The following is a 223546-nucleotide window of genomic DNA, read 5'->3' on the forward strand; positions in this document are numbered from 1 at the left end:
GGAGGAGGGAGTTGGCGGCACAGGCAGGACTGAGAAGGGCCAAAAAGCTACAGCCAAGGGGCGAGGAACTGTTGGCCAAGCTTATTCCCCATAATAGATGCCCTGCAGGGGACATTGGCAAGACCATTATTCTCTTGATCTCAGCTTCCCACAGTGCCTGGCAGAAAACAGGCTCTGGGAGGCATGCGTAACTGAGTTCCAGCCCCAGCTCTTCCCCCCGGCTCTCTATGTGACCTCCAACAACCTCTTGTCCTCTCTGTTCCTCAGTGTCCGCATCTGCACGATGGGCAGAGGATGGAACTGGTGCCTTTCAGCATCGTTCTAGAACCCCCCAAGCTCGGGGACACCCCACTCACGTCATTGCGGCCGAGCGAGTTCCCAGGCAGGGAGGAGGTGATGCCTGAGAGGATGGCAGTGGCGACGATGGCCCCCACGCACTGGGCGATGATGTACATGAGGGCACGGAAGATGCTGATCTGGCAGCTGAGCAGCAGCCCCAGCGTGACAGCCGGGTTGAGGTGGGCGCCACTGATGTGACCCACGCTCTGTGCCAGCGTGGCGATGCTCAGTCCGAAGGCCAGCGACACCTTCACATTGTCCTGGACCGCCGTCTGGTTGTTCCCCACCGGGTATTTGAACCCCAGGGCAGAGCCGATGCTGATGAAGACAAAGAGGGTCGTGGCCAGGAACTCGGCCACCACTGCCCTCCAGAAGAGCTTCTTCTTGAACTCACTGGCCATGCTGGCAGGGGGCTTGGCCTGAGACTGCTGTCGGGTGCTCAACTCCCTCTGAGAGCTGAGCCACAGCCTGGGCTGGGCCTATTTATAGGGCCGGGGGGCGGGGGGAGCACAAAGGGAGGAAGGCCTCTCTTCACTCCTGGCCCGCCCCACACCGCACGAACCTCCTCTGGATGGATGCAGACACGGCTCTGCTGTCCGCCTGCCAACTTTTTCCTTCCTCCTCTCCCCCTCCCTCTCTCTCTCCCTCCGCCCTCAGCCCTGCCCAGCCCAAGGAGGCAGGCAGGAGGCAGCCGTCGCTCTAATAGGCTTTGGGAAATTCTTCCAAGCTGGCCCCACTCAGGGGACCAGAGAAATCCAGGTGTCTCCGCCCTGTGTGCAAAGCTCAGGGGGTTCCTGAGGACACAGCCAGGTGCTCCGGAGTGGGCGGGGTGGGCGGGCTGGACTCAGTGGGTGGACGTTGCCCTCCCTGGAGGCAGGCACCATGATCCTGCCGGCCTGATATCCCCATCCCAATCCAGAGAGGCACTGGTCTGGAGTCCCTGGGTCCAGGGCTCCAGAGCGGCAGTCAGGGCCTCCCGCACGGCCACTGCATGCCATGTTAGGGATGTCCCAGAGTCCCCAGTCTCCCCGAGCCAGGGCTCTGTGGATGGGGCACAGAGGCATCAGAAGGTGCAGAGAGGTTGTCTGTGGCTGCCCTCCACGCTGTGGTTGGGGACAGGCCTGAGCTAGGCAGAGCTGTTAGAAAGCCGCTACCCTGGGAGCTCCCAAACTTCTCCAGAGCAATTTGAACCAATGATTTGTGGGCAGGTTGGTGAAGATGGGACAGTTTAGGACTTTCCTCTCAAGGCAGTCACACTGGCGGGTCACTGGGAAGGTGGAAGGAACGGCAGCCCCACCTGGCATTGGAAGGTGATGGAGAGGAGGGAGGGAGGGAGCAGGAGAGAAAGGGAGAGACAGAGATGCAGGCTGAGGGGAGGAGAAGAGACAGACAAGGAGAAAGGAAAGACAGTAGCCGGGAAATAGAGCAAAAGTGGAAGCGAAAGAGACAGACCCCCAACCAGAGACAGTGAGACAAGCAGGGCCAAGAGAGACAGAGAGAACGCAGAGGGCTAGGAAAAGACAAACTGAAACAGGGAGATAGGACTGGACCCAGAGCCAAGAAGTAGAAAGGGAGAGATAAATGAGGAGAAGGAGAGAGCAGTAGGGCCCAGACGAGCCCCTGCAAAGGGAGGGGCCAAGGCCCTGCTGCGGACCCCCGCGGGCCCCCTGCGCCCTGGGCATCTCCAATCCAGAGGCCCAGCGCCAGCCAACAAACAAAAAGAATCCGGACTCTGGGGCCAGCAAGCTGTCAGGAATCCCTGGGCCTGGCCCACTTGCCTGCTGCATGGAACGTGCTGGAAGAGCCAGGCCCAGGAGGGAGGGTCCCCCTGCATCCCCTAGGGAGTGCCTGGGGTGATCTGGGCTCTCCTCCCACCTCCCGCCTGCCCCACCACCGTCCTACTCGGGAGTGTTGGCATCTTCCCATTTACAGGCCTGGTGAGAGGACTTCTCTGAGTTCTAAGTGTGCCTGGGGCAGGATAAGGATGAGTGGGTCTTATGCCTCTTGTCCAGGGGCCATCCTGCAGAGAATGACACCAGCCATTACTGGCCACCCCTCTGCCCAGCTGTGGCCTGGCTCTCGGGGTGAACTGCCAGGGACCAGCCTGGTGTGTGTTTGCTGGGGCTGCAGGTGGGGATGACGCATTCCCCTAAGTGCCTATACAGGACGGTGGTGGCCAGCAGACCCTGCCTGCTCAGAGAGCCCGGGTGGCCGAAAGTCATCAGTACTTTCTCAGCTGTCCAGGAGAAGGAACTGGCCCTGCTGGGCTACTTCCTGGGCCCTCCTCTACATCCTTTCCTCTGAGGAACCCTGGCTCAGCATTCCAGTCTCTGGGAGGCTCCCTCACACCCCTGGCCCCTGGCCCTTGGCCCCACGCCCTGGCAGGGACATTGACCCACATGAGGAGCTCTCTGGTCAGTTCCAGGGGTGTCCAACCAGAGCTCTCTCTGCAGGGCTAGGATCCCCTCACCTTGAAGTTTTGGAGGGCAGACTGTTTCTCCTGCAGACCTGGCTCCTGAGGGCAGGGGGTGGCACCCCTCAGACCAGAGTCCTCTGGAACACGGCTATTTCCCTTCAGGCCACAGGCTCCTGGGTGTCTCCCGCAGACCATGTCTACTGAGAGACATACACACCACCCTCCTCCTCCCCTCACCTGTCCCTGCCCTGCTCTGCTTGGTGCAGGGCTGTTATGAGGCTGGCGGGTGCTGGGACTCAGCCAAGAAGACTTGAGCAAAGAAGCAGAGGCAGAACTGGCACCAGGCCACAAGGAGCCACTGAACTCAGGCCAGTGTGGCCATGCAGAGTGGCAGAGACAGGAAAACAGGCCTGCGTGGACCCAGGCATGTCCCGTGTGTCCATGATGGTGTCCGTGGCTGGGTCAGCATCTGTGCAGCTGAAGACCCATGATTTGCTAGGGGGCCCATGTGGGTAAGACTCATCTGGGACTTACTAATGTAAGTGGATAAATGTTTAGTGTGTGTCACATGCCAGACATTGCTCTGGGTACAGGGGAGACAGCCACGAGCCAGACAGACCAGCTCCTGTTCACATGCAGTTTCCATCTTGGTGTGAGGGCCCGCAGGCTAGGTGAGGACACGCTGGCTGATGATCGACGTATTGTGGAGTGTGTGTGCGTGTGTGTGTGTGTGCGCTCAGCAGAAGCCCCTGCTCTGCACTGGGGCAGGAGGCCAGGGGGATCAGGGCGAAGTGGTCAGGCAAAGCACTTTTGCCCAGACAGGTAGGTGCCCACCAATCTCAGGAGGCTATGAGGGTCCTCAGGGTGCCACTCCACCTCCCCCTGTGTCTCCCACCCTCTCCCCCTTGTGAGTGTGGCCTCTGCCTTTAATACCACCATTACGGCTCCATTCTTTTGAAGGAAGGCATGGCTGTCAGCAGGAGGCGCCACCAGAATGCAGGCACGGCCAGGAATGCCGATACGGAGCTCATGTGCCCACCATCTCCGAGGGGCCCTGTGGCCGTCACCTGGCCATGTGGATAAAAAAAGGGAAAGGCTTGCCGCTGGAGCCCCAGGCCCAGGGATGTCTCTAACCCCTCCGCCTCCTTCTTTCTGATCTGCCACAAATCCAGGCCGACCAGAGGAGGAAGGAAGGAAGAAAGGACACAGTGTCCAGCTGGGGCCTGTTTCCTGCATCCCCAGAAGGCTCAGATTGTAAGTGACTTGCCAAGGAAAGGCAGAACTGGCACTAAAACTCAGGACGCACCCATCCCAGAGCCCAAATGCAGTTCTCTGCCCGCCTGTCAGGAAGGGCCCCCGATGACCTGGTTACCAGACAGAAAGCCCAGTACAAAATCTGGGGGCTGCAGGCCCAGAGAGGTGCCAGGATAGGGTAGGGGGGAGGGAGGGAGGAGGGGACAGCCTCCAACAACCATGTATAATTGGGGTGGTGGGGCAGGAATGGAAGCACCAGACTAAGAGTGGGCACCAGAGGAGCTGAGGGCAGCCAGAGCCATCCCTGTGATTCCAGTGAGCCCTGGGAGACTGGGCTCCAGGGCAGGTGCTGTGTGCAGCCCAGCTCTCTTCCAGGACTTCCTGACTTGGCAGGTGCTGTCCCCTCGCCCTCTGCTGGCTCCTGGGTCCTCCCATGGACTCGGGCCAAGCCAAGCTAAATAAAGGGGCTGCCCCCACCCCCACTTCTGAGCCCTGGGCGGGGCTTAAGGCCACTGAGGCTGGGCACTGCCTGGCCCAGCTGACAGCAATGGTCTCGGCAAAGGCTTTTCCAGATGTGCCTCATTCCTGACATGCCTGGGAGACCCACGTTCCAGCCAGAGCTGGCTTTTCCCAGGACTGTCTGGGCCCCATCTCCCAGTGGGAGAGCCTTGGACTTCATCCGGAGGAAGGTGGATGGAGCCTCGGGTGTTGGCTGAGGGTCCAGACCTTGGGTGTGGCTGAGGTTATCACTGGCCAGAAGCTTCTGCTAAGTGCAGGGTAGAGCGGCCAAGGCGGGATGGACCATCCCTCTGGGGCCAGCAGGGATTTCCCACCCACAGGCCTGGCTGGGGGAAACAATGACTTCATTCCCTCCAGGAGGGCCACCAGGAAGATGGAGCTTGGGGTAGGAGGGGACTCAGACAGCAGACTGGTCCGGACCATCTAGTCACCATCAGCTCGCCCACAGCTTGGATGAATTTTCCAGAATCATTCAGGCTTTCCTGAATTGGGGCAGAGAACCCTGATGGAGGGTGGGAAGAAAGGACCCAGTTCCTGTGGGTACTAGAAAGGAGGTGGTGAAAAATCAGAAAATGCTCCTCCCAGTAAATCCATCCCAACTGACCAGTGGCTCCTGCCTCTGCTTAAAGATCCTGCACAGGGCATCTGCTGCCATCCCACTCCTGACTGACCTGCCGGCCCTGGCTCTCAGGTCACCCTGAGAGGTGGTGCAGACACAGGCCTGCACCCACAGGAGGCCACTGGCCATGGACCGGTCTACAGTGGTCCTTTGCATGAGGCAAGGCCAGCCCTCTCCAAGCCCGGGGGAGCAGAGGAGGGGCCCAGGTCCAGGGCACACAGACCCAGAGAAGAGACAGGATGGCCCCAGGGTCTCTCAAGCTCCTCTGCCCGGAGCTCTCCACTGGCCATCGTTTTGAGGCCCTCACCACCCCCTCCTGCTCTAGACAGAGGCTCCAGCTCCATGCCCCAGGCTGGCAGTGCCTGGTTGCTGGCACCCACACTCTGCCACGGTGCCGTTGCCCTCCTCCCCAGCTGCAGCAGCCCCTCCTGATCCCTCCTCCACAACAGAACCCTCGGTGAAGGCCAAGGCCGTGCTCACCCCAGGCCCACAGTCCCCAAAGCAGGGCCTAGGTGTCTGTGTTCCTGCTCACCGTGCCCTGCCGCAGAGCTGAGCACAGGGCTGGGCATGGAGGGGGTTATCCTGGTGGCATCTGCTGACTGTCTCAATCCCCCGAGAGAAGAGATAGGCACCCACCTCTCAAAGCCGGTGAATTCCTCCCTGTCTGACAGATAATTCCTGAACGTTTAGGTGTCACACGATCTCTCTTAAATCAAAAGCGGATTTAGCGGGCCACCGGTGATTCACCAGAGCTGGAACAATTTAGTAATTTTCTAGGCTACTGCCTCCCATGCACTTCTCCTCTCCCTGCCCCCAGCCCCTCCTCACCCCACCGCTGCCTGCCCTGAGCACTGGCCAGGCTTACTGTCCTAGGGGTGCAGGGATAACATTGTACCCATTTCTTTATGGAAAGCATAGTTTTCTGATGTTTTACCATCAACTCTCCAGCAATGGTCCCTGCTTGATGCCATCGAGGATGAGCCACAGAGACAGGACGGGAAAAAGTTGCCATCAGCCAGGCTGGGGTCTGTGAGGGCTTGAGGTGCCACATTCAGGGACGGGGCAGAGATTTGAGAGTCGGACTGAACTCTCAGAATGAGGGTGCCCTGAGGAGACTGGGCCCCACTTCCACCCCAATTCTGTGGGAAGGAAGTCCAGGAAGGAGTGAAGTCACATTTTCCCCAGCCCTGCCCTGAGGGTGAGGAATCCCTACTGGCCCGAAAGGGCAGGCATTCCTCACTTGCAGAAAAAGCTGGGGGTGGCATCTGTGCCAGGCTGCCAGCCCACACCCTTAGGGAGGGCAGGGCAGGACAGGGGCTCTGCCTGGAACGGCCTCGGCGCTGTGGGGCCCTGGAAAGAAGCGTCATGTATCTAAGTGGCTTTGGAGCACATCCTCACGCTGAGCTCCGCCTCTCTCCTGGGCCCCAGCAGCCTCCATTCTGCTCTACCCGCCCTGGGCTCCCTCAGAAGTCTCCCACATCGGCTTGTTAGGTTATAAAGCACCAGGATTGGGAGAAGGGGTCAGATAGCACCGGATCTCACGCCCTCCTCTGGTGCATGGGAAACTGAGGCTCGGGGAGTTTTCTGGTGGGGCAGGGTGGAGCCAGGCTGGAACCCCTGGTCTCCAGTCCTGCCTGGCCTGCTCTGCCTGCCACACCCAGCCTCTTCCTCCTTCCTTCTCTGCTTAACAAGAGGCCACCTCCTCCTCAGGCTGCAGCAAGGACTCAGAAAAGTGCCCTCCCTGACCAGGAACCAAGAAGCCTGGGCAGCCAAAAGGAATCCACAGGAGACCCTGCCTTTTACCCTCCCAGTCCCCCAGGACCTGACATTTTTGCATCTCCAATCAAGGTCTGAGCCAAGATAGAGGCCTGTCAACCCCCCATTGACACTGCAGTCCCTGAAGAGTCAGCAGCCACTGCCTCATGGCTCTGGGCCATCTGCTGGCCTTTTGCGGTTCTCATGCTCCCCTTCCCCACCCCCTCCCACCCCGCACCTCCAGCCAGGTGTCCCCACAGGGAGTCTCTGGGCGCTGGACTCTTGGTTCACTTCTTCCTCTCCTGGAGGCTCCCATGACAAATGTCCCCCTGGCATGAGTCCCACCCTGTCATTGGTGGCTGCCGCCTCTGCCACCTCTCACTGCATCTTCGTTGGCTCTGTCTCCTTCTGAGAGCGCTGTGGCCACTGACACTGCTGCCACTGCCTCCTGGCCCAGTCTGATTTTCTGGGAGCCCTTGCCTCCTCTGGGTTCAAGCCAGCTGCTTCAAAGGCCAAAGCTTCCCTGGCTTCTTCGGCGTTCCCAGCATGCAAAGCCCAGTGAGTTTCAGCTGAAGAAACAGATGCCCTGCCTGGAACAGTCTCGTTTCCCTCCTGGGCCCAATGGTGGAATGGCCTAGATGCAAGTGGCCCCAGAGCTTTGGTGAAATTCCTTCTTTACTGCGCTCAGGGCTGTTCAAACAGGCCTCACCACTAGGATTCATACATTCATCTTGATGCCAATGCAATTGTAAAATTGAATTTTTAATATCTTAATGTCTGGAGGAAAGGGCCCACGAAGGCCAAAGAACCCTGGCACACAAAAGTCAATGTGGCCCCGACACCACTGCTGCCACCACCACCACCAGCCAGCAGTGCATAGGGCGGGACTGGAGATGGGCACACTCCAGCTGTGCTCAGATGGACCGTGCAACAAGTTCCAGGTGGTGGGTGGGTCCCTGACCCTCTCCTCCCTCAGGATGGGTCTGCAGTCCCTGCCGCAGGCCCTGCCAAGTCACAACCAGGCAATGGACCTGGCAATAGGCCTGGTTATCCCTTCCTCCACCTCCGACAGTGCATGGACTTCATGTACACACAAACACATACTTGCACACACACGTGCACATCTGCACACACATGATGCACCACGACGTTTCACACCTGTACATGTGTGCACACACAAATGTGTGTGCCTGAACATACACATGTGAGGACACGCATGTGCATACCTGCACACACGGAGTAATACACATTGTGGTCACTATCACCCTGCCACCTCTGAAGCCCTGTGCCATGTACACTGTGGCCTCCACTACCTGCAGCCCCAAGCCTGTCTCTCCGGCCCCTCTGAGTGCTCACAGCGGTTGCCACCTGGCTGCCCCTCATCCAGGGACCTCCGTCACCTTCTGTCCTCCCCGAGAGCTGAGTTTAAATGGCAGAAGAGAAGCTATGGGTGTTCCTGTGACTGCATTGCTTCCTGGGCCCTCTCTTGGGGACACTCTACTTGGCTATGTATGTCCTGGTCTCTATCTCCAGACGGTACCCCGAAGCCTGAGTAAGGCAGGGGCCGGGCCTGACCCAGTTCTCTACACACAGCCAGGTGGGGAGCAGGCTCCGTGTGCAGGCAGCTTGGGAAGGTGTTCAAAGCTGAGCGGGACCTGCCATCTGCCAGTCCACCAGGCACTGTTAGGAAGGGATGCTAGGCCACCAAGAGGAGGGGTGGGGCAGGGCCGCCTGTGGGACAGTGCACCTTCGGTCTTTCTCGCCTAGGATGTCGTGGGCAGGGGCTAGGGTGGGTGAGGCCTAGAAGGGTGGAAGGAAGGGTGGGCAGGGCCTACCATTGCCCCTGTCCACCCAGAGACCCCCCTCCCTCTGATGTCCATCTGGCAAATCTATTCATGTGAAGCCAACATTCCTGGAGCCCACAGGGCCAGCAAGATCATCTCACATGGGCAGATCACTGTCTCACCTAATGAGAAAATGATGACATGGTCCCCTGCCCTGGGCCCGTCTCAGCCAGCTCCAGCTCCCCAGCCTCACCCCAGCACACACACCTCCTGCTTTGTGATGTTGCTCTACAGGTATGCAGGTCCTGGGAAGCCACCTCACAGGGCCCCCATGCCACGTCCTCCAGGCCCTCCTGTCACCAGAGCATTGGAACATCACAGCAGCAGGATCTGCAGGCCTTTGCAACCCCATTGCACCAAAGTAAACTGAGGCCATGGGCTCAGGTAATTTCCCCAATGTCGTACACAGTGAACTAGTCTCAACCTACTCCTCCCCAGCCCCACAAACAGTAAAGTGGCCCCCGGCAGGGCATGCAGCAGAGCACAGGACTTGCCTCATGACTGAGGCAGGACCCGTGTCCCTACTTCCTCCCTGAACACCCCACTCCAGGCTGGCATCAAGGGGGCCCTTGAAGAGCCAGAGCCAGATGGGGTTAGGGCCGCAGAGCCTGGAACTCAGGAAGCCTGGGTCTCCATGCCAGGCCCAGGCCCATGAAGAAGGCTAAATACAGCACTAGCAGCAGCCTGGGTGCGGGGAATGAGGGTCCCTCCCCAAGCCCTTGGTGTTCGAGAACCAGAGGCTTTGGAAGTGGCCATTTTTTAGGGCCAGCCAAGATGGAGGGGCCTGCCAAGCCTGCATCACAGGTCTGCCTTCGTCTCCTGCCCATCCCTACCCACTGAGCCTGGGGATGGGTGGACAGAGGAGGCCCAGGCCCCAGGTTTGAAGGCTGGAAGGGGGCCCAGACTCACAGACACCTAGAGTGGTGGGGAGGAGCTGATCAGGAGGGCAGAAGTCACAAAACCTTCCAGGAGGATGCAGAGCTTGGACTCACCTCGCAAAGGTGGCCTGGGAGTACACATGATCAGACTCCGGAATCCTCTGGATGAATCCCTGCCAGAGGGCCACTAACCTCCATGTGGGTGCTCCCCTGGTGGGGCCCTGGTCATTTTCCTGGGAAGCCGGTCCCACCGTGGGCCAGCTTCGAAGGCTGCTCCTTACATGTGGCTTCCGGGAACTCAGCCCCCTGTCCCAGTGCTGCCCTACAGGCTGCAGATCCAACATTTCCTGCACCATCCACCTAGTGACAGCTCTTGGAGCAGAAGCGGGACTAAGGACCCACTCCCTGGGGCTGCAGCTCCTCAAGTCGACCACTCCCAGGTCTCTCGGGCCCTCCTTGTTCCTGCCTCATCCTGGCGACAGTACCTGGGCCTGGTGTGACCACACTATGATGCCCCACTCGCCAGGAGTGACCAGCAGCAGAACCGTGAGGGCGCAGTGCCATAGGAGGGTCAACTTAGTCTGTGAGGGATCAGCCAGCTCCTGGAGGGTCCCTATCCTGGGGCACAAGCTCACTATCTTTCTCATCCCTACAGACCACAACACAGAGGGTCCCCTCCCACAGCCTTCAGTCACTGACCCTGCCGGAGCAGAATGAGGGGCAAAATCAGAGCAAGGGCTGGTTTGGAAGGGATGGGGCTTGAAGGGGTGGAGCTTGAATGGGGTGGGGTTGGGCTTGACAGGGCTTCGTGGGAGGCCCCTGGTAGGGAAATTGGGATAGAAAAGGGGAAGAAGCATCACAGGTCTTATTTCATGCAACTTTGATTTAAAAAGTTTTTGGGGAGCCGGGCGCGGTGCCTCACGCCTGTAATCCCAGCACTTTGGGAGGCCAAGGCAGGCGGATCACGAGGTCAGGCGATCGAGACCATCCTGGCTAACACGGTGAAACCCTATCTCTACTAAAAATACAAAAAAATTAGCCGGGCCTGGTGGCAGGAGCCTGTAGTCCCAGCTACTCGGGAGGCTGAGGCAGGAGAATGGCCTGAACCCGGGAGGCGGAGCTTGCAGTGAGCCGAGATCACGCCACTGCACTCCAGCCTGGGCGACAGAGCGAGACTCTGTCTCAAAAAAAAAAAAAAAGTCTTTGGGGATTCCATCAGCGCTTCTCAGACTATAATGTGAGCATAAACACCTGGGGGTATTGTTAAAATGCAGACTCTGATTCAGTAGGGCCGTGTGGGGCCTGAGATTATGTATTTCTAACAAACGCCCAGGCAATGCCAATGCTGCTGGTCCCAGAACCACACTTTGAACACTAAGGGACTGAATTACAAGAAAAACTCCTAACAACAATCTAGTGAAAATAAAACCAAAGAGAGGAAGGAAGCTGCTCGTGGCACCAGAGACAGATTGCCATTGAGCATCACTTTCCATCTGTGCTTCCTGGAAGTCATGGCAAGAAAGAAAGAAGTATTTACCAACTCTTACTCTCTGATAACAGAGACAGCTGCCTGTCATCAACAGGAAGTCTTTTCCCCAATTCTGGCCATCCAGGGAATTGATCAAGCAGAGATTTGAAAAGCCAGCGGTAGGAGGACTTTTGATGGAAAGGACTCAGAGCGGGCACCTCAGTAGGGCGAATCCCTGATGCAGAGTCGTCATGGTTCTGATAACACAGTGCCCGGTGCCCCACCTGAGCTAGTGCCAGGGTCAATGCCCATAGAAACCATCCTTCCACCACTTACTGGCTCAGGCACTAGTGGACTCAAATGGCCCTGCCAATGGAGGAACCCTGGAGCTGTGATGCTCTACCATGCAGCCCTGGTGTGTAGGGGTGGGCAGCTGGGACCAGGCCTGAGCCACGGGAAGGGGTGAGGTGGATCTCTGGGCAGCGGAAGAGCCCCACCTCTTTCCAGTAATCGGGAAAGGCTTCCTGGAGTAGGGAACATGGCAGACAGATTTGTTTGTATAAAGGAAGGGAGGTGGTTTGGGGAGAGGAGGGTCCAAGCAGAAAGAGGGCTAGGAGGGGTGGGCTTCCAGCCACAGCAGGAGCAGGGGAGGTTCCCTCATTGCCCCTCTCCCCACGGTTGGCTCTGACTCTCAGGGAGGAGCTGGTGGAGCGGGGATGGCATGCTGCCGCCAGGATGTGGCCACGTGAGCCTGTCTTCTCTGCATAGCCTGAACTGGAGCCACGGAGATGCTCTGCTTCCCACTCCTGTGTTGGTGCAGATGAGGAGGACAGGCTCGGCCTCAGGAGCACCGGGCTGGGATGCAGAGGTAAAGATGTAGGGGCTCTGCCCTCAGGGAGTCCTACACCACCCAAGTCCGTCCAAGTGGGAGCCAGGGCTGAATGAGAAGCTCAGACAATGAGGGCTTCTGAAGACAACTGTGAGCATAGCCACGAGCAGGGGAGACCTGGCAACCTCGTGCCATGAGGCCCTGGGGAAGTCACTGCCCTGGCCTGGGTTGTTCATGCCTAAAATAGGTTTATTCTTATGACAGACCAGCCCAAGAGGCCTTGGGCATCATCGTGGCCTCAGGCCGGTGTTAGGGTGAGCACTGCTGAGTCCCACAGGTCTTGGGTTCTCAGCCTTCCCCACTCTCACTTCTCAGGGACACGTGCCTCTCTTCCCAGCCTCCTTTGTGGAGACAGCAACGTGCAGGACCCAAACAACTTTCCAGAAAAGGAAATGGAAAATCCTTAGACAAATAAACCCAAGGTGTGTCTGCCTTAGCTGGGAAGAAGGAAAAAGTGCTTGGCATTTTCTGTGGTGGCTTAGGGGCAATAGGAAGTGGGTTTTGCAGGAGGTGCTGGGGCCGCGTCACGTCCCCGGGCTGGCTGCCTTCTAGGTGGGCCAGATGGGGGCACTGACCCATCTCTCCCTCCGGACTACTTGTCAGGGGTGAGGGGAGGGGTCTGAATTGAAGGAAAGGCTGGGCTCTCACACAATAGCACACGGGTATAGAAACCAAGACACTCACAGATTTTTCCAGAGTCCCCAAAGTCAGTCTCAGGAAATAAAGGAAGATAGGACAGGAGGGGCTCCAGGAAGCCCCACCCTCTCCTCTGCCCTGCTTGGGGGCCTTCCAGAATCCCAGCAAATCCTCTGGGAGGCGAGGAACGAGCAGGGAGAGCTTGGGCACCTGCCATCTGTTAGCCTCAGGCCCTGAGCAAGCACTCGGCTGGTTGAGTCTCAGTTTCTTTATCTGTCACCAGGGAGGTGTGAGTGCCAGGCTCGTTAGGGGCTGCACACAGTGTCTGCCCCTGTTGCCCTCCATCTCAGTCTCAGAAGTGGTCACTGCTGGGAATGCTGGCCCAGCCGCTGTGCAGTGCCTCCTCATCAATCACCTTCTTTCACAAGCAGGGAACCAAAGCCCAGAGTGGGGAGGAACAGCCTTAAGGGGGCAAGCAGAGAAGAAGCCATTTATCAAGCTGACCCAGGAGCAGCTGTGGGGCCTGGAGAGCCAGAGAAAGGAGAAGAGGGCCAAAGCCTTTCAGGGTTTGGAAAGGTACAGGGAGGGACTGACTTCCAGGGGTCAGTACACAGAGACAATGCCCAGCAGGCCTCACTGCATCACAGCATCTCATAAGGTCACCCTTCCCAAATCTCACTGAGGTGAACTTGCCCCAACCCCTGCACCCTCCTATCAGCTCATGGCAAAAGAACCAACACTTACTGGGCACCTACTAAGCACCAGGCACTCTTCTAGGCACCTTACACTTAATCCTCACACCAATCTTATAAAGTTTATGCTGTTATTATTCCCATTTTACAGACAGGGAACTGAGGCTCAGAAAGGTCACTGTGTGTGTGTGTGTGTGTTTTGTAACTTAGCTAAGGTGACACAACTGAGAGGTTGGAGCTAAGATCTAAACTCAGTTGGTCCAAATTCCAGTACAAGCTTGTAACCACTCCATCATCCAACCCAAGCCCCTTTTCTCACAGCCCACACCCCATGGTAGGTTCAGCAAGGATCCCCAAAACCAAGAGAGAGAGAATGGCAGACAGACTTGGGCCCCTGATCCACAGGTCCAGGACAAGGGCCCACAACAACAGCAGACACAGGAAGAGCTATGGGTCTCTATTCTGGGGCTGGGAACTCGCTTTCCTGCCTAATAAGAGATTTCTGGTTCCTAGGAGATAAACAGTCTCCATAATGCCAACTGGGACCACCAAGAACTGGGGAAACTAAGTCTCTCCATGGGCAGGGGCCCTCCTCAAGGCCCCCTAGGGACTGAAAATCATCCTGCCAGCCTGGCTGTCTTCCGCAATTGACTTGGAGGTGGGAGCCAGCCAGTCCAGTCCAGCTGGCCCAAGGTCACCAACGGCATGGAAAACAATAGGCAGTGGGTCTAGCCATGGCCAGAGTCAGAACAAAGCCCTGGGCACTTCCTCGAATTGAGGCCCCCTCCTTCATGGCGTGCCAAGGCAGGGGGGCAGAGGAAGCCTTCCTTCGTCATGTGGCAGGGATGTTTTGCAAAGATGCTCTCGGGAGAGCTGCAGCCACCAGTGCTGACAGAGGAGTAGGCAGAGGGAAACGCTGCTGGAGGCGAGATCTGCCTGCCAGGAAGCAGGGAAGAGAGCAGGGACTTGGGTACAGGTTCATGGACCCACCACCTTGCTCCTTTGGTTGAAGCTCTAAAAGGCAGGATGTCTCTGGGAGGCCACAGGAGGATTGCTTGAGCTCAGGAGCTCAAGAACAGTCTGGGCAACAGAGAAAGACCTTGTCTCTACTTAAATAAATTTAAAAATTAGTGAGGCATGGTGGCGCACACCTGTAGTCCCAGCTACTTGGGAAGCTGATTTAGGAGGATTGCTTGAGCCCAGGAGCTCAAGGCTGCAGTGAGCTGTGATTGTGCCACTATACCTCCAGCCTGGATGACCCTGTCTCAAAAAAAAAAGAAAAAAAGAAAAAAACAAAGCAGGCTCTCTCACACCCGATCCTCCTCTCCATGGCCCCAGCTAAGAAGTTAGCATCTTCCTTCTGATCTATCCTCCACATTTGTTGCCATATCAGTCTTCCGAAACAGCTTGGACCCATCACTGCCCTGCTCTGAAACCCTCCATGGCTCCCTAGTACTCACAGCTCAAGCTCCTTAACCTGACATTCAAAGCCCTTCAGGATCCAGCCCTGACATCCTTAACTTTCCCACCACCCCAGAGTCCCCAGGCCCCTTGCCCCTGACAACTCAGACCCTCTGCTTATCCTACCTGGAATGCTCTCTGCCCCTCCCCCAACCCACTTTACTTCAGGGTCCAGTTTCAATTCTCCCCCTTCAAGAAGCTTTCGACTGCTCCAGCCCACCAAGAGGATTCCCCTCATCTGAGCTCCATCCCCCAAATACAATTCAAGAAGGATCTGAGCCTGGAGTTTGAAGGGCAGGGTGGTGGGAGATCAATCAGTAACAAAACAATCCTCCCTCAGACTACAGTTCCTGTGTACGGCAGTTCTTGATTACGAAACTGTCCTGATATAATTATTAATAGCACTCTTCAGGGTCAGTTCTTGTGCTGGGGAGGGGAAGGGCAAGCCCAGGGATGGTGCCAACCCTGGGCTCCCCACAGAGCAGTCACAGGGAGGTGGAACCGCGAGTGCTATACTTATCGCAGAGGGAGGTGGGACTTTGCTGAACCTCAGACAGGCCTTAAGCAGAAAATGCCAGATAAACACCCAGGATCGCCCTTATCAAGGGCCACAGGAAAGGCGCCAGGTTTAATCTCAAAGCCGCACCTGGAACCAACGGTTTGGAGCCTCAGGCAGCACCTTCCCACCCTGACACCCAGCTGCCGAGCCTTTCTGCCTGGAGTGGGTGTGAGCAGGGGAGGGGCCTCAAAGTGGGCAGAAGGAGCTTTGGGCTTGTCCTCCCATGGGGGAGGGAGGGAGGGAGGAAGGAGCCCCGGGCCCAGGGGTAAGGAAACAGCACTAGAGGTGTACAGGGATGTGTGTGCATGTGTTTGTGTGTTTGCTTGTGTATATGGGACAACAGAGGAACCTGTGGCCAGGTGATCGACACCTTCTAACTATTAAGACCTAGGCTTGTGAAAGAGGAGGTGATTGAGTCCTCTGGGCACTCAGAGGGGAGGACTTGAACTTTCAGCTGGGTAATCCAGGAGGGCTTCTTAGAGGAGGGGCCTTGGAGCTGGCCTTGTAGGATGGGTAGGATTTGACCGATGGACATGGGGAGCCAGAGGGCAAGGACCCAGGTGAATCAAAGAACACCAGGGAAGGCTGCAGGCAGCCAGGGGCAGCTGGGGAAGAGGCTGCTGAGGTCTGTGGTGGGTGAGGTGTGGGGCTGGAGGGGAAAGCAGAAGGGGAGGCAAAAAGGGAGGCAGGTTGGAATCACCCCCACCCCCCATCAGATTTATTCCATCCAGCCCCAAGACCATCTGGTGGTCTGGTTTCCAAGAGATCCCTGTGGAAAAGAAATGCCCAGGAGGGCTCTTAACGATTCCTGTCTGGGCCTCGGTTTCCCCATCTGTATGAGGAAGGCCTTCAGTGACTTCTTGGAGGAACAGGACACAGGATGGATGGATATTTTGCGGGAAAGTGAGCAGGAGAAAGGAAGGAAGCGCCGCAGTCTGGAAGATGGTGTGAAAAGTAAGGGCAGGAAAGGCCACCCACGGGCATTGGTAGCCACTGGCCCTTGACCAGCAGGGTCCTGATCCCTCTCTGTGAATAATAGGTCTGCATAACAGGTCTGCCAGGAGCACACGCGCAGGCATTACAGCAGCGTTCTGCCTGGCCCCTCCCCCACCCACCTATCAGCCCACCCCCTCATCCTGGAGTTTGCATTAAGCAATCTCTATTATCGCAAATGCCTGGCATTTTTGCCTGGTAATTAAAGCTCCTACAGCCCCATGAGGATTAGTGCATGATTAGGGAGTAGGGCGGACTGTGGTGGGTGGAGAAATACCTGCAAATAGACTTGGCAGCCTGACTGCCTCCTGCAAATTTTAGGATCCCCTAAGAGCTCAGTGGCCATGTAAGGATGCTCCACTGGGCCTCCAGTAGCAAAGGCCACCAGCCATCTTTCACTTCCATCCCCTCAATGTGCTCTCAGCCTCTGCCCCACACCCCACCCTCCTGCCAGGGAGAGAGAGGTCTGAAGCAGCACACTGAGAAGTTCTCCTCTCCCAGGAAAATGTCCCAGCCCCAGACCATCGTCTGAGGCCCTCTCTTGCTCTTTGCCTCCACTCATACTGCTCTGGGCCTCCCACATCGTGGTCACCCCAGAGGAGACCCGCAGACATCAAGGACTTCCCTGGTCTCTCTGCTTTCACTGTTCCTCTCAGCTGGAATGATCTTCCATCCACTTCTCCACTTGTTAAAACCCTGCTCATCCTCCAACACCTGGATGAGATGCTACCTCCTATCTCATTGGAAATATTAGAAGCCAACATTTACTGAGTCCTGGTGCTGTGCCAGGCCCTGTTCTAAGCACTGCACCATGTAATAACTCACTTAATCCTCATCCCAGCCCTAGGAGGTTGTAATTCTACAGATGAGGAAACTGAGGCCCAGTGAGCTTGAGTCAAGTGCTCAAGGCCCCAGAGGCATGAAGCAGTGGAGTCAGGGCTGCACTCAGGCCTGGGATCTGATGCAGCTTCTTCCTCACGTGCCCACCAGCGCCTCCCACACATGCCTTCAGCAGTTCATTTCGGAGGCTACTTATGCATTTCACACTGTCTCCCCACAAAATCACAGCCTCCAGAGCAGGGCTTTAAAACTTGAACTCAGATTCAACTGAAGATTTGTGAAAGGACAGACTCTGATCCACTAGTTCTGGGCACAGCCTGAGTCTGCATTTCTAAGCCCGAACATCAGGCGATGCTGCTGCTGCTGGTCTGAGGACAGCACTTTGAGTGGTGAATCCGGACGAGGGCAGAGACGTCCTGCGGTGCCACCCTTGCTTAGCAGAGCTTAGGGCCTGTGGAAGCCTCTCTGAGACTTCACCAGCCCAGGCCCTCATGGGGGGCGGGGGCGCTGCTGCTCCTCTCCCAGGGCTGGAGCTCTGGATGGGCTGGGTCCTGCCCCCATCCCTGTGTTCCCTTTGGGCTCAGACATGGAGACCCTGGGGAGCAGTCAGGTGGAGTCTGGACAGACCTTGCTTTAGGACAGCCTCCTACGCCCCTCCAAGCCCTGGTCCAGCTCTGACCCCCAGGGAATTCTTGCAGTTCTGGAAACCGCTCTTCTGACAGGTGCTCCCTCTATGTAGAACCAATAGGGAGAGTGCTGTGAATGGTCCTCCCACCACGAGAGAGGATGAAGAAAGTATTGGGCTGGCAGTCGAAGAGGTCAGGGGCTAGTGAGGATGTCTCTGGAGAGAAGCATCAGTGTGCTGGGGTCCCTGGGTCCCCTTCCCCTAGCCATGGGGAGAAGACAGGGTGAATCTCTACTCCTAAAGCCAAGTGAGGGAGGCTTCAAGGAGACTGCCTGAAAGCTTGATGTATGCCCCCCAAGGTGTGGGACACTCACATGGAGTGGGGAGGGTTAAAGGTGAGGAGCTCCCGACAGGTGGCGGGGCAGGAGATGGGCTGAGCGGGGGATCTCCAGGATTTGGGAGGCAATGATATGTTGGTGCTTTGCACAGTTCAAGTGTGGATCCTGCAGAAGGAAGAGTCAGGTCTTCCATAAAGGTGGTAGAGGAGAGGTTGGCTCTGGCAGAGAGGCTGGAGAGCTACCATAGTAGCAGTTGGAGGGGGTATCAGCTGACGTGGGGCAATCCTTAGCAGCGGGAAGCCCCCTCACAAAAGAGGAGGCTAGCACTTCCTATGTGCTCACCAGAGGGCCCACAGCAACACCCAGCACCGCTGCAGGACAGATTAAGACCTTGCTGCCCTGCCCCTCCTCCCCAGAGGAGCTACAGCCAGCTTGGGCATCTGGGGAGGACTCCAAGTGCAAGATGGAAATTGACAAAAGCTAACCACAACTCCCTCTCCCAAAATGACCACTGCAAGGGGAGGGGAAACTTTCACATAATCTGGGTGGCTCTGGACACTCTGAAGCCCACCCACAGTCTCCCTAGAAAACTCTGCCCCTTGGATGGAGACTGCCCACGGGTGAGGAGTCAGGGGCCTGTATTTCATTCCTGCAGGCTTGGTGGCAGCACCATGGACTTGCCCCAGCATCTGGGTCTGGGGGAGGGTGGTGCTGGGCTGTGCTCATCTTCCATTCCAGGAAAACCTAGGCAAGGAATGTCAAACTGCACGATGTACCTGGCTTCTAGAGAAGCAGGTTTGTAATTTGTTGGAAATGGTCTTCTCAAGCCACACTGGGAATAGTTTGTTTTCTCCAGCCCTGCCAAAGGGACCTTGGTCAGGAGGTTAAGTGAGCTTCATTGAAAAGACACACTTTTCCTTCCCAGGCTGATAAACAAGGCTGCTGCTGGGAAACTGATTTCCTCTGTCCGGGTGCTCAGCTGGAGCGCCCTGTCCCTGGCCAAGGAAAACAAATGCATAAACATTTCAGGGATATATAGGAAGCATTTCTGCTGGAAGCCTACTGTGAATGGCTGCTGGAGTTTACATAGCAAACCCCACCGGGGCCTCAGCACAGCCTGGACAGAGCAGTCCCTACCCTCCCACTTCCCTCCCAGCCTGACTGGCTCTCAGCCTGCCTCTCCTCAAAGACCAACAGTCAGGCCTCTACACATGACCCATCCACAAGAATACAAGACAAATGCTTTCATTGTCACCACCCAAATGCCAGTTTTACCCCCCTGGCATCTAAAATAAAAGGGGTCTCCTACAGCGGGACACAGCCCTGAGCTGCTTGTGTCCTGAGCCCCAGGGGCACATGGAAGCTGGGGACAGGCTGCTGTCCGGTGCTGGTGGCTCTCCTAGGCTTCTCCCTGGGCCAGAGCAGACACAGCAGGGGTGCATCCCCTGGTTCCTGTGTGTACACACCTACCTCTGCACAGCCCCATCATAGTCCCAACTGCAGCACTCACTGGGCAGACAGGGTGGGGTACAGGGATGGCAGCCTTCAATGTGATAGAAACCCTGAGAGGCTAGTGCTCTGCCCCTGGGCTCCTGCATCCATCCCGTTCTTGTGAACCACTGCAGAGGAGTCCTTCACTGTGCTTTTCACACAACCTCTCTCCCCACCCACTTCTTCAGCAGCATGCCACTGCACTTCTGCACGTTCTCATCTTCTTTTTGAAACTGGTGGAGTATCAATGAATGGAACAAACAAGGTTCAGACTACTATTTCCCCTTCCTGAGTGATTATCGCACTTTTCCTATTCCAACTTATGCCATCTTTGTTCTGGAATGTGAGGGCTCCACAGGCTCTGCCCACCCACATTTTCAGTCAGCCCTCTCCCCACATGCTCCCCTACAGGTACCAGGGACCACACCCAGTCCCCAGTCCCTCTGTTTATCCCTGTCCTATTGTCCCCCCATGGCTAAGAGGTCCCTCCTTCTCGGAAGGCTCTTTTCCCATATCTACTTGGCCAGGTCCAACCTACCCTCCAGGTCCACCTCCATTCTCCTGGGGCCCCACGCGGGCTCTGGGCGAATCACCCACCACCTTCCCCACACCAGCCATGATCAGCACAGACAATGCACACCACGCTCTTTGCAGCTATGGAACAAATGAGTCTGGGCCCTGGACATGGGTTTGACTCGTTTTATAGAAAGCCAGCTACCAGAAATAATGAGTCCCTGGGGCCAACCACATCAGAGGCCTGGGCGAGGGACTACCCAGCGGGGAGCAAGGGAGGGATGCAGACAAAGGCAGCAGAGATCCTGGTAACCTCCTTCCAGTACTCAGCAGTCACAGCTCAGCTGGGAGGGGACACAGCAACACACTGGGTCCCCAGCACAGTCCTGGGTGGGCCCTTCATGGAAGGGGCAGGGAGGCTCTGGATGCTTCTGCAGCCACGCTGACCCAGGTTGGGGTTGCATGAGACTTGCCCCAGAGGCCTGGGGTTCAGCTGTCATCCTCGGTGATGAGGTGATGAATGGTGGACTACAGGGTTTACCCACATCCAATGGTCACAGGATGGGGTCTGAGCCGTTCCAGTTCACTGATGCCCCCTTCCACCTAAGTGTAGAGTGAGGAGAGAGACAAAGAGAGATCAAGCTTCGGGGTCCCAGATGAGAGCCCATCTCTTGCCTCCACTTCCTGAAGGTTTTGTCTTGGAGGCTTTGAATAGTTCAGTTTCCATCCTGTTCATCTCACCCCTCGAGATTCACACACAAACCCACACACCAGTCTCTTACGAAACACAAATACACCCAGGGCCCCAGAGAGCAATGGAGAGGCCAGGTGGCGGGTGATGCATTCTTTTGTACCACAACCTACTTTGTGCCTGGCACCACCGGGCCCTCCACTGAGGCCCTCCACTGACATGAATGATCCACACACGTGCACCAGCCGCTCTCCAGTGGGGCCCAGTGGTTAGCACTTTAGAGGCACCTGTGCAGTCCTAGGTATGGCTGAGTGCAGAACAATGGGGAGAGAGGGTGGGGAGGGGCCAGGAAGCTGGCATGACCTTGTAAGGGTTCTGGGCTTTACTGGGAGCCAAAGAAAGGCAGTGAACGGCTGTGAGCACTATAGTAATATGACAGTTTTTTGTTTTGTTTTGTTTTAACCTGAAGAAGCACAGAGTATAACTAAATTGTGGTCCAGGGTTAGAGACAACTGAATAACAGTTTAGTTACAAAACGAAAGTTACTGTAGGTGAGACCATGACATGTCCTAGCACTTGATTTTAACACATGGTGCTACTTTTCTAAAAACACTCAGAGGAATCAAATTTATAGCAGATGGAGTGTTTACATAAAATCTGGCACTAGGTATATTATACATATACAGATATCCTAAGACTATATATGAACTAGGGAACAGATGTTGAATATCTCCCAGCAGTTCTACAGTGCAGAGTTTGAGGCTGGAATTCATAAATGCTTTTCCAAGTATGAGGTTTGGCCAGGGAACAGACATCGTGTTTTCAAAACCTGAAGATTTTCTTCAGGATTGAAGAAGATCTGCCACAGAGGAATAAAAAGGGGAAGCTTTTCTCACTTCAACTGAATTGTACATCTACATCCAGAAAGTCCAGGATTCCTGACATTGGAACTGCAATGAGAAGGGTGTGAACAGGTTCTCCCAAAGTAACACAGTTGCATTTTCCAACAGAAGGCTTGGAACCACCAAGAGTTTTCAGTGAATGGTTCATCCTCAACCCACTGTTCCCCATGTTTATGACATAGCCTAAACTTCCACTGAATCTTTTTCTTCCTTTCCTAGGCTTAGGCTCTTTGTCTTTCCTCAAGTCAGTGCTTTCCTTCAATTGCCACATCAAAGTCTCTGATTTTTAGGTTGAAAGTGTCCCTTCTAAAGGCAGCAAGCTTCATACTCACCTTGTTCTTCCAACTCACTTCCCTCTTGGTTACAGACAACTTCTTGGTATCTGTAAAGACTGGATTTTCCCCTTGCATATTTTGAATACTTTACACCATTCCATTTCCCTTCGAATGAGCAGAAAGATTTCTTGTCATTTGGAGGAAAAAGTCTTCATGGCAATTCTGTGCTGCTTGCTCCCCTAGAAAGGTTTGGTGTGGAAGATATTTGCATACAGCCCATTTGGAACAATTAATATTGCATTCTCCTCCTAGCTCTGCCCAGGGCACTGTGAGGATAGATCGCGCATACCATTGGGGAACGTAAGGATGTCACATTCATCCTAGTCAAGACACAAGATGCAATCCTGCCCGACGTTGTGCACCCTAGTCAACAACCCAAGAAATTTTGATTTGTCCAAATAGGAATGCTGAATTGTATCTTCTTATTAAAATACTTGGCATAAAAGGTTGAAATGGGTGGATGCTGGAAAACACGCTCAGCCAGGAATGTGTTACACTGTTTGGGGCAACTGTGTCCAAAACTTTCTCCGCATCCTCCTCTGTGTCATTTGCTGATGTCCAGTGATGCTGAAAGATCTCACCCAAAATTGGCTTGTATGGCCTTTTGGCAACCAATCCTTTTCTGCCAGCATGAAAGGCTGAGAGTGACCCTTTTACCACCTGAACCATTCAGTTCCTGGGATCCTTCTGGTCATAAATGCTTAGAAACAGATCTGGTGTGCAAAAATATCTGCATACATTTTTAAAAGAGATACTTTAAGAATAAATACTGAAAGAACTACCTTAGTGAGATCCATTCCCAGTCTAACTTGTGACAAGAGGTGCACGATAACACTCTCATGTTCATCCACAACCCCACCTCCCCTTCCTCAATCGTTTTGAAGTGAAAAGACCAGCATCAGCACTTGTTCCAACGGATGTAGAAGAATTAAGTGCTTCTACACTATCCAAGTGCTTCAGACTATTTACAGGGCTTCTGTGTGTCAAGCAGATCCAGGGGAGTCTATTGGGTTTTGGGGTTGAGCTAGTTTGATGGAATTTATCCGCATCATAGCGTTCATCTTCACTGCTCATGTAAGAGACACTGGGGCTGTATTCAGAGACAAACTGGCTTGGCTTGGCGAAGTTAGACTGCTCCTCGGTGATGAGTGCCCACTGCTGATACTATTTGGAAGTGGAGTCTGATGATGTCCTGTAGCAGCAACCAGCAGGAAAATGGCCACTGCTCTGGCTGACACAACTGAGCAGGTTCTGGAGGTAAGCAGGCTGGGAAGGCATTGTGCTGACCCCCGTTCCTGGGTACTGAGTTCATCTATTACATCTGCTGAGTTAAAAGCACCTTAGCAATCTGCAGCCACACAATAAGGGTTTGAGAGTTTCAATTTTCTTGTTCTGTTCATCATCTTTGCAGTTTGGAGTGTGTCATTAAAAAGCTTTTATTGTTCTATTAAGATTTGTGGGTAAGCATTGAAATCTTGGACACCAAGGAACACATCCTGAATCCAGACCCCCAGAGGGTGGCAGAAGGGAGGCAGGAAGGACAGCAACGTGCTGGCTCTCAGCCTGGTCCCCAGGTCCCTTCACCCTACCCCTCTCTATCCTTCCAAACCTTTACCCTCCCCACTCAGAAAGACTGAAGTACCTCCTATGAGCTCCCAATTTACAAATTCCTTGAATCCTGACAAGCTGCTTCAGTGCAGGGGTGAGTCACACTCATCTGCCACTAGACAACATCTGTGTCACCACAGTGGCTGAGTCTTACTATCAGGCTGTTGAGTTTGGGCTTGGTTTTGAGGTTTTCTATAGACATAACCAACCGTCTCCATCCAGCCAACAGGTGCAAATGCAGGGAGAGTACTAGAAACACCACAGGGAAGCAGTTTGCAATTAGGAGAAAATCAAAGCAGAGACATTTTAAAAATCCAAAGGGCCGATCCATGACACATGTTGTGCCTGTGTAGGGGATGAATCGAATCGTTCCCCGACTGGAATGGTTCTGAAAGCTTGTGAGTCAATTACAAGGACAAGTAAGAAGGGCTCTGCATAGGCAACCAACAACTGCGGACAGGCACAGAAAGGGGACGGATGAAATGGAAACACCCCTGAGGAGCAGAAGAGACAGAATCACAGTTCCAGACTCACTCATCAGTGCTAATGCGGGAGGCGGCTGACAGCCAGCCAGTTTACAGCCGGGTCTCTCATCCTCGTACCGTAGGCATTTTGGCTGGGTAACTCTTCGTTGTGGGGGCTGTCGTGTGCATTGTAAAATGTTTAGCATCCTCTCCCAGGGCTGAAATGACTAAAAATGTCCTCAGGCATTGCCAAATAACCCCAGGGGCACAAAATCGTCCTGTTGAGACCACTGGCTCTGTAAAAACACTATGGTCCCTGGGGTTCAAGTCAACTCAAAATCACAGAGAAACGCACTTCATGGCGGAAAATAAAGCCCTGTCCCCCGAGAGGCATCACTGCAACAGAGGGGTGGTTACCTGCCTTAACTGCTTTTCAACGTTGATGAACCCTGTGTTTTTCATGGGGAAAAAAGATGCCTCATAGAGCCTGTGTCAGCCAGGACAAGACAGCAGGCCTGAGTTCAAAGCTCCTGACTGGTAGAAAATCATCCAGGGACTCTTGCACACTTTGTGTCTCCAGACAAATAGGCCTGTGTGAAAGTTTCCATTCCCAAGCTCCAGCCATTCGGAATGGGGAGCAGCTCCAGGATGAGCCACGTGGGTATCCCTCACCCCTGGGCCTTAACCCCTGCTGGGCCCTGCCCAGTCCACCATCCTGCAGGATCAGATCCAGATTCCTCTTTGCAGAAGTGTTCTCTGACTGCCAGGCCAGCCATGGGTCCCCGACAGCACTCAGGCCAGGCTCCAAGGCAAAGCTGGTTTCACCAGCGCCTGAAGCCTGGGCTCCAGGTGGAGGTGGCAGGTGGGGGTGCTGCTGCATGAACACGACCCCCCAGGCCAGCTGCTCCTCCTGGACGCCTGCTTAGGGAGTGGCCCCACCCTCCCAGGCACTCAGCAGGGAAACCACAGTCCTTGCTCACGTTTCAAAGCCCTGCCTTGCCCTCTCCTCTCTGCCTGCTCCTGAGCCCTGGCCCAACTTGCCACCGCCTGATTCCTCCTCCTCCCCAAGGCATGGCCAGAGGCCACTGCGACTCACAGGAAAGCGAGTGCTTCCACAGCTCTTCTCTCAACCTCACAGCAGCTCAGGAGAGGGATCCTTAGATCCCAGGGACAGATGGGGAAACTAAGGCAGGGAGAAGAAGCAGACCTTCTGGAGCTCACACAGCTTGATGACTGCAGAGCCAGCACAGGGCAGGTGTGTGTGGGGGGCAGGGCATCGGAAGAGGGCTGGCATGGACAGTGGGGAGTGACAGCACCCAGAGAATGCTCCTCTGATGGGTGGGAGGCACTATGGACGGGGAGCCTCGGCAAAACGGTGTCAGCATGGAAGTTGAACGGGAGGTTCCACAGGCAGTGAAGGTAGCTGAGGGAGGTGGGTGCTCTGCCTCAGCCCCTCGAAGGCACCATACCCAGCTGGAATTACATTTTTAATTTCTTGTCTGCACCTCCAAACAGAAACATCTGTGTCCCAGCCCCAGGCTCCGGTTATGAGTTCTTTCCTCTTTTCTCTGGACTGTTGACAACCGTTTCATTTTTCTCCCTCTAGCTAGGCTGGAAGCATGAGAGAGGTCACTGTGTGTGTCTTGTTTGGAAATGACCGTAAATTAGCCTGTTTTTGCTGAGATGGTTACAGTACAACAGGGGGAGGGGACAGGGGACAGACCCCACATTCCTGACACAAGCAAAGGTAACAGGAGACTCTCTCAGGCCAAGGTTTGCATCACAGCCAAGTGCAGAGACACATGGGGTCTGGGATGGTTTGAATTAGGATGCTCTTCTCTGAAGGCGAAATCAGCAGTCTGGGCTTGTGCAATGCCACCGAGGCAACAAAGCCAGGTGGTGGGAAGTCACTGCCCGCTCAGTGACCTTCCAATGGGCTGGGACAGCAAAAGCATAAGCCGCAGTTCCTGGAGCTTGTGACTGAAAGTGTGGCTGGGACACAGACCTCTGTTCTAGAGGCCTCCATCTCACTGTCTGTAAAAGAAGAGGTGATAACAGGGGGTGCTGCCCAAAGGCCTTTCTGTAGAGTCAAGCAAGCTGCCAGACAGTCAGCTGTGTGGCTCGGGGGTTCTTGCAGGGCATCAGAGCTGGGTGTAAGGGTTGGTGATGCGTCTTTCCCTGGACTGTAACAGGGTTGATTCCGACCTTGACTTTTGGCTGATGGCAAACTCTCTGAGAGCAGGAGCCAAGTTCTGCTCAGCTGTTTCTTCCATGGTATCCAGCCCAGGGGTTCTATGAGGGTTGACCTGATGTAGGGGAATTCTGCCTGTCCACCAGGCTGGCCTACCCTGCAGCCCCACCCACCGAGCAAGATGGACAAGATGCTGTGGGCACACAGCTGCCTCTTATCAGGAGCTTGGGTTCTGACTGCAGCCTTTGAAATGACCTGAGCTCATGCCGTGACATCATGTGCATCCCCTTCCTGACACGGTGGGACCTTCCTACAGACAGCAGGACTTACCCCTAAGAGGCCAGGCCCACTGGAAGTGGGTCCTCACTGACCTTGGAGGCCACTTTCCATAGTCTGTCCCTTTGGGCTGTTTGAAAATCTGGGATGGAAACAGAACGCAAGCCTTTGCAATCAGACCCCTTGGACTAGGATTCTGCGAGGCTGGGCCTGCTGTCCCCCATTGCAGTGGTATGTTACCTGATGGGTATGAGGGCAGTGTTCTCACTCTCCACTCACCCACTCAGCTTTTCTAGGAATAACTGCCCAGGTGGATCCGCCATGATAGGGGATTGATGGGGGAAGTGGAACAGGCAGGCAGCTGTGTCAGCAAAATTCTAGCAGACATGGAACACAGACCTGGGGATGAGGGGATAGCTAATGGAGCTAGGAAGAAGGTTCCCCTGGCCCAGTGCCTATGGTGGGCCAGAGAATCAATGCCTCACAAGGCTTGTGCCTTGTGCCGACTCTCACAAGGCAGCAGGGTTTTGGGGGGGGGGGGTGGGCACTGCCCTTACCTGGTTCTCAAAGTGTGGTACTGGGACCAGCAGTATCAGCATCACTCAAGGACTCCTTAAAAATGCAAATTCTTGGGCCCTGCCCTGGACCTACTGAATAAAAAAAGCTCAGAAACCCTGGGTGCGGGGCACGGCGATTTGTGTTTTTTGGTTTTGTTTTTTTGCGTGTTTTTTGAGATGGAGTTTCCCTCTTGTTGCCCAGGCTGGAGTGCAATGGCATGATCTCAGCTCACTGCAACCTCCGCCTCCCGGGTTCAAGCGATTCTCCTGCCTCAGCCTCCCGAGTAGCTGGGATTACAGGCATGCGCCACCATGCCTGGTTAATTTTATATTTTTAATAGAGATGGGGTTTCTCCATGTTGGTCAGGCTGGTCTCAAACTCCCAACCTCAGGTGATCTGCCCATCTCGGCCTCCCAAAGTGCTGGGATTGCAGGTGGTGATCTGTGTTTTAACATGTTCTCCAGGTGACTCTGATGCCCCTGAAGCTTGAAGCCACTGCTCTGGAGCAAACTTTCCCATGCATGAGCCACAAATGCATATGGGCTCCCCTCCGCCCCTGTGTGCCACACAAACAGAATTATTTTCCATCCATGACTGCTCGAGGAGATGCTGGGGCTCAGCCTTGTCCAAGCTCACACAACACTGAGCAGATGTGAGGGCAGAGAAGGGCAGGGCCCTGGCTCAAATCATGCAGTCTCTCTGCTTCCCACATCACCTCACTGTCACCTGCTCACAAGTGGCCAACGGGCAGGGGAAGGAAGTCCTGGGAGATGGAGGCAGCCAGCAGAAGAGGAAGAGGAGCTTCAGGCCTGTGTCCACACACTAAGACTCTCACTCTGCATGGACTGAGCTCCACGCAGGCCAAAGCCCCAGGTCAATCTCAAACAGTTGTCAATTAGTGCTGAGCCCAAGAAGTCCAATCCTGGGCCCACGCTGGGAGGTGCTTGGTGAGTCATGCAGTGGAACAATTTCTGGGGAAAAAGGAGTTACTCCAGAAGCGACAGTGGAGAGGTGTCAGGTGGTGGGCCACCCCCTGGGAGCGATACAGAGACACAGCCAGATGGAGGCCTTCAGAGAGGGTCCCAGGAGTCCAGAGGCAAGCAGAGGCTGTGTCCAGGGTGTCGGAGCCCTGCTCAACAGGCCCACCTGCAGGAAGGATGCCCTGTGGCCTCCCACGCTGTCCTGTACAGATGCCAAGGCTGGTGTCACCTCCTGTCCCCTCTGCTGTCTTTCTCTCATCACTTTGAATGAGTGGCCCTTTGTACATGAAAGGAAAGCGACCTGCAGGTGCCCTTAATCCTGCCGACGAAAGAAGCACCGGCACGTGACCCTGCAAGAATGCTTCATCCCTGGCTCGGGGGGCGGGCAGGTGGATGGACGGACAGACAAAGCACGTCAAGGATGTCTCTGCGCTCCTCCCACTTCCCCTTCCTGGTGTTTCCACCATGTGAACAGCTTTCTTTCTCTGCAGCTCCTCTCAAAGGCTTGCCTGCCTGTGGTGGGCATCAACCCTAAGCTCACTGTGGCCCGTGGATCTCAGGCAGTAAGCATTGTGGGGCCTCGCCATTTTCCATCCCCCTGCCACAACCCCAACCATTTCACGGGCAGAGAAGTGGAGATTCTCTGAGATCACACCAAATCAGGAGTGGCTGAGGTCATCATCGTGAGCACAAACACCATGGAGCACTTAGTAATGTCCCAAACACTCTTCACAAGGTCTGGTGAGCAAGGTATGCATCACCCCCATTTTACAGATGACAAAGTGGGGTACAGGAAGGTGAGGTCCAGTGGCTCACACCAAGAAGCGGCAACACCAGGGCTGGAACCCAGGCAACTTCTCTCCAGAGCCCACGCCCATAAATGCTACCAGTTCCACTGCTCCTCCAGAAGGGACTAGGATCCAGGCCTCTGCCTCCTGGGCTACTCCTCTCATGCATGCTGAGGCCTCCGGGTCATTCCCCAGGGGCTTTGTGAAGGGCCTGCCAGGGCAAGGGGAGCACTTCTGACAGTTACGGCCCCACCAGCCCAGGGGTCCGCTCAGAGAACACAGCAAGGAGGTGAGCCCCAACTCACCCCAGTTACTGAACATTCCCCTCCCCTAGCCTGAGCCTCAGCCTCCCCTTAAATACAGAGGGGCTGAGTCAGAGGAGTTGGAGGTCCCACTTGCCTCTGAGGCCACAGGCATGCTGCTCAGTGCTCAGAGTGGCCGAGCTGCTCCTCCAGCTCCTCCGCAAGCAGAGGGTGCCGCTCCAGGCAGCACCTCCCACCACCCCCAGGCTGGGCCAGGGCTCCCAGCTTCCCATCCTGCTCAAGCCTCCCCCACCCTCAGGTAAGCACCCCTGTCCTGCCTCCTTCAGGCCTAATGGTACTTGCCACATCTGGCTGCTGCTGCCTTGAGGGAGGAGGGGCTTCAAGAGGTACCTATGTAGTCCCCACCCCCCACCATGAGGGCAGCCTCAGAAGCTGTCTAAAGACGTATCACCACTGCAGACCACACACTCCTGAACCTGGGCCCCAGTGACCACGAGTGGAGAAACCTATGTCTTTCCAATCACCCACCCCTTTGAATCAGGGTGGTCAGGAACCCATCTGTCTTCCTGCAGGCCTGACCGCCCCCAACCATGGCTCCTCAAAGCTATTCGGGGTGAGGCTCAAAGCCAGAGAGGGGCTTGACTCACTTGGTTCTGATGCAGAGCTCGAGCGGGGGGACAAGGTCGTTGTCTGTGTCATCAGAGATGGTTTGGGTGGTATCTGGGAAGGAGGAGAGAGGCACACAACACGTCACCCAGGGCCCTGCACTCACCCTGAGGTCAGCACAGACCACTCCCAGGATCCGACCCCTTCTAGTCCCTGTCCCCTCATCTCCATCTCAACTGGACCCATCCTCATCCCTGACATCCGTTCTCACCTGCACAACTCACTGGTCGCCACCCAGGTCCCACTTCAGCTACCACAATACTCTTTCTAAAAACACTGATCTCACCACCCCGATTCCAAAACCTTCCATGGCTCCCCACTGCCTGAAGAATACATCCAAACTGGTCAGCATAGTATTCAGGGCTCTTCACCATGTGGTATAGGCTTTACCCAACACCCTTAATGCCACCCACTGCTCAAGGCCCAGCTCTGGCCGCCTCCTGCAGGGAGGCCCTGTGGGCATTGGCTCTCTGATCCCTCAGTCTGGACGCTAGAGTCTGCACTACTCTCTGTCATGGGGGATGGTGGATATGAACGCTGGTTTCTGTGACCAGCCTGGAGGCTCCCTGGGGATGGGGGGGAGGGCCCGCACCAATGGTCAGCCGGATCTGCTCCTGCTGGTTGGCCAGGCCATCGTAGTAGTACAAGTCAAAGAGCCTCTCAGTCCTCCAGTCACGCAGGAGCCCCGGCTGCAGGCTAAAGAGGACGCTGAAGTGACTCTCGCTGCACACCACCCAGATGGGGAACCTCGGGGTCTTCAGGAAGCAGCCAACCTGGATGAGGGAGAGGCCTGATGTGAAGTGCCGTCCCCAGGGAAAGGGGCCAGGGCATTTTTCTGTCTGACCCAAGGCAGGGCTGACCTCAGAGGGGCCCTGCTGAAGATCACGTCTGTGTCTGATGCTGGGAGCCCCCAATGCTGCTCAGGCCACCGGGCTGTTTCCCAGGGCCATCCCTTCCCTGCCACCCCACCTGCTGCTGCTCGCAGGGCCTCTGCCATACAGACCCGAGACCCGGTATCACTCACCCCCTCATCCCCCATATCTAGTGGCTCCCAGTACTGCTCATTCTGCATCCAAGAGCTCCCCCACTGCCAGCCTTTCCTCTTGAGATCTACTCAGCCTCCAACGTGTACCACGGCAGTGACCTCCTAACCAGTTCTTCCCACACCCCTCAAACAAATTCAGCTTGTCCACTAGCCTAGAGCTTGCTTACCCTTGGACAGCCTGTATCTCTCAAATCCCTTATTGGAGCAGAAATACTTTCCTCCTTCCAGCTCCCAGGGGGCACATTACTAGGTGCCCACCCACCTCAGCCGCAGCACCTCTGCCTCATGCTCGACAGATCATACCCTTAAGTTCCAGGAGCCCGAGGTAAGTAAATGTTAAATGAATGAAATTTCTCATGGATGAAGCAGGACTTGAACTAGAACTGTATGGTAGAGACAGGGAGGCATGGAGCCCTGGGGAGCCAGGAGGGAAAGGTCTGAGTGAGAAGTCTGTGGGGGTGCCAGGAATGGAGGGCCAGAGAAATTCAGGGTGCAGCAGGGCACTGAGCTTGCAGCAACACTTGGATAGGGAACATTCAGAGCAGGGGAATTTCATGGTGGAAGCGTGTTTGTGGAAGACAGATAAGGAGGAATAAGCACCGGCGCCCTCAGCACATTGCTAGCATCTTGCCTGTAATGGGAAGAGAAGTGACAAGGGCCCCCTGTGAAGCCCCTGAATGCCTGGACTTAAAGCACTTTCCCCCAGCCCCTGACACTCCTAGGGCGGCGCCTCTCCTGACCCTGGGCCCTGGTTTATTCAGCTATGTACGTGCCACGGGCCAGGCTGATTCTGGCCTAATCCCCACCAGCCCCAGGGAGATGTTTGCATGCTCAGGTATTTACAGCTACAGCCTGTGGATTAAAGAAAGAATGGGAATTATTTTTCCAGTGGGGAGAAGGGCATACTTTTTCCAGAACCCTTCACACAAGAGTGGTCGAGCAGCTCCCATCTTGGTCTGGGATGTCTCTGGCAGTGGGGCTGTGCTCCGAAGTTCCTGAACCAGGTCCCCAGTGAAATTCCTGCACATTTAAAGCTGCCTCCTCCAGAAGGTAGGGGGACAATCTTTACAATGCACTCGTCCTTTCTTAAGGTTCAAGTGTCCCCTCCCACAACGCCAAGGCCCCACCCCAGCCCTGTGTGCCATTCAAGTGGACCGCAGAACTCATTCCTTAGTGAAGTGTGGGGGAATTAGATGTCTTACAGGACGTGGCTGGACGTGCCTAAACCCCACGTAAACTTGGCTTCCATTCCATGCTTCAAAGAGGCTTTTCTGGTGAGGGCATCGCCAGGAACAGGGAACCCTGACACAGGGACCCAGTATTCATTCACGGCAAGGAGAGAGCCCCGAAGCCGACCAGGAAACAGGCCTTTGCATAATCAGCCACCCTGAATTTTCCAACAGAGGGACAAAAGCGCAGCTTGCCACGCAGAAATAATAGTCGAGAGATTAAGGGAAAAAAGCTGCCCGAAGAGTTTACAAATGAGTTTCCTCATTCAGGAGCCTCTTTCCAAGTGGGTGACATTTTCCAGAGATGAAATTCACTTCCTTTAAATTCTTGGGTAACCAAAGGCTTGGGGCGAGGCCGGAGTTGGTGGGGGGTGGGGGGGGGGTGCTGGCGGGGGAGGGCCACATTTCCTACAGCACAGTCTGAGGCTTTGTCCTGGTGGGGGAGCATGTAGCACAATCAGGGATTACCGAATCTTCTAGGGCGGGGGTTGTGAATGGCCTAAAGCCATCCATGGACAGCCAGGTTAGAAGCACTCACTTAAAAGGATTAGCATTTACTTGCCTCGAGTTATGGTGTGGCATTTCTAAGGACAGAGTTTATGGTGTGGCATTTCTAAGGACAGCAATGGGGACACAGTGCTAGAGACAATAACAACAGTGCTGTCCTTATGGAGCTTACCAGATTGATGGGGATGACACATTAACTAAATAATCAAACCCATACATTTCCACTGCACTTCATTGAATCCAGGATGCCCTCAGATTCGCCATTTATTTTTTGTATCACTAAGTAAGAAAGAAAAAGCAGGTGTGTCAAAGTCTGACACACCATCAACTGTAATAATGCATCAAAATTTCAGAAGTGCTCAAATGTGGTCAAGTTTGCATCTTAAAAGCAATGAAATGTGATGCTTAAAATCCAGAAGAGGCCCTATGAAGGAAAGAATAAAGATACCCTGATGGTGACTGACAAGGTATGGAGGGGACAATGAGAAGGACCCCGTATTTAGATGGGGTTATGAGGGCAGGAAAGGCTGCCTTTTAGGAAGTAACGTTTAAGTCAAAACGACGAGAGGGAAAAGCTGGGCAGGCGGAGGGTGCAGCGTGCACAAAGGCCGGGAGGTGGGAGAGAGCCCGAGAGAAGCCCCAGCCTGCAGGAGAGAGTAGCGCAGGCTGAGGTGGGAGAGGAAGGCAGGTGCAGGTCTGGCAGGGCGTTGCAGGTGATGGGAAGTTTTGGATTTTAGTTTCTGCATTAGTCTGCTTGGGCTGCCATAACAAATACCACGGACTGGGCAGCTCAGACAGCAGACATTTATTATCTCACAGTTCTGGAGGCTGGAGGTCCGAGTTGTCACCAGGGTTGTTTCTGAAGGCCTTGCCCCCGAGCTTGTAGGTGGTTGCCTTCTCCATGCCTTCAGAAGGCCTTCCTGCTGTGTGACCTGTGTCCTAACCTCCTCTGCTTAGGAGGATACCAGCCACACTGGATTGGGACCCACCCTAGTGGCCTCATTTTACCTTAATCATTTCCGTAAAGGCCAAATACAGTTATTAATACATTCTGAGGTACTGGGGGTCAGAGTTTCAACACAGGAATTTCGGGGAGACATAGTTCAGCTCACAACAGTCTCAGAGAACTGGAAAACCACTGAGGGTCCAGAGAAAAGGAATGATATGATCGTGCATGTATTTTTAAAGATCACACTGGCTTCAGTGAAGGGACAGGATTAGATAGGGGGAAAGCGATGGGGACAGGAGCTGAATTTGGCTGGGCTGTCACAGGTGTCAAAATCAGCGATGCCGGTGGCTCTGACCCATGAAAGTGGATGGACTTGAGAAACAACTTCAGGGGGAGGCACATGTCCTCCTGATGGAGAGGACATGCTCCTGGTTAAGTAAATGGGTGGATGGTGGCCATCTCTGAGCTGGGGAGGATGGGAGGAAGAGGGAGCTTTCACAACTCTGCCTGTCAGGCTGTTTTCCTTTGTGGGCCCCTTCATGAAGACGGCAGTGAACATGCCTTACAGGTCTTGAAAGAAGTACTGAGGCTAAACTCCCTGTCCCACCCCATCCCTCCTGGACTCTCAGTCCCCCATCACCACCATGACCACAAGCCTGGAGGGACTTGACCTCTAACTGCAGCCTAGAATGCAGTCCACCCCTCGCCGGTGAGCCTTGTCCTGGGCCAGCTGTGGGACTGAGGCAGCGAGCTGGAAGTCAGATGGGCAAGACCAGCCTGGTGGGGTCACAGATAGCCCATGGAGGTCCCATAGGACACAGCCAGGCCGGGCCAGTTACTTAGGGTAAGGGTGAGTTTCTCTGGTACAGAGTTTCATCTGTTTCCCCGGGCACAACCTGAGCAGGGGTCATCTGGGCAGCTCACTTTTAGGTAGGACCTCCTCCTCCTACATACTCAGTGAGGGCCCCAGAACCCCAGGCTGCCGTGAGAAGCCTGGAGACAGGCTGCCAGCGAGGGGCTTCACCTGCTAGTGAGTGAACGCTGTGGATGTCATGGCCCAGGCTGTTCCAAATGCCAGTATTCCCTGTGGCTGTATCTGTGCTGCCTGAGGAGAGCGCCAGGCCAGGCCAGAGCAGGGGCCCTGGCTCTGAGTCCAGGTCTGGGCTTGGGTGCTGGACCACCTTGGACTCCTTCTACGTCCAATGTGGCTAATTGTGTAGGGCCCAAGGGACTTGGGGACAGAAGGGATGGAAGGTGGTGTTAAAGAAAAGGGAAGGGGCTGGGCGCAGTGGCTCACGCCTGTAATCCTAGCACTTTGTAAGGTTGAGGTGGGTGGATGCTTTGAGGTCAGGAGTTCAAGACCAGCCTTGCCAATATGGTGAAACCCCATCTCTACTGTAAGAAAAAAAAAATTAGCATGCCCCTGTAATCCCAGCTACTCAGGAGGCTGAGGCAGAAGAATTGCTTGAACCCAGGAGGCAGAGGTTGCAATAGGCCGAGATCACTCCAGCATGAGTGACAGAGTGAGACCTTGCCTCAAAAAAAAAAAAAAAAAAAGAAGAAGAAGAAGAGGGAAGGGCTTTGTCTGAGCTGCTGGGCCCTGAGCCTTCAGTGGAAGGCAGGGTTGAGGCCCAGCCCTCAGTGAGCTCATGGAGGAGGAAAGGAGGCCAGGGCTCCTTCCTTAGTGAGCCTGCAGTTGCAAGGCAGAGGAAGGAAGCATCCACCTACTGCAGGGAAACAAAACTCCCAGTCCTCAACTGAGCACAGAACAGCAGAGGGTCTATGTGGATCCAAGAAGCCCACGAGGAGGGGAGATGGCTGTAGGGCCTGAATTTCTTCAACAGTCCTTTTATTCCAAGGGAAGGATAACCCCAACTGGTTTTCCCATCAAGTACCCTGCACAGACCACAGGAAAATAGTTTACTCTCTGACCAACGCCCTCCACCCAAGAATGAAACCAGAGCTCTTGGTCAGCCTGGGAATTCCATGAACCTGGCCAAGGTTACCTCTCTTGGCCCGTGGAATTTTGAGCTGAATACTTTCAGAGCACACCCAGGGTCTGGTGCTCGAGAGCCCTGGTGCTTCTCACCAGCCACATTCTCACCCTCCTGACACCAGCACAGCCAGGAAGTAGCCACTCTCATTCTTTCTTACCCCAAGTCTTTGGGACCCAGAAGTCTGCTTTTGGCGTGCTGGGGGTATCACCCAGAGAGGGGATCTGAGGAGGGGGCTGCACCACATGGTTCATTAGCAAGACACAGCACACCCCAACATATGGGAAGGGTGGGTAAACCTGAGCCCTGGCTTAAAACCCTAGTCTTTTTCCACCCTGAAAATCCAGGGTAGAATCACCTGGCACCATCTGCATGGCCCCGCTGAGTCAATCTCTGTGTCCTGGTTCTGAGGATATGTGGTAAATGAGGCCTCATCCAGACCCTCCAAGAATCTTTGCAGGGGGTGGTCACTGTGAAAAGCGCTCCTGCTGCCCCTCAGGACAACCCTTCCCATTTAATCAACCACAGAACAATGGACTCTCTGAAGCCATGGAAAGCAACGCTCAGAGAAAGTTTCCATGGCAGCTAGAACAAGAAGGCAGGGTCCAGTGCTCCTCTGCCCAGCTCCCTCAGTCCCTGGCCACATTCCCCAGAGGTACAGTCACCCATGCCCTGTCCAGCTTTACCTGGTGGCCCAGACCTTTCTGAGCCCCTGGCTGCAGTGACACAGGATGCAGAGGGACCACACACCAGCAAACAGGATGTGTGAGGCCTACTATGGGTTGAACTGTGCCTCCAAAAAGATATGTTGAATCCTAGCCCCTAGTACCTCAGAATGTGACTGTATTTGGACACAGGGTTGTTGCAGGCATAATTAGTTAAGACGAGATCATATGGGAGTAGGGTGGGCCTTTAATCCAATTAATCCAATATGACTGAGGTCTGTATAAGAAAAGACACACAGGGAGAAGGTGGCCCTATGATGATGGATGGAGGCAGAGACTGGAGTGATACGTCTATAGAAGCATCACCATACGGTCAAGGAACGCCAAGGATTGCCGGAAAACACCAAGAGCTACAAGAGACAAGGAAGGATTCTCCTTATGGGTTTCAGAGGGAGCATGGCCTTTCTGACATCTTGATCTTGGACTTCCAGCCTCCAGAACTGTGAGACAGTAAGTTTCTGTTGTTTCAAGCCACCGAGTCTGTGGTACTTTGTTAGGCAGCCCTAGGAAACTCACACAAGGCCTAAGACCTCAAGTTCCTGTCCCTTGGGAAGGCTCCCCCACCACACAGACACCAGCTGCAGCCACTGTGACCCACAATCACAGTAGAAATCCCTCAAAGTCCTTTTCAAACAATCTTCCCCAGAACACGGTATCAGCTGGCTTTGGGTCTGAATTACAGGCCTGTAGCCACAGCAGAGAAGCTGTACTTCTTCCCAAGCCCTCTGTGATTCCAACTGGACCCGAATCTCAGCCAGCTCTGAGAAGTGGAGTCCAGCTTTCCTTCCCCGCTTCCCTCCTTCTCATTGCTCCAGGGAGCCAGGCTCCCCTACTTGTGGTGAACGTGAGCATCTGGGTACCTGGCACACGTTGTAATGCTCAAAGAGAGATAAGAAGCCAATATCGCTGCGTGCAGCAATGCCTCTGAGAAGTGTGATGTTCCCGTCCCCAGAATCCAGCTCAACCACGTCGTTGAAAACGTTGGACACAGCTTTCCCAGTCAGGAGCAGATTGACAAGTTCCTGCCGATGAGAGAAAGGGGAAAGGCTCATCAAGTCTGAATCAGTTACTGAAAGGGTGGAGAGGAGACGGGGGAAAGAGAAAAAGGTTGAAGAAGGAAGGAAAGCAAGGAGGAAGAGAGACTGAGAGCAGAGGAGGCTGTGACTTCAATTTTCCCACAAGCCCTGTGGGAAAGGCACCAACTTTTCTCATCAAGGTAACTCCAGGCACCCCTCCACCTTTATTCCACAAGCACTCATTGAGTACCAACCATTCACAGGACCCTGCCCTATGCTGTAGGCTACTGGGGGCACTGGTGAGAGGGTGAGACATGGCTCTTGACATGCACTTTGCGTCTAGACTGGGGAGTCAGGTGCATGCCTGCACGTTGACTCACAATGCAGGATGTGGCTGGGGCTGTAAAAATGTGTGCAAGGAGTACTCTGGAGCCAGATGAACACAAGGCCACATGACCGAGTCAGGGCAACTTTAAGGAGAAGTGACATTTGGGTGAGTCTTAAACGATGTTATTTTTTAAAGAAACCTTTTTATTTTGAAATAATTTTAGATTCAAAAGAAGTTGTAAAAATAGTACAGAGAGTTCCTGTGTACCCTTCACCCAGCTTCCCCCAATGATAACATCTTACATAACCAGAGTACATTATCTCAACCAGGAAACTGACCACGGTGCAGTACCAATAACTAAACTCCAGCCTTGTTTGAACTTCATCAGTGACAGTGGGGTTTTAACAGGGCAGGGAAAGCCAAGGAAGGTACTTCAGTAGGCAGCAGAACAGAAGCACAGAGGTGGGAGTAGGAAGCCCAAGTCTGAGTTCTAGCTCTGCCTTTGCCGTTGTCTTACTACGTGGCATGAGGCATTTGGTGGCTGTGACTCAGGCCACACACCTGGCAAACCAACAAGCATGCCAACCCTGGAACTTGGAGACAGTGACATGTGGAGCAACATTCCTCCAGCAGTCACCTGCAACCCATGCCTCCCACATTTTGGTGTGCCAACATGGCTGGAAGGTCCCTTCCTTATACAGGGTAACCAGGGGTCCAACCTCCTGTAAGGAGTGGAGAAAATGGGGCTCACAGGCGGGTTACCCAAGCCACACAGCCCATTAGTGCCAGAGCTGAGCTTCCACTTACATCTGGCTCTCTCTGTCCCATGTGACTTCCCTCTTCCCTCAACCCTGTTACCCTCATGGTACTATCTACCTGGGCACAGATTCAAGATGAGGGGTGGCCTCTAAGGGTCTGCTGAGGAGGACGTTGAGTGAGCCCAGCCCCAGCACTAGGGCAGGCAGGTCTCTCTGTCTCATCCACCTTCTGCCACAGCTGGCACTGCCTGTGAGGCAAGAAGGCAGGCATCACTCCCATGGTGGAGCACGTAGGAATGGCCAGAATGGCCCTTGACCAGTGTAAACTCTGGAGGGCAGAGGTTATAGAGGCGTTTTCCCCTGAATTGTGAACATGACATCGGGGGTTAATAAATCCCTCAGTTAACACCAACACCCCTGCCCCAGTGATAGTAAAAGAGGCCTCCTCTGATGGCCGCAGAGGGACTTCCATTGGAGAGACACTAAAGGGGACTTATTGTGTCCTTGTAGAGGAAATGAGACACAAGAATTTGGAGGAAATGTCTGCTGTAAAATACTGCACCTCAGGGGCAGCAGCTGCTGAGAAAGGCACAGCCTTTTTCAAGCAAGTTCGAGTTTTCCCATCTGGTTTTTCAAGAGGAATAAAAGCCCCTGCTCCCTGATCTGTGTCTAAAACCTTCCTCATAGCAGGAAGCCTTCTTGAGATGGTGGAGAAGAGGCATCGGGCCTCTCCCTGATCCTAGACTCAAAAGTCACACAACGGCAAAGCTCAGCAGTCCCTTCCTACTCAGTGTGGTCCGTGAACCAGCAGAATCACCCTCCCTGGGGAACCTGATAGAAACTGAGAATCTCAGGCCTCAGCCCAGACCCACTGAATCTGAGCCTACTCTTCAACAAGACCCCTAGGGGATTCATTCAAAGTGTAAGAAGCCCTGGTCCAGTCCAAACGCCTCTTGTACAAATGAGGAAGCTGACGCGCAGGAGGGGAAAAAGACTGCCCCAGCTTGTATTGTGAGTGAAACAGAGAACAGGGCTTGGGACCCAGCCCCAGACTCTGATCTGGGCTCCTTTGCACCCTGCTTGACTGCCCACACCTGGGCAGCATCCTTCTCTACCCCAGAAAAGGGGAAGCTCCCATGGGGCAGGCAGGTCCCTGGAGTGAGAGTGCGGCCACCCTGGGCAGCCAGAAGAGTAGCCACTCTCCATGAGGCCTTCCTCTAGGGTGGTGGGCAGCAGCCAACCCCCCAGTCCCTCTGTGGGTGCCCTGGACAAACCACAGGCCCCAAGCTTGCCTTGTATGGTACGCAGGTAGGTTTCCAGAGCTGGGCGCAAGTGAGCCAGGACCCCCAGGACAACTGAGTCCTCAGTTGGACCCAGAAGATGTGCAGCTCTGTCCAGCCCATCCATGCTATGCATTGTGGCCCCCCATGCGCTGAGAGCCAGATTTCACTGTGGCCTATGTGGCCACTCTGGGAGGCCTCATCATGGGGAAAAAGGCATGGATAGAAGCCAGGTGTAGAGCTGAGCTCCCAGTTTTGATGTTCACTAGGTAACATCTTGAAAAGGTCCCTTCCCTGGTGACACCGGGTGACTGAGAGGATCGATGACAAGCAACTGCTCTCAGGGTCTTCTCTGCCCCTGTGAGGTCCACTGAGGGCCCCTTTGTAACGATGCAGAGGGAAGGGTGGCTATAAAGACAACACCTTGTGCAAACATAGAAGGGGCCAGAGCCATCATCTCCCCAATTGGACCCAGGGTCCCCTGGCCCATGCCTGAGACATTACTCCCTGCGTCCTGAGCTCTGGGCTGTGTGGCACTGTGGTCTGAGTTCAGCCTCTTTTGCATCCTCTGCAGCTCTGGGCACATAGATCAGTGCACAGAAAGCTGTCCAGAAACAGACAGGAAACTGAACTCTCTTTCTAGGTCTCCGTGACATGACAGTGAAACCCAGCAGAGGTGGGCATGTGAAAGCCGCTTGGAGAGTGTTGGCAGAGGCAAGAAAGACTTGCCTTTTTCTTGGGCAAGAGGAGGGAGAAGGACACCTCCCTCTCGGAGAGACAGAGGAGGGGGAAGGACCACCTGGGCCCCACAGCGCTCCTGACCTGTGTACAGTAGCCATGTGCTCCAATCAGGTGGCTGGTGGGGACATCAAAGTCCTGGCGGATGCTGGAAAACACAAGAAGCAGCACTGTTAGCACAGCTCTGCCTGACCCAGGTTGCAAACCTCACTAGGTGACCAGGCGCTCCCCTTGGGTTCCAGGCTAAGACCCAGAATTCCAGATTTGGTGGGAACCTGAGTGCTCGGTTCTGTGCCCTCCATGGAGAAGGCTCCCACCCAGAAGGGATGGAGCTAGAGCCCAGGCCTCCTAAAGTAGAGCTCACTGCGTTCTCTGGACAATGGCCTCCACTCCAGTCTCACCAGAGCTCTGCCTACACCAGAGAACAGCAACTGAAGCGTGACACAGAAGAGAGGACCCTGGGTTTGGAATCCAGTGTCCTGAATTCACATCCCAACTGTCACTACCAATGGTGAAGACTGAGGAACCCTCTTCCACCTCTGAGCCTCAGTCTGCCAGCCTGTAAAATGGGAGGAATGTACTCTAATGTTTCCTTGAATTATACAGTAACAGTCACTACCACCTGCTCCTGCACCAGGCACTGTACACACGTTATTCCCTAAAACCCTTCGAGAAAACCAAGCCTCAGAGAAGGGATGTCTTGCTCAAGGGTGCCCGGCTCTGAGGTCTGTGCCTCTAACCCATGGTACCACTGTGGTTCCACCCTCCGAATGGGGTCCTTCAAAGGTGCAAGGTGAACACCTCCTTTGCTGAAAACACTCCCCAAACTGAAAGAAATGGGCTGAGCACTGCTAGGCACCGGAACAATTCAGTATCCCGGTAAGCAGAGGTCTGCCGCACGTGAGGCAGAAAACCCTCCCAAGTCTCCATCCTCCTTCCCGGCTTGCTGTCATGCTAGGAAGCCTGCCATGAGGACATGGTTCCTTTTAGCCACCCCAAGGTAAATCCCTCTGGGAGATGAAAACTGTTGAACGGAGCCCTGTAAGGAGCACACAGGGAAGGAGCTGCTATCTACTCACTGTGTTCAGCAGGTGGCAACTGCAACCCCCAGCCCCAAGTGAAGAGGGAATTCCTGTCTCTATTTTATAGATGTGGGAAGAAGTGCAGAGAAGCTGGTTCTGGGGGGCAAGGTGAGGCCAGGGAGCCTGAGTCCCAGGCCTGTCCCCCTCACTTCTGCACATGACCCTGGGGGGCACACACAACCCTGGGAGTCACACTTGAACCTGGGGGTCACACACAGCCCTTAGGGGTACACATGACCCAGGGGGGTACACACAACTCTGGGGGCACACATGGCCCTGGGAGGCACACACAACCCTGAGAGGTACACTTGACTCTGGGAGGCACAAACGACCCTGGGGGGCACACATAGCCACCCAGCACTGTGTCCAGGGCCTGGTCCCCTTCCTTCAAACACACCTCAAAGAGAGAGGCCAGGTATGAGATTTAGAGAGGCGACCCAGGGGTAGGAAGGGCTTAGCAATCAGAACATTTATTTTTCCTTTCAGTGGAAGAGAAGAGAAACTTGGTCTGAATTTATGCTTTAAATCTAAGATCTGCCATAAGCCTACAAGCCTAAAATACACGCCTGGGTCTCTGTCTGCTTCCAAAACAAGTTTAGAAACTCAAGCTCCACAATACTTGGGGAAAACGCTTGCTTATGGTTTTTAATAACCATGGCCAAACACGGAAGGTTTATGATCCACATGAGAAGATGCGCTGGGGTTACCCTTGCAGGAGCTTGCAGAGAACCACTAAGGCTTGGGGGTCTTCGGGGAAGGGTGGTTGAGGCTCACCCACCACAGAGAGCCCAGCAGGCCTGGGAAGGAGCCAGCTGGGAGTGACTCACAGCAGAGCATAGCACTCAGCTGGCACCAGCTCAGGCAGAAGAATTGATGGAAATGCTCTCCGCAGCATATACAAGCATCTTCTGAAGAGAAGAAAATAACCTCAAAAGGGTCCTGGGGGTTGGGGGGGGCGATAAGCATCACTGGCCCCATGCCACCCGGAGCTTTCAGAAGCAGTCCTATCTTTATAAGCTCATAGCCTCGTGTTCACCCAGCGGGCTCGAGAGCCTGCGTCAGCTGGGAGCAGGGGAACAGGCAGAAAGGACAATGGGAGGAAATGGTAATTGCATCCTTAGGTGCAAACACGATGGGAAATTCAGCAGTGCGCTGGAATCTTAAAAGGGAGGAACATCTGCATTTCACATCAGGGCATTCGAGAGAGAGAGACACCAAGGAGTAGCTTATGGTTTAAGAGATTTACAACTTTGGCAAATCTAGATGCCCAGACCTCCCTCTAGGGGAATTCTCTGGAGGGCTGAGTGTGAGGAGTCCTTGAGCAGAGAACAGCCTCAGCACTGCCCGGAGAGAAGGTAATCCACATGGCTAGTCCCAGCCTGCTGTGTGGCCTCGGTCTCCCCTCCTGCAGCACGAGGGGCCTGGAGAAGATGAGAGGTGTAATGGGATGAACTGTGTCCCCTTACAATTTATATGTTGAAGTCCTAACCTCCAGCACCTCAGAATGTGGGTTTGGAAATAGAGCCTTTTAAGGGGTGACTAAGTTAAAATGAGGCCATTAGGGTGGGCCCTAATCCAATGTGACTTGGAAGAAGAGGAAATCTGGACACACAGAGGGACACCAAAGATGCACACGCACAAGCGAAAGACAAAGGTACCATCTACCACTGTGGTTCCACCTTCAGAATGGGGTCCTTCCAAAGGTGCAAGGTGAACACCTCCTTTGCTGAAAACACTCCCCAAACTGAAAGAAATGGGCTGAGCACTGCTAGGCACCAGAACAATTCAGTATCCCGGTAAGCAGAGGTCTGCCGCACGTGAGGCAGAAAACCCTCCCGAGTCTCCATCCTCCTTCCCAGCTTGCTGTCATGCTAGGAAGCCTGACATGAGGACATGGTTCCTTTTAGCCACCCCAAGGTAAATCCCTCTGGGAGATGAAAACTCTGTTGAACAGAGCCCTGTAAGAAGCACACAGGGAAGGAGCTGTGTGGAGCCAGTGAGAAAGTGGCCACCTGCAAGCCCCGGAGAGAGGTCTGACAAGGTGCCAACCCTCTGGCACCTTGATCTTGGACTTCTTGCCTCCAGGGCCGTGAGACACGAATGTCTGTCATTATGGCAGCCCTAGAAACCAACACAAGTGGCCTCCAACATCTTTTTAGATTCAGAGCCCTTTCTTCAAATGAAATATTACAGGCAGAAGCCCACTACATGAATCATATGGGCTGAAGGCAGTGTGGAGGCTTGTCCCATCCTTCTCCTCTATCAGCCCCTGGATCTCCAAGGACACGCAGCATCCTAGGAGCAGGGGCCATCTGAGCCACAGCTGTGACTGTCCCTTACCCAGGACTGACTTAACCATCCAGTCTAATGGGTAGCTGTCTCCTTCATGTACTCCTGAGGGCTGGATAGCCCTGGGCCCTCAGAGAATTCTGCACAGCCCGAGGAACCAGGCAACAAGCTGGATGATAGGAGCCAGGAGGGCCCAGGACCAGACAAAATGGAAGCTGTCCTACACTGGGGGCCCCTCCAGGGAGCAGAGCTTGCTGGGATTTCAGTCCAACAAGCACAAAGGAGGAGTGGGCTGGACCAGGGGGTGGAAACTCACAGAATAGGCTTGGCTCTGGCTGCCCTAACACCAACCTCCGCAGCATTCCGGGAGCGAAGGGTCAGAACCCTGAACCAAGGGTCTGGGGTGATGATCCAGCCTCCGGGGATGCCTGTATCACCCAAAGACAGAGGAGGAGGAACAGAGAGCTTTGCCCAGGATGCCAGCAAGGATCAAACCTCCCAACTCTGTCCACCATCTGAAGGTCCCTGAGATACTATGTTGTATCAAGAAACAGAACAAAGGGGATATCAGGGCTGCGAGAGTTTGCAAGGCTTGGAATTTTGCAGAAGGTAAGATGAATGCCCAGAGAGAGTAGAGAACTGGCTCTGAGTTAGTGACAGACATCAGCCCAGACTCAGGGCCCTCTGCTTCCCTTCTCCACTTGCCCTCTGTCCATACATTCCAGAAGGCGAAGAGGCTCTGCCACTGAGCAGGCTGCACAGTGCATGGGCCTTGAATCTGCACAGTCTCAGGCACCTTTAAATGCATCTTTCTCTCAAAAGCCTTGTAAAGCCAGGAGAGTAAGACTACCATCTTTGTTTTACTGAAGGGGAAACTGAGGTCCAGTCAGTAAAAAGGACTTGTGGTTTTGTGGTCACACAGAGTAGGCAGGACTAGGACTCTGTCCCTAGTACCAACATCACAGTGTCTGCTGTGGCCGGAAATATGGGATGATCAGCCAGGCCAGCCAGCTCGAAGCAAGCCCTGGAGTCCCAAAGCCCTGCCCCAGCCCCCACCATTGCTGGCTCAGGCACAGCTCGCCCCTTCATCTAAAAGCCTCACTGTGTGAATCTGGGCATGTGGTATAAAAGTTTCTAAATAAGAAGGAAAATAAGTCCAAGTGGCCTAGAGACCAGGTCCCAGCCTACAGGCACAGCCATTCACCTAACACCAGTGTCCACTTGGCCCTTGACTGGTGAGTGACCTCAGGCATGTCCTGACCTCTCTCAGTTTGTGTCTTCACTTAGAAAACCAGAGGACTGGAGCAAGAAACCTCTAGGGGCCTCCTAGGATGTGCAAAAGTGTGCCTGGTCCATGATCCTATTGAAAACATCAAGCCTGAAGTAGGCAGTACTTACCCTGGGGAGACCCAACCAGCTATCCCCCCTCCACCTGACCACTAGGGCACCAGGCCCTGGAGGAACCCTGTCCCACCAGGCCAGCTCCTGCTTGCCCTTCCCAGAAACTGACCCTTGACCACACTTTCCCCACCCACCAGCAGTGACCTCCAGAAATAACAGCCCTTTCGTGGGGTTTATATTGACTTTTAAGGACAACATCAATAGTGTAAGGGCAGCTGTGGTACAACCAAGAGAACTTGGGCTCTAAAGTCAGAGGGCCCTGGTCAAATCCAATTACTGCCACTTATCAGTTATTTCCCTCTCTGAGCCTCAGTCTCCCCATTTGCAATACAGGTATGATGACCCCTCCTTCTATTAAAGACTGCAGTGAGAACTGAATGAGATGAACTATATAAGGCATTTGGCATTCAGTAAATGTCACTTCCTTTTTCCTACTATAACAACCATAATAACAAAAAACAAAACAAAACAAAAAACAATGACCAAGAGGTCACGATTCCTGCCATCTCAACCACTCATATCACAGCCAAGAACCCAGAATAAACCGAGACCTCCGAGCAGTTGAAATGGAGCTGTGAATATCTGAAGAGGATTTGGATAGAGCGGATATCAACTGTTTTCCCAGGACGGCCAAGAGGGAGTAGGCGATGAGTCAGAGCAAATGGGTGTCAGGCCCCTTCTGCCACCTGCACTGCCTGACCTTTGGTAAATCGCTTTCCATTTCTGAGTCTCCGGTGTGTCATCCCCTGACAGGGATAACAATAATTACCTCAAAGGGCTGTTGCAATAAGGGACTAGACCATACCAGGTCTTGAAAACTGCAGAGCGCCCCACAGGCTAGAGGGTGAAAGTTGTTTCCATTCTCGAAGCAGTGAGAGGAGAGGGCTAGGATGGGAGCCCAGGAGGCAGGGGGAGAGTTGGTGGAAGGCTCTGCAGGACGGAGAAAGAGGGACCTGCAAGGAGGAAGAAGGGAAAGCAGGGACCCAGGCTCATCAGCAGCTGGCCAAAGCCCTTTCCAAGCTGCCTTCTGCCACCCACCACGTCCAGCTCCTTCCTCCGCAGCCAGACCCTCTGCAACTGATCCCTGCAAACCCCCACCAGTGGCCTTTGCCTACTTTGCTCTTGCTGCCTGCCAAAACCCTTCCCACTTATCCCTCAGAGCCCTGCTAAATGTTACCTCCTCTGTAATCTCACTCACCCCAGGGACAGAAATGCCCCATCTCTCCTCCCCTTCCTAAGGATACCCACCAACTGCTTTTCACTCACTTGTCTTGCCTCTCCAGGTGGCAAGGACTTTGAGGGCTAGAACTGGGCTCCAGACCCTGCAGGTGCACAGCAACTGTGCCCCTAAATGACACAAGCCTACCCACACCTACCCCAGGTGACAAAGGCCCTGGTGGAAGAGCTTCCAGGAGCTGGAAGAGGCAGGTGGAAGTGAGCACCCCACCCACACAGTTGAGGCGGGTCTGGCACAGGAGACCCTTCCAGCAGGTTAATTACCTCTCCCTCCTTCTGAGGCCTGTCCTCTTTCTCTGCACACCTGGCCCTTCGTGAACACGTAGGTAAGGTCCCTGGGTGAGTGGGCAGGGGCAGGAGATGCACATAGGACCAAGGGTCAGGAGACTTCCCAGCTCTTCAGTGGCATGGGTGTGGCCCCCATTCTCAGCTGTGCCAGGTGGGCCCCTCCCACCCAGCTCTCAGGCTTGGTGTCCATGGCAGAATGACTATCCTCACAGCTCAGTGGCTGTGACTTGCCATCTCAGCAGCCTAGGGGTCTGGCCCAGGCACAGCTGGCTTGCTTTAGCCCAGCCCAGGCCAGCTGCACTGGGAGAGGGAAGCAGGTAGTCAAGCACCCAGCTGGTATGGGCCTATCTAGGGCCTCATTTGCCACCTCTCTTTCTAAGTCAGCAGGCACAGCTGAGCAGCTCCTGTTACCTGCCTCCCACAGTCCAGGGAAGACGATGCAGGCACAGGGTCTTAGACTGAGAGCCAGGAGCCTCGGGTGATGCTGCCAGCTGTGCCATTAACTGACCCTTTACTTCTCAAAGTTCCCACACCTGTAAATGAGATAAGGGTTCCAGCCTGTGGGCCCATCCCTTGGGTTGCCACAAGACCACAAAGGCCCAGGATGACAGCAAGGGCCCTTTCCCTCTCTCCTCCACCTCCAGCTCCCGATGAGGCTAAGCCTCCAGATTCAGTCTTCCACAGGGTCAGGGGTCTGCACAGGGTCTCCAGAGGAAGCGAGGCAGAGATCTACAGGACAGAATTTGGCTCCCTGTAAAGGGGCCTGGGGACAGAGGAGCAGGTGGCTCCCAGGGATGGGACCAGGGAGAGAGACAAAGTCAGTGGAAGGAAGTGCAGTCTCAGTGGCGGGCCCACTATTTCCATGACACTGGCATCCATGCCCCCATGGGTCCACCTTCCATTGTCACCTTGGTCTCTTGAGACATTGCTGAAAATCTTCATTAGTGGGGCCTCTGCCCTAATCTGAATCAGTGTTAAAGTTGGGCTGGAGTTTATTGAGGAAGTTCCTCTCCTCCTGTTTCCCAGCTAAGCTTCAAACTGTCTTAGCACGCTGGGTAGGAAGGATACTTACCCATCCCACCCTGCCTCACATGTGACCTGGGGGAAGACTCAGGTGAGAGAGGGCAAGTGAGCCACAAAGCCGAGGTGTCTGTGCAGAGATGGAGGCCCAGTGGTCAGGCTCCTGGTCTGGGTGGCTCTGTTCACACCTCATTATTCTGGGCTGGCAGAGGCTCAGCAGAGTCCCAGGTAAGCTGACGAGCATCCCATGGACCCCTCCCATTCAGAACAGCACATCTGAACCTCCAAGAACCTGTGATTCTCAAGGGGAACAGCCCCTGTTCACATCTCACCCCACGAACTACCCACCCCCGTGATTTCCCCCAGAGGGTCTCTGACGGGGTGAGCACTGCCCACACTTGCTGGAACAGAAAGCTTGGTGATCTCTTTTCTCCATTACTGAGAGGAACCTGGGGGCCTCCATGAAGGCCCAGCCTACCCTAAACCCACATCTGCTCTCTTGTTCTGAGATACTTGTTTCCTGATTCTGCCCTATCCTTTTGCTAGCAGATGTGGCGGCCTTCTCTGGGCGGTGACTGCCTTTTGGGGATACCCCATGTCCATATGCCTGTGATGGTGCAGCCCAGGCCTGGCCACGGCAATCACACCAGGAATGGCACCCAGCACCCAGCAGGCTGAGGAGCTGCTGGAGAAGGGCTCCCTTAAGCCCACCGTGCAGGAGGACCTTCCTGAGAATACAGCTGGGACAGAGGAGCCAAAAGTGAAAAGACAAAAGAACAGACACCAACTCCCAAAGACAATGTCTGGGTTCCTGGATCCAGCCCCTCTTAAAGCCTGGGCTTCTGATAGGAATCAGTCAGTAGCTCTGTTTCTGCTTACACTGGCTGGGAATTGAGCTTCTGTCACTGTCTTTCCAACCAACACTCACAGTTGGCTTTTGTTTCAGGACTATTTGCACAAAGGAATAAACTATTTTGTTGCTGCCATTGCTTTTAATCTCTTGAGGAGAGTTACGAAGAGCCACAGAGAGACATAGTGTGGGTCCTGCCCAGTGTCATCCCTCACCCTCAGGCCTGTGCTCCACCGAGGCACTGAAGCAGCCCATGCTCAGTGCTGCCCAGGTCTGGTTCAGAGCTGGCCCTGACCCCAGGACCCTGAGCATCCTTGGGGCTTGCGAGAGCTCCCTGGGGAAAGTTCTAGCCATGCGGTTTGAAAAGCAGCAAAGCTTGGTGAGCATGAAATCCTGCATGAGATTTATCATAAGTAATTCGAGATCTTAGAAAAGAAAATAAACAGCTTGAAATCAAGTGGGAAAAAAACCTTCACAAGGCTTTGCACACACCCTGGGATAAACCAACCTCAAAGGTCTGTTTCTCGACTGTTCTTGAGGCCTCTGACAATGAAGTGGCCAGACAGGCAGTGGTCGGCAGCGCTCAGCTAGGTTTACATCTGCCCATGGTGTCCTCACCCTGGCTCCGGTCTGGGTTAGGAATGGCCAACAGACAGGAGGCACTGACTTTGGTGCAAGGGCCAAAGAAGAGAAGCCTCTAGTGCCCAAGCATGAGTCAGAGAACCCTCACCAGGAGGGAGGGACCACCATGCCCTCTCTATCACACATCACAATCACATGCACGTGTACATAATCAAGTCACCCTTCACACAATCTCAAACACAACCACCAACACCCATGTCATCTCACACCTGGCCATACAGCGTCACCAGTCTCTCCCATCCACACACACACTATCACACCACCACAAATGTACACATACACACGCTGTATTTGTAAAGAACTGGCTGGGTTTTCCCAGCCCACCACTCTGCTTCTCTTGAGCTGAACTACAATTGGTCCTGGAGACTCAGCTGTCTCTTTTTGCTATCAGGACATGTTTTCAACTGCCCAAAGTGGTAACAGATTGCCCTGAAATGGCATCAGAGGATTCTTTGGCAAAGTGAATCTGAACCCCAGAGCAGGAAGGCCCTCGGCGATCATCTGGTCCTGAGGTTTTTAAGCTGTGTATGCAGAGCTGGGGTTTCTCCAAAGGGGGGGTCTCAGGGGCCGTGGCTGGACAGCAGGGGTTGGTACTGGATTGGGAGGCTGGCGGGGGGCAGCAGGGGTCTCTCCCTCCCACCTCTGCTGCTCTAATCAAAGTCATTCTGCTGCATCTGCTTCACACAGTGAGCTTGAGAATAAAGCTCATTTGGGTAAAAAAAAAATCAGATTTTGTTTTCATTACAAACATAGTTTAAAAAGCACCAGCCCAACCCCTCCTGTTAGATAAAGAACCCAAGGCACAGGCTGGGTCAGTCACACGGTTGTCGGTGACTGAGCCGCACTGAGGACCTAGGTATCCTGGTGCTACATTGTGGTCAAGAAGTGAGTGCCTTCCTGTGACTTGCCACCCCACTGGGCTTCCCTGGACAAACCTAATGGTGCCAGAGGTGGATGGCATTTGTACCCAAGTGTCCAAATGTCTGTAGAGAAAGGCCTTTGCCAGCTGCTAGCCCCGGAGGCAGCAGGCAGAGGTGGGATTCCAGTCCCAGAACTGTTATCATTGCCCTAAAAATCACTGCAAACCTTCAGCAGAGCCTGGTGTCCCTCAGAGAGCCAAGGCTGGAGGTGCTGGGATGCAGGGAGCGCCGCTGGAGTGCAGTGTGACTGGCACGTGAGAGGAGCAGGCTGTCCTGGGGACCCTCTGGAAGGCCATACAACGGCTTATTCACCGGCACACTCCCACATGCAGGAATGCTAACACATTATCTAAAATAATTTCAGTGTGGCTGTCTCATGGGATCTGGGCAGCACCATGACTGCCCAGGCTATTCCCATTCTTGCTGGCATTCCTGTCTTTCCTCTTCAGGAGTCTCCCCCAGACCCCAGGTGGGGTGGAAGGGTTAGCTCCACTCAGATGCCCACATCTCCTGCAACCCCTCGGGTGGAAGCATGCAGCAGTCAGGAGGGAACACTGATCTGCAGGAGCCCCCAGGCGGCACAGGCCTCCCAAAGCCTGCCCTGATCTTCACTTGAAGCCCTCAGTTTAACTAAAAGCTTAACTAAAGTTATCTTGAACTTGAACAAATCAGAGAGAGTTGGGTGTCTTCTCAAGTACACCTCTGCACTGCACGACCCTGGGCGGGGCGTGGCCCCATGGCCCCTCCTCACCCCTCCAGTGGCACTCGGCACAGGGAGCTCTCGGTTGCTCTGGACATGCCTGCCAAGGGTGTGTGTCACTGCAGAAGCCCCATCGGGAACTGATGGACATCCCTGTGGCTGTGCCTATGGAGATGGCAGCACGGCCTCCCCCACAGGGCCCCAAGCCAAGGCTGCAGGCAAGAAAAGACAAGAAGGTACACAGAGCCATCTGAGCTCCTGGGATAGGGTCGGACCAGCCGTGGCCATTATTCCCGGCTTGTACCCACCAGGAGGTGTGCTAAGCACAGCTACATCTTGTGAGGCAGGAATTCTCACTCCCACTTTAGAGGAAGAAACTCCAGCTCTATTCAGAGGAGTAGAGAGTCAGGCCTAAAACCAACCAACTTTTTCCAAAGTTCAGGTTTTCAAACAGCAAACCCAAAGAGCCAGCTCTGGGGCCAGATGGCCTGGGTGGGGCCCAGGGCCACCAGTTTTACTTGCTGTATAATCTCGAAGCCTACTCACCTCCCTCAGCCTTGCTTCCTACTTTGAAAAATAGGGATGGTGAGAGCACTCACACAGCGGTGCCCACCTAACAGGGCTGCTGTGGACTCGATGTGTTTGTGTGCAAAATGTTAAGGCAAAGGGCCTGGCACACGGGAAGCTTCACAGACGCTATCCTTACCACTGGCAGTAAGACCTGCCTACACACTCTCATCTTAGGAGAGGGGAAGGGGAGGCCACAGGGTAAGACGCAGCCCAAGGCATGCCTGCCTGCCTGCCTGGCTCCAACACCACAACAGGGCTCTACTTGGGTCCTCTGGGAGACAGAGGTCCATACTGCCCCAGGGGCCTTGACCATCTGCCTGCAGGACCCAGGGAAGGGCCTCAGATGTCCTGGTAGAACAGCTGGACCATGTGTCTGTGTGTGTGTCCGTGTCTTTGTGAGTTTTTGTGTGTCTGTGTGTATGTCTGTGTGTGTGGCCATGTATGCGCATCTGTGTATCTGTGTGTATTCATATTTGTGTTTGTGTATGCGTGTTGGCAGGGGTGTGACTTCAGGCCCATAAGCATGAGGCTGTGCGGGTCCAGCAGGGCAGCCTTCCCCACACTAATTCCCCACAGGTGCCCAGCTTGATTGGAAAGGGTAGGGAGGGGGAAGAAGCAGCCCTAGTCCCCCAGCTCTGCACAACATGAAGACTGGCCTGGGCATGGAACCCTAAAGCCCCTTTCAGAGGGACAGGGCTACATGCAGGAGGATGCAGGTAACAAGGCGCCCACTCCCAGGCTGCCCCGGTGACCACCAGAACAGACACACTCGAGCACAGAGCCCTAGACTCCCAGAGCCAGAGGGCCCCCACACGGATGGGGGCACTGAGACTGGCATCATTGAGCCTGGCCCTCCTGAGAGTGCAGCTTCCCCTCAAGGAGACCTGGAGACTCCCACCCAACCCGTCAGCCCAGGAATGAGCCAAACCAGGAGCAAACCCAGTCCTGGGGAGAAGGTGGTGCAGCTTATGGTCTCCATGCACGTGAGTCCACGCCAGGAATGAATCGTATCATTATGGCAGGATTAGAAGTTGGAAAGCGCTGTGCGCTCACACGCATTTAATAAGGTCAGAAGCAGCAAGCAGCAGGCAGCCTGGCGCATGAGGTCACAGAGCCCCCACTGTCCTCCCCCGAATCCACAGCAGAGGCCCCTGGAAACAGGGAGGGCGCCGACCAGACCCAACCAGGCCAGGAAAGAAGTGTCTCCTGCTGCGACCTCCCGCCCCTGGGCACCACAAGGCTACTCACCCTGCCTCCCCACTTCCCAGGGCCCACCTGCTGAGAGCTGTTCCCAAGTCCTCCCCACCATGCACCCCTCAAAGTAAGATTCACTCTCCCAGGACTCCAGGCCTCCAGGGTTCTGTCCTCTGCTTGAAAGAGAATGGGGCAATCGATTGTACTTTCCACAACCATTCATGTGCTATTAATCTGCTACACTACCTGGTGACATGCCCAGGTGACAAATACAAAGAGGCCTAAAAAGCTCCTAGCAAATGAGTTTCATGGGGAAATTCCAGCTGTGGGGCAGGCTGGGGGGCCATGTTTCATCCTATACAGACTCATCCTAGAGACTCTGCCAACAGGGGTCAGGCAGGGGAGATTAGGACAAGCCGCCCTGCCACCTCTCCCTGTCTCTAGGGCCTACTAGCCACCGCCCACTCACCACCGAGGATGCCAGTCTTGTCCTCGCAGCTACAGGGCTGCCTTGGTCTACAGCGAGCTCTCCCTGTCCTGAGCTCTTGAGGGCCCTCGGCCATCTCCTGGGTCTCAGCCTCAATTGTCCATCCCCTGCACAAGTGCCAGGGGCATCCCCCTGAGTGCCCAAGTGTGTACACACTGCCATCCCAGGCAAGCTCCTTGAGGGCTGGTGGCGTGTCTTTCAGGTTGTCCACCACACACATGGTAGCCCTGGACACGTGTACATGTAGAATGTGACTACTTTCTCTCCTCCACCAGCAGACTTTCCCCTACTCCTTCCCCTACTCCACTGCTTCATTCATCCTTTCCACAACACTCATGGAGCCCCCAACATGTGTCAAGCACTATCCTGGGCTCTAGGGAGGCAGCAGTGAACAAGACAGATCAGCCCAGCCCCAGGGAGTTGAGGGAGAAAGATACTCACAGCTCCGTGGACCTGGACAGGATGGCAGACAGGGTGAGCAGGATGCAGCCATAGGGGCCCACTTCAAACTGGGAGGGGGAGAGAAAGATGAGCTCCATCCCATTTGCACCTCCCTCTTCCCAGCCCCACACCTCTGTGGGAGCCACACCCCAGGGAGCAGCCTGCCCTGAGCCAGCTGCCTCCAACCCAGCCCTGCGGTTGCTGGGTGGCCCGAAGGCTGACCTCCTAAAGGATGGGGCATTGGAACAGCCTGAATGACAATGACAGCAGAGCGACGGTGATGCAGGGACCACCACAGAGAGCATCAGTGACCTCAGAGTCCTCGAAACTCACAAGACAGCAACAGCCATGGCCAGCTCCATTATGATGCAAGTGTCTAATGGGCATTATCACCCCGAACACTCTAACAGGCCTAGGGGACAGTACTATGATTACTCTCCTCTAGCATATGTGGAACTGAGGCTCAGAAACTGAGTGACCAGCTGGAGGCCGCACAGCTTGTCAGCAGCACACTGGCACTCCAGGGACCTCTAATTCCAGATCCCTTACTCAGAAGAACTGTGCTATGCTGAGAGCAGCAGAGAGCAGGTTTGGAGCAGAATCAGGATCCGGTGAGGCGGAGGAGGCAGCCGTGTAGATGCATGTCTTAAATGTTTATATATACATTTTAAAATATCAACATTTTGGTATTTTGTTCATTGTGGATTTTTCTGATTAACCTTGATTTTTAAAAAAGATAGGTTTTGCTAACTTCTGAGTTTTTTGGCACCCCCTTAGATTTTTGCATCCAAAGTGAGTCCTCCTCCAATTTTGGCTTGGAGCTGGTGTCCTGGGGCCTGTCCACCTAATTTAAATCCTCGTTCTGCCACTTCTTGCTATGTGACCATGGAAACATTCCTGGCCTCCTCTATCCTCAGTCTTCTCATCTGTAAAAAGAGGATAATAATCACAGCACCTACCCTCATCAAGTTGTGAAAATTACGTGAGTTAATCCTTATAAAGTACCTCAAACAGGGCCTGGCACCTGTGTTAGCTGTTAGAACAAAGCTAGCTCTGCCCTGCCCATCTGTCCAGTGAGCCCAGTGGGCCACAGCCTACTGGGATGGGCCATGTCACTTCTGCTCCCTGGAGAAACGCCATCCCCAACTGCAAGTCAATGTGAAGGCCTCACCCATCCCACTTTGGAAACCATTAACTGTGACTGAAGACACTGCCTGTTATAATAGTCAGTGTTCTTTATGTGTAATCACATTTTGGACATAAAATTAGAAAAAAAAAAAAATCCCAACTTGTCTCTCCTGGAACAGACAATGAAAATTATAAAACTTATCGTGTTTACATTTTTGCCTTGGCTGCCAGGAAACTCAGAGACAAATATGGTACTCTACTATGGTAACTACTGCAGCTGAAGCTTCTGATAAAATTATCTTTTCCTCAAAATATACTCTTTGTTTTCATCCATGAATTCACTTGGTCAATCAGTCATTTTTAAAAAAATTATTGGTGAAATTTCTGTGCCTAGAGGATGCTCCCAGTTAAGGCTGTACTTGTGAACAAGGTGGATATGGATCTCTCCTCCTGGGGAAGTAACTTAGGGAAGAAAAAAACAATAAGCAACTTGAAAAGGCTGGAAGAAGGGGTTCTGCCATGACAGAAATGCAGGCTCCTTCAGAAACACATAGGAAGGGCCTTCAACACAGACTTCAAGTTTGGGGAGGGAGTATCAAGGAAGGGTTTTTGGAGAAAGCGATGTCCAAACAGAAACCTAAGGAACGGTAAGGAATCAGAAAAGTGAACGTTGCTCCAAAAGGAGAAGCACGTTCAAAGGTCCGCAGGCAAGAGAGGGCAAGCTGACTATGCAGGGGCACAGCAGAGCCCTGAAGACATCATTTTCTTTTATTTTTTATTTTTTATTTTTTTTTGTTGAGACAGAGTCTTGCTTTGTCGCCCAGACTGGAGTGCAGTGGCCGGATCTCAGCTCACTGCAAGCTCCGCCTCCCGGGTTCACACCATTCTCCTGCCTCAGCCTCCCGAGTAGCTGGGACTACAGACGCCCGCCACCTCGCCCGGCTAGGTTTTTGTATTTTTTAGTAGAGACGAGGTTTCACCGTGTTAGCCAGGATGGTCTCGATCTCCTGACCTTGTGATCCGCCCGTCTCGGCCTCCCAAAGTGCTGGGATTACAGGCTTGAGCCACCGCGCCCGGCCCATCATTTTCTTTTAAAAAGCAACTTCCAATCTTTTTTTGGAAATAGGAATGGAATGAATGAATCAACAACCATCTTCAATCAACCTCATCTTCACTCTGTGATCTCAGGGGAGCCACTTCATTTCTGCTGCCCTGTTTCCTCTTTGCAAAACAAGAATAATGAAGACCCACCTGGCCTATTTCCTTGGCTTCTGGTGCACATTGTATGAGACAATGTCTGTGGAAGTGCTCTGAAAATGGCAAAGAGTAACGCTGATGTCTCCCCCTGCACAGGGGGACACAGGCCCAGGAGGACTTGGGCCACCAGCCCCTTGTCCCAGCTCTGCATGCTGCCTAGGGAAGTCATGAAGCTCTTGGTCTCGGTGTCCCTTTCCATAGAAAGCCTACCTAATCTGCCACAAATTTCCATTTCCCCTTGGACGAATCACAAAGTATTCTTGGTCTCAGTTTCCCCTTCTGGAATTCTTGCCTACTTCTGCCATGGATATATATGCTGTCCTGGGGCAGCAGCAGTACTTTCTTGGTCTGTGGTCTGTTTCCCCTTCCACCATGCCTGTAACGCCTACCTACCTGCAATGGAGCAACGGACACAGAAGCCCACTGTAAGCCCCAACTCTCTGTGTAAATTTGGGGAACTATTATTACATTTATGCCAGTGTTTCCCCCAGTCCTAGGAACACCCTCAAGGAGACCCCCTGAGCCGTGACATGCCTCTCTGCAGTGGGTGGGGAAGAACCCTGCTTGAGGCTTCTTGCCCTTGCTGGAATACAACTAAATGGCACCAACATTCCATTTTGTTTTTTAAAACTTTTATTACAATTATCTCATCAAATGCAAGCTGCCAAGACATGGGAGGCCACAGGGCAACATGCCTGCATTGAAAGGCGAGGTCAGGCAAGGCAACTGGCCTGAAAACTGCCATCAGGGTCTAGAAAGTGGTGCCACTTGGGAAGAAGAGGCCATTCTTCCAGTGCTGCTCTGCACTCCATAGAGACTTGACTCTACCAAGGAACTCCAATGGGAGGCAGAGGTGGGGGCATCCTCCAGCTGGCCAGGAGCCTGCCAGACACCTTGCCCAGAGAGTGAGCAGTAATGAAAACACAGCAAGGAGGCAATTTATTTTGGGCAAAGATGGCTTGGTGTACATTTCCAGGCCTGGCACGAGGAACCCCTCTTAGGCCCAGGCCATGAAAAATGAATTTGGTGAGGGCAGTGCTGAGGCAGCTCAACTGCTTCCAGCAAAAACATGAATTAAACTGCAGGGGGAAAGCTGCCTTCCAGAGTGAGGAGGGCCGAATATGGACTGCCTGTACCAAGGACCAAAGCCAGGCGAGGAGGCAATTGCTTTGAGTCCAGAGGCATTGCTGAAAGGAGGCTCCCTCGCCCTGGAACAAATCCCACTCTCTGAACCCCTTCCACAGTCCCTGTCTTGGTTAGGCTTCATCAAAGTCCTGGGGTACAGGCTGAGGGGGAGGCTCCGTCTCATGGACAAGGATGCAGAGGTCCTGGTGCTGAGAGGCCACCCCAGTCCATCAGTGGGCAGCTACAAGCCTCAGGATCTGTGGGCATTTGAGCAATCACCCTCAAGCTCCACCTTAGCCCCTGAAGCCTCACCAGTCACTTCCTTTTCCTGGCCCTGGTGGCTCCACGCTCTGCTTCAGCTGAGAGTGTGACTAGGCGATCCCATTCCTGGCCACCCTGGCCAGATCCCACACACGGACACGGATGCCATCAGGCTCTGCTCATCTCTCCTGTGACTGCTACACTCTCACAATACTCTGGAACAATAGCAGGTCTCCTTTCTGCTCGTTCAGACTGCCTAGTACTGCATTTGGAGACACCCTTCTCCACGTGTTTAAGCTTCTTCTTTGAGGACCACACTTAGATGATGAAGAGCTGGAAGCTACCCGATAACTGCTCCATCTTCCATTTTCCAGATGGGGAAACTGAGAGCCAGTGACTTTCCCAAGGCCACATGTGACTATGGAACGAGCCGGAGGAGGACCCCAGGCCCCTGCTCCAGGCCTCCTCTGCCCAGGCCAGGTGAATGCACCGCATCAGCAGATGGCCTGCCGAGTGACTCCAGTGAAAAACCAGAGTTGGGGACAGGTAGCAAAGGACAGACAGCCTGAGGCTCCCGATGCCTCAGCCAGCACTCCTCCTCCCATGCGCCTGGACAGGGCAACCCACGTAGAAAGGCAACCATCCTAATCCCTGCTTTTGGGACAGGCCCTGAGGCCTCTCCCCGGGCTGAGGGGTGAAAGCACTTCAGGTGGACTGACCCTCCGGCGACCTCACCTGCCTCCTCTTGTTCTTAGGGCAGGTCCCATTGCCTACCCAAGGGACATCTGGTGCTGCCAGGGCCTGGTCATTTCCCAGGGCTGTGCCCAGGCCTTCAGGGTCCTTGGGAAAGTTCTGCAGAAGGCAGTCTGACAGCAAGAGCTTTAGTTCTGGTCCCATTTCCAGCAAGTTCTCCCACTCTCCGGCTTACCACCAAACCCTCTGGTGCCTTCTGTGGGGCCGAAAAGAATGGATCCCACATCCAGAAGGCCAAAGGGAAGGCAAGGGAAGGCTCAGGGACCAGCCAGCACACCAGGAGAGAAAGGTCTGTGTTCTTCCTCTGCTTCGATCCTGACACTCAGATGTCAGAATTGTGAGGCCTCGTAGTGGGGGTCTCAGAGGTCGCAGGTCTGCTGGCCTTAGCTCAGGCCACAACCACCTCCTGAAATGCTTCCCTCTCATTTATACATGTCTACCAGGAACCCATCTCAAGGCTCCCCTTAGAGCATCATTACAATGGCAATCCTAATGTCAACAACAGAAGCTAACAACTATTGAGAACAAGCACAGCCCAGCTGCCCTAGGCTCTCTGCATGATGCTCTGAGGCAGGCACTGTTCTTCTGACCCACATTTTACAAATGAGGAAAGTGAGGTACAGGAGGATTCAGTAAGCTGCCTGAGGTCAGGTAGCTACTGAAGGGTGAATCTAGGTTCAAAGCCAGGCCAACCAGCTCCAGAGACCGCATTCTTTACCCCTGGAGTGTGCGGCCCCTCCCCACAGAGCCTGTGATGCCACAGCTCCGCCGTGACTTCCCGGAGTCCTGAGATCTGCTGCTGTCTGGCCCTGGCCACATCCCACCCAGCTCATGGCCAGGAGTGAATGTACAGCTCTTCTCTGGCAAGAGGCGGGTGCTCCAGATCCCTCACCTAGAGCAGCCCTGCCACCCCAGGGACACTAATCAAGGTGTGTATCACACTGCTAAGCCCTCCAACCCACCCAGGAAGCCGCTTTCTGGTCACCTCACCAGCTGGTCCCAGGACCCACTCCACTGACAAAGAGCTCCTGTATTCCAGCGGTGGCTGCTTCCACTCGGACAGAGAGAAAGCTGTGCTGACCTCCATCTAACAGCTGCTTCCTGTGTCCTGACCTCACCCATCCAGCTCTGCTGTCAGTAGCCCTGGCTGTGGCTGCTCCCTGTGCCCTGCCTCCAGGACCAGCCCTTGAGGATGCAATGGCAGGAGCTGGATCCCTCACCCCAAGTCCATTCTCCTCAGCCCCCAACCAGGGGCCAGCATCACTCCTTCCCAGCTTCCTCGCCATCCCGGGGTGGGATGACAGGGAGAAGAACTCCAGTTCACAGCACTGTTCCCACAGTGAAATCAGAAGGCTCAGTGCTGCACATCCCACAGGAGTAAGGCACGCTCCATACCTGACGAATGCTTTGTTGAAGAAAAGTCACCAGGTCCTCATAGCAGGCCAAACTGTGGAGCGTGAGCTGAGAAGACACAAACACGCAGGATGAGTGGCCCAAGCCCCGAGCAGTGCCCCATCCTGGATTAGCTTCTGTTCCCTGGCTTCCGTAGCTACAAAGCCCCACTTGGGAATGTCCCTGCATCAGACAGCAGCGTCCCCAAGTCGGGGTGAGAGGCACGGCCATACGTCTGTGTGACTGAAAGGCTGCCTGGCACTGCTGGAGTCGCTGGGATTCAGGCAGCCCTGTGGCAGCCCTGGACTGAGACTCCAGAATTCCAGCTTCCTGTGTGGCCCCAACAGGGGGCTGCACCCCATGGGTGAGTCACTGACACCAGAGAGGAGGCTGGCGGGGAGGTCGATATCCAAATCACAATAGCCAGGCCAGGTGGAAGCGAACCGGCCGTCCTGAGTTCAGCGGGAAGCAGCCCTTAAGAGTCTCCTTCGCTTTTTCAGGCAGGCCAGGAAAAAACACTTCAAGAGAAAATATTCAACAATGCGAGACCCTCAGTTAGGGTCACAGGGCAACACGTGCCCAAACCGAGGTCAAATGAAACTAACTTGTTAACACAAAAATTCTCAGTGAAGAGGTTGGCAAGAGGTAGCTGAAAAACTTCACTGTTTTTATATTTTACAAAATACAAAAATGTACGTCTCCCATTATGTCCCTGATTGTGTATGACTTAGATCCGGCTTTATGGCTGGTGTTCCAAGCTATTAAAGTTCCTCCCCACGTTCTAACTTTCCCTCCCTCTCCTTACCACCCCTGCCCCACCCCCTCCCACAACAATCCTGGAGCAGATGCTAAAGAAAGAGGAAGAGGGACACAGGGAAGCCCAGGGCTTAACCAAAAGGCATTCCGTATAGACTTCACCATACAGACCTGCACACCCTCAAGGGGACAGGGAGCCAGTCAGCCTTTTGGCCATAAAGCCAGCTCTAGCAGGAGCCCATCCCCAAAGCCACCCCACGTCTGTCCCCACCCTAATCCCAGGACGAGGATTCCTGGGACCTGGGCTGCGGGAAGGCCAGCCTGTCCCCAGCTGAGGAAGGATTTACTTATATGAAAGGAGACAGTCCCCAAACAAAGCCAAAGGTTGCGTGATAATTTTCCAGAAAGCCATACTGTTTCTAAGACTCCATCTGCTTTGTATTTCCCTGTTGGACTGAACTGCTGTGTTCTTGAAGCCCTAAAAAGGAAAGGAAGGTGCATGAGTCCTCCGAGTGGAGAGAAGGCGTGCCCTCCAGCCGGGGCGAAACCACGTGTGCCATTAAATAAAGACAAATAAGAAGGTGGCTCCAGAGAGAAAATGGAGCCAAGAGTTTCTCGTTTTTCCCCACTTTGAACTCACCCACTAGGCTAGGCCCAGAGAACTCCAATAGCAGGATTTAAAAGAAAAGGAAAAAAAAAAAAAAAAAAAAGCAATGGAAAAAAGACCGCAAAGGGAGAGCTTGGAATAACCAAACCCAAACCCAAGTCCTGGCAGTAGAAGCCCGACTGTCACCCACGACTGACAAATGTGTTTCCAGACTGCGGAATGCTGCCTGGCCCTTCGTTTTCACTGACGGAGGAACACCACCTCCGTCCTCTCTGAGGCACCCCCTGGGTGTGCAGTCCAAGATGGCCTTGGACCAGCCACCCTCCCTCTCTGGGCTTCTGTTTTCTAATCTGTAAAACAGGGAGAAACTGAATTCCTGCCCCATCTGTTCTCAGGGCTGCCCTGCAGATCCTAAGGGCCGGGGTTAGTAAGTTAACTGGAAGGTGAGTGCCAAAGACAAGTGACAGTAATGATAACAAAAATAAATAACGATATCTAACACATGGTGCTTAGTATGTGCCAGACACTGTCCTAAACACTTCACAATTATTATTATTTATCAGCTATTCATATTGATTAAATGATTTAAACTGATAATCCTATTTATTATATATCATTTCTTTATACTGACTCATTTAGGTCTCACAGCCATCCAAGTAAGTAATCGTTATAATCATCCCCATTTTCCAGATGAGTAAACAGAGCGGTTATATCAATTGCCCAACGTCACACAGCCAATCAGCAACAGCACTGGGAGTCTGATCTAAGAGTCCTTTCTCTGAAGCGATATGCTACAGTGACCAATGTGCCCCCAGAGTATGGCCCTTGGCCCCAAAAGTGATCACCTTTACTACCGCTTAGCCTCACAGCTGGGACAGTGATGCTTCCACTCTGACGGGTCAGGCTGAAGAGCCAGCAAACCTTGCATGCGGGTTATATGCAGTAGAATGGGGCCAGCGGTGAAGAGATGATGCGGGTCAGGATAACTGGGTCCAGGGCCCGGGTTCCACCTCACCTCCCTGAGTCTTTATAGGATGGGGACCCAAGTGACAGAGCAAATGGCAGTGTACCTTGGGGACTGGGAAGAGCAGTACAGTGGGGTCAGGACTGGATCAACCTGAAGGGCTGTTTCCCGAGGCCTCCAGATCAGAGAACGATAGAGAGGAGCTGGCTGCAGGGGTCAGAGGCTTCCTCTGAGGGGTCACCCCAGAGCTCCTCAGGAGGAAACCAGGGCAGACAGACCACGCCTTCCACATGAGAACTGGAGCCCAGAGAGGACATCACAGGGCCGCATGGAAGGACGGGGATCTCCCTGAGTCTGGGGCTGCCCAGCACATCAGGCTGGCTTGCAGGGCTCCTCCCAGCATGTGGCACAGGGTGGGTACCAGAACAACCCAAGGACAGGAGCACACACAGCCAGCTTGCCGGCAGCTGCCAGCAGATGATGAGCCATGGCAACACAGACCTCGGAACCACTTACAGTGCGACAACGGCTCTCTCTCGGCCCCCTGCCCGCCACACAATATCTGCGAGGGCCAGGGCGAGGCAGTGGGTCCTGTGGGCATCTGAAGGCTGCAGTCCCCTGTGGACAAGAAAAGGAAGGCATTTATGCCCATGTGGACACAAGGCTGAGATGGTGCAGCTCTGCTTAGTGTGGTCAGGTAGCCCCCTCTGCAGATGGCCTGTCCTTTCCCTTGCCTGCAGAGGGGCCACCTGCAGCCCAGGAGCCCCAAGGCAAAGCCCAGGAAAGAGGGGTCTCCACAGCTGAGGGCCAAAGGAGGTGCCTTCAAGTGGGAGGCCCCGGGTGGGGCTGGAGAAGGAGGAGGCAGAGGAAAGGGCCTATAGGAGCAAAGGGGGCTCTGCAGGCTTGGTGGGGCCCAGAAGTGTGTGAGAGAAAGGGCTATGAGTTCTGACAGGGACTGGGAGGCCCAGCCAGCAGTGCTTGGGAATGACTGCCATCTCAGGACTCTGCCCTGGCCATGCCCACCTCCAAGCGCCTGGAGTCAACAGCATGTACAGGCGGTGCTCTTCACTCCCAGGGCCAAGGGGACAGCAGCCTCACTTGTTGGACATTTAGACACAGAGTGACGGGACAGATTCAAGGATGAGCTCTGTGTTTTGAGTGGGTACATGGTGGTGCCATCAAGGGAAATAAGGACGATGTGGCTGGGAAGAGTTAGTTGGAGATAGAAGATAATGAGTCGCACTTCAGACTTACTGAGTTTGAGATGCACTCAGATCTTTAGGTAAGGCTGTCAGACATGTAGAAAGCCCAAGAGAGCGGCTGGGACTGGGCACAGATTTCCCAGAGACAGAATGAAGAAAAGCAGAGACAGTGGCCAAGGGTGGAACCCTGTGGAACTAACTCTAAGGAATCAGTGGAGGTAGAGGAGGAAGGGTCAGAGGGGCGGAATGAGGAGAGGGTGCCACGACACAGTCTTAGGAGCAAATGGACAGGCAGTCAGCTGTATCAAACATGGCAGACACCTCTCTATAACAGAAAAGGTAACTAAGAGGTCCCTGGTGCCTGAACTGAATGAGAGGGAAGGGAAACAGCCGAATATACATATTTCTTTCCATTTCACATTCCCAGGACTCCTTTGAGCTATACTTCTAGGCTTCTCTGGCTGGTCTCTCCCTAACAAAAGGACTTGATGAAGACCCTGCTAAGGCTCAAAGGAATACAGAGAGGGGGTTCCCGCCTTCAGTCACCAAATAATTCCTGAGTTCCATGCGGAACTGTTGCGGAGGAAGAATATTGAAGTTTGTCCCTTTTTTTTTCTTTTTTTTTGAGACGGAGTCTCGCTCTGTCGCCCAGGCTGGAGTGCAGTGGCCGGATCTCGGCTCACTGCAAGCTCCGCCTCCCGGGTTCACGCCATTCTCCTGCCTCAGCCTCCCCAGTAGCTGGGACTACAGGCGCCCGCCACCTCGCCCGGCTAGTTGAAGTTTGTCCCTCTTTTCCAGGGCAGGAGAAAAGAAACCAGGAGACTAGGACCCAGCCCACCACAGTGGGCAGCATATGGTCACTGCCCGGTGCCTGGGATATATAGCCAGTGACCTACACCCAGGCTGCTGTGGTCCAATTACTTTAAAAGGTGACAGACCACAGTGGCCCCTCAGTTTCCTCATCCATAAACTGGCAATGACCACTGCACCTCCCTCATGGCTTTACACGAGATGTTTGTAAGGTCCATGGACCAGTGGCTGGCATGTGGTGACTATTGAATCAATGGTGCCTATTACTATTGTCTTTTATGAAAACATCAAGTCCCCACGTGGGCCATGACAAGGAGAAAGTGGATTTCCAACATCTAATATGAAAGTGACACCAAGCCTCTGACACTGGAAATCCTTCAAATCCAATGAGACAAGCAACAAGTACTCAAGCACTTAAGAAAATAAAACAGCGACTGCCTGACACTTCTTTGGCCTCAGGAAGCCCATCATGTTCCTTGGAGGAAATAGTTACCAAGCATTCACCGAACCGGATGCCCCAGCTGCTGGGAGCACTGGCCCAGGTCATGGCTCACTATGAAAACAACCATGAGAAAACATTGCTCTAGGTTTCAGGAGGGCCCACACCAAGGACTAAGGGGACCCTGGAAAGCAGTGCTTATCAGAAAAAGAAGAAAGGACTGGACTCAGAACCCACAAACGTGACTCCATTACCCCCACAGCTCCTGCTTCATGCCCTGCTCTCATACAAATGATGGCCATGTACTGTCAACTGCACATCCTGAATACCTCGTGCCCACCCTCCCGCTGCTGTGTGGCCCAGGCCAGGGTGTTCTGCCCCTTAACTCAGCTGTTACCGCCAGTGCCCCACCAGCATTTTTGTTCCATCTCGCCCCCTGTCCAGTCGCCATTGCACATACACATGGGGTGGGGGTGGGGGCGTGTCTTCCTACAACACAGGTGTGACCTGTGTTCCCCGACATGGATAGATGTTATACAAAATCATGCCTGGAGTGTACCTATGCTGGAAAAGCTCCCTATCTGGAAGTAAGGAGACCCCCGGCAAACACTTCTACACTAACTTACTGAAGCAGGTAATTCTCAGTTGGAAGCTTCTCAGTGTAGCAATAAATAAGACTTTAAAAGCCAACATTGGCCAGGTGCAGTGGTTCATGTCTGTAATCCCAGCACTTTGGGAAGCCCCGGGTGGGAGGATCGCTTGAGGCCAGTAGTTTGAAAACAGCCTGGGCAACATAGCGAGACTCTGTCTGGAAAAATTAAAAAATCAGCCAGGTGTGGTGGCACGTGCAGTCTCAGCTACTCAGGAAGCTGAGGCAGGAGGATCGCTTGAGCCTAGTTGTTGGAGGCTGCAGTGAGCCATGATCACGCCACTGAATTCCAGCCTAGGTGACAGAGTGACACCGTCTCTTAAAAAAAAAAAAAATTAAAAATGCTTGAAAAGCCAACATATATATTTATCATGTGCCAGGCACATTATAAGCTCTTTCCATGTTATTTCATCAAATTGTTAAAGCAACCCTATGAGGGAAGTACTATTATATTCTCTTTTTAAAATGGGAAAATTGAGGCATGGAGACACAGTGATTTACCCAGATCAGATAGTAAGTAAAAACTGGAAAAAAATAAACACTGAGGAAGGAAGGAGAGCTTGGGCAAGTAGAACCAACTGTCCTGGGCACCTGGTTTTAGGAACTAGCCTCCTTTGCCTTTGACCCTGTCTTTTCAGCACCATGTAACACAATCAAGAGATCTCGCTCTGGGGTGGGGCCTGTCCCCTGATCCTACAGGCTCTGCTTACAGCCCCTTTGAACCACCATGTCTCCAAGCACAAGTTCTCATTCTTTTCACTGGCTTCCAGTTAGTAACTCTGCCAGTCTCTCTCTTCCCGGGGCCTTCTCCATCTTTCTCTTTTGAGACACAGTTTTCTAGAAAACTCAGTGGAGTTGGAAAAAGTACAGTGGTCAGACAGGTAAGAGGCTTGGGCTGGATTCCTGGGTCACAGGTTCTGGGGAAACCATTGCCCTCCCTGGCCTTTGTTTGCTTGCCCACCTACAAATGCAGGCAGGCACTGGGTCAGATGCCCCCAAAGCATCATTCCAACACTGCCATTCTGTCTTTAACCCAGGAGTTCCCAACCCCCAGGCCACAGACTGGCACTGGTCTGTGGCCTGTTAGGAACCAGACCGCACAGCAGGAGGTGAGCAGTGGGCGAGCCAGTGAAGCTGCGCTCCACCTGCTGTCAGGTCAGCAGTGGCATCAGACTCTATGGGAGCAGGAACCCTATTGTGAATTGTGCATGCAAGAGATCTAGGTTGCACGCTCCTTATGATAATCTAATGATAAATGTAATGCACTTGAATCATACCGAAACCATCTCACCCCATCTCCAGTCCGTGGAAAAGTTGTCTTCCACAAAACTAGTCCCTGGTGCCAAAAAGGCTGGAGACCGTGGTTTTAACCCACCTCAGATTAGCCAGGGCTTTATGTGCCTGTGTAAGAACCTGCACCCACAGATGACAACAGGGGAAGGAGGTGCTGCGTCTGAATCGCCCAGGCCTTTACCAGATAGCTCAGCGCATGCCTTCCCTGGCAGAACACGGGTGACAAGCAGGTCTGCATTTCCTGATCAGTCAGACTCCTTCCAGGAGGCTGGCACCTGGCCAGCCTCTTAAACCAAGAGAAGTTTCTTTAAGAGTCAAATTCCTTACAGGTGAAGTGCAGGAAAAAGACATTTATCTAGAGATAGGGGAAATAAATGGCCTTGAGGGAATAATACATCCTGCTTTTACCTAAATTACCCAAGTGTTTCAGATGAAAGAGATGTTTCTACCCTAACCTTCTCAAAATAGCCTCACCTGTCCATGTGACGTGCCCATGGAGCCATGTACAGAGTCTATAGTCAATTTGGGGGAGCTCCCTGTCTGCTCCCTCTCAGGGTCAAAAGCTACAACAGAGGGTAGAAAGGCTGGCCTGGGGCTGCAGGACCATGGGCTCTGCTACCAATGTCCACAGAGGCCTTGGGCAAGCTCCCCTCCTTCTCTGGGCCTCCAATTCCCCAATTTCAGAGGCGAAGTGGAAGTGAGAGGAGGACTTGCTGGATTCGCCGACTCTCAGATCTGCACCCGCCTCTGAGGGCTGCTTCTGGCCTGCGGCTCTCTCCAGGCCTTCAGGGGCATCAAGAGCTCTTCATCTCTTTCTGTGAGCTGAGCCGGCACAGCATCTTCTCAAGTGGAAAAACACCGAGTCCTGCCGCCCAGCTCTGTCCTTCCCGAATGAGGAGAGGCCGGCTGCTGGCCTGATGGAATGAGTCTTAATGAAGCCAGACAGTCCTGCAGAAAAAACACCACTGCTGCCAAGATGCCTTTATTTCAGCGTGACTTCCCTGGAGAGTGTGATCCCATCCTCCATCTGCTTTCACAGAACCATTTCCCCATCAGTGGTGGTAGGCAGCATCTGAGGTGGGGGCCTCCAGGGCCAAGGCAGACCCCACACACAGGCAGGAAAGTGCAGGGGCTGCCTCTTGGCCCTCAGGGCCTGAGCTCCCCAGGGCCCCAGAGCAGACGGCAGCTGATGGCAGGTCACTGTGGTGTTCCTGAAGAGAACAGAGGGGCCTGCCTTTTTTTTTTTTTTTTTAAGCTGGATCATGTCTGAAATCCTAGAATTTCAGGGTCAAAAGGGAGTGCTGAAGCCTCACACCCAACCACGCACACATGGCTTTTGGAGGAACATCAATAACGCAATCAAGCAGTGTGAAAACTATGTAAGTCAATGAAACCGAGGAGCTGAGGACTGAGAGAGGTTCCTGCCCACGTGACCCGTGTTTCCCCCTTGCTCGTGTGGGGCAGGGGCTCTGTAGGTATTTGCTATGCTGCTCTCTGTACTCTTCTGTGTTCATCTTTTCTAACTTAAAGCCAAAGGGGAGGTTCCATCGTGAAGCCGTTCATGAACAGATCCACCCCTTGGTCCCTAGGAGTCTAGATGGGTGTCCAGCGATGGAAGTCTAAAACTCAGAGCCCTCAGCCTTCCTCCTTGTCTTCCTGGGCCCCCACTGCTCCATGCCTCCTGCAGGGCACAGCAGCACAGTGTGACATGGGGCACCAGGTACCAGTCTTGGTTCCGCCAAGGATGCCAGATGTGACCCTGAACAACCATCTTTCCCTCTCTGGGCCTCAGTTTCCCCATCTGTACCATGGCAGGCTGAGTTTGACGGCCCTACTCACTTGTAGAGAGAGCCCTTGAAGATTTACAAAAGGACTTTGCATTTTCTTATTGAGTCCAACTTAGGCAGGCCAGAGAGGACTATTCCTACTTCACAAACAGAGAAAGTGATGTCCCGTTTCCACACAACCATCGTCCAGGTCCTGACCCAGTCTGGTACTCTCTTCAGCACACTTCCCCTCTCCCAAGGTGGCTGAGGGGCACAGAGCCATGCATTCCCCCTCCCAGCCTGGGCACCAACATCTACAGGCTAGACACCCACCCACTTGGCAAGGACGACCTTCTGCAGCCTCTGACCTGCAGGGCCTTGGCAAAGCAGTGACATGGACTCCGCCTCCCTTCTCTTCTCCAGGCTCCAGACAGCCGGCCCTCACTCCCTGGTCTTCCTGGTCTTCACTTGACAGAAGCCCTAACCTGTCCTCAGGAGGGTTCTTCCTCCCCAATCCCTATCTACCTGCGACCCGAGGCAGGACCAGGGCAGGAGAGTGGGAGGAGACTGAGGTGGGAAGGCTGGGGAGGGCATCTGGTGCCTGCTGCCCAGGGCCCACCACCAGGAGGAGGCGAGTCCTTGCTGGGGTCAGGGGAGAGGGTCTCTGGGCCTCCCCAGCTTGTCTCCCTGCGACACCTCTGCCTGAGTCCCCTGAGGCTTTTTCAGCAAGCTCCATAACTGAGCCAGGTTCTCCACTCCTCCCTCTCAGTTGAGTCTGAAGGATGTCCCCTGAGGCCTGCCAGGAGGCCTGTGGGAACAGGAAGTCAGACCATTTCACTCATCCTACACAGCACAGCACCTCTGTGATGGGGCAGCAGCTGGTAGGGGTGGGCTACAAGCAGCACCCAGAGTTTCAGGGCTCCAAACAAAGGCAAGGTCACTCTCCTACACCATTAATCCTTCCAGGCTCGCTGGAGAAGGTGGCCCTGGCCAGCAGGCTGTGCTCTCCTAGCTGCACGGCACAGCCCTCTTCTGGTCCAGCCAGGCAGACCACCCCATAGGGTCCGGCTCCTTGGCACCTGGCACACCGCCACACATGACAATCCCCAACAGGCCAGCAGTTCCTTCTTCCCTCCTCCTCTGCCCAGCCCCACTGGCCCCAGGACTCACTGGGCTGCACCATCCTTGGCCTGCAGCTAGGAGGTGCCTGCCTGGCCGGCAGTGACAGGTAGAAAACCTCACTCCTCCAGCTAAGCAGTTTTCTTTCTACCCAGAGTCCCCCTGGGATCCCAACCTGGATGGCTTTTGCCTTCTAAGGCCTGGCTTCCCTCCCTGATATGGAAAGCAGAGCTCGGCCCCCATGGATGTGGCCTGGGGGATACAGAAGCTCTCATATCCCCTTAGTCTGGGGGGGGGGGAAGGGCAACAAAAATCCAAGTTGGCCTTGTGCCCTGAGCAGTCGGCTCTTCCTGGAACATACATTAAATGCCTTGTCCTGACTGTTGGGAAACCATCTGCAAGTTCCCCTAGAAGCCCACGTTGAAGTTCAAAAGCAACTCTGAAGGAGCACTGGGCCGAAATGAGTTGAGAGACAATCTGTTGCAAGGGCCAAGGCTTGATCCAAGCAGCTGGCGGCACCCAAGCCCCCTCTGGCAGCCTGGCGCTGACCTGCCACTACCCCAGGTCCCACCCTCCTCCTGCAAATGCTGCCCTAACCATCCCCAGTGACTTCCCCACTCCTCTCCCTGCCCACAGGCTTTGCACATCTTGTTCTCTTTACTGGAATACCAATCCGCCTCCCCTCCCTGTTTGGATAACTCATTCATTTGTCCATGTGTTCACTCAACAAAAATTCCGAGGGCCTCTTCTGTGGAGCAGGCACAGGGTTGGATGCCAGGGGCCTGGCTGTGAACCAGCTCAGGAAGGTCCCTGTTCTCATGGGGCTTGTGTTCTGGAGTGGAGTGGGCAGTAGTAGGTGGCAGCAGATGTGGACAGGTAACCACATCGATGAGCAAGTGCACCAAATGGCAGTGCAGTTATTAGAGGCAGGGACTGGGTTTATCTTAATGGGGGAGGTCCGAGGAGGCCTCCACAAAGACGTGGCCCATGTGCAATGAGAGAAGCCAGCAGGCACAGAGCCTGAGCACAGAGCCTGAGGGCCCAGGAAGCAGTCTGAGAATATTTGCCATGAAGGGGAAAAAAATTTGAGGGGAAATAAGAGTGTGCAAGGATGCATATGAAGGGGAATCAGGGGTTCTGTCCATCCTTCATATCTCCGTAAGATGAAAATGTCAGTCCACCAGGGAGCCTGCCCTGAGCCACTTCATGTCCAGGTGAACCCTTAGCACGTCCCCTGTAACCACCTGTTCCTGTCTGGCTCTCCTGTTCAACCGTAGGTGCCATGAGAGCACCTGTATGTGTCTTGTTCAGCCCCGTATCCCTGCTAAGGACCTGGTAAGTACACTCTGCATATTTTTTTCAGTGCAAGGAAGGAAGGAAGGGAGGTAGGTAGGTGGGTGCATATGTGTTCAGTATCCCTGTATCCTCTGAGGACAGCCAGGGGTTCTCACTTAGCAAAGTTCTACCCAGTCAGGAGCATTCCTGAGCATACAGGACTATGTTGAGTCCACCAGGGAGAGCTGGTGGCAGGGTCTCTGCCCATGACATTCAAACCTCCCAGCCCTCTGTGGGGCTGAACTTCCAGAGCAGGCAGTGGGGCATGATCCTGTACAGACAAGAGCCACGAAGGATAGACCTGAGAGCAAAGGGGAGGGGAAGCAGAGAGAAGAACAAGGACAGGTGAGATCTTGCCATGGAAGTGTTACGTTGTTGTGCTTCTGATTAGCATCTTCGGTTGGAGAGGAAATGCCTTGATTATTACTGTGCAAAACCATTGGAAAAATTATAAGATGCCAAGCATGAAGAGCCACCTTCACTTGAACCCTATCTAAGGCAAAATCATCCATGCTGGTGAAATGTGTTTCACTGGAGTACCAAGCTTGGCTGGATGGCTCTCGCAGTGAACAGAGTCTTTCCCAGGAAGGCATGGGCAATGGACCTTGTTGTCCAGGTAACACCCAGGCTTTTCAAAAAAAGATTCTCAAATGCTTATTTCAAAGAACAAGTACCTTTCAATAAAGTTCAGGAACTGGCAAGATTAAGCATGGCTTTAAAATCCATTTAATGATTAATGTAACTTCAGGAGAATAGGGGTGCCTGCTGGGTACCAGAGGATTCTTCTGGAGTACTAGAAACATTTTCTCTTAATCTAGGCAGTGTGTTCAGGGGTGTGTGATTTTGTGATAATTCATTGAGCAGAACGCACATAGTATAACTACTTTGTATATGTTATATTTTAACTAAATTTTTTTTTTTTAAAAAAAAGGCCAATTGCCAGAAGTTCTGTAGCTCCGAGGGTGACTCGGTACAAGATGGTCACCGGGCCTGCAGGGAGGGAAAGAGAGGCAGGCCGCCTCCTCAAGGAGGCCTCGCCTCCAGCTCCACCAGTGCTCTGCCAATCCTTTTATCTTGGCACCAACGACGGTATGAGATAGGGGTTTTCTATCTGCCTCTCAACCTCGTGGAGCATTTCTGGAGAGGACAGAGCTCATCTAAATCTCCCCTGTATCATTTGTGCCTGCACAGAGATGTTCCAGGAATGTGTGCTGAATGAATGAGAATGAGCTGCTCATGTGCAAACACTTAATGTGTGAAATGAAAACTGAACGGCTGCAGGGAGTGGAAGCAATGAGTCTGTGGGGCGGCCTGGAATGTGTGGTTATGAATGTTGGCAGAGGGGAGATAGTGTGGGGAGGGAGGGGAGGCCTGGACTCAGTCAAAAGGTCAGCAGGTCGACCTGGTGGGTGGAAGGGATTTGGGCAGCTTTGCCGTCTGAGGAGAGGAAATTGGTTTCAATGTCGTTCCTGCAGCCCCTTCCCAGGTGGAGCACCACTGAGAACCCTCCTCGCTTTTAGAAACAAACGCGCATAAGTCTCCTTAACACTGGTCTGCGCAGGCCTTGTCAGCTAGCTGCCATTAACCTCTCCTTCCTTGACCTGCAGAAGACAGGAAATATCAGGGAACACACACGCTTCCTTGCTTGTTTTTTCTGGACACTCTAGAGAAGACTTGGGAAAATAAGATATTGCCAGAATGATCACTGACTTACCGAGCACAGTCAGCTTTGCTATCTCCTTCAAACAGGAGTTTCTGTAGGACACAGCCTTGGACAGCTGCCAGGACTCCGCAAGGACCACCCTGCAAAGAATGAGACCATTGCTGCCAGTGAGAACTGGCCTGGGGCAGAGTTTTTGGTTTCACCCAAAATCACCCCAGAACCCAAGTGATAGAGTAAACGGGCCCTGCCTTCTGCAACAGAAGGGCCTCTGATGTGGCAACTGCTTCTACAACACACTAACCTTGGGTCACAGAGAGGGAGTGACAAGGCCCTGCATCCACTCCTAGAGGAAGGGGCCAGTTGGCAGTGTGTCATGGGAGGAAAGTGACTCTTCATAACCAGTTAGCTGTGAAGCCAGGGACATCACCATAGGTGCTCCATCATCTAGGGAAATGTTTCTGTGTCTACAGGTTGAGGGTGTTAATTGTCTACCCAGCCTTCAAGGCCCATCCTAAAGGCCTCCTCCTCCAAGAAGTCTTTCCTGACCATCTTGGCTGGCAACGAGCCCCTTCAGCAGTCTATGGTTATGTGAGCTCTGCGCTCTCTTCTGCTCCCCTTGTGGCCTGCTTCGGCACCACATTAGCTGTATCTTTGTCCTTTCCCACCCTGTAGTGCAGAGGCTCCTTGAGGAGCTCATCTATGTAGGCATCACGGGGCTTAGGATCTGACTCCTGGGACACATTGGCAAAGGCTGGTGAGACTGAACAACACAAACAGACCTCATCCGGATTTAAGGATTGTCTGAACGGTAGGCTCATGAAGACCAGCTGAGTTTGGCCACAAGAGGGAGGGACAGAAGCTGGTGGTCCTGGGGCTCGACCTCAGGCAGTGTGGGGCAGGGGAGGTTCCTGGGGCTTAAGAAACTGAACCGGACCAAGCTGCTCTGCTCATCTGCTGATACTTGATCCTGGGTTTAGCTTATTTTCTGCCCATGAGTCTAATGTGGGAACTGGGTATAAGCCATGTTCTAGGCCTGCAACCACTGGCCTCTGCTGGCCCAGCTTCTATTACACCCTTCTCTTAAGCACTTGCTCCGCACACTTGATCCCTCTGCCTTTTCCTGCAGCCCCCAGACTTTCATACCGCCTCCCCTTCATTCATACTGCCACCTGCCTGGAATGCCCTTTCTCCAGCTCTATCTGCAAAATCCTGTGAATCTCTCAACGATCAGCCTAAGAAGGCCCCATCCAGCAGCCCCAAGCAGACTTAAGGCCTCCTACTGTTCTCTCCTGCTGAGGATCGCAGCACCTGCACCGCTCACAACAAGTGCTCCTTAAATCCATGTTCAATTTGAACATCTCCAAAGCAGAGGGTCTTGTTCCCCAGCTCTCGCTCCACCAGCCACCATCTGAAGTGCCTGCACCAAGTGACAACTCAGCACACGTGGGGCTGGCTGGCCCAGAACAGCCCAGCTAATGCTCACAGGATTAACCAAAACTGGGAGGCACACCCGCCCCGATGCGTGATGGCCCAGCAGAAAGGTCCCAAGGCAACCTAGGAGCAACCTGCCTTGTTCTGCACAATGCCGTATTTTAATGAGGCTGTGTTACTAAAGGAAAAACTCTGAAGTTTCCATTCTTCATTGAAACAGCAAAAGCTGGAACCAAACAGAAGGGTCTTTATTTCCTATAAAAAGAAGAGAGAGTTTTACTGGTTGTTTTAAAAGCAAACAACAATACAATGTTCAGTGTGCATATTCCTGCAGAAGTTGTTCTTGAATTCTAGCAGGGAAGTCCATTTTCTAGCATGGTTCACCTCTTTTCTTTTTAGTTTTCAAGCTCATTCTTCTTACATTTGAGGAAAGAGAAACTCAATCCTGAGGGTCTTTCCTCTGGAACATCTTTGAAGCAAGCCGGCCTGTGCTGACATGGGCCAAAATCTTTGTAAGCTCCTTACAGGGGCCTTGAGAAAGAGAATTTTAGATTTGCAAGGGATCTTGGAGGTCCTCTGACCCTCCACAGGCAAGACTAGGGGTTTTCAAACTCGACCTCACATTAGAACCATGTAGGATAGGAAGTTCCTAAAAACAATCTTGATGTTCAGAAAACACACCAGTTAATTAAACCCCAGTTGCTGAGGGTGAGACTCTAGTATCAGTAGTTTTAAGATTCCCTCAGGTGATTCCACAGTGCACCGGGTTTGAGAGCTGGTGCTCTAGTGCAGGGTTAGTAAACTGTGACCCACAGGCCAAATCTGCCCACACCACCTGTTTGTAAATAATGTTCTACTGGCACACAGCAAAGTCCATTTGTTTCCATACCATCTGTGGCTGCGTTCATACCATGATGGCAAAGTTGAGTAGGTGCAGCAGAGATCACAGGGCCAGCAAAGCCAAAAATACACTATTGAGCCCTTTACAGAAAATGCCTGCCAACTCCTGGTCCAGTACAACTCTCTACCATGCATAAGAACCTCCTCTGTGATGCCGCCCATGAGTGGTCCCCCATGAACTCTGCTTGAACCACCCCAACCCCCCAGTGAAGTAGTTCCCACCACCTCTCAAGGTAGCCCTTCAACTTTTTCACAGCTGTCTTCTGCAGACTTCTGGCTGATAATGAGTTCACTTTCATTTCCCATTAACCCACACATCACCCTCCAGAGGCCCCAAAATGGTCAATCCCTTCCCCATGGACAGGCCTTCAGATGAGAAAGGCAGCGTGTCCCCGCCCACTCCCCTCATGATGGGCCCACCCTCTCTCAGCCATGGTTTTACATCTGAGGGGGTCTCTGAAGCCTTGAGTGAGTCCCAAGGCCAGCAGGTGGATTCTACAGCCACTTCCCTGCACCCCCTGTCTGGGTCAGACTTTTCCTTATTTTCCACCAGAATCAGCTCTTTTTTTCCTTTTCATTAAATATAAGGAAAAATCTCTTTGACAGAATTATTTGTCCACATGTCATCAAATGTGGGCTGGTGGCACACAGGAGAAAGGATGTGTGGATTTATCTGTCGGGGCTCAGAATGACAGCTCCCGCTAGGCACAGTGTGGTCAACAAAGCCTGGGAACCTGGACTCCGCTTTCCACAGAGGCCACATGCCCTGGGTCCTCCTGTTCTCTCTGCAGGCCTCACTTTTTCCAGTTGCTTTTGGAAATGCTACTGCTGGGTAGTCTTTAGGAGCCTAAGGGGCCTGCCCCAAGCGTAAGTGCCCTCTGCAAAGACTCATCGTCCCATGAATGTGGTGACAAATGACAGGGCACCTACTCCCAGGTTTGGGGCCACTTAAGTGTATCTGACCCTCTGTAGCTTCAAAAGAGAGAATGGAAGGAGAAGGGGGAGATATGAGAGAGAAGGGGAGAGGGGAGGAGAAGGGAAGGAAACGAAAGGACAAAACCTCTAGAAAAATATTTTGCTCTTTGATTTGTATGCTGAGTAAATATGTAGTAAGCAGGAAGAAAAGGAGGTCAGCTGTGTCGCTAGGAGTTTTATTTTTCCCTCCTGGATCTTGGTGAAAGGCCAGAAGAGGACAGCGGGAATGACATTCCATCCTGCAGGAGCCTCTGGCCACGGAAGTAGTGAGGCCACCCTGTAGCCGAGGATGGTGAGCAATTCCAGACACCCCTGCAGAGGAGGCTGCTGTGGCCAGGAACCCTCTCTAGGTCCCCTGTGACCATGGGGCCCTTTAAGTGGCCATGGAAGTGCACCTGGACAGTGCCGAAGAATTGTTAACACCTCCCTGTCCTTCCCTCACTGCAACCTGGCCAGGGCTTAGGAGACCAGTACAGGAACGGTGCTGCTCTAATGGGGACAACTGGATCATTGCTATTACACCGTAACAGTACTCACAGGGACATGATAAAGCAGCTCTATTCCCACAGTGTTTGGAGGGAACTCCTCCCTCACCTTTTATCTTGGAGAGGGAACGGAAGCTGCCAGGACTAGACTGCAGTTTTCCTGACCCTCAGTTTTCTTATCCATCACACATTTTCTTCTACACCACACCCAAATTTCCATTTCAACAATGACCAAGAGATTACAATAAGCTGGATTGGGGCAGAAACACCAAAATCACGCCATCCATATCCATTCAAATCAAGATGCATTTAACCCGGGAGTCTCCTTACACTTACCTTTGCTACTGAGAAGTCGATTGGCTTTGATGCTATCTGCAGCTTAAGCACTGATGGGACTGGGGACAGAATGACCTCTTCCCTTATCAACTCATCCTCCACATCCTCTGAAAGAAAACCATGGCCATGTGAGTCCCTTATTATGACTCACAGAGAACAGAACATGAAGTCACAGAACACCACAGACATTGCTAAGTTTGCAGAAGGTTTGAGTGAAAGGAGAGTTCCTCCCCAGTTCATCCACCTCAACTCTGTTTTGGGGTTCCCAGACCCTCAGTGGAAGGGAAGCAACCAGATCAAGAGAGTCCATGCTCCTTGTCACAACCCTGTTCTGTTCATACCACGAGGATGTTGCCGAGTGAGACTTAGCTACTGGTCCACTAGAAAGTTCCACGCATGGACATATAGTGAAACAAGTGCCCGGGGCCTAAGCCATGGAACCAGGACCAGGGAAGCCTAGCTCAGACATATTTCTTAAAAAAGGTGGGCATGACTCGAAAGATCATTCCCCTGAGGACAAAGGTGAAGAGGACAGGACTAGGAAAGAAAATGGAACCATTGCTGATAAAATAACTATTGCAAATGATCACTATTGTAACTTGTATTTATTGACTGCTTGAATTTGATCACCTTCCTCCACAACAGCCTTATGAGAAAGTAATTATTACCCCCACTTACAGATGAGGAAACTGAAGCTTAGAGGAGTTAAGTAACTGGCCCCTAGTCAATCAAATGGAGAGTGGCAGAAAGAGTGACTCCTATTCACTCTGCCATCCCACTGCCCTGGACCTCCAGCAGGGAGGATATTAAGCCATATTCCAGATATTGTCATCTCATAGTGGGGCAACTGAGGCCTGGAGAGGGTCCCACCTGGGTCTCTGGTAGCACCAGCTGTGACTTCCCAGTTAGCTAAGGCCCCCTTGTCATTACACCTGCTGCCACTGCATTCACCAGAACACAGTGATAAAGGACCCAGGAAGAAACAATGCCAAGGCAACGGTGCTGGCAAGGCTGAGCAGAGTGAACTCCAGAGGGTAGCTGAGGGCTTGGCTCTGTGAACCCAGCTCCCTAGAGGTGTCTGCCAGAGCAGGCCTGTGTGGGCAGGGGCGGTATCAAAGGCCACCACTTCCAGGACACACAGCTTATATCTTATGCTGCAGCCTCCCTTCTCCCCAGGGTGAACCAGCCACAGCACAAGGAGAACTCCTAGAGATTCAGGTCACTGAACAAGCTGATAGATTCTACTGCTGGGCTGGGGAAAAAAGTCTGGAATTTAAATATGAATCTGAATTTAGATGAGAATGCTTCTGATACGGTTTGGCTCTGTGTCCCCAACCATCTTGTAATTCCCATAATTGCCATGTGTTGTGGGAGGGACCCAGTGGGAGATAACTGAATCATGGGAGTGGGTCTTTCCTGCACTGTTCTCATGACAGTGAATAAGTCTCATGACATCTGATGGCTTTAAAAAACGGGAGTTTGCCTGCACAAGCTCTCTCTTTGCCTGCCGCCATCCACATAAGATGAGGCTTGTTCCTCCCTGCCTTCTGCCATGATTGCAAGGCCTCTCCAGCCACGTGGAACTGTAAGTCCAATAAACTTCTTTCTTTTGTAAATTGCCGAGTCTCAGGAATATCTTTATCAGCAGCATGAGAACAGACTAATACAGTAAATTGGTACCAGTAAGAGGGGCACTGCTGAAAAGATACCCAGAAATGTGGAAGTGACTTTGAAACTGAGTAACAGTTGGAGGGCTCAGAAGAAGACAGGAAAATGTGGGAAAGTTTGGAACCTCCTAGAGACATGTTGAATGGCTTTGACAAAAATGCTGATAGTAGTATGAACAATAAGGTCTCAGATGGAGATGAGGAACTTGTTGGGAATTGGAGCAAAGGTGACTGTTGTTATGTTCTAGCAAAGATATTGGCAGCATTTTGCCTCTACCCTACAGATTTGCAGAACTTTAAACTTCAGAGAGATGATTTAGGGTATCTGGTGGAAGAAATTTTTAAGCAGCAAAGCATTCAAGAGGTGACTTGGGTGCTGTTAAAGGCATTCAGTTTTATAAGGGAAGCAGAGCATAAAAGCTCGGAAAACTGGCAATAGAAAAGAAATGTAATAGAAAAGAAAATCCCATTTTCTGAGGAGAAATTCAAGCTGGCTGCAGAAATTTGCATAAGTAGCCAGAAGCCAAATGTTAATCCCCAAGACAATGGGGAAAATGTCTCCAGGGCATGTCAGAGGTCTTCATGGCAGGCCCTCCCATCACAGATCCAGAGGCCTAGGAGGAAAAAATGGCTTCATGGGCTGGGCCTAGGGTCCCTGTGCTTTGTACAGCCTAAGGACTTTGTGCCCTATGTCCCAGCCACTCTAGTGATAACTAAAAGGGGCCAATGTACAGCTCAGGCTGTAGTTTCAAAGGGTGCAAGGCCCAACCTTTGGCAGCTACCATGTGGTGTTGAGCCTGCAGGTGCACAGAAGTCAAGAATTGAGGTTTGGGAACCTCTGCCTAGATTTCAGAGGATGTATGGAAACACCTGGATGTCCAGGCAGAAGTTTGCTACAGGGGCGGGGCCCTCATGGAGAACCTCTGCTAGGGCAGTGCAGAAAGGAAATGTGGGGGTGGAGGCCCCACAAAGAATCCCTACAGGGCACCACCTAGTGGAGCTGTGAGAAGAGGTCTACTGTCCTCCAGACCCCAGAATGGCAGATTCACCAACAGCTTGCACCATGTGCCTGGAAAAGCCACAGACACTCAACACTAGCCCATGAAAACAACTGGGAGGGAGGCTGTACACTGCAAAGCCACAGTGGCAGAGCTGCCCAAGACCATGGGAACCCACCTCTTGCATCAGCATGACCTAGATGTGAGACATGGAGTCAAAGGAGATTATTTTGGAGCTTTAAGATTTGACTGCCCTGCTGGATTTTGGACTTGCATAGGGCCTGTGGCCCATTTGTTTTGGCCAGTTTCTCCCATTTGGAACAGCTGCATTTACCCAGTGCCTGTACCCCCACTGTATCTAGGAAGTAACTAACTTGCTTTTGATTTTACTGGCTCATAGGTGGAAGGGACTTGCCTTGTCTCAGATGAGACTTTAAACTGTGGAGTTTTAAGTTAATGCTGAAATTAGTTAAGACTTTGGGGGACTGTTGGGAAGGCATGACTGGTTTTGAAATGTGAAGACATGAGATTTGGGAGGGGCCAGGGGCAGAATGATATGGCTTGGCTCTGTATCCCCATCCAAATCTCATCTTGTAGCTCCCATAATTCCCACGTGTTGTGGGAGGGACACTGTGGGAGATAATCGAATCATGGAGGCGGGTCTTTCCTGTGCTGGTCTCCTGATAGTGAATAAGTCTCACGACATCTGATGGCTTTTAAAAACAAGAGCTTGCCTACACAGGCTCTCTCTTTGCCTGACACCATCCACGCAAGATGTGACTTGCTCCTCCTTGCCTTCCACCATGATTGTGAGGCTTCCCCAGCAACGTGGAACTGTGAGTTCTCTATTAAACTTCTTTCCTTTGTAAATTGCCCAGTCTCAGATATGTTTTTATCAGCAGCATGAAAATGGACTAATACAGCTTCTTAGTTAGGGTCTCTGAAAAGCTACCCTATGACCATGGCCTTACATAAATAACCTAAAACAAAGACCAGATGTCTACCCAGCAACAAGAATGGGACTTAAAAACATGGTCGTGGGTAGAGAAAGTAAGAAAACAAATGAGATATATAACACAATGCTATCTATGTCAAGTAAAAATGATGCACATAAAACATTATAGATTTTGCAAGAACATACACAAGAAAAAGATATAGATTAAGCATAAGAGAATGGTTGCATATGGGAAAGGAAAGTAATAAGAGTAAAAGGGGTAGGGCTAAAGATAAATAAGGAAAGAAAGGTAGGAGGGAGAAAGGGAAGGAAAGCGGGAAATGTAAAAGAGGGGGAAGGGGGCCAGGCACAGTGGCTCTCGCCTGTAATCCCAACACTTTTGGAGGCTGAGGTGGATGGATCACCTGAGGTCAGGAGTTCAAGAGCAGCCTGACCAACATGGCAAAACTCCATCTCTACAAAAAATACAAAAATTAGCCAGGCATGGTGGCATGGGCCTGTAGTCCCAGCTACTCAGGAGGCTGAGGCAGGAGAATCACTTGAACCTGGGAAGCAGAGGGCAGAGGGTGCAGTAAGGTAAGATTACACCACTGCACTCCAGCCTGGGCAACAGAGCAAGACTCCATTTCAAAAAAAAAAAAAGGGTAGGAAGGAAGAAAGGGAAGAAGACTGATAGGCAGGCTTTGCAAAGACCAACACTGAGAATGTTCTCTGGAGGAAAAGAGATGTGTGATTAATTCCACCTTAGACATCTGAGGCCCCAAACAAAGGGGCAGGATAACCTGAGTGATTCCAGATTACTGGAGGACTGTCCCTGAAGGATTTCTTGCAATGCCTTGAGCCAGATTGTTTCCTGGAGGCACAAAGTGATAGTATTTAAGACAATTTAGAGGTTTCTATTTAGTCCGAGGTTGTCAGGGAGGGAGCCAGGGCTGAAACATGCTCTGCCTGGGTCCCATGAAGAAAATCTGGGAATGAAGGCTGGGGGCCCAGGAAAAGCAGACCCCGATGGAGCACAGGCCAGAGTGAGCCCCTTGGAAAAGGCAAACTCCTTTGGCTTCTACAGGGAGAAATTGTCCTGAATGCAGGGAGTTGGTTCAGGACCATACAGCAGGCCTCAGGCCCAGATGTGGTGGGAACACCATGCAAGGGAAAAACAAAACATTCCAGAATGACATGTTGGCCAGGCAGACAATTTGTAATGTAAATGTCAGTGGTTTGAGAATGCTATTTTTAAGGTCCTGGTTTAAATGTCTGACTGAAAAGAAGCAAAGGATTTTGTTTCCCATACCATTCTATGTGCTTTTTGTAGGATATATGTATGTATATATGTATGTATGTATATATGTATAAAGTAATTGGGTTTTATTTCAATAGGGAGTCAAAGACACCAAGGGGAATGATGTTCATAGGAAGATTTCATAGGGAGAATGGTCCACATAGCTTTTCTCTGGGAACCTGTGTAGAATTTCCTACTGACCACAAGATATCTTCTGGAAGTGCCCCAACACCAGAAACTCAGAACCCTTCCTGGTTCCAGTTTCAATAAAAGACCCCATCTCTTCTCTACCCTTCTACAAGAGCCCCAGGCTGAAACCTCTACCCTCTCTCACCCACCATGCCAGTCCAGCCTCTAGATCACTCTGCCTCCAGAATGCCTCATATTCTGCCCCCCTGTTGCCTTTCTCTCTCCACTGTCACATGAATATATCTTTATGTTTCTATTTGCTCAGCAAGAGCATTCTTGAGCAGCCATGATGTACTAGGGATGATGTGGGACACAGGTCAGAGATGACTAAGGCCCCACCCCTTCATTCAAGCAGCTCCCTGCCAAGGGAGAGACAGAGCCCCCTGAAAAATTACAACATAACCCAGTAAGTGCTGAAAAAGGGACGAGTGCAAGGGTTTTCAGAGCGGAGAGGGAGGCAATTAATTCTGCCATAAATGCTCAGGGAGACTTCCCATAAGAGGTGATATTCGGGCAGGTACTGAAATACCCATTGGATTTCCCAGGTAACAGGGGTCCATTACCTCTTCTCTGGACTATGCCAAGAGCCCCTCACCAGTATCCCAACATCTAAGCTTATATCCCTAAAGTCTATTCTACACCTAAGTCCAGATATAGCCCCCAAATGCACAGCCCTAGATATCTCAATAGCACAGAATCTCTGCTCAATGACTTTCTGTACAGCTCTTTAGCACAGCACTCAAAATCATCTTGCCCAGCCCAGCCTTCACTTCAGCCTCATCTCACACTGACCCCCACACCCTCCCCAACAGGGTCGTTACCTCTAGCCAATCTTTCTCGCACATACACCAGGCTTTTGCCTATATGGCTCCTTCCACATCTCTATTTGGCAAGACCTTGCCCATTCTTCAGAGTCCAGACTAAATACCTACACAGTATGGAAGCTTCCAGAACTGATATGGTTTGGCTGTGTCCCCACCCAAATCTCATCTTGAATTGTAGTTCCCATCATCCCCATGTGTCGTGGGAGGGACCTGACGGGAGGTAATTGAATCATGGGAGCGGTTACCCTCATGCTATTCTCATAATAGTGAGTTCTCATAAGATCTGATGGTTTATAAGGGGATTTTCCCCCTTTTGCTGGGGACTTCTCCTCCCTGCCACCATGTGAAGGACATGTTTGCTTCCCCTTCTGCCATGATTGTAAGTTTCCTGAGGCCTCCCCAGCCCTGCTGAACTGTGAGTCAATTAAACCTCTTTCCTTTATAAATTACTCAGCTTCAAGTATGTCTTTATTAGCAGCATGAGAACAGACTAATACAGAAACCCATCACAGAACTTAGCTTATTAAAGCAGTTAAGCACTGCTGGGCATCTGCTTCATGTGTTGCTATGGGAAGATACCTCTCTTCCTTTGTCCTACCTACCCCACCCTCCAAAAAGGCAAGGCCACCTTTTATTCACCTTGGTCTGCCTTCTACAGAGCCTTGCATATGCCCTGGCAGGTAATTGCTGACAAGAGTTTACTGAATTGAATCAAAGTAAAATGAACTGGGGTGGAGAAGGAGTTCTGTTCCTCCAACCAAATTTGATTTTTGTTTCTGAACTGCTCAACCCCCAACACCCTGGCCCCCACAAGACTTCTCCTTCCTTTCTTCTCTTTCATGAACTCCCTCGATGACTGGGTTCCATGGTCTCCTATCCTTCACCTTCTTCTCCTTTCCTAAGTCATTAGCTGAGCCATTAGCAAAGAGGAGTCGGCCTCCCTCCAGAAAACATATACACACACACTTCAAACAGCTGCTTCTGAGAACTGCTAACAGCCTTCCTTCCAGTAGAAGCTCTCTGGGTTCTGAAGACCAGGAACTGCTTTGCTTGTGTCCAAACACAAGCAGCTTTCACTGCAAAATCTTAAAGTGCAGTGGTGCACAAAAAGGGTTTGGATGCCAGCACCTCCTGACTCCATGCTGTACTCTGCACGGCCTTGCACAGAAGTCTACCCCATCTGGGGAGTTCTGAGGATCTGCTGCTTCTGGGATGAGTTATGCAGAGTAAACAAACCCCCACCTCCGCCTCCACAGCTCAGAGGCCTGCACCTTTCTTTCAACTTCATCAAAGCAAACTGTCAGACTACATGTCTCACACAAGGGAGTTCTAAATATGGGCACTGCTTTCTTCCTTCAGTTTAAAAGGGAGAGTTCAAAAGGGAGAAGAAGAGCATGTGAACAGCTCTTGTCTGCCCAAATGTTACAATAGGTAAATTGTTGGCTCCAGAAGAGGAGCAAATGTTGGCAGCACTCAAGCCTCATCCTCTCATGGTCAATCCTCGGTCTCAACATCCTCAATCTCTAGCTGCTTCTGCAAAACCCTGCAAACACATCAGTCTTTGGAGAGTAGGATACAGAAAAAGAAAGAAAAAAGTTTGCTTCAAAACTAAAGAGGGGAAGGAAACGTGCTCTATCTTGATCTCAGAGAGCAGTTACACAGATATACACAGAAGTGAAGATGCAGACCAGAGCACTTAAGGTTGTACACTTAATGCCTACACTGTTTGTGTCTTATGCCTCCCTAATACACTGATAAACTTTTTAAAAGGATGGGCTTTCCCAGACAGAGCTATACTGATACTTTGAATGAGAACTGTTTTCTGGAGACCTTAGTTAACTTACTAAGACCATTACTGAATGGTCCTAAAAAAAATACCAAATGCAGAAAGAGCTTCGCTGGCCCCACAGTGTAGATCCAGGATTGACTGGTCTTCTTAAAAGGATGTCCCCAGGAGAGAAGGGCAAGCAGTAGAAGACATCAATCAGAGAGAGAGTAGTCTGCTCTACTCACTTGACTGGACCCACTTGCTGAGGTCAGGCGGAAGGAAAGGGGCCCCCCACCACCCATCTCCCAGACAGAGCCAATGAGGATCTCTTGGGCCCTGATGGGCACAGCACAGGAGCACTCGCTGCACCTACCGAGCCGCAGGGCACCCAGCTCATCATCCACCTTGTCAGACGTCAGCAACTGATTTTTCCTGGAAAATAGAAAATATCAATGTACCAGAGGAGACTGACAGAGAAATGCAAACAGCAGAGAAGACTGTTAAGAGTGAGGGACAGGATTCAGGAGACAGGTCTCTCTAGTCTTGGCCTCACCTCTGTGTGCCTTGAATACTCCCCCTCTCTCAGCCATAGGTTCCACATGGGATGGGACCAAATAGCCCCCATGATGCTTGTCGATTCTGTGTTCTCACAAAGAGACTCAAACACCAGCCAATACAGGATGGTCAGCTCTGTAGGTTGGCATTTGCCAAGCACTGCAGATAGGCTATCTCACCAATTTCACTGCAATACTTTTGGGAAACATACACATGCACAAACAAATCAAGTTCTTGTCATCATTGCCCAGAATCTGTTCATCTCATCTCCATGTTTTTTTGTTTGTTTGTTTCCTTTCTCCTAGCTTTCTAGTAAAGCCATCAGCAGCTATTTATAAGAAACCTCTGAAATGCACCAAGGTGTTTAAAGGAACCCTCCTGTATCTTCCTGTTACTTAAAACATTGCCCTGTGATTCTGATTTGTAAATTCAGGTATGTACACACAGAGCTTTCTTAAAAGGGTGGACCCTTTAAGGGAGCATTTTCTAAAGCTCCCTTTAGATTTTTCTGTTCTCTAGCATGCATCGATCTGAACTAAAGTAAAATCACTTCTAAATAGAAGGTATTAAAAATAACAATATTACTTCACTCTCTGAAAATCCATTTACTATGTTAAAAAATGACAGCTCTTTTGAGTGTCGCATTGAAATATATTTTCCTCCAACATCCTTGCAGGGTAAGATATGACTGAAGTAACAATCGTAATCTTGCCCTGGTGTACTCTATTGAATTGGTTTCCTCCTGAAGATGTATGAAGGGGCGTGAATGGAAGACCTCAGAGGACACACAGTACCAAATCCCTGAGTACACACTTCTTCAGACTCCGGGTTTCTTTCACTGGTGCTAGAACATAGAACTCCCTCACCCCTCCTCCCAGGCAGTCCTCATCCTCCATGTGTCCTCCTGGACTCAGGCAAGTCATTTGCCTTAATTCAAAACCACAAAACCCCTCTGCCCAACACCACCAGGATTTTACAGGCATTCTTGTGGGGACTGGTGGAAGAATGAGCTGGAAAGAGGAGTTAAGGCATAGAGGGGTGGTTAGAGGGGTGTGGAAGGGGCAATCAACACTGAGGTGGTGTCAGAGCACCCCCACCCATGAAGAACTGCACTTTCATCAGGAGCCTCTTCCAGTCACACTCCTCCTACCTCCGCCTGCTCTGCAACAAAGGGCTGAGGACCTGAGTTCTCCCCTGCCTATCCCATCTGTCACTGCTTCATCTGGAGATGAAGGCAAGGCATCCTCCCTTTGCTGTGCTTCAGTGTCCCTTTCTGAAAATCAAGGACCAAGGCATTGGTACTAAGCCTCTAAAATCCCCCTTGAATGATTTCAAGCAGGGAACAGCAACAGCAAAGACATCTCTCCAACATCCTGCATTCAATAACATCTCTCTTGAACTCCCACCTCTGCTCTCTGCCTCTTCATCTCTCACCTAGATTATTTTAGTAGGCTCCTAACTGGTTTCCTGACCCTTAGTGTCACCCACCCTTGGCCCCCAACATTTTCACATGGCTGCCAAAGTCATCTTCCTAGAAAGCAAATCTGACCATGACACTGAAGCCTGGCTGGAATTCTTCCAAGAGTCCCCATCATCACCATCAATAATAACAATAATCACATGTATTAAAATAACAGCAAGAATACCAACACATTCCTAAAGGCTCCTTTGACTGTTCCACACACTGTGCTAAATGCTTTGCAAGCCTCAAAAGTCATCTACTTCTCAGAAAAGCTTTATGAAGCACTTATTTCACTCAGTCTCAAAGACATTTAGTAATTTTCCTAGGGTTACACAGCAAGTAAGTGGCAGCACAGGAATTTAAACCCAGGCAGTAACTCCAAAGACAATGGCAATAACTATATTTACTGCTTCCTTATAAAAATAAAATCCAGGCCCATTAGTGTATCCTGCAAGGCTCTCCATAACCCGGCCACCTACTGCCCAGCCTCATCTCACTCTGGGCCATCACATTCCACCTGCATTTCCTCCATGCTGAACGTCTCAGCTCATGACTCTATATCTTTTCATAAGCTGCTCATTCCATCTAGAATACTCTGGCAAACAAACTTACACTAATCCTCTAAAGCCCAAGTGGAACATCAGCTTCTTCTCAACTCCAAATAACACATTCATTCATTTATTCACTCACTCACCCAGCATATGTGAGGCTATCTGGCAGGCCTACCTATCTCACTGCCCAGAAGAAACACATGACACAGATACGTAAAATGAACAGACATTAAATGCAATGTCACGTGATGTAGTAGGCTGAATAACGGCCCTCAATTATATCCACATCCTAATCCCTGGAACTTCCTTGTGAATGTTACTTTACATGGCAAAAGGGATTCTGCAAATGAGAATAAGCAAAGGATCTTTAGATGAGGAAATTATCCTACATTACCCAAATGGGACCAACGTAATTACAAGGATCCTTATCATAAAGAGGTAAATGGAGATTTGACACAGAAGAAGAGAAGGCGATGTGAACATGGAAACAGAGATTGGAGTGATCTGCTTTGCAGACAGGAAGGAGCTACAAGTCAAGGAATCCAGGTGCGTACTAGAAGGTTTGAAAAGGGCAAGGAAACAAATTCTCCTCTGGATCCTCAAGAAACAACCAGCCCTGCCAACACCTTGACTCTAGCCCAGTGGAACTTCAGCCCTCCAGAACTATGAGATAATAAATTCATGTTGTTTGAGGCCACTTAGTTTGTGGTAATTTGTTATGGCAGCAATAGTAAACTAATACATGTGGCAAGAGTTACAAGCAAGGAAGAAGAAACGACTGCAGGATTATCTTGGTCTCCTCTGGATCTCGGGTGTCCAGCATGTAGCCAGTGCTCCATAAATGGGTGCTCAGTGCCAGATGATTCTCACAGAAGCCAGGTGGCTTACACAAGGTCACATGACTTAGAAGTGCCAGAGTCAGGATTCAAACCCAGGCTGCTGGTTTCAAATGCTCTACTCTGCTCTTGCGTCGATTTTCCACATCCTTCCCCTGCTCAGAAACTTCCATGGCTTCCTGCAGACTACAGGACAAGGGCCAAATCTCCCAAGTGGTTCCCTTGGCTCCTGAAGGTAGGCAGGTGGCCATGAGCCCGCTGAGATGGTGGGAATCATGTTACCACTGGGTAGGGTACAGCTTGGCCTCTCTCTCTGGTCATAGGACTTCCACCCAGAGGGCCATCCATCAGCTACAAGAGCCCAGCTCAGATGCTTTGTGCCGGGTTCCCATAGATCTCATCACCAGAGACTTCAATTATGCTTCTATGTAGAGAATGTGCTTATTGTTCCTTTCATGTGTCTCTTTGTGGCATAAGCTTTACAAAGTTTAAAAGGTCAGTTTAAAAACATGTTCTTCCCTTTGAGTGAAACTATTCTGAACAACAATGACAACAAGATAAATCAAGGGATTCAAAACACTTCTTCAAAGTGTGATTGTTCAGATAACCCAGAGACATGTGTCAAAGTATGCAACTAATAAATCCATGGGGGCCAACTGGCAAACTTCGCTCGCCCTCTGCTGAGGCCTCCACCTCTCACCACAGCTGTTCTCATGCCCCCCCCCCCACCCCCCGCCCAGGGAGAGGCACGAGCCAGGTCACTGCTGGTGTTCTGGGCTCCAAGGGACCAGGACTCAATCTCTGAATAACTGAATCCTTGGCTTAGTGAAAAGAGTCACTCTCACATAATAACAGAGAAGAAGCCAGGTGTGGTGGCTCATGCCTATACTCCCAGCATTCTGGGAGGTGGAGGCGGAGGCAGGAGGATCACTTGAGGCCACCCTGGGCAACACATCAAGACCCTCTCTACAAAAAATAAAAAAATTAGTTGAGCGTGGTGTCACGCACCTGTAGTCCCAGCTACTCGGGAGGCTGAGGTGGGAGGATTGCCAGAGCCCAGGAGTTTAAGGTTGTAATAAGCTATGATCATGCAAGCCACTACCTCTAAAAAATAAAAATAAATAACAAAAAAAAATAAAAACTGAGAAGAGGAGATGCTTACTCCTCTGTGTTTGTTACTAGATTCTTGGCTAAATTAGTTATGGGTTCTAAAAGAAAGGCATCTCATGAAAATAAAGATACTGATCACTTCCTGCTATGGTTTGAATATCTGACCCCTCTAAAACTCATGTTGAAATTAAATCCCCAATGTGGCAGTATTGAGAGGTGAGGCATTCAGGAGATGACTGGGTCATGAGTGCTTTGCTCTCATGAATGGATTAATGGGTTCATAAATTAACAAGTTGTTATGGGAGTGGGATCGGTGGCTTTCTAAGAAGAGGAAGACAGACCTGAATTGGCACACTCAGCCTCCCCATCGTGTGATTCCTTGAGCTACCTCAGCACTCTGCAGAGGGCCCCCACCAGCAAGAAGGCCCTCACTAGATGTGACCTCCCATCCTCAGACTTTCCAACCTCCAGAATTGTAGGACACAAATTTTGTTTCCTTATAAACTACTCAGTTTCAGGTATTCTGTTATATGCTACAGAAAATAGACTAAGACATTTGCTATATATTTGACGAAATATCAGAACCCAGTGTCAATGGAGTTCAAATTGACCCCATTCATATGGCACAAGAATCTAGAATACAAGAAATTAACATACATTTTTCCGAAGTCAGTGATACCCCAGCACACCTAACCAAAGTAATGTAAAATAATCTGACAGAGCACTTCTACAAACCAGTTCACACAAGATTCCCCGGAAGAGAGAGGTTTTTTGTTTTTTTATTTGTTTTATAAGTCCTACTAAAATATGCTCAAAATAAAAAACTCTTAAGTACATGAGAAATGATGTACCATGAGTGAAAGCCAACAGACACAGCAAATAGGACTCCCAAAGACTCAAGATGGAGCAACAATCTTAGAGAGGCTGTAAATTAGAAACATTAGAGAAACTTTTTAAAAACAGGAATGGAAATCATAAGAAAAGAGCTAGACATTATGAAAAAAAAAAAGAATGGGCAGCTCTGAAGAGTAAATGTAGTCACTGAATGAAATAATGGGCATATAACAATGGCGATAGATAATACATTAAATATTGAAAAAAAAATTCATGAATCTGCTACTGAAAGAGGAAGGAATAAAGGACAAGACGGAAGAAGCTGTGGGGAGTGCAAGGAAAAGAGAGAGAAGATGGGCAAGCTCTTCTCTATAGAATACTGTCAATGAATGTAGAAGGAATTATAAAATGAGAAAATCATCATTTTATACACTCCAATTTAATCATTTATATGGGAAAGGGTCATCAGTAGATGCCAATACAACTGGATGGAAGGTTTTTGAGGAACAGGGTATTCATATGGTCTGAAAGTTTCAGATTACTTATTAATTGCCAAAAGGAAAGTTATCTTTACAATGATAGAGAGAGTGACATATACCACCTTAACCGAGTGATCCAAATTAGCATCATCAAAATAAAACAAGCTGGCATTAATGTGGTCCTGATGTGATGTAACAGGAAATACACAACATCACTTCTGTATTGTCCTTCCCCCCCCAAAAAAAAAAAAGCTTAATATAAACCTAATAATGAAACAAGACAACAAATCTAGAATATGGGTGTTCTTAGGAAAACAAGCCCATTCTCTTCATGAAAAACTAAAACTGAGGTTAAAATAGACTAGAGGCTCAGTGCAGTGGCTAACACCTGTAATCCCAACACTTTGGGAGGCCAAGGTGGGCAGACTGCTTGAGCCCAGAAGTTGGACAACAGTCTGGGCAACATAGTGATACCCCATCTCTGCAAAAAAAAAAAAAAAAAAATCAAAAATTAGCCAAGTGTGGTGGTGCATGCCTGTAGTCCTAGCTGCTGGGGAGGCTTGAGGTAGGAGGACCACTTGAGCCTGGGAAGCCAAGACTGCAGTGAGCTGTGATCGATCATGCCCTTGCACTCTAGCCTAGGCAAGAGTGAAACCTTGTCTGAAATAAATAAATAAATAAATATTAGACAGGCATGTCAACTAAGACAATGGGCAAACCTTGAATGGATCCTGGATTGAAAAAAAAAAAAAATAAAGCCTAAAAGAATATCTCGGGAACACTTGAGAGAGATGTGATTATGGGCTACATGTCAGATAATATTATTGAATCAATATGAAATTTATTGGGCCAGGTACACTGGTTCATACCTGTAATCCCAACACTTTAGGAGGCTGAGGCAGGAAGATCACTTAAGCCCAGGAGTTTGAGATCAGCCTGGGCAACATGGCAAAAACCCTGTCTCTACTAAAAATACAAAAATTAGCCAGGCTTGGTGGTATGAGCCTGTGGTTCCATCTACAGGACTATGGGAGGATCCCTTGAATCTGGGAGATGGAGGTGACAGTGAGCCAAGATCACACCACTGCACTCCAGTCTGGGTGTGAGAGCAGCAAGATGAGAAGATGAGAGAGAGAGAGAGAGAGAGAGAGAGAGAGAGAGAGAGAGAGAGAAAGGAAAGGAAGGAAAGGAAGGAAAGGAAGGAAAGGAAGGAAGGAACGAAGGAAGGAAGGAAGGAAGGAAAGAAGGAAGGAAGGAAGGAAGGAAGGAAGGAAGGAAGGAAGGAAGGAAGGAAGGAAGGGAGGGAGGGAGGGAGGGAGGGAGGGAGGGAGGGAGGGAGGAAGGCAGGAAGAAAGAAAGAAAGAAATGTTGTGGGTATTGTGGTCATGGAGGAAAATGTTCTTGCCCTTAAGAGATGCATGCTGAAATATTTACAAGTGAAATGCCAGGATATCTGTATTTTCCTTTCAAATGAATCATCAGAAAAATACGTGTATATATAAATACATATAATATATATTGGGGAGGAGATGAGAGAAAGAAAGAGAAAGAACAAATGTGACAAAATTGTATCAATTGCTGAATTTAGGTGAAAAGTCTACAGATATTCATTGTACTCTTGTTTCAAGCTTTTTGCAGGTTTGAACATCTTTAAAGTTTGGAAGAAATCTTTTGGTAAACATAAACAGTAGATTAGATACAGTGAAGACATCATTAAGTACTAAGAGCTATCCGATGACATTACTCAGACTATCACCAATCAGTAGAGAGATAAAATGCATGAAGGAGCAGAGACATGGAGGAAAAACTTCTAAAGTCCAACCTACATATAAAAGAAGCTCCAGAAGGAAAGAATAATGAGAATTTAGGAAGAGAAATACCTGAAAAGGTAATTGCTGTGACCTTTCCAGACATGTATCCTCAGAGAAACACGAGATTCAAACGGACATGCGAAAATAAATGCACACCTAGACATGTCATTTTAAAACTACCAGACTACCAAAGACAATGAGAAAAATCTTAGAGAAAAGGCATATTACCTATAAACAGTTACAGCAGACTTCTCAATAGCAATGACAAGGGCATAAGACAATAAAATAACATCTTCAAAGCTGAAAGAAAATAACTGTTAGCTTTGAAATTCCCAACTAAAACATCATTAAAAGAACAAAATGAAGACATTTTCAGACAAGGATTAAAACAGTTAACTATCACAGACCTCCACTGAATGAATGATTAAGGACTCATATCAGGAATAAAAGAAATCAGTAAGCATTTAGATAAACCTAAATGAGAACTGGCAATAGAAACAATTAAAATAATAACAATAGCAACTAATTTAAGAGTAGTTAAAAACAACGTGAAACTAAAACACCGGACATAATAAACAGGAGCATGGGAATGGGAAACGATCATCAGAGTTAAAGCTTCCCAAAATCTCACACTTTTTTCAGGGGGTAGAGGGATTGATTAAAGTCAATTAAGATTAAAAATTTAGAAGTAACCGCTAGAACAATAAAAACATAATATATAATTTCTAAATGTGAAAAGAGTAGAAAAAAAATACATTTCAGTTAATTCACAAGTAAGTGCCACTGTGAAAAACAGTCTGGGCGTTCCCCGAAAAGTTACAAATAGAATTATTCTGCAATTCCATTTTTCAGTATACACCCCCAAAGAACTGAAAACAGGGACTCAAACAAATACATGTGCATAAACGTTCACAGCAGCACTATTTACAATAACCAAAAGGGGGAGACAACCCAAATGTCAATCAACAAATGAGTAAATAAATAAAATGTTATATATCCATACAATGGAATATTATTCTGCCATCAAAAGGAATGAGGTATGGATACATGCTACAATATGGATGAACCTCAAAAACATTATGTTAAGTGAAAGAAGCCTGACACAAAAGCTTATATGATTCCACTTATGTGAAATATCATAGATTGGTAGTTGCCAGAGACTGGGGGTTAGGGGAGGAATGGAGAAAAAGTGCTTAATGCGTAAGGGATTTTACTTAGAAGAAATGAAAATGTTCTAGAACTAGACAGAGGTGGTGGTTATACAACACTGTGAATGTACTAAATGCCACTGAATTGTTCACTTTCAAATGGTTAATTTAAAAAATAATGCAAGAAAAGAGGAGAAATGATATAAAGAAAAAGTGTGGCAAAAGGGAAGTATGAAATATAACAGGACAAATAAATTCAAGTAAATCAGCAATTATACTAAAGGCAAAAAAATTAAACTTGTCAGTTAAAAGAGACACAGATTGAATTACTCTTAAAATTATCTATATGCTGTTTTAAGACACATGATAAAAAAGCTTAACAGTAAAGCATGGCAAAAATATACCACTTGTATATTAGCCACTGAAAAGATGATGTAGCTAAATGCTATCAGATAAAAACAGACTTTGGGATAAAAAGTATTATTAGTGATAAACTTACTTACTAGAGGATAATAAGAGGAAAAATTCAACAGAAAAAATGTAGCCATCATGAACCTCTATGCTCCTAACAACACAGCTTCAAAACATGTTATCAAAAATTTGACAGAACTACAAGGAGAAACTGTTCAATCCATGAGCATAATAGAAAATTTTAACACATATCTCCCAGCAACTAACAGATCAAGCAGAAAAATAACATTAAAAAGAATAAAGAATATTTGAACATTAAAATAACATGTTTGATCCAAAATATTCAACTGTTAAATAATATATTCTTATCAAGCACAAATTTATAAATATTGACTATACAGCAGTCCACATATATGTCTCAAAAAATTCCAAAATGTGTTTCTGATTACAAAGAAATAAAACAAGAATTCAATAAAAAAGAGATAGCTCCTCTACATCCCCCCAAAATAACCCATGCATTAAAAATTTTAAAGAAATAAGGGCCGGGCGCGGTGGCTCAAGCCTGTAATCCCAGCACTTTGGGAGGCCGAGACGGGCGGATCATGAGGTCAGGAGATCGAGACCATCCTGGCTAACACCGTGAAACCCCGTCTCTACTAAAAAATACAAAAAAACTAGCCGGGCGAGGTGGCGGGCGCCTGTAATCCCAGCTACTCGGGAGGCTGAGGCAGGAGAATGGTGTGAACCCGGGAGGCGGAGCTTGCAGTGAGCCGAGATCTGGCCACTGCACTCCAGCCTGGGTGACAGAGCAAGACTCCGTCTCAAAAAAAAAAAAAAAAAGAAAATTTTCAAGAAATAATGGCAGAAAAGATTTCAAAATGGTTAATGTTAAAAACACAACTTATAAAGTCTTATGGGAAGCAGTTAAAGTAATATGGAGAGGGCAAAATATAGCATAAAGGCACCTATTATTGTGCAACAGTGGAAAGCAAACAGCTAAGCACGTCCCTGCAAAAGAGAACAACAGAATAGACCAAACGAGAGTAGAAAGAAGGAAAAATCAATGCAAGATGAAAAAGTTAATGAAATAAAAAATAATAAATAGATTCAACAACCCTCAAAACTGATTCTTTTAAAAGATTAATAAAAAGGCAAACCTTTGGCAAGATTGATAAAGAGAGTATAAATAAACAATACAAAGAGTGAAAAGGAAGAATAAAACTAAACATTATCAATAGGAGCTTTTCGGTAAGAAGAATATAGTATGAATAAGTTCAAACCAATACATCTGAAAACTGACAGGTGGGACCACTTTCTAGAAAAATCACAAAACTGACTAAAAAATGAACAGAAAATCTGAAACTACCTATAACCATTTTCTTAAATCATTAATTTAAAATTCACCCCCATTTCTAGCCCCAACATACACACAAAGAGTTTTACTGATGTGTTCCACCAAATATAAGAAAATCTCACCAGTTTACATTCCCAAATAGAGTGCACTCGGACCCTGAACCACCCATCCCAGCTGTGAATCTCACTGACACACTAAAAGTCTGTGCAGGAGAGGCAAGTGTCCAGCTTCTCTGGGCTTCAGATTCTTCATCTATTCTTTATTCTTCATCTAATGGGGCTAATAATAGTCTTCCCTCAAAAGATTGTTGTGAGAATTAAATGAGTTAATACATCAAGTACTAGGACTAGCACCCTACAAACAGAAATTTCTACGTGTTAGTTGAGATAATGATGATTAATGAGGCTACCACAACCTTGATTCTAAAAATCTAATACCTGTAAACAAAAAATACAAAAATATAAAATAAAATAGACAGCTGTATTAGCCATGAGTTTGAGAGAAATTAGGACCAAATAGAAATGCAAGACTATTTTAACAGTTGAAAATCTAATAATGTAATTCAAACCAAGAGATTTAAAAAATATAAAATAATCTAAATAGATGCAGAAAAAGCACTTGATAAAAATAAATATCCATATATGGTTCTTTAAAAATAATTCTTAGCATGCTTAAGGGAAGGGTTTTATTTGAACCCTAAAGAACATCCTACCTAACGCTGAGGCATTGGAAGCATCCCTGCTAGAGTCAGTAACAAGATGAGGAAGTCCAGCATCCCACACATACCCAATATGCTGGTGATATACATACTAGAGGCCATGCAACAAGGCGAGTGAAACTGAAAACCCCAGGACCAGAGTCCAGGTTTCCTGACTACAAATTCAGTACTCCTACCACTCCCCCATGTGAAACAGAACATCATTGTGCAATGAACAAGATGGTTAGATTATAATTAAGGAGAGAGTTATTCAGACATGGGCGGACATATAGGAACTGGATGGACATGCACATGATAGGTAAGACTGGCATCACCTGTCAACAGACACATTGCCTCTAGTCTCAACCTCCCTTTTGCTGGAGTTGTCTTTGAGGGGCTATAAGAACCACAACACTTTAGGAACCTGGGCTTCTGCTCTTCAGACCCAGCCCCTCCCCACCTGCAAGCACTTCTTGGCCATATATGTACACAGCAAACTCTGGAGGTGCCCACCAGGGACAGCGGTGCTGCACTCCTTCCTGGCTTTTCCATCAGTGACTCTGCATAGCCCCTATCACTTCAACAGCTCTCGTGAATGACTGAACTGCTGGAGAAGCAGTAAGCTTTTGTGAGTCAGATCCCTGAGGGCAAGTTGATATAAAAAGACTTTTTTTAAAAAGTTTTTTTTAATGTAGAATGCAAAAAAAAAAAAAAAAAAGACAAACCCAAGTTCTCCATGGAAGAAAATTTTTTTCCTTTCACTTTCCTGCTCTCCTTTTTTCTTTGGTTTCCTGTAGCTCCTCAGCCAAGCTCCTCTAGGTATAGGTGGAGTACAGAATTGTGGTTAGAGCTGGATGGCACTTAGATGTCACCTGGCATGACCTTTGGTGTTACAGACAAGGAAACCAAGGTCCAAGGAGAGGATGGGAATTCTTCAGTGGCTTCACCTCCTGGGAGCTCAGCGGGACTCTGAGCCTCTGGAGGGGCTTCCTCCACCTCCCTTGGCCACTGGATATTCACAGGCGTTTTTCAAATTAAGCCATAAAGAACATGAGGTCTCAAAAAGGGTTGGGTTATCGAGAAGTCATCGCTGCACTAACCATCACAATGTGTAGCAACTTTAACAGATCTTAAGTTTATACCCGGCAGTTGCCAGTTCTCAAACGGTTGACCTACAACATATAAAAGGAATATTTTTTTCTCTCTGTCTTTTCTTTCCTCTTAAGGATGTGGAAAACCTGACTAGAATTGCTGGTCTGACATTTCCTGTGAGAAAAGCTCTCTGCTTGGAATCCTGTGAAAACAATCTGCCTTAACAATTCAACTCAGATAAATTATCTTCCTGAAACCAGTGAAACCCTTAATTGGGAACTGGGCTGCATACCCAAGTCTCTCTCATCTGGGTCCATGATGACAAAGGTGGACAAAGATAGGGATCGCCCAATGAGGACAGATTTGGGAGGTGGAGCGCGGCAGGGGTGGGGGCGCGGGTAGGAGGGAGGGAGAAATGGATGGCCCCGCATCCTCCTGGAAAAGCCATCGGGCCCAGGCTGTTTGGCTGGAGCGAACACACGCTGTACTCCAGCCTCCCAAGCCATTGTTCTGTTGGAGTGATGGTTTCTCAGCTTAACTCTCTTTCCGTACATGTCCCTCCCAACAGTCCTTGGCACACGTCCTTGACAAGAAGTATGCAAAGCCAGAGCAAGATCTGAAATCAGTTCCAACATTTCTCCTTCCTGTATCTCTGTTCCTTGAGTCAGGCTGGATTCTGGAACATTCCAGGAATGGAGAAGAAATTTACCACAGTCTCAGACTCAGAAGTTTTCTTCAAGGGCATACAGTTTGCAAAACAAAACTACAAAAATGTGACCTTCCCTCATATTATTTCCCTATTCTTCCAATTTCTCATACGAGACCCTGGCACGGAATTGGTATTCAACGGATGCTCCCTCTGGAAGCTGAGGAGTACTCAGAGATCACCTAGATATAGCTCATCCAGCTGGAAGGGCTGAAAAGGCTAATCCAGACTATCTAATCTAATCTTGCAGCCCTGCTGGAGGTGGGAGTCGAGGACAGAGCTTTCCCAGGGCTCCTGGTTAGTAGGCAGAAATAGAGTTTTAGGCTCCTGACTCTCATCTTGGTTTATTTTAATCTATCCCATGCTGGATATTTGAGGCACCACTTTCATTTTCTTAAGACCCAAAAATACATTAGGACAGATTGCTCTTCCCTTGGGGAGACATATACCAGCAGGACTTTGTGGCCCTCCCAGTTCATACCTCCCTGCCCTTCTCTCAGGCTGAAGTTTCCTGGGCACAGCTGAAGTCAGCTCCAAAAGGTGACTGGTGCAAGAGGCAGGAGTTGCTCAACAGGCAGTGAAAGGGTGGGTAGACATGATGTTACCCCAGGGAGAGAAAAATATCTTCTTGAAGGAAAAGTGATCTCTTTGAAGCACGTCTCTGGAACACACTCAAATTCACTGAATAACCAGTCTGGCCTGGGGTATGCAGTTCACCAAGCAAAATGTTGCTAGCCTATGATCTCCCTTCATCTTAGTCTCACCTCCACCCCTCTGCACACTAGCCTGTGGCTGCTGGACTTAACCAAGCCCACCCATCATGAGATGCTGGATGAGCCCAGTGACCAGGGCCAGTGATGGAGATGTGATGGGATGCCTGGCATGAGGTGTCCCAGGTATAAGTGGGCCACAGGCTGCACACCCAGTAGGCAGGGCCACTAAGGCTGCCTCTGATTAGGGCTCCCTGGCAGCCCAGCCTCCCTCCCCAGAGGTCCCTGGGGCTGCCTCCCAAGGATGGTGTGAGAGCCCAGGATAGAAAGGATTGCCTCTACAGCTTTGGCCTTGTCCCAGGGAGGTCTAAAGTCATCCTTGGCATGACAAAAGGAAGGTTCTGACAGGCTGCCTGAAGGAGTTGCTGCCAGTTTCCACAGTGGATTGAAAAGCTGTGTGGAGATGTTTACTTGGCTACTAGGAGAAGCCACTCTGGGGCACCAATCCTGCCCAAGACTGTCCTAACAAAGGCCAACCAACGTGTCAGGGAAGTAAGCTGCACCGAGAGAGGCTGAGTCCCACAAAACACTAAACCCACTTAGGCTCTGTTTGGTTAAATATGTCAAAGCATGGCTTAAAACAACTTCTAGGATGAAGCATTTTCCTTTCAAACTTATAAGGCATTCCCCTACATAAGCATTTATATAAGAGCTGTGAGCCGCATGTTCGAAACAGCTCTGACTGGGTCCAAGGTTGACCTCATAGCCATTTGAAAAGAAAGAAATTTGGGTTCATTTACTTTTAGAAAGGTGAAGAGGCTTACCTTTAAATAACACTTATTTTTGGAGCTCATGCCTTTCTCCAAGTGACCTTGGGCAAATATTCACCTTCCCTGGGCTTTGATTTACCTTTTCTGTGACCTTGTAAGGGTGCTAAATGTTCTATAGCTTTGCCCTTCAATAATAATTGCTCATCTAAGCAGCACCTTCTACTTTTCCTAGCACTTGCTAAGCACGTTTTAAAATTTAATTCTCACAGAAGTCCTGTGTAGAAAGCAGCATAAGAACTTTTTAGCCCTATTTTTTTACAAATGAAGACACTGAGGCTTGGAAAATTACCAACTGTCCAAGACACACGGGTCCGTGGTGACATGAGAAAAATAAAAAACAATGCAGTGAAATGTTTTGCAAAGCTTAATTTGTTCATTTTAAAGGTTGACATAATCTTGAAATAAGATTATGTCTACCTCAACTTGTGAAATTTTATGAAATCGTTTTAATGTCCTTACTTGACCAGAAAAAAAAAATAATAACAACAACCCGAAGAGCATTTGATTTACTGTGAAGCTAACGAAGCTTAAGCTTCGGGGACTTTTCTTTCTAAGAGGCCTTAGAAATGTGTGTTCACACAGTTGTCTTTTTGGAAAATTTGCGAAAATTAAATACTTTCATAGTCTTTCTCTTAAAGAGGTCACTCAGATTGTGTAAGTTTCAGGCCCACAATGTCTGACTCTGCCTCTGAACCTGAGGCTGGTCCTCCAGTATTTTTTAAAATAATTTATTTTACTGACTGCACCAAATGGATGATCCAAAGGTCTCCTTGGGCACAGAGACTGTGATTCTCTGTCCTCCCCTGGTTTGGCTAGAGCAAGACCAAGTCAAGACTGTTTCCTAGAGCTATGCTTCCTTCCACCCCACACTGCCCCATCATGAAAAAAAGAACCTCCAGGAAATTTTGACCTACTCCCAAAGCACAGAGAAATGACTGTTTTCTGGGCATTTTTAGAAGAAGGAGAAAGAAACACGTTGCTTTAAACCCAAGTTAGCTTTGCAAATTTTGAGCATTACACCACTCATACACATAAAACCAGAGAGCTGTGGAATTTCCATGAGGGAGCCAGCCCCAATTCGGACAAGTACACCCTGGGCTAAAATTAGCTGTGTCCCTGAGCCGGCCTGCCAGCCCCCTGTGCCTCTCCTGACAGTCAGTCATCTTCCCTGGAAATGGGCTGTGAGGGTCCTTGGGTAGCAAACCATGGGTCCCATTCCTCCCTCCCCTCTTCTGGGGTTACTGCCTCCTGCCTCTGCTGAGGTTCCTCAGCTATTCAGCACAGGTGGCTGTGAGTGGAAAGCCCAGCAGGTGAGGGCATTCACTGAGGGGCTGGATGTGGCTGAGAATCCAGCCACTCAACAGTAGAAAGTCTGTACTGAAACTTCCCATGAACCTCACAGCAAGGGAGCAAAAGGCCTGCCTCACACAGAATTCAGGACCTGGGGACTGAACACTTTAATACAGGGCAAGTTTCCCTCCCAGATCCATAAAAGGTAACAATAATTCACAAGAGTTTGTAGAAGTAGAAAAGAAAAAATCGAAGCAGCACAATCCCTTTTCTCCTTACAATGAAACTTCCACAGAGGCGAATGAAGCCCTCTGGCAGGGCTCTGGTTCTCTGGTTTTTAATGATCTGAATCTAACGCAGGCATGAGGCTGAAAGTCCCCCCTCCAAAATCCCGAGTCCTTGGTTCTCCAAGCTGCACTCTCCCACCATCGTTTCCCTCCCCAGTGGGACAGATGTGCAGGGACCTACAGATGGCAGCCCCTTCCGGATGGTGTGGGCGAGAAATGGCCGCAGCAAGGCAGACGCCGGGAAGAGCTCTGACCAAAGGTATCTGGAGCTTTTTCCAGAACAAATGGAAAACCATCAGAAGCAGCTGGACCCATTCTGGGCAGTCTACTGTTGGAAATGTCATGTTGAGCCTCACGGTGGGAGTGGAATCAAAGGTCCAGAAGTTTTGAGAAAACAACCAGAAGGCTGGGTGAGGATTCGAGCCCTAGCTGGTTAGAGGGCGTAAGATAGGTCTGGAAAAGGAGGGTGGGAACCAGCTTCCCAGGGCCCAGCAGACCTACATGAAAAATCCTGTTTTCTATGCACCTGGAAAACATGTGCGAGCTGTTGTTTCTGTAACCACCAATTCCTTGGAGTGGAAGAGCTTGCGGATGCCCATGTAACAAGAAATTCATCAGCTGTATTGAGGTGCTCCCTCAGCGTGTCTTGGCCTAGCCTTGGGTTTTATACCATCACCTCACCCAGATTCCAGCACTGAATAACAAACCTGGTTACACTTCTTTATGATCATTACTCAGAGATGAGATAGATCCTATTAACGATTCATTTTTCCTATCTAGTCCATGTGTTTTTTTATTCTCTTTTTTTATTTTGAAAAATGTTAGACTAACAGGAAAACTGAATGAAAAATAAAACACACACCAGCATATACTCTTCACTTATAGTGACAAATTGTTAACATTTGCCTTACTTGTTTTCTCCCTCTCTCTATGCATACATATATACATACCCACAAACACACACACATTATTTTTCTTTTTGCTGAACGATTTGAAAGCCAGTTGTGGACATCATGACATATCATCCCTAAATATTTCAGCCTGCATCTCCTTAGAATAAGGACGCTCTCCTGCCAAATCCGTATGGAGTTTGTTTGTATGACAACACTGTTTAAAACCAGGATCCTTGTCTAAGTTCTCCCAGATCCTTGCATCTGGTGCACATGCCCTTTTGTAGTTATTCTCTTTAAAAAGAATAATAATAAATCAGTAGTAATGTCTTTATTAAATATTAAATGGACCTATAGCAAGACAAGCCGCAGAAAAAACCCCTCAGACACCAAGTTAAAGAAGGAAGGGCTTTATTTGGCTGGGAGCTTCGGCAAGACTCACGTCTCCAACAACCGAGCTCCCCGCATAAGCAATTCCTGTCCCTTTTAAGGGCTCACAAGTCTAAGGGGTCTGCGTGAGAGGGTCGTGATCGATTAAGCAAGCAGGGTGATCGACTGAGCAAGCAGGGGGTATGTGACTGGGAGCTGCATGCACCGGTAATTAGAACGGAACAGAATAGGACAGGGATTTTCACAGTGTTTTTCTATACAATGTCTGTAATCTATAGATAACATAAACAATTAGGTCAGGGGTCGATCTTTAACTACCAGGCCCAGGGTGTGGCACCAGGCTGTCTGCTTGTGGATTTCATTTCTGCCTTTTAGTTTTTACTTCTTCTTTCTTTGGAGGCAGAAATTGGGCATAAGACAGTATGAGGGGTGGTCTCCTCCCTTATTCCCCCACTTTGAGACTCTCATTCAATAGTGAGAGATCTCACTTTCATTCTCACTACCCATGTCTTCTTGCAAGGCAGATTGGTAGTGATTCATGTAGTACACTTGTGCTGAAGCATTCTGGTGAACTAAGGTAGCGATGAAGCTTTGTATCATTTGAAGAAGTACAGGTAGCAAACAAGGGAGCACTAAGGTTTCTATTACTATTATAACTCCTATTATAAGTTTTAAATCTTTTTAGCGCTGGGAACCATTTTCCAAACATGGCCCCAGGATCAGATCCATGCCACACTTGCGTGGGCACATGTGCCAGTTTTGTCATATTTCTAACTATGTCTTCAACTACTTGCCCTTGATCATCTATGTGTAGACAGCAATTAGCAAGGTTAAATTTCCCACAGACCCCTCCTTCAGCTGCTAGCAAGTAGTCGAGAGCCAATCTGTTTTGATAGATGGCAGTTCTCATCTGAGTTTCTTGCTGGGCCAGAATAGTCAAGGCTCTGCTGGTCTTATTAGTGATTATTCCTAAGACAGCTTGTAACCGTATGATTCGGTTGAACATGTAAATGGGGGTCGGGTATCCCCGTGAGCCGTCTTGTGCCCAAGTACCAGGCCCATAACATTGTATGATTCTCTCAGGGGGCCGTCCATCATCTTTTTAATTTTTTATAGCTATGCTTCTCTTTTTGCAGGAAGCACAGACAGGGAAGCCCAGGAGTTCGCCTGTCTTTATGGGCAGTAGGAAGAAAGATGGTTTAAGAGTGCCAATAACACAACTACCTGCCCACTGGTTGGGTAATTTGGTGTAAGCTCTATGCCCACATATCCAGTATAATCCAGTAGGGGCTGTCCAGTCCCAGTGGGACTCCGGGTGAGTTCACACAGTTTGCATCTTTGGTAATTTACTAAATGGATTTTTCTTAGTGTGGTTTGAACTCCACTAGGTGGCTGTTTTTGTAGTATTATTACACAGTTTTTGCCCAAAGCAGCTGAGTCTTCCACAGGAAGGGTGAAGTCCTTCCACACTCTTGCTATACAGTATTTTCTAATGATTGAGGCTTTTAGGACCCAGAAGTTATCAGGGTGATTCTTTTGAGCCAGGAATTCATCAGGAACTGGGTGTGTAGGTACTAATTCTCGGGCTTCCCATGGCCATTGATCTCCCATTACAGTTGCTCCACATACATAACACAAAGTAACATTGAGAGACTGGGCTACATACTCGGCTAATTGCAAAAACAAATTTCTTTCTGGTACTGGCACATTCAGTTTATCACAGAAGGTTTGAAATACTGGCTCAGGAGAGCATTTATAAACTTCTCCTCAAACCACGATATTTACTCGAGGATCCAGTCCAGCCCCATTGATTCCTAGGGTCACACGCTCCCCTTTTCTCCAGCGAGGATCAAGGGGGTTGGTTATTACTAGTTTTAAGGGGTTACACTGACCACTGGTACAGGAAGGGCCACTTTTCCCTTTCTGAAGGTGGACAGGATCCTTTTTATTTTTTATCTAAGTAGCCTAAATGACACAAGACCGGTATTCACATTCATTTCCACACAGTTCTAATTCATGATAAATGTACTTATTTTCTGCCATATAGCCTCTTTCCTAATTTAAGAGAACCATATCCTATTTCTAACTTATTACTATTAATGACAGCACAGGCATCAAACTTCAAGGTGACTTCTCTGGGCACCCCTTTTTCTTTTGTTTTGGCCAACACTTTACTCATATTGTTTATAAGCCCCCACCAGTCCTCAGTCCTTAATCTTATTTCAAAAACTGTGGTCATGGGAGGCTCAGATGGGTCGTAGTACACATCAGGTTGGTCATTTCCTGGGCTACATACCTTGCATAGAATAGCATTATACAAACAAGTTTTTTTTAGAGTCCCGGTACACTTATAATAATCATAAAATAATGGGACTGTAGCAACTTTTTGTCCTACCTCAGTGACCTGATGTATACACTGGGAACAGTCTTCAGTCTGAGGAAGGCCAGCTAAAGTCCTTAGCATGCAAGTCCAAATTTTAAGGAAAATGAGTCCCACAATGAGTTTTCTCATGCTTCGGCCGTGTGGACCAGTCAGCTTCCGGGTGTGACTGGAGCAGGGCTTGTCATCTTCTTCAGAGTCACTTTGCAGGGGTTGGTGAAGCTGCTCCTGTCCACGTACCACTCACAGTCTACTGATGCTCAAGGATGATTTCAGAGGTTGGCCCTGCTAGAATAAACTAAGTCCAACACCTCTACACAGTTATGTTCAACTGGCTCTCTGATACCGGGAGAAAGGTGGCAGGGTTTAGGGTGCTACAAACTTCAATGGTTATGTGGGGATTTTCACATAGCAAGCTCTGGTACTTGGTTCATCTAGCATTTGTTAACCAATGATGTCCTTTGGTAGTCATTAAAGTTACCACAGCATGGGGGGCCTTTATATTCAGGTTTTGCCCAAGGGTTAGTTTATCTGCTTCTTGTGCTAACAGGGCTATTGCTGCCAGGGCCCTTAGACATGGGGGCCAGCCTTTGGAAACCCCGTCTATTTGTTTTGAGAGATAGGTCACTGGCCTTGGCCAGGGCCCCACAGTCTGGGTTAAAACTCCAACTGCCATTTTTTCTGTTTCTGACACATAAGGTGTAAAGGGTTTTGTCAGGTTAGGTAGCCCAGGGCTGGGGCCGACAGGAGTTTTTCTTTTAACTCATGAAAAGCTCGTTGCTGTTGGTTGTAATAGATGTAGTTTATCCGATTTACATCTTTATTAACTGTCACCCACCAAAATATTGACTCAAATCCTGCAGCTATTTGATTTCAAGTTTTAAATTGATCTGGTATTCCCCATGGGACTCCAATTGTGTCTAATGGGATGTGAGAGTCAAAAAACCCAAAAGGGGCTTCTCTCACTTTACAATGTCTTATTTTTCCTTCCCTGGCTGATGAAATGCCAGGGTGAAAGGGATAGCCAATTGGACTAAAGTACAAGTGCCACTCCAATTATTCGGCAGAGTGCCCAGTAAAGGCCCACCACAATACCACCACACATCTGCTTGGGGATGAACAAGGGCTGACTGATTGATAAGCTCTTGAAAATTTTTAAGCTCACTGCATCCCTTCAGGTCTCCAAGGAATGCTAAGTTTCCTCCCTATCATGAGAGACACGAAGTGAACTTAGTATTGGGAGACGGAGACAGGATGGCCCTCGGGGGCTGACCCGCAGGGTGCTGTACTTTGGGATACAGCAGAGAGAGCTTGGCATGACTTATTACTCCAGGCTGTAGAATCCTGGAAAAGAGCTACCACGCAGTCCACGCCTGGTCAACTGGAGGACCACCTTAGTGGAAAGGGGACAATCTGGGCCTCTGGCCTGCCATGTGCACAAGCATAACAATTGCTTTTGTTTAATGTGAGGATGGAATATTTGATTCATTCCAACCAGGCATTTGCATCTCGGTATGTTGTCTTAATTGCCAAAGTTTATTTTAAGTCTTTAACTTCTATGATCCTCTAATAAAATGAATTATGACTTTGGAAAATTACAAAAACCAGTTGGGACAGTCCATCCTTGCTCTTTAGTGGTCCACAGAATGTTGGACCCACTACAGCATAAAAGCTCTACACTGGGGAGCAAGACTTCTGGTTGACACTGGAGTCTTTATTGAAATTTCCCCAGATTAAATAGTCCTAATTTACTAATGCCCAGTCTGACGAGAGTCAGCAGGGACAGAGGTACTTTTCTGAAGTAGAGAGCTGTCTTTGACTTGGCAAGTCTCCACAGGGTATAACGAGGCAAGCATTAAATGCAATAGTTTGAGGTGAAATCGACTTGGTTATATTAATAACCAGATGGTCAGCAATAGAGCAAGGAAAGAAGAAAGAGTAATACAACAAATGAAAGTGTTAAATTTTTCTTAGCTTTAGTTTGGTAGGGTTTTCCCCTGGAGCTGTGGCCCACGACTCTGGAGCGAGTGGTACTTTGACTTGGGTATGATGAGTCCATCCCTTTTCTGTTGTAAGAACAGCAGTCTCAGTGGTTAGCAGCACAAGGCAGGGTCCTTCCTAGGCTGGCTCGAGTTTTTTTCTTTCTACCCTTTGATAAGAAAGTGATCTCCAGGCTGGTGCTGGTTTACTGGAAATTCTAGGGGTGCTACCTGTGCTAAAAGACTTTTAGTTTGGAGGGAAAGGAAAATGGAAGATAAACCAAGTATATAATTTCTAAGAAACTGACTTTTTGTTTCAAATGTGGGGACATCAACAGTGGACTTTATAGTCTTTGGTGCCTTCTTACTGAGAAATTTCCTTTGGCACCTAGTTTTATTAGTTTTTAGACCAAAGAAAGCCAAACACCATTTTGTATTTAATAATGTGTCTTGCATGATTTTTATACCAGATAAGCTAAATTTCACCTTTATATTAGTGTGCTATTAATATTAAACTTAGTTTTAATAAAACTTTGTATACATATTTATTCAATTTTTAATGTCAGACCATAAGGTAAGATTTTTATAGACTCTTTTTAACCTTTTATAATCTTTGTTAAAGAGCAAGTTAGTGCTTTAAGAAAAACCTGTTGTGTTTTTACTTTAATGTTTAGTTCACATAAAAACTAGATGATAACCCTTTAACTTTAGCTAATATGCTTACACACAGAATTTTTAAAATATAATTAATGTTTTAAAACTTGCTTAAAATTTCAAAACAAATATTTTTAACCTTTTAATGTAGGTAAAAATTTACATTCTTATGCCTCCTTATAATCCTTTTACCAAAGGTATATTTTACTTTCCTTGTACACCTTGCACATAAACTGTTTTTTCTTCAATAGTTTTACATTCAGGAGGCCTAGTTACTTTTAAATTATACATTTCTTGTGTAAATTTTTTTATAACATTTTTCTCTTTCACAACTTTAGCAGACAATTCTTTGACACTCCTCAACTTTCTAACTTATTACAAACATTTCTTTCTTTCTTTTTTTTTTTTTTTTTTTTTTTTGAGATGGAGTCTTGCTGTGTCGCCCAGGCTGGAGTGCAGTGGTACAATCTCAGCTCACCACAACCTCCGCCTCCCAGGTTCAAGTGATTCTCCTGCCTCAGCCTCCTGAATAGCTGAGACAACAGGTGGGCACCACCATGACTGGCTAATTTTTGTATTTTTAGTAGAGACGGGGTTTCATTATGTTGGCCAGGCTGGTCTCGAACTTCTGACATTGTGATCCGCCTGCCTCTGCCTCCCCAAGTGCTGGGATTACAGACGTGAGCCACCGTGCCCAGCCTAAACATTTCTTTCTTTAGACAACCACTTAATTTATTTCAGGACAATAATTTACCATGTAACACTCTTTTTACATAAATTCTATCCCCCCCTCTTCTTTTCCTTTTTTTTTTTTTTTTTTTGAAGATGATAACCATTCTTTTCCAAAGCGAACTTCCTTTATGTCTGTGGACTAGACTGGCTAAGGCCACAAGATTAGAAGTTACTGTAATAAATGTTACACTGTTAACTTTTAGCAAACTTTACTTTTGTTGAAAACCTTGTAAGTGTGGGATTTTAGTTATCCTTTGCTATTAATAAGACCTTGTTTTGTCCAAATTAACTTAGAATTGGTATAGAAGGCTCTTTTTTTCCCCCTTCAATTACTTGGGAGGAACTATCCATCATCCTGTCCTGAAGGGAGTTCCCCCTAGGTCTGCTCGGGCCTTTGTATAGTAATTAAGATTTAGATCCCCTGTTAGGAAACCTGCTGGGTTAAGGGAATTTTCAGTGGTTAATGTTAAACAATCCTTTCTCTTCTTCCCCCCACGCTTAGGATACTTCTGAACTGGTGAGGTGTGTTCACAATGAGGTTTCCTCTAAAAGTTATTTTTTTACTTTTTTCTGTTAGTAAAGCAGTTGCCGCTACAGATTGAATGCATTTGGGCCATCCACGGGTTACTGGGTTAAGGATTTTTGATAGGAAGGCCTCAGTGCTTTCGGGATATGCCCTTGTTTACACTGACAACAAAGTGGTATTAGAGTGTTATAGGATTACAGAGAATACCTTCAATTATCAATTATAGGTTTTAAATTTACCTTGGCTTTTAAAGGAATAGGGTACTGTCAGGCCTCTGAGCCCAAGATAAGCCATCATATATCCCCTGTAACCTGCACGTATACATCCAGACAGCCTGAAGTAACTGAAGAATCACAGAAGAAGTGAAAATGGCCTATTCCTGCCTTAACTGATGACATTCCACCACAAAAGTGAAAATGGCTGGTCCCTGCCTTAAGTGATGACATTACCTTGTGAAATTCTTTCTCCTGGCTCATCCTGGCTCAGAAGCTCTCCCACTGAGCACCTTGTGACCCCCTACCCCTGCCTGCCAGAGAACAACCCCCCTTTGACTGTAATTTTCCTTTACCTACCCAAATCTTATAAAATGGCCCCACCCCTATCTCCCTTCACTGACTCTCTTTTTGGACTCAGCCCACCTGCATCCAGGTGAAATAAACAGCCTTGTTGCTCACACAAAGCCTGTTTGGTGCTCTCTTCACATGTACGCGAGCGAAAGGTACACTGGGGTTTTTTTTTTTTTCTTCTTTTTTTCTTTTTTTTTTTTTGAGATGGAGTCTCGCTCTGTCGCCCAGGCTGGAGTGCAGTGGTACAATCTCGGCTCACTGCAAGCTCCACCTCCTGGGTTCACGCCATTCTCCTGCCTCAGCCTCCCAAGTAGCTGGGACTACAGGTGTCAGCCACCACACCAAGCTAATATTTTGGTTTTTTTTTTTTAATACAGACGGAGTTTCACCATGTTAGCCAGGATGGTCTTGATCTCCTGACCTCGTGATCCACCCCCCTTGGCCTCCCAAAGTTCTGGGATTACAAGCGTGAGCCACCACGCCCAGCCTTTTTTTTCTTAACGACTTGTATATCTCTCTTTCTTTCTCTCTTTGATTTTCTGTCTCTTCTTCTCATTTTCCTTTTGCCTCTGTCTCTTTCTCTCTGCCTCTCTCTTTCTCTCTCTCTCTCTCTCCTTGACTCCCTCTTTGTCTCTCTGTCTCTTCCTCTTTCTCTCTCTGGTGGTCTTTCCTTGCCTCTGCCAGCCGCTTATGCTGCTGTTGTCTCAACCACTGTGGGGCAGGGGAGGTGGGGAGCTCTAAAACCAGCTGTAACCAAGTGTCTATGTACAGGAACTGGTCTGGGTGCCCTGGCTTACAGGTTACCTTGTGCCATACCTTTGAAACAAGAGACCTGTCCAGGCTTCCTTCTGATGGCCAACCCACCTCTAATGCTGGCCACTCTATCTTACACAAAGTTTTAAGTTGTCCTGGTGTCACAGTACTCCATAGTCTCCCTTAAATCCTTTCTTGAAATTTTTCAAAATAGTTCCTAGTGGGGTGGGCTTACTTTGTGCCTGATCCATGCTTCTTCGAGACAAAACACCAAGCTCACACCACACGCACACCACAAAACAAATAACAGGTAAAAAGGGCACACACACACACTTTTACAGTTCACACCAAACCAGAATCAAAACCAAAATCAGAGTATCAAGAAATTCAAGCCAGGTCAAAACCAAAACCAAAGTATCAAGCTATCCAAGTCAAGTCAAAAACAAAAACCAAAGTGCCAATACAGGCACGCCATGGGTGATCAGGCCACACTTTCACTCAAATGGAGTGGGCAAGTTCCAAAGACTAGTCTTACCAAGTTTCAGATGTTCAGACTTCAAGTGCCAGTTCTTTCCCGGTGTTCAGCCACTGTGTTGATCCTCCACGGCAGCCTGCCACACGCTGTTGTGGTGAGGCGTTCCACCAGGGCAACTGCCTACCCACTCTCAGGATCCACGTCACTCAAGCTGGCTGGAGTCCCCCACAGGGATGCTCCACAGGGCAGGCCTAACCTGCCTACGGGGCTGCCTCGACTGTCCGTTAATCACCTAGCTTCCTGGTCAGGGAACCAAGAAATGTAGCAGGACAAGCCACAGACAAAACCCCTCAGACGCCCAGTTAAAGAAGAAAGGGCTTTATTTGGCCAGGAGCTTCGGCAAGACTCATGTCTCCAACAACCGAGCTCCCCGAGTGAGCAATTCCTGTCCCTTTAAAGGGCTCACAACTCTAAGGGGGTCCGCATGAGAGGGTCGTGATCAATTGAGCAAGCAGGGGGTACATGACTGGGAGCTGCACGCACCAGTAATTAGAATGGAACAGAACAGGACAGGGATTTTCACAGTGTTTTTCTATACAATGTCTGTAATCTATAGATAACACAACTGATTAGGTCAGGGATCGATCTTTAACTACCAGGCCCAGGGTGTGGCGCCAGGCTGTCTGCTTGTGGATTTCATTTCTGCCTTTTAGTTTTTACTTCTTCTTTCTTTGGAGGCAGAAATTGTATAAGACAATATGAGGAGTGGTCTCCTCCCTTAGACTAGACCTCCTTTTGTTTTTGATCTAAAATGGATGCTTTCAACTTCTCTTTTCTTCTTTTAATATACTCCTAGGAGTAAGTTGAATTTTAAAGATATCCGATCTTTCATGTCAAAGCTAGAAAGAGACTTGAGATTTGTTAGGGAGCAGAACAGGGGCAGAGGGAGACCATGGGTGGCAGAATTCTGTGTGTGGATGGGTTTCTTTGGCAGCTCCAGGGGTTGACTCCTAGACACCTGCCAAAATGCCCTTATAAGATCATTTGCCCTCCATATAGCAGCTTCTGGAAAATGGCCACTCAGTGTGCCATTGCTCCATGAGGAGGTGGATATGAAATAATGGGTGTGGCTCTCAGCCTTGCCAAACAGTCTCTAATCCTCAGATGGTGGCAAAGTACTTGGTCTTGGTTTCCATCTGGGACTTTTTTAGTTTACATAATTTCCTTTTCTTCTCATTCAAAAGAAATTTTATTTAAAGAAGAAAGGCTAAACAAAGTGACACTGGGACCAAAGGAAGCAACATCGATTATAGAAATGCCACTGTCCTCCCTTAGACTTTCCATGCACCTTGACCCTTCACACAATTGAGTGAAACCCTGGGCTCAAGGCAGATGCAGTGACATGGAGGACCACAGCCATACGGGCCTAGGCAAGTGGAGCCAACTGTGCCAGCCCATTGTCCAGGCCTGGCCTGGGAAAACCTTCTGGAAGAGAAGAGGGTAGGAGGACACATCGACCTCACCCTCCAGAGCTTTCAAATGGACCCAACTTCCCCTAGCCTTCAATTAAAAAAGAAGGAAATGCCTCAAGGCAGGCAAATTCATTCAATCCACAGACGTTTCCAAGAGCCTACTACATGCCTGACCCCGGGGGGAAAGACATGCCCAAGGGCACAGGAGGCCTTGGCCATGGCTCTCACAACTAACCTGAACATTTCTCTTTTGACCATCACAATCTTCCATAATCTGACTCCAACCTCACTTTCCATCCTTCTCACAAAATCCCCATCTATCCAGGAATATATCCATCTATTGTTTTTAAATGGGTGTTTTGGCTAACCAAATAGCTGGGGTCGGGGGAAGCTAATATTTATTAAAATAACCATTGTGGGCCAAATATTTTATATATTTTATTTTACTTATTCCTTATGATAATCTTAAAAAAGTTAAAAGGGGCTAAAAAAAAGTTTTTGCCTTTGCCCTGTTAGTATACGGCATAGCTAGGATTTGCACCCAAATCTGTTCAATTCTAAAGCGAGGCCCTTTCAACTTCACCACACCAAGAGTTACTAAATATGTGAAAGATGGCGAGCCAAGTTTCAAAGTCTCAGAATACAATACAATGCAATGTTTCCCAAATAGGAGATCTCAGAAACTTAACAAAGCTTTGCTTAATTGGAATAGATTTCAAGTAACTCAACAACTCTGCTGAGTAGAATTGACTCTTTCACTAGAGATTTAAAAGGCACTTCGGGAACTTGTAATGCCCTGGGCCTATAATCACAGACATCAATTATCATTACTGAGCGTAGCAGAAAATGACTGGTATTGTCAGCACTGTCCCCTTCCAGGCCCCACCCAAGCACGTGCACCCTGCCTCCTTGGGCTCTGTGAATGATGAATTTCTTGTCTCTGCTGCTGGTGCAAACATGGTTCGCAAACGTGCGCACATCTCTCTTGTCCTGAGTAAAGGGCCCTATTCCTTAACCACCTCCTTTCTTGAGCCGCCACCCTGTCCCTGTGTACCCTTCATCTCTAAACTTCTTTCACAAAGACTCTCCACATGTATCCTCATCTCCTCCCATTCCTCAACACACTACAGTTGACTTTCTGCCCCCGAGCACTCTGCTCAAGGTGCTCTCTCCAAATCCACTTGGGAATTGCCACCACCAGGCCCGGTGACCTCCCCACCTCTCCTAAGGGTCTGAAGCTGCAACTTCCTGCCTCCCAGAGACTGGCTCTTCCCTCGCCTTGGGTGGGGCTCTGCTCTGACCACTTTCTTTTCTTGCCCTGCCCCACACCAAGCATGTGGTCTCCACTGCAGGATACTGACCTTGGCAATATCCACCCTCCAAGGAATTCAGCTTTCAGCCCATGCCAGCTCCTCCAAACATTCCCTGGGAGCTGCGTTTCTGCCCCACTCTTGACTGTGGAAACAAAAGCTCCACTAGACATATCCAGAAACAATTCATCTTCTTCCTGACTCAACCAGTATCTCCCCTTCAGGTGCCCCTACTCCTGCTAACTGCCTGCCCAGCCTACCCTTCCTCCAGGCCCACAGTCCTCCTTCACTGCCTTGTCCTCTGGATTCTCCTCCCCCGCTCCCTGGCTCCTCACCCCTCTGGCACATCTAGGCCAGAGCCTACTTGCCTTCCCGGCTGGGGTCCTGCTGCCAGTCACCTTGCTCAGACCTGCCGCACCCCTAGACTCACCTTGCGGCACATCTTCCTGGTTAAAAAACAACAGAACCCGAAACACGAGAACTTTCTATCCCTCTCTATTGCCTAGAGAAGAAGGTCTGGCTCTTGGGGCCTGCAGTCCACCCTCTTCCCACCACTCACACATCCCCTGGGCTCCAGCTACACCAACTTGCCCACCTCTTTGCTCACAGCATCCCCTTGGCTTGGGATTCTTCCTCTCTTTGAACTGCCAGACCTGCCCTCCATGTCCTTGCTAATGCCAGTTCTCAACAGTCCTCTTCCCCCAGGTCAGGGCCGAGGATAATGGTTAAGCCTAAGGCCCCAAGAGCCAGAAAACCTGTATGAACTCAGACTGCTTGGTCATTTTGTGCCTCAGTTTCCCCACCTGTAAATATGTAAAGTTGCTGTCAGGATTAAATGAAGTAATAAGTCCAAAGCTCCTATAACAGGGCCTCTCAGATAGACAGGACTCAACATATATCGACGGCATAATTATTCCTAAAACTATCCAGACTCCATCTCTGTGGCATTCTGCCGGATCCCTTATCACACTCATCTTTTTCTTAATCCTGTAGTACATACTTGTCAGAATGTCTCAGCCTTTTGGGAGCAGGAACCTCATCTTCAGCATCTCTCTCCCCAACACCATTCCAACAAGCAAGAGCTACTCTACAAATGCTTTGTTCAATAAAATTAAATACTATGTATTTAGATTGAGATCAAAAACTGTTTACTTTATCGGGAAAAGGCCCCACTTCTGAGGGACCTATGACCATAAAACTGGCCTCAACAGGAAATGAAAGAAATCCCATGGCTTTACTAACTTCTTGTGGAATGAGTAGAGAAAACAAAGTAGAATTTTCTGGAATGAGGCACATACACGGAATCTAGCCATACAGGAAGCTGCCCTGGAAGGTCATCTTTGTGATTTGAGGAACTCTGCCCAACATGCCCCTAACAGAACTCAGCATCAGAGGCCATCTTTCCAAAATGGAGACACCAGCTCTGACAGTCACAGCAGAAATCCAGCCCTCAGCCACCATTTGAGAAAACCAGCCCAAGAGTCATAAGGGAAGGCATCCACCCAGTACTCCAACAGGACTGAATGGGATTTGGTAAGGGAAAGACTTTGGCTCTCTCTATGTCAGGCCCCAAGGCATCCAGCCTATCACAGGGTAGGAACAAGGATGCCCATCTTTCCCCTAAACAAATGCCATGATTCTTAAGAGGAGCTATGAGCTTAGGTTCTTTCTCCATGACCCACCATAAGTGTACATTATCCAAAAATGTCTGCAAATGCAGCAGAACCCAATGCAGGCTATAGGAAAATAGGCTGGGGAAGAACAAGAGAGCTGCTTCAGTCTTTAGGAATGAGACCACAGGGATACCAGCAAACTTTCCCCCTACCCCCAAAAAATCCTCAGGCTTAGAGCAAGGCAGAGAAGAGTGATGAATATGTTCCAGGCACAGTAATAAGGCCTGAAGAATAAGACTGCCACCTGCCACACAAAACTGGGCTATTCAAACCCACTCAGCCTTCAGGCTCAGCTCAGCCCTGCTTCATCCAGAAAACTCCCTCCCTCTCCTCTAAGCTCCTATGGCATCTCAATTAGTACCATGTATCTGACCCTGAAACAGATCTGCCTGCTATTTTTAGTTGACTTTTTCTGTGTGCTAAGTCACTAATTTTGCTCTTCTATGAACTTCTTGAGTTAAGGAAAGACCTCATACTTCATTCTCCCCTCCCAAATTCCAAGCAAAGTCAAGAATCCATCTCAATTCTTATTTATTGGAATAATTCTGAGCAAAACTGAAAAACGTAGAGACACAGACAAGTCACCTCTATACTCAGGCAGCTGACAGTCCAGCAGGAGGAACAAAGCAGCCTGTCAACTCTCCAGCATGACATGTGCCATGAGAGGTCTGAGAAACAGCTCATGTCCAAGTATAGGTACAGTGAAGAGATCAGGAAAGGCTTCCTAAAGAGGGCAACATTCAAGATGACTTAAAGATGGGGCATCACAGTTGGGACAGTGAGTTGGTTGGTTTGGTTGGGTGGGTGGGTTGGTTCGTTGGTTGGATGGATGGATGTTTGGATAGTTGGCTGCTTGACTGGATGGTTGGCTGGCTGGGTTGGTTAGGTTGGTCTGTTGGGTGGGTTGGGTGGGTTGGGTGGGTGGGATGGTTTGTTGGATGAATGGATGGTTGGATGGTTGGTTGGTTTGGTTGGGTGGGTTGGTTGGATGGATGGATGTTTGGATAGTTGGCTGGTGGACTGGATGGTTGGTTGGCTGGGTTGGTTAGGTTGGTTGGTTGGGTGGGTTGGGTGGGTGGGTGCGATGGTTTGTTGGATGAATGGATGGCTGGATGGTTGGTTGGGTTGGTTGGTTTTGTTGGTTGGTTGGGATGGATGGTTGGTTGGGTGGTCAGATGGCTGATTAGTTGTTTGGTTGGCTAGATAGATGGTTGGGTGATCGGGTGGTCATGTAACTAGTTTTGTATGAACAAAAAAATTACTGAGTAAATTAATGAATGCCAACAGGTACACTAAAGTTCAAATTGTTCCAATTATATGAAAGATTTATCACTTTTAAGTTTCATGATACTATCCCAGACAGATTAGCATAACTTTCCCTTCCATTCTCCTTGCTAAGTGCACTCTCTCATTTGCTTGGCACTTATTATTGCCAGGTCCAGGGACATGGCCGAGTAAAGACAGAGAAATAAGGCCCCATTCCAGGCCTCCAAAAGTTCATGAATATAAATATGAGTTATCAAATCATTGTTCTATACTGAGGGTTGTCCAAGATACTGAGGGAACAAAAGAAAGCAGCCAGACTCTGCTAACCAGGATAGGATTAGGGTAAGATAATCAAGAAGCCTAAGGTGCAAAATTTAAACAGACCCTTCCCTCTCAGGTTCATGCAGGCATCCAGCTTGCAGCTGAACAACTGTGAGAGTGAGTAGCTCCTTACATTTTGCATCCTAGATGTTTCACCTTACTCAGCCTTGTCCTGGTCCTACTAACCTCTATGTGGGCCTTTATTTGGGGTTCTGGTAGCCAGGAACTGCTGGAACATAGCTAACAAAACAGCACAAAAGCATCTTGGAGTGAGAAAAAAAGGAATACAGGAAAGACTCTCCATAATACCACTACTGCTCTCTCATACTCATCTCCCAAATATTGTCTCAGAGCCTCAACAGCTTCCTTCCATCTAACAGTTGCCACTTCTGCATGGAACATCTTCCCAGCCTGCATCCCAGGACTCAGAACCTAGGATGGAGCTGGCAAGGGCCTAGGTGTGGTCCAAGGGGGATCTCAGAGCTGCCACGCTGATGTCCACAGATGGACAATACAAGATGACTCATCTTCCCTTCCAGGGAGATGTGTGGCCCCTCTCTCACTTCTTTAGCCGCACTTTCTGGATCTCAAAGGAAATCTGAGTCAAGGGAAATCTCTTTCCTCTGACAGGTGCATCAGGTCAGAGACTTGGAAACCATGGAACCTTGGGGTTATAATAAACACACAGAGTTTAGGGGTCATCAACCCTATTTTTGGAGGGCTCAGAGTGGCCTGTAATATGCACTGGCGCTGTTTCTCATGTTTAATCTCCTGTGCCTACTTTCAGGAGGCCAGCAATCAGAAGAAGAGAGAAATGGTATTCCACTGTGGACTGAAGGCACATGTATAGGGTAGAATGTGATCAACAGGCTGAGAAGTGGGGAGAAGTGGCTGAGCATCGGGCATCAATGGTAGGCGTGGAGGACAGCTGTATCCATCACAGAAGAAAGGTTCCCAGAACAGGTTAAGAAGGTGAAGCTGAACCAGTGCAAGAGCCCAAGCAAGCTACTATCCACACAGGATGACTGGCATGCTGGAAAGGAACTAGGTATTGTGTCTCTCAAGAGTCAGATGTTGAACCTTAACAGTCTGATGTGAAGTCCAAATAATGCATAAAGACAAATTAAAATGAAAATTCTCCCCATTACTCATCCCATGAGGTGCAGATGTTTTCAGAGTCGAGATGCTCAGAAGCAGGGAACAGTCAATGAACTCTAAATGCCACATCCTCTGTGAAGCCTCCTCCAAGTCCCAGCTGGCACAATTCAGTCCCCCTCTGGACGGACAGGCATCTGTGTGCCTGTGGCTTTCAATCCAGATCTGGGGGCCTCCAGAGGCACTAGAGGACCTGGGAGAGTTTGGGATGCACTTGTCTCTCTCCCCCTGGACTGCTTAAGAAATGTCTGGTAGGGGCCTGGTGAGGGTCCGCTGAATTAAATTATGCAACAAGGGCAATGAGACTAAGTAGCTGGGGTTGGGAGCATTGATGAAGATCTGCTGCCATCTACTGTCCATTCTTCTGCAAAACCTGAAAAACTGCCAGGCATCCCCAGTGTCAGAGGAGTGTTTTGACACAAAGGCAGAAACACTGAGACTTTGGGGCCTTGGCTGTATCAAGGCTGCAGAGACCCACAGCAGAACAAGGCAGGTTAATCTGCCCTGGATCTGTGAATTAAAAGTACAGCCATTCCTTCTCCAATGTTACTGGTTCACCAGGAAGTCTTTTGCATTAAACACTACCTCTCCAAGCCCAGGGCCCTCTTGCCCCCTCAATAGCGTCCCTTAACTGCTCCCAGAACTTCCACTCCTTTGTGAGGGCCACAATTTAGCACCCAATTACACAGGGCATCCCGGTGCACCCTGGGCTTCTGGAGGTAGGGAACCATATCATGCACTGGCATCCCCAGTGCCTACCTGGGCTATGACACCTCTCACCTCACTAAGACAAGAGGATGTAACCCAGCCATAAAGCCAGTAATGGGTTGAAATAATGCTCTTGCAGAGGGCTGCAGATGTCATGATGGGAAAGGCTTTCTGAGCCTGGAAACAGTTTCGTTTCAGTCTCCCCTTCTGGAGTCTATATCCTAACCTGTAAAAGATTCTGGCTTGGCCCACCTCACCAGGGCATCCAATGCACCTAAGGTGATATCCAGGGACAGGCTTTGCAGTTTATCTTTACTGTAATACCCAGGGGTTGGGTGAATGTAGAAGGAGCCATGGAGAACTGACGTGGAGGCCACAGGTGTCCTGCCCAGATGCCTCGGACAGGTACATACTTCCCAGCTGCTGTCAATGTCAGCTGCTAAGGGCTCACAGTTGCATCCTTCTGGAGAATTGTCCTTTGCCAAACTCATCTAGGAGGCTGCACACTGCCCGCCCCACTCCAGGATGGGCAGCCCATAGCCAATGACTAACAGAGGGGCACAAAAAGCCCACTCCCTTGCTTAAACATGGGACTAACTCTGAGTCAATTCATGCTCCACGTCTCCCCAGGGGATCAGCCTGAGCCCTTAGCCCTCACACCTTTGCTGAGCTTGTTCCCCTGCCCAGTTCCACTTTCCTCACCCCACTTCCTCCTGAGAGCATGTCCCCAATAAATGACATGTACCAGAATCTGACAGGCTTGGCCCTTAGGGCATTGCTTCCTAAAGCTTGATATGCATGACATCACCTAAAAAGCTTAAAACCCAGGACACCCCCAAACTTCTGACTCAGTGGCTCAGACAAGCTGTTTCTAATAAGTTCCCAGATGACGCAGATGCTGCCGGTCCAGGGATCACAGTTTAAGAACCATTGTTCTTAGGAACCTAACCTGAGAAACCATTCAACAAGTAATAGGCAAAGGGGTTAGGGATGGTGGAATTTAACCTTGCCCTGGTCAGCCTGCCTTCAGCTCTAAATGCTGTAGCCAGGAACAGCCTGGAACAGGCCTCCAATGACAGATGTTCACACTCAAGGCTGGGAGTGATTCCAGGTTGCTGTGTCCTATATCCATTTACTATACACCCATAGGAGTTCAGAGGAGCCCATAGTCTAGGAGGGACTCCAAAGTCACAAGACCCTAGTTTACAGGCTCATTATTTACATAAGATGAGCCTTAGACGTCAACTGAATCAATGTGATTCAGAGATTACAAAAGAAGTCAGAAGTCTGGTCTAGGCGTGTGTAGATGGTAGAGTCGGGGAGCCATTACAGAGCAGCCCATCCAACCCCTTCATTTACAGACAGGAGCACAGAGGCCCAGAGAGGCCTGGAGGTCAAGGCAGACTGCAACCTGCAAGCACAGGACAAAGAAGTGCATGAATTAAAGGCAAGGTGGAGACTTGCTTTTACTGTCCTCAGACAGTAGCTGTGAGCAATCCTACTAACTTGGGCTCTAGTAATAGTCCTGGTGTGGAAGCCTCTTAACAGCTTCAAAAAAAATCTCAGTGCCAGAGGAGAAAGGTCACAGCACAACAGTAACAGGACAGCTCACTGCTCACATGTGTGGACTCCAAGCACATGATCCCTGAACCAAGGCCACAGGAAGGCCAGTTCACAAAGAAATACCACTGGCCTGATAGAAAGTAACATGCAGACCAGAGGTATAAATTATGGCCCAATGACCATGACCTAAACCTGCTTCTCCCACAGTCTTCATTTCAGGGAACGGCAACCCGCCTCTTACAGCTGTTCAGCAAAATCTTTGCAGTTATCCTTGCCTCCTTTCTTTCTCTAATACAGCACATCCGATCCACAGGCAAATCCCAATGAGATATGTGGTTTCGGTCAACATCAGACTGCATATATGACAGTGGTTCCATAAGATTATAATATCATATTGTTACTGTACCCTTTCTAAATTTAGATGTGTTTAGATACACAAATACTTCCCATCATGTTACAATTGCCTACAGCATTCAGTACAGCAACATGCTGCCCAGGTTTGCATACTAGGAGCAACAGGATAAGCCATTTAGCCTAGGTGTGTAGTAGACTGCACCATCTAGGTCAGTGGAAGTACATTCTATGATGTTTCCACTTCAGCAGTCTCGAGACAGACAGGTGCACCCCAAACTCTCCCGGGTCCTCCAATGCCTCCAGGGGCCCACAGATCTGGATGCACTTCTGAGAACACATTTCTCAGAACATATCCCTGCTGGTAAGTGACTCATGATGTACATCTGCATATATGTATACATACACATATTCTAGCCCACGTCTCACCACCTTCACTGCCATTTCCTTGATGCAAGCCACCATCAGCTCTCTTCTACTACTGCAGTTGCCTAACTGGTCTCCCTGCCTCCACATTTGCCTTTCTCCTTCCACACTTGAATCTGTTCTCAACACAGCAGCCAGAGGAATCCTATTAAAACACAGATCACAGCATGTCTCTGCTCGACCTCCAAAGGCTCCCATACCTCCTAGATACAGGAGTATCCAGAGTAAAAGCCAATGCATTCAGCAGCCTCCAGGCCCCACATGACCAAGCCCTTGCTTCCTCTCTTGATTCTTTTCCTCTCTCCCTGATGTGCTCCAGCCTCAATCAGTCACATGTTCCCACTGAAGGGCCTGTGCACAACTGCTCTCTGCATTTGCACCCAGAGATCAAAGTGCATGTTCCCTGTCTCCCTTCCGGCCTCCTCTCAAGTGTAACCCTCTCTCGTAGGTTTTCCTGGCTACCTCTTTATAAAATAGCAGCTCTGTCCCCAGGGCTCCCTGTCACTCTTCCATGATTTATTTTTCCCCTTAGCACTTCTAATCCTCAGATATATTATACATTTCCTTGTTTTGGTGTTACTGTGGGCTGCCTCGTCTCACTGGAAGTGGAAGTTCCAAGAGGGCAGGGACTCAATCTGCTTGTTCACAGCTGATTGGCTGGTGGGTCTGGCACACAGTAGGCCATCGCAGGTGGTGTGCTGCTAAATGTTAACAACTGGCTCTCCAGGGATGGGGACCTTGATTTGCTGCATTTGCCAATCTCCATGGTATAAATATTCTAACCATGACCAATTCCAAGCTACCAATGTGATGTCACTGAATGCAAAGTTGAGAAGGGGCACTACAAATCAGCATTCGAAGCCAGTACAAACCTTCTTTAACAGACTGCTGGTCCTTGCTAAATAGTTGTTGAAGAAATTAACTGAATAAATGAGTATGCCTGTGAATTGACATAAGAGTCTGAAATCAAGTCTACCCAAAACCAAAGGATCTGTAACATGAAGAGCAAGACATCATATGTTGGTTAGTGACGTCTGTGATGGAGGCTTTAAGTGAATACAGGAGGAGCATAGCTATTTAAAAAGAAAGCTTTAAACATTAACTACAAAGTGAAAACAGAGTTTATGAAAAAAACTTTGCTACACCTGCAAAAGCTCAAGTGAGTCATTTCCTTTCTGTTCTCTGGGGCTCTATTTTCCCTGCCTGCCAAATAAAGGGCTTGGATTCTAAGGATCTTTCCAGCATTGACAGTCTATGAAGTTAAGAATTTAAACAAGTCCTAAAGATACATGTATTCCACTCTGCTTTTTAAAAACACTCAATTTAAAAATCTTTTTTAAAGTCTAAATTAGACTTCAATTCCACGGACTACGTCATACTTCAAGATTGTATTCTGGGAAGATATTCACTTTCTCCAGGACAAAATCAATTTCATGAAATCAATGACGACCCTAAGCTCCAGGGACCCACCACGGCAGGCCCCAAAGCCAGACATCCTCCCCTCGCCTAAGCCTGCTGCTTCTGGGGATGGCATGGCTGTGGGTTTCCTGTTGCCTTTTCCACACAAGGCCCAGATAAAAAAGAGACCGATGTGACAGTGAGACGGGGGAAATGCCTGGAAAATGTGAAAACACAAAAAATTCCCCTTTTGAGAGTGGTCAGAAGGGAGATTGAGAGAATAGATGAATATTTTAAAAACTGTAGTGAGGCAAAAAAAAAAAAAAAAAGTACAGTGCTCCAACAAACATACAAAAGTATGTGCCCTCTGTGGCAGGCATAATAATGACCCCCTCCCTCAACTACGTCCACATCCTAATCCCAGACCCCCTGAATGTGTTAGCTTACATGGCAAGGGGGGATGGGGGGATTAAGATTGCAGATGAAATCAAGGTTGACCTTGAGATGTGGCAAGTGTCCTGGATCAACCAGGCGGGTCCAAGGTAATCACAAAGGTCCTCAAAAGCAGAAGAGGGAGCAGGAAGGGGAAAAGCAGAAAAAAGGTGGCCTGAGCAGGATTCAACCAACGTCACTGGCTTCAAAGGTGAAGGAAGGGAGCCAAGGAATTCAGGTGGCCAATTAAACCTGGAAAAGGCAAAGAAACAGATTCTCCCCTAGAGGTTCCAGAAGGAACGCAGCCTGCTGACACCTGGATTGCAGACCAGTGAGACATACTTCAGATCTCTGATCTCCAGAACCATAAGACAATCTGTGCCTGTCCTCAAACCACTAAGCTTATGGTAATGCTACACCAGCAACAGAAAACACATGCACTCCTGTATCTGCCTATACTGTCAGGTCATCTTGCCCCTGATGCTGATGGCCTGTGTGACCCTAGAGAAGTCTGTGCCCCTCTCTGGGCCTCAGCACCCTCATTTATACCATAGGCCTTCAAGTCTTGGTACCCCTGGATCCCAAGGCTCCATGGTTGAAGCCATGTGACAAGGCACACATTTGCTCACCAGCCCTGACCCTTAGATGTCAGTGCTGTGGCAAATGCTGTGGGTTGAATTCCTAAGGGAGGATAACTCTTCTCAATTCATGACCACAGTTATGCCCAGGTTTCTGAAGCAGACTGCGCAAGTAAGTGGCTGGAACTTGTGCAGCCTATGCCTACACCTATTGCTAGATGCCCAGCATGGTGTGTTTTGAGTTAATCTGCAGAAAACCAACTGCAGGAAGGTCCCTGTGGCCATATGCAGGTCCAGAAACTCACTCTGACGGACCCTCAGACAAATGACAGGCCAGCACACCCCAACAGAGGGCTGTGAGCAACACAAGTGAGGTGCCTCCAAACAACCCACCTTCACAAAGTGCCCCTGAGGAGCCAAGAAGCTTGGAAGACCTAGCCCTGGGGGCTTGTAAGTAAAAATTCCCTCTCCCATGCTCCGTACTCCACAGAGGTTTCCTGAGGGTCTATCAGGTCAGGTGTGTGGGTGATAGCAAGATCCATAAATGTGTAGAGAAAGGCACCTGCCCGCAACACAGCACTCTAGTGAGAGGGAGAGGCGAGGGTTAGAGGACTGCCCAGGTCAGGGACAGAGTCCCCATGGTTCTGAGTGATGGTGAGAGGAACCCAACAAGGGCAGCCCTGACAAGCCAGTGACAAGTGACAGGTGGCCCCAAACAGCCACAACCCCCACAACGGGAGCCCAGGTGACATATTTTCCAAGCATTTTTTTTTTATTATTATTATACTTTAAGTTCTAGGGTACATGTGCACAATGTGCAGCTTTGTTACATATGTATACATGTGCTATGTTATGTTGGTAATGGCTACACCCATTAACTCGTCATTTACATTAGGTATATCTCCTAATGCTATCCCTCCCCCCCTCCCACCACCCCACAATAGGACCCAGTGTGTGATGTTCCCCTTCCTGTGTCCAAGGGTTCTCATTGTTCGGTTCACACCTATGAGTAAGAACATGCAGTATTTGGTTTTCTGTTCTTGCGATAGTTTGCTGAGAATAATGGTTTCCAGCTGCATCCATGTCCCTACAAAGGACATGAACTCATCCCTTTTTGTGGCTGCATAGTATTCCATGGTGTATATGTGCCACATTTTCTTAATCCAGTCTGTCACTGATGGACATTTGGGTTGATTTCAAGTCTTTGCTATTGTGATAGTGCTGCAATAAACATACGTGTGCATGTGTCTTTATAGCAGGATGATTTATAATCCTTTGGGTATATACCCAGTAATGGGATGGCTGGGTCAAATGGTATTTCTAGTTCTAGATCCTTGAGGAATCGCCACACTGTCTTCCACAATGGTTGAACTAGTTTACAGTCCCACCAACAGTGTAAAAGTGTTCCTATTTCTCCACATCCTCTCCAGCACCTGTTCTTTCCTGATTTTTTAATGACTGCCATTGTAACTGGTGTGAGATGGTATCTCATTGTGGTTTTGATTTGCATTTCTCTGATGGCAAGTGACGACAAGCATTTTTTCATGTGTCTGTTGGCTGTATGAATGTCTTCTTTTGAGAAATGTCTGTTCATATCCTTTGCCCACTTTTTGATGGGGTTGTTTGTTTTTTTTCTTGTAAATTTGATTTGAGTTCTTTATAGGTTCTAGATATTAGCCCTTTGTCACATGAGTAGCTTGCAAACATTTTCTCCCATTCTGTAGGTTGCCTTTTCACTCTGATGGTAGTTTCTTTTGCTGTGCTGAAGCTCTTTAGTTTAATGAGATCCCATTTGTCAATTTTGGCTTTTGTTGCCATTGCTTTTGGCGCTTTAGACATGAAGTCCTTGCCCATGCCTATGTACTGAATGGTATTACCTAGGTTTTCTTCTAGGGTTTTTATGGTTTTGGGTCTAACATTTAAGTCTCTAATCCATCTTGAATTAATTTTCATATAAGGAGTAAGGAAAGGATCCAGTTTCAGCTTTCTACTTATGGCTAGCCAATTTTCCCAGCACCATTTATTAAATAGGGAATCCTTTCCCCATTTCTTGTTTTTGTCAGGTTTGTCAAAGATCAGATGGCTGTAGATGTGTGGTATTATTTTTGAGGGCTCTGTTCTGTTCCATTGGTCTATATCTCTGTTTTGGTACCAGTACCATGCTGTTTTGGTTACTGTAGCCTTGTAGTATAGTTTGAAGTTAGGTAGTGTGATGCCTCCAGCTTTGTTCTTTTGGCTTAGGATTGTCTTGGCAATGCAGGGTCTTTTCTGGTTCCATATGAACTTTAAAGCAGTTTTCTCCAATTCTGTGAAGAAAGTCATTGGTAGCTTAATGGGGATGGCATTGAATCTATAAATTACCTTGGGCAGTATGGCCATTTTCACAATATTGATTCTTCCTATCCATGAGTATGGTATGTTCTTCCATTTGTTTGTGTCCTCTTTTATTTCACTGAGCAGTGGTTTGTAGCTCTCCTTGAAGAGGTCCTTTACATCCCTTGTAAGTTAGATTCCTAGGTATTTTATCCTCTTTGAAGCTATTGTGAATGGGAGTTCATTCATGATTTGGCTCTCTGTTTGTCTGTTACTGGTGTATAAGAATGCTTGTGATTTTTGCACACTGATTTTGTATCCTGAGACTTTGCTGACGTTGCTTATCAACTTAAGGAGATTTTGGGCTGAGACGATGGGGTTTTCTAAATATACAATCATGTCATCTGCAAACAGGGACAATTTGACTTCTTTTCCTAACTGAATACCCTGTATTTCTTTCTCTTGCCTGATTGCCCTAGCAAGAACTTCCAACACTATGTTGAATAGGAGTGGTGAGAGAGGGCATCCCTGTCTTGTGCCAATTTTCAAAGGGAATGCTTCCAGTTTTTGCCCATTCAGTATGATATTGGCTGTGGGTTTGTCATAAATAGCTCTTATTATTTTGAGATACGTTCCATCAATACCGAATTTATTGAGAGTTTTTAGCATGAAGGGCTGTTGAATTTTGTCAAAGGCCTTTTCTGCATCTATTGAGATAATCATGTGGTTTTTGTCTTTGGTTCTGTTTATATGCTGGATTACATTTATTGATTTGCATATGTCGAACCAGCCTTGCATCCCAGGGATGAAGCCCACTTGATCATGGTGGATAAGCTTTTTGATGTGCTGCTGGATTCGGTTTGCCAGTATTTTATTGAGGATTTTTGCATCGGTGTTCGTCAGGGATATTGGTCTAAAATTCTCTTTTTTTGTTGTATCTCTGTCAGGCTTTGGTATCAGGATGATGTTGGCCTCGTAAAATAAGTTAGGGAGGATGCCCACTTTTTCTATTGACTGGAACAGTTTCAGAAGGAATGGTACCAACTCCTCCTTGTACTTCTGGTAGAATTCGGCTGTGAATCCGTCTGGTCCTGGACTTTTTTTGGTTGGTAGGCTATTAATTATTGCCTCAATTTCAGAGCCTGCTATTGGTCTATTCAGGGATATAACTTCTTCCTGGTTTAGTCTTGGGAGAGTGTAAGTGTCCAGGAAATTATCCATTTCTTCTAGGTTTTCTAGTTTATTTGTGTAGAGGTGTTTATAGTATTCTCTGATGGTAGTTTGTATTTCTGTGGGGTCAGTGGTGATATCCCCTTTATCATTTTTTATTGCATCTATTTGATTCTTCTCTCTTTTCTTCTTTACTAGTCTTGCTAGCAGTCTATCGATTTTGTTGATCTTTTCAAAATACCAGCTCCTGGATTCATTGATTTTTTGGAGGGTTTTTTGTGTCTCTATCTCCTTCAGTTCTGCTCTGATCTTAGTTATTTCTTGCCTTCTGCTAGCTTTGGAATGTGTTTGCTCTTGCTTCTCTAGTTCTTTTAATTGTGATGTTAGGGTGTCAATTTTAGATCTTTCCTGCTTTTTCTGGTGGGCATTTAGTGCTATAAATTTCCCTCTACACACTACTTTAAATGTGTCCCAGAGATTCTGGTATGTTGTATCTTTGTTCTCATTGGTTTCAAAGAACATCTTTATTTCTGCCTTCATTTCATTACGTACCCAGTAGTCATTCAGGAGCAGGTTGTTCAGTTTCCATGTAGTTGAGCAGTTTTGATTGAGTTTCTTAGTCCTGAGTTCTAGTTTAATTGCACTGTGGTCTGAGAGACAGTTTGTTATAATTTCTGTTTTTTACATTTGCTGAGGAGTGCTTTACTTCCAACTATGTGGTCAATTTTGGAATAAGTGCAATGTGGTGCTGAGAAGAATGTATATTCTGTTGATTTGGGGTGGAGAGTTCTGTAGATGTCTACTACGTCCGCTTGGTGCAGAGTTGAGTTCAATTCCTGGATATCCTTGTTAACTTTCTGTCTCGTTGATCTGTTTAATGTTGACAGTGGGGTGTTAAAGTCTCCCATTATTATTGTATGGGAGTCTAAGTCTCTTTGTAAGTCTCTAAGGACTTGCTTTATGAATCTGGGTGCTCCTGTATTAGGTGCATATATATTTAGGATAGTTAGCTCTTTCTGATGAATTGATCCCTTTACCATTATGTAATGGCCTTCTTTGTCTCCTTTGATCTTTGATGGTTTAAAGTCTGTTTTATCAGGGACTAGGATTGCAACCCCTGCTTTTTTTTGTTTTCCATTTGCTTGGTAGATCTTCCTCCATCCCTTTATGTTGAGGTTAAGTGTATCTCTGCATGTGAGATGGGTCTCCTGAATACAGCAAACTGATGGGTCTTGACTCTTTATCCAGTTTGCCAGTCTGTGTCTTTTAATTGGACCATTTAGTCCATTTACATTTAAGGTTAATATTGTTATGTGTGAACTTGATCCTGTCATTATGATATTAGCTGGTTATTTTGCTCGCTAGTTGATGCAGTTTCTTCCTAGCATCGATGGACAGACAAACATTTTGACATGTTTTTGCAATGGCTGGTACCTGTTGTTCCTTTCCATGTTTAGTGCTTCCTTCAGGATCTCTTGTAGGGCAGGCCTGGTGGTGACAAAATCTCTAAGCATTTGTTTGTCTGTAAAGGATTTTATTTCTCCTTCACTTACGAAACTTAGTTTGGCTGGATATGAATTTCTGGGTTGAAAATTCTTTTCTTTAAGAATGTTGAATATTGGCCCCCACTCTCTTCTGGCTTGGAGAGTTTCTGCTGAGAGATCTGCTGTTAGTCTGATGGGCTTCCCTTTGTGTGTAACCCAACCTTTCTCTCTGGCTGCCCTTAACATTTTTTCCTTCATTTCAACTTTGGTGAATCTGACAATTACATGTCTTGGAGCTGCTCTTCTCAAGGAGTATCTTTGTGGCATTCTCTGTATTTCCTGAATTTGAATGTTGGCCTGCGTTGCTAGGTTGGGGAAGTTCTCCTGGATGATATCCTGCAGAGTGTTTTCCAACTTGGTTCCATTTTCCCCATCACTTTCAGGCACACCAATCAGATGTAGATTTGGTCTTTTCACATAATCCCATACTTCTTGGAGGCTTTGTTCATTTCTTTTTACTCTTTTTTCTCCACACTTCTTGCTTCATTTCATTCATTTGATCTTCAATCGCTGATACTCTTTCTTCCAGTTGATCGAGTCGGTTACTGAAGCTTGTGCATTTGTCACGTAGTTTTTGTGTTATGGTTTTCATCTCTATCAGTTCTTTTAAGGTCTTCTCTGCATTGATTATTCTAGTTATCCATTCACCCATTCTTTTTTCAAGGTTTTTAGTTTCTTTGCGCTGGTTACATAGTTCCTCCTTTAGCTCTGAGAAGCTTGATCAACTGAAGCCTTCTTCTCTCAACTCATCAAAGTCATTCTCCATCCAGCTATGTTCTGCTGCTCAGGCCCAAGATGGCCGAATAGGAACAGCTCCAGCCTCCAGCTCCCAGTGTGAGTGACACAGAAGATGGGTGATTTCTGCATTTTCAACTGAGGTACCATGTTCATCTCACTGGGGAGTGCCGGACAATCAGTGCTGGTCAGCTGGTGCAGCCCAACCAGTGAGAGCTGAAGCAGGGCGAGGCATCGCCTCACCTGGGAAGCGCAAGGGGGAAGGGAATCCCTTTTCCTAGCCAAGGGAAACTGAGACATACAACACCTGGAAAATCGAGTAACTCCCACCCTAATACTGCGCTTTACCAAGGGTCTTAGCAAACGGCACACCAGGAGATTATATCCCACACCTGGCCGGGAGGGTCCCACGCCCATGGAGCCTCCCTCATTGCTAGCGCAGCAGTCTGAGATCTAACTGCAAGGTGGCAGCAAGGCTGGGGGAGGGGCGCCCACCATTGCTGAAGCTTAAGTGGGTAAACAAAGCCACTGGGAAGCTCGAATTGGGTGGAGCCCACCACAGCTCAAGGAGGCCTGCCTCTGTAGACTCCTCCTCTGGGGACAGGGCATAGCTAAACAAAAAGCAGCAGAAACCTTGGCAGAGGTAAATGCCCCTGTCTGATAGCTTTGAAGACAGCAGTGGATCTCCCAGCACAGAGGTTGAGATCTGAGAACGGACAGACCGCCTGCTCAAGTGGGTCCCTGACCCCTGAGTAGCCTAACTGGGAGACATCCTCCACTAGGTGCAGACTGACACCTCACACCTCACACGGCAGGGTACACCCCTGAGACAAAGCTTCCTGAGCAAGAATCAGACAGCAACACTCACTGTTCAGCAATATTCTATCTTCTGCAGCCTCCGCTGCTGATACACAGGCAAACAGGGTCTGGAGTGGACCTCAAGCAAACTCCAACAGACCTACAGCTGAGGGTCCTGACTGTTAGAAGGAAAACTAACAAACAGAAAGGACACCCACATCAAAACCCCACCAGTACGTCACCATCATCAAAGACCAAAGGCAGATAAAACCACAAAGATGGGGAAAAAGCAATGCAGAAAAGCTGGAAATTCAAAAAATCAGAGTGCATCTCCCCCTCCAAAGGAATCCAAGCATCTTTCGATATCAAAGGACACAGAATAAAAACAAAAACAAAAAATAAACCAGAAAATAGTCCCTTCAGCTCCTGGGGTCAGATCTGAGGAGTCAGAGTTAGGAGTGCCTGACTGCACAGATACTCACACCCCCTAACATCTCAGCAGGTTGCATCCTCCACCTGCTCCCTAACCCCACCTTTGCCCCTAGGTGTGACTTCCATGGATTTTCCTGAACCTGATATTTGGAGGACCTAAAAGAGCCCCAAGTAGCCCCTCTCCTCCAGCTTCCTTAGGATAGAGTAGTGGAGCTGGCTCTGTGCTAATGGCCAGCTCTGATGTCATCTCACTGTACTTTCCCATGCTTTAGAAGAATTATATGTGCACATGCGTTTCTCCCCTTGAGGAACTCACAGGACCTGGTACACACTAAGACTGAGACCCCTGTTTACCAAACTGAATTAAACAACAAGGGGAAGGGGGCACTGATGGAGGGGAGTTGGAAAGGGTAGGGGATGCAGATACATTTACCACTGGGATTACTTTGGCCCTGGTTTCAAATCAAGAGCACTATGTAGAGTTGTATAGTATGTGCACTACACAAAGACGCCTCACTGAGGGAGTGAGAGAGAGCCAAAATCCAGCCCATATTCCATTTGCCAGTCTGTGCACCCTTGGATCTGCATCCACCCAGAAATCTTGTCAGGTTCCTTGGATTCTCTGTGCCTCAGTTTCCTCATCTGTGAAATGGGGATAATAACTGCTGGGTTGAAGGATGCTTTTTCTCAACTCCCAGTGTTTTCTAGAAGTTTGAAGAGGGCTCTGCTAGTCTGGCCCACCTGGCCATTCTCCCCCTCTTTAATCACTCCACCCTAAGGGAGGAAGTGTGAATTATATAACTGATAAATTCCATAAAAAATAAAAGGCATTTAGGTTCAGCTTTGCCCTTTTTCCTCTTGGAAGTGGGCTGCTCTTCCACAGGCAGCCCCTCCCTACCATGTGTTATATGAGAATACCTACCCTGGGCCCACGATGGGAAGTTCACTTGAGCCCAGGAGTTCACGACCAGCCTGGGCAACATAACGAAACCCCGTCTCTAGAAAAAATACAAAGCATTAGCCAGGTGTGTGGAAATTAGTGCATCTGTGGTCCCAGGTACTTAAGAAACTAAGGTGGGAGGATCGCCTGAGCCCGGGAGGTCAAGGCTGCAGTGAGTTGTGATTACGCCACTGCGCTCCATCCTAAGTGACAGACTGAGACCCTGTCTCCAAAAAAAAAAAAAAAAAAAAAGCAAACCAAAGACATTTCCAAACAAAAACTAGAAAAAAAAATTAACATACCTGCTAAAAAAAAATACTAAAGGAAGTTATTCAAGTAAAAAGAAAATAAAAATGCCATAATTATTCCAACTAGAATAAAAAATTATCAGACTAGATTTAAAGTTCCAAATACATGCTGCTTATCAGAGATAAGCTTTAAATATATACTAGAAGGAAATCTCAGCAAATATCAAAGGATTGTAATCATAAATAATAATATATATAATTACATAAACAAAAATAATGTATAAACTATATATATAAACAAAAAAATACCCTAAATATATGAAATTAGTAGTACATGTCTAAATAACCCATGGGTTAAAAAAAAAAAGAAACCACAATGGGAATTACAAAATATATTAACTAAGTTATATGAATATTTAACATATTAACTTATGGAATACAGACAAAGCATTACTTTCAGAGAAATGTGCAGCTTTAAAAGATATTACAAAAGAAGAAGGCTGAGAATCAGTAAACTAGAAAATAATAGCAAATCAAACTCAAAGAGAATAGAATTAAGAAAATAATAAAAATAAGAGCAGAGGTCAATGAAATAGAAAACAAACATAAAGCCAAAAGTTTTCTTTGAGTATATTACACAAATGACAAATTCCTAGTGAGACCAGTTAAGAGAGAAAGCACATAAATTACCAATCTCAGGAATGAAACAGAGACATAACTATAGATCTTACAAACTTCAAAGTGATAATAAGAGGATAATATAATTATACAATTTTATACCAATAAATTAAAAACATATATATATATATAGTGGCCAAAGTCTTTGAAAAAATACAACTTGCCAAAACTTACACAAGAAGAAAGTTGAAATTCGAACTAAAAAGTTTTTAATTGAATATATAATTTAAACCTTTCAACCTAATGTACAGAAAATTTCTCCAGTAAATTCTCCCAAATATTTAAGAAAGAAATCACATCAATCTTATACTCACTCTTCAAGGGGATAGAAAAAGAGGGACCACTTCTAGCATAACCTAGGTATCAGCAACTGACAAAGCTGTTGCAAGAAAGGAAATATGCCCGCCAATCTCCTTCATAAACTTATACATAAAACCCCTACATGAAATATTAATAAGTCAAATCCAATGATATACAAAAAGATAACATATCATAGCCAAGTGGGATTTATTCTTAGAATGTAAGGTTGGTTTAACATTAAAAAAATCAATCAATGTAGGAATCATCAAGGTCTACTGTAAAGAATAAAAGTAAGCATAGGGTGAAAAATAAAATAAAATAGAAACAATGCCCTAAGGGATCCTTGTGGGAGCTGATTCATCACTGTATCTCTGGCTTCCCACAAGAAACTCTTAGCCACGTCTGCCTGGCCATGCTGCTGCAGGTATGTTTTGAGCCCATCTGCTAAAGCAAGCTTGTCCAACCCGCAGCCCACAAGCAGCCCAGGACGGCTTTGAATGCAGCCCAACACAAATTCATAAACTTTCTTAAAACATTGAGGTTTGTTTGCGATTTTTTTTAGCTCATCAACTATTGTTAGCGTATTTTATGTGTGGCCCAAGACAATTCTTCTTCCAATGTGGCCCAGGGAAGCCGAAGGGTTGGACACCCCTGTCTAGAGCATTCTTCAGCTTTCCAGGTGTGTGAGCTCTGGCTGAGTTTTCTTCCTGGTAGACCATAACAAACTCTGCCTTGCTGGTTACTTCGCAGGCTTGTTCTGAGAGACCAAGAAGCCTAAGAAGGCCCCTTGGGAGCCATTAGGGACTAGACAACATGTGAGAGGTGGAGTTTCTCTTTGAAAAGCCATCACCTTTGCATGGCACACTCACCTGACAGGTACGGGCTGGCTGCCCTGCCGTTTGAACGCTCTTTCCAGCCTCTCCTGGGTCATCCTGGAATTACCACCAGGCAAGTAGAGCTTCAAGGGCATCCTGTCCGCGTCTGTGCTGCCATCCACTGCTGGGCTGTCCTCAGAAAGATCTCTCAGCCTGGCCCTGTCCCGCGGGGGCAGCCCTTTGCTGGGCAGATGGGGAGGGCTGCTGGCAGTGGTCTTCCGCTTTTCTACGGTCAGTTCACTAAGCTGACCCAGAGAGGTCCTGGAGGAGGAACTGCTGCTCGAGGCCAGAATGTCCTGTTGGGTACGGACAAAGAGCTCAGGGACCTTCCGGCTCTCTTCTTGGGGTTGGGTGGAGCTGCTTGAGGGTGAGGACCGTCTCAGAGAGCGTCTGTGAAAAGAATCCTAAAGGGAGTAAGGACAAAAGCAGTGAGGACCCTTGAGGGGAGCTGGAAAACACAGATCCCACTTCAAGCATTTGCCCATGATGTGATGTCTCTCCCAGGAATGTGTTTTCCCACCCCTGACTCTTTCCCTTAAAATCCTGCCTGTTCTTTGAGGAGCTACTCAAATGCTCCCACCTCTGTGCTTTCAGTGATGCACGCCCTGCCTGCCGGAACCTCAGAGCAGGCCTGGGCCTTTCTCTCGCAGCCCCTACAGAGAGCAGGTTCATGCAGCATGTGAAGCCGTCACTCCAGTCTGCATTACCACCTACCAGCTGTGTCACCTGTGGCAGGCTGCTTAACTTCCCTGTCCCTGATTTCCTCACCTGTAATATAACCAGTCCACAATCCACTACCTGTCATTTCTAAATCCCAAAACCAGGCTGGGCATGGTGGTTCATGCCTGTAATCCTAGCACTTTGGGAGGCCAAGGCGGGTGGATCACTTGAGGCCAGGAATTCGAGACCAGCCTGGCCAACGTGGTGAAACCCCGTATCTACTAAAAATACAAAAAAATAGCCAGGCCTGGTGGTGCATGACTGTAATCTCAGCTACTCGGGAGGTGGAAGCAGGAGAACCACTTAAACCCAGAAGGCAGAGATCGCAGTGAGTCGAGATCGCATTACGGTACTTCAGCCTGGGCCAGCGAGACACCATCTAAAATAAATAAATAAATAAATCCCAAAACTTCTGAAAATGAAAGGTTTTTTAAAATCCTGTGGTAAATTCTTAACTGTTGTGAGGCTGTTTATAGTCTTTTTAAAATGTGAATATTCATTCTTACATGGAGTTGCTGAAATGGTCATGTTTTTTGCTTATGGGGTGCTACCACAAACCCTACAAAAGGCATTATGTGGTATGTGTCTCACGCACTGTACTTCCTTTCCAAATTTAAAAATATATATATATATATAAATTCCAAAAGACATCCAGCCCAAAGGTTTTGGACGAGTGATGAGGCACCTGTAGTACTTCTTTCCGACAAGACTGTAGGGAGGATGAAATGAGACCCGTGCAAGGCACTAGCACAGAGCCAGACGTACTGCAGCAGTCAGCAAACGCTCACTACTCCTACATGTATTTGCCCTGTGCCCACTTACATATGGTCTTAACCCCCTCCTGATGGCAGAGGTCATTCTTAATTTGCCTCTGGTGTTCACAGAGCACCCAGCTCAGCAGCGTATACCTAATAGGCACTCAAGATTTGCTTAGTGTTTGAAATGAAGGAATTCTAGAGGAGTCAATTGAAATATCCAAATATCCTCCCTTACCATCAAAGATTAGTGGAGGAAATGGGAACTCATGCTGTTATTAATGGGAGGGTGGGGAGACAAAGACAGACATACCAGGCTTTTCCTTGGTTTAAAATTCTGAATCTCTCAATATTTCCAGAAATAATCCAAGACCAAACAGTAAAGCCTGGGCTGGAATAAGGAAACCTTAATTTTGTAGTGTTCTGGCTAAGCAGACATTACTAAGCACTATAAACCTCCTCCCAAAGCCACTCAGGACATCCCCTGCACAAAGTGGGGAAGACATTAGTCACTATTCCCAAGGAGACTCAAACTTCTGGCTGAAGGGAGCTGGAGCTGCTGCAGGGAGTTCAGCCTCTTAAGTCATTCTTAAATACAGAAGTGATGTAGTAAAAATGATGAAATACCCAACAATCTTTGGCTCTTTTCTCCTGAGCAACCAATAAGTATGGCCAAGGTACTCAAAGGCCACAATGTCCCTTCTAGAGAATCTGGCGAAATTCTATAGCAACCCATCCTTCAATATCCTTTGCGGGTTTCAGATACCACCTCCCAAAACAATTACCAAAAGGAGAAGTTTGCAGCAATTGCCCTCGGCAGCGAAGCAGGTCCAAGCCATCTCCGTCACAGCACAGGTATAAAGGGGATCTCCACTGCACCCACTTGATGATCAGGACATCATACCGGTGAACCATGCTTCTCTGGTTCACTGGTCCTCATAGTAGTCCACCAACCCCTAAGAGTCCCTAGACCCTTTTAGGGAATTCAAAACTATTTTGATAGTAGTAAGATGACACAATTTGCCTTTTTCCACTGTGTTGACTTTGTGTACAAAGCAACAGTGGGAAAAACTGCTGGTCCCAGGTGCCTTTTTCCGCCATGCTGACTTTGTGCACAAAGCAACGGTGGGAAAAACTGCTGGTCCCAAGCACAAAACAAGGCAGTGGCACCAAACTCTACTAGTGCCCAAGGCCCTCTTTACCTGCACACTCACAGTGAAAATAGGTGAACAAAGTGCTGACTTCACTGAGGAATGTCCATGCTGACACATAAAAAGTATTCATTTTATGCCCTTAGACTCTCCAGCACACATCTCTTCAACACCCTGAGTGATACAGTGGGAGGGGCGTGCAGGCATTCCGCTGAGTGTGGAGGATGGCAGCTGGCACTGCACGACTGTTTAGGCTGCGAGTGAGCTTGCTGGTTTTTTCATGGAACCACTGACAGACAAACTATGGTTACTCAAGCGTGGGTATTTGGCAGGCATTTTCTTGAAAATCAATTGAGCCTGTCACCCCAAGGGAAACAAATGGTGTATTTTTGTCAGTGATAAAACACAAGCTGTCAGGTAAAAATTAGAATTTTGGAAAACTTCTAACTGCCACTGTGAGTTTGAGAGCTTTGCAATACTTAAAAACTTCTTGGATCAGCTGGGAGTGACATCAACAAATGAAATTCTTTGGTGCGATTTTCTTTTTGTCTAATGAGATGTGTCCACATTTGGAAGATCTATATAACTCAGTAACCAATATTTTCCAAATGACCAATATATCATGTTACTAAATCTTTCAGGGGTAAAAAATTCAAAGTGCAAGACATACCAAGGGAAATTGATAAGGTACAAAAAGTTCAATGATATGGTTTAAGATTTCACATTAAGAAACTACAACTTGTCTAGTTTCGGTGTAGCATCAAAAAAAAAAAAAAACCTCAGTTTTCTGAAAAGACTATTAAAATACTTTTCCCTTTTCCAACTGCTTATCTAGGTGAGGCCAGATTTTCTTCACACACTTCAACCAAAACACCATATTGCAACACGCTGGATGCAAAAGCAAATATGAGGCTTGAACTATCTACTACTAAACCAGACGTTAAAGAGATCTGCAAAAATATGTAAAACAATGCTACTCATCTCACTAATGTTTTGTTTTGAAAAATGTATTTTTTATTAAAATATATCATGTTACATGTAATAGGTTTACTACTGTTATTTTTAATGATTTTTGTAAGTAAATATTTTTAACTTCTCACTTTTAATTTCAAATACAGTAAATAGCAATAGACACACCTACATAAACAAAAGCTCTTTGCACTCCACAATAATTTTAAGAGTATAAAGACAGCCTGAGGCTAAAAGTCTAAGAACCACTGATGTAAATCTAAACTGTCACCCAGGCAGGGCTCCTTCCACAGTGTCCCCAGCAGATGGGTGACCTAACTTCCCTTTCACACAACTAGCTGAGTCCCTTTCAAAACAACCTTCTCCACTGCTGAAGTGGCTCTGACTAATGGAGGGCTCCTATACCAACCTCCATCCACTGGTGCCAGTTGTGCTGTCTGGAGCCACCAGACAAGGCTACACCACTCAACCCAACAATGGCGTCAGCAAGCACACACCACGCACTACAAAGAAACACAACAGTGTCCTGCTCTCAGGAGGCTTACAGACTAAGCTCAAGATTGCAAACAGAGTTTATCTCACATGGAGATAGGCTATTCCAACCTCCATATTCAAAGAAATCTCTTACTTTCTGCCAATCTCCCACAGGATTAAACATCTCCAAACCTTTTAATTTCCTCCAAACTGTTCACCATTCTAGCCCCTTTCCTCTGGACAGGGTTCAGTTTATGAATGTCCTTCTTCAACAAGAAGGCCTAGGATGGGGTATGACATCAAGGTGAGGTGTGGCCTGAACTACACAGTGGCGGGCAGGCTCTTCCTTGATCTGGACCCCAAGACTGCATGATCTCAAGAGCACTGAAATCCCAGAGCCCTAAGGGGCCTCAGACAGCTGGTCTAATAGAAGAGACTGCAGCCAAGAGAAATAAAAACCTTGACCAAAGATCCCACAAGATGGAGCCAGGGGCAGGGAGAGGACTCACTTCTTTCTGTCCTAATTCCAAATGAACTGAGAGAACAGTGCCAGCACCTACAGCCACATCTAAACATACAGCATGTAAGTGAGAGCGCAGGTGGACAGAGACACCTATTTTTTGTTGGCTCAGGCTCCCTGATTTGACTGACATGGCACTTTGAGTTTGGTGTTTACTTTTGCTTTGCTTTTCTGTTTGTTGTTTTACAAACTTCTTTTACATACGTCTCTGATTTGGTTTTGTCTCTCTGCCTAATGGAACTCTGCCATGGTCACCCTGTAAGGGAGACTATAAAGCAACAATGTGAAACTTTTAGAATCTTTTTTTGAAAGAGAAAAAAATAAAAGCAGAATAAATGAAACCATAAGGCTTTGGGGTTTTAGTCCCTTTTAATTATCAAGTTTCACATTTATTTTAAAAGATGCTCTCTGGTTTTTTTCTTATTTTTTTTTTTCTTCTTTCTTTTCTTTTTTCTTTTTTCTTTTTTTTTCACACAGGGTCTCACTCTTGCCCAGGCCAGAGTACAGTCACATGATCACAGCTCACTGTAGCTTCAACCTCCCAGGCTCAAGCAATCCTCCCCACTCAGCCTCCTAAGTAGCTAGGACTACAGATGCACACCACCACACCTGGCTAACTTTTTAATTTTTTGTAGAGATGGGGCGGTGGGACAAGTGTCTCCCTATGTTGTCCAGGCTCAATTCCTAGGCTCAAGCGATTCTTCCACCTCGGCCTCCCAAAGTGTTGGGATTACAGGCGTGAGCCACCACACTCAGCCTAAAGATGCTCTCTAAACCTGGATAGGTTCTCCACCCCTGAATTGCAAAGACAAAGCTGAGCAGGTATTCTCACCCAGCAGAGGAACAGAAAACCATGGCATCCACCTCACAGACAAAATGCGTAAGCTAAGGGCAGGAAAGGAGACCTGCTCAAGGTCTCATGGGTCATTGACAGTAGAGCCAGGGAGAAAACAGAGGCAGTGTACTTCCCACCCCACGCACAGGCCCTCTTCTTGGACTGTCCTGTGGGGTACCCCAAATAAACCCAGGATGCCTTAAGCCTGGCCCAGTCCTCAGCCTCCAGTCTCATAACAACAGAAAGAGCAATAGCCCCACCTGTGGGGAGCTGGCGATGGGCCCAGCCATCACGCCTTGCACAATCAGACCAGACTTTGGCCTGGAATTCTCTCCCATCCTCTTCACATCTAAGGAGGGCTCCGAGTGAAGCTTGTCCATCTTCTCCCACGCAGAAGCCAGCATAGGAGTTTCACCCGGAACCGTCTGCATGGGCTTACTTTTGTGTGGGGGCCTTTTAGATGATACAAAATTACCAAGTACATCTCCATCAAGATTGTCATGTCTGTGAAAAAGGAATATTTCCATTAAAACAGACTCCCCAGAAGGAATCAATAACAAAGATAGCAAATTCCACATTCAATGGGCACTCAAAGCAAGCCCATTAATAAGTCTATGATGACTTCTAACCAGCCAGTGCATTATCATGAAAGGCAAGGAACAGACAATACTCTGGTATCAGGGCAAGTCTGCCCTACAAAATAAGGCCAGTAAACAAGCAAACAAATTCAGAGATGATGATCCATAACAGGACTCCTCAAGTCCTTAAGACTAAAGGGCATCCTTAGTCTTCCAGACCTGAATGACTAAGGAAGACTACAATCTTTCAGTACAGTCATGGGGTATGTGAAGCCCGGCCTTGCCGCACACCACTGAGAGGCTTGGAGAAGATCCACAGCAAACTTGGCATTCCCCGCTGTTCAGCTAAACCTGGAGTCGGGTGTGCTAATGGCTGTGTGTGTGTGTGTGTTAGAGAGAGAGAGAGGAAGGAAGAGAGCAAAAAAGAACAAAAGAAGGTGAGAGACCGTGAGAATAAGCACAGACTCAGAAAGAACAAGAGAGAGAGCCCACAAGACAAAGCGAGGGACCCAGGCAAAGGGGAATCTTACCTCTTATCACCCAGAAGCCAGCACTCCTGTGACACAGGCTCAGCTATTTTCTACTACTGGGCTCTGCCATAAATGGGTACGGCCCCCTACCCTATGCCAAGCTGCTTACCAGGCACTGGGTCACATGCGGGAGGGCAATCGTGTGTGCTGAGATTGGGGCATGTCAAGCAGAGGAAGGGACTGGAACCAGCCTGGGGAAATCCCGAAGGGCTCCCAGAGAAGGCAGCACCTGAGTCTGAGAGAATCAGGCAGCAAGAGGTCCCCAGCAGAAGGCCCAGCCCCAGCACACAGGCCTCTAAGACAGAATGTGCTCAGGGGAGCAGCCGGGGCTGGTCAGGAATGGGGTTCTGCATGGTATTCTAAGGAGTTTACCCTGAAAGCTGCAGGGAATGTCCGAAGCCCTTCGGCAGGGGAGTGGCATGGCCAGACTCCTTTCGTGGAAAGCTCACACTACCTTAGGGCAAGGGTGGATTTGAGGGGAAGATCACTAGAGGCCTGGAGACCAGGGAGGGGCTGTAGGAGTTAACCAGGAAAAGAGGATGGGAGTGTGAATTGAGGCCCTCGCCGGTGGGCAGAGAAAGGAGGAAAGAAGGAAAGTGCCTACTATCACTCTGGGTGAAGAGCTCACAGGACTCACAGATGCAGAAGATGATAGACAAGGAAGAGGCAAGAACACCCACATTTTTGGCTTGGGTAACTGGGTAGGACTCAGGAGCTTCAACTTCCTAGTTGCTTTTTTATTGTATCAGAAGTATTTCACTTCCCAGCCAGGCAGTAAGTACCTTGGAGGAAGAGCTTCTTCATAGCCCCTTACGACCCTGCACCTCCGAATCCTTGTGCTAATTGCTCGTCATGGTCCCACCTTTTGGCAGCTTGACACCCATGCCCTGAGCTTCAGCGACCCTCAGGAAAGGAAATGCTTTTCAATGGAGCCAGAAGACAGCACCCATTCCCAGGAAGTTAAGCTCACTACTGGGGACTGCAGTGCCTTAAGGTCGTAATTTAATGTCATTGTTTTCCAGATAATAGAGGTTCAATCAAGAATGCCAATTCATTTTCTTCCTAAGATTTTTTAAAGAGTTTATTTTTCAGATTTTTCCCATCTCTACAGTGTTTTGTTGCCTTTTGGAATACCAATACCATACCCCTGTTTTTAAGAAAATCAAATAAAGCAAGTGCTTGAACCTTAAAACCATGGAATTTAAAATAAACACAGTGAATCGTAACCACTCTCCATCACAAAGTAGTCCACTCTGACAGCAACAGGATAATAACAGTACTTCACAGCAGAGATTTTGAAAACACAGAGTGTGGGAAGCTGAACAGTGACCCCCCCAAAGATATTCACATCCTTATCCCTGGCATCTATTAATCCATTTATGCCGGAGGTTGCAATTTTTTGAATTTTTGCATTAGTGAAAAATCAGACCTTGGTGATGACCTTGAGCAGGAGGATATAAATAACTCCCACATGCTTAGTGTTCCAATAATGGAACACTAGGCATAAGTGGGTTAACCCACTTATGGTTAACTACATAAGTGGGTTAGCTACACAGTAAAAGGGATTTTACAGATGGGATTAAATTAAGAGTCGTAAAATGGGATTATCTGGTGGACCCAATGTAATTACAGGGGTCCTTCTTAAAAGGAGACAAGAGAATCAAAGGTAGTAGTAAAGTTAGCAGATGTAACAACACAAGCAGAGGCTGGAGCGATGTGCTTTAAAATGGAAGAAGGGGCCAAGAGTCAAGAACATAGGTGGCCTCCAGAAGCTAAAAAAGAGAATAAAAGGGATTTTCCCCTCAGAACCTCCAGACAGAACCAGGCCTGCTAACACTTTGCCTTTAGCCTAGTGAGACTGATTTTACACTTCTGACCTGCAAGAGAATAAATTGGTACACTTCTGACCTGTAAGAGAATAAATTGGTATTGCTTTAACTACTGTGAGGATTAAATTTTATATGCCAATGTGGCTAGGCTGTGGTACCCAGTTGTTTAGTCAAATATCAATCTAGCTGTTGCTGTGAAGGTATTTTGTAAATGTGATTAACATTTACAATCAGTTGACTTTAAGTAAGGCAGATTATCCTCAGTGGTGTGGGTGGGCCACACCCCATCAGGTGAAGGCCTTAAAAGCAAAATCTGATGTTTCTCAAAGAAGAAATTCTTTCTCAAGATTGTAACATGAAAATCCTGTCTGAGTTTCCAGATTTCCAGCCTGCCCTACAGATTTCAGACTTACCAGCCTTTACAGTCCCATCAGCCAACTCCTTAAAATAAACTTTTTTTTTTTCCTTTTTTAAGAGACAGGGTCTCACTCCATCTCCCAAGCTAGTATGCAGTGGTGTGATCATAACTCACGGCAACCTTGAACTCCAGGGCTCAGATGATCTTCCCGCCTCAGCCTCCTGAGTAGCTGGGACTGTACATGCACACTGCCACCCCTAGCTAATTTTTTTTAAGTTTTTGTAGAGACAGGGTCTCTCTATGTTATCCAGGCTGAACTTGAACTCCCAGCCTCAAATGATCCTCCTGCCTTGGCCTCCCAAAGTGCTGGGATTACAGGTGTGAGCCACTGCACCTGGCCAAACTTCTCTGTATACATACATACAGGTACCTATGCATATAGATACATGCACGCACACATACACACACACACACACACACACACACATACACATAGGGAGACCATATTGATTCTGTTCCTCTGGAGAATACTGACTGAAACAGCCATGAAGTACATAGTAATTTGTTATAGCAGCAATAGGAAACTAATAAACAGAATAATGAGAAAAGATACCTGGCTTTGCTTGTTTCTGACAATGATGTTCTCCATCCTGCATCTTCATCTGAAAGGTCATATATATTTACCAGTGTAGTCTCTGAGCATCTCGATGGCACTTTGTTATTTTTCTTTGGAACTGAGAGTGCAGGGATTGGGGTATCTTGAGTGAAATTGTTAGCCGTATTTCCAAAGTGATCCAGAAAGTATCTGGTGATGAGTTCAAGACTTGTTTTTAGAGGATTTTCCTTTGCCTATCATTGGGAGAGAAAAAAAAAATCATTAATTTGTATACAGCTTCACGGAAGAGTGGAAAAAACAACTATTCCACTTCTTTGAGTAAGTTTATCAACTTCTCACTCATTCATACAAGCTTTCAGCTAACATTTACTGGCCACATATTATATATGTCAGGTACTATGTTGGGTAGGGACACAGAGACAAAAACAAAATCTCTACCCTAAAAGAACTAGCATCCAGTGCATGAGACAGGTGATTCAATAAACAACTAGAATAAAATGTGATAGGAATAGAGGCATGCCCAAGCAAATTTCCTCTTGGTTTTTTGCTCCAAGGAATAACTTTATAAAATATATATCCCTTCATTTAACAAACAGAGTCTGTAGGGAACACTAACCCTATAGATTCGTAAGTATTTGGGGCCTGAATATTTTTTTAGCTTGTAAGCTCTGCATCTAACACTGAAACCAGCGACGACAGAGACAACTGAATAGAAGGTTAACGTGAAGAGCACAGAGAAGCAGTCAGGACCGACTCACTTTACACCCCAACCTTAAAAACAAAAGGCAAATGAAAGTCTTCAGTAGTAGGTTTTGGAATTAAACGATACCAGTATTTTCCAGCCCCGCCTATACCAAATATTCCCTTTGGACGTTTTTTAAAAATACAGATTCTCACACCCCACTGACACTTACTACGCCAGAACAGCAAAGATTTAAATTCCCGTGAGTAATTTGGATAGACACAGCTATTCGTGCAACAATATGCAGGCTGGCCTCAGGGACCCAGCCATGTGTCAGTCCCCAAGCCACTCGCCCAGTAACACCCAGGTCCTGCCGAGCCGTGGCTAGACATGGGGCACTCTGTGATTTCGCAGACTAGCAAGGCACCTATCAAGGAGCCTAGCAGAGCAGGCCCTCGAGGCATGCCAAGTCCTCCGCCTTCCTAGTCCTCTCATCCATGCAGCAGGACTCCGGGACTAACACCCACAGCCCATAGACTACGACCAAACTCAACAGATTCATCAGACAAAACCCGGGACAGTTTTACTATTTTTTTCAGTAAGAGATACAAACAAAAACGATTTTGTCTAAGATTAAACGAAGCTTACAATAAAGAGAGTTAGGGGAAAGATACTATATTTATTGTAGCTTCTTGCTTTTTCTCTCAATAAGAGAGACTTAAGCCCCTGAATTGCCTGATTATCCCTTAAGATTTTTCACATCACTTGGCTCACAGCAGACACAGCCTTTATATGAATCTAGATATTGTTTTTCAAGATCTCAATTTACATAGGCATTTTTATCTATCCTATACGTAATAGGTTAAAACAAGTTACTGGAAATATTAACATTAAATTGCAGGGTTTTCCTAGAATCAGGCTAGCTCTGTGCTGAATGAATGTCAAAATTATTATGTAATAGATAGACTAATGCGTAATTTTCCTGTAAAATATACACTCCAATTCACTGTATAACAGCTAATAACTGCTGTATAAATCAGGGCACTTATCGGTATCTCATGAAAATATCTTAAGTATCTTAAACTAACAACTACTTTAGGGAGACTATATTACAATGAGGGAATAAAAATAGCTTCAATGTCAAGGACACTTTTGGGAAATTAGGTAAGGTACATTTATGTTAAAAGCCCAATGTGACCAGAATGGTTAACTGAATTTTCTGGGTAGCTGTCCCATTCTCTGTGCAAAATTCTCCTAAAGTGTACAGTCCACTCTCCTGCCTTAGAATACAGCAGATGGAGGATTGCAGAGCATCTGCTGCCTGGGTCACCAGTCTTTCCACAGGACTTACAAAGTACTTGCTACAGGACAGGAGATACAGGTGCCTGCATGTTACCCCATGACCCAGAGGACAAAGGCCTTCTATATGATGTCTTTACTGAGCCTGAGAGACTTCACCTGGCTGCCAATGCCTACTTCTCCTCAAAGGGGAGCACGACAATTTCTAGCAAACTGAGTGCTCCTGTAGGTGCCAGTTGTTTTTAGTTTATATGTTTGCCTGAAATTCCATCCTTCACTTTATTGAGAGATGCCTGACCTAGGTTCCTCCCTGGCCTATGACGTGTATTTGCATAGTTTTCAAGTGGTTCAGCGGATCCTCTGGGTGTCTCAAAAAATAGCCTTGGTCCTACCACCATACAAATTCAAACTGCTAAAGTCCATTTGAAAAAATCACTCCTACAATAGGACGGGGAATCAAAACACCTGGTTCTAGCCTCATCCCTACCTGGTAACTGACTGTGAGACCTTGGATAGCCAACTCTCTCTGGCTCACAGCTCCCTCCTGAGAGGAGGGAATTCATCAGTGGTTTAAAGTTGGACCCTGAGAGGCTAGCCGAGAAAGCAAGACCTCCTTTTCTCAACTTCAAATAGAGCATTTTCCCTTCTTGGCTTTGCATATTGGACTTCCACATGAGATATCACTTTACTGCTTTTTTAAAAAATTGTGATAAATGCTGAACTGTATCATTTTCTTTTTGACTCTGACACTATGCCCAACCACAAGGCAAGATTTGCTGGATAGCCCACTCTTTTTCTGTCTTCATAACAGATTTTAAAAATTAAGTAGAAAGTGTAGCTTCATTCATTTGTATAGTCATTCATTTATTCCACAAATATATACTGACTATTCACTATGCCATCGGACAACACTTTATGTATGGGGATATAATAGTGAACAAAAAAGACTGCATTTCTGGCTTCTGCTATGTCCAAGGTATTGGAGGAGGCAGATACTAATTTTAAAATCACATAAATATTCTATTGCCAATGTGATAAACACAAAAACAGGAAAACTATTATAGGGGGCCATGAAAGCCTGTAATAGCAGGTTGGGGAGATCAAGTATGGGGGACCAGAGATTTCTTTCCGCCCCAGAAAACGCGGTTCCATTTGCTTTCCCAACTCTAATGCACCTGGGTTAGCTGAACTCAATTCCCTCCTCTACCTAAATTATATGTCACAGGAGACTCAAGACTAAGGTATTACTCAGAACTGAAGAAGGAAACTCTTACACAAGCAGGGAATGGAAAATTTTAGTATAACTGGATACGATATTCTTAAGTACAGTCTTACTAAAAATAGCCTTGTGTGGGGAGGCGGGAGCACAGAGAATAACTGTGGGAGGCTCAGCACTGCCACAGGCTCTGTTCAAAATGAGCTCAACAACCACACACACACACAACACGCCAATGGGCGACACCAGCTGACCGAGGTGGAAAACCCACTCCTACTGGGGATCTGTCTCCGTTTCTCTCTGACCGCAAGTGTGGCAGGACAAGAGCGCCTCAAGCCTCTCCTGTCACTGGCAGGGTCCGTGAGTGCTCTGGCAGCGCCAAACTCAGTTCCAAGACTCCACACCACACCTTAGAAAGCACATACCTTGTTCTCCTTATAGAGAAATTCGAGATGCAAAACCTTTCGAAGATCATTTCTGTTGTTTATGCTGAGGTCAGAGCGTGGGCGTTCCTGGTCCATGGTCACACATGTCTTCTTTAAGCCCTGAGGGAAGAAATCTGAATCGCTGTTTACCATCTTAAATCAAAGTCCGTTCTCATAAAGCACAAGCAAAAGATTCCTGATGTGCACCAAGATAATTCTCATATAACCTTTACACTTGACATCACCTCTGCAATTATCAATGTTATTCTGATTCTTAGAACAGCCCCATGGGCTAAGTGAAGGCTGAAGTTTTCAGGCCATTTCACAGATAAGGAGTGAGTTCAGGACTCGCGCACAGGAGTCCTGGGTTTGGTCCTAGATTTGGAATCACAGTATATGAAGCTTTAAAAACAAATGAAAGAAAAAACATAAACAAAAGGCTAATACTCATTCCCTTCACTCTCAGATGGGGAAACCAGGAGACAGGGTTGACTTGCCCAAGGTAACACAATGGAATCACATCACAGGTGGGGGTTGTAACCATCCCAGTCTGTGAGTCCATGACTCTGGGACCCAGGCCCATGGGAAGCTCTCGGTAAATGTCTGCTAAGTCACCAGCAAAGCCACTTTCCATCATCCCACCCTGAACTGCCAGAAGATCAAGGTTCAAGGCCCAGCTGAGACATGCTCTAGCAGTGGAAAATCTGGGGTTGGGAAAGTGAGGGTCCTGTTTGCAAGTGCCTGGCTTCTCCATCTGAAAAACAACCACAACTTTCTGTCCACCCCACTGGGCCATGGTGATTGTCAAATGGCTGGAGGCTGAGAACATGCCTCACCAACAGCTCAGCCTGGTGTTAGTGGTGCTCCTTGTTCTTAATGGATTCCAGACCCCCAGTGCTACATAGGCTTCAGCTTCTCTCAGAGTCTTTGTGTTCAGAATTTTACAGAGGCTCTAGCTGCTGGGGAAACACGACAAAACCCACGCCCACGATGAATTTAGGTAAGAAGGTCAATTTGGGAATCTAAAAGTAAGAACACAACCTTGAAACAAAGAGAAGAAAGAGGAGGCCGTAGGGAAGGGAAATGGAAAGAAATGGATACATGTGTCGGAAAAAAGGTGGCTTAGGTGCATCAGGAAGAGTCCGTTTGAAGGAGAGGTGGGGTTCAAAACCAACCATCCGCATTTCATCTGGGCTTAACCTTGGCTTTCCTTCCAGTCAAAGTGATATGGAACATGCTATAACGAGGGTCTTTCTCTGACGGATAATTCTTTATGTTTGTCAACAGTTCAAATCAGCAAGCCCTGGCACATTTAACAAACCCCACCCCCGCCCCGGCTCTAGAGTGTGATGCACACCAGCATTTGAAAACTACTGGGGGCCTGGGCATGGTGCCATAGACCTGCAGTCCCAGAACTTTGAGAGGCCGAGGCAGGAGGAATCCTTGAGCTCAGGACTTCAAGGCCACAGTGAGCTATGACTACACCACTGCACTCCATCCTGGATGAAAGAGTGAGATCCTGTCTCTAAAAAAAAAAAGAAAGAAAGAAAGAAGAAAAGCAAAGAAAAGAAAAAAGAAATGAAAAGAGAAAAGAAAAGAAAAGAAAAGAAATACCATTGGGGTAGAGGACAAGGGTGCCCTTGGGGGTCAGTCAGTCCTCAGTCCCATCCAGCCCACTCAAACCTCATTCGCCCAACAAACACCTGTCATGCACCTCCTATATGCCAGGCTCTGGTCTAGATGCAGGAGAGACAGAAGGAATAGGAGCTGATGTTCTGTTGGGAAAGCAGACCATAAATGTATGGTATGGCAGCTGCTAATACATACTACTAGGGAGACAAAGCAGGGAGAGGGAAGATAAGGACGAAAGTCACTCTTTTAGATGGTCAGCTATTTGTTCAGCATCATCCACATGCTCACTCCTGTCCCAGGTTCCCTATCTGTGAAACAAAGGGAACAGACCACTAGTCCATAAGTCCAGTTGCTAGAGGCAGAGCAGTGAACAGATGGAAGTCCCAGTCCTCAGGGAACTTGCACTCTACAGGGGGAGAGACAACAAGTATAGTATGATATGGGGAAAAAACATACAAAATAGGATAAGGAGACAGAGAGAGCAAGGGTGGGTGTGGGGATGGGCTGCTACTTTATCAAAGGTGGTCAGGAAAGCCATCATTGATTGATGAAGGAATCAAAAGAGCAGGCCACACAGACACTTGGGAGAAAAGTGTTCCAGGCAAGGAATAGCAAGTGCAAAGGCCCTGAGCCAGTTGCAAAAGGCCAGTGTATCTAGAGCTGCACGGCAGGGGAAAGGAGGTAAGGAAGTCAGAAGTCACCCAGAGACTCATAAGGAAAGACCTTGTGGGCTTTTGTGAAATGGGAAGGCTACTATTTCGAACCGACATATTTTTGAAAGATCACTTGGCTGCTAGGTTGAAAATAAACTGTAGGAGGCAGAAGATTAAGGAGAAATCATTTAGGAGGCTATTGAACAATCCACAACTCACATGAAACACAGGGGTGGCTTAGAGCAAGGTGTTTGCAACAGAAGTGGTAAGAAGTGGCTACATTCTGTATGTGCTCTGATGACAAAGCCAACAGATTTGCTGATGGACTGGATATGAGGTGCACAAGAAAGGAAAAAGCCAAGAATAATTCCAAAGTTTCTGGCCTAGGTAATTAGAAGGACAGAGATGCCATTTATTCCAATCGGCACAGTTGTAGGAAGAACAGGAAATCAGAAATTTAGTTTTGGACACTATGATAAATATATATTTTTTCTTTGTCCCAGGTTCCCGGCACATAGATTCTAAAACCCTTGGAATCTCCAGGATGATAAGAATGTCTTCTGTATCCTTATGTGATGACTAGTGGCTGGGGACCCCTAGATGGCTTCAGGATAGGGGCTGGTCACCAGAAAGAGCAAACCTTGATTAGAGGGCTAGAACTTTCAGCCCTACCTCCCAACCTCCCAGAGAGGGAAGAGGAGCTATAGATTGAGCTAACCACCAATGGTCAATGATTTAACCAAACATTCCTATATAACAGAATCGACATAAAATCTCCTGAATGATGGGGTTCAGGGAGTTCCCAGGTTGGTGCTGGGAGGACAGCGTGCTGAAGAGTGCATGGAAGTTCCAAGACCCTCCACCCATACCTTGCCCTATGCATCTCTTCTATCTGGCTGTTCCTGAATTGTGTCCTTTATAGTAAACTGGTAAATGTAAGTAAAATGTTTCTCCGAGTTCTGTGAGCCATTCTACCACATTATTAAAACTGTGGAGGGGGTTGTGGGAACCATCAATTTATAGCTAGTTGGTCAGAAGTTCAGGTGGCAACTTGGGACTTCTGAATGTCATCTGAAGTGAGGGCAGTCATGAGCCTGAGACCTTAACCTGCAGGGTCTGCACTAACTATAGGTAGTGTCAGGACTGAATTGAATTGTACAACACCCAGCTGGTGTCTAGAGAGTTGGAGACTTAGTTTGTATGGAGGAAAAATCCCCCACACGATTGATGTCTGAAGTGTAAGCAGAAACACTATCAGAGACATGTTGAGATGCTTGTTAGCCATCCCAGCAGATACGTAGAATAGGCAGTTGGAAGAATTCAAGAGTTCAGGGAGAGGTCTCAGCTAGAGATAGACATTTGGGAATTGTTAGCATATAGATGGTATGGGAATCCACAAGACTGGCTGAGATGTCTTGAGAGTGAATAGACGGGAGAAGAGAAGAGAGCCATAAACTGAGTCCTTGAGCTCACCAGAGTGCACAGGACAGGGAAACGAGGGGCACCAGCAAAGACGTTGAAGGGAGCACCCAGAGGAGTAGGAGGAAAGCTAAGAGGGACAGTCTCCTAGAAGACAAGCAGAAGGACACAATCAACTGTGACAAACATAATCATTAGATCAAGAAGGGCAAGGACTAAAATTCCCAGGTTAATAATGGCCCTAACAAGAGCTATTTCCATGGAATGGTGGGGACAAAAGTCTGATTAGAATGGGTTTGTTTGAGAAAGCAGAGAAAAGAATTAAAATGAGTAGACACAGCTCCTTTCTATATAAAGGGAGGAAATAATAAACCAGTAGCTGGGGTTTGGGGGTCAAGATGGGATTCTGCAGGAGCACAACGTATATGTGCTGATAGGAGTAACCTAGTAGAGGAGGGAAATGCATGGTGCAGGAGACAGCGACATCCCTGAGCACACAAGAGGGGGCGTGCACACGTGGAGGGGCGGGCCTAACCAGGGGTGTGGAGAATTCATCCACAGGAACACCAGAGAGAGCAGAGTGAATGGTGCAGACCCAGGAAGGTGAGCAACTGTGGTAGTGGGAGCCTGTTGGACTTCTCTCGTGACTTCTGTTTTCTCAGCGAAATTAGATGGGGAAGGAGCTTTGAGGTTTGAGGAGAAAGAAGGTATGAAATGGTCACCCAGGATTTGAGAGAGTAAACAGGCTGGAGAGTTGCAACCAGGTGGGCAGACATCCATAAGGTACCACAAGGGTGAGCGGTCATGGATTTAGAGTGACACCATCAACATGGTGGTGTGTGTTTCTCTCCAATCCCATTCAGCTCTATGGGTACAAGTGTGCAGCAGGGCGAGTGGAATTTTACTGTCAGAAGAGAATGATGAAGGGAGAGAAGGGCAAAAGAGTTGTGCTTGTTATGGAGGGTGCAATTATAACGATGGGTGGGTGAGAAGTAGGCGGTAGGCCCAAGGGACTGTGAACAGTTGGCAGGAACAATGCAATATAGATGTGGTGAGGCTGGAGAAGAGTTTATGTGGGGCTATGAAGGGGGACAAGCCGGAAACTTTGACAGGTGGGAAGCTTGGAATTGAGATTACAGAAAGGGCGCAGTACTGGTAACGCAGTACTGGTAATGACAAGCCCAGCTCATGACCATGGGGCAGGGTGGCAGAGGGAGGATGGCACAGTCACTGCAAGAGTGGAGCCACAGACCCAAGAGGCTGGGGCAGCAGAAGAGTCACCTCAGTGGACCCTGCCATCTCCAGGAAACTATCATGACTCTCCCTGAGGGCAGACCACACTTGGTGACTTCAAGTAGCCCAAAGTGGCTGGAGGGTAGAGGGCAGAGCAAGCAATCATGGAAGATGAAGTCTGAGGGTAGCCAGAGTCAAGTCATGGAGAGACTTGAAGTCTAATTATCATGGGAAGCCAGTAGACGGGTTTGAGCAGGGGAATTACATGGTCTGACCTGCTCACCCTGGGCAAGTTTCTTAGCCTCCTGGTCTCACGATAATTTTATGTGAAAGGGAATCCTTATACCTATCTTTCAGGACTGTTATGAGAATCTGAGACAACAAACCAGCACCTTCTAGGTACCAGGCACCAAGGTGGCAGCTCTCTTGCTTACGACTGCTGGGTGCAATGACTGCCTGCACAAAACCTTGTGGGGAGCACATGGTCTCTCCTGGAGCAGAAGGCGATGAGAAAGCAGAATGCCTGGGCTGCAGCCCCAGCTCACCATGACCTTCTGAGTAACTGTGCGCAACTCCTCTCTACTCTTAGGGCTTTAGTGTGCCCAGATAAAACATGGGAGGGAGAGGCGACCTTGGCCATGTCAAGTCGGGGGTCGGAGAGAGGGATGTGGGAGAGGCTGGAAATGAGATTGAGATGGTAAGCTGGGGTCAAGCTACAGGGCAGGCTTGGATGTCAGTGAGGACACTGGACTTCATTTGTACTCAAGAAAGAACCTGAGGAAGCCCTCTCTTAAGAGTTTTGTTCAGTGACCCAGACTTGAAAAAAATGATGGTAACAGTCAGCTTCCCAGGGTGTGTCAATTGATATCCAACATGCAGCCAGGACTTGGTGATAGCAGGTCAATTAGCCATAAAAACAGGGCAGATGCGACAAAGCCAAATGCATCTAAAATTTTTTCAAATAAAAATAAATCATAAAAAACACACAAAGATGCTTTCCAAACAGGTGCAGTTCAGAGACACCTGTTTGGTGTCAGAGACAGTGAGGGTGGGAGGAGGTATAAAGTTGAACACCTACGTGCACATGGTATCTATATGTCAAATCCAATGCTTGGGAGCTGCCCAAATGTTATTATTAATCCTCATTATAAATCTGCAAAAGGCAGGTCTTATTTTCGTGTTTTACAGATAACGAAATTGAGGCCTTGAGTAAAGTACTCAGGTTCACACTGCAAACTAGTAGCAAATATTTAAACCCTCTCCATCTGACTTCAAAGTCCTTCCCCTTTCCTCCATTCAAAAAATTACCTGTATGAGTTTTCATACCAGACAAGTGTCCATCGCCCCAGCCCAGTATGACATTGCAAGGGTAGACAAAACACACAGACTGCAGCCCTCAGTCACCACGTGTTGAAAGAACTGATGTATGTCCCCCTCCACTACCACGCCTAAGACCCCCTGGCAAGCTCCTTCCCCACGGAGGTCCCCATCTCCACCCCGAGACCGGATGACAGCTAAGGACCTTCCAAGCTCGTGAGCGCTGCAGAAACTCTCCTGGGACAAGACAATAGGAAAACTTACAAACATTAAAGCAACCACTGGAATTCCCACTGTTGACTAAAATGACTAGGGCTTGACCGTCAAGAAATTTTCTGGGCCTTTGGGGTTCCCTCTGAGGAGAAGTTCTTTCCGAGTGGGGACCCTGACTTGCGTGGGTCGCGCACGGAGGCCGGCAGCCAGGCTGGGGCGCAGGCCTGCCCGCTGTGAGCCCGCGCTAGGATTGCTTGGCGCGGTCCCGGATCCCCCTTCCCAGCTGCCGCCTCCCCGGAGCGCGGATTCCCCCGGAGGGCAGCGGACCGGCTCAAACCCTGCCTTGCGGAAGCGCCCGCTGACGACGGCAGAAACGCCTTGTGGGAAATGTAGTTTCCCCTGTCCCGGGAAAGCGGCGCTCTTCTGGGGCATCTTTGGAGCAGACAGAAGGCAGGGAACGGGCGTCCTCCCAGAAGGTGCAAAGCCTTCAGGGGAGACCCCGATGATCCCCCCAAATTAGAGCCACTTCCCGGGTTTTGGAGGGGGCGAGCCGTTACCTTTCTGCTGAGGAACTCTCTGACCAAGGAGGCGGCCACCTCCTCCACGAAGAGGGTGTCCATGGCACTGGCTCTGGCTGTGGCTCTGCCCACTAGGCCCACGCCGGGCCGCAGCACCCGGCTGCTGGGTAGGTCGGGCGCAGTATGGCCGCGTTGCCGTGGCGACGGCGGCGTCGGCGCTGCGAGAACTCCTCCCCTTCCCTGGGGACTGCTGGCTGGGGCGGGAGGGAAGGGGTGGAGCGTCCTGCAAACTCGTGTCTCAGAGAGGGAGGCCGCAGCCAGGACGCCCCGGTGTCGCCCAGGACACCACGGGCTCCGGGCTCGGGGCCTCACTCTGACCCTGGCCCTGGTCGTCCGAGAGGCCTAGGGCGAATTACCGCTCCGCTCCGAGGCTCCGTTTTCCTAGACGTAAAATGGGAAGAATGCCTGCCTCCTTGTTTCTGGAGGACTAAACTCACAGAAAAGTGACCCCCTTAGGTTCCACCTTCAGCACCATCGCCCCCTCTGGGGCCACCAACGCTACTGACCTGGCGGGTCTGGACCATGGGGGCAAGAAAGCCCAGGATTCTGCTTCTTGGGGACCGAAATTAAAGGACATGTTCCTCGCCCCCTTGGTGCCTGCTTTCCCGTAATGAAACTGCCATTTATTGATCACCAAGCTCTTAACTCGCGATTGCACTTTTTTTTTTTTTTTTTTTTTTTTTTGAGGCGGAGTCTCACTCTGTCGCCCAGGCTGGAGTGCAGTGGCCGGATCTCAACTCACTGCAAGCTCCGCCTCCCGGGTTTACGCCATTCTCCTGCCTCAGCCTCCCAAGTAGCTGGGACTACAGGCGCCCGCCACCTCGCCCGGCTAGATTTTTGTATTTTTTAGTAGAGACGGGGTTTCACTGTGTTAGCAAGGATGGTCTTGATCTCCTGACCTCGTGATCCGATCTCCTGACCTCGTGATCCACCCGTCTCGGCCTCCCAAGCGATTGCACTTTTAATCCTTACAACTTCCTGGCTAGGTGGTTACTGTTGGCCCCATTCTTTAAAACGAGACACGAGATTCAGAAAGGCTAAGATTTTGCTGAGGCCCACACAGCTGGGTACTGGGAAAGTTGGGTTTCTAACCAAGCCCAGTGCATTTTCCCCAAACTTAGTCACCTGGGTTCCACCTTCACAATCTTTGCCACTTCTGCATGTTACCTATTGTATTCCTTTGCTCGGGCTGCCATACAAACTACCACAGACCAGGTGGCTTAAACAACACACTTATTGCCTCCCAGTTCTGAAGGCTACAGACTGAGATCAAGGTGTCAGCTGGATGGTTTCTTCCGAGGCCTCTCTCCCCGGCTTCTGTTATAGATGGCCACCTTCTCTCAGTGTCTTCACGTGGCTAGCCATCTATGTGTGCCTGTGTGCTAATCTCTTCTTACAAGGACATCAATTGTATTGGAATAGGGCCCACCCTAATGACCACGTTTCCACTTCATTACCTCTTTAAAGACCCTATCCAACACAGTCACATTCTGGGGTACCAGGATTTAGGACTTCAACACAGGAATTTTTATTTATTTTTTTATTTTTTTTTTGTTTTGTTTTTTGAGACAGAGTCCCACCTAGGCGCCCAGGCTGAAATGCAGTGGTGCAATCTTAGCTCACTGCCAAGTGAACTTCCACCTCTCGGGTTCAAGCCATTCTCTTCCCTCAGCCTCCCGAGTAGCTGGGATTACAGGCACCCACCACTGTGCCCAGCTAATGTTTGTACTTTTAGTGGAGACGGGGTTTCATCATGTTGGCCAGGCTGGTCTTGAATTCCTGACCTCAGGCAATCTGCCCGCCTCGGCCTCCCAAAGTGCTGAGATTACAGGCGTGAACCACTGCGCCCGGCCCAAGACAGGAATTTTGAAGGACACAATTCAGCCCTTAACCCCTATACTGTTACTTACGTATTATTTTCTTTAAATCCACATACACGTTTTACAATTTATCTTAAAAGGAAAGTGTTCCCAAGCAGTAATAGCCACAAGATCTTGGGTTTTATATGCTTATTAAATCTCTAATACACATTAAAACAAACACAAAACCAGAAAGGTATGCATTCACCTAAATCACCTTACGACCACTCCTGGCACATGTACCACTCTTGGGAAGCAACTGTCTCACCCTATACAGTCTCCATAGGACGTGGCTTTAATGTGGCAGATTGCACCATAATCTCCAGACACTTTCCCCTCTCAACCCGCGATGGTTCTATGAGATGCCTCCTTTGAACACGATGTGCTATGTGAGAAAGAGCCATATGCTCTTACATGAGAGAGAGAAGGGTGGAGTTGCAGGAGACAGTGTGATGCTTGGTCCAGGGGCCCTCATGTTCCAGGTGTGAAGACACACTGATGGATGATGTGTAACAATAAAAGAATAACATGAGACAGATTTATGCTCCATAAGAGATTGTTTATTAGGGGTCCCCAATCCCCTGAGCTGTGGACCAGTATGGGTCTGTGGCCTGTTAGGAACCAGGTCACACAGCAGGAGGTGAGTAGCCACAGAGGAGCATTACCACCTGAGCTCCACCTCCTGTCCAATCAGCCACAGCATTAGCTTCTCATAGAATCACGAACGCTATTGTGAACTTCACATACAAGGGACCTAGGTTGCACACTCCTTATAAGAATCTAATGCCTGATGATCTGAGGTGGAACAGTTTCATCCCAAAACCATCCCCTACTTCCCATGGAAAAACAGTCTTCCACGAAACTGGTCCCTGGTGCCAAAAATGTTGAGGACCACTGTTGTGTATCACAGATAGTAGGTGTTATATAGTAGGTCAGAAGAAAGAGAGATTTCCACCTGTGGAGGTAGATGAGGGTGAAAAGAGAAAATATCATTCATTCCTTCATTCATTTACTCCTTTAAAAATATTTGTTGAGTCCTTACCACATGCCAGGTGTATGGGTGCTGCAGATTTAACACTGTAAAATATATGCCTTCTTAGAGAGAGAATGGGGAAAGATGGAAATGGGGAGATGGACAGAAAAAAAATTTGTAAATGCATAGAAAGCACATACAGAGCACCACAGATGGTTTAAAGGGTATCATAGATTTATTTTATGTATGTATGTATGTATGTATGTATGTATGTATGTATGTATTTATTTATTTTAGAGGCAGCATCTCATTCTGTCACCTAAGCGGGGTTCAGTGGCACAATCATAGCTCACTGTAAGCCCAAATTTTTGAGCTCAAATGATCCTCCCACCTCAACCTCCCAAGGAGCTAGGACTACTGGCATGCACCACCATACTTGGTTTGTTTGTTTGTTTGTTTGTTTATAGAGATAGGGTCTCACTATGTTTCCCAGGCTGGTCTTCAACTCCTGGCCTTAAGCTGTCCTCCTGTCTGGAGGATGACTTAAGGATATGCAGCTTTCCAAAGTGCTGAGATTACAGGAGCGAGTCACTGCAGCTGGCCCCCAAAAATCATAGATGTAAAGAGAAAAAAACCATGGAAGGAATATAGGAGGACTTTTTATGGAGAGCAGAAATTATAATTTTTAAAAGTTGACTGGATAAGATCACTGAGATGGCAGAACTTCAGCAAGGAAGAAAGGATGTGAGTTCTGCAGAGACTTGGAGGGAGAGCACTTCAAGCAGAAGAAACAGCAAATGCAGAGGCCCTGCAAGTGTGATGAGCCCGAGTGCTTGTGAAATTTGGAGGCCAGAGGGAGCGGAGAGAAGACAGAAAGAGGGGCCTGGTGGTATAGGGCCATCAGAAGGGCTTGACTTTTCGTCTGAATGGGGAATCTTTTGGAGAAGTTTGGGCAGAGGAGAGAAGGTTTTGGCAGGGTCTCTTCGGCTTTTGTTTTGAGAATAGATTGTAGATTAGGAGCAAGTACAACGGATCCTCAAAAAACGTTGCTTCCTTCAACATTGTTTCATGATGACGTTGAAAAGAAAAAAAAAAATCAGCTCCCAGCTGGGGCTACTGTCTGTGTGGAGTTTGCACATCCTCCCTGTGTCTGCATGGGTTTCCTCCATCATCCCAAAGGTGTGCACGTTGGGTGAATGTGTGTGTCTACATGGTCCCAGTGTCAGTGACTGTGGATGTGGGTGTGGGTGTGAGTGCTGCCTGTGATGGAATGTTGTCCTGTCCAAGGCAGGCCTTGTGCCCTGACCACTCTTGATCCTGAACTGGAATACACGGGTAAGTAATTATCTTACTTTTCTAAGTGAATTTTTCTTAATTGGATGTGTAGCTCACATTTATTTCAATGTTTAATATTTGAAACATCTTGCTCTTTATTTAGAAGTTTGGTGATGTTTTTGGGACCAGAAATATGCCAGGAACTCAACTCTTGTCTATAGCAATTAGCCTATGGTAACACTGGTTTTGTTATATGCCATTTTGCCGAAAGCTGCAATTTCCAAAAATCTATGGATGATGCTAAATGAGGACTTCCTGTGTGGAAGCAGGGAGACTAGCTGGGAGGCAACTGCACCAATCAGTGGTCCAGGTAAAACTTAGGCTAGACATGGTTAAGAGTGTGTGTGTGTGTGTGTGTGTGTGTGTGTGTGTGTGTGTGTGTGTCACTTTCCTGGCCCTGAAACTCTTTTTTCACATTAGAATGAAAGGTTAGGGAAGAGAAGTGCAGGAATGCATTCTTTTTCTAGGCACATAGCTGGCTCCTGGGAATAAACCTTAACACAACCTTAAGGTGGCAAGTAAAAGGGGCAATCTGGTCATCGTGGAAGGGCAGAGGCTGTGCTGCCAGACATCTGGGAAAGACCAGATCACATCATGTGCCCCATTATTTTCCACCAATCCTCCACAAGGAATCCTCATTTCTCTACGTCATGTTCCTGTGAGCTGGAACATTCTCACAAGCCTAAGGGAGGCCTGTGTTCCTGCCTGAACATGAATGGTAATTGAGGTCTTATTGTAAAGAAACATGCTAGAGATAAAAACAGCAATGCCATCAAAATAAGAACCCAATAATTCTAAGTATCTACAATCACTTAAAAAGAAAAGAAAATGCTTTTCCAGGTTTCATAAAACAGGGATAAACCCATGAAGCCTGCTAAATAAGCAAGAACTATATAAAACATCCAGAAAGTAATAATTTCTCTGTGTTACCCATTGACCTAAAGCCTGATTTAGCCGAGATGAGCATGCACCTCATTAGTGATGGGCAGTCATTTCATTCACCTTCTCAACAATGCAATGGACTACACATGGAATCTTAACAATGGGAATATGAGTGCAAAGGTTAACTCCCAAAAGATGACAGATAGCGTAAAATCTTTGTATAAGCTTAAAAACAACTTAAACCAAGAAGTCATAATTTCTTGTAAGAAAATAGAGCTTTGGTAAAGCTTTGTAAAAATAAAAGCAAGGAAATGAAGCTGTGATTCAGGTCAGCAGTTACCTGGGAAGGGGAAGGTCAAGGACATGGCAGATGAGAATGATGCAGGTAATGATAAGTATTCGTCAGTGCTCTGGGTGTCATGAGTGTATTTGTTTCTTAAGCATCTTTTATATTATTTCTATTGATTCATTAGTTAACAAAAGATGGCCTCTCAAGGACCAGTGATGGCAGGATGTCATGAATTGACAAGAGTTGTGTTATTAATTAACTCCATGTCCCTGAGGTAGAGAAGAAAGGGAGGGAGAAAAATTCAATGGACTTTACATTGGAGGGACAATTTAGAGGCCTTGGCTCATAATGCAGCTGTCACACAGAGGAGAAAGGGGTGTGTGTGTGTGTGTTGTGTGTGTGTGTGTGTGTGTAATCATACCCATCATTATATAGCTGTGGCTGTGTGTATCTCTGAGTCGACGAGCTCCTGCATTTGTGTGAGTCTACCTACAAGAATTTCTGGACCCCCTGAATTCTGTCTGGTGCCCTGTTTGGTTCTGGCAGCAGGATGCATCTGTTGTGTTGTGGGACTTAGAGCAGGAAGGTGAGGCATGCTACATGGGGGCCAGATGTTTTACAAGACTGTGAGGATCAAGTGTTGCCTTCTCCAGGATGCTCCAGGGAGGTAACTGACCAAATGAATCCCCCCCTCCAACTGAGGGCTCCTGGAGTATCTGGAGGGCTTGGATCAGTAGGGGTTCCAGAGAATAGAAGCACACACGCTTGTCCTCATAACCATATCCTCCCAGGGACTGGCTGTCAGGGTTGGGGGCTGGGAACAGGGATCTGACCAAATGCAACATGTCTGACTAGCGGGGTTGGAAGAACATTGTGAAACTCCTTCTAATGGTGTGACTCTCAGACCTTCCCAGCTGTCTGGCCACCATCCCCAAAGATCAGGACAGGGGGTCCAGCCCAGGCCACTGTCTTTGGCAATATGAAGGAACAGCTTATTCGCACTCTACCCCCATAGCTCTGTCTTATCCACCACCTCCCAATCTCTGCTGCCAGGCTGTATCCACATGGTCACCAACATGAGACTGGAGATGGAGGGGGGACCCAGGCCCCAGCCAGGCTCCAATACGAGGAGATGGGACAGCCACCTCCCATCCCCAACAGTGAGGCTGTTGGTTTTTCACTAGGCCTGGCACATCTAAGACCTCCTCGCTGTTAGGAATGATGAGGCTCAGTCATTTGTGCAGGTCTGTGCATGGGGACTGAATGGGGCAAGGAAAGATGATAGCAGAGGTATCCCACGGGGTTTTGAGAAAACGTCCATTTTAATCAAGAAGAATATATAATTCTCCACCAATATGATAGTTAATTTCATGTGTCAACTTGGCTAGGTCATGATACCCTGCTCTTTGGTCAAATGCCAGCCTAAATGTTGCTGTGTGTAGACTTTGAGTAAAGCAGCTTCTCCTTCATAGTGTGGGTAGGCCTCATCCAATAAGTTGATTGCCTCAAAAGCAAAAGATTAAGGTTCCCCAAGGAAGAGAGTGTTCTGTCTCCAGCCTGCCTTTGGATTCAAGCTGCAATATCAACTTTTCCCTGGTCTCCAACCTGCCAGCCTGCCTTGCAGGTTTCAAACTTGCCAGTCCCCCACAATCATGTGAGCCAATTCTTTAAAATAAACTAAGGGAAGAAGAAGGTTGTCCCCAGAGAAAAAGAACCAGTTAGGTCACACACACACACACACACACACACAGACACCCCTAAATAATATAAACCCAACCTACTTTGCTGCACACTTGCCCTGGAATGGCCCTGGGAAATTCTTGATCAAAGCTCCTTGGATGCTGTCCAGATATATAAAGGTGCCTTCTCTGGAGCCAAGCTGAGACTTTTGGCAGTTGCTTCACATTCTAATATTTTCACCAGCAAGTACAGACCCCGAACCTTCAGACATAGCTGTCAGTGCCTCCCTGTGAAAAATTCCTGTTGAAACGATGCAGACATTCTTTGGAAATCATAACATAGTCTCCTCCAAAGTAGGATTCTGCATAAAAATTCTAGTCTGAGTAAATGAATTGAAACTGCTCCCAAAGTGGTGAAGTCTGCTAGTTGCCCAACAGAATCCATTCTTTCCTTCATGCATGGTTATATGTTTGGAGCTGGGCAAATGACTTCCAAGCCACATAGTATTTCCCAGGCTTTCTTGAAGTCAGAGGCAGCCATGGAACTAAGTTTGTCAGCAGCAGATTAAGAGGGCCGGCACCTTAAAACCAGGCCCTATCTCTTTCATCCTCTTTTCTCTCCTGTAAGCCAGAGCACCAGCTGCAACAATGAGCATGTGCTGTGACCCTAAAGACAAAAGCAGCACCTAAGCACAGTGATTCTCAAAAGTGTAGTTGCCCCCAGACACCAGCATCAGCACCATTTGAAAACTAGAAATACAAATTCTCAGTCCCTACATCAGATGTACTGAATCAGAAACTCTGAGGGTGGGGCCCAGCAATCTGTGTTTATAAGACTTCCAGGTACTTCTGATGCTTACTCAAGTTTAAGTGTGCTATCCTGAGGTATGGCAAAAATAAGATGGAAGGAACCTGGTTCCCTGAATGACTGCATGGAGCAGAGTCATATGGTAACATGGACTTCAGATGGTTACAGGTGAGAGAAATACATTTTCATCTGGTTTGAGCTTAATGTTTTTATTTTTTTTACTTTTTTGTCTATTTTTGGAAGTGGGGATGAGGGAGTCTTTTGTTAAAGCAGCTTATCTTTTCAACCTAAATACTATAAACCTCTAAGAATGAGTGAAAGCTCAATCAATTGTGGGGCAGTGGTCTCTTTCTCCAGGGTTTGCTAGACCAGATATTCCCACAGGGATTGTCCACACTGATATATCACAAATTGATTATAGGGATGCTGGAGTCACAGTCTCCTCCGGCTTCGGGACAGCTAAATGGGGCCTATCTGGCCAGAGACCATAGGCCGTTACTACCATGAGCAGTCTTCTCCATTTACCCCAGGCTGTACAAATATGATTTTCTATATGTGCCCTGGAGATGCTTCCTGCTGCTCACAATTTTTAATCTTCTGCCTCTTGCTCTCCCTCTCCCCTGGTTCTCTGACTTCTTACTCTACAGCTCTGTACAAACCTGGCTCCCTTGCTCTGATGGTTCAATTGGAGCACCTTCCTCTAGGTTGGCTACCTGAATATTTGAACTCCATGCACCTGGGCTGATGGTTGTAGGGATTTTTCCCTTCTACTTCAGTCTCTATACAGAGACCATGATGTATCCTCAGCTTTAAGGCAGGGCTTGAAGTTAGTCACAGGGCTTCTTCTTTGTGACTATCCCAGGTTTCCTGGCTTGAGTCCTTCACAAAAACAAGGCTGTTTGGAGCAAGCAGCAACCAATGCCTTCCTAGCTCAACTCTGGCTGAAGGGTGGCTGCTTTGTGAACCCCTTCCTGCCCCTGGCATGTCAGGTGCTGGGTGTCTAGATCCAGAGCTGAAGGAGGAAGCCCTAGAGCCCTCATCCATTTCTTTTACTCTTACACCTGATTATACTGGTTAGTATCCACTTCCATTCAGAGTAAAAGAAAAACTCAAAATAAGAGTAACTTAGTAAGGAAGTACTCAAAAACCTGAGGGAATCATGTCAGAAGAACAAGCCACCCGGCTTAAAAGGGCTCCTACTGGCTAAATCTGTACATCAGAGTAAGTAATGATAGTCATAGATTATAACCAACTGAATAAAATAAGAATCCATGAGTCCATGTTTATATATATAAATAAAGGAGAAGGAAAAGCCTCTCCTTACATTTGAATGTCAAACTCGTAAATGTAGAAAGGATGATGGAATTTGCCAATCATCATTTAGCAACCAGGATAATGATAATAATTCATTCAGACAATAATCATCAATGGATGCTAAAACTGGTGGATACAGGATATTTATGTAGTCTCAAAGAATCTCTCCATAAGATATTGCTTAATTACAAAAGGGAAAATGTTCACTTTATGATGGAGAAGATGGCCAACCCATTAACTAAGTGATCAAAGTTATAGTCCCCAACCACAGGACTATACACCTCCTTATGCACTGAAAGAGACACACCACCACTTCTCTGGCATTTCTGCCATACTAATAATAAGGGTAACAACAATATCAGTGACTTAAACAAGATGAAAGTCTATTTGTCTCTCACATAAAAACCCAGGGCTTCTGAGTGCTTCACATTGTTAGGTTCCCAGTTTCCCTCTGTCTTGTTTCTCCACCATGTGTGGCCTTGACCTCCTAGACCAAGATGCCAGCAGCCACATTGCAGATCACAGGACAGGGTAAAGGATGAAGAATAAATAGCAGAGTCCAGGTTTACCACATCTTAAGGAAGGCTTCCGAAGCTGATACGACACTTCTGCTCAAATCCCTTTGGTCAGAACTCACTCACTTGGCCACACAAAGCTACAAAGGGGACTAGGAAATGTAGTCTTTGTTTAAGGCAGCCTTGCCCAGCTAAATGGAGCCCAGCTAAAAAATAAAAAATAAAAAAATAAATAAAAAAAAAACCTTACTATGAAGAAGTTAAGGGGCATACTGGGCACGGGAGAACAACAAATAATCTCTGGAACACTGGCGTTCTTTTGTTTCAAGATGACATGTTTTTACACCTCTGGTTCTTTTTATTAGGATCTCAACTCATGACACCCCACACACTTATTGCACATATAACATGCCCACATGTGCAGGATCTCAGAACTCAAGTCTTGCAGTCTTTGATCTCCACACGAGCCTGGGCCCGTCTCACTTCTGTGCTTATACACAACTGTATGTCTTTATAGCTTTTCTCATAAGTAAAGGCAGTTGACTACGAAAACTTCTCCATGACCTCTGTGCTGCCAAAGCTGAGATGACCAGAATGGCCAACTTTTGTTCCTTTCCTTTCTAGATAAGCAGTTAAAATGCCTCTGGTAAACAACCATGTTCCCTGAGCTTGAGTTTTTTCTGAGTTCTAGGAAAAAGAATAAATGCAGGGTTTTTGAGATTAAATGGAGTCGCAAGATAAGCAGCATTTCTCAGCAAGGAGCCAAGAATGCATTAGGATAAGATAGGCTGAACTTACAGGCAGAGGGCAAAAGCGCTGTGGCGGTTTCATCCTCCTCTTCCCCACCTCCCCCACAGCCCCTTCAAACTCCAGCTCCACCCCCATAAGGATGCGGGAGTTAGAAATAGGTCAGGAAGAGACTGGGAAATGTGTATCCTTTTGAGCCTACGAAATGCTTCTGCTGGCATCTCTCCAAGTCTGGCGTGGCCTTGATACTTGATTCCTATGATGTGGTGGAGGGGGATAGGTAGGAAGTGGGGGGTACCACACAGATAATAAATCTCCTATGTCTTCTGTTTTCATATTCATGTTACTTTGGGACCACAGGGGCCATGACTTAGAAATGGAATTGGGGTTTTGTGTAATTAGCCACAACACACAGGTTTTCCTTCTGCTGGGAATGGCTAGCCCTTCTTCTCTCCATCAGCTGTCAGTGAACTATTAACTCTTAAGTCTCAGCTCACAGATCACCTCCATGAAGGCTTCCTGGACTTCTCCCAAGCCCAGTTAGATGTTCTTCTGGCACCCCTGTGAGATGACAGTGTGGGGTCCAGGTTAAGCTCAGGCTCTGGAATGTCAGTGCTTGGGCTCATAAGCCCAGCTCTCTACTTAATAGCTACTTTGAGAAAGTCTGTGTCTCAATTTCCTCACGTGTAAAACAGAATTTCAAAATAATACTGTCCACATGAGCTATTGGGAGAATTCAGTGAGTTTTACATGTTTTACATGTGGCTGGCCTCATAACAGCATTATTCACAATAGCCCAAACACGAACACAACCAAGTGTCCATCAGTGGATGAATGGATAAACAAAATGTGGCATATCCATACGATGGTATATTACTCAAAACCTTGAAAAGGAAGGAAATCCTGACACAGTGCAACATGGATAGACCTGAAGACATTACGCTAAGTGAAATAAGCCAGTCACAAATGGACAAATACTGTATGATTCCACTTATATGAGGTACTTAGGGTAGTCACATTCATAAAGACAATGTAGAATGGCAGTTGCTGGGGGTGAGGGGAAGGGAGACCAGGAGTTACTGTCTAACAGGTACAGAATTTCAGTGCTGCATGATGAAACAGTTCTGTGGATGGATGGTCATGACTTGCAAGCCCGCCTCCCTGCCCCAAACAGAAGGTTCCTTCCTTTAGTCACAACGGAGTTTTCTTCTCTAAAGACTCCTTCCCCCATAGTCTTGACAGCGTATCACAGGTTCTGCCCACACGCTCTCTAGGGTAACGCATGAGAAGGGAAGTGAAGGAATGCTGGCAGAGATGTTGTCACAGAAACTAGTCTATGCTAAAGAAGAGCCAAAGGGAAGCAGGGCCCCCTGCCCTTCCAAGCCGGGTGGGGAGACTTGGTGGAATGAGGGTACACTGGGTGAACAAGGAGTCAGAACACCTGTGTTCTCACTCCAGCTCTGTCACCAGCTTGCTGTGTGCCTCTGGACAAGTCGCTTTCCCTCTTGGGACCTCTTTGTCCCTGACTATAAAAAATGGAGATTTGGCTGGGCGTGGTGGCTCATGCCTGTAATCCCAGCACTTTGGAAGGCTGAGGAGGACGGATCACTTGAGGTCAGAGGTTCAAGACCAGCCTGACCAACATGGTAAAACCCTGTCTGTACTAAAAATAAAAAAATTAGCCAAGTGTGTTTGTGCATGCCTGTAGTCCCAGCGACTTGGGAGGCTACAGCAAGACAATCACTTGAACATGGGAGGCCGAAGTTGCAGTGAGCTGAGATTGCACCACTGCACTCCAGCCTGGGCAACAGAGTGCGACTCTGTCTCAAAACAAACAAACAAACAAAAAACCTGGAGATTAGCCTGGGTAATTTTGAAAGACTGTCTCAGTCCTGACCCTCTCGGGGAACAACATCAATGGGTCAATTTGTGCAAAACCTTTTACTTTTTAAAGCACAAAAATTTGCTGAGCATGGTGATACATGCCTGTAATCCCAGCTACTCAAGAGGCTGAGGGAGGAGAATCGCTTGAACCCAGGAGGTGGAGCTTGCAGTGAGCTGAGATCGCACCATTGCACACCAGCTTGGGTAACAAGAGTGAAACTACACCTTAAAAAAAACATTTTCACCATCCTGGCTAACACGGTGAAACCCCGTCTCTACTAAAACTACAAAAAATTAGCCAGGCGTGGTGGCGGGCACCTGTAGTCCCAGCTACTTGGGAGGCTGAGGCAGGAGAATGGCCTGAACCTGGGAGGTGGAGCTTGCAGTGAGCCGAGATCGCGCCACTGCACTCCAGCCTGGGGGACAGAGCAAGACTCTGTCTAAAAAAAAAAAAAAAAAAGGAAAAGAAAAAGCACTTTCACATCAATGACTTCCTGCTGTTCTTAGGATGTTCCTGTAGTTAGATTAAATCTCATGGATAGGAATATGAGGCCCAGAGAAGTGAAACAATTAGTGACAGGGCTGAGAGTAGATCCCAGGTCTCCTGGCTCTTACCAAGGTTGCTGTGCCCAGGGTGTACCCACCCAAAGGCACAGATTGGGGTTGAGGGAAAAAGCGAGGCTGACAGGTGCTCAGTAGTGTGACCCAATCAGCCTTAAGGAAGGGACACTTTTCTCTAATTGGTCTGCCCAGAAGAGGCACCTTGTTCTCACAGCCCTTCCACAGGGAGATGGAACAGCTTTTCTCAGTTAATCAGCTGAACACTCCTTTCTGCAATGTGTCTATCTGCAGGAGCACCTTATGTACGAGGAATACCCTTGATCCCTGGGCTGTTCCTCTTCTCACTCGGTGTCAGGTCCTGGGGTCCAGGTCCAGCCCATGCTGAAGTCTGAGGGGAGTGGGTACATGGACAGAAAGAACACTCGGGGCCCATAGGCAGGTGAATATGGTTTTATTCAGCAACAGCTCTCATCAACAGCTTACTCACACTAGCTCTCTCACACTGTCCGCCCTGTCTCGGCTGCTTGAGCCCAGGGCTCCCACACACAGCTGTGCAGCCTGCTCTCCCTTGCCTTCAGGGTCAGCAGCTTAACTCTTTCTCCCTCTGGGCATGAGCTAGCCGAACTGTGTCCTAGCTCCTTCCTGTCCATCTGCAAGACGGACAGCTTTGGCTCTCTCTCTTTCTCTGGGCGCCAGCGTGCCCACCATGTCAAGTCACGTTGAGCTGAGCCGAACCCCAAGAGTCCCTGTACAGCATTAGCAGGACAATTACCTTTTACAGACAACAGTGGCTCGGACGAAGTATGAACTTACACAAACAGGTTATATAACAAGTGGAGGTGTGTGCCTGTGCACCAAACCCGCTGAGTCATGCAGGCATGGATATCTACCTTGGCGTATTCCTTGACCAAAGCACATCCATGTACCTTACACTTGGGTCTGAAGTAGAGTTGCCAAATGAAATACAGGACACCCAGCTAAATTTGAATTTCAGGTGAACAACAAATCATTGTTTAGGATAAGCATGTTCCATGCAATTCTGGGGACATACTTAACCTTAAAAATTTATTTCATTTATCTAAAATTCAGTGAACTGGGGCAGTCTGTATTTGTCAAATCTGCTGACCTTAGTCTAGAGAGAGTGGTATGTTCCAGCTGACTCCAATCAGCTCATGAGAGTCAACTGTAACATGTTTAGGAGATTTATGAACTGGTTATTAAACCACTGGTGGCTTGAAATCCACCATGGTGGGAGTATTTACACCACAGAAACTGGTAACTGCTACACATCGGTGCTTTTCCTTTACAGAGCTGGTTATGAAACATTCCCCAATATACCACTGTCCAGAGGTTTCCTTGTTCTTAACATATTAGGTAGACTCTGAAACCATGTCCCTGGGTGCTCCACAGTCACACAGGAGTCAGATCACATCTAAGACAGTTGTAAGGCTTAGTAGACTAGAAAATGGAAAATTCCACTCCTAGGATCCTAGAATGAGGAATGTTGGAAGCTTAGAATTCTAAAACAAGGATGTTAGAATCTCAGAGTTTCAGAAGATGAAATGTTAGTATTGAAATCAGAGGCTGTTAGACAGTATCCATTCCTCACCCCTCTCTAGCATACAGATGGCCAAGGCCTCACAGCCTGACCAGACCTCTGGCTGGCCCTCCTGGCTCAGGGCCTAGGCTTCTTGCGAGCCACAATGAAGCAGACCCCAGAGCTGGCAGCATTGGTGACAGAGTAGCTCTGGGGATTCTGTAGGAGCTGTTCAATGTCAAAGCCAGCATCCAGGACAGCCTGCTCCACCTCCTCCTTCTCCAGGGCCACGCAGGAAAATTCACGCTTCCCCACCATGTAGGATGAGATCTGAAGCGTGACTGTGGTCACCAGGTGGCCACACGGCTTGAGCAGTGAGGCAAGGTTGCACAGTGCAGTGCGGTAGGCATCAAGGCTACAGCAGGCACACTCCATGGCCAGCAGGGTAAGCACACAGTCGGTGGGGGGCAACACAGCAGGGGCCAGCGGGTTGCCCAGGTGGACATCACACTTGAGCACCCGCTTCACTGCTGCCCGCAGCTTCTCCTCCTTCTCCTCCCAATGGCCGCTGCAGAGAGAGAGAGGGAGTCAGGGAGGCACTTCAAGGTTCTGAAGGGAACTCTCAGTCCACTGCGACCAGCAGATGGAGATGATCTCTGGATCCCCAAAGGATTGCTATCCCTGAGTCCCTGTGTGACCTGACAGCAGGCCCATATTCAATCTGAGCCTCAGTTTCCCCCAAAGAAAAATGGTTAGGGAGAATGGGCCAGAAAAATTATAGGAACATTTCTCCCTCTGATTCCATGTGAGCCCCCTTCCCTTAATCCCCAGGAGGGACAAGGCCACCCCGAGCACAGATGGGGCAGCTAACACACATTATTGGATGGATGGATGGATGGATGAATTAATGAATTTACTACAGATAATGTATGAATATAGCTATCTTAAAAAATTAATTTTGAGTGATGAAAAGCAAATCCCAAATGACACAGAGCAAATTACTCTGCTCTAAAGCTCAAAGGTGACTAAAACTAAATTATAGATTATTTAGATATACATAAGTATGCAAGAAAAAATGTTTTGAAAAAGGGAATGATAAGCATAAAATTCGTATTAGTGATTACCTCGGGTTAGGAAAGGCAGGGGCAAGGAGTCACAGAGAAGCACAGAAGTCTTTATTATATCCGAGTACTCAGGTTGGGTGGTGGGTTCATGTCATTATGCATTATATAGTCACACAGGTACAGACAATAGAGGGAAGAAGGAAAGACGGATGGATGGGTGGGTGGATGGATGAACATGGAGGGACACGGATAGATGGATGAATGGGTGGGTGGATGGATGGATGGATATGAATGGATGGATGGATAGATGGATGGATTGATGGATATGGATGGATGAATGGATGGGTGGGTGGATGGATGAATATTGATGGATGGATGAATGGACAGATGGATAGATGGATGGATGGGTGAATGGCTGGCTGGATGGATGAATGGATGGGTGAATGACTGGTTGGATGGATGAATGGATGGGTGGATGGATCGATGGATATGGATGGGTGGGTGGATGCATGAATATGGATGGATGGATGGATGGATGGATGGATGGATGGACCGGTGGGTGGATGGATGGATGGATAGTTAGATACATAGAAGATAGATAGGTAGATATATAGATGAGGGTAAGGAAGGAAGAGAAGAAGGAAGGAAATGTTCTATCATCTATCATCTGGTTTTCAGTGTTCATACTTGATTATATCACACCTCAACGTAGTCCTGTGATCAGATACTTGCCCCTAAAACTGCTGTAATCCTGAAACTTGGGGCCCCATCTACTCTGTCCCCACCACAGGACATCTGGTCCTGTACCTATAGGTCCTACTGTCCTGAAAATGCCAGAGACAAACAAGAGGCCAGGGAGACTTCTGAGAAAGAAGGTTGACTGGGAATCCCCTCCACAACCTCTGCACCGCTACCTGTTTCCTTCCAGCTCACAGGCGAATTTCACCACCGGGGTCCAGTCATAGGCCCCCGGCTCCTTCTTCAGCCACTTTTCCAGCTCCTCCCGGTTGCGGTCAGTAAAGTCGGAGAGAGTGATGTCTCGGAAGGACTCACAGGCAGCGAGAACTTGGTAGATGGTAGGGCCTGAGCCAATGTCAATCAGCGTGTCCCCTTGAAGGCCTCCTGTGGGAGGGAAAGACTGGTAATGGACGGGTAAGAGAAACGAGACCCAAGGCAGACACAGGGATGAGGACACACACCCTGGTCTTACCCAAGGGGCAAACAGCACCAAGCATGGTGGTTATCACAGATTGGCGGTTCCCTGTAAGCCAAGCCTCATACCAAATATTTTATATGCATTAATTTCCACTTACACCTCAGAACTACCCTGCGTACTGACTACTATCACTATTTTCATTTTACAGATTAGAAAACTGAGTCTGAAAAAGGTTAAACAATTAGCCCAATATCTTTCCGTCAAGAACATAAGCCAAGAGTATAATATTTCTGGGACAGAGAACAGAGGCCCAAGCCCTGCTCTGGGGAAGATTCGGGCTGGAGGGTTCAGAGGGGACATGCTGGGGGCAGTGGCTCTTTAGGTTTCAGGCTGACTGGGAGCTGGGAGCCTCCCCTGGAAGTCCAGCCCTTCCTGGATGGGTTCCTTGTTCCTTGGAGTGGGGAGGGGTGTAAGCATGCAGGAATAGGAAGCCAGGGCTGAGGAGACGATCTAGGAAGATGGCCCCAGGAGTGAATCCAGGGTCACCTGGAAGCTGGAATAAAGCATGACTTCCAACATTCTGTCTGGAGCCCTGGCGTGGGGCCATCACTTGGCCTTCCAAGCTTGGTCACACCCAGTCCAGCTATTCTCTGATTTCTGCCTCCCGCACCAGCCTGCTCCTCCAGGCTCAGCAGTCTTTTAACCCCCTCTTACCCCCTAGACCACCAGGAGACTCACCCTTATTGTTCCGCAGTCAAGTGCCCAAAGTGAGGACATGGCTGCTTGAGTTTAGAAGACATGACCAAATCATGGGGTCACCGTGGGGAAGGCAATGATCATTGGGAGACAGGCAGAAGTCGCCATCAATTGCACAGATGGCTCAGTTGAGGTCCTTGGGGCCTGAGCGCCTTGCTGTCAGGTTTGCAACAGGGTTGAGACCCCACCTAGCAATCCTTGTCCCAGGGCAGGGCTTTTCCAGGTCCTCATCACAGACACATCTGGGCTGCACACTCCGGGCATAGGCGATCCCGACCCACTACAACTCCGCTGTTTGCCCTTGGCCTTCTGGGGGTCCCAGAGACCTGGCTGTGTAAGGTCAGGACTGAACTTGATGATGACCTGGAGAGCCTTTTCTGCTCCACCCCAAAGGCCTAGGGGCTAATGGAGAGCAGTGTGGGAACTGCACGGGGCTGTGCTCTTCCCACAGGTCCTGATCCCTCAGCTGGCACACAGCTCCTGAGCCATGGGGAGACAGACCCAACTTCCAGTGTAATAGCTGCCCAAAGAGAGGGGCAGGGCCCCAGCAGCTCCCCCAGCCCGCCCCTAAAAACCCCTAGAGGAGACCAGACTGCCCCCAGGACACCTTATCCCCATCCCTATCCAGATTCCTTGGAGAGAGGCTCGAGGGGAAGGGTCACCCTCTGCTCACCAGGGCCGAAGGTCTTGTGGAGACATTCCAAGTTAAACTTCAGTATCTCAGCCTCGGGTGAGGGGCTGCCATCGAAGCTGTAGTAAGTGGCCAAGTAGTCCCTGGGCAGGAAGTGCTTCTGGTACTCATCACCCCCAGTGAAGCCACCCTCCATGGTGTCCCTGAAATGTGCCCTCTCCTGGCTGTCAGGTCTTATGAGGGCTCCAAGCTCTCCAGGCTCCACCCCCAGCATTCCAGCTTCATCCCATGGCTCCTCCCAAGTATGCCTCTCCTTGAGCTTCTCCTATAGGCATGCAGAAGGGAGTGCATTCTTCACCGCCTCCTAGTCACACTGACACACACGAGGTTTCCCCAACCCCAGCGCTATGACCGCTGGGGCTGCAGCTGCCCTGGCCCTGCTTCCTCTAGGGACCAATCCATGTCCGTCAAAGGCAATTGATAGTGCCCAGCCCTGGGTGCAACTCTCAGCCCTGCCAGCCACATGCTGCTGTGTGGCCTCCAGCAGGTGTCAGACCCATGTTTCCCCACCTGTGTGCCAACTTCACTAACTGTGAGGACCAAAATCCCTCCCCTAAGTCACAGGTGTTGTGGCCTGAGTGCACAGTGAGATCCCCATCTTGTCCCCTGGTGGTCAGTGGGGTCCAGTGGCTCTCTCTAGGCCAGGCAGTGGGTGCAGCTTCATGCATCCCCCATCCCTGCTGGAGAACACAGTTCAGACCCCAGGAGGCAGAGCAGAATGGCTGACTTGGCATCACTGTGCAGGTCACTGGGAGAAGAGCAGAAATTGTCGTCAATCTCCATGAATGAGAACAAGGGCACCTGGTCATAAAGCATAAACTGTCAGAGGGGTCCTGGTTTCCTGGCTGCTGACTCACCAGGCAACTCCAGATAAGACACTCCTGGCCTCAGTCTTCTCTTTGAAATAGGACTGGGTTGTAAAATCTCCCACAGACAGAGAAAAGTTCAGTCTCTGTTTTTGGCATTAGGAAATGGCTCTGACTTGGCCACAAACCAGACAGAAATGAATCTGCTACACTGGAGGTTCAGACCTCTTACCCTGAAAGTGGGAAGGATAGGAATACCTTGTTTTGGCTTTAAGTCAACAAACAATTCTGAATTCACAGGGCCCAATAGACAGGGGATACCACAGAGGCAGGGAACACCCAGCGGTTGTCAGGGCCTAGCTTCCAAGAGGCCGGTGCCTGGGCAGCCTCCAGGGAGGCTTGCAGCCATCGTGCTGGCCTGCAGAAGGCATACAGAGCTGGCGGGAAACTGCAGGGCTTGCGTTACATAATTGGAGGAGTGTACAATAAAGGCACGGTACTAAGTTGTGGGCAGGGTGGAAGGAAGACATATGGTACCTCTATTAGTCAGGGTTCTCCACAGAAACAGAACCTAGGATGTGTACACTGAGAGAACCAGATCTATTGTAAGGAATTGGCTCGTGTAATTGTGGAGGCCGGTAAGTCCAGACTCTGAAGGGTGGAACCAGGAAAAGCCAATGTTGCAGTTCAAGTCCAAAGACCAGCTGCTGCCAGAATTCCCTCTTGCTCTGGGAAGGCCAGTCTTTTGTTCTACTTGGGCCATCAGCTGGTTGGATGAAGCCCACCCACATTATGGAGGACAATCTGCTTTACTCAAAGTCCACAGATTTAAATGTGAATCTCATCCAAAAACACCCTCACACAAACAGCCAGGATCATGACTGACTACCTATTTGGGCACCATGACCTAGCCAAGTTGACTCATAGAAAGCAACATCACAGAACCTGAGGGCTAGCAGCATGGAGGAGCCATCATCCCAGTGAGACTGAGACAGAGCTGTGCAGAGAGGGCCTCCTGCAGCAGCCAACAGCACAGGAGCTGATATGGTTTGGCTGTGTCCCCACCCAGATCTCGTCTTGAATTATAGCTCCCACAATTCCCATGTGTTGTAGGAGGGACCCAGTGGGAGGTAATTGAACCATGGGGACAGGTCTTTCCCATGCTGTTCTCATGATAGTGAATAAGTCTCATGAAATCTGATGGTTTTATAAGGGAGACTTTCCCCACACAAGCTCTCTTTTTGCCTGCTGACATCCATGTAAGACACGACTTGCTCCTCCTTGCCTTCAGCCATGATTGTGAGGCCTCCCCGGCCATCTGGAACAGTGAGTCCATTAAATCGCTTTCCTGCATAAATTACCCAGTCTTGGGTATGTCTTTATTAGCAGTATGAAAACGGACTAATAGAGTAGCTAAAGAATAAATACCCAGACCTCCTTCTCCTACCTCCCTCCAATATCCTGCCAAATTTAGAGGGAAGGGAGTGGTGACTGCAGTCCACATGTCAGCTTCCTGGCACTTGAAGTAGCCTGGGGAGGAGAGGATGGAGAGCAGAATGGAGAGGCGCATGGAAGATGCCCAGCATTAACACTTAAGGAGTTGAACTGTAGACATGCATGTACTATTCAGGGATTACACAGAGCCCCTGCAGCAGGACGTGGGTATCTAGGGAGTCTGTATAGGGTGGGAAGAGACCATCCTTCCCAGAACTACACATCCTGCTGCAATTGGATGTCCTTGGATGGATAGAGGATGCCCCTCCTAATGCAAGGCCTCCAGTGCCTCCTGCTGCCAGAGGAATGAGTCCAAACTCCCCCTTGGCAATCAGAGTCTCTACCCTCAGGCTTCCACCTGCTTCTCCACCACTCAGGCCTTCTCCATCCCTATATGCCTCATGACTCTGGCCTAGCCAAGAGTCCTAACAGCACTCGGGCAATCTTCTCAAAGTGAAGCCTCTTACAGATATATTCTAAGAACGAGTTTCTTAACCTCAGTGCTATTGACTCTTCAGACCAGATAATTCCTTGTTGGGGTGGGGGTGTGAAACTGTGTCATAGGATTTTTAGCAGCATCCCTGGCCTCTACCGCCTAGAAGCCAGTACACTCCGAAGTTACAACCACTAAAAATGTCCCCAGACATTGTCAAATGTCCCCTGGGAGGCAAAACTGTCCCCAGTTGACAACCACTATCCTAAGGTTTGCTTTCATCAATGTGACAACACTTTGTTCATGAGAGGGCTAAGCTTTAGGCCCTTTTAAGAATGTGTGCCTTATCTTAGACACCTTTCTATACAGTGGGGTTTTTTTTAACAGAGCAAGGAAATTTCCATTCAAGAGGACTTCTGTTGCAATAGTAAGCAAAGGAGCAAATTTCTAACTGCCTATCAGGAAAATAAGACCACTTGAAAAGTCAGACAGATAAGAAAAGAATCAAGCTCCTTTTCAAGATTAGGGAAACTACCATCTCAGCATTCCACACTCCCTGATACCTCGCCGCTTCTCTTCCTGCCTGGCTCTATGGGGTGAAGAAATGAGTCCAAAAAGGGAACTTGCCAGTGTAAATGAGACTGTGTTTTCTCTGGTGAGTTGCAAGCAGCTACTCAGACCCTCGTCTCACACCAAACACCAAAATAAAGGCTAAACGTCTTTCTAAAAATCAACCACAGAAGCTATCACAGTCAAATTGTTATCAAACTTCTGGGTAAGAGAGGATTTCCTAAACCTAGATCGAAGAAAGCCCAAAGAGAAAAAAAAACCACATTTATTATTTTACATTGTATTACATTATCTCATATTTTGTTTGAGAAAAATTTAATATTTTTCCTAAAAAAATTAAAAGGAAAAAACACTGTTTTCCTTTTGGAAAAACACTTTGGTGATTATTTGCCTAATTTATTTATACTAAAAGTTTTTGGAACTCTGACCCAGGAATCCCACGTATAGAAATCCAAAATACAGAAAAATACAGAATACAGAAATACAGAAAAAGAATCCAAATACAGAAAAAGCAAATGTACAGGGGTATTAATTACAACATTGTTTACAGCAAGCAAAACCTGCAAGTCTCTTACCTGCCAAGCACTGGAGAGCAATTAAGTCAACCTTACTTGAACAGCCCCCAAAACTGACATTCTGGAGCCTTCCTGGTGACATGGAGAAGGGAGGTTGGCCCAGGGCTGGGAGAACAAAGCAATCCAGATAGGTACACACAGTGAGGAGATCACAGCCCTGCAAAGACTTTTCAGATGCAAGTGTGCAGAGGCAGAGGCCAATTCTGACGTGAGAGATGCTGGGACAAATATAAGACCCTCAATGTCACCAATCATTTTAACCCACCTAGAATTCATGTTCATTGGATTGCAATATGATTTTTTTTTTTTTTTTGGAGGCAGGGTCTTGCTTGGTTTCCCAAGCTGGGGTGCAGTAGAGGGATCATAGCTCACTGCAGCCTTGAACTCCTGGGTACAAACAATCCTCCCACCTCAGCCTCCTGAGTAGCTGGGACTGTAGGCACGCACCATCCCGCTTGGCTAATTTTCTTTTATTTTTTGCAGAGGCAGGATCTCACTATGTGGCCCAGACTTGAAATTCATTTTTAATAAACTGGGTAGACATCTAATTTTATTTTCTTCCAGCCAGATAGGCAGTTATGCCATCACTGTTAATTATGTAATTGACACTTTTCTCATTAAACTGAAATCCCACAGAGTATGAGCTCTGTTAATTTCAGAAAAGAGGAAAATTTACATTTAACACAGTAAAATGACAAGAATTATGACGAAAAATGGATTAAAATCTACACTCTGTTGAAATGTTTTCTTGTGAACTCAAAACCTAAAGAAATAAAAAATAAGGACAGGCATGGTGGCTCACCCCTATAATCCTAGCAATTTGGGAGCTCAAGGTGGGAGGATCACTTGAGCCCAGGAGTTCAAGACCAGCCTGGGCAACATAGGGAGACTCCACCTTTACAAAAAAACAAAAAAACATTAGCCAGGTGTGGTGGTGTATGCTTGTAGCCCCAGCTTCTTGGGAGGCTGAGGTGGGAGGATCACTTGAACCTAGGAGGTCGAGGCTGCAGTGAGCTGTTATCTTGCCATTGTACTCCATCCTGAGTGACAGAGTGAGATCCTGCCTCAAAAAAAAAAAAAAGAAAAAGAAAAAGAAAAAGAAAATGTTGACCATCTTTGATTCTGGATGGTGGGATGGGGCCTCAGTGCTCAAAGTGTGGTGGCCTCAGTAGTGTCTGGGAGCTTACAAGACATGCGGAACCTCAGAACTAGAGCCTGCATTATAACCCAGTCCCCAGATGACTCCTAGGCACACTAACATTTAAGCAGTTCTGTGAATGGATGAAGACAGGAGGGCAGTGTGAGGATGAGGCTTGGAGTTGGTCTTTATTTTGGCTTTGGGCATAGAGCCTTGAATTGGAATCTGAATTCCATCCTTTGCTGGGTAAGGCACGTCATCTTCAGCTTCCTCATCTCTAAGGGGGCGCATCAGCATGTACTTTGCAGATTGTTGTGAAGATGACAAGGCAATGCCAAGCATATAGTAGGTACTCTGAGTGCTAGGGACCTTCCAAGGTGTCTTCCTTGATCTGCTCTTATAGCATCACCAGCTCATCACCAGGGAGGGGCAGCTCATCACCAGTCGAGGCCCCAGACTTGCCCATTTGCAAAAGACATGACAGTCTGCTGCCTGAAATCACTATAAGGTGAATTTTGGAAAGAGCTTTGGCAACATTCTTTTAATAAAACTTTTTATTTCAAAATAATTGTAGATTCTCATGCAGCTATAAGAAATAATACAGAGAGATCCAGTGTACCCCCTACCCAGGTTCCCCTAGTGGTAACATCTTTCAAAATAACGGTTCACTATCACAACCAGGATATTGACATTGATACAATCTACTGATCTTATTCAGGTTTCTTGAGTTTTACTTGTACTCATTTGTGTGTCTGTGGGTATGCATATGTGTACACGCACGCATGTGGGTGGGTGGGTTTGTGTGTGGTGTGTAGTAAGTTCTTTGCAATTTTATCACATGTTCTGTTCATGAATGACAACACTTTATAAATGGTTTGTCCAAACATACGGACTCCGGCTAAGTTTACTTCTGTACTAGTCAAAAAGAAGAGATTAATTAAGCAAGTAAATAAAGTAAACAGGATTAAAGCCAGCAGAGAATAGTGAATCAAGTTAAGGACAAGCTGTTGCTTTTTTCTTCTTCTTCTTCTTCTTTTTTAGAGAGACTTGTGGTCTTGCTCTGTTGCCCAGGCTGGTCTCCTGGTCTCAAACTCCTGGGCTCAAGCAGTTCTCTCACCTCAGCCTGCAAAAGTGCTGAGATTACAGGCGTGAGCCACCATGCCCAGCCAGGACAAGCCTGTTTTCAAGAGCAAGCTCTCTGACCTTCATCAGCGAAATCTTAGCCGTTTTTAGATCCTGTTTCCTCCCTGTAAAGGGCCTTTCCGCTCTGATTCTTGTTTCCTGACCAAACTCCACGAGTGAAACATCCTTGAACTATTGCAGACCCTTGATCTCTCTTTGCCTCTCTCTTTGTCTCTGTTTGTCTCTTTGCCTGTCTGTCTCTCTCATTCTGTGTCTCTATCCCTCTGTGTAATTCTCTCCCTCCCTGCCTCCAGCAGCCCCTACACTCAAAACACCATGTCAAAGCAGGAACCCGTGAGAGCCAGCCCTAGGGATCCTGTTGCGTTCTTATGATTTTGGTAATTTATCAAGCAGATAAACTCCAGCCAGAAAAGCTCACACTGTGGCTCTGGCTTCATCTGTGAGGAATCTGAGCACCTCCCTGAGAGGCAGGTGCTGGTTCCAAGAGGCTATGAAACTCCTGGTGGGAAAGGCTGGAAGGGTAGGGGTGTGCATACCATGACTGAGGAGTGGGAAGACACCCAGGAGTCCTCAGCCAGGATGGAGGGCAAGTTGTATGCAGGAGGAAAAGACTATGAGAAAACTCCACTCCCGGGACTACTTACTGACCTACTACGCCTTCGACTCAGCACTGTGGCCAAAAATGAAATCCTGAAATTTAACCTGGAAACCCTCTTCCAAAGCTTCTCTTTGGGTGAATGGCCAGTCTCCACTTTGGGGGCAGTACAGGGCTACAGCTGACAGTAAGAGCTGCAGGTTGGAGGCAAACGGCCCCATCCGCTGACCACTGCTCACCAAAGATGCTGCAAAGTCAGCCCAGCCAAGCTCTGTGAACCCATGAGGGCCTCTGCCAGGTGGCAGCTCAATGGGGTCTGAGCACGGGCCTCGTAGACCAAGGAACTGGGCATGAGTCTCCAGTGGTGGGCTTCAGTCTCTTCACCTATAAAATGAGAGAACCTGTCAGGCTCACAGGCTCATGCCGGGAGAAAATAAGAGAACAGACATGATGAACACACTGCTGGCTGTCTGCCCATCTCTGCCGGCCTCCCCTGCAGACAGTCCATACAGCCAGCCTTTGTAGCCTTTCTCGGCTCTTGAATCCCTCTGAAAATCTGATGAAAGGTCTGGTACACACACAGATGCACACACACAGATGCACACACACACACACACACACACAAATTTTCCACACAAAACTGACAGAATTAATGGATATCCAAAGGCAAACCACAGAGCTCAGTTTACAAACCCCTGCCCTGGGGTATCAGAATGGGGTGAGCCAGTAGATTATCACCAACTACTTCAGTGCACACAAGGGGAGACTGAGGCTCACGTAAGAGAGCAGGGAGAGAGGGAGCCAGCCCAGGTAAGGTCAAACAGCCAGTCAGTAGTAATAGCAAGACTAGAGCTCAGATGGTTGATTTAGGGCTGCCATGCACAGTTGGGCAGGGTGTGCACTGCAAACTCTAGGAGTTGCCAGAGTGAGGCGGGGCACTGTGGGAGGTGGGGTGGTGGGAAAGGGCCTCTCTGAGGAGCACTCCAAGCAGTGTCCCAGTGAAGGGAGGGAGAAAGGGCATAAAGACCTGAGGAAAGGGAGTGTCAGGCTGCGCGAGCAGCAGGGGCAAAGGCCCAGTGGTGGGGAGGAGCCACCCGTTTGTTGAGGACGATGAAAAGGGCGCTGTGCAAGGGGTGGAGTGAGGAGAGTCAGGTATCAGGGAAGCTGAGACCACATCCTGTGGGGCCTTGAGGGCCACAGTAAGAAGGGAGGTTGGCACTGTGGATCTCCTAGGCACTGGAGAAGCGAATGGCATGATAGCCTCTACATTTCTTAAAGAACCGTTCATCACGCTAGGCCTCAGGAGGTGAGGGCAGCATTGGCCACAGCAGAAGCAGATGCTGGTGTCCTCCAGGGAAGAGCCAATAGCAGGAGCCCTGCAGGGGCTGGAGCTGACTGGAGTTTGGAATCACTCTGCAGGTGGAGCCAACAGGATTTGCTGATAGTTTAGATGTAAGAAAGAGTGAAGAGTCAAGGGCAACTCCAGGGCTTTTGGCCAGAGCCACAGGAAGGATGGAGTTGCCAGTATTGGGAGGGAAATGACACGGGAGGAGCAGGTGTGGGCAGCAGATGTTGATTTCTCAGCCTGGGCAATGTGTTGGAGTTGCCTGCCTGACGCTGAAGTGGAGATACCCACAGAAGAGCCACCAGGTGTACGTGTCTGGGCCTCCCGGAGACTCCAGGGCTGGAGCCTGACTCTGGGAGTCATCCGTGGATGGCTGAGGCCGTCAAGCGGCTAAGTGTGGATGGGGAGGAGATGCTGTGTTCTACGGCTAAGGAGTGGAGAAGGCTGTTCAGGGAGACAGAGAAAGGGAGAACCACAAGGGTGCAGTGCCCCAAGAAGCCAAATAAAGAGTGTGTTCCAAGAAGCAGTGAGCTCCAGCATGGCTGAACCTAAAGATGTTATGCTAAGTGAAATGAACCAAACTGGGAAAGACAAATACTGTAGCCTTCCCGTACATGAAATGTCTTGAATAGGCAAATCCAGAAACAGAAAGTAGATTAGAGGTTACCAGGGGCTGCCGGGAGGGAGAATGGGGAATGGGGAGTTACTGTTTAATGAGTACAGGGTTTCCATGTGGAGTGATGCAAAGGTTTTGGAAAGACGGTGATGAGTGCACAACTGTGTGGGTGCAACTAATGTCACTGAACTGTACACTTTGATCAAAATGACAAATTTTGTTATATAGTTTACAACTTAATGAAATTAATAATGTAATATACAAAAACTATTTGATTGTTTAAAAGAAGGAGGCACAGGAAGAAGGGGGCGGAGTTATTCAATCCACTGTCACTTACAGCTGTGTAGACTTGAGCAAGTCTGTGCCTCTGTTTCTTCATCTGTATAATGAGGAAAATAATATCGCGCTCAAAGAGCTGCTGAAAGGGTAAGTCCCAGGCTTTGCCCAGAGGGTGGTGGTGAGGACTGAGGGGCTGCTATCGTAATCATCACGTCATCTCTGTGACCCTCCTCCATCGAAGCAGGTGGCAGGAGAAGGAGAACCCGCTTTGCTGGACAGTCACATGGTTGCTGAAGTGTGATATGACCAAGCCGCATCCACTGAGGTCAACCCCGGTGTCCCCTGAAGAGTGCCTGTCCTGATGTGGACACGTACTGGGCAGCCCTGCAGAGCCTGGCCAGCCTGCTGAAGGCAGATGGGCACCTGGTCGCCACGGCTGCCCTGGACTTCTGCTATATGGTAGGCTCCAAGAAGCTCTTTGGGCTCCACCCAGAGGAGATGGTGGAGAAGGCCATGCAGGAGGCTGGCTGCCAGGTGCCGAGGTGTGTCCCATCAGCTGCTCTGAGTCCTGCTCCATCAATGAGGGTGGCTGCTTTGTGGCTGCCTGCAAGGGCCCCAGTGTCTGAGGCCAGACTGGCAGAGAAGGGCCTGCCCCAGAGGGGAAGTCATGACCAAAGCATCTACAGTCTTGCCCCACAGCCCCGCTAAAAGCAGGTTAGGCCTCAGCCCTACCTCTTCATTCCTGTTACCTGGTCCCAAGGTCACAAGTGAAAAGCAAGGGTTCCCCCAGCACCACGCCTAGGGACCTGTCCCTTACACTACCCGGCACCAAAGATCATGAACAAAAAGCGACTTAGCTGGATACTATCTTGGTTTGGATGCCCCTAGAAGCAGACCCTAAGACAAGGACTTCAGTGCTGATAGTTGATTTGAGGGGAGATCCCAGGAAACATCAATCAGGACATGGGAAGGAAAGCAGAAAAGGCAGCCACACGGAGTGTGTCAACAAGCCCTTACCACTGTGGGCAATTGGAACGCCGTTGTCCTGGGGGCTCTGGGGCCAGCGTAGAGCACGTGGCTTGGAGTTATCCCACCCGGGGGAGCTGCAGCACTTGCACACCACCTCCTGTCATCATGACTGAGGACTGCTCCTCAGGGGCGTTAATTCCCCAGCATGTCCAACTCGCCTGTATTTGGACAGTGCAGCCCAAGAGAGAAGCCTGAAGTGAAGACTCACAGGTGCCGGCCGTGGGAAGTTCAGCCAGCATGCTGAGGGAATGGGAAGAGGCAGCAAGAGCATCAGCAACAGACATGAAATGTCCCATCGGCTGGGGTCCCATCAGCTGGGGTGTGGGACGGGTCCTGGGGAGCCTGGTTTTTCCACCAGACAAACAGGATCTCAGGTTCTTAAAGTGGAAAGGCACCTGTGAGAGCTAGAAGACCTCTAGGCCAAGCTCCTGTTCCCATAGGTGGGGAAGCTCAGGTCTGGGAGGGGAGGGGACTGGCTCCACCCAGAGGGCTAAGTGGTCAGTGGCAGGGGCAGCATTGGAGCCTGGGCTCTGTCGACAGACCTGGTGGTGATGGAGCCTCGGGAAATAGTCGGCTGAGGCTGACCAGCAGGGCAGAACCGGGACTGAGGCTATCCATCCATATGGTCAAGAACCCGGGGCCTCTGACCTCTGGGAAGGCCTGGGACCATGTCCCTAGAAGGACCTTCACAAGGTCGTACATCTCTGGACACCCTTCTTACTCAAACAGCCAGCTCAGTTCCAGCCAGCTCTTAGCACTGGGCTTCCTCATTTTCCCTGGGATGTAGGAAGGGCATCAGCATTTCTCCACCCAGGCCAGGCCTATATGAAGCCCCCAACTACTTTCCAAAATGTGGCATGACCCCTCACAGGTCTTGCAACTCCCAGTGTCCCCAACCCCAGTCCATTCTCCCCAGAGAAGCCTTCCAAAGCCAGTGCAGGTCAGTCTCTATCCTGCTTTAAACCGTGCCCCACAGGGATAAAGGGCCCAGCCCAGCTACAGTTCATGAGGCCCTGCACACCTTGGTTGCAGCCTCAGGGCCCGTACCCACCAACAGGGCTTCCAGAACCAGTCCAGCAACCTCCTACCTGCATGTCCTTGCAACACAGAACTCCTCCCCTCCTCTCTAACTCATGCGCCACCTCTGAACAGACTCCAGCAAGTGATACAGGAAAGAGCTGTGATGGGGAGAAGGGTTGAGCCAGCATCCCTGGCCCATTTGCCATCCTGCTGCTAAAGCTCAGTGATTTTCAAACTGCCTCCATCACGTTTTTGGGGTCCCTGAGCCTTATATCAGAGGACAATGACGAGTCTTGCTCCATCCACCATAAACAACAGTTTCATCCCTGGGTCCTGGATCTGCTGGAGACGCCGGCAATGGCTCCCGTGGCCACCAGAGGGCAGGGCAGGGCAGGAAGCAGCGGGCGGAGGCTGGAAAGGAGATTCTGTGTGGATCCTCCTTAGGAGAGAAAGGTCCATTTCCTGCCACCTTTTGATTCGTGGAGGTTCTGCCAGGCCTAACCAGGCAGAGAAACCATGAGCTGGCCCACCGGGAGGGGCCTTGAAACCTTTGGACAGGCAGGGCCTCTGAAGCTTGGATCCACCTGTCTCGTGGTCCTGGACACTGTATTTCAGCTGGGAACCAGGAGACTAGGTTTTCCAAACTAATGTGCCTGTGCATTACCTGGAGATCTTGCTAAACTCTGAATTCTGATCCGGTACATCTGAGCCAGTAGGGCTGAGATTCTGTATTCCCAACAAGCTCCCAAGTGACGCTGACGCTGCTGGTCCAAGGACCATGCTTTGAGTAGCAAGGGATAATAGAAAAGAATGCATCTTAAAATCTGAATTTTCCCTGAAATAATGAGGTTCCTGGGCACATCTTAGGGTTGGCACCTAATTTCTCCAGCTTTTTTCTCCAGGTGAGAGAGGGAGGAAGACCTGGGTACTCTACCCAGAAAATATCCCTACCCCTTCTCTTGCCCCTGGCATGGTGGGCTTTCCTCCCTCTGGTCTTTGACGGTCTTCCCTGCCAGCTAGAACTTCCCAGGGCAAGGACCAGGGATGCCCTCCCAGACTCTTCACCTTGGCAGTTCCCTGGCAGGCAGTACGGACCTGGGGAGGGTTTGCAGTTGCTGAGCTCACACAACTCGATGCCTTCCAGCTGGCTCTTCATGGCTGAGGGTTCTGGAACTGCCCAGAACCTTCCCACATCGCCTGCCCTCCTCCAAGCTCCCACCAGGCGCATGGGAATGGGGATGGGGTAGTTAGAGGAGTTGCAGGTTTCTAACTTGAGGCCCAAAGATGCAAAATTACTTCTACAATGTCATTCACCTTCAATATCCCAAGCTGTAGTCAGTCAAAGAAGGTTGGGTGGGGCCAGGGCAGGGGTTTTCACCCTGGATATGCATTAGACTTACCTAGGCAGCTGTAAAAGTCCTGAATCCTGGGCCTTACCCCAGACCAAGTAGATCAGAAATTCTTGGAGGTGCCACCCAGGCATCAGTACCTTGTAAAGCTCCCCTGGTGATTCAAATGTATGGAAGATTGAGAACTGCTGGCCTGCGCCGGTGCTTCTCAAACTGTACTGTGCTCATGAATTACTTGGGAGTCTGCCAAAATGCAGATTCTGAGTCTGTAGATCTGAGGGGGGCAAATAATTTGCATTTCTGAAATGTCCCTAGGGAGGCTGATGTTGCTGATCCAAGACCCACTCTGGGTACCAAGGGGTACAGAGCACAAAGTACTTCCTTTCCACCTACCCCCAGCCTGGGCTCCACACTTTTAGTAAAACAGGACTGTATAATAAAGTGGTCTGAGTGTAGACTGATGATCCCTGATATCCTAGATCCCTCAGGGCCTGGGCTCCTGAATGATTCAAAAAGGTCTTCTAAATCATGACAGAGCCATCTGTGCTGCCTCTGTTGATATGTCATTGGGAGCATCCAAGAATCACTCACTCCTTCTAGAAGTTCATCCACAGAGCAGCTCTGTATTTCAGCCCTACTTGCTGTCCTCTCCCCACCACTACAGTATCCAGCCGTCTCCACTGGCCTAGCCTGCAGACACTCAAACTGAGCAGGTCCAAAGGCACACCGCCCATCTCCCGGTCCCCCAGCCCTGCTCCTCCTCCCCTCTCCCCAGCCCAGCAAGGACACTCCTGTGCAAGTCTCATCCATGCCAGACACATGATTGCCACCCTAGCCTCTTCCTCTCTCACCCTTGGTCTGCACCACCAGCTTCCCTAAGCCTTGACATTACCTCCTAAACAGCTCTCAAATCCACCTAGTGGCCCTCATCGCCCCACCACTGCCCTGATTCTGGTTCTATTCTCTCGCCTCAGCACCTATCCCACCTCCAGGCTCTTGCTGTGTAAAGGGTGGTCCATGGAGCAGCAGCAGCAGCATCACCAGGGAACTTATTATAAATGCAGCATCTTGAGTCCCAGCCCAGACCTGCTGAATCCGATCTGCATTTTAACAAGCTCTCCAGGTGATTCATACCTACATTAAATTCTAAGAAGCACTGATCTAGTAATAAAGAGATGATGACAGGAAACAAGAAGGGAAAGAGAAAGCAGAAGAGAAGAAGGGGGGTCCTTTTTAGCATACTCCATTCCTGGCCCCCTCCTCATATTCCACATCTCAGCTCAAATGGTACCTATCCCTACCCTTACCACATAGAGTAAGTGCTTCCCCCTCTCTTTCTCCATTCACTACCACTTCACCCATTTATTTCCTTCATCTCACATGTTATTCTATTTTCTGTCTCTCAGTGACATAGAAATTCTAATTGAGGCAGGAAACTGCTCTCCCTTGTTCATGGCTGTATCCCTAGTGCCTAGCACATGGTACATGTTGAATAAATAAATTGAATATGTGAAACTTATTATAGACTTCTGCTGCTGCAAACTTCACCTTTTGAACTAAGAAGTTTCTGAAGCCATCTAGTCCAATAGCTTTGTTTTATTCTTTATATCGCAAATGGGCCATGATCTAATAACTTGATGCTTTAAGCGGAACATCAAGACTTCAAAAAGCAAGCATGTACCAGAATGGGATCGATTGCAAAAGTGACCACAGATTCTTCCCTTTCCAGTGGGTACAAGTCTTTGCCATATGACTTTGCCTCTCCTTCCATTAGGAGGTAGCGCTATTTCTCTCCACCATCTCCCTGTTCCCAATATGGACTTGACCACATGACTTGTTTTGGCCATTAGCAAAAGTGATGCAAGCAGAGGTTTGAAAAGTACTTACACATTGGAGCTTGTCCCCTCTCTTCCTTCTTGGTATTTACCCAAAGAAGTTGAAAACTCATGTCCACACAAAAATTCATGCACAAATGTCTATAGCATCTGTATTTATGAATTGATACAACCTGGAAGCAACCAGGATATCCTTCACCAGGTAAATGCATAACTATAGTGCATCCAGACAATGGGTTAGTTTTCAGGACTAAAATTATGATGAGCTATCAAGCCATAAAAAGACACAGAGGAAACAAACTTTCTTAATTGAAAGAAGTTGATCTGAAAAGGCTACTTACTGTATGATTCCAACTATATGACATTCTGGAAAAGGTAGAACTATAGAGACAGTAAAAGATTAATAGTTACCAGGGGTTTGGCGGAAGGAGGAATGATTAGGTGGAGCACAGAGGATTTCTATTTTTAGGGCAGTGAAACTATCCTATATAATACTACAATGGTGGATATGTGACATTATACATTTGTCCAAACCCATAGAATGAACAACACCAAGAGTGGATCCTAGTGTAGACAATGGAGTTTGGGTCATAAAGATGTGTCAATGTAGGTTAATTGATTATAATAAATGTACCACTCTGGTGGGGATGTGAATAGGTGGGGGTGGGGACAGGGAACATATGAGGAATCTCTGAACTTCCCACTCAGTGTTGCTGTGAACCTAAAACTGGTCTAAAAAACAAAGTCTATTAAAAAATAAGTGCTTTCACAATGAGACTTGTTCCCTTCCTTGCTGCTCTTAGGAACCCTGTGGTCCTTGGTGTATTAGTCTATTCTCACGCTGCTAATAAAGACATACCAAAGAATTTATACCAAGGTAATTTATAAAGGAAAGAAGTTTAATAGACTCACAGCTCAGTATGGCTGGTGAGGCCTCAGGAAACTTACAATCACGGCAGGAGGGGGAGTAAACACATCCTTCTTCACATGGTGGCAGCAAGGCGAAGTGCTGAGCAAAAGAGGGGAAAGCCCCTTATAAAACCATCAGCTCTTGTGAGAACTCAGTATCGTAAGAACAGCATGAGGGTATCTGCTCCCATGATTCAAATACCTCCCACCAGTCCCTCCCATGACACATAGGGATTATGGGAACTACAATTCAAGATGAGATTTGGGTGGGGACACAGCCAAACCATATCACCCAGCATGTGGGAAAGCCCAGACTGGCCTGCTGGACACTGAGGGCTGTGCCATGCCATTACCCCAGCCACCATCAAGTGAACTGCCAGCTATGTGAATGAGGGCATTGCAGACCCCCAGCCCCAGCCAAGATGCCAGCTGAGTGCAGAGGGTAGCCCAACCAGCCCTGACCACTGTGCTGCCCTGACCGCAGCATGGCCCAGCCAACCCACAGCATCCTGAGAAATCATAAATGTGCTAAGCCTCTATTTTGAGGTGAGTTGTCACCACAAAAAATAACCGAAGTACAGATAGCTTTTTCAGATAAGGACAGCAGATTGAGCACATTTGAGCCTTGTCCTTCCTAAAATACCACTAAATGGACAATAAATAGCTTATTTAAAAGCAATAAACTGGTAATGACAAGTGGGAGAGGAGACGACAGCAACATGATGTTGGAAGCTGGGGAGCAGGTTGATGAGCAGGTACACTAATTTACCAGGCAAGGACAAGCTGCATTGTAAGCTTGCCACGGTGGAAGTTGGTAAGCAACTTGACTTCGTCTAGGAAGGTTGCGAGATTGGACTGGCTATTTCTGGAAAGGGTGAGAGTGGGCCGAAGGTGGGTTCCCAGCAGGTGGACTGTTGAACGCTGTGTAGGAAGAAGTTCTCATGCCCTGCCCGTCAGCCCATAGCAGCTGGTGCTCCCTGTTCCACACTACCCAGGACCAAAAGCCTCTTCCTTAGGGAGAGCAAAACAGAGGGTGTCTGCACCAAGGGCGACCAGACACAGTTGATGCTGGAGGCACTGTTCTTGACATAAGAGGATTAGCTGAAGATTTATATGCTGGATATCAACACCATCCGGGGCCCCAGCCTTCTTCCCTCTCACTCTGCTCTCAGGATGGTGGCCTCTAGGTGTCCCATCCTTACACAGGAGACCAGAAAAGTCTTTTCTAGATAATATAACCAGCCCTAGGCCAGGTGCAGTGGTTCATGCCTGTAATCCCAGCACTTTGGGAGGCTGAGGCACTGGGATTACAGGCATGAACCACTGCACCTGGCCCAGGCTGGTCTCAAACTCGTTTTCTCTGCTGTTGGGCTTTCCTCACGTGTGTGGCGATCCTCAGCTGCCTGCTCATATTTGCAGTGGGGCACTATGGAGATTAGAGCTCAGTACTCGTTGGGGGTCCAGTCTGGCCCTAGAGCCCTGATGTCCATTCTCAGATGATTTCTCCTGGGCTGGTCAAATTCTTTGGGTTTTGTTTGTTTATTTTAAGAGAGACAGCATCTTGCTCTGTCACCCAGGCTGAAGTGCAGTGGCCCCATCATAGCTTACTGTAACCTTGAACTCCTGGGCTCAAACAATCTTCCTGCCTCAGTCGCCTGAGTAACTGAGACCACAGACATGCACCACCCCACCCAGATAATTTTCTTTTTCTTTCTTTCTTTCTTCCTTTTTTTTTTTTTTTATAGAGTTGGGGGTCTCACTATATTGCCCATCCTGGCCTCAAACTCCTGGCCTGAAACAAGACAAAGGCAACCTGGAAGAAACAGATTGTGCAGGGAGGAGAAAATTTTCTGTAAAGGATCATCAGTGTGCTCTCGGAGATAGAAGATGTTAAATGCATGAAACAAGAACAGGATACACAATCCCGGCTGCTGGTGCTAGCTCTTCCTCCCTGCCTATCTCGCTCTCCCTGCTCCCTCATTCCTGCTTCCTTGCCTCCTGCGGACACCCCCCAAACTGTCACCTCTCCCCCAAGCCCTGGTCTCAGGTTCTGTTCTCAGGGAAGCTGCAGCAGGAGAGCTTGCATTCTGCTGGCATCCCCCTGGGCCAGAGGGCAGTGAGTGTTAAGGTCTTGGCAGGCCCGGGAGTTGAGGCAGCAGAGAGAGCTAGGAGTGGGAGGAGCAGGCCCCGCTGGTGTCACTGGGGGTGTTTACACAAAATACTGCATCAGTGAGGGCCTCCCTCAGCCATCGTGCAGCAAATGCTCACTGACCTCAGTGCTCCTGCTCCAGAAAGGGCCGCTGGAGACCCCACCACCTGTCCTTCCCATCGCTAGAGCGCAGGGGACAGTGGAGAGGCAATGTCAAACACGTCCTTGTCTGGGTTTCAACCCTGACCCTGATGCTCAGGTCTGATCCTGGACAAGTTACCTAACCTCTCTTAGCCTCTATTTAGTCACATGCAAAACAAGGGTAATGGGGGAGATGAAATGAGTTCATATTAAGCATGTAACACCAGGCCTGGCCCAAGATAAGCCCTATGCAGTGTTAGCTGTTGGTATGAGGCTTTTCCCCTAAATCCGGCACACATTCAGTGAACTCAGAGGAGAAGGCCCCACCCTGGAGGGGAATCTCGTGATCACACTGGCTCCATCAGAGCGGGGCTGGAAGGTGGGCTAGAGGAAGCCCCGAGGAGGTCGGGGGGACTGGGGAGCCCCCAAGAGGTCAGTGGGGCCTGAGGGATCCCTGAGAAGGTCAGTGGGGTGTGGGGAGCCCATCTGGAGGCAAGGGGAGGGCACAGAGCTTAACCCTGAAGAAGGAAAGCAAGGTATGCATTGGAGGTTTCCAGAAAAGCATGACCACAAGGAAGGAGGGCAAGTGCCTGGGGTATGAGGGTAAGGAGACCAGCTGGGGCACAGGCTTCATGGGGCATGACAGGAGAGGAATCGGGGACATGAGAGCGGGCAGAGCCAGCCAGTGGGGTGGACTGGATGGGCCAGTGGGTGAGCCATCCTGTGGTGGGCATGGATGGGCCAGTGGGTGAGCCATCCTGTGGTGGGCATGGATGGGCCAGTGGGTGAGCTGTCCAGTGGCGGACATTGATGGGCTGGCAGGTGAACTGCCCTGTGGTGGGCAGTATCTTGCCGGTGGCGTGGGCTCCTGCTTCATGACTGCCCTCATCGCAGCAGCCACTGACCTCCCTGGGGATGCACACAGCATGTGCGAGGTGGAACCTGGCACCTACTCCCCAGCCCACTTGCCAAAAACCAGAGAAGAAGAGGGTATGTTCTGGGAGTGACTGAACTTGGAATCCAGATTGGGAGGGTCAAATACTGCATGAATATTTCCAGAGTCCAAGAATCCAACGTGCATGTTCACCAAAGCTGAGTGTTCAAAAGACCTCCAGAAGATGGAGGTGTTCAAAGCCAGATTCTCCCGGATTCGCCCTGGGTAGTAGGAACCCGGTATGGAAAAGACCAGAAAGTAATCGGGTTTTCAGATTCTTCTGAGGAAAGCAGGAACCTTGGGTGAGGCCAGGTAGTGGGGCCGCTGGGCCCCTGGATGGTGCGAGGTGGGTCCTGCACCCCAGCTCAGCAGGGCACAGTCAGCAGGGGCAGTCAGGGAGGCCCCAGGCTCCCTATGGCCCAGACCATATGCACTGTTGGAGGGTCTGAGTGAAGGACGGGGTGAAGATGCGCCCAGACTCCCTGCCTAGTGTGGCCGTGAAGGCCATGACCTCCTGCCCAGCTTGCTCTCCCAGCAGATGGGAACCACCTCCCAACAGAAACTGAAGTTGGAATATCTGAGGGCTCAGGAGGTCTCTCAGGGCAGGGTGATGAGGGCTGGGCACAAGGAAGGTCAGCACAGAGCTGCCCCATGTGGCGGGGCTGCGTGGGGAGCCAGCAGTGCATGTAAAGGGAGTGAGCTCCCCACTACTGTGGGGTGTGCATGCAGAGGCTGAGTGGGCTCCTGCTAGGATGGTGAAGCGGGGCTCCCACAGCCCAGCACCCAGTGGGACACTGGTCTACAGGAGATCACTTCTGGGCCTCCTCTTAGGCCTGAGGAGCAGAACACCTGCACAGAGGGTGGGGACGTGGTGTGGGTGTGGCTGGCTGCCTCTGGCAGGAGGCACAGCCAGGGCAAGCACCAGGAGAGACAGGGAGGAGCACAGCCACTGGGAGGGTCCTTGAGGGCTCCTGTAGAGGCCCATGGGGGCTGGGCTTAGGGGGGCTTCCACAGGCAGAGCAGTGACAGCCAAGGAGTTGGGGGCTGGAAAAGGGGGCAGTGGGGAGGAACTGGTGTCCTGGCATAGGCACTGCTGTGATCAAAGGTGACAGGACATGGGCAGGAGTGGCGTGCACAGCTTTAGGAAGGCAGGGCAGCTGGTGAGACGAGCTACAGTGACAGGAGCTGGAGAAGTACATGGGCCACCCAGCACTGTGGGAGGCCAAGGCGAGTGGATCACCTGAAGAGTTCAAGATCAGCCTGGGCAATATGGTGAAACCCCATCTCTACTCAAAATACCAAAAAAAAAAAAAAAAAAAAAAAAAAGTCAGGTGTGGTGGCACATGCCTGTAGTTCCACCCACTCAGAAGGCTGAGGCAGGAGAATCACTTGAACCCTGGAGGCGAAGGTTGCAGTGAGCCATGAGCCGAGATTGTGCTACTGCACTCCAGCCTGGATGACAGAGCAAGACTGTCTCTCTCTAAACAAAAAAAAAAAAAGAAAGAAAAAAGAAGAAGCAGAAGAAGTGCATGGGGTCAGAGTTAGCAGAGCCTCCCTCGCCAGGGCTCCTGGTGTTCCTTCCCTGGGAAGGAGGCAGAGATGACTCTCTGTGGCTTTGGAGAAGGGTGGGGCATGTCCTTGGGAAGGTGGATGATTTAAAATATATACATACATATATCGAGTTTTTAAGCACTGCAATGGGGTCTTGCAGTGGGGGACATAGCGTGCAGTAAACTCCTCGGTGGAAGACTTTCTCATGCAGGCGTCAGCAGTGGGTCTGAGCTTGGGTGGGCAGGCAAGATGTGAGCAGCATCAGGAAGGCAGGGCGGGAGTGTGCCCAAGTGAAGGGGACACCCCCTCAAAATACCTAGCATGGCAGATGCTGACCATCTGCTGAAGAGGTCAGCCTGGCTGCGACCGACGGGCCACGTGGCTGTAGACAGAGTGAGCACACATCCTGTCATTAAGCAAGCCATCCATTTCCCGCTGTTAGACTGCAAACGGACTACCCGACGCGTTGAGAAGAAAGCCATGCGTTTTTTTCTTTGTAATGATAACTTCCAGATCCAAGAACGATGTCAGCTGTCCATTCTGCTGGCCAGCAAAATACCTGCTCCGCCTCTGCCCTGGGATCTTGTGCCCATTTTAGACCTCAAAAGGCATAACTGCTTGCTTTTCCTTCAGTACCACAAAGGAAGTCATCTTTTTTACTGCGGCAGCAAAGGCAGAAAGCTTCTGAAAACCCAGTCAGAGAGGCCAGCCATTTGGCTTTCAGACAGCCAGATAAGCCCCCTTGTTCCTGCCTTGCCGTGGGGGAATGACAGTAGAAAGGTGTGCTGGGAACCCCAAAGTCATGGGGAGGGAGGGCACCCTGAGTGGAGCCTGCCCACTGCCTCACCTTCCCAACAGCTGGCAAAAGGGGGAGAGGGGTCCCCATGCAGACAAAACCTTGAGGACCAGAGAGTCAGCTGCCCAATTCACGGATGGGAAGACTGAGGCACAGAGAGGAGGGGAGCAGCCTGCAGGTGTGAAGCTTGGTGGTTACCATGTGCAACAGAGTCTGGGCCTGTAGTTGGGATGCCTGGATTCTAGACCCAGCCACATCTCTCATGAGCTGTGTGGCCTTGGGTGAGCTCACACATCCTCTGTGGGTAAGTGGTTACAGGAAGATGTTGTCCGGGATCTCCTCCGAGGATTGCAGGCCTCTCAGCCCTGCTTCTCCTCTCCATCTCCGCCCCTCTTGCACAAGAAAGGCTTCCATCTCAAGGCTTTGGGAAGGTGGACAAGCCATCAGCAGTGTGATGCCACCATGGCAGTGCAAATGTTGGCAGGAGGGCCAGGTACCAAGGGCTGCAGCCATATGGTCAGCAAGTCCCAGCTACTTTCCTCGCCTCAATTTCCCCAGTCACACCAAAGAAGCAAAAGAGGCAGGAAGCTAGAAAAAGCCCGTGCTTAGTCAGAAACAAAGTGCGGAATTGGAGGCAGGATTTTAGCCATTTTCAGCTGGCCTGTCCCCAGCAGTTCCTCCTGGCCCTACTATTCACTTCTTCTGGGTCCTGCTCCTTCCTTCACTTGCTTCTCAGCTCCACTCTATTTCCAGGGTCAGGTTTGCAGAGGAGAAGTCACCTCACCCGCAGTGAGGTCCCTCTGCTGAGATGGATGTACACCTTTCCTAAGCCATGCGATCCATAAAACAAGGCTGTGAGGTGCTGTATTTTATGCTTTCTTCAGCATTTAATTATTTGGAGGAGTTTGTCCACTTTGTCTAATAAGTACACGAGGGTGGAGACTGTCTATATTTGATTCTGTATCCCCAATCCCTAGCACAATACCTGCTGAATGATTACAACTATCCCTATTTCACAGATGTGAAAGCTGAGGCTCAGAGAGGTTAAGGAATCTGCCTAGGGCCACACAGTAAGCAAGGCACAGGCTGAGTTTCCACCCTAGCTGTGCCCAGCTGCAAAGCAGGGTGGGTGGATGGGTGAGTGAAGTTGGTTCATGTTCTCAGTAACCAGGTGGGCTTTGTGCACCAGGGTGGAGGAACCAGAGAGGTGCTCCCAGAGTCTGCATAACCCCATAGACAGACAGACAAACAGACAGACAGACCTGGGCTTGAATTCTGGCTCTGCTGTGCAGGCATCATGGCTGAGCTTTCAGTTTCTGCATCTATAAACTGGGTGATCCTAAGAGCGCCCCGTTAGGTTGGGTAAGGATTAGATGAGGGACGATGGGGAAAAGTGTGTTCTGGGGCCTAGCCCACAGGGATCTCAGCAAGAGCTGCCTCTCGTTTCTGGGATTGTCCTCGGTCTGAGGAAAGACCTTGGAAGCAGACATGGTGCTAGCAGAAATGGTGCTGGCATGGTGCTAGGAAACTTTCCTCCCACTTCTGGGAACTCCCCTCTGCTGCTGCCGTGATAACAAGAGGTGACCTTTCAGAAAAGCATCCTGTGCTTTTATTTTTTAATTTTTCAGACAAGGTCTCGCTCTGTTGCCCAGGCTGGAGGGCAGTGGTACAATCTCAGCTCACTGCAGCCTCAGCCTCCTGAGTAACTGGGACTACAGGTGCGTGCCATCACGCCTGGCTAATTTTTGTGTTTTTTAAGCAGAATCGGGGTTTCACCATGTTGGCCAGGCTGTTCTGAAACTCCTGACTTCAAGTGATCGGCCTGTCTCTGCCTCTCAAAGTGCTGGGATTACAGACTTGTGCCACCATGTCCGACTGTGCTTTTAGCATAAAGGACTTTGCTGCAGGACAGAGCCTAAAGGCCTAGCACACCCTTGCAGCTCTTCCCTTGCCTGCCCTCCATGGCATCACCCTGAACCCTGAATGCCCTGCTTGCAGTCCCACTCTGCTGCCCTCCACAGACTTCCCTCCTCTTCCTCTTCCTGTAGCTGGTCCCTGCCAGTTCTTCAATACCAGTCCCCATCCTGTCCATCCCAGGAGTACTCCCTGAGCCCAGCCCTTGAGTACCCACTGCACTCACAGCTACAACAGTGCTTAATCCATGCATACATTCATGCAGTGACTATTTATTGAGCAGCTACTGTTTACAGACTGTGAACAGAGGGAACAAAACAGACAAAATTCCTGCCTTCTAACTAAGGCTTTACCTGCTACACAGGGCAAAAGAAGAAATAACTGAAGGTATGTATTAGAAGATGATAAGTTAGGAAAAATAAAGCAGGGAGTGAAGGGGATGCAGGTGACAGATACGTTTGCAATTTTAAATAATGTGAGTCTTGCATCCAGTTCCCTAGAAGCAGAGCCTGAGATGAGGATCTGGGCACGTGATGTATTGAGGGAAGTAAGGAAGCGAGGAAGCAGGGCAAGACAGGAGACAGGAGAGCAGGGACTGGAGTCAGCTTGAATCTGGTCCCACAGGGAGCTCCAGGACATGGATTGCACACACTCAGTCCCCACTTGAAGCCTTTGCAACCCTGAGTCTGTGAGCCCGTGGTTGCGAGCTGCCCAGAGGTGGAAGTGTTACAGGAAGGGGGTCCCGATCCAGATGCTGATCCATATCCAAAAGAGGGTTCTTGGATCTGATGCAAGCAAGAATTCAGGGCAAGTCCATAAAATAAAGTGAAAGCAAGTTTTCTAAGAAAGGAAAAAAATAAAAGAATGACTATTCTATAGACAGAGCAGACCCGAAAGCTGCTGGTTGCCCATTTTTATGGTTATTTCTTGATGACATGCTAAACAAGGGGTGGATTATTCATGCCTCCCGTTTTTATACCCTATAGGGTAACTTCCTGACGTTGCCATAACATTCATAAACTGTCATGGCGCTGGTGGGAGTCCAATGAGCGTCCAATGAGGACGCTCAGGGGTCACTCTCGTGGCCATCTTGGTATTGGTGGGTTTTAGCTGGCTTCTTTACTGCAAACTGTTTTATCAGCAAGATCTTTATGACCTGTATCTTGTGCCAAACTCCTATCTCATCCTGTGACTTAGAATGCCTTAACCATCGAATGCAGCCCAGTAGGTTTCAGCCTCAGTTTACCCAGCTCCTACTCAAGATGGAGTTGCTCTGGTTCACACACCTCTGACAGAAGGGAGAATCTCCCAGGCAAGGCAGCTTTCATTCTGCAAGGGCAATGCTCTGGTGCCTTCCGGGCAGAGGGAACAGCCGGGGCACAGGCCCTGAGATGGGAAAGCACCCGGCAAGTTCCAGGAACAGCAAGGAGGTTGGTGCCATGGAAGGAGAGTGAAAGAGGGAGAGGATGACAGGGGTTCATGTGTGTGGAGAGCCTTGTGGGCCACTGTAAGGCCCATGGTTCTTGCTGTGAGTGAGGTGGGAGCCATTGAAGGCACTTGAGCAGAAGAGTGACCTGATCTGACTTACCCTTCAAGGCTGGCTAAAGGGGGCAAGTGTGGAAGCTGCTCCCCCATGGGATCCTGCTCCTCTGCATGGGCATCTGCCTGCTGACCCCCAGCCCCCCACCGACCTACACCTAGGACTGTGTGCAGCAGTACTTCCCAATGCTCTATTGTTTGAAGGCAAGAGACAGGGGTTGCAAAGAGAAGAGGAGGGATGATGCAGCAGTCAGGGGTGGGAGGAAGTGGCTAGGATCAGCCTGGGTCCTGGATGACTTACAGGGCATGTTATTGTGAACAGCAGTCAGGACAGGACTCGCTGGAGAATCAAAACCCCCCTCAGTCCCAGCCCTCAGAGGACTTTGAAAATAATGCCCCGAATAATTAAAAAGAGATGGTGCTCTCCTCCCTCCTCCTGCCTCCGAGGAGGGCTATTCATCTGCAAATAAATGAAAACCAAATCTAGCAATTTGCAGGGCTCAAGCTATCAGTGTAAGCTGCCAGGCTTTTTGCAGAAGATGCCCGTGGACTGTCAAAAGTGCTGCTCTGAGGTGCCGCCCTGTGTGGCATCTTCTATCTTCTGGCTGCAGAGGCTCTCTCTGCTCTGTGCTCAACACCCTTTGAACCCTAAGTGCTGTCCATGCAGATGAGGCAAAGGGAATTACCCAGATAATGAGGTCCCCATCCTTCACTAAGAGGCACATCTCTGTTGGTGGTGGTCTATACAGATCACTCAGTAGTTCTCAAGCTCCTCTGACTTGCTGAGTGGTGACGGGAAAGCTCTTTACCTCGTGGTAAAGCTCTTTACCTCAGTTTACCATTTGGGGGAACAGAAAGAGGCTTCTGCTGATCTACACTGCAGGAAGAGGTGCTGGCATTGAATGGATTGATGTGACAGGGCTTCAGCAGGAAAAGAAATGGCTATGCAAATGTAAGGTGGAATTGTATTATGCAACCTAAAATATCAACAGACACCAGGCTGTTGCTTCTGCGTAGCTGGGAAACCATCTGAAGTCCCACATTTATTGCCACTCAGCAGCCATTTTTTTCTCAGGGAGATGGGAACATTTTGGTGGGACCAGGAGTCCCAGCCCCAGAAGAGCCTTTAAGAGGCTGTAGGGTCCAGGCCCCCACCTTGGAACAGGACCCTGTGGCCTCTGCCTCCACCTGCTGGTGACAGTGGCACTGGCCCAATCACCGCCTACACCATGGCTAGGACACCTTTTACATAAAAGAGGCCAGGGAAACTCTTGGGGCCTAGAAGGCCAAGGGCGAGGTCTCTGAGTTCCCAATCCCTACAGGCTCTCCAGGAGATGGTGGCAGAATAACTACTCCGGGGCCTGCAGCCTCACTTGCTGAACATCGCTGCATCCCGGCCGGGCATGGTGGCTTACGTCTGTAATCCCAGCACTTTGGGAAACCAAGGTGGGCAGGTCATCTGAGGTCAGGAGTTTGAGACTAGCCTGGCCAACATGGAGAAACCCCATCTCTACTAAAATACAAAAATTAGCTGGGTGTGGTGTCACACACCTGTAATCCCAGCTGCTTGGGAGGCTGAGGCAGGAGAATTGCTTGAACCCGGGAGGCAGAGGTTGCAGTGAGCTGAGATCATGCCTGGGTGACAGAGTGGGACAGTCTCAAAAAAAATAAAATAAAGTAAAATAAAATAAATTAAAAATCACTGTATCCCATATTGTCCTGAAAGAGGCTCAGAGAGGAGTCAGAATTCCCAATCTCTCTCTCTCTCAGACACACACACACACACACTCACACACACGGAAGAAGTCCCATTCTTCCCTCACAGCTCTGGGCTCCAGCCACCTTGTCCCGTGTGTCTTCACACATAGAGCTCTCCATCCCCAAGAGGCTGTGACCTCCCCAGTCCCGCAGCCAAAACCAATTACCGGCTCCCAATTAATGGACTCTGGCAGACCCAGGCCTGCCTGGAAGCATAAAAGCTTGCTGGTTTAGGTGTTCTGAGCCAGGAGGCTGCAGAGGCCAATTTATCCCCTTTGCAACTGCTTAAAGGAACAGAACTCTCCAGAATTCTGTACCACCACCTGCTGGTTCCTAGGGAGCTGGAATCTGATCAGATGGAGTTGCTCTGCAGCTACCTGCCCAGAAGAGCATTCCCTGGGCAAACTTTTCTTTTAGGTTCTTGTTGGAGATATTGGTGGGCTACAGTAGTAACTGTTGTCAATTATAAAGCACCTCCTATGTTCTAGGTACTTGCTTTTCATTATCCATTAATCCCCACTTGAGTCAGGTGCCATTATCCTGATTTTTACAGAAGGCAAAGAAAAGTTGGTGAAGTAAAGAAATTTGCTGAAGCTCATTGCTGGGGCACAGCCTGCCCCTACACCACCCACTACAATGGAGCCTCCAGGTATTGGTTTCCTGGTACTGCTGTAACAAAGCGCCGCAGACCAGGGGGCTTAAACAGCAGAGACTTATTCTCTCACAGTTGTGGAGGCCAGAAGTCCAAATCAAGGTGCCAGCAGAGCCATGCGCCCTCCAAAAGCTCCAGAGGAGGATCCAGGTTCTGGCAGCTCCTGGCATCCCATGGCTTGTGACAGCCTGATTCCAACCTCTGCCTGCATCTCCACGCGTCCTTCCCCACTGTGTGTCTGTGTCTTCTGTCTCTCATAAAGACACTCATTATTGGAAGGAGGACCCATCTTGGTAATCCAGGTTGACCTCAAGATCTGTTCCTTAATTACATCTACAAAGACCCTGTATCCAAACGGGGTCCCACTGTGAGGCTCCAGGGAAGGGGCATCACTCTTCAACCCACAACACTCTACAGGGTGAAGGTTTTGTCTTTGTTCACTCGTATATTCCAGGACACTAGAGCAGTGCCAGATTCATCATAAGTGTTCAATAGATCGTTCCTGAATGGGTGAATGAATCGTGACAAAACCAAGCTTCAAAACCTGGCTTGCCGGCCTCCAAAACCTCTTACATGAGGCTTCCTCCATTTCTTAGGCTCCTAGGCTTCAATGACTCCTCATCGTTACGTTTAAAAACTGCTTGTTTTCTGAAGCTAATCATGAGGAAGCATCAGACAATTCCGAATGGAGGGACACCCTACAAAATAACAAGAGTGGCAAGGTGAAGTGACAAGGGAAGGCTGAGGAACCACCCTCAATTAAAGGAGAACAAAGAAACAGGACCCGTAAACACAACACCTGATCCTGGAGGGGATCCTGGACAGGGAAAACGCAACTGGAAAGGACTTTATTGTGACCACTGGCAAAATCCAAATATGGACCATGTGGCTTAGCTATAGTACTATGTCAGGGTTCTAGTTCCTGATTGTGATCACTGTACTGTGGTTATGTGAAAGAATGTCCTTGTTTTTAGGAAATGTACATGAAGTAGGAAGTATTTAAGGCATAATGTACATATATGTGTATGCATAGCTGTGAATATTGTTAAGTATATATCTTTATACATATACATGGGGCAATGATGATAACACAAAGATGGCAAAATGGCAACAATTGATAAATCTGAGTGAAGGGTAGATGGGAGTTCCTTGTACAATTCTTGCAACTCTTCTGACATTTGAAATCACTTTTTTTAAACAATATAAAACTTAAATAAGTCACACACGAACACACAACAAAATTTACAAGGCAGAAAGGATCCCCAGGCACCCGAAGGCAACCACCACTGTTGCCAGCCTCTCAAGTGTCCCTGGGTGTCCTCGCACTCTTTCCTCTCCTATTGGCTGGAACTTACCTTCTGACACCCAGTATTAAGCCCTCAGTAGCAGCAACAGGGGAGGGAGGGGAGCAGGGGGTGGAGGGAGCAGCTCTTGAAGGGAAGAGGGAAAGTCCTGTGCCTAACCCGGCCCCAAGGGAGCTGATGAGGCTGCTGCTTTTGTTCTGAGACTCAGGGGCACTGGGTAGGCAGGAAGTAGCACCTTCCCTGGTTCCCAGGCCCCGGTTCTGGGTCCTGCCCACCCCTCCAGCCCCTGCCTTCACTGCCTCTCCATGCATCCAGCCACTACCTAGGGTACCAGTGAGGTTCACCATCGGTGGTCCTCAACTTGGCAGGGCATAGCCTTCTCCAGGGGGGTATTTTCCATTATCAAAATGCCAATGGAGTGCTACTGGCATTTAGGGGCCAGGACAAGAGATGTGGAAAATTCCAAATTACTTGTGAGCATTTGAGCCTGCCACCATCCCTAAAGGATGGATCTGACCCAAGTTGATGGAAAAGAAGTTGAGCCCCATCTCCTCCCCACACCATAAAGCCTTCCATGGCTCCCCATTGCTTTTATAATTCCAAACTTCTCAATGCAGTGGGTCAAGCACTGCAGCCCAGTGGATTCACCATGCTTGTTCTCATTGTTGGGCCTTTGTATGCACTATTCCCTCAGCTTAGGACTCCTGGCTGCCCCCAAGCCTACAGTGGGAAATATGGAATATATCTGGGGAGAGTCCAGTTGAGAATAGATTGAGAATGAGGCAGGATGGGAAGATGGGCTCAGATGACGGCAGTGGGTCTAGCTAGAAGGGCTTAAATGATATTCTGAAACAGGGAAGAAGAGGGTTGGGACCATAGTTGATGGCCTTGGCTTCTAGGAGGGGTGAGGTTCTTCCTGTTCAAAGCCACACAGGTCTTGACCCTTCTTAGTGTCTCAGCCCTCCCTGTCCTCTTTGGTCCTAGGACTAAAGTCAGACTGTTTATTTCCACATGCACCCCTTTCCTCCTTCCCCTCTGCTTCCCAGGAGGCCAAACTCGGCAGATGAGCTCATTTACTACCTTAGAGGTGAGTGACTGACAGGTCTGGGCCCCCAAAACTGAGCAGGTCACAAGCAGAGAATGCTGGTCTCTGATGCCATCATGGCCATGAGACAGGGCCCCCTGCCCTCAGCTACAAAGAGGTGCAGGCAACCACCTCTTGATTCCAGACTGGGGCTTCCTCTAGGATGGTGAGCACCAGGGAAGGCAGTATAGGTAGTCAAGCTATAGAGAGCATAAGCCCCATTCCACAGAGGACCCTGGCTTAGGGATCCACAGCAGCAAGTAAGTGGCAGAGCAGAAACTAGAGGAAGGGGAAGTAGTGAGGAAATGTGGATATCTTGGTTTGGATTCCCCAAAAGCAGATCCTGAAACAAGGATCCAAGTTTATATTTTGGAGATCCCCACAATAGTTAGTGTTGTCCCTCTGAGTAAGTAGAGCTTCATCTTGCCAGGGAATGCTGAGGATCAGTGTAGGACACGTACCTTCCAGTTATCCCACCTGAGGGGCGAGGGAGTGGGGGTAGTTATACATCATTGCCTGCCAGTCATAGACTGAAGGCTGCTCCAGAAACCTTTAAATCTTCAGCCCTTGGCCTGACATGCTTGTGGGGAGGAGGCTCTGGTTGTCAGGATAAGTCTTTAGGCAAAGAGTTGCAAATGTTTACAGCACAACAAGGGAAGGGCCCAGGGAGATGTGGGTGACTACTTCAGCCTCTGCTGCAGGGAGGTAGATGGCAACAGAAGGGAAAACTGTCCAGAACATTTTCCAGTCTTCTGGTGGATTTCTGACAATGGCATGAAGCCCTCAAGTTTTCCCACTTTTCAGATGATAGCACCAGCCAGGCTCACATCCAGAAGACAGTCTTCCAGTCTCAAGAAAATTTGTTTGAAGCAGGAGAGAAACAGCCCTGGTGGCCCCTGACCCTGCAGTGATGTTTCCCCAAGAATGAGGCTGTTATGAGACGTGCTGGTCCTACACTTGAGACTGGAGAGGCAGACTCCAGGCTGACCTGTCACTCTGGTGGCTCCTGGTTCTCTTCCTCCAACATACTAGTGGAGCTCATGCCCAGTTTATAGAGAACTTCAGGACCCAGGATGTTGGAGCTGAAGGGCCCTTCACCCAGCCCCCAACTGCAGAGATGGAAGGATGAGGACAAGAAAGCAAAGGGGGCATTTCCAGGGTCCCACAGCCAGTCAGAGCCATTGTGTATGGTTTTGCAAGTTGTCAACTAACTGGACAATAATGTCCCTGCAGCCAGTCACAGGGAACTGTAACACAACCAGAGTGTCAAGTGAGAGAAAGACCAGCTAAAGGGTTGAATGTATTCATTTCTGATTGCTGCTGTAACAAATCACCACGAACTTAATGGCTTAAATCCACAAATGTATTATCGCACCACTCTAAAAGTCAGATGTCCAAAATGGGTTTCATGGAGCTAAAATCAAGGTGTCAGCAGGGCTGCAATCCTTCTGGAAGTTCTAGGGAACAAACTGCTTCCTTGGCTTTTCTAGCTGTACAATCTGCTTGCATTCCTTGCCTCATGGCCCCTTCCTGCATCACAGCCAGCAACACTGCCCCAAGTCTTTCTCACACTGCTGTCTCTCTGCTTCTTGTTCGCCTGCCTCCTCTTGTACTTGCAAGTATTCTTGTGATTACAATGGGTCCGTCTGGATAATTCAGCATAATCTCCCCACCTCAAGTCAGCTGATTAGCAGCTGCTATGGTTTAAATGTGTCTTCTCCAAAAATTCATGTGTTAAAGCTTAATCCCCATGGTGGTGGTACTGGGAGAGGGAGATGGGGCCTTTTGGGAAGTAATTCAGTCATGAATTCGCACCTTGTAAAAGGGCTGGAGAAAACTAATTTAAGCCCTTTGCTTCTCTGCCATGGGAGCACTCAGTGTATGTCTCCTCCAGAGGACACAACAACAAGGCACCATGTTAGAAACAGAGACTGGGCTTCTGGCAGAGACAGTGAACCAGCCTGTGCCTTGATCTTGGACTTCCAACCTACAGAACTGTAAAAAATAAAAGTCTATCCTTTACAAGTTATGAAGTCTCAGGTGTTTTGTTATAGCGGCACACACAGACTAAGACTGAAATCTTAATTGCATGAGAATCTTAATTTCCCTTTGCCATGTGACCTAATGTTCCCAAGTTCTGGGATTAGGATGTGGACCTCTTCAGGGACCATTCTTCTGCCTATCACAATGGATGCCCAGAGGCCTAAGATATTCTTTTTGAGCAGAGGAGAGATGACAGAACCCAGACCAGCCCAGAGAAGAGGGACGAGCAGAAGGGGTGGGCAAGGAAAGACAAACAACAGGTCCTGACTCAGAGACACTGGCTGAGCCAGCAGGTATGCCCTGCCCAAGGAAGTGTGGGTGTGTTTGCTTGTGTGTGTTCCGTCTGCCTGTATATCTGTGTATATGTGCACACACACATACATGCCTATGGGTGTGCATGCATGCATAATCCTTCCTTACCCTTCCAACTGTCTCATATCAGAATTCTCCAAGGAGGTAAAATGTGAGCAGGACTTTGAAGGCAGGGCAAGACAGTGAGCTGGGCTCTGTCATTCTGTACCCAGTAAGCAGGCCTCCACTTCGGCTGGAGGCCATCCCTACTCCCTCCCAGGTCTCATCTCTGCCTAGGTAAGCAGCTCCATAGCCACACAGGCTCTGGGCCAGGCTGTGCTAGCCAGGCAGGGATGAAGGTGCAGGGTGGAAATGAAGTTTCTTCCCACACTGGGCCTGGTTCCTGCAGCACTGAGCTCACACAGAAGGAAGGTGGCAGGGGCAAGCTCATGGTGTCCCACACTAAGGGCAGACCTCCCATCTGGCTTCCAGAAGGAAGCTGAGGCACATATGCAGCCAGGCTTCTCCCCAGACCCCACATTCAGGTAGCAGAAACAGCATGAAGGCAGAGCTCCCCTGCCCCGAATGAGCACACCCCATAGCCAGGAAACATCAGAGTGGACTGACAACTACCAGATGAAGCCCTCTGAAGACAGAGAGGCTGAGGCCCAGAGAGGTCACAGGGCAAGGTAAGACAGAACTGGGATGGAATCTGAGGTTCCTCTTCAGTTCCTTCTTCCTTCCTTTACAGAATAAGAAACTAACAACAGGGAACAGATGAGGACCCCTGGTCCAGCATGGTCTGAGTACATAGGAAACCTCAATGAATGCTAAATAGTTGGGTGAGTTGATGAGTGAGTAGATACAGAGAGGGAGGGAGGGAGAAATGGAGGGAAAGAAGAGTAAATGGATGAATGGATGGATGGATGGATGAACGGATGGATGGATGGGTGGGTGGATGGATGGATGGATGGATGGATGGATGATGAATGGATGGATGGATGATGGATGAATGGATGAATGGATGGATGGATGATGATGGATGAACAGATAGATGGATGGATGGATTGATGATGAATGGATGGATAATGAATGGATGGATGGATGATGGATGGATGGATGGATGGATGGATGGATGGATGGATGGGTGATGGATGATGGATGATGGATGAACAGATGGTTGGATGGTTGGATGGATGGTTGGATGGATGGATGGATGGATGGATGGATGGATGGATGGATGATGAATGGATGGATGGATGATGGATGAACAGATGGATGGATGGATGGATGGATGATGGATGGATGGATGAATAGATGGGCACTCATCTACAAGATTCTGATACAGTCATGGCCTGCACCACATTGTCTTATCTTGGGACTAAACATCCCAGTATGACAGCTAGGAAGGATTTGATTACTCCCTATTCATTAATTCAAGGCAGCATAAGAGATGATCCAGGGTGTGGCTTCAGGAGTCAGGCTGCCTGAATTCAAACTCCTATTCCAAGACTTACTAGCTGTTCTACCTTGTGAAAGTTGCTAAACTTCCCTGAGTCTCAATTTCTTCATTTGCAAAACAGAAATAATGAGAGTACCAACTCACAGCAAGGTTGTGAGAATTAAATGGATTATTTATATTAAGTGCTTAACACAGTGTTTGGTGGATAGAGAAAACTAAAAATAATATTAATTATTATTATAAGTAACTATTAATTTCATGGTTGCTTACCATGTCCTTTTCTTTAATAAGATAACAGAGATACTGCCCAGTAGCCCCATTTCCTTCAGTGTTAGAGTCAATGGTCTTACAATGGCCCACAGGGCCCTACATGACCTTGCCTCATGTCTTGGCTGGCCCTGCCTTCCATCTCCCTCCCTCTTGTCCACTCTGCTCTTGCCACACTGTGCTTCAAACATGCCAGGCATGCTCCTGCCCAGGCCCTTGGCAGCTGCTCCCTATCAGGCTTGTCCTCCAGAGGGCCTCATGACCCACTCCCTCACCTCCTTCAAGTCTTTGTTCTGATATCCCCTTCTCAGTGAGGTCTTCCCCTGCCCCTTTTGAATTGCCCATTCTGCCCTATGCCTGGCACTCTAATCTCCCTTCCCGGCTTAACTTCACTCCATGGCACCTACCAAGATGTGACTCACCATGAACTTAACTTAGTCATCTTGTTTATTGCCCACTTCCCACAGCAGAATCTCAGATCCATGAGGGCAGTGAGTTATATCTCTTCTGTTTCCCAGTGCTAGAGCAGTGGCTGCGCAGAGTAGGCGTTCAATAAATAGTTATTGAATGAATAAATGATACATTGTGAGGATATTCCAGGCCTTGCTGCCTGTGTCCAAAATCCCTAATCAAAGATGAAAGGAGGAAGTGGAAACAGTTCCCAGAAACCTATGAAGGAGGTGGTCTTTTCCTTGAGCTTTAGAGGGTGAGGAGGATGTCCTTAGGTAGAGGTGGGGGACATTCCAGGCCAAGTTGACATCAGCCAAGGCCCTGCAAGGAGGAACGGTCTGCTGATGTGCAGCATAGGGGTCCCTTAAAACAGGCCAACCTTGTTTCAGGGAGAAAGCTTAGAAAGTGGTATAGGTGACTGTAGTGCCATGAGCTAGGTTTTTGCAGACTGTAGGGGAGAGTGCCAGGTCAGAGGCAGCCCCAGAGAGTCTCATCCCAGCCAGGCAGGCAGACCCAGAGAGGTGCAGCTAGCCTTCCCATCAGCGTGGCAGCAAGAAGGATGGCCTGCACTGAGCAGATGCAGAAGTGAGCTTTCCTTCCTGCCCCTTCCTGCACTGGCCTCAGAACCTCCAGCCCACACTGGAGCTAGAGTGAGGGCACTCAGCTGGGGTGAGTGAAGCCTTTCGTCTAGAAGAGTTATACTTGAAATGGACCCACCTCTTCCGCATGGCAGGATACTGCCCCCTCCAAGCAGGGCACAAAGGAGGCTGCCAAGAAGGCGGAAGCCTGGCCTGACAGATCCAGCTCCGCTCAGCCCCCACAGATCTGAGCTTGACAAGGGCTGCAGGAAGAAGAAAGGCAGGACCCTGTGAGTGCTCAGCCTGCGTTGAGCTTTCACTCTGGGGTGAGATGGGGGACTCACATTCAGAACCTAGCTCTGCTGCTTAACTGTGCTGGGCAATACCTTCAAAATTTCTCAGCCTCACTTTCCTCATCTAGGAGAACAACTGGACCAGGCTGGGCCAATCTGGGATTTGGAAGTGGGATTCAGAAAAACTTTCAGAAACTTGAAAACTGGGGGGCTCAAGGTGCTGTTCTGGGGAAACCTCTACAGAATCAATGAACATGAAAAAGCATAGACAGCTGGTTCACGGGGAGAGGAGGACGCCTGAGGGAGATCAGGGTGCCCTCAGGGAGGCGAGGGAGGTACAGCCTGGGTTACTGATGGCTCTTCCCAATCCACGGCTGCATTTCCAGCCCGGGGTTATCTGAGATATCCCATGTCCTTATAATGCATTCTCCTTTTTTTCTCAATTTGCTTAGAAAGGATTTCAAGTGTGTTTCCCTGTGGGGTAGGGCCCACATGCTCTTTGCAAAGGGCCCTTGCCACTCCTCTGCTAAAGAGGTGGAAACTATTTCCCTTCCACTGGTCCTGTTGCTGGTTTGCAATGAATGAGGCATCAATGACATTCTGGGAATTCCTGGTCCAGGTATCAAGAAGACCTGGCAGCTTCCACTTTTGCGCTACTGGGGGAGCCAGCTGCCATGTAAAAAGTATCACTTCCCTGAAACCACTATGCTGTAAGGAAGCCTGAGCTAAACCACTTGGAGAGACTACACAGAGAGAGGTGGCCCTAGCTGGTCCAGCCATCCCAGCCCAGGCTCCAGACAGTAAACAAAGCACCCTTCTTGAATGTTTCAACCCCAGCAGACAACTCATGGAACTGTCCATTTGAAATTGGCCCAATTTTCCCAAAGAACTGAAGCTTGAGAAACTTCCATTTGTCTTAGGAGTTCCTTTCTCAGGAAATCGACCATCAGGCCTCCCAGATAGGATCAAGAAACTGATACATTCCAGATCACCTTATCCAGACAACGAGAGGCCAGACCTCTCATCTGACCATCTGCTGCCTCTTCACTAGCTCCTCTTCCTTCCCTGCTCTACAAATTCCTAACTCTGGTCAGCGAGAAAGTCAGATTTGAGACTTGTGTCTCCCATCTTCTGGTGGATGTCACCCATACCAAAGCCTTTCTTTCCTGGCAATACTTGGTGTCTCAGTGATTGGCTTTCTGCACAGCAAGAAACCTAGCTGAACCCCTGACATTTGGTAACACGTTGACAACTGAACTGCCCCCATTGAGCTCTCCTCAAATTGCAGAAACACGAGCAAATAACTTATTTTTTTTTTAACCACTGCATCTTGGAATAGTTTGTTATGCAGCAATAAATAAGTAAGGCAAGTTGTAGTAAAAAAAAAAAAAATGCTATAATCCTTACTATGCACATATATTGGGCTCCTGAGTTCAGACAGTGACAATTCTGATAGTGAGGGATAACCAGTAAGAGGTGAGGTAAGGGCCCCAGCCTGGTCCCATGAACATCCCTCCTGGACTAGCTCAGTGACTACCTGCCCCGAGCCACACCACTCTTCTCCTCCGTTACCAGTGTCTTTACTAAGCACCTAATTTATTCTATGAGCAGTTCCTCTACCAATGGCCAATAACCATATGAAAATATGCTCTACCTCATGAGTAATCAGAGACATGCCAATTAAAGCAAGAATGAGATTCACCTTCCTGCTTATCAGATTGGCAAAATGAAGATTGAGGGTTGTTATGCACTGGGGTGGGACGTATTGGGGGCCTCAGGTGCTGGGAGATAAGCAATTTGAAGGGTAGTTTAGCAGCATTATTGAAATACAAAGCGTGCATAGCCTCTAATTCAGCAATTCCACTTTATATATTGGAGAAATATTTACATATGTTACACAAGAGGGCACATGAAAAATGTTCTCTGCAACAGAGTTCATCACTGTGAAACTCTGAAAATGTACCACACCTCCACTAATAAGGGCATGTATCCTTGCTCTGGTTAAAAGGCAGCCATTAACATAAATGATATTTTGTGCCATATTTATGCCATAACATAGGTAACATATAGATGACACACATACATGGTATATAGCACAAAACTACTGGCTTGGAAAGGTCTCAAGACACATTATTGAGTGAAAAGAGCATCCATACAGTATAATATTTGTGTAAACACCCTCACAAAAAATGGAAATACAAACATTCAAATGTAAATGCAAAATTTTAAGTGTGGGAAGAAACTCAGGAAACTGATAAGAGCTTCTCAGGGGAGGCAGATAGTATTGGGAGGGCCAAGGGGGATGTTTTTCTTATTTCTATTTTTTAACAATGATAATGTATTTATATATTTCTTACATTATTAAAAATAACTCTTAAAATAATTATTTATGAATGTTCGTGGAGCTTCCAAGATAGTGGGGGCAGCTAAGAAGAGTCAAGGCTAGGGAGACAGCAAGGGCTGGAGACCAAGACTTGGGGGGCTATGGGAGTACAGGGCTGGGAGATTATTGAGTGCTGGTGCAGTTAGGGAAGGCAGCCTGGAGGAGAACCATCTCTGCAACAAAATGCTGGTGGGACCTGAGTGGGTGATGAGGAGGACCTGTCCACGCCAAAGCAGGGTGCCCTGCTGCTGGGGAGCTGCATAGGAAGCCTCTGGTTCAGTCAGGAAATGGGATTGGGCAACCTTGAAGAGTTTGCCCTGCCCCTGGCTGCTCCCATGCTCTGATTGCTTGGGTTGCTGGGATGTCCTTCCTGCTCTGCCTGTGAAGCTAAGCAGCCAGGACCCAGGACAGCAGGGATATAGGACTTGACGGGTCACCATTGCTCATTGCTCAGGAAGACACACACACACATACCCGCACACACACACACACGACTTCTTCTGCCCCCAGAAAGACTTTACACTCATCCTCATAACATCCATCCATTTTTGCACCTATCCATCCACTGACTCCAGTGATGATTGAGAACTCGCTATGGGCCTACTCGCTATGGGCCTAGTGCTGTGCCTCAGCCACTAACCCTCCTTTGGAGGCCCAGGTCACTACAGATGGAAGGACCCGAAGGGTTCATCTAGTCCAAACTTCACCCATTTTTATAGATAAGAACAGGGCCGTGACTTACTCATAGGAAGCAGGGCCAGAGCCAGGACTAGTCAGGTGCCAAGCAAATCCCCTTACTCCCTGCACCTATCCCGTCTACCTACATCTTTCCTTCAACTCTGTATCCCCATCACACCTGCATGCAGCGAGAACTCAAAAATCTTTGGTTCAACAAATGATTCCGTAAATGAATGAGTGAGTTATGAATCAGTAAAAAGTAGGTAACGCTGGATTTCTCATCAGAGAGAAGAAAGAAGAAAGAGATCGTCTTCAGGGACATAAAGAGATTTCCGCCCTGCTCTTCAGGCTGAATCTTGGGTGGTGCACCTGTATGGGGAGGGGAAAGGTTCTGGGTAGCTGGAGGGCATGTTTGTGCTTCAGTTCTAAATGTTCACTGCATCAGTATGTGCACATCTGTGCCTGTTAGGTCAGACCCAGAACAATGCTGGCAGAGAGGAACTTAGTCTAGGGCAATAGTTCTCAAATGCCAGCTTGCATTAGAATAACCTTGAGGACTTTTAAAACACAGAATGCTGCTCCCCCACCCCCAGAACTTCTGATTCAGTGACTCTGAGGTGGGCCCTACAGTTTGCATTTCTAACATGTTCCAGGTGATGCCGCTGCTCCTGATCCGGGATGGCAGTTTCTCAATCCTGGCTGCACAGTGGAATCACCTGGGTAGCCCTGACACCAGCAGGTGCCCAGCCTGCATCCTTGACCAACTGCCTCAGAATATCTGGAGAAGAGACCTAGACAGCAGAGCTTCTCAAGCCTCACCTAAGGTGAAGGGCCAGAATTTTCTTTCATTATTGTCAATCAATGGTGGATCAATATTTCTGAGAAATACAACAAAAACAGATTTTCAGAAAAAAAAATGAAATAAACCATAAAGATCTATAAAATATATGTCCACATTTTTCTTATTAGATTCAGCAAACATAAAACTACTCTATCACTTGCCATAAAAGTTTCTAAACACTTACTCTCAATTTCTGTACTTCTTTAAGGCTAGTGGCCAAAATTTCACAAGCTGGCAGCATCTAGGAATACCCTCTTTTGAGTAGTCCTCGGTTAGACCTTCTGTAATCTCAGAGCCGGTCACAAGTCAGACAAAGATGACCAACAGCTTAACCTAACTTTCTCCAGGGGAGTAATCTCTTGCCTCTCTCTACATATCTACAGCCTCAAATCTAGATGGGCATCAAATCCTCTTCCCTGTGTCTATGGGGTTAGTCTTTATAAGGGCCAGAGTTGGGGGATTTTCTGAAATATCTTTGAAAACACTGGCCAGGCGCAGTAACTCACGCCTGTAATCCCAGCACTTTGGGAGGCTGAGGTAGGTGGATCACTTGAGGCCAGGAGATCAAGACCAGCCTGGCCAACATGGTAAAACCCTGTCTCTACTAAAAATACAAAAATCAGTCAGGCATGGTGGTGCATGCCTCTAGTCCCAGCTATTTGAGTGCCTGAGGCATGAGAATCGCTTGAACCTGTGAGACGGAGGTTGCAGTGAGCCAAGATCGCATCACTGCATTCCAGTCTGAGTGACGGGCAAGATTCTGTCTCAAAAAATAAAAAATAAAAACACTGCAATGCAGAAAATCACTGGCAAAAGGCTTGCTTAGAGAGGTACTCTTTTGTTGCAATTAGATTCCTAGTTAGGAAGTTAGCAGTTCTGGGTTCTGGTTTTTTTTTTTTTTTTGGAGACAGAGTCTCGCTCTGTCGCCCAGGCTGGAGTGCAGTGGCGCGATCTCGGCTCACTGCAAGCTCCGCCCCCCGGGTTCACGCCATTCTCCTGCCTCAGCCTCCCGAGTAGCTGGGACTACAGGCGCCACCACCTCGCCCGGCTAGTTTTTTGTATTTTTTAGTAGAGACGGATCTACCACTAGCTAGCTAAGATACCAGTATTTCTCTGGGTGTCACGCACCCTCCCTGAGAAATGGGTAGAAAAGCATCTCTGGTTCCTGCAATGTCATCACCATGGTTCTAATGATTAGAAACATATATTACCCATGGGCTCAGTCATCAATGACCAGGATGAAAATCATGGTGAGAAGTTCTCAGAAAGAATCGCCTGGTTGGCTGGGTGCGGTGGCTCGTGCCTATAATCCCAGCACTTTGGGAGGCCGAGGCGGGCGGATCTCCAGAGGTCAGGAGTTCGAGATCAGCCTGACTAACATGAAGAAACCCCATCTCTACTAAAAATACTAAATTAGCCAGGTGTGGTGGCACATGCCTGTAGTCCCACTCAGGAGGCTGAGGCAGGAAAATCACTTGAACCAGGGAGGCAGAGGTCGCGGTGAGCCGAGATTGTGCCCTTGCACTCCAGCCTGGGTAATAAGAGTGAAACTCCATCTCAAAAAAATAATAATTAAAAAAAAAAAGAATTCCTGGTTAACTAGTCACATGGCTTAGAGGACTGGTTATTAAACTCATGGCTGCTGTCCCTCCCTAGCAGTGTATGCTGGTACCTCAGCTCCAAACGTGCCAATTTGAGCTGTGATTTCTTTTCCCAAAGGCGGTATGTTGATTCTCTGACCTTCAAATATTTTATTTGGTCACAGTCATGGATAAAGAAATGAACCTGGAGAAGCAGCATAGCTTCTTCCCTAGAGGGACTTAAGTCCCAGCCTCTGACAGGGACCAACTGTAGAAGCCTGAGCAGCCCTTCCCCTCTCTGGGCCTCACTTTGAACATCTAAAATGAGGGGAATTAAGCTAGATGTTCTTTAAAGTTACTTGCAAAATTCTCTAATTTTGTATACAGTATTAATTTGCCAACTCTTGCTAGATTTTCATCAACAGTGCAAATATTTGTAAAAGATCAAAGTCACTTCTGGTGCCAATCATCAGGAGCAGGGTGGCCAGGGTGACTTCTTCTATGCCACCCATATTTTGCACTCACTTTTCTACTTGAAGCCTGTCACAGTAGCAGCTAGTCTTTGACTGAGGGTGTACGATGGGCCAGGCGCTAATTTAACCACTGAGCCTTAATTCATACATGTAGTTCCCCATGATCCAAAGAGGTAGGTACCATGAAAGGTACTATTATCAGCTCCACTTTACAAAGGGAATTGTGACCCAGAGAATGGAAGTCACTCACCCAAGGTCACACAGCTAGAGAGCAGCAGACAAAATTCTCACCAGGCAATCTGGCTTTAGTCAATTCCCACTGAGCTCCTACTATGTGCATATAGTAAAAGACACTGCAAAGAATCAATATTTGGGGGCACCTTTGATGGTATTTACGCCATGTTCAAAAACTAATTTCCCCTTCTTCCTGAGAAGCTGGGGGAAATTCAGGACAACTTGAATTTCCTTTGTCAATATTCTATATACCTGCCAACGAGAACATTAGCAGATTGTGCAAGGAGGCGTGGTTCTCTGCACAAATACTTTCTAATATTGCTGAATCAATAACTCTGGTGCTCAGTGTGAGAGAACCATATTTCTTAAAGAAAGAGAAAGAGAAAGAAAATGTTACTCAAAAATTCTAGTTCTCCCTTCACAAACAGCCTCCCGGTAAGAGCAGCGGAGGGGCGGGTAGTTGATGGCTAGATGGGCTCTGAAATTCAGCAGGAGGACTAGGGACGGGGGATGGAAGAGTGATACTCTCATGTCATAGCAAGCCCTGGGAAAACAAGAGCGGTATTTCTAAGGACCTGCAGGCATTGGGTGGCCCTTCCCACAGAAGGGCACCATAGCACAGCAGTTAAGAGCATGGACTCCTGACCCAGACTGCTGGTCAACTCCTAGATCCACTGCTTATTATTAGTGCTGTGACCTTGGGCCCATGACCTCAGCTCTCTGTGCTTCAGTTTCTTCATCTCTAAAACACAGATGACAATATGGTTTTATATAGGGATTATATACATTTATAGGGTATACCTGAAAGGATTAGAATTATGCCTACCAGGGACCAAGGCTAAGTATGCATTAGCTGTTATTAGGAGTTTCAGGTAACTCACCAAGCCCTGTATTTGGAAATGCAGAAGTCAAGAGTTTAGGTGGGTGTGGGATTTAACTTTCCCGTTAAATATATTTCCTTCTAAGAATAGAATTGTGATGGCCTTCCCAGAGTATAAAGCAATGGGAATGAATTTCTTTCCCTTTTCTCCACCACCCAATTGTCTCCATCCTTTGATTCCCCCGGGATCCTTTGCTGATGGTTCCAGCCCATGTGACCTTCCATCCCTCCTGCACACTCTCACAGCCTCCAGCTCACATTCAGCCTAGAATGTTCCATGACTGTGTGTAAGTCAGCCTCCCAAGAATGAGACTGGATTTTTCCTCTGCTTCTCTTCCTTCCCTGCTCATCTTCATGCAGGGGCCTGGGTCTCCTCTTCCCATATTTCCTGAGCAGAGCTTGCACAGAGCTGGGCCCACAGGAAAAATCAGAGGCCAGGAGTTTGAGACCAGCCTGGGCAACATAGTGAGACCCCATATCCACCAAAAAAAAAAAAAAAAAAAAAAAAACTGGGCATGGTGGCATGCACCTGTGATCCCAGCTACTTGGGAGGCTGAGGTGGGAGAATTGCTTGATCCTGGGAAGTGGAGGCTGCGGTGATCTATGATTGTGCCACTGCACTTCAGCCTAGGCACAAGAGCAAGACCCTGTCTCAAAAAAAAAAAGAAGCTGGGACTCTGACTGGAGGGGGTCATGAGAACATGAACTCCCTGGAGCACATACGTGCCTGTGGAGGTCACTGACCCCCCTCAGGGAGGCAGGATAGCGTGCTCGCAGCAACTTGAGTTAAATCTCAAAGGACAGCTGTCACCACATGGTAAGAGATATGGATGAGGGAGGCCAAGGAGAACGCAGCCCTCACACAGTAGGAACGCGGCTTTCCTCCTTTCCCCAGGCAGAAGGCAGGGCAAACAGTGGCTTCAGTGTTGTTCTGTTTCACTTCTTTCTTTGAGCTTCAATTAGTTAAACATCTCCCCTTGTTTCTGGCTTATTTCTAGCCTTCAGCATTATTGAAAACTTCGGTGTATCTTGGAAAGGTGGGAGGGGTGAGCCAGGAGGTGCTACTTGCAGCTGTCATACTTCCACGTCCCCTACTTCGCATTTTTTCAGGGCTTTGTCTAATTCCAGGAACAACTGAGGGCTGTGGAGAAGAGATCAGAGTGGAAGGAAGTGGATCCCACCTCTCTTTACTGACAGGCTAGCTCAGGCCACTCACCAGCAGGCTATGATGATCATCAGAGTGTCTGCTGTCTGAGAGGCCATCAGCCCCGGCCCAGGGAGCAGCCAAGCAGAGACCCAGGGAACCCCTGGAAGGGAGGCCGGACCCCTCAGAATGTAAACATGACCCAGGGGCAATGTAAGGCAGCTCAACCATGGAGACGATTCCATTTCACAGATGAGAAACTTGAGGTCCAGACGATGAATCCCTTTTCTCCAAGGGCTCACAGCCAGTGAGTCATACAGCCGGACTGGAACCCTCCCTCCCAGTCCAGGCTCCAGGCCAAGTGAACTAGGCAGAGGACAAACCTTGCAGGCCGCTGGCCTCACTCTCACACTACCCCACCCAGCCCCGCCAGCCACCAGGAGAGCACTCTGAGTCAATGTGGCATTCGGCTCTGGTTTCCTCTGGCTCACTCCTTTGTCCTCCCACGGCCCAAGGGGAGGGCAGCTGTTCTGGACACAGGTGACTCCATGACAAAAGGCCACCTCCTCACCTTGCCAGTCTGATACCACTGGCCGGTGGCCCTGTCCCCATATTCAGGTGAAAATGCCCCCAAGCTGCCCAGCCACTGGGCCTGACATTTGCCCAGTGAAGGGCTGAGTTCAGGATCTGCCAATCCCATAGACCACTCACCTTTTACTGACCTGCTGTCTCAGGCTCTTGCCCTCTGGGGAGCCCCAAGCTCAAGGCCCTACAACGTCACCCTGCAGTAGAGGCAGCGTGGCCCAGAACAACAGGAAGAGCCATGTGTCATTGATCTGCCTCACTGCGCAAGTAGAAAGAGGTTGGGGAGAGGGCCAGCTAAGTGGCTGGGGAAGAAGCCTTCCCGGGGGTGGCCTTCCTGAAAATGCCAGGTCCCAGGCCTCATGGGGCCTTGGTTTCTCCACCTGTGAGATGGAAGCATGAATTGAGGGACTATCAAGGTCCCTTCTGGCTCCAATGTTCTCTGGGTAGCAGCATCAGGACCAGGACTCAGGCTACCATCACTTCCCTACAGAGTCCCCTGCCTGGTCTCCCTGCCCCTGGGCATGTCCCAGTCAAGCCATCCTCCACCCTATTCTTCCCACGTTCCAGCCCTTGTCACTGCCACAGGGGAAACTTCCAAAGGCTGCCTTGCCCAGCCCACATGCCCCAGGCCTGAGCTCTGCCCACGGCCCTGCCTCTCCCTAGTAGTCCCCCTGTTATGGACTGAATGTTTGTGTTCCACTCCCCACCCCAAAGCCAAATGCTGAAATCCTAACCCCCATTGTGACGGTCTTAGGAAATGTGGCTTCTGGGAGGTGACTAGTCAGGAGGGCAGACCCTTCATGATGAGGTTCTTGTCCCTATATAAAGGGATGGGAGAGCTTGCTCTGTCTCTGCCCTGGGAGGCTATGAGGAGAAGATGGCCATCTGCAGGCCAGGAAGTAGTTCCACACCAGACACCACCTGCCAGCTCCTTGATCTAGCATTTCCCAGCCTCCAGAACTGTGAGAAATGAAGTCCTATTGTTTATAAGCCCCCGAGTCTATGATATTGTTCTGCAGCCCAAACTGGCTAAAACATCCCCTCAGGCACCCTTCTGTGACAGACGCCGCCCATACAAACCACCTGCTGGTGCCTGGGCTTGCCTTGTTCTCGCTCGTTTGCTGTTGACACCTATAGCCTCACCCAGCTGAGCTCCCCTCATTCCTTAAGCCGCCTTCCCTGGCCCCACTGGCAGGGTGCATGTGTTAGTGACGCTCACTCCTCCCCCCATAGGCCTTGCCTGTTTACTTATTGTCTCCCCCACCAAGCTGGGGCAACCACTGTGTCTTCTCTCCCTGTCTCCTGCACTTAATAGTTGCTCATTAAACAAAATTGTGTTAAGTTCAAACCAAACACTGTCTCCTGCCTTCCGTCCAGTGTTCTTGTAGGGGTCCAGGAAAGGCAGGCATAGTAATGGCATCCAGAGCCTGCCCACTGTGCGACCCTGCCCTTGACCACTCCATGCCCCTTGCCGTGAGGCTCCCTCCCTGTCCATTCGTTCACGTGACATCGAAGAACCTACTTTGTTCTAAGCACCCACGGTCAGGCCTTGCATGGGGTCTTGCACATAGTAGGCCTTCAGTGTTTGTTGACTTTGAATCAAAATAACAATAATGGCAACCTCTCACATTTCTAGGCAGAGTTTGTCCACACAGGTCCTCACTTGGTCCTCACCATGGCCACCGATGACAGGGGAAAGAGTGGAGGGAGCAAGCTAGGCATCTCGTGGGCCACAAAAAACAATGGAGCAGGGGCAGGGACAGGCCCCACGGGGTGGAGCCCAGACCCTGGCACAGGCCAAGCCCTCCAGGACAGTCTCAGCCTGCCCTGCGCCACCTGGGATCCCCTCCATGGGTTTCTGCCCAGGACAGCCCACGGCACCTGCTCCTGGGAGGAGCCTGCACACGGGACAGGGCGCAGCTGTGAAACCACAGACGGGACAAACAGAACCAGGCCTGATGCCACTGGGCACTGGAGCCTGGACTATTCCGGAAAACATGGGCTCCACAGCTGTTCTCAGGCACAAAGTTCAGGGCTCGTTCATGAGCAGGTAGAAGCTCCACCAGAGCTGACTTAATCTCTATTAATCAAACATGACCTGTTTTTCTTCAGAGACCAGTGACAACAGAACTGCATCGTCACTCCTGCTCTGCCCTGGCCTTCCTGAACCAGGGTTTGGGAGGCAAAAAAGAGAGAGTGGAATCAAATTAACATCCCATGGAACCCATGGGGTAAAAATGAAAATTAAAACTGAGCAAATCAATGTCTGTTCTTTCAACAATGCTGTAAAATTGTGCTCTGAAATTGCATAGCAAGAGCAGAGTCTGCAGCCTGAGGTTAAATTGGTGTGACTCTAGCTAAATTAAGGAGATAGCATCAGAAACCTAGGGAATGTTACCTGGCCACAAGGTCAGGCCGGGAGCTCCCGCTGCGGGACCCAAGGCACCTCATCTCCTATGGCACTGGGACTGAGCAGTCTTAGTCACAGGCAGAGATGGGGTCCATGCGGTGGTCCCGAAGGCAGGTTAGAGGTCCCTTTCTCGACAGGTGCTGCCTTTCCTTAGACTCCTCCCTGGACTGCGAGGACCAGCTCATCCCTTCCTGCCTGGGCTGCTGCATTCGCCCACACTGACTTCTTAACTCCAGACTTGCCACCTCCAACCCAAGACAACCGTGCTGCCTGAGCAAACCTTCTAGAATGCAGACCCTCCCCTGCCCAGGGACACATGTGTCCCTAAGTCCTCCAGCCCATCAAAGTCACCGTTTCCTTTCACAATCACATACAATGACCCAGCCACCCCATCCCATTAGATTTACAGAAGGTCTAGGCTCCCTGCAACAGTGCTGGCTCCCAGGCAAGTGGGTGGGGTGTCTTACATTTTCCTGGTCACTTTTTACGCTAAAGTCTACTCCTGTTCAATTCCTGAACACTTCTGTATTGGTCAGAATTTCATGGGTAGTGAGCAACAGAAACAAACTTTAAACATAAGGGAAGGTTTATTGGAAAGCTCCCTTACTGGAGGCAGGGGCAAGGCTGGCTTCAGGTCCAATTGGAACTAAAGCCTCAAAGGCTACCAGGCCCTTCTCTCCTCCTCTCTTCTCTGCCCATACTCTTGGCTTGGCTCTCGATGAAGCCACTATATTTGGCAACTCTGGTTCTTCACGAGAAAGGAATAACCTCTTTCTGTGGAGCAAAGTTTAAAAATCCCAGCTGAGTAAGGTGGCTCATACCTGTAATCCCAGCACTTTGGGAGGTCAAGATGGGAGGATCACATGAGCCCAGGTGTTTGAGACTAGCCTAGGTAACATAGTGAGACTCTGTCTCTACAAAAAAAGTTTTAAAAATTAGCTGGGCATGGTGGCCCACACCTGTAGTCCAGCTACTCAGGAGGCTGAGGTGTGATGATCACTTGATCCTAGGCGACAGCATAAGACCCTGTCTCAAAAAATAAAAATAAAAATCCCAGAGAAGGGCTATGATTGGGTAATTTCAGATCAGCTGTCCATTCCTGTACCAAACAACTATGGTCAGCGGGGTAAGACACTCTCATTGTCCAGCTTGGTCAATAGCATTCGGCCAATCCACAGTGGCTGGCTGCTAGCCAGATCACACGGCTGGAGAACAGCATGCCTGTTCTTTGCTCCCAAGGGAACAAAATCGGTTCTTAGGAGGCAGAATCATCTGATACGAGAATGGTCTGTGGCCCTCCAAAGAGGCAAGTACATGACAGATATACAGTTTGTTTATGGTATTAAAATTTCATGGTAGGAGGGAGGGCAATCAGGAAAATAAATATCTAAAAAGCCTTCTTGTAAATAATAATGGGGATAAAAAAGGCTGAGCAACGTTGGAGTAGAGGATGGAGCATTTCTCAGAAGAACAGTACCATCTTGGGACAAAACAAAGAAATTTCCTGTTTAGCTCCCGCTTCCCACAACCTCTGGCCTCTCTTAACCCTGTATCCAACATAACCCAGCACCTCCCCTTTCACTGCTGGCACAGGCTGTTGTGTATTGTAGACTTTTCTGAAGATGAGGCATAACATTCATTGCCAATTCACCACCATAGGGAAGCTCCCAGTTCATCCATGCTTGGACCCAGCCAGTGCCCTCCGTCCCTGTCTCCTCTTCTTTTTCCTCCTCCTTTCTAGAGCCTGGCTCCTAGCCCTCCTACACCTTCTCTATCTTGGGATGCCATGCTCAATCTAGTCATTGCAATAGCTTTGCTTTACAAAGCTAGTTAGGTCTCTTTCCACCCCCTTCTCTTTTAGATCACGCAGAGTTTGTCTTTCATCACCAAAAAGGCCCATGAAGGCATTTTCAAAAACATAAAGCCTCCTTTCCACCCTGAATCTACCCTTACTAACACAAAGTCTATAAATGACAATGTTGTTATTAACTTGCTCAGATCACATTGCTAGGCAGGGTTTCTTCTACCACCAGCAGCCTCAGAAAGTGAAAACCTGTCTAGAGGAAATCCCACAGGCTCAAGTTTTTTGTTTTTTTATTGTTGTTTGTTGTTAACACCTTCCATTTAGAGGGATCAAGTCCAGACTTCTTTGACCATTTAGGCTCCCTTAGATGGGGTTCCCCAAAGGTGAAGATTCCTGTGCAGAGATGCGTAAAGAAAGTGCTCCCAGGAGCGACTGGTAAGAGAGGAGGCAAGGCAGGACAGAGAATGGAAAAGACCCCAGGCAGAGTCCTGGCCTCTGTCTGGCTCCATAAGGAGTTCTAGAATGTCCATTACACTTCAGAGATCCTTCCACCTCCAGGCAAAGGAACACCAATCAGTCAATGCTAAGAATGCCCTTAGGGGGTTGGGAGGATGTAAACTCCTGGGTACTTTGTGCAAAAAGTGGTTCTCTTGCCCCAGAGAAGTTCTAAGAAAGTTCTAGGTTGTGAAAGGGGACCTATTTAGAATCACAAGGATAGCCAGGGGACTGGCACTGCCAGCATTGAATGTGTGTGTCCCCCCAGATTCCCAAGTTGAAGCTTTAACCCCTAATGTGATGCTATTTGGGAGGTAATTAAGGTTTAGGGTTAGGTGAGGTCATGAGGGTGGAACCCCCGTAATGGAATTAGTTCCTTTAGAAGAAGAGGAACAGACAAGAGTCCAATCTCTCTGCCATGTAAGGAAACAGCAAGAAGGCAGCCACCTACAAACCCAAGAGAGAGCCCTCATCAGAACCTGACCATGCTGGCACCCTGATCTTGGGTGTCACAGCCTCCAGAATAGAGAGAAATCAATGTCTGTTGTTAAGGCCACCCAGAGTATGGTACTCTGCTACAGCAGCCCAAGCTAAGACAGGCACCCAGAACACCCCACCCAGAGAGGAAACGGGGCTAAGCCCCACAGTGCCTACTGCTACCTGGACCCTTCTAAAGCTGCAGAGAATCTGGCTTCCCTCCAGCCTACCTCACCCAGCCAGGCTCCCAGCTGCATGAGACTTACCTTGCTCCCTGCTTCTGCTCAGGAGACTTCCCCATTTGCAGTAAGGGTCTCCCCTTCCTCCATCTGTTTAAATCCTTCAACGTGCTCCTGCAGTACCTTCCCAGGAAGTGCCCTCTCACTCCCCTGAGCTGGCCCAGCACCTGTGCCATGTCCCGCCTCCCATCAGTTATGGATGCCCAGGTCTCATGGGTTCCCTATGCCTCTCCTTCCCATGTCCCTGCACACTCTGAGGCTGGCCTCTGCTGTCAGTGCCTGCTATAAGGCTGGCCCCTGGAGACCTCCAGCTGAAGGCTGCTGAAGGGAACTGTCCCAGCCATCTTTCAGAGTCTTCCCAGCCCTCAAAGTCCTGCCAGCTTATGATGTTTTATAGGAGGATCCATATTCTACAAGGAGCCCTCTCTCACCAAGCCCGTCTGGCTGGGTCTGGGAAAGCCAAATCCTGCCCCAGGACTTGCGATAGGGTTTTCACTCTGCCACCTTCTAATAAATGAGGAATCTGGTCAATTCTTCCTCCACTTTTCCTGTAAAGATTTCCCTGTACCACTGAGACTAAGCTCTGTAGAAAAGAGGAGGGAAGGGAGAAGAAAAAACGAGGAGAGGAAGGTTGGGGCACATCCACATTTATCCTTATCCTCGCAGAGCTTAGAGAACAGTCCGCAACAGTGAGGCGAGGCTTCAGACTCATACCTTCGAGATTTCACAGGAGAAGGAGGTGGGAGCTGGAGCAACCAGGAAGGCTGCCTGGAGGAAGGGGCTGAGGGTAGGGAGGAGGCACTCAAGGACAGAAAAGTGTCCCATGTCTCGGATAGGGAGACCAGAAGGAGCACAGAGTGTCTGAGTTACTTAAATTGGGACTGAGTTTTCCAAGGTCTCTCTTGGCCCTGCCTGCACCTCTAGGAGAAAGCTTGGTGCCCCACTAATCACATTCCTCACATGCTTTCCTCTCAGATCCTAACAACAAGCAAGGTGCAACTGTGGCTTAAGCTTTTAAACCCCCTGCAACAGGCCCATCTGTCAGGAACAGCTCCCAAGGAGGCTTCTGAGGCTCCAGAAGAACAGACCTCACCTCATGAGCCATGATGCAGCCCCAGATTGAACCTGTCCCCACAAGAACAGCACTGCTCCACAAGATCCACCTGACATCAGGATCCCTAGCCATTTCCTGAAACATACAGACACCCGGGCCCCATCCCAAGCTACGTCATTGGAATCTCTGGGTGAGCCCTGGCATGGCTGTGTTTGCTGTCAGTTGGGTTTTTTTTTTTTTTTTTTAAGCATTTCATTTTGATAGAATTTCAAACGTACAGAAAAGTTGAAAGAATATCCATATACCCCTTTTCCAGATTTACCAACAATTTACATTTTGCCCTCTCTGCTCTCTTGTTCTATCTATATATTTATCTATGTGAGTGTATTTCTGAACGATTTGAAAGTACGTTAGAAACATGGTGCCTCTTTAATCCTAAATGTGTATTTTCCAAGAACGAAAACATTCTCTCACCTACCCACAGTACAGTATCAGAATCGGCAGATGTAGCATTGATACAGTACTACTATTTACCCAGCATCCACCCTCCCATCTCAGTCATCCCAGTAGGCATTAGCACCTGTTAAAACTCCCCAGATAGGTGTTAGGCAGTGCTGGCTCAGCTGAGACCCAGGGCAGCCCAATCCTGTGCTCAAGCAGGGACCACAGCCTAGGCCCCCTCCTCCTTTTCTCAATTCCTCTCTCCCACCTGGGGAGCTACAGCCCCGGCAATGCTGGAAGCAGAAAGAAGGCATTAACCCCTTCTCTGCAGGCTGGAGGGAGAGCATAGCCCCTTGGCTGGCTGGGTAGCAGCAGCTGTCCTGCACCAGCTATAAATAACCTGGAGGCTGTGGGCTGTGGGGCGGGGCCACTGCTGCCCTGTGGAAGAGGTGGGTGGAGAATACCCCCTCGTGCCCAGGGCCTTACCTCGGGCCTCCCCTCCAGGGCCAGGTTGGGTGGGGCTGGCTGGGGTGTGGCCACTGTGCTGGGCAGCACTCTCAGGGCCCTAACCCCCCATCCACTACTGGCATGAGGGGTCCCTCAGGGCCCCTAGGCCTCCTCTACATCCCACACCTCCTCTGCCTGCTCTGCCTCCTTCTACCGCTGCTCCAAGTAAGTGCAGGGAGTGGGAATCCACGAGGTGGGGCACCAGGAGCGCAGAGCTCCCAGCTCTCATGACTGGGGGCGGGGGTCTCAGGGCATGGTGACTGGGCTGGATCGGGGATCCCTGAGCCTTGATGATGAATTGGAGATTCCGTGCCTGGGTGAGGGGGCAGGGGAAGGAAAGATGAAACTGTGAGGCCGGCCAGGATGAGACTGGGAGTCCCCTGTGGATAAGCAGAGGGTTCTGGGGTGACACCCTAGTGTCCAGAACTTGCCTACCTCAGGGCCCAAGGTTCCCTGTCTCCTGTCCATTCTCTCCCCACCCCCGTGATCCCCCCTCCATCTCTCCTGCAGGATCCTTGACTTCTTTCCCCAGCCCATCCCTAGTTCTGACCCTTACCTGCAGGGACCCGCAGAGAGCCGTCTCCTGCCCCTGCCACCTTGTCTCCACCCTTCCTTTCAGGGCCTGAAATCAGGCCACCCCCAGTACCAGATGAGCGATGGGGACAGAATGGGCTCTGGGAGAACCAGCCTCTCCAAGGGTTTCTCGAGACTCTGAGCTGTGTCCAGCCACACCCCTTGCCTTTGTCCAGAGTTAGGGGCCACTGATGGAAGGTGGAGTGAAGGGACACAGAGCAGCCGTCAAAAGAGAGCTGAAGAAGTGGGGGAGAGGCTGGTGGGAGTGGTCCACCATTTTACAGATGGGGAAACTGAGGCTCAGAGTGGGAGGGTGACCTGTCCTAGGCCTCACATTCTGGGGAGTGGTGCCAGAGTGGAAGCTAAGAGGCCTGTCCCTGTCCAAGACTCCCCCCACAGACCAGCCTTGGGGACCATTTTCTGGGGCTTAGTGTCCCTATATGTATAAGGAGGATTCATTCAACAGTAATTCAACAGATATTTGCCAACACCACCAATCCAAATCCCTGCTTTGCTGCTTAATGTGTGACCTCGGACAGGTTACTCAAATCCTCAGTTTCCTCATCAGTCAAATGAGGATGACAACGGTGCTTACTGAACAGGCTTGTTGTGGGGAACACTGAGGTAATACAAGTAAAGCACGCAGCATCATGCTTGGTGTGGTGTGAGCACGCAGTGAATGCCAGCTACGCTTTTGTGCCAGGCACCACAGATACAGCATGAGGACATGAGGGTCCCTGCCTTCCTAAGGGCCTGGCCAGGTGGAGGAGAGAGGTGGGAGGCAGGTACCATGCTGAGCTGTGGTCAGTGTCCCATAGGGAGATGGCCCCCAGACCAGATGAGGCCTTTGAGTGACATTGCAGACTGCAATTGGGATGGGTGAAGGTTGTGCAGGGCGTTCACCATCCACCCCTCTGTCCCCAAAGACATCCTGGGCTTTGAGCTCTCTTGCCCTCTCCCACTTGTTCTCCAGATAAGTGCCTTCCAGGAGATCCAAATATTGGGGCAAGGGTGGCCCCCAGCCCATCCCTCTGGGGGCCATGCCGCCAGCCGCCCAAGCTAGTTAGATGGAGGAAGCTTCTGCTGACTGCTCCAGAGGTGCCCTAGGATTCTCAGGGCAAAACTGTGGGCTCAGCTTCCCTTGGGGTCATCCCAGGCCCTGTCCCCAGCTCTCCCGGGGATCCCAGACTGGGATAGAGACCAGTTACTTGCCCACAGCCACTCAGCATGTAAGCAGCTGGAGAGCACTTAAACCCCAGCCTTTCTGACGCCAAAGCCCAGCCTTCCTCTCGCTGGGCGTTCATGGCAATGCGACTTTTTCCTGGGTCCTGAGACGATGAGACCTGGAGCAGGCAGTAGGGAGAAAAGGCAGCTCAGGAGAGTCCGGCCTGGCCTCGGAGGCTTCTCAGTTATTCATCCAGTGTTTAAGGAGGACTGCCCATGGGGAGGATCCAGGGTCTGAACGCTAATCTGGTTCCTGTTCTTGTGGCGTTTATCGCCCAGAAGGGGGCGTGGCAGGAAAGAAAGGAGTCTGTATTTACAAGTTCCAGTAAATGGGCTCAGAAGAAGTATGTGTAGGTGTGAGGGCCCTTGACAGGATGGAGGGAGCCTGGTGGGAGGTGGGCAGCATAGCAGGGATGGAGATGGGTAGTTCAAGGGAAGGGATGGGGGAGAAGGTAGCGGGGAAGGCCCTAGGGCCCCAACCCAGAAAAGACATCTGTGTGAGACTGCAGAGCTGTATGGATCTGAGGACATACCCTGAAAAGACATCTGTGGGATCTGAGGACATGGGGCGCTCTCTGAGCAGGGGAGAGGACTGGTCTGATCTGCAATTGTAGGGGTTCCAGCTGCTGTTTTTGAGTGAAGAGGATGCCCTGGCCCAGGACACACTGAAGGCCGGGAGGAACCCACCCAGCCTTGACCCCAGTGCTCCCTATTCCCCATGGAGGACTTTGGGAAGCTGCTCTGGAGGCAGGCAGTAATCTGGCAGCTTTTAGGTGGTGTTAGGTGCCTTACTCAAACACCGGGAAGGTGGGGCCACTTATTCACAGACAGGAAACAGGTTTAAAGAGGCTCAGCAATGCCACTTGCCTCCCACTCTGTGAAGATCCCAGGAGCTTCTCAGAAGCTTCTGCTGACTGAGTTCAGCTCCTTGGAGCTTTGGACAGCGAGACACCCCCATAGCGTCTCACGATGGTGCCTCTGTGACCTCTTGCCCAGGTCCTGGCTTCTGGTGGGCCCATCTGCCCCAAGAAGGCTCAGCAAAGAGAAAAGAACACAGAGAAGTCCCTGGC

General features: G+C 49.0%; 3 protein-coding genes across 3 annotated transcripts in view; all 3 read right to left on the reverse strand.

Annotated features, from left to right (window-relative positions):
* The window catches only part of AQP1 (aquaporin 1 (Colton blood group)), a 13942-nt gene extending 13010 nt beyond the window's left edge, over nucleotides 1–932 (reverse strand). Inside the window, exon 1 of the mRNA XM_007981703.3 lies at nucleotides 357–932. Coding sequence (XP_007979894.3) covers nucleotides 357–740 — 384 coding nt within the window. The 5' untranslated portion in view covers nucleotides 741–932. The remainder of the gene's footprint in view (nucleotides 1–356) is intronic.
* Nucleotides 933–20301: 19369 nt separating this feature from the next.
* MINDY4 (MINDY lysine 48 deubiquitinase 4) lies at nucleotides 20302–152200 on the reverse strand. Its single transcript, XM_007981706.3, has 18 exons — nucleotides 152042–152200; nucleotides 145018–145137; nucleotides 141393–141628; nucleotides 137745–137988; nucleotides 132055–132464; nucleotides 84240–84298; nucleotides 76187–76293; nucleotides 73629–73745; nucleotides 72111–72199; nucleotides 62300–62401; nucleotides 60627–60690; nucleotides 59460–59525; nucleotides 53541–53608; nucleotides 40505–40568; nucleotides 37161–37322; nucleotides 30444–30624; nucleotides 29833–29905; nucleotides 20302–20732 (listed from the first exon to the last, which is right to left on the reverse strand). The coding sequence occupies exons 1-18, from the start codon at nucleotides 152102–152104 to the stop codon at nucleotides 20684–20686; spliced, it is 2274 nt and encodes a 757-aa protein (XP_007979897.3). The 5' UTR covers nucleotides 152105–152200; the 3' UTR covers nucleotides 20302–20683.
* A 13083-nt stretch (nucleotides 152201–165283) lies between these two features.
* On the reverse strand, nucleotides 165284–170886 carry INMT (indolethylamine N-methyltransferase). The gene is made up of 3 exons (XM_007981716.3): nucleotides 170095–170886; nucleotides 168424–168631; nucleotides 165284–167013 (listed from the first exon to the last, which is right to left on the reverse strand). Exons 1-3 carry the CDS (start codon nucleotides 170324–170326, stop codon nucleotides 166584–166586), a joined length of 870 nt encoding a protein of 289 aa, XP_007979907.3. The 5' UTR covers nucleotides 170327–170886; the 3' UTR covers nucleotides 165284–166583.
* Nucleotides 170887–223546: the final 52660 nt, after the last annotated feature.

The sequence above is a fragment of the Chlorocebus sabaeus genome, chromosome 21 (genome assembly GCF_047675955.1).
Source record: "Chlorocebus sabaeus isolate Y175 chromosome 21, mChlSab1.0.hap1, whole genome shotgun sequence".
Classification (NCBI taxonomy): domain Eukaryota; kingdom Metazoa; phylum Chordata; class Mammalia; order Primates; family Cercopithecidae; genus Chlorocebus; species Chlorocebus sabaeus.

What these genes read in the sequence shown, in the direction of transcription:
- INMT (XM_007981716.3), bottom strand. Translation starts at nt 170,326, where the DNA reads ATGCTGGGGGTGGAGCCTGGAGAGCTTGGAGCCCTCATAAGACCTGAC. An exon ending in CCACAAGACCTTCGGCCCTG is followed by an intron (nt 168,632 to 170,094) that starts GTGAGCAGAGGG and finishes TCCCTCCCACAG; the next exon opens with GAGGCCTTCAAGGGGACACG. An exon ending in TGTGAGCTGGAAGGAAACAG is followed by an intron (nt 167,014 to 168,423) that starts GTAGCGGTGCAG and finishes CTCTCTCTGCAG; the next exon opens with CGGCCATTGGGAGGAGAAGG.
- MINDY4 (XM_007981706.3), bottom strand. Translation starts at nt 152,104, where the DNA reads ATGGACACCCTCTTCGTGGAGGAGGTGGCCGCCTCCTTGGTCAGAGAG. An exon ending in TTCAACAAAGCATTCGTCAG is followed by an intron (nt 53,609 to 59,459) that starts GTATGGAGCGTG and finishes TCCCCCTCCCAG; the next exon opens with TTTGAAGTGGGCCCCTATGG. An exon ending in GAGCTCTGCATCAGAACCAA is followed by an intron (nt 20,733 to 29,832) that starts GTGAGTCAAGCC and finishes CTCTACACTTAG; the next exon opens with GTGGAAGGGGGCATCAGTGA.